Source organism: Esox lucius, chromosome 4 (genome assembly GCF_011004845.1).
Source record: "Esox lucius isolate fEsoLuc1 chromosome 4, fEsoLuc1.pri, whole genome shotgun sequence".
NCBI lineage: Eukaryota > Metazoa > Chordata > Actinopteri > Esociformes > Esocidae > Esox > Esox lucius.
In genome coordinates, this window is record NC_047572.1 from 8974214 (window position 1) to 9262571 (window position 288358).

General features: G+C 40.8%; 6 protein-coding genes, 2 long non-coding RNA genes and 18 other non-coding genes across 43 annotated transcripts; 24 read left to right on the forward strand and 2 right to left on the reverse strand.

Moving 5' to 3' along the window:
• Positions 1–20224: 20224 nt before the first annotated feature.
• On the reverse strand, positions 20225–62322 carry kctd8 (potassium channel tetramerization domain containing 8). Of its 2 annotated transcripts, none has more exons than XM_029119272.2 (2): positions 61133–62322; positions 20225–21028 (listed from the first exon to the last, which is right to left on the reverse strand). In XM_029119272.2, exons 1-2 carry the CDS (start codon positions 61953–61955, stop codon positions 20529–20531), a joined length of 1323 nt encoding a protein of 440 aa, XP_028975105.1. In that variant the 5' UTR covers positions 61956–62322; the 3' UTR covers positions 20225–20528. The 2 variants fall into 2 exon arrangements, with proteins under 2 accessions (XP_028975105.1, XP_028975106.1); XM_029119273.2 differs by lacking the exon at positions 20225–21028 and adding an exon at positions 55766–55908.
• Positions 62323–66290: 3968 nt separating this feature from the next.
• Positions 66291–66362, forward strand: trnac-gca. The gene has a single exon. It is a non-coding gene; the product is annotated as a tRNA-Cys (tRNA).
• An 885-nt stretch (positions 66363–67247) lies between these two features.
• On the forward strand, positions 67248–67319 carry trnac-gca. Its single transcript has one exon. It is a non-coding gene; the product is annotated as a tRNA-Cys (tRNA).
• A 1105-nt stretch (positions 67320–68424) lies between these two features.
• Positions 68425–68496, forward strand: trnac-gca. Its single transcript has one exon. It is a non-coding gene; the product is annotated as a tRNA-Cys (tRNA).
• An 893-nt stretch (positions 68497–69389) lies between these two features.
• On the forward strand, positions 69390–69461 carry trnac-gca. The gene has a single exon. It is a non-coding gene; the product is annotated as a tRNA-Cys (tRNA).
• A 1105-nt stretch (positions 69462–70566) lies between these two features.
• On the forward strand, positions 70567–70638 carry trnac-gca. Its single transcript has one exon. It is a non-coding gene; the product is annotated as a tRNA-Cys (tRNA).
• An 894-nt stretch (positions 70639–71532) lies between these two features.
• Positions 71533–71604, forward strand: trnac-gca. Its single transcript has one exon. It is a non-coding gene; the product is annotated as a tRNA-Cys (tRNA).
• Positions 71605–72497: 893 nt separating this feature from the next.
• Positions 72498–72569, forward strand: trnac-gca. The gene has a single exon. It is a non-coding gene; the product is annotated as a tRNA-Cys (tRNA).
• Positions 72570–73140: 571 nt separating this feature from the next.
• Positions 73141–73212, forward strand: trnac-gca. The gene has a single exon. It is a non-coding gene; the product is annotated as a tRNA-Cys (tRNA).
• A 571-nt stretch (positions 73213–73783) lies between these two features.
• trnac-gca lies at positions 73784–73855 on the forward strand. Its single transcript has one exon. It is a non-coding gene; the product is annotated as a tRNA-Cys (tRNA).
• An 893-nt stretch (positions 73856–74748) lies between these two features.
• On the forward strand, positions 74749–74820 carry trnac-gca. Its single transcript has one exon. It is a non-coding gene; the product is annotated as a tRNA-Cys (tRNA).
• An 893-nt stretch (positions 74821–75713) lies between these two features.
• On the forward strand, positions 75714–75785 carry trnac-gca. Its single transcript has one exon. It is a non-coding gene; the product is annotated as a tRNA-Cys (tRNA).
• An 894-nt stretch (positions 75786–76679) lies between these two features.
• On the forward strand, positions 76680–76751 carry trnac-gca. Its single transcript has one exon. It is a non-coding gene; the product is annotated as a tRNA-Cys (tRNA).
• Positions 76752–77644: 893 nt separating this feature from the next.
• trnac-gca lies at positions 77645–77716 on the forward strand. Its single transcript has one exon. It is a non-coding gene; the product is annotated as a tRNA-Cys (tRNA).
• Positions 77717–78609: 893 nt separating this feature from the next.
• On the forward strand, positions 78610–78681 carry trnac-gca. The gene has a single exon. It is a non-coding gene; the product is annotated as a tRNA-Cys (tRNA).
• Positions 78682–79574: 893 nt separating this feature from the next.
• Positions 79575–79646, forward strand: trnac-gca. The gene has a single exon. It is a non-coding gene; the product is annotated as a tRNA-Cys (tRNA).
• Positions 79647–80539: 893 nt separating this feature from the next.
• trnac-gca lies at positions 80540–80611 on the forward strand. The gene has a single exon. It is a non-coding gene; the product is annotated as a tRNA-Cys (tRNA).
• Positions 80612–81504: 893 nt separating this feature from the next.
• On the forward strand, positions 81505–81576 carry trnac-gca. Its single transcript has one exon. It is a non-coding gene; the product is annotated as a tRNA-Cys (tRNA).
• An 893-nt stretch (positions 81577–82469) lies between these two features.
• On the forward strand, positions 82470–82541 carry trnac-gca. Its single transcript has one exon. It is a non-coding gene; the product is annotated as a tRNA-Cys (tRNA).
• A 7405-nt stretch (positions 82542–89946) lies between these two features.
• Positions 89947–191393, forward strand: LOC105026045 (LIM and calponin homology domains-containing protein 1). Of its 14 annotated transcripts, none has more exons than XM_020045212.3 (29): positions 89949–90310; positions 132890–132960; positions 145181–145250; positions 151378–151484; positions 156006–156036; positions 159376–159486; positions 161263–161464; positions 167264–167555; positions 171537–171848; positions 174508–174897; positions 176444–176482; positions 177425–177551; positions 177655–177815; positions 178210–178690; positions 179859–180197; positions 180385–180499; positions 180798–180922; positions 181505–181610; positions 181826–181906; positions 182468–182499; positions 183190–183312; positions 184706–184798; positions 185439–185603; positions 185837–185934; positions 186270–186431; positions 186986–187069; positions 187368–187476; positions 188981–189083; positions 189336–191393. In XM_020045212.3, the coding sequence occupies exons 1-29, from the start codon at positions 90212–90214 to the stop codon at positions 189359–189361; spliced, it is 4254 nt and encodes a 1417-aa protein (XP_019900771.2). In that variant the 5' UTR covers positions 89949–90211; the 3' UTR covers positions 189362–191393. The 14 variants fall into 14 exon arrangements, 13 of the variants coding, with proteins under 13 accessions (XP_034147505.1, XP_019900771.2, XP_019900775.2 ...); XM_020045214.3 differs by lacking the exon at positions 89949–90310 and adding an exon at positions 123555–123684; XM_034291614.1 differs by lacking the exon at positions 186986–187069 and having other exon boundaries at positions 89948–90310.
• Positions 191394–191925: 532 nt separating this feature from the next.
• Positions 191926–195069, reverse strand: phox2bb (paired like homeobox 2Bb). Its single transcript, XM_010897221.3, has 3 exons — positions 194639–195069; positions 193793–193980; positions 191926–193308 (listed from the first exon to the last, which is right to left on the reverse strand). Exons 1-3 carry the CDS (start codon positions 194877–194879, stop codon positions 192877–192879), a joined length of 861 nt encoding a protein of 286 aa, XP_010895523.1. The 5' UTR covers positions 194880–195069; the 3' UTR covers positions 191926–192876.
• Positions 195070–247139: 52070 nt separating this feature from the next.
• On the forward strand, positions 247140–258467 carry tmem33 (transmembrane protein 33). Its single transcript, XM_010897220.3, has 8 exons — positions 247140–247302; positions 250879–250953; positions 251326–251420; positions 251541–251728; positions 255046–255113; positions 255364–255497; positions 257133–257216; positions 257322–258467. Exons 2-8 carry the CDS (start codon positions 250900–250902, stop codon positions 257449–257451), a joined length of 753 nt encoding a protein of 250 aa, XP_010895522.1. The 5' UTR covers positions 247140–247302; positions 250879–250899; the 3' UTR covers positions 257452–258467.
• Positions 258468–263314: 4847 nt separating this feature from the next.
• LOC109615602 lies at positions 263315–263744 on the forward strand. The gene is made up of 3 exons (XR_002196600.3): positions 263315–263448; positions 263542–263614; positions 263705–263744. It is a non-coding gene; the product is annotated as an uncharacterized LOC109615602 (long non-coding RNA).
• A 137-nt stretch (positions 263745–263881) lies between these two features.
• Positions 263882–264968, forward strand: LOC117594413. The gene is made up of 3 exons (XR_004575717.1): positions 263882–263922; positions 264094–264156; positions 264281–264968. It is a non-coding gene; the product is annotated as an uncharacterized LOC117594413 (long non-coding RNA).
• A 3550-nt stretch (positions 264969–268518) lies between these two features.
• On the forward strand, positions 268519–279030 carry bbs7 (Bardet-Biedl syndrome 7). 3 transcript variants are annotated; one of them, XM_020045208.2, is made up of 20 exons: positions 268526–268624; positions 268896–268955; positions 270635–270700; positions 270834–270896; positions 271101–271276; positions 271515–271701; positions 272074–272146; positions 272234–272350; positions 272570–272700; positions 272853–272937; positions 273432–273534; positions 274412–274604; positions 274747–274821; positions 274895–274963; positions 275140–275279; positions 275624–275788; positions 276364–276473; positions 276607–276710; positions 276810–276933; positions 278571–279030. In XM_020045208.2, exons 2-20 carry the CDS (start codon positions 268920–268922, stop codon positions 278702–278704), a joined length of 2151 nt encoding a protein of 716 aa, XP_019900767.2. In that variant the 5' UTR covers positions 268526–268624; positions 268896–268919; the 3' UTR covers positions 278705–279030. The 3 variants fall into 3 exon arrangements, with proteins under 3 accessions (XP_010895520.2, XP_010895521.2, XP_019900767.2); XM_010897218.3 differs by having other exon boundaries at positions 268519–268955; XM_010897219.3 differs by having other exon boundaries at positions 268519–268955; positions 274898–274963; positions 278571–279029.
• Positions 279031–279235: 205 nt separating this feature from the next.
• ccna2 (cyclin A2) lies at positions 279236–283968 on the forward strand. 2 transcript variants are annotated; one of them, XM_010897217.4, is made up of 9 exons: positions 279236–279344; positions 279619–279894; positions 280248–280503; positions 280623–280729; positions 280927–281150; positions 281450–281654; positions 281748–281861; positions 282609–282742; positions 282969–283968. In XM_010897217.4, exons 2-9 carry the CDS (start codon positions 279679–279681, stop codon positions 283018–283020), a joined length of 1308 nt encoding a protein of 435 aa, XP_010895519.1. In that variant the 5' UTR covers positions 279236–279344; positions 279619–279678; the 3' UTR covers positions 283021–283968. The 2 variants fall into 2 exon arrangements, with proteins under 2 accessions (XP_010895519.1, XP_019900763.1); XM_020045204.2 differs by lacking the exon at positions 279236–279344 and having other exon boundaries at positions 279351–279894.
• The last annotated feature ends 4390 nt before the right edge of the window (positions 283969–288358 follow it).

Genomic DNA, 288358 nt, shown 5'->3' on the forward strand with positions numbered 1-288358 from the left:
AGGATGTTGCGCTGTGTAAGTCTTGTTTCAAACATATAGCTTATAGTTTTGTTTTGGTTTGATCAGACCGTATAATCTTCTTCCACTTGGCACTTATTGTCTCCCACATGCTTTCTGGTAAAATGTAACCAAGATTTTTGTAACCATGTAACCATGAAGGCCACTGAGTTGCCATAGGCCTGACTAGTGCCCTTCTTGTCAGGATACTCAGTTTTTGAGGGTGCCTTGTTTTAGACATATTTGCAGTAGTGCCAAATTCTCTCAATTTCTTAATAATATACATTACTGTGCACCAAGAGATTTTAAATGTCTTGGAAATGTTTTATATCCTACCCCTGATTGTTACTCTTGAAAATGCTTATTCCGAAATTGCATTGAATGTTGATTTGTTCATGGTCTAGTTTTTGTTTGGAATTGTACTAACCAACTTTAGGGCCTTCCAGAGAAAAGTGTATTTAACCTAAAATCTTGTGAAACAGCATAGTTGCACACAGGTGGACTCCATTCTATTAGTTATTGAAGACATTTGGTTGCTGCACAGCACATGTGTGTCATAGCAAAGAGGGGGAAAACATATGCAATCTATTGTCTTCTGTTTTACTTTCATTTAGAACTATTGTTAGTCCTCTCTTCTGGCAAAACTCCTCTCTCCTTTCACTTTGGCAAAAACACCCAATTAAATCCATTTTGATTTCATGTTGCAACAATAAAATGAGGACAAGTCCAAGGGGGGTGTACCTTTGAGAGATACTGTATTTAATAAAATTTTGAGATGAAAATAGAAGAATGATGCTACTGTTGATGTCAGTCCTAATACATATTGTGACTAAACCACTGAATACAACTAAACAAGGCTTTGATTACAACCAATTTCTTTGTGGTAGCTATAATTTCACCTTACACAAAAGAAACAGGAAAAGGATGCCTTCTAAATGCATGCAGAAAATCCAAAATAAGACTTGAGTAAAAACATTGTGATTCTGTAATAAATCACAACAGATTTGAAGAATATCAACTTTGTTCAATTGCATGCCGATGTCAGCCTCTTGCTATGGCATCCTTTTCCTATCCCCTATGGTCTGCATGACATTGCATTCTTTAACGCGTCTTTATTCTGTCACAAGGGGAAAAAACACTATTTAAAGAGTAATTTAGTTCACCCTAATTTCACCCCTTTGCCCTTTCTTCAAATAAACACAATGAAAAAAATATAATTAATGTGAAAAGCTGGAGGAGGGGAAAATGATCACTTATGGCAAATGTCAAATTGAACCTCACAATTGATTTTTCATAGTTCTTAAGCCTACAACAACATTTTGAGGATATGAAAGGATGCTGAATTTGATCTTTTGAAAAAGAAAAATTATACTAACAAAATAACACTTTTATACTGACCCAGATACTATGGCAAGATGCAATTATATGCGCTTAATATTTCTGTAAGCTATTGTGGACAGATTCTCGGCTACCGTAGAAGGAGGAGAATTTGTATTTGCCCGAAAAGGGAGACACAAGCTTGCTGTCAGTCTAAGGCAGAATTTCTTGGTCTGCTGTCAGAAGATTAGAAATCTCAGTTAGCCATGAAAAAGCTCTTAATCCCAGTCCCTGATCCAATGTGCTGCACAGAGGAAGCTTTCATTTATTCACTTGGGTGTCTCATACAGCACAGGACACCTTTAGCATTCACTTTTATCCAAGAACTACTAGTTACTGGACTCAGGTAACTTGTCTGTAGTGTGACATAGGTGGACGGATTCAGACATAATATACCTTTTGGAAAATGCTAATGTCTCACTGCTTTTAGATATTGTATATTTTATCATGGTGGTGCATTGTTTTATCCTAAATTAACTTAGTTTGCTATTACGTAACTCGGTCCCTTTTCTCTGTGTATTCTACACAACTTAATATTAACAGTTTGTGCTAGCATGTGCAATTAATTGAGCCACAAGTTAACCAAAATTACTGTTTTAGCATCCTCTTTAGATGCCAGATCGGTTAAGGAGAAAACATCCAATAGGAACTTATAAAATATATGCATCAAGCTCGAAACATGAATGCATTGCAAAAACCCTTTTTTAACCTCCCCTTTTGAGCTAATTGTGTATTTTATTGTTTATTTGTGCCTAATTTATAAGTAGAATCACTATCATATCTTAGCCATGTAATTCCATGTTTGGAAGCAAGTGTTTTGGTGTTATGGTGCACAAATTGGCACATATGACATAGTACACTATGTTCAGGTCCCCTATTTGGCTCAACAGCGCCACTTTTACAAACAGTGACTAGACATGGCGTACTGCATCTTTAAGTGAATATAATGCAGTGTTGATGCCCAGAGAATTGTCAATGCCATGACACTTTCCGTTCAAATAGTACAATATTTCTCTTTCCTCTAAATCTCCCTCCCATTTCTTTCTCTCTGTTCCCTCCTCTTTCCCCTCCCTCTTCTCTCCCTCCTCCACCTCTTCTCAACCACCTCCACCTGTCTCCTCTATCCCACTGTCTGTCTCTCGTTTCTCACACCACATCTTTTTTTCTCACACCTCCCCATCCTCCTCACCCTCCTCTCTCCCACCTTCACATTCTGGATACTGACATGTACATATAAAGTTGGTCTTTTAACTCCCCACCTCTGCCTATGTCATTGTCCCCCAGTGCTCTTTCACCCTCTCTCACCCACCTTCACAGACAAGATATTGATGCATATACATGCGTCAACAGTATTGATCTGTAAATCAATAGATTGTTAATTAACGGCAAGAGTGTGCGTAATTTAAAACCAGTATAAATCGGTAAGACTCAGACAGACAGTGAGACAGACAGACAGGAAGACATTTCCATTGACAAGGGAGACTCATGCAAAAACACAGACAAATCCACTGACAGAAAGACAAATCCACTAACATACTGACAGTGGCTACTCATCCTGGGGTACATCTAAGCAAGATGTGGTATTTCTCCAAAGCCCGGGGGGGCATTGGATGCCAAGTGTTACGTTTTTGAATTGGTAATACAAGAATATAGCTCGTAAGTAGTACTGTGTCTTCAGAAACAAAGTGAGGTGAAACAGTTGTGCCTAGATAGCACACCTTGGCTCTGTTTTTTTTGCCTTGCATAGCATGATAATGCATTTTTTTTTGCTTTGCTGCATATTTCACAGAGATGTTCAAAAGCCTCCTATTGTTCTTCTTTTGCACTGAAGCAGACCGGTCCGAGACCAAGGAGAAGTGTGATAAGTGACAGAATAATTGCTGTTCTCTTTTTTTCTTTGATGGAGGAGAAATAACACTGCACACCACGCACATTTTCTACCAATTATTTCTATAGATGAAAGTGTGTCCCTCAGAAGTCTGACTTTGTGCTACAAAGGTAAGGTACTGGTAACATTTTGTATTTCCAATAACAGTCTTCAGAAAAAGGCCTTGATTGTAGGCAATTTTTTTATGAAGAATGACTGTAATAGGAAATCTGCACTAAAAGATTACAAATCATCTAGGAAAAATTACACTACCATGTTAAGAATATGCAGCGTACATTTTTAAAAGTTGCTTTAATACCAAACAATTACACTTAAAACCTTTAGATAACAAAACATTAAAAGGGTTTAAAGAGACAGAGTATTCAAAGAGAGATGGAATTATTTTCTTCAGCCCTGCTCCCACACATCACTCACTGTATGTCCTCTGAAAAATGAATTCAATTTTCAAACCAGCGTTATCTCCATCTACTCTGATCAGAGGCATACAGTAATGAATGAATGACTCTGCCTTAAATCAACCATTACACAATGACAGATGCAACCTGCCAATGTTGATATAATCACATAAATAAAGCCTTCGTGATAGTATTTTATTTTCTCACTAGTTTATTTTACTATTGATCATTCTGAAAAGATATTGGCTTTGAGGGCATTTAGGATGAAAATTGTCTAGAATTTTCTCAGGACTGGATTCTATCAAATACATAACATAAACCATATACATAAACAGTACCAGTCAAAAGTGTGGGGTCACTTAGAAATGTCACTGTTTTCTAGCCATTAAAATAACATCAAATCAATCAGAAATACAGTGAAGTCATTGTTAATTTTGTAAATGACTATTGTTGCTGGAAATGGATGATTTATAATAGAATATCTACATAGGCGTACAGAGGCCCATTATCAGCAACTGCCAGTCCCGTGTTCCAATGGCACATTGTATTTACAAATCTAAGTTTATCATTTAAAAAGGCTAATTCATCATTAGAAAACCATACCATACCATCTTCTTCCGTTTATCCGGGGCCGGGTCGCGGGGTGTCCTAGGTCTTCCCCGGGGTCTCCTCCCGGTGGGACGGGACCGGAACACCATCCCAGGAAGGCGTTCCGGAGGCATCCGAAACAGATGCCCAAGCCACCTCAGCTGACCCCTCTCGATGTGGAGGAGCAGCGGCTCTACTCTGAGCTCCTCCCGGGTGACCGAGCTTCTCACCCTATCTCTAAGGGATCGCCCAGCCACCCTGCGGAGAAAGCTCATTTCGGCCGCCTGTATCCGGGATCTTGTCCTTTCGGTCATGACCCAAAGCTCATGACCATAGGTGAGAGTAGGAACGTAGATTGACCGTTAAATCGAGAGCTTCGCCTTGCGGCTCAGCTCTTTCTTCACCACGACAGACCGATACATCAACCGCATTACTGCAGAAGCTGCACCGATCCGTCTGTCAATCTCCCGTTCCATCCTTCCCTCACTCGTGAACAGGACCCCTAGATACTTAAACTCCTCCACTTGAGGCAGGCACTCTCCACCAACCTGAAGTGGGCAAGCCACCCTTTTCCGACTGAGGACCATGGCCTCGGATTTGGAGGTACTGATTTTCATCCCCACCGCTTCACACTCGGCTGCAAACCGTCCAAGTGCATGCTGAAGGTCCTGGCTTGAAGGGGCCAACACGACAACATCATCCGCAAAGAGCAGAGACGAAATCGTGTGGTCCCCAAACTTGACACCCTCCGGCCCCTGGCTGCGCCTAGAAATTCTGTCCATAAAAATTACGAACAGAACCGGTGACAAAGGGCAGCCCTGCCGGAGTCCAACATGCACAGGGAACAAGTCTGACTTACTGCCGGCAATGCGGACCAAGCTCCTGCTTCGGTCGTACAGGGATCTGACAGCCCTGAGCAAGGGACCCAGGACCCCATATTCCCGAAGCACCCTCCACAGGATGCCGCGAGGGACACAGTCGAATGCCTTCTCCAAATCCACAAAACACATGTGGATTGGTTGGGCAAACTCCCATGAACCCTCCATCACCCTGTGTTCATTCTGAAAAGTCTATGCCAGTGTTCCACGGCCTGGACGAAAACCACACTGTTCCTCCTGAATCCGAGGTTCTACTATCGGCCGTATTCTCCTCTCCAGAACCCTGGCATAGACTTTCCCGGGGAGGCTGAGAAGTGTGATCCCCCTATAGTTGGAACACACCCTCCGGTCCCCCTTCTTAAAAAGAGGGACCACCACCCCGGTCTGCCATCCCAGAGGCACTGTCCCCGACTGCCACGCGATGTTGCACAGGCGTGTCAGCCAAGACAGCCCCACAACATCCAGAGACTTGAAGTACTCAGGGTGGATCTCATCCACCCCCGGTGCCTTGCCACCGAGGAGTTTCTTAACCACCTCTGTGACTTCAGCCCGGGTGATGGACGAGTCCACCTCTGAGCCCTCATCCTCTGCTTCCTCAATGGAAGACGTGACGGCGGGATTGAGGAGATCCTCGGTCAACAGCTGCCCACCTCTACTGTAAACAGCGTTGGTAGGGCACTATTTCCCTCTCCTGAGGCGCCGGATGGTTTGCCAGAATCTCTTCGAGGCCAGCCGATAGTCCTTCTCCATGGCCTCACCAAACTCCTCCCAGGCCCGAGTTTTTGCCTCCACAACCACCCGGGCTGCAGTCCGCTTGGCCTTTCGGTACCCGTCAGCTGCCTCAGGAGTCCCACAAGCCAACCAGGCCTGATAGGACTCCTTCTTCAGCTTGACGGCATCCCTTACTTCCGGTGTCCACCACCGGGTTTGGGGATTGCCGCCTCGACAGGCACCGGAGACCTTACGGCCACAGCTCCGAGCGGCCGCTTCGACAATGGCGGTGGAGAACATGGTCCACTCGGACTCAATATCTCCAACCTCCCTCAGGATCCAGTCGAAGCTCTGCCGGAGGTGGGAGTTAAAGATCTCTCTGACAGGAGACTCGGCCAGACGTTCCCAGCAGACCCTTACAGTACGCTTGGGTCTGCCGAGTCTGTCCAGCTTCCTCCCCCGCCATCGGATCCAACTCACAACCAGGTGGTGATCAGTTGACAGCTCCGCCCCTCTCTTCACCCGAGTGTCCAAGACATACGGCCGCTGGTCAGATGAAACGACAACAAAGTCGATCATCGACCTGCGGCCTAGGGTGTCCTGGTGCCACGTGCACTGATGGACACCCTTATGCTTGAACATGGTGTTCGTTATGGACAAACTGTGACTAGCACAGAAGTCCAAGAACTGAACACCGCTCGGGTTCAGATCAGGGGGGCCGTTCCTCCCAATCACGCCCCTCCAGGTGTCACTGTCGTTGCCCACGTGGGCGTTGAAGTCCCCCAGTAGAACGATAGAGTCCCCAGTCGGAGCACTTTCCAGCACCCCTCCCAGAGACTCCAAGAAGGTCGGGTACTCTGCACTGCCGTTCGGCCCGTAGGCACAAACAACAGTGAGAGACCTTTCCCCAACCCGTAGGCGCAGGGAAACGACCCTCTCGTTCACCGGGGTAAACTCCAACACATGGCGGCAGAGCTGGGGAGCTATAAGCAAACCCACACCAGCCCGCCGCCTCTCACCATGGGCAACTCCAGAGTGGTGAAGAGTCCATCCTCTCTCAAGGAGTGTGGTTCCGGAGCCCAAGCCGTGCGTAGAGGTGATCCCGACTACATTTAGTCGGAACCTCTCAACCTCACGCACGATCTCAGGCTCCTTCCCCGCCAGCGAGGTGACGTTCCACGTCCCTAGAGCTAGTTTCCGTGTCCAGGGATCGGTTTGTCTAGGCCCCTGCCTTCGACTGCCGCCCGATCCTCTCTGCACCGGCCCCTTATGGTCCCTCCTGTGGGTGGTGAGCCCACGGGAGGGCGGCCCCATGTCGCTCGTTCGGGCTGGGCCCGGCCGGGCCCCATGGGGAAAGGCCCTGCCACCAGGCGCTCGCGAACGAGCCCCAACCCCGGGCCTGGCTCCAGGGTGGGGCCCCGGCTGCGCCATGCCGGGCGACGTCACAGAACACAAGTTAGTTTTCATCATTAAGGGGTTTTTGAACCCATTTTGCAATTATGTCAGCACAGCTGAAAACTGTTGTGCTGATTAAAGAAGCAATAAAACTGTCCTTTATACTATTTAAGTATCTGGAGCATCAGCAATTGTAGGTTTAATTACAGGCTCAAAATGCCCAGAAACAAATAACTTTCTTTTGAAACTTGTTAGTCTATCCTTTTTATGAGAAATGAAGCCTATTCAAAGTGAGAAATTGACAAGAATCTGAAGATCTCGTACAACGCTGTGTACTACTCCCTTCACAGAATAACTAGAATAGGAAGAGGAGTGGGGGTCCCAGTGCACAACTGAACAAGAGGACAATTACATTAGAGTGTCCTGTTTGAGAAACAGACACCTCACAGGTCCTCGACTGGCAGCTTCATTAAATAGTACCAACAAAACCGCAGTCTCAATTTCAGCAGAGAACATGTGATTCCAGGCCTTCTAGGCAGAGTTGCACGCAGACCAAATGAAAAAATGCTGGAGGAGTGCTTGAAGCCATCTGTCAAGCATGGTGGAGGCAATGTGATGGTCTGGGGTCCTGTGGTTGTGGTAAAGTGAAATATTGGTACAGTGTAAAAGGGATCTTGAAGAAGGAAGATTATTACTCAATTTTGCAACGCCATGCCATATCCTGTGGACGGTTCTTGATAGGAGCAAATTTCAGGACAATGACCCAAAGCACAGATTACCTCAACAAATTGACAATGAGCATGCCAAAGGTCTGCAATGCTGTAATTCTGCAAATGGAGGATTCTTTAAAGAAAGCAAAGTTTGAAGGATGCAATAATTATTTAAATAAAAAATTATTGTTTCTAAACTATATTTCCTATTTCTTTTTTTCTGTATTTCCTGTTCATTGTTGTTTAATGTATGTTTTCATGGAAAACAAGGACATTTCTAAGTGACCCCAAACTTGAATGGTAGTGTATACATCGATTACCATAACATTATGACCACTGACAGGTGAAGTGAATAACACTGATAATGACATGGCACCTGTCAGTGGGTGGGATATATTAGGCAGAAAGTGGACATTCTGTACTCAAAGTTGATTGTTAGATTCAGGAAAAATGAGCAAGCGTAAGGATCTGAGTGACTTTGACAAGGGCCAAATTATGATGGCATCTCCAAAACTGCAGCCCTTGTGGGGTGTTCCCAATCTGCAGTGGTCAGTACCTTTCAAAAGTGGTCCAAGGAAGGAAAAAGAAGGAGAGCGAAGGCTTGTCTGTGTGGTCCGATTCAACAGACAAGCTATTGTAGCTCAAATTGCTAAAAAGGTTAATGCTGGTACTGATAGCAAGGTGTCAGAACACACAGTGCATCGCAATTTGTTGCGTATGGGGCTGCATAGCAGTAGACCAGTCTCGGTGCCCATGCTGACCCTGTCACTGCCGAAAGTGCCTACAGTGGGCACGTGATCAACAGAATTGGACCATGGAGCAATGGAAGATGGTGGCCTGGTCTGATGAATCACATTTCCTTTTACATCATGTGAATGGCCAGACGTCGCTTACCTGGAGAATGCGTAGCAACAGGATGCACTGTGGGAAGGTGGCAAGCCGACAGAGTTTGGGGCAATGTTCCACTAGGAAATCTTGGGTCCTGCCATTCATGTGGATGTTTCTTTGTCACGTACCACATACCTGACCATTGTTGGAGACTGTGTGCACCCTTTCATGACAACGGTATTCCCTGATGGCATTGGCTTCTTTCAGCAGGATAACTCTAGCCACAAAGCAAAAATGGTTCAGGAATGGTTTGAGGAACACAACAACGAGTTCAAGGTGTTGACTGGGCCTGCGAATTGTCCAGATCTTAATCTGGTCCAATCCATGGAGGCCCCACCTCGCAACTTACAGGACTTAAAGGATCTGCTGCTAATGTCTTGGTGCCAGATACCACAGCACACCTTCAGAGGTCTAGTGGAGTCCAGCTGTTTATCATGCTAGGATATCAGACCATGTAAGAAATATGTTATGTTGACAGTAGCAGCAGTACCTGCATACTTTTTCTGCAATGTGGGTGGGGTTCTATTACATTGCGCTGTTGTTAGGTACTGTGACCACTATACTGTCACTTAAATGAGCTGGGGGAAAATGAATAGCTAACCCAATGACAGCAAGGGCAAGAGAGCACCCTGTAATCTGTAACATTGTGCCTTTACGTCCCAATGAATTGAGTGGAGCGCTTCTTTTTGGCAGTTTATCAGGCAGATTCGTCAACAGTGCACCTTGGGAACACCGCTGAGTAATCTGGGCCGTGGCCTTGTCATCAGATAGATGATCTATTTCTCACCACTGATCTCTGCTCTCCCTCCAAGATCGATTCCTGTTTGTTGCCATTTTGGTCACACACTGAACTGGAAGACCAGGGGATCAAGCAAGGATGAGTGAGTGACAGTATCGGAGTCAAGGCACTCTTGAATGGTTGTGTGTGCTGTTATTCGTCACGCGATGATACGCTACTTAACCACGTTTGTACTAATCGCTTGTATTCATGGTACGCTTGCTGTCCTTTAACAACTAAAATTAATGAAAAGACTGAATTTAAAAAAAAGTGTCTAATTGATCTACAAATACAACAAAGGAATCCAAAACACCTTCAACTGACTGATTACGGTCAGTAGAAATATATACCTAAAACCTAAAACCCAGTATTAAATAAAGGATAAGCCCAAGTCAACTAATAACACAAAACGTACATTTATAACATTAATATAATGAATGAAGTTATGAGACACCAAAAGCCCCCCGGAGAAAAAAATATTTTACCCTCTTAAACACCTAATTTAGCTTAAATGACTGTAACCAAACTCTTCCTTTAGTTGTTGTTCAGTCTCCCACATCGCTGTGGAGGACCTTCGACCTATTCTTCTATGCAGAGCCATTTTAACTCAGCAATATTTGTGGGTTATCTGTTCTTTATAGTTCCTGCCAGAATATCTCAATTGGCCTGAGGTTTGAACATTTACTAGGCATGCCAATTTTTTTGTTGCTTTTCTACCATTCTGATGTAGACGTGCTTGTGCATTTGAAATCGTTGTCTTGCTGCATGACCCAGGTGCGCTTCAGCTTTATCTCATGGATGAATAACCTGACATTCTCCTTTAGAATTTACAGATACTGAGCAGAATACATGGTACTTTCAATGATGGCAAGTTGTCCAGTTTCTGAGGCATCCTTATAAAACAACACGTTTAGGTGAAGTCATTACAGCTGAATGTAGAACAACCAGTTATTGAGTGTAAGGAAGCAATCAATTTTTCACATGGCGGGCACGGGGTGTTACATAACTTCAGTCATTGACATTAATACATATATAAATCTGCAATTAGTTCACTCAGGTTTCCTTTTTTTTAATACAAGGTTTTGGTTGAAGATCTGAAAACCAATAGTGTCAAAACGTGCCAATGAAATGTAGAAAATTAGAAATGGACAGCACAGTATGTGATAACACGAGGCATAAGGCTGGAATTCATAAGCAGGTTTGGCAATCAGGGTGACAGCAGCCCTCACTCAACATCGCTTTAATTCCACATAGTCTTTTGAAGGAAGCTGCCTCCTGGATGGGATTTAGTTTTGGCAGAACAGCCACCCTGTGAAAGCTTTGGTGAATCTTAGTCCTGTAAACTCATTTTGAGATCATTTTGTAGGCAATGTAGAACAAAAAGTAAAAGGCTATAGACAATTATAACAATACGATTTTGGTGGTATGAAAAACAACAGAATAATCGCTCATGCCAAGTAAATCCAGCTGATTCCTTACTCGTGGAACATCTTGTCATGCTAAAGGTTATTGTTCCTAGTAAACCCTACTACAAAACATGTGGGCTAAGATGAAAAGTAGTGCACAAGTGAAGGCCAAGAAAGAATAGTGTCACATCCCTTGCTGTATTTACTCAACACATCAAAATAAATGTGACACAGATGTCTTAGACAAAATAAATATTTTTTGATTTAGAACTCTTTATTTGAAAGATTTCATCTAATTCAAAGGTTAGAATTCTTCAATATATAAAAATATTTTTTACATATATCACTTAAGAAATTACTTTCCCATTTTACATTTGAGGATTTTTCAGAAGATAAACACAAGAATAATATACAGAATGAAACTCACAGCGGTACGTTTTATGGACATCTGACTACCAGCGAGGCAAATCGCAACCAAAAGCACACGCTGTCTAATGCCTGATGGAACTTCACATTCTGCTGCACTTACACAATCAACTCCAAACTTTTCTTGTCTACCATAACCATCCCATATGGCAGCTTTTAGTTCTGCAGAACAGCTGATTGCATTTATCCCCTGCATGGTACTTCATTTATTTTTCCCCTGTACTTAATTTTGTTCTCTCAGCATGGTACTTCATTGAAGTGCATGGCACTTAATTGGTACATTCGCATCAGTTATTGGCTGGATAGTGTGCATGCACACACACAAAAACATACATAGTTACATAAATACATATATACCACATTAGCAAAATTGAATAGGGCACACCTTTAAAATACTATTTTGTTTTGAAATACATGGCGATCATGTGTTTCTTATGAGTATATTTTTCTTCAGTTTGGTGCCTGAGCAAAGCCCTGGTTTCCAAGGTAGACTTTGATGCTTGGTAAATATGAACTACCACTTCAAAGACTAGACCTGTAAAATAACCTCACCCACATAATCTTCACAATACCATTGTACATTTACAGAGGGATACTTTTTGGCATTCGAAGTCTGTTTGCGCTGAGCTGTCAGCGAATATAACATATTATTTGGGCATATCAGTAGACGAGGGAAAATGGTCTGGAAAACTCACACCCGCCGGATAGCGATAATGATGATAAACAGGTATTCGGAGGGTAGAGGCATGTGAAATGGCAATTATGCTGAGGCCCAGATGGATGGTGACTATAACAGGGAGGACACATCAGCCATGTGGAACTCTGAAGCACATTAAAACGCTGACTTCATTACCATGTTGGTCTGAGAGAAGAGGAATGCACTAACAACGGATTTGTATTAGCGTTGCAAAATTGCATGTGCATGCTAGGCTGTTGAGATTTGCCTAGGTGCACACGGAATGACGCTATTGAGAAATTCATTAGGAAACCCAAAGGGAACTCAGGTAAGGGAAGTCCCATAGACTTTGTCTATGTGTAAACGCAGTGATTTGGGCTTGTGGGGTGCTGCAAGGGAGAATGTTGGGGGGCAGTGCCAGCCATAGCCTTTTGGGGCCCTAAGCAAAATTAGGTTTGGGGCCCCCATCTCCACTAGCAGTCCGGGTTTTATTGCGGGATGGATGTGTGTCCATTTAGGTATTTGTGGAGAAGCTGTGGATGGAGAAAAGGGGCACAGAAATCAAGGTGACATTCTATCAGGACATTCTATCTCTTTCTCTGTCTAGAATCTGAGAACGTACAGTTGTGTTGTTCAAGACCTTGCTAGTTAGATGTTAAAACGCGTGCCTCATTTGGGACTGAAAATCCCTGTTTGTTCTTTTGTGGAGGACATTTTGACCCTGGGGTTCGCTTTTCTGCTCTGCTCTTGGAAATACATCTGAGCTCAGTTGAGCTGTCCTCTTTCTTTCCGAGTCTCATGTGTCATCTACCTCTGTTCTGTGCTTCAGTATGTAACTGACTGGAGAAACCAAGCTGTGTTGCATTTGCACAGATGTAGTGTTGTCAGACACTTTTCCTTCGCTGTGTTTGTTGTCCTCTACTGGAATGCAGAGGGCTTCTCAAAAAATGCCAAATCAATTTCAGAAGGAAGTGAAATCAAATACCTAAAATGGATGCCTCAAGGCCACCTCGCAAGCCATATCATAGCTATCAGAAAGTTGTTTTAAACTCAGTGATTGGGAGCAGGTCTCTCGTGTCCGGTGTCTAGATAGCAGTGAGTCATACTCATGTGTTAGTGATTCAGCGTGAACATCTGAATTACTCTGTCCTCCCCTCTCATGCTGTGCTAATCAAGCGGAGAGTATTCCTTGCTGAATGATACTCAATTAAGCCCAGTGGTGCACACAAGGGTGAGGTTGCACCTCCCATGGTGGCTGTTTTAAGGGCATAAACTGCATATTTCAACCCCACCTCAAGCCCCAAAACTCCAACTGTGTCTCATATCACATTGTCGCAACATGACCTCAGTGCAATGCTTAAAGGTCAGCTTTGAGCCATGTTATTATTACGCTGCAAATGGAGAGTCCCTTATCAAAACAGTAATAAAAAGTGTATTTTATTGTATTTTATTAAGATCATAGCTGCAAAATGAGTTTAAGCAGTAAAGTTGTGTTCACCATCTTGAATAATGATATGCAGCCCAGATGAAATAGATCCTTTGTCATGACTCATAATAGGACACCATTTCAAGAAACATCACTTTTGCTTTGTTTCTCACTATTCTCACTATTCCGACAAAAGTGACAACACCAACATACTTTGTAGATGATTGAAGAATGTTTACCGAAGTACTGTTTTACATTCAACCACTGAAGACCAAACAAAGAGTTCAAAGTTACTTTGACCATCTCATGCTGTCCATTACATCTAAAATAACATAAAAACTATGATAACTATTCTAACCCTCCTTAAGAGTAGATCCGTTCTTATTGCCTTATGCACCCTTTTGAGTAGAGGTTGTGCACCAATTGTGAATGTTAAAAGACTGATATCTTTTTTTAAAGTAATTTCATATGGAACACACAGAGAACTCCATCAATCAGATTTTGTATATTAATAAAAGCTTGCTAAATTGACTCCATCAACCTTGTAAGACTTCCTGGGAGATTACAACCCACTTAATCCAAGAAATGTCACCATCATTGTAAATCTTCCATTATTTAGTTGCTTTGACATATTCATGATTATTTCTTCAATGTGATTAGTGTTTCATTAATGTCTGTCCCTCATCTGAGGTCAACACTAGTACGTGCACAAAACCTGTTTTAATAATATGCTGAAACCATTAATTTCTTTCAAAAGAAGCATTGAATATCTAATATTGAAATAATGAAGAACATTGGTGAGCAGACCAATTTTGTGGTATTTTGCATTACAAAAGAGAATGGGTTCAACGCGGCTGAAACCCATAGATAAATAGGTTAGAAAGTATTCATATCCCCTCAGTTTCTCCAAATGTTATGTTATAGACTTGAATTACAATTGATTATATACATATTTTTGCCATCTGTCTACGCAGTATATCTCATTATGACAAACTGAAAAACATGTATTTAGAATTGTGTGCAGATATATTGAAAACTAACAACTGAAATATGTATATGAGCATTCAGAGACTTTTTCATGACACTGCAAATTGAAATACAGCCTGTGTCCTCTGATCATCCTTGAAATGTCTCTGGAACTTGATTGGTGTCTACCTGTAACAAATGGAAATTTCTGGAAGCCTTTATGGCCAAGGAACTCTCCTTGACCTCCAATATAGAATTGTGTCAAGGCATAGATCTGGAGAAAGTTATTTAAAAAATGCTAAAATGTCTACAGCTCCCAAGAACCCAATGGACAATCTACGAACTTCATAGTTTCTCTGCAGAGAAACCCAATCAATCAGGCCTTTATGGTAGAGTGGCAAGAAAGAAGCCACTCCAGAGTAAAAGGCATATAACATATTGCATGAAGAACTCAGAGCATGAGAACAAAATCACACTATTAGATCTGAATGCTAAGCGCTACGTCTGGCGAAAACAAGGTATCACTCATCACCTGGTTAATACCATCTCTACAGGCAAGCATGGTGGTGGCAGCATCATGCTATGGTGATGATTTTCAGCGGCAAGAACTCAGAATTAAAGGAAGGATGAACAGAGCAAACTGGAAGGTTCTTGAAGAAAAATGTATCCAAAGCACAGAGACCTCAGACATGGCCGAAGATTCATCTATCAGACAAGGAGTTGCTTTGGGACATGTCTGGTATGGTTGAGTGGCACAGCCAAAGCCATTAAACATCTGTGGGGAAACCTGAAGATCGCAGTTTACTGTAGCTCCCCATAAAATCTGACAAAGACAGCTAGAATCAACAAACACGTTCTCAAATCTCAGTGTGCAAAGCAGGTAAAACCATATTCAAGAAGATTCAAAGCTGTGACTACTGCCAAAGCACTTCTACAAAGTATTGAATAAAGAGTCAGAATACTGTACATTGATGTACATTACATATTTTAATTTTGTCATTTTCAGTAAATAGGCACACATTTCTAACAATATGTTTTGGTTTTGTCATTGTATTGTGTGTAGATTGCTAAAAAATAAAAATAAATGAATAGAGTCTATAACAAACTTTTGAAAGTGGTCTGAATATTTAGTCTGTCAATTTCTTTTGCAATAAACAAGCTTCCATTTATCTTGTCAAAAGTTATTGATTGCAGTTATTGATTGCTAAGATAATTTTTTATTATCTTAAAAGAAAGGAAAATGAGGATGAGTTAATCTCCATTATATGAGTACAGCATTGTTCCTGTTTTGCAAAACTATTCGTAATTTGTTATTGCTTTCACACACAACGCAAAAGCTCAGTACATTTTTGCTATACATTAAACACAACTCTATAGATTTCAGTTAAGTAAAACATTGCAAACTAAATTACAGTTTTTCCCATTCTTCAAACAGATTGGATGAACAATATACACAACACCATTCTATAGTACATATTCAAGAAATGTGAACTTCTTCTGCACATCCACAAAATGTTTTTGCACAATTTTTTAGATCAACAAACACTCCTTATTCATGCGTAAAATAGGTAACCTTTAGTTTCCTATTTGCAAGAACGGATCAAGCAAGAGGAAGGTTAGAGGGATTCAAGTGCTTGGTGGAGTAGCTCAAAGGCTAATATAAAGTCATAACAATAGTTTCAGGATACATTCTTGCCACAGTTATTGACAATGTTGTCAATTATTGCCTTTCCATGAGAGAGCCATCAACTGTGACATGAACAAAAAGACTATCAATAATGACAATTCCTTCTTTTTAAACTGATCATTAAATTTGTATAGGACAAAATGGAACAGTTTAATTGAAAAGAAACTTGTATAAGATACTGATGGATTTATTTAAGATACTGATTGATTTAATTGATAAGATGCTTTTAATGAAAACGAGATCAAGTTTGAAATACAGCTTATAGCATTGTAACGTACAGCACCTAATATTATTATGTTTTGTATCTGTGCAAGTGTTTAGTTTATATCAGCTGTGACCACGTTTACATTTTGTTCAATGTGATTGACACAACAGTGTTTTGCTTCTTTTCGCATTTATATAGTTGTTTAAAAGTTGTAGTTTTTTTGCAAACTGCTAACATACATTTCATAATACTGCATTTTCTCAAAACTATAAACACATTACTCAAAATTCACACTATATAAATTAAAACCTGAACTTCTCAACCAAAATTAAACATTCTACTAAAAACCATATTAACTCTCACGCAAATTAAACTTGTGTGACAGTACAACAAATACAATGACACTATGAAATACCCATTGATTAATATAGAAAACATTTTATGAAAAAATACCATAAATTGTTGCAGGATTTTCTGTTCTATGAATTCTGATAGGAAGTGCTTTTGCATTAGGGTGCGAAGTCTTCCTTTTGGAACATTGCGAAATGGTTTCGTGTATATTGTTCGTAGAGACAGTTTTAGTGTGAAAAATGAAACGAAGTTGAAGCTATCCTATTTATGACAAAATGTGAATAACCCAGCAAGTTTTGTACAGCCCTCTCATTTGGCAGACCCATGTATCATCATTCATGTCCTTACATTCAGAAGTCTAACAAGATACTAAAATGCTACTTTCTTTGTGGTTCCAATATTAGTAATAATAAGTTTAATCTTTTGTTTTATATAGTTATTATTAGCTCAGTTAAAAGTGCAAAAGCACCACTCCAAATAATTGAGGAAAAATGTATCGGTTAGGTTTATGACTTTATGCCTAACCGTCTTAAAACCTACATAGAAGGTATACACATGTGAATTGGAAATATTTTGGAAATATTTTTTGCATACCCGACTGCATGGAGGGTCAGAATGAGGGGATCTGCCATTTTTCACAGCATCCCTGGAGCAATTAGGGTTAACATCGCAGCCTTGCTCAAGAGCTGAACAGGATATTTCATTTTTAAATTAAAATTCACAGTCCAGCAGCCACTTGGTAACTGTACCAATGCGCTTATCTGCTAGGTTACCTGCCAGCCCTAAAAGGTTGAGTTAATCAGTATTTACATAAGGAAGCTCAATTAACAGAAACAACTGCATCTGAAATTTAAAAATATACTCTGTGGGAAAACAAGTTATTGTTCACTAGACTTAAAAGAAAAACATTAAAAAAAAAATACATTCAGGCATGTTTTTTGCCTTATCTGATTGAGATTATATGCAAATTGGTTTGTTTTCATAAAGGGAACATGGGGACATTTCTTCAAGCAATACAAACTCTTCAGAGACCCTCTCATTCTTGTCAAATGACCAATCTACTGTTGATAGATCAGGTTCCTGAAGTAAGTATGCTGCAAGCACTACTTGCAGAGCAATAATGGTTCCTACCACAGACGCTCTGATGAATAATACATTTACGAGGACATGCTCAGGAGCTTTGTCAGTCCCTCACAGGGATGGATGGTTTCAAGAGAGACTCATAATTGCCACTGTTGTTTTCTCTGTGCTTCAGTAATAACTGTTGTGTCACTTGACATGGACTTCTGAATGTAAGGTAGCCTACTTTCCTATGCATGATTTACCCACTGCCATCTACCCCAGAAAGGCTGTCATTTCGAGCGCCAATACACTTTCTGGTGTTTCCATGGAAACCATACTAACAATGCCAGTGAGTCTTTGTCTTATGTTCCCATTCAACTATATTCAAATGAGCCTCTTGTCTGCATATCAACGATGAGCCCTAATTGTAAGAGACTCTTGCTGTTTTGAATCAAATCTTTTTGCATTTCCCACTTTGCTTTCTGGTAAATAGTTCCAATTGAACCATCTGGGATTTAATACAATTATTTCTGAAACATTTGGCCTGTTTACATTTTCAGACATGTTTGGTCCCGGGAAGAAGTGAGAGATCATTACCAGCTGAATGCCATCTCGATACACAGCAGTGGACAGGGATACACAGCACCATGGACAGGGATAATTCCAGTTACTATAGCAGTCAAATTCTTCTCAATCAAAATCAGTGTATATGTAATTTGCCACCACATTTTGCATCTGAGAGTTAAGTGTTTCTTCAATTCACTAAGCTTAGACTTGATCCCCTATTTCTGGTTTGTGGTGCACAATATGTCTGAAAAAGGAAAGGTCTTGTCTTAATACAGAACAAGGACATCTTTACAATACGCTGTATGCTGCCGAAGTAACCGGATGACATAACATGCATCTCTTTATGCACTTCTGCAGAGCAAAAGCGATGACATTTTGCCTCAAAACACAGGATCAAGGCATGTTAACCTAGCTTGTGAATTAATTTATCCTGATCTTCAATCCAAATCCTTGAAAAAATAGGGAACTTGTGATAATGGCCAGCAGCTTTTTCATCTTTAAGCAAACATTTTTATTTGATAAAATATTTTCAACAAATTGACAAGAACTGAATTTTCCTTTTCTTGGTAATAGGCTTTTTCAATCATTTCCATCCACGCTATTGAATGAGCAAAGTGAACGACTGCTTGGGGTTACACCGCAGATAATGTCTTCCTACTCAACACTCAATGTAAACTGTGGTTCTCATCAAACATAGTCAAAAATGTGCTGCTTCAACCATCTGGTATTGAATGGATTATCTTTTAACTCTTTGGTTTCCCAAGGTTCAACTCCTCATGTAAAATGTGGAAAAAAGCATTTGTCCATTCATCTATCACTGTGTAATGATAAATAAATGTTTGTCCCCGGTTCAGTCCAGCACTACGAGAATTGTGCATGAAGAGCCTGTTTCCTGGACACTGATTAAGCCTGGTCCTGGAATAAATGGTGTCATTACATGATAATATATCAAATAGTTCTAAAAAAAAGTAGTAATACATGTTGTTACTACACATTGATCAACAACATTAAACACACAATACATCCTTGGTAGTTACTAAATGGACATACTGCACTCTTCCCACTATCATGAAATACAAAACACCTCAAACAATTCACATGTAACACATCCACATCTTACTCTCTGTAGATGGTTCAATCATTTAAATGAAGATTTCTGTGGTACATAATATATCACTTTTTTGTATTCATTTACAACAGGCATCTATAGTTCACAACAATTTGTAACAATTCATACAAGAGGGGCAGTGAGAATGACACTAAATGAGTGGAAAATAAAAATAGAGTCCCTCTACTTTTGAATTCCTTTCAAATTCTCATTGTATCTTTTTTTTAAATTTAGAGTCTATCATGATTCATTTCTAGTGCAATCCAGAATGTGATGAATAAAATGTTTGATTGCAATGGGCAGGCAGTACTGAAAAGTATGAAAATGTATGCTGTTAGTACTCTAAGTTGCTTTAAATAATAGATTCTGCTAAATTACTTAAAGATGCTTTCTGGGATTTTTGGCCCATGGTGGTAAAAGTGCTGTTGTCAAGCCAAAATATATCACCAAAAATGGAGTAATGTGTCATTTATTGTATGTGCTGATATATTGTATGCCCCATGTTATCAAAACCCTTTGCTTTCAAACTTGGAATTTATGGTTGAATGACGAATGATAGTGATAACACTCATACAGCTCCAGAACAAATTAAGAGACCACTGCACCTTTGTCTTTCCATTCCAAAAAAGTTGTAATGGAAAGTTTTGAGTGGGGAACAGAAGCATTCAATTTGCAGTTGTCTCTTAATTTTAACCCTTATGTTCCTCACTCAAAACCATTCTTTCCGACTTTTTTGGAAAGGAAAAAAAAAGTGGTCTCTTAATTTTTTCCGGAGCTGTAGATTTTCCATACTGTATAAACAGCGTGCTACACCACATAGCCCAAAAACAATTAGTCCCAGACTGCATCTTTAAATGTAAATGGAAAAACATTTTCCAAAAAACACAGGTAAACACAGGTTCTGATGGTGCCCTACTTCAAGAGAACTGTTGACTTGCAGACATTGAGAAAAGAATCCTAGCACCTCAAACAGGTCAAATGGAGGGAATCCAAATGAAACGGACTAGCGCATGTTGCACAGAAGTGGGAATGGAAAATCGCCCCTATAAACCATACTTTTGGAGTAGTTCGGACTGCCACTGCCTCTTGCGCTCTGGGAAAGCCTGCGGGATTTTGATGTTGTTAAAGTCCTGAATGCACTGCTTCATCTCTTCCTCTACATTAGGTCTCTCCGTGTTTCTCTTCCTGCTAAGGCCCCCCTCCCGCCCCATCAGCGACTGGAAGAGCTCGCTGTTGCGTCGCTTCTCTGGCAGCTTCATCCACTGTACCGATGAGCCTTTGTTGGAGGGCCGTCCAAGAGTGAGGGTGCTGGGCTGACGGGATACAGACTGGAGGGCTCCACAGGGGGCTACCGATCCCCCGCTGCCGCCCCCGCCCAAGTTGGGACCGTCCTGGGGCGAGGTGGCCTCGGAGTGGGTCTCAGAGCTGGAGGTGGAGAGCTCGTTGAGGGACGTGCCGCTCTCGCTGCCCTTGTCGGTGCCAAGTTTGCCCCGCTTGCGCTCCTCACAATCCTGCTTGGGGGAGATGGTCTTCGATGCAGGCCCTGCAGAAAGACAAGGCCGGTTACATGTCGAGACAACGGGAGGAGGGAGCACGTATGCCATACTCTTTGTGCGCCAATAGCCGATAAAATAATAGGATTACATTATAAACACACCAGATTCATCTCGGATATTAGTTGCTACGGTATTACTGGAATAGACCGGCTGCTGTATGTGGAACAGCTAGCGCAAAACCAGGAATAGGTGAGTAAAACATTGCCATAAAGAAATGCTCAGAAATAATAAAAACATTCTACAACAAACACAGGTAAAGAGTGTCTAATGTGCTTCTTTTAACATGCCCGGAAATGCTTATCATCCACTCTTCATGCAAAAGGAGAAAAGAAAATGCACAATTTCTTTCACAGTGTCAGCCATTGCTTTTATTGACATACTCAAATGAATCACTTCTAGATAGAAGAGAGACTAACAAAATGAAAATCCAACATGATTATACAGTGTCCCCAAAATACCTCAGCTGCTGTCTGAGAAAACTTAAAACAAACAACAAATCATTGATAGATTTCTTGGGACAGTAGCTATTGTATCACAACTTTAGTCAGCTTTTTGGTAGCCATATCACATTTTACCGCTTTGCATTGTGAGAAGACGAGGAACGTGTCTAGTAACTGATGTTCTCTTGATGGATATTCCACCCCAAAGAAATGCCTGAAACGAGATCCCTCATATGGTCTTGACAAGAAGAAAAATATATTCAGGGGACGTTCTCTTCTGTGCTGTTCAACCAATCCAGTAAATGTAGAGGATGAGTTTAGATGGCGTGTCACAGTGTTAACAGCCAAAAGTGACAAGCTCTCTCTTTCCATTTCCCCAGAAAATCTGAAATTCCGCTTGTTGAAGTGCCGCAGAGGGTGCCCCCAAAAATGTGTTGTAGCAGCAAACTCCACTGTAGCTGTTACCCAGGGAACAAGCAGATGTAATGAGAAAAGCCCCTTAGCTGACCCAATCTACTGTTAAGAATTTTACGTGTATCAGAGTTTCTGAAGAAGGACGAGGCTCCGGTCCAAATTGAAATTTAGCATAAAGATTTATTAATAAGAATTGATAAGTCAAAATACATGAAATACACTGCAGCGGTCAAATATTTGCTCAACCCTCGAGCTTCCACAAAATATTCGCGCAGAAACAAGATCGAACATTGGTTTTAATACTCCCGCCACAGGGGCGGTTACTTTTCACTCTCGTGAGTAAAACCCATCCTTGTTGGCTCTTCGTTGGCATGGTGACATGTTGGACGAATTTCTTGGTTTTCGCTATCCAATGAGGAAGGACATGCACTAACTCTCGAGCATAGATCAACAGGTTCTTTGCATACAGGTGTGAAATCTTAATCAGGTTACAGTAATTTACATTCAATTGTCCTAACCTAGACTTGAACATCAGGGGGCTGGAGACAGAAGGTCTCCTTGTGCTGTATAGGGGGCAGTTTCATTTGTATGTTAATTGTGGGGTTTTAATCCTGTCTCCCTATCTGAGCCAGGTGTAAAGTCTGAGTGTAATGAATTGGGTTTTAAACTTTGATGGTTATTGTATTCAATCATATTTCCCTGACCTGGCTGCAGCATACAGTTTAATAAAACAAAAACATAAGAATACATGGTTATTAAATCAGCATTATTTAAACTACATTTATCTCAACAATCCCCCGTTTCACACCATTTATGGTGTGAAAATAACTATAAATGTCACTGAGAATAAGATCATTACCTAAACAGAAATATGACAAATGTAAACATCAATTATTGTAGACCAGTTGTAAAAATACTTCATGGTAGATTGCTGGAAAGGAATGTAAACAAGTTATAAAGAATAGAGTACACCATGATTTATACAAGAGATTCAGTTTCTTCTCCGACCTCGTTATCTGACTCCTCATCCTGCATCCAATGTGACCAGAAAGAGAGACAAAGGTTTTCTGGTTCTGCTGTGTCTAATCCAAATTCACCATTATCTCAATCAAAACCTACTTGTTCACCGCATGGTCAACTAAGTACTCAGTCTCTCTCTGGACTCCAATTAGATCATCCCAAATGTACTGCTCCTCCAAATGTCAGATAGTCAGTTGTGAACCATTTCTTTGTAGACCGGTGTAACAGGACATAAAAATCTGATGTATATTCCAAGGTGTTGTCCTTCATAGCTCCAATGCAGCTGTTGTTGTCTTCATTCCAGCTGCTTTATCAGCCAGGCCAGGAGAATCTGTGTGTTGTCCTTTGTGAATGCCAAGATGACCAGTTTTATCTAAGGGCTCTATAGGTGCAGGCCAGGTCGGAAGTAATTACTTTAATTCACAGTGCCTTATCTTTAAACACCGAAGCCCTCCTGTAGAGTGTGTCGTCGTCCCCAGGTTCCTCTCTTAGCTACCTGGACAGCAGATGAGATGTTACCTGGTATGGACCCAACCAGCGTAGCATGATGTTGTGCAGTAGATCTTTTCCGCGCCCCTGTAGATGTTGTTCAGAACCGGCGCTTTCCTTCAGCCCCCATCTGCTCGGTTGGATGCTGCCTTCTCCATCTCACGGCAGAATCGTCAGGACTAGGATTAGTCCAGCTCACAGGAACCCGGGACCTCTCTGTAGATGTGCGGCGCCTCAGTGTAGACTCTGCTTGCAGCTGTAGACCATTCTGTGTGTATGTGAGTGTGTGTTTGTTTGTGTGTCCATCTTATCTCTGCCCACCTGCCTCTTGTCCTTTAAGCCAAGCTCAGTCTCTGTGGGCTCCAACCAGTCGAATTGTTTTCAAATGTCCGGTACCTGAAGTGTGAATCATCCTTGAGAAGATTAGTTGTAACTGCACAGTACACCATCACCAATAGGTCCATGACATTAGCTTGTAACCCAGTTCCATCAAAAACTCAAAACCGTATTCCCAATGTCTTTCTTCTTCCTTTGACTAAATAGATTAGATCCGTTGTAAACAGTAACAGTATCATTAAAACATTAACATTTCTGGTGCTTCTTGTTCTGCTAGTGTAGCAAAACAACAATTCCACTCTTTTCTATAGTTAGTTTACCAACCAACAAATAACAACAGTACATCATTTCTCATTTCCCGTCACTGTTTCAATTACTCATCAGCTAAGATAGTTTGTTTACATTGAAGTATCACTCTCAAAGAGTAGTTCATGGACAATTCTCAGTTCACCTATATAATTTACATCTGATTGTGTTCGAATTCACCATTGTTTCACTTAAATGATAAAAATAAAAATAATGAAGAGGTATTGAATATGTAAATAAACCTGGAGTTAGAATACCAAATTTGATGTCCCCATTGAGTGTGTTTCTCTCCTTAATAGCTCAAACAAGACAAAGACCTATTTTGAACAGCCCCCCACCCATTTCACTGGTTTTGTGTCAGTGAGTTGGGCACGCCATGGGGTCTGTACCTCTCTTTAAGCAGAATTACTTTCTCAGTATAAACCTGTAACGAATAACCAAATGTGCTCCCTGCACCTTTTTACCCACTTATTCCCTAGTGGATGAGATTAATAGGATTACTTCTAATCAAATATCAAATACCTGAACAATCCCATCAAATTAGTTATTCTTGCTAAACCATTTCAAAATGGTAAGATGTATTCTACTCAACCATAACCATGTTAGATTTTGTATAAAACAAACTTTTCAGAAAACCGAATTAGATAAATTGTGAACGGACATTAAGGGATGTAGATTTTTTCAGCAACCAATTATCTGCTATAACTATGAAACAAAAAACAAAATTCTTCATGTAACTCTCTAAATACCTATTTAAATCCCTTTGAACTTTAAGTTAAACTCTTTTTCATTATAGACAATTATTTCATATCTTCCCCCCTTTGCTTTTACGATCCAAGTGAAAGCAACAATCATTCAGTAAAAATTTTCTGATCGAAAATGTAACAAAAACAAATGAAAATGACAAAAACTTTATGTAAATCAGAAAATAAAACAAATATGCCACATCTTCGCTCGTGTGAAGGAACCCAGAAAACCTATAGGCCAAATTAGCATATACACATTTTGCATTTCCACAGGCAACGGCCAAACGAATTTGAGACTAAACAAACATCATGACTCAATTTACCTCCTAACGTCTAGGGCATTTTCTCAACTCCAGATGTATGTCTATGTTATTCAAATTAGTGGCGGACAGCCAAAATCGCTACTTTCATGTATATGTCATGCAAAGACATCAAATTTGTACTAGCAATTAACAATGTTGGATGACTTAAGGTCTCCACCCTTATTTCAATTTGATTCGAAATCATAAATGTCAACATTAAAGCTACTGAGAGGAAAATGTATTTAGCTTCCACTTATTGTTTGATTATCCCAAAACTGAATGTACTTGTGTTGGTGAAATGATCATAGATGAGACCAGACTGAACACTTGAATGTAACCCTTAGTAATAGGCGATTTTGATTTAACCCCCCTTCCTGAAGCTCTGGGCTCCACACATTTATTATTGTCATTAAAAAGGCCAACTGTTTGTTTATGGTCCTCAGTCTATACTATCAATTTAGCCTACAATGTTCGTTAACTGATGATTTTGAGTTAGTGTCCAACACATCTTGTATTTTTGCAGATTGTAAAAATGTGCTAATCATTTTCTACACGACAATTAAACATTAGGGTGGAAATTAAGAAAACTCGTAAGAATGGTAATGTAGACAGAAACCAGATGCATGACATCACTAAAATCAAGGTACAATAAGTAATCCAAAGGAAACTCAATGTAGGCCTTAAACCCCTCCACATCTATACCCCATTTGTGCATTTGTCAATTTACCATTTTAGAATTTACTCCATTAACGAGTATCAGGCATTGGTTTGAAAACACCAGTATTATCCCAGATATAATTGTAAATAAAAACAAAGTGAAACTATATTAATTAACCAAACTCAATTCAGCATTTAAAATACATCTACTTTTGATTGTGGGGAGTAAACTCGCTTTAGGTTTATTACCCTTTTAAGATTTATGACTATATTGGATTCAAATTCAGTCCTCTTGGGACACAGCGTGTCTCCTTAATGTTCAAGTTTATCACCATGTGGATAAACTTCATTCTACCACCTGTTCAATATATGAGGAGAGTGAAAATAATACGTTAACCATGAGACTATTTTACCAGATTAGAAAATCATTGTACCAAATTCTAATTCATCACTAGGTTTCAGACGTACCCACTTGTGCTAGCGAATAGCTCAGCACGCAACAGTCAGGTACCACGTGGTAGGCCTTGATTAAGGCAGACCTACTTTTCCGTGAGACCCCCCTTGGGGCCTTACGGTTTTACACATTATCATCAACGCCTATATATCATTCAAATGTTTCTTGAACTACATGTAATATTTAATTAAATAAGCTTGGCTATTACCGAGGAAGGTGATCAGGTTTCCTTGATAAGTTCCAGCTTCATGTTGAGGTAGATAAAGTTTAACTATATACAGGAGCACTCAACTTCTCCATCTCGCAGTCCAACTGCCTAAAATCCTGTACTAATCGCAACGCAATAGGCTAGCTGCAAGGGAATGGTTGTCAGGACATGGAACAAAACGACATCATTCTAATTACAGGTGCTTATGACTAAAATACTCCAAAAATAACCTATAGTTTCCACACTTTCTCAAATCCCTCTATCAAATTCCACAAAACCCTCAAATCTGACATACAAAACCCAACCACATAGTTTACTAAAGCATATGAAAATTGTACTTTCCCAAAGCTTCCATCAGTCACCACTTTCTACATTCCGTAGCCTACACCTTCCAAACAACTTAATATTGCGCCTTCTGCAACTTTCATACGTTACCACGTCCATCTGCCTCCAAACAGCCTGCCAGGCCGCGCATCCGTCACCGAAAGGAAACGCCAGTCACCGGAAAACCTAGTAACACTTGAAGAAACATTTGCTCACATACCCAAACAACTAAACACTTACTTTGCCGCCAAAGACGTAACACAACGCTTTCCCAACAACAACCGCATCAAAAATATTAACATAATTCATACTCCAAGTACACCCCAAACCCTAGTATTGAAACGAGGGATTCAGATTCTGTGAGGCAACATAGGAACGGGAATGTTCCCAGCAGTGACAGCTTCATTAATTTGTCGTAGGTCATGTACCATTCTCCATCCTTTATCTTTTGCTTTTGGGACTGGCAGTATTGGGGTGTTCCATGGAGATTTAGTTGGTCTTAATACACCTGCTGTGAGTAATCCTCGTATGGAGTCATTGATCCCATCCACCTGTTCTTGTTTGAGTCTGTATTGGGGACGCCAGCAGGGCAATTTGTGTGGTCTTAATTGGACAGTGACCTGGTGGGCAAGGACACATCCTTCATCATATGGGTCAATATTTTGGAAGGTCTCATTCTTCCAGTCTTCTGTGATTTTGTTTGGGAATAACTCTAGGGGCTGTTCGTCTACCATTGTGCTAACCTAGACTGTGATCAGTAAGTGTTTTGAAACTAAAGATAATAAAAGTCAATGAGGCCAGAAAGTTCTTGGAATAACAAATACAATTTGAAACAAAAATGTAAAATGAATCTATTGTGAGTTTTATTATGATTTCTCTTTTCTTATTAGAAGTTTGCTAAATAAAATGTAATAAATGAAACTAGGGAGTTCTAAAAAATTACAAATAAATTCTAAACAGAAGCAGAAGAAATTAACCTATTGTGGAAATCTAGAAAAGAAATTTAAAACAAAACGTAAAATTGATCTAACTTGGATATTTAAACGAGCATGAAAAATAAAAATTTGCTTAAAGAAATGAATGAAACTAGAAAATGTAAGTAATTAAGAAGAGGAATCTAAAGGCTGTGTACTAATTCAAGGAGGATACTAATTTTAGGCTAATCTTAGTTTGGTGCCTGATTTCACTTCTCTCTGTTACTTTTCCAGGTCTGATGTTCTAACGTTCACAATGATGGGGGGATCAGGGGATTTGAACTACAAATCACGAGGGAGATTTATTTAATTTTCGCTTCTTTAACTACTAGTCGTTTTAACCTTAGAGTATTTCCTATTTGGATTGTAGAATTTATTTTAGTTTGTTTGTATTGAGTAAATTAAGGCAATTACACCATATTTCCAGTGTTGCTTTTTGTTCATAAGAGGAAACAACTTCCTCACACAGGTCTAGACGCAGTCTGCTGCTCCAGTCCAATCACGATACACAATTAGTTTACACACACTTCCCCACCCCCGTTGCCACAGAGTAAAACTCAAAAATCTGTTTGTTTTCTTACACTTAATTCACTTAATATAGAGCCAGGCTTCTACCATTTTCAGGCGGACACTGTGAATGTGTTACTTCAAACAGACTTTTCTGATAAGTTTTTTCAGTTTAAAAATCCTCCACACATTCCCCAGTCACTACAGAATTGGCGCTAATGGACGCTTTCTTCTGTTTAAAACCACACTGCTTGAGCTCGCTCGCTCCCAATTCAACAACCCAATCTTATTTATGCAACTAGTTATTTACAGTTTATCACAACACACACTGCGCGAGTCGCTGCCACGGACTCAAATTATCAACACCATTCTATTTCAAAATATTTACAGTAGGCCTCTGTACATTTCCTAAGTGTATCTTCACACAATTCGCTATACCTATGTTCAAATTGATTCCTATTTCTGGCTATTAACACGAGGAAAAAAACTAGAAGCACTTCCAATGGCGCATCTACGTCCGTCGTCACGCCAACGTCAGCGTTACCAAGTCCTTACCTCCACAGCTCTAACGTAGATTACCTACAACTATTAAAGCTGGCTTTAAAAAACAGTGTTGCCACCCACTCTACGCAAACTCAAAATTTTACACAGGTTCAACAAGGTCTCCTTATGTCACCAGGTCTCGTTTAATTAGATCACATAAATTCAAGAATTTACCCAGCGCCAAGCCGGCAACACCGTTAAAAAAGTCTATGTTTTATCTTCGTGCCTAACAGAGTCAATTACTCTGTTGCCGCCTCGCGGTCTTTTTATTTAAAATTGTTCAGAGTCTAACTCCGGCCGACCCCTATTCGGACTTCTAACGTTTACTCAATCCGGACTTTTAACGATTACTGAATCCGGACTTTTAACGTTTCCTAAAATTTTATAGGCATAACACGGTCTCGTCCTATAGATCACATAAATTCAAGAATGTATACATGCAACCAGGTCTCGTTTAAATAGATCACGTAAATTTCAGAATTTACACCGGTTCAACAAAGTCTCGTTTAAATAGATCACATACATCTAACAATTTATACGTGTACCCTAGTCGACTTTAGCGAACATCTAATGTGCACTTATACCAGGAACCCTTCCTCTGGCTTTTTTAACTCTTTCTGTCTTTTTAAGCTTTACCCAGACAATCACAAACAATCACACACAATTCACAGACATTGCTTTTGACTTATCATTTTCAAAATAGTTTTCAATTGGATATTACTTTTACAGATTGTAATAGACTTACGAGTTGACGGCCGTTGACTCTTACATCTAATATTTCTACATAATCCTACGCCAAATTCGATTAAACAGGAATGGCTTACCTTTTTTAGATGGGCCCATGCAAGAGTCAAGCGGCAGAATCAACCTTTCAGTCCTCTGAATCTACTCGTTCCTCCGTCCTCCTATCAGAAATCACGTCGGGGTCACCAATTGTTAAGAATTTTACGTGTATCAGAGTTTCTGAAGAAGGACGAGGCTCCGGTCCAAATTGAAATTTAGCATAAAGATTTATTAATAAGAATTGATAAGTCAAAATACATGAAATACACTGCAGCGGTCAAATATTTGCTCAACCCTCGAGCTTCCACAAAATATTCGCGCAGAAACAAGATCGAACATTGGTTTTAATACTCCCGCCACAGGGGCGGTTACTTTTCACTCTCGTGAGTAAAACCCATCCTTGTTGGCTCTTCGTTGGCATGGTGACATGTTGGACGAATTTCTTGGTTTTCGCTATCCAATGAGGAAGGACATGCACTAACTCTCGAGCATAGATCAACAGGTTCTTTGCATACAGGTGTGAAATCTTAATCAGGTTACAGTAATTTACATTCAATTGTCCTAACCTAGACTTGAACATCAGGGGGCTGGAGACAGAAGGTCTCCTTGTGCTGTATAGGGGGCAGTTTCATTTGTATGTTAATTGTGGGGTTTTAATCCTGTCTCCCTATCTGAGCCAGGTGTAAAGTCTGAGTGTAATGAATTGGGTTTTAAACTTTGATGGTTATTGTATTCAATCATATTTCCCTGACCTGGCTGCAGCATACAGTTTAATAAAACAAAAACATAAGAATACATGGTTATTAAATCAGCATTATTTAAACTACATTTATCTCAACACTACCGCTATTGCTTTTTCAGAATGCTGCAGACCCAAGGCATAAACAAGAATGGTTACAGTATGAAAGTGTCTCAAACCAAAACATAACATTCCTGTCGGTGGGAAACTACAGTGAAGTGTTAAGCTGTTAAACCTCCCATTTTGGGTGGATGTGTAATATGTTATTTATATGTGCAAAATATATATATAGAATCACTATAATAAGTCAGTTCGCCATTAAAATTGCACATTTAAAAGTGAGTGGTTTTGATGACATGGGGCAAAAATTGACACATACAGCCCTGGAAAAAATGAAGAGACCACTGCACCTTTTTCTTTCCTTTCCAAAAAAGTTGTTGAAAAAGAGTTTTGAGTGAGGAACAGAAGCGTTCAATTTGCAGTGGTCTCTTAATTTGAACACTTCTGTTCCTCACTCAAAACCTTCCTTTTTCAACTTTTTTGGAAAGGAAAGAAAAAGGTGCAGTTTCTTCATTTTTTCCGATGCTGTATATGACAAATACATATCCGAAAATGGTACATTATAGTAAAGGTAAAACATTTTAAGTTGTGTGAGAGGAGTGGCCCTTGGTACCAACTTAGTACAAACCTGATTCCAAAAAAGTTGGGACACTGTACAAATTGTCAGTAAAAAAGGAATGGAATAATTTACAAATCTCATAAACTTATATTTAATTCACAATAGAATGTAGATAACATATCGAATGTTGAAAGTGAGACATTTTGTAATGTCATGCCAAATATTGGCTCATTTTGGATTTCATGAGAGCTACACATTCCAAAAAAGTTGGGACAGGTACCAATAAGAGGCCGGAAAAGTTAAATGTACAGATGGAGGACCAATTTGCAACTCATTATGTCAATTGGCAACATGATTGGGTATAAAAAGAGCCTCTCAGAGTGGCAGTGTCTCTCAGAAGTCAAGATGGGCAGAGGATCACCAATTCCCACAATGCTGCGGCAAAACATTGTGGAGCAATATCAGAAAGGAGTTTCTCAGAGAAAAATTGCAAAGAGTTTGAAGTTATCATCATCTACAGTGCATAATATCATCCAAAGATTCAGAGAATCTGGAACAATCTCTGTGCGTAAGGGTCAAGGCCGGAAAACCATACTGGATGCCCGTGATCTTTGGGCCCTCAGACGGCACTGCATCACATACAGGAATGATACTGTAATGGAAATCATAACATGGGCTCAGGAATACTTCCAGAAAACATTGTCGGTGAACACAATCCACCGTGCCATTCGCCACTGCTGGCTAAAACTCTATAGGTCAAAAAAAGAAGCCGTATCTAAACAGGATCCAGAAGCGCAGGCGTTTTCTCTGGGCCAAGGATCATTTAAAATGGACTGTGGCAAAGTGGAAAAGTGTTCTGTGGTCAGACAAATCAAAATTTGAAGTTCATTTTGGAAAACTGGGACGCCATGTCATCCGAACTAAAGAGGACAAGGACAACCCAAGTTGTTATCAGCGCTCAGTTCAGAAGCCTGCATCTTTGATGGTATGGGGTTGCATGAGTGCGTGTGGCATGGGCAGCCTACACATCTGGAAAGGCACCATCAATGCTGACAGTTATATCCAAGTTCTAGAACAACATATGCTCCCATCCAGACGTTGTCTCTTTCAAGGAAGACCTAGCATTTTCCAACATGACAATGCCAGACCACATACTGCATCAATTACAATGTCATGGCTGCATCGAAGAAGGATCCGGGTACTGAAATGGCCAGCCTGCAGTCCAGATCTTTCACCCATAGAAAACATTTGGTGCATCATAAAGAGGAAGGTGCGACAAAGAATTCCTTAGACAGCTGAGCAACTAGAAGCCTGTATTAGACAAGAATGGGACAACATTCCTATTCATAAACTTGAGCAACTTGTCTCCTCAGTCCCCAGACGTTTGCAGTCTGTTATAAAAAGAAGAGGGGATGCCACACAGTGGTAATCATGGCCTTGTCCCAACTTTTTTGAGATGTGTTGATGCCATGAAATTTAAAATCAACTTATTTTTCCTTTGAAGTGATACATTTTAAACATTTGATATGTCATCTATGATGTATTCTGAATAAAATATTGGAAATTGAAACTTCCACATCATTGCATTCTGTTTTTAATTGTAAACATTTTTGGAAACGGGTTCGTATGTTCACAGCCCACATTTTCTCCCTTCCCAATTTTGTGATGTTTGTGGAAGCAGTTCTGGGGAGTCAAAGATCGAGAAGCATTGTCCAATGCACATCTGACCAATTTTGCTTCTTGTGCAAAGTGGTTGCTCTGGCATATGCTCTTGCATATGCATTTCTAAATGAACAACCACAATTGAGCATTGACCTACCATAATGAATCACTAGAGGGCGAAAAGACAAAGTTGCCCTGTCCGATATTCCACAAATGAACCTGGCTGGGCTGGTTTGTATCGCCCTTTCTGGGACACTAGGCTAAAATGTTAAATTGCAGGAAACCTTCCATAGATGCCATCTTTGTTGACAATACATTTGTAAAAAGTTGTGTAAAATACGTTTTTGTTTATTTATCCAAAATAGTGTTCAGGTGCTAGCAAATTAATAAGAAGCCTCCTCTAATTGTTGCTATAATGCCAATCTCCTGCAGTTCATTAGAACTCATTAAGCACGCCTCATACTGACCTCTCAATCAGCTCAGTGTGACCTAAGGTTATTTGGCTGTGAGCTATACATTAGCCGCTCATTAGCACAGTTGACTATCGATTGCCAATGTTTTCAAGGAAGAAATAACTTATTTTGTCCATGTGGACAAAGTTCCTATTTTCTGTCACTTTATTAGAAGGATTACACAGTCATTTATAATGCAGTCCCAAGCTATGCATACAAAGCCGTACGTGAGTCCTGATTAATTACAGCATATAGGTAGGTCCTGCGTGTACTGTGAGCATATATGAAGCCTTTAAAACAGTTTAGACATGAACATTTGGCAACCAATTTGTCTATTTACAGCAATCATAATAACAACTATTACATGTCATTGTTCATAACAATAATTAATTAATAGTAAGGTAACATGAAGCGGTTATTAGGGCTTTATGAATGTATAGGGAACCGACAAATCTCCTAATAATGCTCATTTTGTAAGAGCGCTTAGCAACACCAATGAATTTAACCCAATCCCCCAATATGATTGACAGCTAGAGATTTGAGAGTGATGGACGGCTACCTTGCTACATCCTCCACAGTAGTGAGGAAGCAGTCTATCATCCCAATCTCTGAGATTGTCAGTCGGCAAATTCCATCAGGGGGGCAGGCATCTCCCTATCTCATCAACCTTATCATTATGCTGAAGCACTGGTCGAAGTTTATTACACACCATGATTCCAAGAGCTGGACTTCACAGCAGGAAAATAGCATCGTTACCACCGAGCCTCATATTTAGTTCATCTTGATCAATTAGAGCCTGGTTATTAGGTGAAATAACCATTCAGTTATTAACCACAATTCAGGGATAGAATGAGCTTGATCGAGTAGAACTGCTGCATTGGAACAACAAGCAGCCTTTTAACAATGCGAAGTATCTACTATTTTCCCATGACATTGTACCCGAACATGAAAGATGAATTTCATAGAGATGCCGTTACCCTGCTTCCCGCTGCAAAACAAAAAACACACAGTTTACATCCCAGATCATTTCAGTGACTGGCGTTCAAATGACAGCTAGCCTTAGTTATTGTGTGGGCCGCGGCATGCGTCTATTAGCAAACACATGCAGCCCGTGAATCTGTGATGCACCTCAAAAGCATTATAATGCAAAGGCACCTCTTCGGTTTGCTATCTCACTAATAGCAACAGCAGCGCAGCTCCAGGGGCTCCACACATCATGGAATCCTGAGTGACTTCAATTTACAAAGACTGCCTCAGCCACAGAAGCCCATTACATATGTAGATGCTAGATTACTGCGCTCACAATGCAGTTTCTTTGTGTGGAGAGAGAGAGGTGTCTGGAAATGACAGCAGTGACGTTGTTTGGCACTCTGTATCTCGGATGCACACATGGTGTAAATCTCTCTACTGCCTTTCTCCCTTTTACTCACTCCCTATTTCTCCCTTCATTCTCTCCCCCATTTTTTCTTTTAACCCTTGTGTGCCCCTCAGGCATTTTTTGTACATTTATAAAAAAAAAAATTTGAATTGGGCATTTTGTCTGTGTTGCAACTAGGGGTATGATTTTTTGGCAGAACTCTTATTTTTTTATTTTAATTACATTTTTGAAATCCAATGTCTTTAACGCTTTCATGTCTTTCATACTCTGTTTATGAATTTTGCACCCTCTTGACAATTTCGTGGACAAAAATGTCCCATTGACTTCCATTAAAAACTTTTTTTTTTGTTATCTCACTGCCATTACAGTATAAAACCATGCATTCTGTAATGTAAGCATTTCATTTTGAAGAAAAGTAGTAATATTTGAAATTTTGACTGTATTCCACCACACAAACACACACACCCACACACACAAACAGACGTAGCATTTAAAGGGTTAAAATCCTGAAAATTATTGAATGTTTGGTTGTTTTGTGCAGGTTTCAAGTTGTTTAAGATATTTATTAAAAGAAAATCAGAAAAAAATATTAATGTATACATATTTTATATCAGTTTTTTGTACGTGTACATTTTTGTCCACAAAGGTTTCCAAAGGGTAGTACATTTGAGGGGCGCACAAGGGTTAATCTCTCACTTTATTTCTCTCTTTCGCTCTCACTCACTCTTTCTCTGTTTATTCTTGCTTTCCCATTCTCTCTTTTTCCCTTTCACTCGCTCTCTATTTTGCACACAGCAATTTTTTAAATTCAGTCAAATCAATGCCAGGTTTCCGTTTTTCCTTTTTTATAAGCTCTCATTGATATGAATGTGGAAAATAATACAATAGACTGCGTAGAGTGTCAGTGAGATGAAAGCAAAGCAATTTTGACCGTTCCCATGGACTTTACAAAAAGCCCAGAATGTTCTTTCCCACTGTCTCCCGTTTGGTTTGAAAATAGAGCTTGAATAACTTGCTATACTCAATGCTTTGACAACTAAAGCCAAGCTAATAGAAGTGCTTTAGAGTTAAGGAGCCTGTACATCTGAGGAGAAAATTTGACTCCATTAGATGAATAGCCGGTCATACAAGAAGGATAGCTTTCGCCTTGAGTTCTCCTTTCATCTTGTTTGACATAGACTATGTCCTTTATGCCACCCTATTCCCTATAAAATCCACTACTTTTGACCAGAGCCGGGCCATGGTGAAAAGTAATGTTATTGAAAATATTGTTTAATTTAAGACATAGACATAATGACCCATTTAAAAAAAAAAGCCACCCTTTCTTTTCTGAAGGGTCATGTGGAGTTCAGGTGAAATGAAGAATATAGGCTTTCTACCTTATAGAGATAAACCTGTAGTACTGCACGTCAAAGTTGCTATCAATGTGGTTTTGTGTAGGACAGTTCTCGGACACAGATGGGATTATTCGTGATGGGCTGGGGTCACTATTCAATCAAAAACGCATCACAGTATTACAGGTCTTCAAAATTGCTTGAATTTGTACTACATTTAATAGTAATACCTTTTTATTCTGCTTGTGATTATGTTGTTGATGATAAGACACACCCATCACACCCACTGAAGGTCTGCCTCTGGCTTAAACCCAGTGGAATATATGTTGGAGTTAACACGTGAAATGTATCAGCAAACAGTACCTACCTACCACTGGCAAAGCAACACTTGGAAAGGCACACATAGCACATTGTAACAAGTAATATGATTAGATAACGCTGCCACAACTAATTAAAAATACGTTTCTTATGCCTTAGGACTGAGGGTTATTCTAATAGTTGATGAAAGCTGTTATGCCAGTCAGAACACAGTGCTACAGCAATACAGAACCACACCTAAAACAAACTGTTAGAGATTCACATGCATAAACCTGTGCTCTTATTTCAAAGTCTGAAACCTCCAAATAAAGGATCTAGTTTCCTATAAGTACTCCGCTATGTAACTCCCTGCTGAGTCTTCATGTTTCAGATCGATTCTCATGCAGACTCTTTTTCAGGGCTGCAGGATCATCACAGAGCCCTTGGGGCAGATGGGAGGAGCTACAAAGATGGGGTCGGTCAGTGCTGAAATAGGACTACGATGCCACTGCGCTTCTCGGATGACATTGAGACATTGAGATAGTAAGGTCCTCCCAAAAAATTAATGGGCTGCCTGAAATAAATTGCAACTTTAAGGAGCAGCACTGACTCAGCAGATTGTGTAACAACAGTTGATACAAAGTTGCTGAAAGGTTAGATAATCAGAAGTGTATGCAATAGTCTCGAGAATGATAAAGTCAGCGTTTCACAGAAGTGTGCATTCATTCCCTGCCTTTCTGTTATTCAACTCAAAGGGGATTTTGTGGTATAGGAAACAATATTTTTTATTGAAGTGATGATGTTTTATTTACGATGTAGTTTTGTAACAAATTGGAACTAGTTAAAGGATAAATGTCAAAGTACAATTTAATTAACAGAAAAGATATTGATTGTTTACTTTATTTACTGTTGCAATGTGCTCCACCAATAGTCTTTTTCACGTGGCAACTGGTCATAAATCTTGCAGCGTTCACTGAAAATGAGGTGTTTTGTGTAAGTTCAAATTACTTGTATTTAGCCGGTTTTTGTTGATGGAAGGAAACAGTGGGTTGGAAAAACAGTTCTTTCTCAAATTAGAAGTTTGGAAACATTTAGGTGAAAGAGCAAAACATCCACAGTGCATTCAGAAAATTTTCAGACCCCTTTACTTTTTCCACATTCTGTTATGGTACAGCATTTGTCTTTAAATGTCTTTAAACTGGACACCGGTTTTCATCGATTTTTGCCAGTTTTAGTCGGTTGTGCACAAAAGAAAATTAAGCGTTTCAGTGTTGATTTTGTTTTCCCTCATCATGGACCCAATTTAAGTTCCTGCTTCCCAATTGTATCCTGTTGTTCTTTGTTTTGGTTAACCCTTGAAGGGTTCTGTCCTGTGTATTCTTTTGTTCTTCCAATTTTCAGTTTTTCAATTTTGTTCATTTATTAAATGTCCTCCGTTCTCCCTGCACTTGTGTTCTGCCTTACAAATGTTACAAAGACTGAATTTTAAATGGCAACACCAATAGTTTCCTTTTCCCATTCCCTTAGGAAATGAGTTAGGAATAGTATTAACTAGTCCAGATTGGTATAGGGTGATAGTAATGTGAGCGTCTAAAGGGAATATGAGGAGACTACAAGGAATAACTCAGGCACTCAGAACATTATTATTATTATTTTGTATATCTGAAACATTAACTTAAAAAATGTATTGCAGATGTGTTATGGTCATTAATGCTTGCATTTATACTAGTAATAGAGTAGAAATCTTTTATAAGGCCCTTTTAAAAAATATACTTATTTGCTACAACGATATGTGTCAAAATTATTGTTAACGCTAAAGATTCTAAAGGAAATCCAACATGTTCAAATCTGCATTAATGTTTTACTTGTATAACTTCCTAATATTGATATTACGAAATTATTTTGTAGCCTTTCACATCAACCATTGAACGTCTATTTCTACTATCCACCTCCTTGCTAACTGGCTCCATGGATGTAGTGTACTGTATGAAAAATGTAATTGCATGGAGATAAGCGACATTAGTCCATGGATTGTTTTATGGTGAAATTACATGAATGTATAACTTCATAGCCATGCACACCAGAGATGAAGACCACCACCAAAAAGACTGAATAGATGCCTATGAGGAAGGCTTACTGTGACCAACTCTTTCAAATATGATGGGAAAGTTTGGCTATAGATACAACCAATTATTATAAATAAAACTGGGTGCAAAAAACTATTAATGTACACAGTTCCATACATTCCAGGTAAGCATTTTTCTTCTTATTTTGGCTTTACGCTTCACAAATGATTATCAAATTCAAGCGGTCTAAGCCGCTGCTTCCGGTACACATTTTAGAACTGCATGATGGGTTCGAGTCCAACCCACTGTTCTTTCAGCAAAAAACCCTTTCTATCTTCCTCTACTTTGAAATATAGCATGAAAATGCCTGACAATAATAGCATATTTGAAACATTGAGGGTTTTGTATCTATTTGGCCTGCCAAAGCCTTTCCACTTTTTGGCTCTGAATTTTTCCCTAGTTCCCTAGCTTTGGCCATGTCTTTGTTGTTACTCTCTACTATTTTGCAGGCAATATTTTTTTGACCACTTTAGAATTCATTCTACTGCTGCTGTTGGCAGTTACATAATCAATTAAGTGTACCAGTTATACATCAGTATTACCTCCCCTCTACCGTGATCCACAGACGTGGTGGTATGTGTAGATCTTCAGATGTTTGTATCAATATTTGTCTCAACTGTCTGCAAGACCATTTTCCAGAACAATACAGGATCTTGACACTTGTTCGGCACTCCTGTTTTGGGGCTAACAAGTTGTTTACCCCTTGCGGTGTGATGTCTGTAGTTCTGCTGGTGAAGTCTTCTGCAGATCATAGTGGCTGACACATCCACGCCTACCCCAGTGTTTCTGATCTGTATGACAGTATTTTTCATTAGACTTTTTTATTATGGTGAGCATTCTTTGATCATCCACTCTAAAAGGCTTCCCTGGCATGTGAGGCTGTTGTTTTTTTAATGATATTCCAAACTGTTGTTTATGATATTCTTAAGGTTTTGGCTAAGGATTCTGATTTCCTACTGATTTGGCATCTTCATAAATGCCACCTTGACTTGCATTGACACCTCTTTGGTCATCAAGTTAGTACAGTACACAGTAATAGCAGACTCAAAAGGCAAATACAGTTTAGACTAGGCAGTGAGAGTTCTCTTATGCCTTAAATATGGGGGAAGAACAAAGCTGACTAACATGGAACACCTGTGAAGCCAGTGTTCCAAAATGTTTAGCTAATTGAAATAGGGTGAATATGTAATATAAAAAATGACAAAACATTTTGAAAGTATTCAGACTCCTTCACTTTTTACACATTTTGTTGTGTTAAAGACTTGATGTAGGGCAATGGTAGTTATTACATTAAACTAGTGTTCCCCTCAATCTTCACACAATACCCCACAAAAATGTTAATACCTACATAGAATTTGTGCCAATTTATAGGAAAAAAAAACTAAATTGTCTTATGCACACAAGCATTCAGACCTGTTATTCAGTACTTTATGGAAGCACCACAATCACAGCTTTGAGTTTTCTTGGATATGCTTTTACCAGCTGGGCACACCTGGATCTGGGCAGTTTATCAAATTTTTCCTTGCAGATCCTCTCTAGCTCAGTCAGATTGGATGGTGAGTGATGCTGAATCTTCAGTTCTCCTAACAGATGTTCAGTGCGGTTTAAGCCAGGGTTTTGGTGGAACCACAAGGCCATTTAACAGACTTGTCCAGAAGCCACTCCAGCATTGTCTTGGTTGTGTGTTTTGCATCGTTGTTGTGCTGAAAGATGAATCTTCGATCTCAGACTGAAATCTAGTGTGCTCTAGATCAAGTTGTGTACAAGGACCTCTCTGTTCATCCTTCCCTCAATTTTGACTAGTCTCCTGGTCCCTCAACTCTCATAGCATGATGCTCCCACTACCATGCATCACTGTAGGATTGGTACTAGCCAGGTGATGAGCATTACCTTGTTTTTGCCAGATGTACCTCTTTGCATTCAGGAATAACAGTTTGATATTGGTCTCGGCAGACCAGATCATCTTTTTTCTTATGCTATCGGGGTCTTTAAATGCATTTGGCAAACTTATACTCATGAGCAGCTTCTATCTAGAGATGATAGTCCTTTAGACAGGTCCCATCTCTGCATATAATCTCTGAAGCTCCGCTAGATTGGGTTCTTGGTCACCTTCCTGACCAAAGCCATTTTTTCCTGGTTACAAAGTTTGGGCGGATATCCAGCTCTTGGTAGTTCCAAATATCTTTGATTTCACAATGGTTGAGCTCATGGTGCTCCTGGAAACTTTCACTGTCTTAGCAATTTGTTTGTAATCTTCCCTACAATTTTATGTTGGAGTTCTCAAAGAGATCCTGGTATTTTATTGCTTGGTTTTAGGGTTTTGGCCTGACAGAGTATGATAAAGTTCTAGAGAAATCTCATTATTATCAAAAGACACAGGATGTGAGCTCAAGTTGGATTTTCAAGGCAAAGGGTATGAATACTTATGTACATTAAATATTTCAGTGTGTATATTTTCAGTAAATTGGCGACATTGAGAAAGGGTCAAAGTGTAAGGATCTGAGCGACTTTGGCAAGGGCCAAATTGTGATGGCTAGACGGCTGGATCAGAGCATCTCCAAAACTGCAACCTTTGTGGAATGTTCCCGGTCTGCAGTGTTCAGTGCCCATCAAAATTGGTCCAAGGAAAGAAAAGCGGTGAACTGTGTTGTCCGATCCAACAGACGAGCTACTGTAGCTCAAATTGCTGAAAAAGTTAATGCTGGTACTGATAGAAAGATATCAGAACACAGAATGCATCGCAGTTTGTTGTGTATGGGGCTGTGTAACCGCAGACCAGTCAGGGTGCCCATGCTGACCCCTGTCCAGTACCAAAAGTGCCTACAATGGGTATGTGAGCATCAGAACTGGATCATGGAGCAATGGGAAAAGGTGTCCTGGTCTGATGAATCATGTTTTATTTTACATTACGTAGATAGCCGGGTGCATTTGTGTCACTTACCTGGAGAACACATGGCACCAGGATGCACTATAGGAAGAAGGCAAGCTGGCAGAGGCAGTGTGTTGCTTTGGGCAATGTTCTTCTGGGAAACCTTGGGTCCTGCCATTCATGTGGATGTTACTTTGACATGTACCACCTACCTTAGCATTGCTGCAGACCATGTGCAACCTTTCATGGTAACGGTATTACCTGATGGCATTGGTGTCTTTCAGCAGGATAATGCGCCCTGCCACAAAGCAAAAATGGTTCAGGAATGGTTTAAGGAACACAACAACAAGTTCAAGGTTTTGACTTGGCATCCAATTCCATAGATCTCAATCCATTCAGGTCCGATCATTGGAGGCCCTACCTTGCAACTTACAGAACTTAAAGGATCTGTTATTAACGTCTTGGTGCCAGATACCACAGTACACCTTCCGAGGTCTAGTGGAGTCCATGCCTCGACGGGTCAGGGCTGTTTTGGTAGCAAAAGGGGGACCTAAACAATATTACGCAGGTGGTCATAATGTTATGGCTGATCGGTGTATATGTATATATCATCAGCATATATACATAATATACACAATGTACTATGATTTCACTATCATTTATTGCTCATGTGCCAGTAGTTTTGAAGGTGACTGGAATTTATACAATGATTTCTTTGTTAAGAATCATGACTATTTAAAATCCTTTCAGACCAGCCTAAACAAATGGGAAGTGGATACATAAAATAGAAAGTCTTGGTGACAAGTGATATTTGTGACAAATGAAACAATACAAAAAATGCACCAATGGCTAAGCAAGACATCTATTATATAATCTAGTGTTAAACAAGCGATTCTAAGTACTCCTGGTAATGCTTAATTGAGTACATACAGTGGGGAGAACAAGTATTTGATACACTGCCGATTTTGCAGGTTTTCCCACTTACAAAGCATGTAGAAGTCTGTAATTTTTATCATAGGTACTCTTCAACTGTGAGTGACGGAATCTAAAACAAAAATCCAGAAAATCATATTGTATGATTTTTAAGTAATACATTTTCATTTTATTGCATGACATAAGTGTTTTATACATAAAAAAAACAGAAATTAATATTTGGTACAGAAACCTTTGTTGGCAATAACAGAGATCATATGTTTTCTGTAGTTCTTGACCAGGTTTGCACACACTGCAGCAGGGATTTTGGCCCACTCCTCCATACAGACCTTCTCCAGATCCTTCAGGTTTCGGGGCTATCGCTGGGCAATACGGACTTTCAGCTCCCTCCAAAGATTTTCTATTGGGTTCAGGTCAGGAGACTGGCTAGGCCACTCCAGGACATTGAGATGCTTCTTACGGAGCCACTCCTTAGTTGCCCTGGCTGTGTGTTTCCGGTCATTGTCATGCTGGAAGACCCATCCACGACCCATGTTCAATAATCTTACTGAGGGAAGGAGGTTGTTGGCCAAGATCTCGCGATACATGGCCCCATCCATTCTCCCCTCAATACGGTGCAGTCGTCCTGTTCCCTTTGCAGAAAAGCATCCCCAAAGAATTATGTTTCCACCTCCATGCGTCACAGTTGGGATGGTGTTCTTGGGGTTGTACTCATCCTTCTTCCTCCAAACACGGCAAGTGTTTATTTATTTTTGTCTCATCAGACCACATGATCTTCTACCATTCCTCATCTGGATCATCCATATGGTCATTGGCAAACTTCAGACGGGCCTGGACATGCACTGGCTTGAGCAGGGGGACCTTGTGTGCGCTGCAGGATTTTAATCCATGATGGCGTAGTGTGTTACTAATGGTTTTCTTTGAGACTGTGGTCCCAGCTCTCATTAGGTCATTGACCAGATCCTGCCATGTAGTTCTGGGCTGATGCCTCACATTCCTCATGATCATTGATGCCCCACGAGGTGAGATCTTGCATGGAGCCCCAGACCGATGGTGATTGACCGTCATCTTGAACTCATCTTGAACTCATCTTGAACTTCCATTTTCTAATAATTGCGCCAACAGTTGTTGCCTTCTCACCAAGGTGCTTGCCTATTGTCCTGTAGCCCATCCCAGCCTTCTGCAGGTCTACAATTTTATCCCTGATGTCCTTACACAGCTCTCTGGTCTTGGCCATTGTGGAGAGGTTGGAGTCTGTTTGATTGAGTGTGTGGACAGGTGTCTTTTATACAGGTAACGAGTTCAAACAGGTGCAGTTAATACAGGTAATGAGTGGAGAACAGGAGGGCTTCTTAAAGAAAAACTAACAGGTCTGTGAGAGCCGGAATTCTTACTGGTTGGTAGGTGATCAAATTCTTATGTCATGCAATAAAATGCTAATTAATTATTTAAAAATCATACAATGTGAATCCGTCTCTCACAGTTGAATCGTACCTATGATAAAAATGACAGAACTCTATATTCTTTTTAAGTAGGAAAACCTGCAAAATTGTCAGTGTATCAAATACTTGTTCTTCCCACTATATCAGAGAAATTGAGGCAAATAACAGTACATTAGACCTTTATTATGCATGAAAGGTGCTGTTATGTTGAAAATACAGTGCTGAATCTTAATGATGACAAGAGGATGCCCTGTGGAATATTCTCAAAACAACAGTTTGGTTCCAACTGAGAGATGAACAAATGCAAACAACTTTCCAATGACATATCCAGTAAATGGTCAAGTCAAACAGAAAATGGTGATCATCTTAAAGAAATTCCACATTTACTCTTCTGACATTCAGGAAGGTTTGATAAAGAATATAGTGGACAAGTAGTTGTGAGGACATTTGATGTAGGTAAATATGGACAAAATGAATAAGAAACAGCCTTCTTTAGTGGGGAAAAAGAACAACATTGATCATATGTTCAGAATTTTGTAAAGATTCTTAATGATTATAAAAATGGTGATACGTAAAAGGAAGAGGTAGGTCTTGACCTTTGTCATGGGAAAAGGGGTTAAAGAAAACAATGAACTCAGTTTGATACCAATCTATAATTGAAACGCAAGAGCTGAGGAAAGAAGAGGAGTGGATGGAATGAAAATGGAGATGGTGATTTTCAGTGAACAGCTAATACCCCTGGAGAAAGGCTTTATTCTGTACAGAACTAGCACCTTGGACATTGGCCAAACCTTGGGGCACAACAGTACAGGTAGATTCTGTAGTTCAGCACCACATATTTGTTTTGAAAGCACGTTTGTCAGTGAATGCTGATGAGTATTGAAGAAGAGGTGAAAGGTTATTTTTCAATTTCAAGAGTTCCAATTTCAATCGCAGAATGTTTTAAGCATTTTACTATTTAAACGATATTCTCCGAAACTTTAGTCAGACCAGCCCACTATATACTCAAAATGTCATGCTGTGACATTTTTGTGAAAAGAAAAACATCACAAATATGATTTATCTTAATACATTGCAGAGGTCACTGTTATCTGCAAGTCTCTGTGTCTCTGTGCACTCTGTAGTACTGATCACTATTTAAACAAGACAAAACCTTGCTATTGAACTTCCAATTCCAAATAAATCTCTTAAGTGTTTACACACAAGCTCACAGTCTGTAGTAGTAGGAGTCTGGGAAAGCAGATGGCTTCACAAGCTAGTATTTTCTCTAGGGGCAAAACAATGTCCTAGAATAATGTGCATGGAAACGGTGTAAACATATTGTGTTCACTCAGCTTTACTCTCCTAATCTTGGGAATGGAACATTCCCGTCTGTGTCCATATTCACAGTCCAGTAGATTCAGAATAACTCTTCAACTTGGTTTTGACTACTTACATTTGCAGTGGCAGACAAAGTGGTCTCCGCCCACCATGTTTCAACAGTGTTATCAGACAGCTTTATTTTTTTTATTAGTCTTATGCAGATAAAGCTACCTTTGTCAACTTGCATGTCATTGATAAGATTTCTTCAAGTTACTTGCTGGGATTTCATTTTACAGCAAAATAGCCATATCACTTGCTTTGCTATGCAGGATGGGGCCTTAAGCAACTTCTAAGACTGCACAGCCTCAAGATAAATTGTGAAAGGGATTGTTAGTGTAACTGTTCGACCTACAACCATTGGTATAAACCATTTGTGTTTTAGGGGTGTTTTAGGAAAAGCAAGGCAAAGCAAGTTCATTTCTCTACCAAATTTCATACACAAAGGAAATTTAAACCTTTTATGAACAACAGAAATAAGAGATAAAATTGCACCATAAAATGTAAGGAACAAATAATACATGTTTAACATGTTGGTACCTCTGTAGGCTATGTGCTATATTCCTCATCATCTTGTTTTATATTACCTATTATTATTGTCATGTTGGTTGTTGTTTAATGAGGCTGTTTTAATTGTTGTTTTTTGTGATAGTGATGGTCTTATTACGATTCAAGCATTATAAAAATGTTTGACGTTGGCTTCTATGGTCTTTGAACAGACATGAGTTTGATTGTAAAGATACAACAAAGATATTGATTGATAAATACCAGCTCTGTGGGTGATATCATCGTACAATCATTTTAAGATGTATGGATTTCGTGAATAAGGGCCAGCGTCTTTATTAAATTCACCTGGATCTCTCTCACCAAAAGCACAACACTGTCATTTAAGTAAAATTATATTCAGATCCAGTAATTAATTTACTTTCAGCTGATGCCTTTATATATTACATTTCCTTAAGTAATTCTTGTTTGGAAAACCTTCATAAGCATTGAATAGAAGTAAATGAATGCACAAACACAAGTGTACATCCTTTTCTTTACATATATCTAAACCAAATGTTTATTAATTAAATTATATAACCTTGAAATCTGATCAGCAGTGTGTAACAGATAGGCAGTAGACAGGACTTTCGTAATGTGTGCACAGTGCCGGCCCTAGCCTTTTGGAGGCCCTAAGCAAAATTTGATTTGAGGGCCCTCTCTCCCCTAGTTGTTTGGGGCTAAACAGTGGTCTGGGGCCCCCTAGCGTTCGGGGGCCCTAAGCGACTGCCTATGTCGCTTATGCCTAGGGCCAGCCCTGCTTGCGCACCAATATAAATAATATCAAAATAAAAATGCAATTGTCAGAACAAACATAGCCCTTTCTGCTCTGATTGTATTGTTGTGTGGTGGTATTTAAAAGTGAAATGAAGATGTGCCAAGCGACTTGCAGGCGCCAGGCAATGAGTGATTATATTATCACAATCTCTGGATCACTGCTCACAACAGATTAAACCTTGCAGGGTTGAGATGGGAATCTCAGACGACAGGACATTCCCATGGAATTGGAGACCCCTCACCCTCTCTGATACATGAAAATAAAATTAAAGTTGTATCGACAAAATACATGCATTTTAATGAGCGTTATAGTGGTGTCTAGACTTTTCTGATTGTTCAAAACCGGCTGAATATTTTCACCTTATATTACATTATATGTTTAATGGATTTGCACAATCTTTATGGGGATGCAGAGAAATTCAGTTGGATGGACAGAACAAAGGATTGATGCAGATAAGTTCTTATCCCTTAAGCCATGTTCAGGTATATGAAACAAGACTAGACGAAATAAAAGCAGCTTTTTATAGCACGTAGTGTTGTACAAAAGCTGACAAAATGTCTGGCCCTTTGTAAAAAGAAAGTTGAACCCAACTTGTGTGTATTAAGATTAGCAATACAAGTAGATATTGGGGCATCTGTCAAATAAGACCATTACCTAATCTCTTTAGTTGGTAAATGTTGCTAAATTGAAACAGTTTATTTTAAAGGTGATGCAAGGGTTCCACCCTTTTGGCTTGAATAGCTTCAAATATGATTATGATCCAAATGCATTCATACAGGATAAGAGTTAGATTACATGTTGTTACAATTTGTATTAGTCCTAAACCAATTCTGTCATCCTCAATCAATTGAAGTGTCACTCAGGGTCCTACAGATGCTACAACAGTTACTAGCCCAAATCACACCTTTCCTTAGCCATTGATAAAGATGACCATGTTCATTTTTACATGTTAAGGAGCAGACACTCTAATCCATAGCGACTTACAGTAGCTGAGGCATGCATTTTCATATATTCTTCTTCTGGCACATAATGGGGATCGAATCCACACCCTCCACTTAGCTCTAACAACTGGGTCACATTTGTACTGTCACTCAATTATCAGTACAAGTCAATGAGCCAGTGATTCTGATCAATTTTCTCAATGTATGGAGTAAAGGCAGTTCACCCAAATATATTTAAAACCACAGTTTTGCTCAGTATAAATTGTCCAGAGTCCAGAGGGATTATTTATTGTTCATGTGACCACCGGTCAGAGTATTCCCACCTATTTGTTTTTCAACCAGTGAATCGCCCATGCACTGACACATACCTCATTTGAGAACTAAAAAGGCATCGCAAGATGTGCATTCGATTTTATACATGTCTTGACATTTGACATTTCCTCATAACTGAGTATTGCTTCTTACATGTTATTGTAATCCTTATAGCAGCTCAGCGTATGTAAAATGTTGTCTTGTTTTCCTTTTAAATTCAGTATGTCTAACCGGTTCATAGCTTGTGTAAACCAACTATTTCTGCCTCTTTCATTTCAGTGAAAGCATTTCCTGATCTTAAAATGTTAGGGACTTTGGCAGTGGGAAAAAAAAACTTAATGAAAAGAATTTCACTGCCTAAATTAGACGATGACCTTAATAGGAGTGGATTGTAAGAATCATTATGCCCCTCATTTTGAGCTGACTATCTCACATGCACATGCTGTACTGGTTGACAATACCAAAAGACAAAAGCAAATCAAATGAGCAATTGGGGACTGGGATTATTTGTTTGGCATGGGGAATCAACGGCCTGCCTCTGAGCCTACTCTGAATGCTTATCTAAATAAACTGAAAAGGTTTTCCAAGCCTTGTTTAATTGATAAACTATGCCAAACAATGCAGGGCAAGCTCTGTAGGCTCGTTATCTACACAATACTGCCATACACACTAATAGGAAAAGGTGCCAGAAGGGTAATTTAGGGGTTGTTTAAATTGAAACTGTAGAGGAAATCCCTAAACTTTTCTTTTTATTGTTCTTTGAATAACCTTTTGATTAACATTTTGGGGTGGTTTTTTGAGGTTCGATTGGTTCTTTGAGAAACCACGAAAAGGAGTTTTTACACCTTTTAGAATTAGCAGGGGTTCCACCACAGTTTTTCTTTAAGTGTGCAATCACTTCATAACAATTAACCTGGCAGATTATGATTATTTTTTTAAGACACATTTTTATACTTGACAGGAGATATGAATGAGTCGGATTTGAACCCATGCTAAAGCAAAGCCAATGCACCGGAGGCAGAATCACCCTGGTCTGTTATCTTGCTAATTTTGATGAGACAAGGGAGAAATTAGTTAACTGAGTGAATGAAGGGGAAGGAAGTCAGCTTCCCATGTGGCGGCATGCCGGCCCACGGTGCCAGAGGGAATCCATCATTTGGTTGGAAGTACTAGGAGTCCGACCACATTTGTCACTTGTCCTAGGGTTGCATCTCTGTGGCATTTCAATGATTACCCTCTCAATCAAAGACGGTTACATTTAGGAATGTCACCACATAAAACAACCTGCTCTCCAATGCCTCATGGTCACGGTATGTTGGCTTTTTGCCTGGCTTGGTGTCAAAATGAAATCTGTATACAAATTGTACTGTGTCACGACCATTCTAGGTTGTTCTCTGCGAAAAAGATTACCAAATGAGGCCATAGTTAATCTTAAAAGGGCATAGATTACATTTTGGATTTCCCATTATTTCTCAGAGGCTTATGGACCCCAAGTCCCATGCCATGAATTGAGTAGCTGAAGCTATTCACCAAACGTGAGGTGTGAATTACACAAGGGTTTGGGGGTGGCTCTGCCCCAGTAACATAGGCTGTATGTGGGCCTTTACATAAATGCGCTGCGAGGGCGGCCGAAGAGGGGTTTTGACTTCCGATTTCCATGGCATAAAGATTACCTCCAAGTCATTCAACAAGATGATTTTTTAACCATAAGTGTGGGTTTGTGTGAGTGCATATGTGTACAGTATGTCGTCTCTGGGCATCAGCAACTTGGAACACCTCTTGTAAATACATTCAAACAGCAAAAGCCTTTAGGTTTTATCTATGAGTACAACAACATGTTTACATTATGGCATACTCCGAATTTCAAAACATTTCACGTAGTGCGTTCTAGCTAATTGACAACATGTCTGTCTATTGACCTTCTTTAGACCAGAGACATTGGAAATCAATGTTTTTCATCTGGGAAAAAAATTGTATAGAAGTGCTGAACAGTAAATATAAATACTTGGAAGCAGGACTCATTGCAAGAAAATGCTTCCTCACTGATTGCTTTCATGTTTGCTAATTTGTAAACCTAATAGTTTAGGCAATGTTAGGTGTTCAACAGATGTTGTTCTTGCTCCCCAAATGTGTTCATATGATAATATATAATTGAAACAATTACTTTTTTCCACACTGCTTATCTAAGCAGGAAGTCATGTGGGATAACATGTGAGTGCACTCTGACTCGCCTGACAAATTCTGTTAGCTTTAGCAGGCACCCAATCTGCCTGCGGGAGTCGCTAAAATCCCTGCTGACCATTCCTCCCCCATTTGTGCTGACGCAATCTCTTGCTTCCCAGCCACTCGTCAGCTAGCAACACAGTCAAGTCTCAAACCTAAACTGTGATGGTCAGCTTTCTGCCATGAAAGACCACTGTGCCACCTGGGAGGCCTCACATGTAGTTATATACATTTTTGTTTGGCTCAGTGTTTGGAAAGGAGAGTATAAAACCATTGTCTCTTAAGTCTTTACAGACCTATTCTTGTCATTAAACGTTATGCTGGAGATGAACCAATCACCTCAATCGCCATCAATTATCTATATAAAGCCAAGTGAAAGGTTTAAACTTATTGAATATACAGCTCCGGAAACAATTAGGAGACCACTGCACATTTTTCTTTCCTTTCCAAAAAAGTCGAAAAGGAAGGTTTTGAGTGAGGAACAGAAGGGTTAAAATTTAGAGACCACTGCAAATTGAACACTTCTGTTCCTCACTCAAAACTTTCCTTTTCTACTTTTTTGGAAAGGAAAGAAAAAGGGGCAGTGGTTTCTTAATTTTTTCCAGAGTTGTATATTTTTGCTGAGCCAACAGGGGAAGTCCTAGGGATGTCCAATCGAGCATAGACCAAACCTCGGCATTCCGATGATGTCCTTACAACACATTTTTGTTTTCAGGGTAAACCATTATTCATTAGGTGCAAATGTAACTGTTATCTTCCTGCTTGCTTATGTAATAGTGCTTCTTCTGGATCCAGCATAAGACTCGGAGCGTATGCTTTACAAACATAAATGCTTTTCATCAAGCAATCTTAATCACTGTGCCAATCAATTGCTGGCTCTTGAGCATGAATGCATAAGGTTGAGGAATACATTTCAACACATCTCCATGTGCTACATTTACCCCTAGAACATGAACAGCCCAGCTGTCAATCAGTCATAAATGTACTATTAGATGAGTATATACTATAAACAAAATAGGCTCCTTCCAGTAAGACTTTTCTTGAAAAGTAGTGATCCATCTAAAGTAGGGATCTATCTAAAGTAGTGATCTAGCGAATGCTGAAGTTCACTGTGGTATCAGCTGTCGTTGGTATCATAATCAAAATAATCAAAACTTCTGGTACAGTGACAACACATTTTAAGCTAATATTTGACCCATTGGGGAAGCCTAAATAAATGCAGATGTGCAAACCCAATTTGGTGTCAATTTAGAATGAACTTTCTCCTGTAGGCTTACACTGAAATAAAGAATTTGTGCTCAAAGGCACAACAACAGATTGTTCACCTTGTCAGCTTTGCATTTTGAACAGCAACCATGAATCAAATGTATTTTATAATGGCCTTTCACAAAGCTATGAACATGTTTTTGCCCTATGCATTTTTGCATATTTTCATTGTTGAATATTCAGACCTTCAACCAAAATGTAATGTTTGATCAAAGGGAACATGTGTGAATCAACAAAGCAAAATGTTAATACTTATTTAATTTGTTTATTGAAGAAAGTTATGTGGCAAGGACTGTATCTGAACGCTTCCTGTTATTATTGATCAGTCTCTCACAGCAATGTGTTGACATTTTGTCCCACTTCCCCATACCCAACAGAAGGTGAAGGCTCACATATCTAAATAGAACCATGACCAAATGGGATTCACTGCCACCACACTCAAACTAGTGATAAAAACATCAAAAAACACCTGGCGGCAGAAAGGGACTTTGAAGAGGAACCGCTAGGTTTTTTATTTCATTTGGGAGTTTATGTTGGTAAATTAGGATATACGTTATATCATTATGTCTATTCTTGTGTACTGTGCTATGTTTTCAATTCTGCCTGCAGGAGAATTATCCTTGTCATATAATACACCTGATACATCTGATAATATGAAGCATAGCCTTAAAGGAAGAGCCAGCCCTAAACATTCGACTTTTGCCAAGATGGGTTCCTTTTAAGGGGGAATATAAGCGGGTTGGTGATATGTTGTGGAGAATTGGTATTGAATTGCATTCCAAGGGGCATTAAAAACATCTTGAAATGTTTTAAATTGAACTACAAATCCCACAGGGATTTCCAGTTGAAGATTGCATCCACTGTAAGGCCATGATGCTTACCTACAGACCACGGGGAACTGCCAGTACCTTCCATCAGGCTATGATCAAACTCTGTGCCAAAGGTGTGACAAATGGCATTCATTGCTACACAAGCTTCGGCCCAGGTTCTCCTAATTGAATAGTTAATTGAATTTAAATGTTCTTCCCCATTGTCTGAGAAGAACCGATTAATTGAAGGTGCAAGTGAGAGGGAAGCTGGCAGTTCCTTTGGAAGATGTGACTTTTCTAACAGAAGTATAATCTTAATGAAATTAGGACTCAAGGGAAAGACATCGTTGCAGTGCTTTTGCTCTATGTGGACTGAAACCAGTTTTTGTATGACTACATTTATTTGTGCGGAGATGCCTTAGTTATGCAAAATAATAGGATGTCAAATGAGACTGTTTGGTGACCTGTCTCTGACTTTCTTCCGTGTTCTTCCACTTTACCCTAAATTCTAAAGAAACTGTAGCTAATGATAGCAGTAGTTGCTCTGCTCTTTGTTTTAAACTTAAAGTGGCATAGTAGGATTTATTGTATAGAACAGAATTCAGTCACTTGGCCAGCGTGTGACATGCTACATCCCTATCCGAGCACTTTATTTTAGCAACTTTGAGTGCCTAACATAATGTACACCATTTACATTTATTAAGCCATCCTACTGTAAGATGTCGGTAAATGACTAAAATGTAAATGTTGTTATTAGAAAAGAAAAATGTAGGCTTGGACCACTCAGTCAAAACTTAGAAAAATGATTGCAGTCTAAAATTCATTATAGGCATTTACTGTAAAATATATGTAACTCCTCCACGATAAACTGTACAATACAAATACAGTTATAAAACACAATCAAACAAAGAATAACTAAGTCCAAACAATTAGTAAAATACAACTGATGTTAATTCAAGAGGTTTATTAAGTCAAATCAGGTGCTTTATTCCTCTGTTTTAAACATAACCTAGCACTTTGAGCAGGCATTCAGGGGGGTTGGCACCTCTCTCTGCCATGGGCTTTAAAACGGGTGACAGAAAAATATTTCTGAGAAACAGCTTATTCTGTCTATAATCAGCGTAGAATTTTATATTGCTAATATATCTCTGTATTTAATTATTTTAATGGCCCTGGAATCTTTGTTCGTATTTAAAAATATATACATACATTTACATTTATTCAAATTACATTTCAGGCATCAAAATATATTTCACCTTTTATTTCCGAAATGTATGTCAAAATTTATAAATACATTTCAATTTTGTCCAAATATATTTCAAAACAATGAATGTTCAAAGTCCAAAATGACATGTTATACACTCACCTAAAGGATTATTAGGAACACCTGTTCAATTTCTCATTAATGCAATTATCTAATCAACCAATCACATGGCAGTTGCTTCAAATCATTTAGGGGTGTGGTCCTGGTCAAGACAATCTCCTGAACTCCAAACTGAATGTCAGAATGAGAAAGAAAGGTGATTTAAGCAATTTTGAGCGTGGCATGGTTGTTGGTGCCAGACGGGCCGGTCTGAGTATTTCACAATCTGCTCAGTTACTGGGATTTTCACACACAACCATTTCTAGGGTTTACAAAGAATGGTGTGAAAAGGGAAAAACATCCAGTATGCGGCAGTCCTGTGGGCGAAAATGCCTTGTTGATGCTAGAGGTCAGAGGAGAATGGGCCAACTGATTCAAGCCGATAGAAGAGCAACTTTGACTGAAATAACCACTTGTTACAACCAAGGTATGCAGCAAAGCATTTGTGAAGCCACAACACGCATAACCTTGAGGCGGATGGGCTACAACAGCAGAAGACCCCACCGGGTACCACTCATCTCCAATACAAATAGGAAAAAGAGGCTATAATTTGCACGAGCTCACCAAAATTGGACAGTTGAAGACTGGAAGAATGTTGCCTGGTCTGATGAGTCTCGATTTCTGTTGAGACATTCAGGTGGTAGAGTCAGAATTTGGCGTAAACAGAATGAGAACATGGATCCATCATGCCTTGTTACCACTGTGCAGGCTGCTGGTGGTGGTGTAATGGTGTGGGGGATGTTTTCTTGGCACACTTTAGGCCCCTTAGTGCCAATTGGGCATTGTTTAAATGCCACGGCCTACCTGGGCATTGTTTCTGACCATGTCCATCCCTTTATGATCACCATATACCCATCCTCTGATGGCTACTTCCAGCAGGATAATGCACCATGTCACAAAGCTTGAATCATTTCAAATTGGTTTCTTGAACATGACAATGAGTTCACTGTACTGAAATGGCCCCCACAGTCACCAGATCTCAACCCAATAGAGCATCTTTGGGATGTGGTGGAACGGGAGCTTTGTGCCCTAGATGTGCATCCCACAAATCTCCATCAACTGCAAGATGCTATCCTATCAATATGGGCCAACATTTCTAAAGAATGCTTTCAGTACCTTTTTGAATCAATGCCACATAGAATTAAGGCAGTTCTGAAGGCGAAAGGGGGTCAAACACAGTATTAGTATGGTGTTCCTAATAATCCTTTAGATTAGTGTATTTTTTCACTTCACAGTTGACCTGAAAATGATTTTACCGTTATTTCAACAAGCAACACAAACTGAGACCAATATCTCCTTTACAGCTTAACACAGGTGTTATTCCCTTTGAGGCCTCAGGTTTTAGTGGATATTGGGCCTGGCAAGGAATGTGGGGTCCCTTAGTTGTAACCCAGTTTTTTTTTCTCAAATCAATATTATATTACAGCCAATAATAGGACCGGATTTTCTAAACAAATGCATCACATTTGTCATCACACAGTAAATATACAAACAACACTTTCAAAATGTTAAGAATTAGTGACGTATTGATGCCATCACTTTTAGATGTTGTGATAGACATATATATTTATGGATATACATTTACAAAATGCATTTAATCTTACACTCACCAATATACTCTAACATACTGTAGCAACCTTGGTAAGACCACCACTCGCTCCTAGGAAACAGTTATCCCTGTTTGAAGTAGCGGTTAGCATGCTTGCCTTAGAAATTAAACCTCATGGGTTTGAGAGACAAGATGCCAAGTGTTACGTTTCTAAAATGTAATCACAAATGTATTGTAAAATATATTTTGTATGTATTTTCCAACACATTTTCAAATGCATCTCCAAAATCCATTTTCAAATGCATTTGGCATTATATTTGGAAATGTATTCTAAATGTATTAATAACATATCTTTAGATCCGTGAATTGGCCAATTTTTGTTATTTTTTAATATTTAATATATATATTTAAAATGTATTTATTTTCCTTATGGGAATCTCCCTGACAGCATCTAGTATTTAAGAAAACATCTGGGGACTGTGTTTGTTAATCTAGAAGGTTAGCCAGTAGGAAGTTAGCAAGCTTATGAAAATAGGTGTATGTATCTAAACTTTTTATTTCTCAGATTATTAAGCAGCCAAACCGTCTACCAACAACTGATAGGTAAATGTTTCTAATGAAAGCTCTGATCATTCACCTGCCTTTAACTGGTATATGTGAGACAGCTGATGTCTGTGGTTTCATCCAGAATAAAGATGATTTTAAATGATTACAAGTAGTTTTTGTCATGTCAGAGAAGACTGTAGAAGTTTCCATACACTCAGTGAATAAAGAACAGCAATTATATCTACTGGCTCCTTGTAGTTGCTAGTGGAACTTTCACCTTGATTGTGCCTACTGAAAGCTAATTCTTTCATGTCTAAAAATGGTTGCCTGTTTCATCTCACCATTGTGTTTAAATATGCAGACCTTCATCTCTGATGTCATCGATGTAGAGTTTTTCCAGAAACTGTAATCTGTTATCGGCATTCATATACACCCTCAATTTGTTTGCCCTTGCACAGTTTACCTGCATTCTGTTTACTACAGAGAATTCATGGGTTTCATGTATGAAAATATGAGAATTCATGTATGAAAAGGGTCATTCCTTGGTTCACGGTTTATTGATGTAAATACCCAAAAATGTATCCCTCAGCACTGGAACAGGACAAGTATGGGAGTCAAACACAGTATTAGTATGGTGTTCCTAATAATCCTTTAGGTGAGTGTATATGCATGCCTGTCAGAACAATATTGTAAGTCGGGTTACAAAAGAATGTTACAATAAATTTGGGGTGGGTTATGTGATCCAGAAGGGTTGGGCGATGAGCCCCTGCTTCTTGTGGCCGCCTCCTCCTCCCTGTCCCGAGTTGGGTCTGCCTGTTCCTTTGCTGGTTGGGCCATTTGGAAGATATTTGTCAAAATTAGTATTATCCAGGTGCCACTACCACACTACACATGAGAATCAGGGCTCAGCTTTAAGTTTGGCTGAATCGTTCATATTTTTGTGGACCTTCATCTCCCACAATATCAGGTGGCTGGACAACATCCCAAACCAATCGATGTAGTACTAGTGGCAGTTAAGAAATCTTCTAATGAACCCTGATTCGACTTCAGATGTTGAAAGTTAAGTCTACTCTCACCATCTGGTTTTGGTCTGGGTTTTTTTGTCGCAGTTATAAACCTGCCACGCCATGTATGGGTTTATGACAAGGGTCATCGGTTGCCAAATATCATCACTGACCCCTTCCAAGCCAATCACCCCCTGTTCTCTCCTCCAGCAAGAAGAAGACAGGCAGGTCAGCAGGTCAACCGTGATCCAAAAGATACCAGCCACCTAAATGGTGTCTTTCCTCATGCTATGGCCCTCAACAACCTGCTATCTATCCCACTGAGGATGAAAACACTACGCACACCAAATCAAGCGATTTAAAAACTGGATACTGAATAGTTACACTATACAAAACACAACTCTGCTCTTCTTTCTGCTTCTAGATATACAATACTGATACTGTGAATGTGTTCCTCAACTGAGAATATATGTGTAATATACTTACCACTTACATCCCATTAACTTATTGCATATGCTCACCACCCATTGTATACAATAGCAGCACCACTATACCCTTAAAATCTCATTCTCAGTATGTCTAGATTAAGTAAACTTTTAAAAGTGATTCTGATGAGCTGAGAGTTCAACATATAAAGGCCTAATTCAGTAATTCAGCAATGCATTTCAATTTAATTGAAATGTATCTTGTTCTTTCCTCATAATTTATCATTATATTATTGTTCTGTGTTATGTCATGTTTGACGTTTTGTGTGCTTCCCAGTAAGAGTTATTGTTGATTTGTGCAGTCGCTAAAAGGGATCCTAATGAAATCCTAATGCGTACAATGCATTTAGCAGAGGACAATTCTGCTTTGCTATTGTGGTGATGCTCCTACATTGTTTAGGAGTAAAAGCTTGATCCCGTTATAAATATCAATACAGTGCCCTGTTGCAAAGTCGCTAATAAATTATGCACGACTCCAGCAGGATCGCGCAGGCTTATCAGCATCAGCTGATAAAAGATATGTGAGTGCTGAAATGCCAACCCTTGGAACCAGACGAAGAAATGTCGAGATGAAAATAACCCAACGGAAACATCCTCCTCAACCTTTGGAACCAAATACTTGTCTTATTAACAGGCATTTGTCAGCGGCAGCCGTAGCCTTCAATCCCTTGGATGTCACCGCAAGAAATTTGTTGTCAGCCCATCAATTACCCCTGTACGCTGATACCCAATTTTACAACTCACCTGACGAAGGTTTTACAACATGCCATGGAGGCATGACATGAGGAGAGGGGAGGTTGCAAGATATGTGGATGTGTCAGATGTGCACCCTACCACCACCAACAACGGTTCTCACCAGCACTACCTTTCAAAAGGTTTGGGTCACTTAGAGATGTCCTTGTATACATTTGAATAGGAGTTTAAATAGGATATATTACAAAATGAATGGGACATTTAGTCTTTCTCATGGTTAGAAATAATCATTTTAATTGAAATAATAATTGTGTCCTTCAAACTTTGCTTTCATCAAAGAATCCTCCATTTGCAGCAATCACAGCCATGCAGACCTTTGGCATTCTAGTTGGCAATTTGTTGAGGTAATCTGAAGAGATTTCACTCTATGATCCCTGAAGCACAAGCTGCATTGGCTTGAAGGGCACTTATTACGTACCATATGATTAAGCAGCTCCCACAACAGCTCAATAGGGTTGTGATCTGGGGAATGTGTCCATTATAAACAGATACCAGCTGACTGCTTTTTCCTAAAACAGTTCTTGCATAGTTTGGAGCTGTGCTTTGGGCCTTTGGCCTACAATCGGCTACAATCAAGCTCTGTCCACGGGGTATGGCATGTCATCGCAAAAAGGAGTGATATAACCTTCCTTCTTCAAGATCCCCTATTTACCTATACACATCTCCCACTTTATCACCACCAAAGCACTCCCAGACCATCACATTGCCACTACCATGCTTGACAGATGGCATCAAACACTCCTCTAGTGTCTCACAAATGTACTTTTTTGTGATCCAAACAGCTTAAACTTAACAGCTTAAACTTACTTGCTCTGTCCAGTGTCTGTGTTCTTCAACCCATCTAAATCTTTTCTTTTTATTGGCCAGTCTGAGATATGGCTTTTTCTAAACACACTCTGCCTAGAAGGCCAGCACCATAAAGTCGCTTCTTCACCATTGATGTTGAGACAGGCATTTTTTGCGGGTACTTATAAATGAAGCTGCCAGTTGAGGCGTCTGTTTCTCACTAGACACTCTAATGTACTTGTTCTCTTGTTCAGTTGTGCACCAGGGCCTTCCAATCCTCTTTCTATTCTGGTTAGAGCCAGTTTGCACTGTTTCTTGGCAATTTCTGATATGAAATAGACTTCTGTGGTCCTCTGTACACCAATGTAGATATTCCATTCAAAATCTGCCATTTCCAGCTACATTAGTCATTTACAACATTAACAATATCTACGCTGTATTTCTGATGTTTGATGTTTTTTTAATGGACAATGGAAACAATTACATTTCTAAGAGACCCAAAGTTTTGAATGGTAGTATATATAGGATCTCACTAAAGTGAGTACACCCCTTACATTTTTGCTAATATTTGATTATATCCTTTCATGTGACAACAATGAAGAAATGTAATTGTTGCTCTACATAAAGATGGCCTAGACTATAAAAAGATTGCCAAGACCCTGAAACTGAGCTGCAGCACAGTAGCCAAGACCAAACAGCGGTTTAACAGGACATGTTCCACTCAGAACAGGCCTCGCCATGGTCGACCAAAGAAGTTGAGTGTACGTGCTCAGCATCATATCCAGAGGTTGTCTTTGGGAAATAGATGTATGAGTGACAAGCAGACTAAGGACATGGATTACTGGAACCATATCCTGTGGTCTGATGAGACCAAGATAACCTTATTTGGTTCAGATGGTGTCAACCGTGTGTGGTGGCAACCAGCTGAGGAGTATAAAGACAAGTATGTCTTGCCTACAGTCAAGCATGGTGGTGGGAATGTCATGGTCTGGGGCTGCATGAGTGCTGCCAGCACTGGGGAGCTAAAGTTCTTTGAGGGAACCATGAATGGCAACATTTACTGAAGCAGAGCATGATCCCCTCCCTTCAGACGACCACTGCCTTGTTAAAGAAGCTGAGGGTAAAGGTGATGGAGTAGCCAAGCATGTCTCTAGACCTAAACCCTATTGAGCATCTGTGGGGCATCCTCAAACGGAGGAGTGGAAGAGGACTCCAGTGGCAACCTGTGAAGCTCTGGTGAAATCTATGCCCAAAATATTGACACTTTGGGCCCAATTTGGACATTTTCACTTAGGGGTGTACTCACTTTTGTTGCCAGCGGTTTAGACATTATTGGTTGTGTGTTGTGTTATTTTGAGGGGACAGCAAATGTACACTGTTATACAAGCTGTACACTCACTACTTTACATTGTAGCAAAGTGTCATTTCACTGTTGTCACATGAAATGATATAATCAATTATTTACAAAAATGTGAGGGGTGTACTCACTTTTGTGAGTTACTGTATATGGGAACAGGAATGTATATATATACCTGTTCCCATCTGAATTTGCTTCAAAATAGAACACCTCCCACAACTTGGTATGATAAATGTTGCTTAAAAATGCTTTATCTTCTTTATTGACTGTTGGCATCAAGAATGACCTATTCCACATGGGTATATTTTATGTATTTTACTCCAAATTACCAGTGTTTTGTGTTATAGATGTCATTGATGTTGTAATGCATTCAAACCATTCAGTATGTTGGTAATGTTTTGATACAGGAGAAATGTTTCTTTGCGCTTGATCAACCTTCGTCTTAGAATGAATGATAATGTCAGTATCTATATCTTTCTGTCGACAGTCACTCTGGACTTCGATCAAATAGAAAGAGAACCATTCATATGGATATTGCACCAAACACATTATAGTGGAATAACCTGGCAGCAGCCAGGTTTGGCAAGTCATTGTGTGTGCAATAGTCTTATGTTTGCTCATTATGTATGTTTAGCCTTTCTTATCTCTTGAAGAAGCAATGGCTGATAATCACATTTTACCACCAAAATCTAAATAAATGGATGGTAGCTACTGACAGGAAAACACGTCGTCTCCTTTTTGTCCTCAGGCCCCTCGGACTCGATCTTCAACCTGACAGGAGATGAGTTAACGAGGCAGCCACCCCCCGCGAGGCGGCAACACATCACACTAAAGCTGTACGACAGGCCCTGTCCACACTGCTGCCCCCCTGCCCCTGTGTGCCTGCTCTCCCCCTGTCAAGACTCCCCTCTCACTGTCAAAGCCATCACATCCAACAGGAACCAGCCCTGAGTTCTTTGCTCGCAGCAGAGACATAGGAACAGGTGGGGTGAAAATGGGGGGGATTGGTGGATTGGGCAGTGGGCAGTGGTCCGACAACCAGTCTGGGAGTACACTTTATAGAACCGTGGACAGTTGTTATATAGAAAGGGCAATTCTTTCTTCATTTAGAGCTTTCAGTCCCCTAAAGTCCCCACTGGCACACACTCATACAGATGTAGACAAACAAACCGAGACACGCAGGCACACACAAGTTAACTCATCACATGCACTCCCATTTTCTGTTTCTCATGTACTTCTTTTGGTTTTACTTAGATATGCCTGACAATTACCTTCCCTCTTTTTCAAATCCAATTAGCCCAAACATAACCAACCACCGGATAAATCCTCAAAAACCTTCTGTCAACAGCTCTGTTTCTATTTTTAAATTTTACTCACATGCTGTTTTTTGTGGAAAACATTTAAAACCTGAATAAATATGTTAGGGTGGAAACTTTCAATAATTGCTTTCCCTCTGAAATCATGGATGGTAAAATTACTGGATTGAGGAGGGAATGAACAGTAATACTCCGGGCCTTGAGAGAAGTGTTGCGATTTGACACACTTTTTTGTTTACACGACTTCTGCAAAACCAGGGAATTTATTAAATGTCACAAGATGTTGGAACACTTGATGAATTTTCAAATATATATGTAAATGAATAGGCGAGTTATCTTGCACTTACTGAAGAAGATGTACTCTGTATAGCTGCTCCAGATTTTGTCATCCCTGTACTGGTTGACAAAAGCGGCTGTTCCGGTAGAGTTGCACGCCACCATAGTAAAACCTGCTTCGGAAAGCCGGTCAAATGCCTGCTCCAGGTAAGTGAACTTGAGGTAAAACCGAGATGTGTACTTCTCAGGAGGCCGGTCAGGGTCCCGGCTCTCGTTCAACGTTTCCCCAAAAACCTCTTTGGCCAGGGCGATGCGTCCACATACCATGATCCTGGCCACTCGTCGGAACTTGGCATCGGGTTGGTTGTCCCGTACTGTGGTGTATGAGCCCCTGTAGCCAATGGTGATGAACCCTGACCTTTTGTCTGAGGTTGTTGAGCCACGACCTATGGGGTACTCGCTGCTTTGCGAGCTCTCCTCTATGTCACTGTGGCAGCCCTCGTCATTCATGGAGCCCAGCTTGGAACCAGGCCGGGGCCCCAGGAGGCGCAGCAGCTCGCTAAGCTGGAAGTGCTCTGCCTCTCGCTGCAGGCGTTCACGCTCCGGGAAGTGGTCGGGCAACACCAGCTGGCGGTCACGCAGGAAGTCCAGGACGTAGCGGAACAGGAAGCCGTCGCGGTCAATGAAGAAGCGTCCACGGCTGTCCCTTGGCAGTTCTCGCAGAGGGCTCCGGCCGAACATGGTGTGCAAGGTGGTGTCGGGTACGCTCACCAAAGTGGAGCGCTTGGTGACATACACCTGGCCACCTACGTTGAGCTCCACCACCTCAGGGTAGGTCACCAGGGCTGGGCCAGACAACTCGCTGATAGGCAGAATGGTCTCCTTCATTGCCATGGTCTCCAAGTTACACCAGGGCAGATGGAGAAATTGAATGCCTTCTCCTAAACTCAAATAAGGTCCTCGTAGGTCCTCTCAAACAGGTGGAGCAATAAAAAAAATAACTCAGCCTGGTGCAAGACACAAAAAATATCCCAATAGAATTAATAGAGGTCGGTTACCAAAGAGTTGAGCAGGTGCTGAAGTTTGAAAGAGGGAGAGGACTACATCACTGCTGCGAGTGGATGCCAAGAAGGAAGGCAGCTTAAGAACGAGGAAGAAAGATTAGTATCGGTTCCCCCTGCCACTGTCACCTTACTAATAGAGAGAGCAAATGCAAGGAAGAGCAATAGAGCAGGAGAAAAAACACTGAGCGACTCCCAGCATAATTTGTCCAGAGTCTGGGGATGCCAAAATGACATCATCCTCTGAGTAAAAGGGGAGGTGCTGCAGGTACAACCTTTTAAAGAGGCAGTACTGCTACAATATTACCCTTAAAATGGAATTAAATGTATGAACACTATATTAACATTCATCAATGTTTAGTTTTGATCAAATCCAAGGATTTTAGAAGGTTGCTTCTGGAATTCTGACAAAAAAACATTTGTTAACATATTTCACATAATTGAAAATGTTTTAACAAATGCCAAATGTACTAATCAACTTTACTGGTAAAAAAAAAAAAAGGATTTTATGATAATTTAAAATGCACTAATAAGAAAGAAGTTGCACGTATACACATTTCCATTGATCCACACCAGTTTTCAAATAAGAAGCCTGTACTGCCATCTGTTGGAATGTTGCAAAACATTTTAAAGAAGTCAACAATCATGTAATTTTCTTTATACAATACACTCAAAAATGGTTATGAAGATTTTGGCATTACAAATAAAATTCATATTTTCACAAGTTGCATTGTTTATCAAAATTTGTAAATTATCATTGATACTTAAATAGTATGTACAGTATATGGAGAGTGGAAAATAAAATAAATTATGGGGTGAAGGTATGAACACATCAGTCACAACAATGTCTTCTGTCTATCTGTGAATGTATATTTTATTTAACCCGTGTTTTACCAGGAACATCGACTAAGAATACATGAATTTTTCTACCAACGACATAGGAAGTGGATAAATGAGCCAATTGGAAGCTGGGGACTATTAGGTGCTCATGTTGGTATGAAAGCCAGATTGGAAATCATATGAATATTCAAAGAAGATCAATTCCCCACATATATATGCTGATCCAAATCATTAGCTAAATCAAAAATCATCCATCCCAAAACATTTTACACTATATAATCTTATCTGGCACAGATGAAGCTAAAAAAAATACCAGGGTTTGGTACAGATGCCCACAGGTGATTGAACACAATTATCCATGATCAGGCTGTAGAATTAGTTATATTAATCAAAATTAGGTTACCAGCAGTTTCTCTAGCTTTAAAGATACATCATTACTAGGAACAGAAGACAACAAACTAAACTGTGTTGTATTTTCATTGTCCAGTTTCCTTTTGATTGAATGAGATCCCAAGGTCATTAATGCTTTTCAATATTATCACACGGTTGGTATACGTTTCTAGATCTATTTGGAAAGAAAGCAACCTTGAATATGCTTACTACTGGAGAACACCTCAATGGATCTCTTGTAATGATCAACGATGCATTGCACACACAGCCTTCGATCACAGTCAATTTACTGCCTCAGCAGAAACTCTGACCAGCTCTGTGAACTTTAACCTCTCCATGGTAGCCAGTAATTATTTGAAGGGGACCCTACATACATTCAAAAAATTTGGATAAAAATGATTTATCAATTGACATAATCAACACAAAAAGACAATAATATCAAATGGAAGTTTGTTTTGTAGTGGATTAATGGCTGCCTCATCAGATGAAAACACTTATTTATTCACTATATACAAGGCACGACTGAGAAGACATTTTTATATTCTGCAAAAACCTTGGAGCAATTTAAGTTAACTGCCTTGCTCAGGGACAGAATTACAGATATCCTGCTTCCTGGTTCTTGCTCTTGATACAGACACCATTTGATTATGGTTCAGAAACATTTAAGCCCTAGTATAAGACGCCTCATCACATTCAGAAAACTGTTAAATATAAGAATATTGCTCCAACTTTACTTGAAACGTGTTAATAACTAGGTAATTCATAATGAATTACTGTTCGATATAACTGGGATTTAGGATGTTGATTTACCCAAGCCTTTATGGACATCCCAAGCACCCATTCGTAAATACCTGTAAAAAGAAATTATACTTTATTTGTCATAATGTAGTAATAATATTTCCAGAAAAATTATTTCTCTAAAAAGTTAATATCTGTTTCCGCAAAGAGAGCGGGTAGAAAAACATACATTTTAGGCACAGATAGTGAAGAATAAGAGAAAAGTTCAAAAGAGAAAGAGCAACCTATAGAGGGACAATAGTACACTCTCTGCACATTATATTAGAAGAACTCGGTTCATTTAACAAACAAAAATGGCCAATAAATAGAGAAGAGCAATCTTAGGGACATCGGGATTTGAATCAGGGGACACATTACCACTGAGCTATACAGCCTGTTGAATCAACTTCCTGAACATGATTTAAACTCAGGAACATTTTGAACAAACACAACATTGTAATAGGAATTGAAGCTGGGGTTTCTGGCCTCATTCTGGCAACATTGTGCATCTAACAAGAAAATGCTGCTCCTACTGTAAGAAAAAAAGGGGCTCATGATCTGCTGTCAAATGCTTCACCAATAAGCAAAACCTGTTGCAAATTTTTAGCTGGAATCAATAGTCTGAAGATGATTACAACTCAAAAACATATTGAACATCATAAAACCATAACTAACCAACAAGCATATCGCCTGCTAAGTAATTTTGGATGTCAACAGGAATAGAAGTGGGGCTTCTGAATAATCAGTCAAAGGCAACACTGCGCATTCAATGAAGAAAAGGTGCTCCATTTGAATGAACAGCAATAGGGGGCACCAGGATATGAAAAGTGATCTGCGGTCAAATGCTCTAACACTAAGCTATACCCCCTGCAAAGCACTTCTGTTGAAGATGAATCAACCTCCTAATCAAGAGGCCCCTAATATCTTCACTACGCTGGGGTCGTGATTATTCACAGTGTTGCATTTGACTGAGGAGCCAGAAGCCCAAATTAAAATCTTGGTGTCACCCAATATTTCGAGGCAGGAATAATTTCCTGAGTATAAATTATTTTCAGGAGGTTGACTCCAACTGCCCAGGGGGGTGTAGCTCAGTGGTAGAGGATTGTCTGTGAATCACAAGATTACAAAGACAAACCCTGTTTCCACCAGAAAGTTCCCTTTACTCAAAAGGAGCAGTACTTCTCATTTAGATGTGTTGCATTCGACCGATGAGCAATCTTGGTGCCGAAGAAAAAAACTAAGCAGAATACATTTTTGTATGATATCTTCCTGAATGTTCTCTTTACTCAAAAGGAAAGGTATTTCTCAGATGGATGTACAGTGTTGTGTTCGAGTGATTCGCCCAAATCCTGGTGCCGCAAAAAAGAAGAAACGTTTGCCCGATATCTGTGGGTTTCTCATGCCTAAACATTCCTCAGGAGAAACAGTCTTCATACGATCGATGCCACCTTAGAAAATCTACTGTGCCACAAGTTTCGCAAAGTTGTTTTGCATTTGACTGATGTGTCTGAAGCCCCAGTTCCAATCTTTCACTAATGAGTCAGAAGCGCAAGTTCCAATCTCGGTGCCACCCAAAATTCCCTCAGTGTTGTTGTATTTGACAATAGATCAAGAGGCCCCTAATTATTTCACTATGGAGGTGACGTGACTTTTTCATTATATGCACTGTGTTGTGTTTGACTGAGGAGCCAGCAACCCCAGTTTCAAATCTTGGTGCCCTCTAAACATCAAAAAGTCTACTGTTCCACGAGTTTCGCAAAGTTGTTTAGCGTTTGACAAGAGATCATGAGGCCCTTGATTCCTTCACTAAACAGGGGTCGTTATTTTTCATTAGATGCACAGTGTTGCATTTGACTAATGAGTCAGAAGCCACAGTTCCAATCTTGGTGCCACCCAATATTGGCTCAGTGTTGTTGCATTTGACAAGATATCACGAGGCCCCTGATTACTTCACTAAGGAGAAGCTGTGATTTTTCATTAGTTGCACTGTGTTGCGTTTGGCTGAGAAGCCAGGAACCCCAGTTTCAAATCTTGATGCCCTCTAAAATTACTAAGCAGGATTAATGTTAGTCCTTCAACTGCACAGTTTGCTGATTCTCAAGATTCCTGACTCGAAAACATCTTCAGATGGTTGACTCCACTTCAAAGCCCAGACCGGGCTGGGGGTATAGCTCAGTGGTAGAGCATTTGACTGCAGATCAAGAGGTCCCAGGTTCAAATTCTGGTGCCCCCTGAATGTTCTCTTTCCTCAAAAGGAGAGGTATTGCTCAGATGGATGTACAGTGTTGTGTTCGAGTGATTCGCCCAAATCCTGGTGCCGCACAAAAGAAGAAACGTTTGCCCGATATCTGTGGGTTTCTCATGCCTAAACATTCCTCAGGAGAAACAGTCTTCATACGATCGATGCCACCTCAGAAAGTCTACTGTGCCACATGTTTCGCAAAGTTGTTTTGCATTTGACTGATGAGTCTGAAGCCCCAGTTCCAATCTTTCACTAATGAGTCAGAAGCGCAAGTTCCAATCTCGGTGCCACCCAAAATTCCCTCAGTGTTGTTGTATTTGACAATAGATCAAGAGGCCCCTAATTATTTCACTATGGAGGTGCTGTGACTTTTTCATTATATGCACTGTGTTGTGTTTGACTGAGGAGCCAGCAACCCCAGTTTCAAATCTTGGTGCCCTCTAAACTTCAAAAAGTCTACTGTGCCACGAGTTTCGCAAAGTTGTTTAGCGTTTGACAAGAGATCATGAGGCCCTTGATTCCTTCACTAAACAGGGTCGTTATTTTTCATTAGATGCAGTGTTGTATTTGACTAATGAGTCAGAAGCCACAGTTCCAATCTTGGTGCCAGCCAATATTGGCTCAGTGTTGTTGCATTTGACAAGATATCACAAGGCCCCTGATTACTTCACTAAGGAGAAGCTGTGATTTTTCATTAGTTGCACTGTGTTGCGTTTGGCTGAGAAGCCAGGAACCCCAGTTTCAAATCTTGATGCCCTCTAAAATTACTAAGCAGGATTAATGTTAGTCCTTCAACTGCAGTTTGCTGATTCTCAAGATTCCTGACTCGAAAACATCTTCAGATGGTTGACTCCACTTCAAAGCCCAGACCGGGCTGGGGGTATAGCTCAGTGGTAGAGCATTTGACTGCAGATCAAGAGGTCCCAGGTTCAAATTCTGGTGCCCCCTGAATGTTCTCTTTCCTCAAAAGGAGAGGTATTTCTCAGATGGATGTACAGTGTTGTGTTCGAGTGATTCGCCCAAATCCTGGTGCCGCACAAAAGAAGAAACGTTAGCCCGATATCTGTGGGTTTCTCATGCCTAAAACTATCCTCAGGAGAAACCGTCTTCATACGATCGATGCCACCTCAGAAAGTCTACTGTGCCACAAGTTTCGCTAAGTTGTTTTGCATTTGACTGATGAGTCTGAAGCCCCAGTTCCAATCTTTCACTAATGAGTCAGAAGCGCAAGTTCCAATCTCGGTGCCACCCAAAATTCCCTCAGTGTTGTTGCATTTGACAATAGATCAAGAGGCCCCTAATTATTTCACTAAGGAGGTGCTGTGACTTTTTCATTATATGCACTGTGTTGTGTTTAAATGAGAAGCCAGCAACACCAGTTTCAAATCTTGGTGCCCTCTAAACTTCAAAAAGTCTACTGTGCCACGAGTTTCGCAAAATTGTTTAGCTTTTGACAAGAGATCATGAGGCCCTTGATTCCTTCACTAAACAGGGGTCGTTATTTTTCATTAGATGCACAGTGTTGCATTTGACTAATGAGTCAGAAGCCACAGTTCCAATCTTTTACTAATGAGTCAGAAGCGCAAGTTCCAATCTCGGTGCCACCCAAAATTCCCTCAGTGTTGTTGCATTTGACAATAGATCAAGAGGCCCCTAATTATTTCACTAAGGAGGTGCTGTGACTTTTTCATTATATGCACTGTGTTGTGTTTAAATGAGAAGCCAGCAACAGTGTTGCATTTGACTAATGAGTCAGAAGCCACAGTTCCAATCTTGGTGCCACCCAATATTGGCTCAGTGTTGTTGCATTTGACAAGATATCACAAGGCCCCTGATTACTTCACTAAGGAGGAGCTATGGTTTTTCATTAGTTGCACTGTGTTGCGTTTGGCTGAGAAGCCAGGAACCCCAGTTTCAAATCTTGATGCCCTCTGAAATTACTAAGCAGGATTAATGTTAGTCCTTCAACTGCAAAGTTTGCTGATGCTCAAAAGATTCCTGACTCGAAAACATCTTCAGATGGTTGACTCCACTTCAAAGACCAGACCGGGCTGGGGGTATAGCTCAGTGGTAGAGCATTTGACTGCAGATCAAGAGGTCCCAGGTTCAAATCCTGGTGCCCCCTGAATGTTCTCTTTACTCAAAAGGAGAGGTATTTCTCAGATGGATGTACAGTGTTGTGTTCGATTGATTCGCCCAAATCCTGGTGCCGCACAAAAGAAGAAACGTTTGCCCGATATCTGTGGGTTTCTCATGCCTAAAACTATCCTCAGGAGAAACCGTCTTCATACGATCGATGCCACCTCAGAAAGTCTACTGTGCCACAAGTTTCGCTAAGTTGTTTTGCATTTGTCTGATGAGTCTGAAGCCCCAGTTCCAATCTTTCACTAATGAGTCAGAAGCGCAAGTTCCAATCTCGGTGCCACCCAAAATTCCCTCAGTGTTGTTGCATTTGACAATAGATCAAGAGGCCCCTAATTATTTCACTAAGGAGGTGCTGTGACTTTTTCATTATATGCACTGTGTTGTGTTTAAATGAGAAGCCAGCAACACCAGTTTCAAATCTTGGTGCCCTCTAAACTTCAAAAAGTCTACTGTGCCACGAGTTTCGCAAAATTGTTTAGCGTTTGACAAGAGATCATGAGGCCCTTGATTCCTTCACTAAACAGGGGTCGTTATTTTTCATTAGATGCACAGTGTTGCATTTGACTAATGAGTCAGAAGCCACAGTTCCAATCTTGGTGCCACCCAAAATTCCCTCAGTGTTGTTGCATTTGACAAGATATCACAAGGCCCCTGATTACTTCACTAAGGAGGAGCTGTGATTTTTCATTAGTTGCACTGTGTTGCGTTTGGCTGAGAAGCCAGGAACCCCAGTTTCAAATCTTGATGCCCTCTGAAATTACTAAGCAGGATTAATGTTAGTCCTTCAACTGCACAGTTTGCTGATGCTCAAAAGATTCCTGACTCGAAAACATCTTCAGATGGTTGACTCCACTTCAAAGACCAGACCGGGCTGGGGGTATAGCTCAGTGGTAGAGCATTTGACTGCAGATCAAGAGGTCCCAGGTTCAAATCCTGGTGCCCCCTGAATGTTCTCTTTACTCAAAAGGAGAGGTATTTCTCAGATGGATGTACAGTGTTGTGTTCGATTGATTCGCCCAAATCCTGGTGCCGCACAAAAGAAGAAACGTTTGCCCGATATCTGTGGGTTTCTCATGCCTAAAACTATCCTCAGGAGAAACCGTCTTCATACGATCGATGCCACCTCAGAAAGTCTACTGTGCCACAAGTTTCGCTAAGTTGTTTTGCATTTGTCTGATGAGTCTGAAGCCCCAGTTCCAATCTTTCACTAATGAGTCAGAAGCGCAAGTTCCAATCTCGGTGCCACCCAAAATTCCCTCAGTGTTGTTGCATTTGACAATAGATCAAGAGGCCCCTAATTATTTCACTAAGGAGGTGCTGTGACTTTTTCATTATATGCACTGTGTTGTGTTTAAATGAGAAGCCAGCAACACCAGTTTCAAATCTTGGTGCCCTCTAAACTTCAAAAAGTCTACTGTGCCACGAGTTTCGCAAAATTGTTTAGCGTTTGACAAGAGATCATGAGGCCCTTGATTCCTTCACTAAACAGGGGTCGTTATTTTTCATTAGATGCACAGTGTTGCATTTGACTAATGAGTCAGAAGCCACAGTTCCAATCTTTCACTAATGAGTCAGAAGCGCAAGTTCCAATCTCGGTGCCACCCAAAATTCCCTCAGTGTTGTTGCATTTGACAATAGATCAAGAGGCCCCTAATTATTTCACTAAGGAGGTGCTGTGACTTTTTCATTATATGCACTGTGTTGTGTTTAAATGAGAAGCCAGCAACAGTGTTGCATTTGACTAATGAGTCAGAAGCCACAGTTCCAATCTTGGTGCCACCCAATATTGGCTCAGTGTTGTTGCATTTGACAAGATATCACAAGGCCCCTGATTACTTCACTAAGGAGGAGCTGTGATTTTTCATTAGTTGCACTGTGTTGCGTTTGGCTGAGAAGCCAGGAACCCCAGTTTCAAATCTTGATGCCCTCTGAAATTACTAAGCAGGATTAATGTTAGTCCTTCAACTGCACAGTTTGCTGATGCTCAAAAGAGTCCTGACTCGAAAACATCTTCAGATGGTTGACTCCACTTCAAAGGCCAGACCGGGCTGGGGGTATAGCTCAGTGGTAGAGCATTTGACTGCAGATCAAGAGGTCCCAGGTTCAAATCCTGGTGCCCCCTGAATGTTCTCTTTACTCAAAAAAGAGAGGTATTTCTCAGATGGATGTACAGTGTTGTGTTCGATTGATTCGCCCAAATCCTGGTGCCGCACAAAAGAAGAAACGTTTGCCCGATATCTGTGGGTTTCTCATGCCTAAAACTATCCTCAGGAGAAACCGTCTTCATACGATCGATGCCACCTCAGAAAGTCTACTGTGCCACAAGTTTCGCTAAGTTGTTTTGCATTTGTCTGATGAGTCTGAAGCCCCAGTTCCAATCTTTCACTAATGAGTCAGAAGCGCAAGTTCCAATCTCGGTGCCACCCAAAATTCCCTCAGTGTTGTTGCATTTGACAATAGATCAAGAGGCCCCTAATTATTTCACTAAGGAGGTGCTGTGACTTTTTCATTATATGCACTGTGTTGTGTTTAAATGAGAAGCCAGCAACACCAGTTTCAAATCTTGGTGCCCTCTAAACTTCAAAAAGTCTACTGTGCCACGAGTTTCGCAAAATTGTTTAGCGTTTGACAAGAGATCATGAGGCCCTTGATTCCTTCACTAAACAGGGGTCGTTATTTTTCATTAGATGCACAGTGTTGCATTTGACTAATGAGTCAGAAGCCACAGTTCCAATCTTGGTGCCACCCAATATTGGCTCAGTGTTGTTGCATTTGACAAGATATCACAAGGCCCCTGATTACTTCACTAAGGAGGAGCTATGGTTTTTCATTAGTTGCACTGTGTTGCGTTTGGCTGAGAAGCCAGGAACCCCAGTTTCAAATCTTGATGCCCTCTGAAATTACTAAGCAGGATTAATGTTAGTCCTTCAACTGCACAGTTTGCTGATGCTCAAAAGATTCCTGATTCGAAAACATCTTCAGATGGTTGACTCCACTTCAAAGACCAGACCGGGCTGGGGGTATAGCTCAGTGGTAGAGCATTTGACTGCAGATCAAGAGGTCCCAGGTTCAAATCCTGGTGCCCCCTGAATGTTCTCTTTACTCAAAAGGAGAGGTATTTCTCAGATGGATGTACAGTGTTGTGTTCGATTGATTCGCCCAAATCCTGGTGCCGCACAAAAGAAGAAACGTTTGCCCGATATCTGTGGGTTTCTCATGCCTAAAACTATCCTCAGGAGAAACCGTCTTCATACGATCGATGCCACCTCAGAAAGTCTACTGTGCCACAAGTTTCGCTAAGTTGTTTTGCATTTGTCTGATGAGTCTGAAGCCCCAGTTCCAATCTTTCACTAATGAGTCAGAAGCGCAAGTTCCAATCTCGGTGCCACCCAAAATTCCCTCAGTGTTGTTGCATTTGACAATAGATCAAGAGGCCCCTAATTATTTCACTAAGGAGGTGCTGTGACTTTTTCATTATATGCACTGTGTTGTGTTTAAATGAGAAGCCAGCAACACCAGTTTCAAATCTTGGTGCCCTCTAAACTTCAAAAAGTCTACTGTGCCACGAGTTTCGCAAAATTGTTTAGCGTTTGACAAGAGATCATGAGGCCCTTGATTCCTTCACTAAACAGGGGTCGTTATTTTTCATTAGATGCACAGTGTTGCATTTGACTAATGAGTCAGAAGCCACAGTTCCAATCTTGGTGCCACCCAATATTGGCTCAGTGTTGTTGCATTTGACAAGATATCACAAGGCCCCTGATTACTTCACTAAGGAGGAGCTATGGTTTTTCATTAGTTGCACTGTGTTGCGTTTGGCTGAGAAGCCAGGAACCCCAGTTTCAAATCTTGATGCCCTCTGAAATTACTAAGCAGGATTAATGTTAGTCCTTCAACTGCACAGTTTGCTGATGCTCAAAAGAGTCCTGACTCGAAAACATCTTCAGATGGTTGACTCCACTTCAAAGACCAGACCGGGCTGGGGGTATAGCTCAGTGGTAGAGCATTTGACTGCAGATCAAGAGGTCCCAGGTTCAAATCCTGGTGCCCCCTGAATGTTCTCTTTACTCAAAAGGAGAGGTATTTCTCAGATGGATGTACAGTGTTGTGTTCGATTGATTCGCCCAAATCCTGGTGCCGCACAAAAGAAGAAACGTTTGCCCGATATCTGTGGGTTTCTCATGCCTAAAACTATCCTCAGGAGAAACCGTCTTCATACGATCGATGCCACCTCAGAAAGTCTACTGTGCCACAAGTTTCGCTAAGTTGTTTTGCATTTGTCTGATGAGTCTGAAGCCCCAGTTCCAATCTTTCACTAATGAGTCAGAAGCGCAAGTTCCAATCTCGGTGCCACCCAAAATTCCCTCAGTGTTGTTGCATTTGACAAGATATCACAAGGCCCCTGATTACTTCACTAAGGAGGAGCTATGGTTTTTCATTAGTTGCACTGTGTTGCGTTTGGCTGAGAAGCCAGGAACCCCAGTTTCAAATCTTGATGCCCTCTGAAATTACTAAGCAGGATTAATGTTAGTCCTTCAACTGCACAGTTTGCTGATGCTCAAAAGATTCCTGATTCGAAAACATCTTCAGATGGTTGACTCCACTTCAAAGGCCAGACCGGGCTGGGGGTATAGCTCAGTGGTAGAGCATTTGACTGCAGATCAAGAGGTCCCAGGTTCAAATCCTGGTGCCCCCTGAATGTTCTCTTTACTCAAAAGGAGAGGTATTTCTCAGATGGATGTACAGTGTTGTGTTCGATTGATTCGCCCAAATCCTGGTGCCGCACAAAAGAAGAAACGTTTGCCCGATATCTGTGGGTTTCTCATGCCTAAAACTATCCTCAGGAGAAACCGTCTTCATACGATCGATGCCACCTCAGAAAGTCTACTGTGCCACAAGTTTCGCTAAGTTGTTTTGCATTTGTCTGATGAGTCTGAAGCCCCAGTTCCAATCTTTCACTAATGAGTCAGAAGCGCAAGTTCCAATCTCGGTGCCACCCAAAATTCCCTCAGTGTTGTTGCATTTGACAAGATATCACAAGGCCCCTGATTACTTCACTAAGGAGGAGCTATGGTTTTTCATTAGTTGCACTGTGTTGCGTTTGGCTGAGAAGCCAGGAACCCCAGTTTCAAATCTTGATGCCCTCTGAAATTACTAAGCAGGATTAATGTTAGTCCTTCAACTGCACAGTTTGCTGATGCTCAAAAGATTCCTGATTCGAAAACATCTTCAGATGGTTGACTCCACTTCAAAGACCAGACCGGGCTGGGGGTATAGCTCAGTGGTAGAGCATTTGACTGCAGATCAAGAGGTCCCAGGTTCAAATCCTGGTGCCCCCTGAATGTTCTCTTTACTCAAAAAGAGAGGTATTTCTCAGATGGATGTACAGTGTTGTGTTCGATTGATTCGCCCAAATCCTGGTGCCGCACAAAAGAAGAAACGTTTGCCCGATATCTGTGGGTTTCTCATGCCTAAAACTATCCTCAGGAGAAACCGTCTTCATACGATCGATGCCACCTCAGAAAGTCTACTGTGCCACAAGTTTCGCTAAGTTGTTTTGCATTTGTCTGATGAGTCTGAAGCCCCAGTTCCAATCTTTCACTAATGAGTCAGAAGCGCAAGTTCCAATCTCGGTGCCACCCAAAATTCCCTCAGTGTTGTTGCATTTGACAATAGATCAAGAGGCCCCTAATTATTTCACTAAGGAGGTGCTGTGACTTTTTCATTATATGCACTGTGTTGTGTTTAAATGAGAAGCCAGCAACACCAGTTTCAAATCTTGGTGCCCTCTAAACTTCAAAAAGTCTACTGTGCCACGAGTTTCGCAAAATTGTTTAGCGTTTGACAAGAGATCATGAGGCCCTTGATTCCTTCACTAAACAGGGGTCGTTATTTTTCATTAGATGCACAGTGTTGCATTTGACTAATGAGTCAGAAGCCACAGTTCCAATCTTGGTGCCACCCAATATTGGCTCAGTGTTGTTGCATTTGACAAGATATCACAAGGCCCCTGATTACTTCACTAAGGAGGAGCTGTGATTTTTCATTAGTTGCACTGTGTTGCGTTTGGCTGAGAAGCCAGGAACCCCAGTTTCAAATCTTGATGCCCTCTGAAATTACTAAGCAGGATTAATGTTAGTCCTTCAACTGCACAGTTTGCTGATGCTCAAAAGATTCCTGATTCGAAAACATCTTCAGATGGTTGACTCCACTTCAAAGGCCAGACCGGGCTGGGGGTATAGCTCAGTGGTAGAGCATTTGACTGCAGATCAAGAGGTCCCAGGTTCAAATCCTGGTGCCCCCTGAATGTTCTCTTTACTCAAAAGGAGAGGTATTTCTCAGATGGATGTACAGTGTTGTGTTCGATTGATTCGCCCAAATCCTGGTGCCGCACAAAAGAAGAAACGTTTGCCCGATATCTGTGGGTTTCTCATGCCTAAAACTATCCTCAGGAGAAACCGTCTTCATACGATCGATGCCACCTCAGAAAGTCTACTGTGCCACAAGTTTCGCTAAGTTGTTTTGCATTTGTCTGATGAGTCTGAAGCCCCAGTTCCAATCTTTCACTAATGAGTCAGAAGCGCAAGTTCCAATCTCGGTGCCACCCAAAATTCCCTCAGTGTTGTTGCATTTGACAATAGATCAAGAGGCCCCTAATTATTTCACTAAGGAGGTGCTGTGACTTTTTCATTATATGCACTGTGTTGTGTTTAAATGAGAAGCCAGCAACACCAGTTTCAAATCTTGGTGCCCTCTAAACTTCAAAAAGTCTACTGTGCCACGAGTTTCGCAAAATTGTTTAGCGTTTGACAAGAGATCATGAGGCCCTTGATTCCTTCACTAAACAGGGGTCGTTATTTTTCATTAGATGCACAGTGTTGCATTTGACTAATGAGTCAGAAGCCACAGTTCCAATCTTGGTGCCACCCAATATTGGCTCAGTGTTGTTGCATTTGACAAGATATCACAAGGCCCCTGATTACTTCACTAAGGAGGAGCTGTGATTTTTCATTAGTTGCACTGTGTTGCGTTTGGCTGAGAAGCCAGGAACCCCAGTTTCAAATCTTGATGCCCTCTGAAATTACTAAGCAGGATTAATGTTAGTCCTTCAACTGCACAGTTTGCTGATGCTCAAAAGATTCCTGATTCGAAAACATCTTCAGATGGTTGACTCCACTTCAAAGGCCAGACCGGGCTGGGGGTATAGCTCAGTGGTAGAGCATTTGACTGCAGATCAAGAGGTCCCAGGTTCAAATCCTGGTGCCCCCTGAATGTTCTCTTTACTCAAAAAGAGAGGTATTTCTCAGATGGATGTACAGTGTTGTGTTCGATTGATTCGCCCAAATCCTGGTGCCGCACAAAAGAAGAAACGTTTGCCCGATATCTGTGGGTTTCTCATGCCTAAAACTATCCTCAGGAGAAACCGTCTTCATACGATCGATGCCACCTCAGAAAGTCTACTGTGCCACAAGTTTCGCTAAGTTGTTTTGCATTTGTCTGATGAGTCTGAAGCCCCAGTTCCAATCTTTCACTAATGAGTCAGAAGCGCAAGTTCCAATCTCGGTGCCACCCAAAATTCCCTCAGTGTTGTTGCATTTGACAATAGATCAAGAGGCCCCTAATTATTTCACTAAGGAGGTGCTGTGACTTTTTCATTATATGCACTGTGTTGTGTTTAAATGAGAAGCCAGGAACCCCAGTTTCAAATCTTGATGCCCTCTAAACTTCAAAAAGTCTACTGTGCCACGAGTTTCGCAAAATTGTTTAGCGTTTGACAAGAGATCATGAGGCCCTTGATTCCTTCACTAAACAGGGGTCGTTATTTTTCATTAGATGCACAGTGTTGCATTTGACTAATGAGTCAGAAGCCACAGTTCCAATCTTGGTGCCACCCAATATTGGCTCAGTGTTGTTGCATTTGACAAGATATCACAAGGCCCCTGATTACTTCACTAAGGAGGAGCTATGGTTTTTCATTAGTTGCACTGTGTTGCGTTTGGCTGAGAAGCCAGGAACCCCAGTTTCAAATCTTGATGCCCTCTGAAATTACTAAGCAGGATTAATGTTAGTCCTTCAACTGCACAGTTTGCTGATGCTCAAAAGATTCCTGACTTCGAAAACATCTTCAGATGGTTGACTCCACTTCAAAGGCCAGACCGGGCTGGGGGTATAGCTCAGTGGTAGAGCATTTGACTGCAGATCAAGAGGTCCCAGGTTCAAATCCTGGTGCCCCCTGAATGTTCTCTTTACTCAAAAAGAGAGGTATTTCTCAGATGGATGTACAGTGTTGTGTTCGATTGATTCGCCCAAATCCTGGTGCCGCACAAAAGAAGAAACGTTTGCCCGATATCTGTGGGTTTCTCATGCCTAAAACTATCCTCAGGAGAAACCGTCTTCATACGATCGATGCCACCTCAGAAAGTCTACTGTGCCACAAGTTTCGCTAAGTTGTTTTGCATTTGTCTGATGAGTCTGAAGCCCCAGTTCCAATCTTTCACTAATGAGTCAGAAGCGCAAGTTCCAATCTCGGTGCCACCCAAAATTCCCTCAGTGTTGTTGCATTTGACAATAGATCAAGAGGCCCCTAATTATTTCACTAAGGAGGTGCTGTGACTTTTTCATTATATGCACTGTGTTGTGTTTAAATGAGAAGCCAGCAACACCAGTTTCAAATCTTGGTGCCCTCTAAACTTCAAAAAGTCTACTGTGCCACGAGTTTCGCAAAATTGTTTAGCGTTTGACAAGAGATCATGAGGCCCTTGATTCCTTCACTAAACAGGGGTCGTTATTTTTCATTAGATGCACAGTGTTGCATTTGACTAATGAGTCAGAAGCCACAGTTCCAATCTTGGTGCCACCCAATATTGGCTCAGTGTTGTTGCATTTGACAAGATATCACAAGGCCCCTGATTACTTCACTAAGGAGGAGCTGTGATTTTTCATTAGTTGCACTGTGTTGCGTTTGGCTGAGAAGCCAGGAACCCCAGTTTCAAATCTTGATGCCCTCTGAAATTACTAAGCAGGATTAATGTTAGTCCTTCAACTGCACAGTTTGCTGATGCTCAAAAGATTCCTGATTCGAAAACATCTTCAGATGGTTGACTCCACTTCAAAGGCCAGACCGGGCTGGGGGTATAGCTCAGTGGTAGAGCATTTGACTGCAGATCAAGAGGTCCCAGGTTCAAATCCTGGTGCCCCCTGAATGTTCTCTTTACTCAAAAAGAGAGGTATTTCTCAGATGGATGTACAGTGTTGTGTTCGATTGATTCGCCCAAATCCTGGTGCCGCACAAAAGAAGAAACGTTTGCCCGATATCTGTGGGTTTCTCATGCCTAAAACTATCCTCAGGAGAAACCGTCTTCATACGATCGATGCCACCTCAGAAAGTCTACTGTGCCACAAGTTTCGCTAAGTTGTTTTGCATTTGTCTGATGAGTCTGAAGCCCCAGTTCCAATCTTTCACTAATGAGTCAGAAGCGCAAGTTCCAATCTCGGTGCCACCCAAAATTCCCTCAGTGTTGTTGCATTTGACAATAGATCAAGAGGCCCCTAATTATTTCACTAAGGAGGTGCTGTGACTTTTTCATTATATGCACTGTGTTGTGTTTAAATGAGAAGCCAGCAACACCAGTTTCAAATCTTGGTGCCCTCTAAACTTCAAAAAGTCTACTGTGCCACGAGTTTCGCAAAATTGTTTAGCGTTTGACAAGAGATCATGAGGCCCTTGATTCCTTCACTAAACAGGGGTCGTTATTTTTCATTAGATGCACAGTGTTGCATTTGACTAATGAGTCAGAAGCCACAGTTCCAATCTTGGTGCCACCCAATATTGGCTCAGTGTTGTTGCATTTGACAAGATATCACAAGGCCCCTGATTACTTCACTAAGGAGGAGCTGTGATTTTTCATTAGTTGCACTGTGTTGCGTTTGGCTGAGAAGCCAGGAACCCCAGTTTCAAATCTTGATGCCCTCTGAAATTACTAAGCAGGATTAATGTTAGTCCTTCAACTGCACAGTTTGCTGATGCTCAAAAGAGTCCTGACTCGAAAACATCTTCAGATGGTTGACTCCACTTCAAAGGCCAGACCGGGCTGGGGGTATAGCTCAGTGGTAGAGCATTTGACTGCAGATCAAGAGGTCCCAGGTTCAAATCCTGGTGCCCCCTGAATGTTCTCTTTACTCAAAAGGAGAGGTATTTCTCAGATGGATGTACAGTGTTGTGTTCGATTGATTCGCCCAAATCCTGGTGCCGCACAAAAGAAGAAACGTTTGCCCGATATCTGTGGGTTTCTCATGCCTAAAACTATCCTCAGGAGAAACCGTCTTCATACGATCGATGCCACCTCAGAAAGTCTACTGTGCCACAAGTTTCGCTAAGTTGTTTTGCATTTGTCTGATGAGTCTGAAGCCCCAGTTCCAATCTTTCACTAATGAGTCAGAAGCGCAAGTTCCAATCTCGGTGCCACCCAAAATTCCCTCAGTGTTGTTGCATTTGACAATAGATCAAGAGGCCCCTAATTATTTCACTAAGGAGGTGCTGTGACTTTTTCATTATATGCACTGTGTTGTGTTTAAATGAGAAGCCAGGAACCCCAGTTTCAAATCTTGATGCCCTCTAAACTTCAAAAAGTCTACTGTGCCACGAGTTTCGCAAAATTGTTTAGCGTTTGACAAGAGATCATGAGGCCCTTGATTCCTTCACTAAACAGGGGTCGTTATTTTTCATTAGATGCACAGTGTTGCATTTGACTAATGAGTCAGAAGCCACAGTTCCAATCTTGGTGCCACCCAATATTGGCTCAGTGTTGTTGCATTTGACAAGATATCACAAGGCCCCTGATTACTTCACTAAGGAGGAGCTGTGATTTTTCATTAGTTGCACTGTGTTGCGTTTGGCTGAGAAGCCAGGAACCCCAGTTTCAAATCTTGATGCCCTCTGAAATTACTAAGCAGGATTAATGTTAGTCCTTCAACTGCACAGTTTGCTGATGCTCAAAAGATTCCTGACTCGAAAACATCTTCAGATGGTTGACTCCACTTCAAAGGCCAGACCGGGCTGGGGGTATAGCTCAGTGGTAGAGCATTTGACTGCAGATCAAGAGGTCCCAGGTTCAAATCCTGGTGCCCCCTGAATGTTCTCTTTACTCAAAAAGAGAGGTATTTCTCAGATGGATGTACAGTGTTGTGTTCGAGTGATTCGCCCAAATCCTGGTGCCGCACAAAAGAAGAAACGTTTGCCCGATATCTGTGGGTTTCTCATGCCTAAAACTATCCTCAGGAGAAACCGTCTTCATACGATCGATGCCACCTCAGAAAGTCTACTGTGCCACAAGTTTCGCAAAGTTGTTTTGCATTTGACTGATGAGTCTGAAGCCCCAGTTCCAATCTTTCACTAATGAGTCAGAAGCGCAAGTTCCAATCTCGGTGCCACCCAAAATTCCCTCAGTGTTGTTGCATTTGACAATAGATCAAGAGGCCCCTAATTATTTCACTAAGGAGGTGCTGTGACTTTTTCATTATATGCACTGTGTTGTGTTTAAATGAGAAGCCAGCAACACCAGTTTCAAATCTTGGTGCCCTCTAAACTTCAAAAAGTCTACTGTGCCACGAGTTTCGCAAAATTGTTTAGCGTTTGACAAGAGATCATGAGGCCCTTGATTCCTTCACTAAACAGGGGTCGTTATTTTTCATTAGATGCACAGTGTTGCATTTGACTAATGAGTCAGAAGCCACAGTTCCAATCTTGGTGCCACCCAATATTGGCTCAGTGTTGTTGCATTTGACAAGATATCACAAGGCCCCTGATTACTTCACTAAGGAGGAGCTGTGATTTTTCATTAGTTGCACTGTGTTGCGTTTGGCTGAGAAGCCAGGAACCCCAGTTTCAAATCTTGATGCCCTCTGAAATTACTAAGCAGGATTAATGTTAGTCCTTCAACTGCACAGTTTGCTGATGCTCAAAAGAGTCCTGACTCGAAAACATCTTCAGATGGTTGACTCCACTTCAAAGGCCAGACCGGGCTGGGGGTATAGCTCAGTGGTAGAGCATTTGACTGCAGATCAAGAGGTCCCAGGTTCAAATCCTGGTGCCCCCTGAATGTTCTCTTTACTCAAAAGGAGAGGTATTTCTCAGATGGATGTACAGTGTTGTGTTCGATTGATTCGCCCAAATCCTGGTGCCGCACAAAAGAAGAAACGTTTGCCCGATATCTGTGGGTTTCTCATGCCTAAAACTATCCTCAGGAGAAACCGTCTTCATACGATCGATGCCACCTCAGAAAGTCTACTGTGCCACAAGTTTCGCTAAGTTGTTTTGCATTTGTCTGATGAGTCTGAAGCCCCAGTTCCAATCTTTCACTAATGAGTCAGAAGCGCAAGTTCCAATCTCGGTGCCACCCAAAATTCCCTCAGTGTTGTTGCATTTGACAATAGATCAAGAGGCCCCTAATTATTTCACTAAGGAGGTGCTGTGACTTTTTCATTATATGCACTGTGTTGTGTTTAAATGAGAAGCCAGCAACACCAGTTTCAAATCTTGGTGCCCTCTAAACTTCAAAAAGTCTACTGTCCCACGAGTTTCGCAAAGTTGTTTAGCGTTTGACAAGAGATCATGAGGCCCTTGATTCCTTCACTAAACAGGGGTCGTTATTTTTCATTAGATGCACAGTGTTGCATTTGACTAATGAGTCAGAAGCCACAGTTCCAATCTTGGTGCCACCCAATATTGGCTCAGTGTTGTTGCATTTGACAAGATATCACAAGGCCCCTGATTACTTCACTAAGGAGGAGCTGTGATTTTTCATTAGTTGCACTGTGTTGCGTTTGGCTGAGAAGCCAGGAACCCCAGTTTCAAATCTTGATGCCCTCTGAAATTACTAAGCAGGATTAATGTTAGTCCTTCAACTGCACAGTTTGCTGATGCTCAAAAGATTCCTGACTCGAAAACATCTTCAGATGGTTGACTCCACTTCAAAGGCCAGACCGGGCTGGGGGTATAGCTCAGTGGTAGAGCATTTGACTGCAGATCAAGAGGTCCCAGGTTCAAATCCTGGTGCCCCCTGAATGTTCTCTTTACTCAAAAGGAGAGGTATTTCTCAGATGGATGTACAGTGTTGTGTTCGATTGATTCGCCCAAATCCTGGTGCCGCACAAAAGAAGAAACGTTTGCCCGATATCTGTGGGTTTCTCATGCCTAAAACTATCCTCAGGAGAAACCGTCTTCATACGATCGATGCCACCTCAGAAAGTCTACTGTGCCACAAGTTTCGCTAAGTTGTTTTGCATTTGTCTGATGAGTCTGAAGCCCCAGTTCCAATCTTTCACTAATGAGTCAGAAGCGCAAGTTCCAATCTCGGTGCCACCCAAAATTCCCTCAGTGTTGTTGCATTTGACAATAGATCAAGAGGCCCCTAATTATTTCACTAAGGAGGTGCTGTGACTTTTTCATTATATGCACTGTGTTGTGTTTAAATGAGAAGCCAGCAACACCAGTTTCAAATCTTGGTGCCCTCTAAACTTCAAAAAGTCTACTGTGCCACGAGTTTCGCAAAATTGTTTAGCGTTTGACAAGAGATCATGAGGCCCTTGATTCCTTCACTAAACAGGGGTCGTTATTTTTCATTAGATGCACAGTGTTGCATTTGACTAATGAGTCAGAAGCCACAGTTCCAATCTTGGTGCCACCCAATATTGGCTCAGTGTTGTTGCATTTGACAAGATATCACAAGGCCCCTGATTACTTCACTAAGGAGGAGCTGTGATTTTTCATTAGTTGCACTGTGTTGCGTTTGGCTGAGAAGCCAGGAACCCCAGTTTCAAATCTTGATGCCCTCTGAAATTACTAAGCAGGATTAATCTTAGTCCTTCAACTGCACAGTTTGCTGATGCTCAAAAGATTCCTGATTCGAAAACATCTTCAGATGGTTGACTCCACTTCAAAGGCCAGACCGGGCTGGGGGTATAGCTCAGTGGTAGAGCATTTGACTGCAGATCAAGAGGTCCCAGGTTCAAATCCTGGTGCCCCCTGAATGTTCTCTTTACTCAAAAAGAGAGGTATTTCTCAGATGGATGTACAGTGTTGTGTTCGATTGATTCGCCCAAATCCTGGTGCCGCACAAAAGAAGAAACGTTTGCCCGATATCTGTGGGTTTCTCATGCCTAAAACTATCCTCAGGAGAAACCGTCTTCATACGATCGATGCCACCTCAGAAAGTCTACTGTGCCACAAGTTTCGCTAAGTTGTTTTGCATTTGTCTGATGAGTCTGAAGCCCCAGTTCCAATCTTTCACTAATGAGTCAGAAGCGCAAGTTCCAATCTCGGTGCCACCCAAAATTCCCTCAGTGTTGTTGCATTTGACAATAGATTCAAGAGGCCCCTAATTATTTCACTAAGGAGGTGCTGTGACTTTTTCATTATATGCACTGTGTTGTGTTTAAATGAGAAGCCAGCAACACCAGTTTCAAATCTTGGTGCCCTCTAAACTTCAAAAAGTCTACTGTGCCACGAGTTTCGCAAAATTGTTTAGCGTTTGACAAGAGATCATGAGGCCCTTGATTCCTTCACTAAACAGGGGTCGTTATTTTTCTTTTGATGCACAGTGTTGCTTTTGACTAATGAGTCAGAAGCCACAGTTCCAATCTTTCACTAATGAGTCAGAAGCACATGTTCCAATCTTGGTGCCACCCAAAATGTCCTCAGTGTTGTTGCATTTGACAATATCAATCAATCAATCAAATGTATTCATAAAGCCCTTTTTACATCAGCAGTGTTTACAAAGTGCTTTACAGAGACACCCGGCCTTAATCCCCAAGGAGCAAACTACAGTAGTGTTGAATTTCAGTGGTTAGGAAAAACTCCCTAAGAAGGTCCAATTTTAGCAAGAAACCTAGAGAGGACCCACGCTCAGAGGGGTGACCAGTCCTCTTCTGGCAGTGCCAGGTGAGATTTTAAGTGTCCAATTGGAATAATAAATACATTTCTCTGGGCTAAATCCAGAGTCTATTTGATTGTATACTAGGTCAGAAGTATGACCAGGTGGACAAGGACAGGTACAGCAACGGGCCCCCCAAACCAGGTAATCCGCAGGTGTGGACCATGACCTCATTTCCTCCTAAAATTTAAAACTGGAGGAGACTGAGAAAAGTTAGTAGTGCATTCCTCATATCCCCCAGCACAATAATATAGCAGCGTAACACCTTGGAACTGAGACGGGGGGGTCCTGTGACACTGTGGCCCTACCCGGGGGAGGCCCCGGACAGGGCCCAACAGGCAGGAAATCAATCCACCCACATTGCCAGGCATCAACCAAAGGGACACCCACCAACCCCAACCCCCCTGAATGAGGGCCGAGTATTGCTAACAGCGTACAGACCAATTGCACAAGTGCGCAACAGAGAGTCAACAACAAGCCAGTGACTCTTCCCCCGAAAGGCATTGTTGGGAGGGCATCCCAGTGGCGACGAGAGCCCACCAGGCAAGACAGCAAGGGTGGACAGTATCAAGCCTACTGGTCACCTTCACACCCCCGGGCCAGGCTACACCTAATTATAAACCGTGCTGTAGAGATTTTAGTAGACACTTGAAAGTTTGCACTGAGTTTGCATTTCTAACCTTAATTAGCAGATCATTCCACAGGAGTGGAGCTCTATGAGAAAAGGTCCTGCCGCCAGCTGTTTGTTTAGAAATTCTAGGTACAATTAAAAGGCCTGCATCTTGCAATCTAAGGTTACGTGTAGGTATGTATGGCTGGATCATTTCAGCAAGGTAAGTAGGAGCAATCCATGTATTGATTTATAGGTTAAGAGTAAAACCTTAAAATCAGCCCTAACCCTAACAGGCAGCCAGTGTAAGGACGCCAGGACAGGAGTAATGTGTTCACATTTTTTTGTTCTAGTTAGGATTCTAGCAGCCGTGTGCAGCACTAATTGAAGTTTATTAATTAATTTGTCTGGATAACCAGAGAGAAGAGCATTGCAGTAATCTAGTCTAGAAGTAACGAAAGCATGGATTAATTTTTCTGCATCAGTTTTTGATAGAAAGGTTCTAATTTTTGCAATGTTTCAAAGATGAAAATAAGCAACTCTTGAGACATATTTTATATGTTCTTCAAAGGAGAGGTCAGGGTCAAGGGTAACGCCAAGGTTTTTTACAGTTTTTTGGGATACGACCATGCAGACGTCAAGGTTCACAGTGAGATCTGCTAAAAACGCTCTTTGTTTTTTGGGGTCCTAAAACGAGCATTTCTGTTTTAGTTGAGTTCAAGAGCAAGAAATTCTCTGTCATTCACTTCCTAATATCTGAAACGCATGCTTCCAAAGTAGCTAATTTAGGGGCTTCTCCATGCTTCTTGAAATATATAACTGTGTGTCATCAGCATAACAGTGAAAGTTAATATTGTGATTTCGGATTACATCACCCAGAGGGAGCATATATAGTAAGAACAATAATGGGCCCAGAACCGAGCCTTGAGGAACTCCAAAGCATACCTTTGACTTGTCAGAGGATATGCCATCCACACTAAAGAACTGATATCTTTCAGATAAATAAGATTTAAACCAGGCCCACGTAGCCCAATATGGGTTTCCAGTCTCTCTAAAAGAAGGGAGTGATCAATACTGTCAAAAGCAGCACTAAGATCAAGAAGCAGCAGGACGGATGCGGAACCTTTGTCTGAGGCCATTAGAAGGTAATTTGTTACCTTCACGAGTGCAGTCTCAGTACTATGATGGGATCTGAAACCGGACTGGAGTATTTCATAAATGTTATTTGTCTTTAGGAAGGCATTCAGTTGTTGGGAAACACATTTTTCGAAGATTTTTGAGAGGAACGGGAGGTTCGATTTTGGCCTATAATTGTTTAATATGTCGGGATCCAGATTAGATTTTTTTAGAAGAGGCTTAATTTCCGCTATTTTTTTTCCATCCGGAGGAAAGGGAGCAATTTATTATGTTCAGCATTGGCTGACCTAGCACAAGAAATAGCTCCTTAAGTAATTTTGTTGGAATGGGGTCTAGCTGAGAGTCTGTGGGTTTAGAACTCATTACAAATTTTGTAAATGTGTCGAGCGATACGGTATCAAAAAATTCAAGTGTCCCCATTGACACCTGGTCAGGGATGTTCAGTAAAATTTTTTGACAACTGAGATTTTGAGGACCATAACTATTTAAGGAGTCAGTTATTTGTTTTATAATGGTGACGATCTTTTCATCAAAGTAGTTCATGTATTCATTACAACTAAAGTGAAGACCCACTTCACTTGCTAAGCTTTGCTTTTTTGTTAACTTTGCAACTGTATCAAAGAGAAAATTTAGATTGTTTTTGTTCGCCTCAATCAGGTTGGAGAAATAAGCTGATCGAGCAGACGTGAGTGATTTTCGGTATTGTAGTGTCTATCCAGGCTAGTCTAAATACTTCCAACTTGGTGGAGCGCCACTTTCGCTCCAATTTTCTGGAGGCTTGCTTAAGTGCTCTAGTATTGTCTGTGTACCAGGGAGCGAGTTTCTTGTTGCGTATTTCTTTTGTTTTTAGTAGTACAACTGTGTCTAATGTATTTCGCAGTATTGAGTTTAGATCCTCGATTTGATCGTTTACAGATTTATTTACTCTGTCGTTAATGAGCGAACTTGTAAGAATACAAGGAATTTATTTGTAGTCCGAGAATTTATAGTACGGCTTTTGAAACTCATTGTTTGGGGGGCAAGTGGATTTCTTGTTTTACCGGTAAATGTAATAAGACAGTGATCCGATAATCCAGGATTTTGGGGGTAAATTATTAGATCTACAATATCTATTTCTCGTGACAGGACTAAATCTAAGGTATGATTGTGGCAATGTGTTGGACCTGAGACATGTTGGATGAAACCCATTGAGTCAATTATGGCTTCAAAGGCTTTTTGAAGAGGATCATTGGACTTTTCCATATCATTATTGAAATCGCCAAAAATTAGAATACTATTTGCCATGACTACAAGAATTCTGGAAACTCATTGAGGAACATTGTGTATGGCCCGGGGGGCCTATAAATAGTACCTATGTAAAACGATTTATCGGCCTGGTTAACTTTCATGAGTAAAACTTTGAAAGAATGAAACTCAGTGATATGTTTGAGAGTAAATTTATATTTACTGTCATAAATATTAGCAATATGATCACTAGTATAACCAGGGGGAGAGGCCTCATTTAAGACAATGAATTCATTAGGCTTTAGCCACGTTTCACATAAACCAATACCATCTAGTTTATTATCAGAGAATAATTAATTTACTGCAACTGCCTTTGGAGCAAGGGATCTAACATTTAGGAGTCCCATTTTGAGATGTGAAGTGATACAATCATTTTTATTTTTGACCGAGGTGGAGGAAGGCTTTATCTTAATAAGGTTGTTTTTGTTAGCACTACCTTGTTTAACTTTTCTCAGCCTGGAACGAGTCACAGTGGCAATAGGTAAAGCTGTACTACTCTGGCTATGCTATTGACAGACTCCACTATGCTAGCAGGCTGGCTAACAGCCTGCAGCTTGACCTGCACCCTATCTCATGTTAAAGCTAAAGGAGTGAGACTCCTGTCAATGTTCCTAGATAAAAGAAGAGCACCACTCCAGCTAGGATGGAGTCCGTCGCTCCTTAGCAGATCAGGCCTGGCCCTATTTCTGGGAGAGTCCCAAAAAAAAGGCCAGTTATCTACAAACTCTACCTCCTGCGACGGGCAGAACTCAGTTTTCAGCCAACGATTGAGTTGCACAAGTCTGCTGTAGAGCTCGTCACTACCCCTAGCTGGGAGGGGGCCAGAGACAATTACTTGATGCTGACACATCTTTCTAGCTAGTTTACACGCTGATGCTATGTTCTGCTTCGTAACCTCTGACTGTTTCATCCTAACATCGTTGGTGCCAACGTGAATAACAATATCTCTGTACTCTCTATACTTGCCAGTTTTAGACTTCGCTAGCACCAACCCCAGATTTGCGGCTACGTCTGTGGCTCTGCCCCCCGGTAAACAATGTACGATCGCCTCTAACTCTGCTATCTTTAACTGAAGACAAACATTCTCCTCTGTGTTGTTGCTACAACAATTACAGTGATAAGGCATTGTAATGATACTTACTCCTTTTCAAAGCCTCTACAGACCTTTGGATGTAGGTCAGTGATAGAGCACTGGACTGCCTATCAAGAGGTCCCAAGTTCACATTCTGTTGCTTCCTAAATGTTGTCTTTACTCAAACAGAGCAGTAAATCTCTGTCGGATTCATTGTAATGTGTTCGGGAAATGAGCCAGACGTCCCAGTTCAAATCCTGGTGTTGCGCAAAATTACTAGGCAGGAGAAATGTTTGTCTGATATATGTGGTTTTCTGAGGTTCCTGAGGAAAAATCTTCTTTCGATTGATTCCACATCATAAAGTCTACTGTTCAGAGGGTTTTGCTCAATAGTGTTACATTTGACAAGAGATCAAGAGGCCCCTGAATTCTTCTATAAGCAGGAGTCATGTTTTTTTTGGTTAGATGCACAGTGTTGCGTTCGACTGATGAGCCAGAAGCCCCAGTTCAAATCTTGGTGCCACCCAATATTACTAAGCAGGATTTATGTTATTCCCTTAGCTGTACAGTTTTCTGATGCTCAAAATGTTCCTGAGTTTAAATTATTTTTAGGAGGTTGACTCCTCTTCAAAGCACATACTGGGCAGGGGGTATAGCTCAGTGATATCGCATTTGACTGCAGATCAAGAGGCCTCTGAGTCAAACCCGGTTGACCCCTGGTATTGCTTTTTAATCAAATGGCACAGTATTTCTTCATTGGATGCACAGTTTTGCATTCAACTGATGAGCCAGACACCCCAGTTCAAATCCTGTTGCCACCCGAAATTACTAAGAATGAGTGATGCTTGTAGGTTGGCTGCGCTTTTCTGATGCTAAAAATGTTGGGTTGAAATTATCTTCAGATGATTGATTCCACTTAACGGCAATTAGCCAGTACAGGTATTAAACCAACAACCATAGCATTTTTAGCATGACACTAAATAACTGACTTAACCAGAAAAACACAATAATGCCCTGGAACCACCTCAGTAACTTTTGGAAATGTAAATGTTGCTTAAAAAATATATTTCTTACCTTGTAAATGACTATATTAATTTATAATGTTTCCAATATTTCCTATTCAAACTCTTTTCATGTGTTTTCATGGAAAACAAGGATATTTCCAAAGTTTTGAACAGTAGTGTAAGTATCAGTTGGAAAGGACACAATACAGGTTTCATAAGGCAGTTATTATACAAATGCCAGATAGAAATGTTTGAGAACAACAAGACTTTTACCCTTGACTGTATCTGAAGTGACTTTTCATGCATCGTGTTATTTGTGGGGGGGTTTTACCACAAGAGGTCAGTAGAGGGCAAGAAAAAATATATTAGATCAACAATCCATTGTTACCGGTAACTCCGGAAAGTGAATGGATGACCCGCCTTCGGGCAAAAGTCAAACCTGTCAGCCTGATCTAGGCTGTTGTAGCCGCCAATCGGCAGTGCGTGATTCATTACTGCCATACACAAAATGTAAAGGCTTTTCAAATGTTCCACTAGATATTTGCAGAACAGGACAAATATAAATTCGAAATTTTCTTCATGTCACTCTCGGTTGTAAGCTTTTTTCTTTCCAACAATTTTTTTTGGTATGCATGGTATGCAGCTATTCAACCCAACATTAAAGTCCCCATTTTGATATACAACTATCTTTATTGTCTTTATTTTATTTTCTCTTTATTTTATTTTCGGATTTAGACGAATCCATACTTGTCACTTGAAACATAGTTTCATGTTTTTAATTATGTTACAGTTCGTTTGTGTCATTCTCATTGTGAATCCAACAAAATATACTGGGTATAATCCATCCCATAATACACCCTATTGCTAATAGCACTAAATGTGTTATATCATAGGTGCACATTTAGTTACATTTAATGAGAGCAAAATTACGCATATTTGTTTTTTAAACATGGTTTGAAGCTAAGATGTTATAGAAAGTATATAGTGAAAATCAATCTCATAGAAATAAAATGTAATCGTCTTCCTAATTGACTCCTGGAGTTTAGGTGAAACGTGACTTAGTGTCTGGATATGGACCACCCATCATACCCATTTTGCCAGATTAACCTGATGATTTATTTGTTTTTGGCTGTAACAGACCATTACTGGCCTATATCATGTATTATACGTATAGGCGACACAATAGTCCTAGGCTAGTATAACCATAAAAGCCTTTGTATACAACCTAATTATTTTCACAGATGATAATTCATTTAAACTATTCATGTACTCTATGGGTCGCTGCTGTTGGAAATGTGTGATCCGGAGTGGCTGATAGAAATGTTTGCTGCTTTCGCATTGGTTGACGCCAAAGCAGCGCAGCTCCGTGTATTTTTAGCCATGGGTGCTAACATTGCGGTGCGAGCGAGTGGACTTGGTCCACAGCCCCAGTAGGCTACGCATAGAAAGAGAGAGAGTCGGGTAGCTCAGCTGCAAGTGCAGTATCTGAGGTTTGCGGCATATATTCCAAACAGCTTGGAGGAGTGTGGAAGAAACCGTCTAGTCAAGCCAACTCCAAACAAACTGCATTATACGTGTTTTCGCGGTCAGGTGCTTAGGCTTGCGGGTTTTACAACATCGTTTTTGTTGATAGCCTGTATTTTAATACATCTTTGCAAATGGCAAGTCCGTCTGCAGATATAGGACAGCCACACCAGCGACATCCTCCCGAATCGGCCTCGGAGCCAGCGTTTCTAGAAGCGCAGAAATGGATTGAGGTGAGTCACCGTTCCTATCAAACTCATCCGGCTACGCTATTCTGTTGCCCAATGATCACATAGGCCCTAATCATTTATATGCTTCTAATTTACCTGAAAGTCAGTTAGGTCTCGGCGTCATATCATCGTGTCTTACTGGCACAGTGAACCAGGCAAATCAGTTTTATTGCATATAGCCAGTCACCTGTTGAGAAAGTGACACATTCATCTCCTTGCTTTAGTTAGTGTTTGGTTCAAGACAACGAATGCATCATGTGGAATTGATTTGCCTCATGTGGACCTGTACGGACAATAATCGCACAAACGTTTTTTGTTCCATGACAATTTGATTCCTGGCATTCAATGGCCTTGTTGCACTTGACTTTGTTTGACTACGATTAAACGAAATCATTGTCCTACTCAACACTATGTTTTTGTTTGATTTGATGTGGCCCTTCTAAGCTTTGTAAATTACGTTAAATACTAAACACTTTTATATTTTGAATAATTTCTCACTCACTCACTCACTCACTCACTCACTCACTCACTCACTCACTCACTCACTCACACACACGTTACCGGGTAAAAGTAATTTTTCATTAACATTATACTTTATCAATTGTTTTACATACCATTCCTTGATCTAAACATACTCAATTGCACCATTATCATCACTACAAATACAAATCAACCTGAACAGGCCATGTTGCATTTTAACCTTTAAGCCACCATTTCTGTTCATCTCCATCAGCAGCTAATGAGCCACACATTTGAATGTGAGGTGAGCATGAACAGTTGGACTGGTTGTTGTTCTCTGTACCCTCAAGGGGGCTGATCTCATTACCCACACTCACCTGCTGTCTTTCCTTGGGTACCCTTGGGGGTCTTGAGAGTTGATACAGGTCACTGGTTTCTGAAGGAAACAAACAAAAGCCAAGCCTATTGATAACAATTGAATGAATTGTTTTTTTAATTTTCCATTTCCCTGCCATATGTTAGTTATATTTCTTTGCCATGCCGGTGTGTTTGAGTTTTAGGCCTTGAGTTAGCTTTAACATAAAGGGCCGGTTTCGCAGACATGGATTAAGCCTTGTCTAGGAAAAAAAAAATCAAGTACCATAGAAAACTCCATTGAGCTTGTTGTTTTCAGCCTAGACTAGGCTTATTTTGTGTCTGAGAAACCGGCCCAAAGACTTTACCTTAAGGTATACCTGCTGGCCCATAATTCTAACATCGGTAGTTTTGCTTTTAGTGTTTACCACATGTTTATTAACTTGATCTTGAGTTTGCTTCAACATAAATACTTTGCCTTAAGGTATACTCGCAGACCCATAACGCCAATATCTTTAGTGTTTGCCACAGGTTTATTACATTTATCTAAGTCAATATGCAAATTAACAGGTTTATAGTCATAAACAACATGGCATTTTATGTTTACCTAAGGTATCCTTTTAGGTGATCATTTACTGTTAAAACAACATATCTTTGGAATTATCTTTGGTCTGGCAACTTGCTTTAACAACATAGTGTATAATTGATAAAAACATTTTTTTTTTTGCCATAATGAAAAAGCAAAAACAAGTGTAAAATGGTGCCTGTTTATTGAAACATACTTGCAGATTGTCTCATACTCTGTCACATTGGATGGAGAACATCTGTGAACTACTCTGTGATGGGGTTCAAGTCTGGGTTCATTCCCAGACTTGTCCAAAAACACACTTGTCCAGCGTTGTTTTGGCTGTGCGCTTCGGGGTGTTGTCTTACTGAAAGATGAATTGTCACCCCAGTCTGAGGTCCTATGTGTGCTAGGTTTTTTGTTTTACTTTTAAGGACCTTTCTATTTTTCTCCATTTATCCTTCAATAAATCCTGATTTCCAGTTTCCCAGTCCCTGGTGATGAGAAGCATCCCCATAGCATGATGCTCCCACCAACATAGATGGGAGAATCATGCTATAGGGATTGTATTAGCCAGGGGATTAAAGTTTAATTATTTTAACAGATATAGCGCTTTGCATTCAGGCCTAAACATTTGATTTTGGCCTATTTTTCCTCATGCTCTTATGGCCCTTTGGAAATGCAATTTTTGCTAACTCCAGATAGCCTGTCGTATGCCTTTTAATCAAGAGTGGCTTCCGTCTAGCCAGTACCATAAAAGCCTGATTGATGGAGTGTTGCAGAGATGGTTATCACCCTGGCAGTTTCTCCTATCGTTGCAGAGAAACCCCAAAGCTCTGTTTGAGTTGCCATTGGGTTCTTGGTCACCACTCTGACCAAGGCCATTCTTGCTTGGTTATGTTGTTTAACCGGAGGCCAGCTCTAGGAATAGTATTGGTATTTCCGAACATCTTGTATTTCACTGTGATGGAGCCAGCTGAGCTCCTGGGAATTTGCCATATTTTTATAACCTTCCCCAGATCTATCCCAGACACAATTCCATCTCTGAGGTCCACAGAGAGTTAAATGGACTTCATAGCTTCATTTTGGCCCTGACACGCTTTGTGAGATGTGGGACCTTATAGACAGCTGTGTACTTTTCTAAATCATGTCCAAACAATTTAATTTACCACAGGTGGAATCCAACCAAATACAATCAAACATTTAGTGTCATAGCAAAATGTCTGAAAACACAGATATTTATTTATGTTTTCAATAAATTGGCACATATCTCAAAACTTTTACATTATGGGGTATTTTTTTGTAGATTGATGGCATAATCTTTGTTATGAATAATAAATCAAATCTATAACACAACAAAATGTGGTGAGTCTTATTTAATGTGTAATGAGGTTGGAGAACACATGGCAAAGGATCTGAGACCATTCCTTTATACAGAATCTTTTCAGCTTGTGGACTCTCCTTTTCAGCTCTTCCCACAGGTTTTCTATGGGGTTTAGGTCAGGGGACAGGGATGGCCATGGCAGAACCTTGATTCTGTGGTCAGTGAACCATTTTTGTGGTGATTTTGAGTTGTACTTTGGATCATTGTCCTGCTAGAACAGGGCTATTCAAATCCGGTCCTGGAGGCCCGAAATACTTCTGGTTTTTGGTTCTACCTGCTATTTGATTGACTTCATCTCAGGTCTGAATCAGTCCCATATTGACCAGAATTGAATAGCCCTGTGCTAGAATATCCTACCACAGCCCAGTTCAAGCATCCTGGCAGAAGCAGTCAGGTTTTGATTTAATATCTGCTGTACTTGTAGTCCATGTTTATATGGACAACTTGTTAGGATACCATGTATCCTAACACGTTGTCCAGGGCCTTTGGAAGAAAAACATCCCTACAACAAAGATCCACCACCATACATGGTGGGGATGGGGTGCTTTTCTGCATGGCTATCTTTCTGTCTATACCAAATTCACCTCTGATGTTTTTATCCAAAAAGCTGTATTTTGGTGTCATCTGACGTTGAACCTCGGCCCATTGAAGGTTTCTGTAACTCTTGGCAGACTGTAGGAGCTTGAGTTTGTTGTTTGATGGCAGCGAAGGCCTTTTTTATGGCAAACCTCCCAAACAACGTGTGCTTATGTAGGTGGAGTCTGATCGTAGTTTTGGAGACTTAACTAACGTGTGCAGTTCTCTTGCTGTGATTTTCAGATATTCTTTGGCCAGCAGAACCATCTTCCTCACAGTGCTTGACATCAATATAGACACACATCATCTTTCAAGCCAATTGTTTGCATCTCCAGTTGCTTTAAACTTCTTAATTATTGCCCTGTTAATGGAATGGGAATTTTGAACCATTGATCTATTTGCTTAGCCATTTCCTGGTTTGTGCAGCTCAACAACCGTTTGTCTCCCGTCATTACTGTATTCTCGGGTCTTTCCCATAGTGATGGATGACTATGGGAATTTGTCTTGTGTCACCTCATTTATACCAGTGAAGTAGGAAGATATGGAGCACCATTTAAGTGTTCCTAATCAATCATGTGCACTTAAAAATTTAAAATGGAATTGGGAATATTATTCAGTTAGATTCTACTCAAGAATTTGTAGGGTTGGAAATAGACACTCGTATTCAAAGACACTGGTAATGATGGAGTTCAGGCTGCTCTGAGATGCACACAGACCTGGCCATTTGAAGAGGGCATAAACAGTTGTTTTGATGATTGGCTTGTTCTATAGCTACAGGGTGTTTTCTCAGGGTATTTCCCAGCCAATGAAAAGTTTGGTCAGCCATTTGACATCTCCCCTTTTGAAGGGTGAAATTAAACCACTCATTTTAAAATCACCCTGTTGGATCCTCCAGTGCACATTTCCACAGGATGATACAGCTCACTATAGGTCCGAATGTGATATGTTAAACTCTGGTAAGGTTATTGTGTTGTTTACATGTTTAATTGACTATACTTAAGTGTAACAATTTAAAACATGAACATAATTTTATAGGCACACATTCAACAAATTATTTTGGTAAATTTTTATAAAACAACCTTTCTAAAGCACTCTTTTTCTTTGATTTTAATTGTGTATTTTCCTTTGCACAATTAAACCTTTAGTATCATGTTTTATTTATTTTTATACAACCCAACCAGAAACATCACTTGTCGTATTTAACTAGGTCTTTCAAAAGTGGTACTGTACTGTGTATCCATCTGTATTTGAGATTTTTCATTTGTAGTATACTACGAGATGCCTTCAATACATTGAGCTAGATTTGAGTGTTAGTTAGCTCTAAGTTGCCCAGTAGGACCAGACTTAGTGTCAGCACTCTGTCAGTCTGTTATGGAAAGTCAGAAAGGGACAGAGAACACAGAGACCAGACAGAGAAGAGGGATAATGGGAAGGGTTTGGGAACGCTTCCCGACACTCCGAAACTCCGGAAAATAACCTGTTGATTTAGTCACGTTTGGAATGTTGGCTGTCATTCTGTTTGTAATTGGCAGTGTCATGGCATCAAGAGGATGAAAACACAGGCATGGGTCCTGACATCCTTCACTAATACCCCTAAGTCGAAATGATATAATAATATACTACGATAATATATGATGATAAATGACTGGGTATTTCTTATTAAGGCAAGGCTTTTTAGCCTAGATTTAAAAGTGGTCAATGTTGGAGCAACTGAAATATTTTGTGGTAGTTTGTTCCAGCTCTGCGCAGCTTAATGAGTAAATGCAGCGTTATCTGCCTTTGTCCTTACTCTGGGAATGGTCAGCTGACCAGACCCTGATGACCTCAGGTGTCTAAGGGTTTCATATTGAGAGAGAAGGTTTGAGAATTACCTTGGTCCCGAAGCATTCATTGATTTATAGACGAGTAGTGATATCATTCTATTCTTTGAGACACAGGGTGCCAGTGCAGAAACCAAAGAATTGTTGTAATGTGTTCAGCCTTCTTAGTTTTTGTAAGAACTTTAGCAGCAGCATTCTGAATGAGATACAATTTTCTGAGAGCTGCACATTTCTTAAGGGAGTTTTATAAAATATTCTCAGGAAAATCATCACTCAGTGGTTGTTGGTGGGAGTTGTTCTGTACATGTTTTCAGCTGTTCAGGGCAGGACAAATATGCGTCGTTACTGTAATCAGGAATATTTAATTTCCCACTGTATTTTCAGTCAACATTATGTAACCTGTATGGACAACAGATTTATAATGCTCTAGTAAATGACTGGTAATTGACAAAGAGTGCAATAAAAGAGTCATGATAAAAGATGGTACTGTAGGATTTATTTAAAACTATTCACGTCTTTATACAACCCCGTTTCCAGAAATGTTGAGACATTTTGCAAAATGTAGGGAAAACAAAATGTAATGATGTGCAAATCATTTAAACCCTAAATTCAATAGAAAATAGTACCAAGAACAAATGTTGAAGCTGAGAAATGTTATTGTTTCTTGGAAATTATTAACCTGGTCTTATTGGAATACGTAAGCTATTTTACGTGTATCTTTGAGAGCCAAATTTGTAAGATATATATATATATATATATATATATATATATATATATATATATATATATATATATATATATATATATATATATATATATATATATATATATATATATATATATATATATATATATAAGGTGAAGTAACAATCCAGAAAAAAATTCAAACCTGCGTCCTTCAGCTCCGCAAATGGATGCACTACCCGCTGCTCCAAATAGGAACTTCCTGTTAGGGGTGGCAAGCCGTGGTGTTACAAAGTCAATATGTTACAAGTGATTTCCTTTCTAACCATAACCCTAACCCCAGTGTTGTGATATCTAACCTTAACCCCAGTGCTGTGATACCTGACTTTAACCCAAACCTTAACCCCAGTGCTGTGATAAATAACTTTAACTGTAAAGTTAAAATGCATTTATTACATATTGTAGGGACATTGGTAAGGCCATTAACCGTCCCTCCAAATATTTTATCCCTGTATGGAGCAGTGGGTAGGATGCCTGTCTACAGAGCTGAACGTCACAGCTTTGAAACACTGCTCAGATGTTTTGTGCAAATTCGTCATGTATGATATGTTTTAGTAGCATTTGTAACATATACGTTTAATAGTGTTCGTTACATGTTACATTTTAGCCAATTCATAATGTATTATACATTTGGTAGCACATTGCAATGTAACCTAAAGTAACTTAACATACGATAAGAAATAGGGTGCCATGGGTTTACGTAAAATCATCTACGTATTTCAATGAGACCAGGTTGAAAATACATGCTCATTTTGAATTTGATGCCAGCAACACATTTCAAAAAAGCTAGGACAGAGGCACCAAAAGACAGGAAATGTTGTGTAATGCTAAAAAAACTAACCCTAGTGGAATATCAAACAACTAATTTGATCAATTGTTAACAGGTCAGTAACATTAGTGGAGGAATACTTCTGAAAACCATTGCCTGTGAACACAGTACGTGGCAGCATCCACAAATGCAAGTTTCAACTCATCCATACCAAGAAGAAACAGTACAACATCCAGAAATATCAGTGCCTTCTATGGGCCAAAGCTCATTTTAGATGGACTGAGGCAAAGTGGAAAACTGTCCTGTGGTCTGATGAATATAATTTGAGCTTCTTTTCGGGAATCATGGGCGCCGCATCTTCCAGGCTAAACAGTAGAGAGACCATTTGGCTTGTTATCAGCGCATAGTGCAAAAGCCAGCATCTGTGATGGTACAGGGGTGCATTAGTGCACATGGCATGGGTGACTTGGACTTCTGTGAAGGAACCATAAATGCTGAATAATATATACAGGTTTGGAGCAACATATGCTGTCGTTTTCATGGAAGGCCTTGCTTATTTCAGCAAGACACAACTAAACCATATTCTACACCTATCACAACAGCATGGCTCTGAAGTAAAGAATCTGGGTGCTAAACATTTGGTGCATTATGAAACGACAATTACAGCAAAGGAGACCCAAAACTGTAAAACAGCTGAAATCCTATATCAAGCAAGAATGGGATAGCTTTCCACTTTCAAAACTACAGCAATTGGTCTCCTTAGTTCCCAAATGCTTACAGAGTATTGTTAAAAGACGTAGTGACGCAACACTGTGGTAAAGATGCCCCTGTCCCAACTTTTTTGACAGGTGTTGCTGGCATAAAATTCATAATGGACCATTTGATATGTTTTTATACTATTTTCAGTTACATATAGGAATACATTATTTGCATGTCATAGTATTGTGCTTTTATTAGCATTTTACACAGCGTCCCAACTTTTTTGGAAACTGAGTTGTACTTAATAGTTTACCAGCAACTAAGAAAACACAGTCCACTTGGATGTACATGCTTGCCTGGCCTCGACTATTTGCAAATGTGAAAGCCCTGAAAGTAAGAAGCTAATGACTAATCTTACAAAAATTATCTTCTTAATTGTATAGGTAGCCTTTTGTTGGGGAGACCTGCAGAGGACACACCCCATTGACAGAATGTTGATCTGAGGAACAGGGAGGGTCCTAGGTAAAGGGGTTGGGCCTAAGGGGATTGATTTGAATTGGGCTTACTATGCATGCTCCTGCCAATCCTCCTACAGGGGGTTGGGAGATGGACGACAGCACCAGATGGGCACTGAGGAAGAGGCACACGTGAGTTTGGGATAAGGGATGGGGGTTATTATAGTATGTGTAGGGGGGGCGGAGCACCTGTCAGAGTTTACACTTTATTATCTGTCATGTGCTTATCCATCGACTGCCTTGCAAAAGTATTCCGACCCCGTATTATGAATTATTTTCATTAACAATTTTGCTATTATCACAAATGGAGTCACAGCTTAAAATGGTTTCGCCATCCCAGCTAACCATTCTTAGTCTTTCAACCTGAAAACTCTTCCATCAAGCAGAACCATATTAGTGGACTTTGTTTCAAACAAAGTTGGCTTTAAATCTTGAGACGAGCAGGCATGCAGACGTTTGAAATTATCTCTATGTAGCGTGTGTAATTGGGGCATTGTGTGAGAGATGGCCTCCTCGTTTATGGAGATTAGGCTCAAGGGAGCTGGACTTGTTTTGGACTGTCAAGGGAGATTCTGGAACCTGCAAGCGCACATAACGTACAGAACTAACCAGCACCGTGTGACATTAGCTGCAAAGGGAAACTCTCACACATACCGTATAATTCAGTCGCCTGTCTTTGAAACAGTCTATTTCTCCTATGTAGTTTGGATGACATTTGAATGGGAAATTAGGTATCTTTGCTGCTGCTCTTGAAAGCAGGGCATTCAGAGGGATAGTACTATCATTCTACATAAGACAACTGTTTCCAGTCATATGGTCTTGTTATTATTTAAGGCTAAAGTTCAGGCTGTATTAGCTCAACAGGCTTATTTGCATGACTGACCTCAAGTTCAGCTCCTAGGGTAGTTGTTCTTTCGTTTATTAGATTAGCGTCTTAGACACTTCTATCAATGAGCCTTTGATTCACTAAATCTCCTGTATTCCTTTCACACCCATTATCTTCCTCTAACAGTTGGAAATACTAAAACCCATTTGATTGAAGTTAGCTTTTTGATTCAATCCAACCACAGTTGTATTGGGGAAAAACATAACTTTTGGTAGAAATACCACAATGGTGTGAGATCCAAATGGGCCTAAAGGAGCGAATATGATGACTGCCCACTATGAATGATGCCTTTCAGTGCTGGGCTGGGGTTGTTCCCATTGTTTTTGACATACAAACAGATTCAGACCATTCAATACCTACCCACCCCAACATTCCTTAGCTTCTCAACCCCCCTCCACCCCACCCCATTAACTCACATACATAACCCCCCCCCCCTGCCCTGCCAGCTAGTTGTGTCAAGCCACAATGTGCCTTGTCACAAGCTCTGGAAAGTGACACAATCATCTCTCAGCTGACTGGCATGTGCCTTTGACAGACGCCATGTCAGCCCAGCGAGTGAACACTAGCTATAAAATGATAGCAAAATACCTTTAATTTTCACCCCCAAATAGTATTGTATTTATTTAAAGTATTTGCTTATTGTTGTTGTTGTTGTTGTTGTTGTAATGTTCAGATCTACCCCATCCAATATTTATTTTATTTCATGTAGTTTTCCGGTCAAGTTTTTAGCAACTTTCAGAATGCTGTTGAAAGAGATCAACCACCATCTGTCATAGTTCTCTTCACAGCTACTCCCAACAAATCCTGGAGGTTTGAAGTTTGTGGCATATCTTCCTACTAGGAGAATTTGGCATTGCCCAAATTAAAAAACATAAAACCAAGACTGGCGGTCCGAGTTGCTGCAATTAAATGCCCGCCACTATTGTTACCCTCTCCTGCATCTTTAAGTAAGCCCAAGAGACAGCCGAGTGATGCCAGCTTATTTTCAAAAAGAGAAAGCAACAGAAAGAGGGGGAAAACACCGGCCTGGCTTTTCAGAGGTGGCAAGAACTTTGAAACCTGCTTGGGCTGAAGATCAGGTAAAATAAACTAATCTATCTAGCTATCTAATGTTAAATCCATTAATTTGTTTTGGGGTGTGCAGCATTGCACGTCCATCTTGTAACTTTATGGCTAGCTTGCTATCTAGTTTGCTAGCTATAGCTATTCTGTCAATTCTGTCCTTCAATGGAGAGAATGCTTATTTTCTCCCAACTTGTTGAAATTTACCAGAATTACAACAACAATAGTTAAATTAATATAAACACTCCAGTTTTGCTTTCTATTTTGGATCACCCGCTTATAAACAATGTTATTTTTTAAATGTAATATTTAATTTTGATGGTGTAATAATTCCCTATGGTTTTCATTGCTGGTTTTCTTACTTGAACCGAAATTGATTGAATTACAATACAACTACCAACCAGAAAATGAGACTTGAGGAGAGAATTATGTCTCTTTGTGACTCTAATGGAGGAGAGAGAGGGTTCAGCTTTTCCATTTTACAACTGTTGACCAATGGATAGTCTGCACTGTGAATGTGCTTTTGTATTCAACTAAAGTCATTTATTGTAAATAAATGTTGTGAAACATTGATTCCACTTACTCCATACTGTATATGTCTTGGACATTTCCTTTTATACTTTAATTGTTGAGTCATATGTTCAAAACGCATCACAGAAAACAACTAGGATATGTATTGATAGCTCCTTTTTATGGCAATGGCAGTGATGTTCAATATTTGGCACATTTCTAATGAAGTTTACAATTTGTTAAGGGTATTTGCTCCAGTAATGACCTCTGCACTTCCTTAGTACTTGGGACTGCACTTCCTTATTACTTGAGAAACCTTCCCGTTTTGTTTACGAAATGTTATCAAAGCATCTCGGGCATTATAAATTGATGTGATGTCATACCTCTGGTATACAAGCTTATATACCATGGCTATCAGCCAATTAGCACTCGGAATTTAGAGCAACCTGAACATGAAAGCATGAATTCCTTAATAAAACATTCACATTTCATTTGTTTTCATTTACATAAGTAATTCGTTCTGGTACATTTTTGTTTCTGTGATAAACAAAACATCTCACTTTTGAGAAGAAAACAAATTTCCCCTGGTTTTAATTTACTCATGATCACTGTTAAAACACTTTTTGTAATATACTTTGACAACATTTTAGCCAATTTAAGTTACGTTTGTGCGTGTCATTATGACCAAATGAAGGGGGTGTCTCATCCACCACCCGTTTACCATGTTATGTTTCCTGAGACTTGATTGTTACCAGCTCACCAATGTTACATACACATTCACAGTAGTAATACAAATTTGTATTTTTTAAAGGCCAAGGACTGGATCTCTTTAAAGCAAGGAACCTTAGTCAGAATATGTTGGCATATGAAAACACTGAGCAGATATTAGACAGTTGAAGCTAGCAGAGCATGTCTTCCTGTGGCCTTGTGACTGGCTATCTTATTGACCTAATTTATTTTATCTTATGAATATAGTTATTTTTGGTAACAACATTGTGGCCTCCATCTCCGTCAGGGTCTTGGAAAATGAAAAACCGCACTGGTGGGGTGAGATATTTTGTCTCATCAATTTCATGTCTATGCTTTTTCTAGCACCTACATGTAATTGGATCAAATTATGTTTGTTTCGTTATAAAATTGCAGCATCTAGCAACTAGTACCTTCTGTGCTACAATGACTGTATTGAAAAAAACCTACACATTGCCTGCAAACATACAAAATATGTAGGTGTTGGTAATTGTATTTGTTCAGTCACAGCATATAAAGATTATCTTTACTGCAATATTTGAATTAATGTTTAATTTCTCTCCCTTCTTAACACTGATAATGCTGAGACTGTAGTTTACAGTGGAGACCTTGTTCGTCTTGACTGTATTAGGCCTCTTTTCAACACAGCCATGGCTGGTGTCAGGGACAGAGGTCTCTTCAGTCCAGTTGATGTTGGCCCACAGCCATGCTAGCCAAACCATTTGGGCTATTTGTTTATTGATGTCTACAATTTGATTGTATGGACCTTTTACTGCTCACACAGAAGTTCCAAACTCAACTCACAATACAAGACCGTCAACAATGCTGCCAAACAAGCCAGTGTGGAGATTGCCCACGGACAAAGCTGCTGTAGTGCATCATAAGTCCTTAAACATAGCCTGCCACATAATTCTCTGGACAGTAATTATCATTTAAAAGTTTTTGTTTATTATTTTATAATAGTTAACAAATGTCATGAACAGGATTTTTTAATAATCACAGGTTAACAATAAATTGCTGAGTATTAGTATTAGCTTGAGATGCACTTATTCTGAGTGCTTACTGTGGCCTGAAAAACTATTGGATATCTCAGGTACAATCTTTCATTCCTATCCACATGCAATTCTATCGCTCTGGGGTTATGGTTCATTGTTTTGTGCATATTTTCTGGGTAGAGTTTGTAACCAGTAAAAATCCTCTTTAGTCTGCTTGTAGCTCTGCAAAGGATAAGCCATAATCCTGATTAATGTACCCAGCTGCGCCTCCCTCTTCTTGGGTTAAGTGTGACTGTTGGCCTGGTGCCGGGTAACCCTGGCTCACCTTAGAGGTAGAGAGCAGCGATGTTTACGGTTTCTGTGTTGAAACCGTAAACATCGGTTTACGGTTTCAACTTTGGGCGTTGTGGTTACTTTGGGTGTTGAGGAATCGATGCCTAGTGATGTTTGGGTTGTGTTTACATTAAAGGTTAAACGTGTGTTGGATGGGTTTGGGTATGGGTGTGGAGATACCCTGGCGTTGTGGACTGGTCTAGCGTACATAAGTTGAGGTTGGGCATGTGATGTCTATATTCCTCTGCCGCATATGGTTTATATTTTGGGAGAGGGTGGTGGTTGTCCTATGACGTCATGGTGCTTCCCCAAAGGAGATGAGAGGATCGGGAATGGTTGTGCATGTGTGATGGCTAACCCCACCAACATTCTGATTGGAGGGCCCCCTCAAGACGAGAGATGCTTCTTCAATCAGTGAAAGAAGTGGTTAGCACTTTCAAGTCTTGTCACAGAGCTTTGTATCCATTAAAATATTCTTATTGCAACCTTTGCTGGAGAGTCCTGTCTTAATTTTTATAATTTCCTTTGGCATTGGGTTGACTCTTCATGTGCTTCTTTATTTCTACAGTTTGTACAGTGCAAAGTTGTTTTAAAAAAACCTGCTGTTGATCCACTGATATAATCAATTATTTAAACAGTTACAGGTATTATAGGTTATGTAAGAAAAAAAACGAATGCCTAAGTGTTTATGGCTAAATCTTCTCAGTTTTCTGGTACAAAGTTATGAAACTCAGTGGAGGTACATGGGTGGTTGGTCCGTTCTGGGGGAAAAAATTAGTGTGGAGTGGTGAAAGGAAAAATGGATGTTATCGTTTTCATAACCCCCACGATCTGTAGGGAGCTGAGAGTTTTTGACCTCTTATCAATATGGCTAAAGGGTTTAAATGGTTGAAGCAGTGGGGTTTTCAAGTAGCAGGCCACATGACCACCAAGCTGTGGAGTTCATAGGAGCACATAACATTTTAGTGTTGAATTAACGCTAATAGAATTGAAGACATATCCTTTATATTGAAATGTGGTTAACCATTTGTCATACTCAAGTTAGGAATGAGCATTACAAACTCTACTAGGAATAGTCTTAACTATTACAATTCAACACAAAACTTATGAAAATAAGTCTCTAGCAAAGTGCAAGAATGCGTTTTGAAAAATAATTGCCTGTCTTTTTCATTCTTTTACAAAAACGTCAGATACGTCAAAAATATTTTCTATTCTCTCCTTCATGATGGGTATTAATAATGTTCAGAATGTTAAGAAGTAAAAAGTAAAAGTTGACCTAACAATCTTTTTACAGGGTTTTTGTGATTTACGTTTGTTTCTTTCATTAGTTGAAGGTGCTACATGTTGGATTTGTCCACAATGTGGAAGATCATTTTACTATATCCAAAACAAATATCCTCCACCCTCTTCATTTTGCAGGTTCTTACTTTTTACTTTCAATATTTACCACCCGTTCTCTCACATGAATACATTGAGCAAACTGTGTCGACTGTTTGCAACTAGTAAAAGACAACTAGTTGAACATTGGCCTCTTGCCCAAGCCACAGAATCTACAGAGGGTTCTGATTTTGACAACAATGCCGGGCCTGGGGGAGAAATCAATAGGCCGAGGCCACAGCCAATCACAACAGAAATCCTGTGAAAAACCATCATTCCACTATCGTTGCAGTATTATTGGGATGTTCTTCAGTTACAATGCAGATTTGCACTAGCAAACTGTTGAGTTCAGCTCATAATTGTAACAGGACAAACTTTCCTTCTTTCCCAGTACCTAGTCATGAGCCCCCTAACTTTTGCTTTACTGTAGCCATATCCACTGGTATCCACCAGTATACACTGCCCTAACCAAAATCGGAGCCAATTATGAACATGTTTAGGTATTAGAACAGCACATTGTATTACAGTTCAATACAAGTAGAATACTGTAAAAGAGATGTCTAACAGTGTGTATTAAACAGTGGTAACAGTATAGCAGAATTAAGTGTTTGGACAGTATCATAACCGTCAGAAGTAGGCTAATCACACTGAAGTATTACGGTTTTATAAATGTATCACTACGCCAAATCCGAGCAGCCTGACCAAAACAAAAAACAAGGCAGAGAATTTCTCTTGTCTCTGTAACCAGTTTAAAGCGTAATCATAGCTGTTTTAGTTTCACCTGTTCAATAAGTAATGATCATGCATTATCATCAAGCTGTTACCAGTTGTTTTTTTATCATTTATACCCTTCAATAAATATGTTATAAAAAAGCTTTTTTTGAAGCAAGAATCACCTTGAAACTAGGGATGCACCGATACCAGTATCGGGTATCGGGCTGATCCTGGACTCATGTACTCCTAGAAATATGCCAATACGCACGACACCACGTAATGGAAACATTAAGTGAAACTTGATGGTTATGTCACCTCTGGACGCATAAGTATAAAATATAGAACTGGTTGAGCAATGACACAAGTAGAGTGCAAGCTCTGCTCTAAAAGGAAAAACACTAACACAAGCAAGTTGATCAAACATTATTAGACACAACACAGCGCAGAGTTCAATGAGTATGCTAATGCTAGCAGCACAGAACCACAACAACAGCTAAGTCCAACACAGGAGAAGCGAAATAAAATGTCTAGACAGCCCGCGGGCAGAAAAAAGATAGTGAGGACAGAGAAAAGTATCTGGCTGTGTCTGTGCATGCGCAAGTTGTGTTGAACTGTCGGTAAGTGGCTGTCACATTGGTATAAAGGCGAATCACAGTTTTAGAGAATTATTAATTGTGGGGGGATTACTTATGTTAGTAGGGAATTATGTTGAAGAAGTATTGTCAAATTATGTTAAGTTGACAAGGAAGAGAGACATTATTGCAATACATAAAAAAACAGTTTTAGCATCACATAGTAAAATAATGTTTTGTGAGAATTGGAGGTTTTGAGATAAAGGAGTTTCAAGAGGCTGGCTTCAGTATGGTGCTGAGGCTGTGGTGATGAGTTGTTCTGTGTGTGGCCAGTACCCTAACGATAAAAGCAGAAACAACCAGTTTGTCATTGGAAATAAAACATTTGTTTTCAACAAAATACACTCACCTAAAGGATTATTAGGAACACCTGTTCAATTTATCATTAATGCAATTATCTAATCAATCAATCACATGGCAGTTGATTCAATGCATTTAGGGGTGTGGTCCTGGTCAAGACAATCTCCTGAACTCCAAACTGAATGTCAGAATGGGAAAGAAAGGTGATTTAAGCAATTTTGAGTGTGGCATGGTTGTTGGTGCCAGCCGCTCCGGTCTGAGTATTTCACAATCTGCTCAGTTACTGGGATTTTCACGCACAACCATTTCTAGGGTTTACAAAGAATGGTGTGAAAAGGGAAAAACATCCAGTATGCGGCAGTCCTGTGGGCAAAAATGCCTTGTTGATGCTAGAGGTCAGAGGAGAATGGGCCGACTGATTCAAGCTGATTCAAGCTGAAATTACCACTCGTTACAACCGAGATAGGCAGCAAAGCATTTGTGAAGCCACAACACGCACAACCTTGAGGCGGATGGGCTACAACAGCAGAAGACCCCACCGGGTACCACTCATCTCCACTACAAATATTGAAAAAGAGGCTACAATTTGCATGAGCTCACCAAAATTGGACAGTTGAAGACTGGAAGAATGTTGCCTGGTCTGATGAGTCTCGATTTCTGTTGAGACATTCAGATGGTAGAGTCAGAATTTGGCGTAAACAGAATGAGAACATGGATCCATCATGCCTTGTTACCACTGTGCAGGCTGCTGGTGGTGGTGTAATGGTGTGGGGGATGTTTTCTTGGCACACTTTAGGCCCCTTAGTGCCAATTGAGCATTGTTTAAATGCCACGGCCTACCTGAGCATTGTTTCTGACCATGTCCATCCCTTTATGACCACCATGTACCCATCCTCTGATGGCTACTTCCAGCAGGATAATGCACCATGTCACAAAGCTCGAATCATTTCAAATTGGTTTCTTGAACATGACAATGAGTTCACTGTACTGAAATGGCCCCCACAGTCACCAGATCTCAACCCAATAGAGCATCTTTGGGATGTGGTGGAACTGGAGCTTCGTGCCCTGGTTGTGCATCCCACAAATCTCCATCAACTGCAATATGCTATCCTATCAATATGGGCCAACATTTCTAAAGAATGCTTTCAGCACCTTGTTGAATCAATGCCATGTAGAATTAAGGCAGTTCTGAAGGCGAAAGGGGGTCAAACACAGTATTAGTATGGTGTTCCTAATAATCCTTTTGGTGAGTGTACGTTATTATCTTAATGAACTTTTTCTGGAATTAATGTATACATGACACAAAATAAATTATTATTTTGGCCGTTAAAAAATATGCTTTTTTTAATCTACCAGTCCCCTTGGCAGGTGAGACAAAAAGTTAATTTCGGACACTGTATGCCAGTGTTGTTTTTTGCCAGTATTGGGATCGATTGGGACACACTAGTCATAAAATTGTCTCAACATTAGATAATTTTGTCACAAATTAACACCATGCCATGTTTGAATGTTTAGCTAGACACCACTAAGCATTGTGTTAAACTGACTAACATTTCATATGAATTTTACTTCCACCACAAATAGCGTCTATGAACTGTTTTGCTTTTGCCACTGGCCGTTTCAATAGCTTATTAGCCTGAAATAGGCCTACTAATATCTTACTAGGAAAAGTCATAAGAATTTAGCAATTGCTAGCGAGACTTCACACTGACAAAGCTATGTCTTTTCAACAATGTTTGTTTTTCTTTTATTCGTGAATGACATTGATATGTGGAAACACCAGAATCCGATCCACAACGTGTCTATTGGGGACAAAACTTTTTTGTTTTTTCACAGAAGAAATCCTACCTAGTGCAGCTTTGAGTACTTGGTATCGGTACTCGGCATTGGGCAAGTACCCAAATATAAGTACTCGTACCTTTACTCAGTCTGAAAAAAAGTGGTATTGGTGCATCCCTGCTTGCAACACACTAGTCCAACGAAATGGCTGTGGGGATAACATACATTTCTGTTTCTTAGTTGTGATTCCGATCCATCAAAGCTAGCTAGCTAGACACATTTCCATTCAGAATTGTAAAAATACCACATTTTGACGTCCATATAGCTAATTGGTCTGTATGGTAAAATTATGTCCTTACTAAAACAGACTTTGGCTTTGTTACAATCGATCAGCATAATACTGTCCTATGGTGAATGGTACTGTGCTCTACGGCCATTTTCTGTGGAAATTGACAAAAGTAATACCTTATTTGAGTTGCATTGTTTGCTTAATTTTGTGTTCAGTGCTTACTGGTTGGCAAACATTTAAATGTGAGATATTGGAGTCTCAGTGTCGTTCTGTTACCACGGAACTGCCCAGCCAGCCAGACAAGCAGGCATAAAAGAAAACACAGCATCATCAATCCAGGTTCCCCTGACAGCACAATGTTTATCAATGTGTGTTGTTGGTGAGACTAGGCGGCGCTCATGTCTAGAAATGCATACAGTAAACCAGGTTTTAAAATAAATAGCAGATCATGGTTTTCCAGGTACCTGAGTGTTACACACACACCGAAACAACAATCTTTATAGTGTTAGGATATAAGGTCCAGATGTTAGTTAGTAGCTTTTGTCACATTTCACTTTAAAACAAGGCTCACTGCCAATCTGGACCACATATTAATCAAGGCCATTTATCCCTTTCCTTCATTCCACTTTTTCTCTCCTTGAAAGTGTAGTCCTTTGTCGCTTCCTGTGCTTAAGTACATTTTCATAACAGAGACTGAACCCCAAAAGGATGTCTCTGGCACCTGAACAGTATATTGAACAGTAGCCAGCCTTTAAATAGAGTGGGGAATGTTAATATAGATCTAAATGTACGAGGACAAAATGTTTATTTGGGCAGATATTTATTGAATTGGTATTCGTGTGTTTGGATGGTTGTACATTTAGTAGTCCTGTGAGTAGTCTACACCCTCAATGAAGGAAACAAGTGCAATCTCACATTTCCAAAGTAGAAATGTCTACTAGTATTCTTGACAGTGCCTTTTGTAGGTGAAAGGGTATTGTTTTCGTAGGGTTAACATTGCTTAATGGCTTTCCATCTAGACCTTAATCCCCCCCTTCACACTCAATGCAGTTTGTATGTGGACGGTAATGTTCAGTAACATTACCATCCAGTCCACACAGTGAGAGACATTACCACTTTACATTACCACTTTACTGAACTAACCCGAAATAGGTCACACACTGGAAGTCCAGTCATGCCGATTGGCAAGGAGGAGGTGGGCAAAGCCAAGCACAAGGTTGCAAGAGCATATTTTCATGTTTTAAAATGTATTCTGATTTTTCCAGTGGAGGCTAACAGTTTGCCATTCACCAATTTCTTAATACAATTGGGTTTGGTCTGACCAAACAACCAAATGCTCACTCTAACAAAGCTTCAGAGTTTCTCTACATAGTTTGGATAATCTACCGGAAGGACAACCATCAATGAAGAACTCTATTAATAAGGCCTCTACGTTTGAGTGGCTAGACAAAAGCCACTCCTGAATAAAAGCTTTCAGACATGTTGTTTGAACGACTCTGAAAGCATGAGGAAAGAGATATGGTCTAACTTTTAGGCTTGAATGCCAAGCACTATTTCTGGTGACAACTAGGCACTGCTCATCACCTGGACTAATACCATCCCTACAGTGAACCATGATGCTGATTGCATCGTGCAATGGGAATGTTTTTTAGCATCAGGGACCAGGAGACAAGTCAGGATTGAGGAAAGGATGAATTGAGCAGAATAGAGAGGTCCTTAAGGAAAAACTGATCCAGATCATGCAGGACCTCAGACTGTGGCGACAATTCATCTTTTAGGACGACAACGACACAAAGCGAAGACAACGCTGGTGAATATCCTTGAATTAACTCTTTTGAATGTTTCCGAGAGGGCCTTAAGATTGCAGCTCACTAATGCTACCCATCCATTCTGACTGAGCTTGAGAGGATCTACAAGGAACAATGGGAGGAACTGCCAAAATCCAGGTATGAAACGTTGGCTTAGTCATACCCTAAAATACTTCAATCCGTGATTCTTTCCAAAGTTTTGAATAAAAGGTCAGAATACTTGTGTACTTGACATTATAGTTCTTTATTTTCAACTTTCTTGTTTTCTTTTTGTCATTATGGGGTATATACATTTTGAATGAAGTATATAATGCAAAAACATTGATTGATTGATAGTACAGTGACATGCGGCGAAGTGTGTGTTTAATACCAAAGCCAGATTTAGCCTTGTGAAGAAGCAAAACAAACTGCTAAAAATCTTCTTTAAATTATTTGTTTGTACAATATACTAAAAGTATAGGTTTTATCAGTGTAAGGAAAATCTAAAGATGCCTCTGCTCAACTAAGCTATGACATTATGCAGAAGTTATTATGGCTTTAATAGAAAAGCAAGCCCCTGGGCCGATGATTTCCTGGGTAGGGAACTCCAACTCTGTGAAACAAATGAAGGAGACAATCACTCCTTTTAAACAACTATTTTTAGAAGGTTTGGCTTAAACGTGGTCCAGTCTCTTCTTAACGTACACTTTGGGGAACAGAAAATAAAGAACTGTATTGACATCAGCTGTTTAATTGATGAGAAAATATGCTGAAGTTCGACCCTGTCCCATTCTGCTCGATTGGAGTTACTCCCCCAGGAGGGAGTTGAAATAACAATTGAATGCTTCAGATTTATACATCCCGTGGGCCATCTGGCTCCCAGTTCAGTTTGTCCTGATAATTCCCATTGTTGTAAATATTATTGAGTATATCGACCACTATACACTGTATGTATAAACATATACCTATATATCTCTCTATTTTTGTGTACTCTATTTTAGTCCCAGTTTGCATCTGTGGATGTTCAATAGATACTATCAACACCATGTCAACCAACTATCTGTGGATGAGCAACCACTTGATAAGTTTAGGGTTAGGTTTAGAGTTAAGGTTAGGGTAAGTGTTACTAGTTAACATGTCATTTATAGTCAGTAGATAACCTGTAGAGCATCAAGAGACACACTTTGGGACTCCAAATAAAGTGTTACCATGTGTTTTATTTATTTTTATCGTTTTTGTATAGTTATAAATAGATATCTGAGTTACATAAGTATTCGGACTCTGGGAATTGAGTTTGTGCATCCTATTTCCATTGATAACTGTAGATATGTTTCTACGGTTTTACAGTCCAAGGAATTGTCCAAAACACTGAGATGGGGTTTTATGGAGGCAGAGATCTGGGAAAGGGAACCAAAACATTTCTGCAACATATTGGCCTTTGTTCTTAAATGGAAGAAGTTTGGAACCATCACTTCCTAGAACTGGCTAGCCAGCCTAACTGAGGAGAAAGGCCTTGATCAGGGAGGTGACCTAGAACCCCCGCAGTCTCAAAGAAAACCATTAGTAACACACTACGCTGTCATGGATCCTGCAGCAAAGTCCCCCTGCTCAAGCCAGCGCATGTCCAGGCCCGTCTGAAGTTTGCTAATGACCATCTGGAGGAGGAGGAATGGGAGAAGGTCATGTGGTCTGATGAGAAAAAAATAGAGTGGCTCCATAAGAAGCATTTTAAGGTCCTGGAGTGGCTTAGCCAGTCTCCAGACCTGATCACAATAGAAAATCTTTGGAGGGAGCTGAAAGTCCGTATTGCCCAGTGACAGCCCCAAAACCTGAAGGATCTGGAGAAGGTCTGTATGGAGGAGTGGGCCAAAATCCTTGCTGCAGTGTGTGCATACCTGGTCAAGAATTACAGGAAACCTATGATCTCTATAAATGCAAACAAAGGTTTCTGTACCAAATATTAAGTTCTGCTTTTCTGATGTATCAAATATTTATGTCATGCAATAAAATGCAAATGAATACTTAAAAATCATACAATGTGATTTTCTGGATTTTTGTTTTAGATTCCATCACTCACAGTTGAAGAGTACATATGATAAAAATTACAGACTTCTACATGCTTTGTAAGTGGGAAAACCTGCAAAATCGGCAGGTTATCAAATACTTGTTCTCCCCACTGTATATGGGTTGCACTGGTTTGCAATGTCTTTAAGCCTATTCCCTTTCATTTAATATGTAGTCTGCCTGACTGACTCGGCTACATTAACTGAGCCACATTGGGACATTCTACCTATTGGTCCACAAAACAATGTACCAATGGAAAGCTGCTTGTGGAAAATTTACTTATCAAATAACACTTTTTCAAGGGAAGAATAATCCTTTATTTTGAATTGTCAAATACTTTGAACTTGGGATAGCTCACTTAGCTTTACCTTCGTGTTTGTCTAGGAGCAGTGCAATCACCCAGAAAACGATGACCCGAAACTGCAGTCAGTTTCTACATTAAGATTGACTTGGTAATAAATGTGACTTTTTCAAATAGGACTTGAAGAGTCAAATAGGAACTGGTGCCATTGTCTCCGGAGGCTGGAGATAGGACTAATTTTGGCTTTGATAAAATGTTTAATTGTGTGGGGATTATGTTTTGTCAGGATTATTAGTCAGTCAGTAGTGTTTGCTGAGTCCCTTTTTCCTTGAGTGTTTGGGGTAAAACAGCGTTGTCCCTTAAAGGGAATTCCTCAACCTGGCATTACCCCCAACAGCACACATTTGCAGCGGCGAACTGTGACTACTGGATCTAGGCTTTCAGCAGCGGAAAAAGATCTGACGTCATACATATATGTAGATAGACAATATCTGATGCCTGTGCATGCAGAGCATGACTTGATATCTTTTTCAGACCTATGTAGGAGAGGCAATTCTTTAATGCCAGAGTCAGTGAGCCCTAACGGTTCCCCACTGCACATTTGTCCTTTAGTCCTGGACTTTCCCAGTTCAACTCATTCAGGGCCTGATGATTAGTTGAGAAGTTGAATCAGAAGCTGCAATGATAACATGTTCTGATGCGGTTGAGATGGGAACCACAGGTTTATATGACATCATCAAATGTTCTCTGTGGAAACGTTCTACTACTCTTCTAATGGTGTTCAGAGCTTGCTATAGACGTCTGGTTTATCAGGGCCTGGCATGCTCTGGAGCACCTGTACTGTGCATGTCAGAACAGAAGCTGCACTCTACAAACATGCTGATTGGGCCACAGTTGTGTTGATGTTCATGCAATACTGTGTACTCTTCTGGTTGAACAACACACGTTAATGAGGAGAGGTGGGTGTGTCTTGGCAGTGCACATTGCGGTGCTAGTAGGATCAGTACTTCCTTTGCAAACGTGATCCTGATTTGTGCGCGTGCATATACGCATTAATGGATTCATACGGTTTGATTCATTATGCAATTAACAAAAAACTGTGCCCCATTAATAATAGATTTCCTGTTTTGGATAGCTTAAGGTGCGTGTTTTGTGTGTGTGAGGTGCATGGAATTGCCTGTGTGCACTTACAGTCTTTCTGAGTGTATCAAAGACTCCTCTGAACATTCAAGCCGCTGAGAGCCTGAAAGAGCCCTTGTGTGCGGCCAGGCACACGTTGAGGGATGCTGATACTCATTGGCGTCAGGACATTGGGTCGCTCTGTCTGCCGGGTCGCAACAGGGTCACCTGTCTCATGTCTGGTTTCGCGCCTACCCCTGGGGTCTTTTCATTAGGCACCAAACAGATGAAAAAGGGGTCCTGGGAGGGGAAAGAGTCTCCTGGTACCATAGTGTTCTGAGGGTTCAACACAACCCCATTAGTTTGATCCTCAACTGGTACTTGCAAATTGTAATGGATGACTGTTTGTCCATGGGAGGACTGCCCAGGTGGGAAGAGTTGACCTCACTTGTTGGGAGGAAGCTCCATTAGAGAAAGAGAGTGTAACTTCACCGCTTGGATGAAGCTTGAAGTTAAAGAGCGCTCATAAAAGACCCTACAGCCTGAATCCCAGTCCTCTCACAGACTCTTACTTTCATTCACAGAATCTCATCCGGACTCAGGTTCCGGTGTTTTTAAAGAAGGTGTTGTGGGGCGGGATGGGGTGGAGATTTGTAACTGCACACCCGGGACAGTGACTGTACTCTGAAAGGCGGGCATTCTGAACTGCTAAAGGGGGCAGGGGGTCCCCAGGGGTATAGGGTGCCAGTAGGGCCCCCTGGTGCTATTTTGGTTGTAACAATGGGGCCCCTGTGTGGATCTCCCTGTCCCACTCAAATCCTTTTGCCAGGCCTCTATGGGAACATTGTTAGCGAGAGCACTTTCTCTGGCTCTCTCTATTTTTCGGCTGCCTCTTTACCTGGCACCCAAATCCCTAGACAAATGTTTGTGACCTTTGGTCATTTTTCTCAGCACATGGAGACTGTGTTTTTTTTTCTCTTTGTTACATTTCCCCCCTGTGAATTTTGGGTGTGGAAAATGATGGGCATCTTTTTAAGGACACGTTTATTTTCCAGACATCACTCTGAGAACAGTTATTTCACAGGGTATATTTTGAAAACAAAGTGTGCAGACAGTTGTAACGAATGGCAGGGCACCATATTGATTAGGCTAGCCTACCATTCATGCTTACACACACACACACTCCCGGACACACCCTGAAGTGCTTTTACTATTGCCATTGATTCCCATCCATTAGAAAAATATAGAAGAGTGTGGCTGTAGCAGATATGCCAGCTTTGCGTACACACACACACACACACACACACAGGATGACAGACTGGTCATTTCAACAGCATCTTGGGGACGATATAGGTAATTGGAATCAACATCCCACCGTTTGTATACTGTTCACCCCCCATAGCCTTTCTGCCATTTTCTTCCTTGACTAACCTCATCCCAACGCCTCCCCATCCATATGGTAGACTAACCAAGATTATCTGTCACCATGTGAAACATGCTTTAATGTCTGTAATTCACAAAAAATTAAAAATAGTACAATACAAAAGCAAGTCCCTTCTATACTCACATTTCATTTGTACGTTTTTAGTTTTATCTATCATGTCTTTTTGTTTTGTCGGATCCAGGATGTCTCCATGGTGTCTGTTAAAAACTGCTGTACACTTTGCACAAACATTGACTGAGAACGCCATCCATCCCAGAATACAAGCCACACGGAATTATAGGAGGAAAGGCTGTGACTTCATCGTTCGCATTAAGTGTTTAACCACCTTAATGGGAATACAAACAAATAAACAAACATATGTCTACCAGTCTGTATCTGGCCATCTGATTTCCTCCTTTCCTGTTACTAGAGCTCCAGATCCAGCCAAGCCTGGAGGAAATGGACCAAAGGCAAGAGGGGGAACTGTGCTTGGAGGAACCAAGCACAGGGTTAGACTAATCCAAAAGCCAAACTTCACTTTAAAATCTAATCAGTGTGGAAATGAAGTGAGTCCCAAATGCCTCTTCCCATCCTGTAGTGCACTACTTTAGACCACAGCACTATGTGGTCCAAAGTCATGATCTATAGAGGTATTAGGGTGCGATTTAAGACACACGCAAGGAACCACTGACTGAAACACTAATATTTAGCTCGGTGGAAGACTTCAGCCACTTTAGAATCCCAAGCAGGAAATTTCACTTCTCTAATCACAAGCACTTATCAAGGAGCCAGGAGACTCTGCAGGGGAGACCAGACGAGGCAAAAAACAGAAGGTAGTTCAAGATAAACATACTGTGTCCTGTCACGTTTTAGTCTGTGGCGGAAAAGCGACTTGGGTTTAAGGATGTAGCGCTGCTTTTGTTCTGCCTCTTACCCAAGGTTTATACACTGTGACGATGTGCATGCGTTTTAGTAACCTGATCTTAAAACGGCAGTGTTTAGTGGGTGAATGGCTGTAGTGTTGGAACTGCATTAAACACGCTTGCAAAGCCGATCTTATTTTTATTGGATAAGAGTGCAGTAATGGTTTTGCCACAGTGTGTTAAACTGTCCTGTTCGCTGACGCAACAGTTCTTAAATTACATAAATCAGTTTGCCTGTTGGCAATAAGTCCAAAGAAATACCTAGAGAGATTAAAGTTCCAGCTTTTTCTTGAGTGGATACTGTACACCCTGATCGACACAGACTCTGTACTATGGTACTGTACTGATCCTTTTCTGGGTGAGAGGAGCGCAGAGGCGTTAAGTGGGTCATCCTCTATGTGGGCCAGGGCTATTGATTGAGTTCCAGACTAGAAGTGTGTGTGCGTGTGCGTGTGTGTGTGTCTGCGGGTGAGGAGAGAAGAGTGGGTTTTGTAGTAAAATATCTTTAGAGGTTACTCCCTTCTGTGATTCTGGTATGAATTTCAAATAAGGACAAAAGGTAGCATTTACACAATGTAATATTTAATGGAGATAAACCAGGATGAGAGTATAAATTAAAGCAAAAAGTAAATGCTCTTCCAGAAACTCCCAAGTCTGTTACGCAATGCTTGACTGCCAACACAGTCACGATTAAGTTCTGATATTGTACTTGTTTCTGGAATCAACACACTGACGTGTTGGAATCAACACACAATGTGTTCCTGCTTAAGAGATTACTGTACTGGAAAAGGACCGCCCAAACACAACATCTGACTATTTACGTCTACAGCAATGTGTAAGCTAGCAAGAAGGAGTAGCTTATTGCTAAGACTAGCTAACTAATGTGTAATTGGCTTGGCATTGCTGCTTAAGACTGTTTGGTAGGGTCTAGTGGTGTACAGATTGCCACAGGAGAATATGGGAATGTGTTTTGAGGGGGACGGTTGTAAAAGTGATCTACTCCCACTGCCAGAATGTACTAGAAAGCCATATTCCACCCCTTCCTTTTTAGTTCATACAAACGCACGCACGCACACACCGCACACTCTCACCACTGTCGACTCTCTATCTGGCATCTGCCACAAGACTCCTCCCCCTGCTTGGAACTGACCAGGTGGCGCTTACATAATGCTGTATAGTTGAAGGCAGAGATCCCAGGAATGTTTTGCTTCAATGTGCTATGCCACTTCCCTTTTTTGTTTCATCCTGTCAGTGTGGTAACATCTAGAAATAGCCAGAGTGGTGTGCATTATATGTCAACCTCGGCTGCTTGGAGGTCTTCTTTTGTTTGCTTTTCCTGGCTTTCTCTTAACTCTTAATTCACTAATGGGGTACATGTATTGTGAGCTATAGCGGCTCGATTGAACAAATACAGTACCTGAATTTACTGAAAACATGGTCACTCACTAAAAGGATCTGCCAATGATTGTTAATTACAATTTAGCATGTTTCTGCTACATTTAGGGTTTGTCATATATAATTAAATTGTTAAATTACCTCACCAATTAACTGCGCAAAGTACTTTTTTCTTCACCTCACATAGGAAGTTAATAGTTTGTTTTCCCATCCTTTACGAATGACAAAATATTTTACAACATTCCGTCTTAATACTGACGCTCAATGTTATTTTTTATGTTGTCATTATATGATGTTCCCATCATATATTGAGGTGGAAATTAATGAAATGCTTAATGAACATGAATACAGCTGTGACTTCATCAAGCTAACTGCCACAGGAAACGGTCAGGGCCCAGAACATTTGTTAATATGGCCTGAACATGTTCAGAAGTTTGCTAGTAATACAGTAGAAATAGAATACAGATAAAAAGAAAGGTGCTGATAGGTGCAGGAGGGTATAACATATAAGAACCTGACAATATTCATGACTCAAATTACTTCTGTTGCGCAGGTGTAAATTGTAAGATAGCACTTTATTTTTAACTTCTCTAAAATATGACCGTTGAAGCTTAACATATTATCTACAGATATTATCTATCTATCTTCTAGGGCTGCACAATATGGACAAAAAATCATATTGCAGTTTATTTGCTAGACATTGCGATTACAATTTGACTTGCGATATATGTTAAACAATAAACATGTCCTTTGGATGTGGTTTAGAGCACGTCTTTCGCAAAATAATGTGATTAGCTCTGTTATTTCTTTAAATCTTGTGAGCTCTTCTCATTTGGAGTTATGCTTGCAAAAGAAGATATTGCAGAAGTAGGGGTGTCTGTGATACCAGTACCCCTGCCACAGCCCCTCCAAAATAACCATATTGAGTAGAATATTCAAAGTAATGTATAGCTGGAAGTATGTTGTTCTGAACTTGTAAACTCAATAAATACAGATGTTCCACTTTTGGGAATGTTCCCAAATTCAATTCAGTTTAAAATGAGTAGACTACAGTTTGAAATGCAAATTAGGATAATTTTGTCAGGGCATTCTTGTTAGTGTTCTTTGAAATTTGAAATGATACAACCAAGATGCAATTGAAGCGCAGACTTTCAGCTTTAATTCAAGGGGTAAAACAAAAGTATCATAGGAAACGTTTAGGAAATGCAACTATTTTCATACACAGTCCCCTTATTTCAGGGGCTCAAATGTAATTGGACAAATTGGACAATTAACTTTGCTTGAAGTCTGGAACGCATGGACCTCACCAAACGCTGGGTTTCCTCTTTTGTGATTCTTTGCCAGGCCTTTTACTGTTTGTTTGTGGGTCTTTCTGCCTTAAGTTTTGTCTTCAGTAAGTGAAATACATGCTCAATTGGGTGGAGATCAGGTGATTGACATCAGCCATTGCAGAATAATCCACTTCTTTGCCTTAAAATGTCCTGGGTTACTTTCATTGTCCATCTGTAAAGTGAAGCACCGTCTAAACAACTTCACTGAATTTGGCTGAATCTGAGCAGACTACATTCCTATACACCTCAGAATTAATCCGGCTGCTTCTGTCTTCTGTCACATCGTCAATAAACACTAGTGACCCAGTGCCATTGGGAGCCATGCATGCTCATTCCATCACACTACCTCTACTGTGTTTTAAAGATTATGTGGTATGCTTCGGATCATGAGCCATTCCAAGCCTCCTTCTTCATTCTGGTACAGGTTGATCTTAGTTTCATCTGTCCAAAGGATGATTAACTTTTTAAAATGTTTTTTGACGAAGTCTAATCTAGCCTTTCCATTCTTGAGGCTTATGAATGGTTTGCACCTTGTGGTGAACCCTCTGTATTTGCTCTCGTGAAGTCTCCTCTTTATGGTAGATTTGGATAATGATATGCCTACATGCTGGAGAGTGTTCTTCACTTGGCTGAATGTTGTGGAGGGGTTTTTCTTTTCTATAGAAAGGATCCTACAATCATCCACCACTGTTGTCTTCCATGGACATCCAGGCCTTTTTGTGTTGCAGAGCTCACCAGTGTGTTCTTTTTTTTATCAGAATGTATAAATACTGTTGATTTGGCCACTCCTAATGTTCCTGCTATGGCCTGTTTCACTTGCATTGATAGTTCCTTTGATCGCATGTTGTGGGTCCACGGCAACGGCTTCCAAATGTGAATGCCACACCTAGAATCAACTCCAGATCTTTTACTTGCTTAACTAATGAAGACATAATGAAGGAATAACCCACACTTGAAACAGCTTTTGAATCAATTGTCCAATTACTTTTGGTCCCTTGAAAAAGAGGGGGCTACATATTACAGAGCTTTAATTCTTTAACCCTTCCTCCGATTTGCATGTGTATACCCTTAAATTAAAGCTGCCAGACTGCACTTTAAGATATTCATAATTTTACTGTAACTTGAATATATTTTGATAAACAGCCAAAATAACAAAACATTTGGCAGTGTCCAATTATTTCTGGACTTTATATGCCCTAGGCATAAAGGATATTTTTTTTTGGCCATTTTCTTCTGTGTTCTGCAGGCAATTTTTCAATTTTTGCTGTACATTAATAAATAAAAAATGACGTGTTGTTGATCAATTCATAATTTATTGGTATGACTGTGCATATTTAGTGTTAAATTAAGTCTTTACAATGACCATTAAAATAGGAAATCATGCATATTATCGTTTTGTGGCTATTACTTTCGTTAGTTATAAGCCCATCACAGAATTGGGATATTTTAAGAATACTCACTTTAACTCATATTTAATAAATTGTGTGAAAGGCGTAATCAGAACAATGTATTGTGTAGTTTGATGTATTGTGTAGTTTTAGGGCAAAAACAAAAGCACCCCTTTGGGTCCAGAGAACCAGGATTGGGAAACACTGTTCTAGATCAAAGCCTAATCATAGCATGCAGTTGCTTATCAACAGATAGGCTTGCTGATAGTATGTACCGAACATCTACAGATGGAAATTGGGACAAAATTAAGTTTAACTGAATTGGTAATTATGTAAAATGTACCAAAAATTTGATAGAATCCAAGAAATAACAAATTCACAGCAAGTGACACAGTGTTATGTCATGAGTAATGTCAATTGTTATTGGTTAGTTAGTTTATGACAATGTTCTGTGCTTCATATAGGTTGTTACCCAAGTGTCTGCCTACGGATATGTATAAAACAGAAACATGTCCGTTACCCGAGATTTCTCACTGTATTTATGAAACCCTTTTTTCATTAGCAGTTGTCACAAAGTGCTTTTGCAAAACACCCAGCCTGAAACCCCAAGGTGCAAGCAATAGTGTTTCTCGTAGCACAGTGGCTACGAGAAACTCCCTAAGAGGCGGTGATATTAAGGAAGGAACCTAGAGAGGAACCAGACTTGGTGGGGTGACCAATCCTCTTCTGGCTGTGCCGGGTGAACATTTTAAGAGTACAAGATGTCAGTGCCCTGTGCAAAGCAGCAAAACATGTTGGCACACGTCTTCATATAATAATGCGTGGCTAAGATTGTAGAGGTGCAGGTACATTTGACCAGTTGCCCAAAAGATTACTAGAATGAATCCCTATGCCGTTGAAACATGTCATTCTGTCTTTGAGCTAAAGTGGTAACCCTAGTTGCTCTGGATCAAAGTGTCTGACTCCTTTGCATTTGCAGCCGACCCATCGACCCAAAATGACACACCATTTTGTGATAACATAAGCATGCCTTGTTCCTCGAGGCATTAGGCTATATTTAGTATTAGTGGGCGTAATTCTGTTCCTTGCTTGGCAGTGCCCAACATTCTAGGATGCCTTTTGATAGGTTGGTGTTTTGTTGTTTCTACTTGAACATGTTGACATGTGGAAAGCAAACACTTTCTTGTGGAGCTTTTCTCATTTCATGGTTCATGGCCAGTTGGACACCATGAAATACTGGGTCCCCAAGCCAATTGTGTCAGCTGTGGAAGATTTTAGAGAATGCTTTATTTGGCTGAATGGCTGTTTTAGATGATACACATCACAACCTGGGGAGAAGTACATTCAACATGTTGAGCTAGTGCATCAAAGCCTTAGGTTTCATTTTCTTCTGCTGAAATAACATGGGCAACAGAACGTTTATTAACAGGGCTAAAGTGTACTCTTGCACAATGATTACTGTAAGTGGCTTGCTCATAGCTATACACCCTTACAAAAACAAAATGTTGGCGTCAGATTTGCAGCAAACAGTTTTTTTTGCAAACAAATTTCTTTGCTGAAAATCAGCCACAAGTTTGCCCCAAATCTGACGCGAACATTTTGTTTTTGTTAGGGAACTTCTAGTAAACTTCTGGTAACAAGCATGTGAATTTGCCGCAAGAAAACAGATTACTCAAGTAAGTCTTGGCTAACTTTCCACAAAGTCTCCACAAGGTTAGCCAGAAGTCCACTGCAATTTTGCCGCAAATCCACCAGATACCACAAAGCTAATTTACGAGGGGACATAGTACCTCATCAGAAAATTGCTTCTCGACATTAGATCATTTTATCACGCATTAACATCATGCCAAATTTGAATATTTAGCTAGACACCATTAATCGTTGTGTTAAACCTTTTACCTCCACCACAAATAGCATCTATGAACTCTATAGCTTTTATTATCCAGTAATAGGCCTACTAGTATCTACTTATTACTTGGAATAGTCATAAGAACTGAGCAATTGCTAGCGAGGCTGAAAATGAACTTTACACTGCCAAAGCTATTTCATTTCGTGACACAACGTTTGTTTTTCTTCCATTCCTGAATGACGTTGATACAATAACTATCAATATAGGTGAAGCTAACTGACTATTTTTTCAAGTGAAAAGAGAGAATTGTGGAAACCCCTCCTCTTTAACTGTACGCTATTACCGTAAAAAGCACGCCCGGATGCATACTTCGAAAATCAACCAGAAATAGTTGCAATATAACCATAAACAGTTTTAGTCTATCTTGAACAAATCCTAATACGTCATTTATGTTTGGGGTGAGACTCAAACACTGGGCACTTGCATGAAAGGCTGCATCTCTAACCACCATGCTATTTAACAAGTCATTCAGTCAGTCAGATTGAAATGCTGTTCTCAAACCTTGTGAAACAACTGCCACCCCTTAATTTCAAGCTATGACTAACATACAGTGTTAACAATCACTGTATATGGTTATCTTAGATTTAAACAGGGATGAGTCTTTGACAATAACTTGACAACCTTGAGAAAATAACAACATTCTATTGCCATTAAATATAGTGGTTTCAGATCTTATTCCAGATGACATGTAAGTATGGGTGTTGAACACATTTCCTCAGTTTGCCTTCATCTAAGTCAAGGACGTTTTTAAGCATGTTCAGTCAAGATTTTCAGTGAAGTGACACTTTCTCTCAAAGCCTTGTTTTCTCAGTCTGAAGAGGGGAATAAGACTGTGCGTTGCGTACTAAAGCTGGGCACTCATGTCGCTAATTTTGTTCAATGTGAACACTAAAAAGGCTCTGTTCAGGTTTTTCAAACTCTGAGGGAACCCCTGTCAGTTTTTCTTAAAAGGTTTCTTTGAATAATCCCTTTTTAATTAACTTTTGGGTTCTTCAATATAACTTAGGGTTTTCAATATTTTATTTGGAGTCAGTATTTTAAATTGTTAATTTGAAATACCTTTTTAAATATTTAATTGAAGAAATTCTTGGTCTTTCCCTACAGGGTGTGTTCAACTTATAGGGCTTTCCACAGCTTTCCTAATGTGCAATCATTATGTGCAGTACATTATGAATAACCCATAAAGGATCATTGGATGACTTGAGTCCATGAGGAATAGTTAACTTTACTGTGACAAGCCACAGTGCTAATAATTGCATTTCCAATTCAGTTCAGCTGTACTGTTGCAGATTGCACATAGGCCAATGTTGCAGACCAGCTTCAGTCAATGTGTTGATTAGCTGATTGGCTGGATCAAGTGTTTTAGCCAGGTAGAGTCAGAACAGTGAGAACAGGCAGAGTATAGACCATGTCTGAGTATGGATCAACTTTATCTTTGTAGTCCTAATCAAGTCTCAAATTAGTCACATGAGCATAACATTAATTGGATTTGCTTTGTTCATGTTTTCTCGCCTATATCTAAGAATCAATCATCTGCAGGCAGGCTGAACCAGTTTCTTATCTGTTCTTCATTAGTGCCTACACACACACACACACACACACACACACACACACACACTTTTGTCTGTCACATCTGACTAGTCCCACTGTAACAGTACTTCTTAAAGACATGGGGCGAAATTCCAGAAGGGAATATTTTTCCTGTGTTTAGAGTGCCGGAAAACCACACTTGCCTCTGAAGACAAGAAAGCCATACCACCACCAATATTAAAAGCGCTCCGATGACTTCCCGAGTCAAATCAAACATCGGAACATTACGCTGACTCTTTTCATCTTCCTCCCTTTCATGATATCATTCGGTCATTCACGTGCTAGCTACAGCACCGTCGATGCACTGTTCGTCACTTGTACTTGTAGGCAACTTCACTAGATGTTCTTCTGAATTTTAAATCCCTTCCAACGTTAATCAAGTCGATGGTAAACAGTGTCGAAGCGTGTCCACTATGTCCTGGTGTTTTACATCGGCTTGTCAAAACAAGTGGGAAAAAATAGGCTGTCTGACTTAGCAGGCGAATGTGCTCGAAGGGAGTGTTGACGGAAGATCGACTGCAGGGCCTCGTCTACGTGAGCATGTGTGAACGCAAACTTGGCTGTATCCGGTGGATAGAAGATATATGCGTTTCTTTGTGTGTTGTCTCAGGGAACGCGGTAGATCTTTTTTGATGAGGGTGAGTAATGGATGTGCAAGCAGAGGTTATGTAAGGTTTCCTACGCAGATGAGTCTCCCAGGGAATAGGGACGCTGGTGATTTTGTGTGTGTCTCTGTGTGTGCGCGCTTGCATGCGCGTGTTTTCAATGATAGACAGATACAACGCAGCTGCCTTCTGTTCTAAGTAGGAAGGAGACCAATGCAGTGAAGAGGTGTTGAACACTACTTGTTTTGGCAGCAGTTCCCGATCTCCCCACTCATTTCTGCTTCTGCATGTGTGTGCATATGGTATATGTGTGCCTTTGTCAGCGCTTCGGAAAGGCCCACTTGGCCCCATTCAACAGTCTGACTGATATGCATACTTTCAGAGATCAAAGTCCCTTCTTTCTGCTCATTCATTTACCCCCCCCAATTCTTCTGTTTCTTCTGTTGAGCTAGTGCATCGGCGTCACCTGATCCCTAAGCTGTTGACACTTGTGTATTATGATTCCTAAAACATTAGCACTCTGGCCTGAACATTAAGCTGCAGTCAAAACAACCGTAATGACAACCCTGGGAATGTCGACCGATACCCATCCTATCCCACACCAATGAAATGGCTTAGGAACACAATGGAATGAACATTAGCATTAGCAAGCAGACTGAGCATGGCCTGCCAATAGCACATATGAGTTGAGGGTAGAACATTTGAGTCCTGTTGAGCCTGTTAATTCTTGTTGATATCAAAGAAACCTCATACTTAGCATCTAGACATGCTCGCAAGCTCGCTGTATTGCAAGACCTCATATTTTCACAGGCTTATTGCCATTTACCATGGATTAACTGGAATCTTTGAATTTTCCAGGTTGAACTCTTTCTGGTTTAGTGTTCCCAGTCTGCAGTTAGTATATAGGTACTTTTGTGATCCTCAACAACATCTTACAGAGATAATTGGAGATTTGTACAAACTGCAACCCAACCTGCTCCCTTGATTGGTCTATAATATATTCCCCAATGTGCCAAGCCCCTGGGAATCCGGCCCAGAGTCACAATAGAGAGGGCTCGCTGCTAGATGTCCGAAGCCTATTTGTTTCCTTAAAAAATATCTGCAGGAGTACTGTGTAAAAAGCTTCAGATGCTGGTTTATGGACAATCCCATTCCTGACCTTTATCTGAACTGTTGAAGCTCGAAATGGTTTGAACCCCCCCCCAAAAAAAACAAAAAAACAATCGAGGCCCCTTGGCATCATATTCTTAAAAACTGAGGATGCACAATGGTAGGGTTTAGTGTTATTATGGCTTGGTGATTTATTGATTATTAAAGTCACAGTGTTGGTGCAATCTGAAATTGATTATTAAAGTCCAGAAATTGATTCTATAAATTTATGAATTTTCACTTTGGAGATCTTAAAGTGGGAGTTTAGAGAGAAAGAACAAGCCATCATGACAGACAATGCTGCTAGTGATACATGTTGTGGGATTGATGGAGTTGCTACATGTTGGCTAGTTCGCACACGCACTTGTCCTCGCCGGCTGCTCTCAAAACTCCGGCGATTGCACGCTTGGTTAGATGAGGTGCATTTCAACCTTTTTCACTGCAGCACTGTGGACAGTCATGTGTTAAAAGAGAAGCAGAATTTGCTGAACCTGCCTTCATGAGCTGTTGATTTACATGGTATCTTTTTTGTTTGGCAGTTTGCAAATTAAAACTTTTGAGTGACTCAAATAAAACAAGTCCATTTTAGGCACTCATTCAACTGAATCGTTTAGTCGAACGGTTTGCGGCGAACTTCAGCATTTGTTTCATATCCAGTCCTCCAGCTAAGTGTTCCACTCAGTATGTTTACATTTGCAGAGGAAAATAGATCAAGCCAGGCAGAGCTATGTTCTTTTTCTTGGTCTTTCTAGCACAGAATTATTTTCTGATATAACGTTGATGAACAGTGGTTTGTACAGTACAAATAATTACTAACAATATGGGACAAATACATTTCCCTCAGTCAAATAAACACAATCCAAAAAAAAATTAAATCAGCATGTTTATTCATGGCAAGCTTAATGCCGGGTTTGCACATTGCATTTTTTACTTTGTTGTGGTCAAGTGCTGAATCCAACCGTGTAATACCATAGTAATTGTGTTCCATTAACTGTCATTACTTGTATGATTCCTCCCCAAAAAGGGCTTTTGTTCTGCCACTGGCAAACCTGTGTTATTGTTTTAAACATCTGATGTTTCCTCAGGGTTGACTGCTGCCAAAATTTAGATGCATGTGCAACATTTTGTGTATATTTGGGAAAAGATAGATATGGTATGGTCTAGACTGCATAGATATATTCTTAAGGACATAAATAAATGATTGAAATACTTTTTAGGTTTATTTTGTTTCGGTATTTAAATTATTATAATTTTTTGCACAGTTCAGTGACGTGATGCAGTGTTACATAGCGGTCTAGCAAGTTTTCCTGTTGCTTTCACATGTGCTCGTTGTAATTCCATTACCTTTTATGTGTTGAACGTAAGCCTACTTTTAAACTCTGCATGGGTGATTTACCATGTAGATATGCTTGCCGAAAGCCTGAAGTCCAGGGTCCAAATCTGATACAGCCTCTACCAAGACCACATCAATGAACTCGATGTTCCAAAGTAGACAGAAGGAGATATAACCTTTTTTTTTACAGACCCACACATTCTCCCCAGATGCTTTAGCCTCTCTTCTTTCTGCACCATAGGGGCAAAGGTCATGACAGTATATCGTAGCTCATCCCTGTTCCCTGCACGCTCAAGGATAGCACGGGAAATAATTTCTAAATGCTCAACAACAAAAAAAGCTATACTCGATTGCTTTTTTCATTTTGAGAATATAAAGTGTTGGCAAAAAACTGTCAGTCCTCGCAACCACAAAAATGAATATGCTTGGTCGGTGAGAAATGGAGATATTGAGGAAATGGTGGAAATTGTTAACCACATCTTTCCCACGGGGCATGCATTTCTACTAGCTAAGTAGGCTAGCGCTTCTGAATAGAATATCACACTGGGCTAAAAACAGAAAGTAGGCCAGAATCCTCCAGCTGCCAACTGTCTTCCCAGCAGCCTTTGGGACTCTAGAGGAGGGCAGCATTGGCGGAATCGTGTCGCTGTGTCCTCACCCACTGCAGTGCTGCAGAGCCTCCACAGCCAGCTCCAGACTTACCACAGCGGGGGCTGCAAGCACAGCCGCTAACTGCTACATTGAATCCCAAACCTGCTCCCCTCCCGGTCTATAATATATTACCCAATTTGCCAAGCCCAAGGGCAACAAGCCCAGAGACACAATAGAGAAGGCTAGCTGTTCTACGTCCAAAGCCAATTGGTTTCCTTTGAGAATGGCAGCAGGGGTAATGTGTGAAAAGGTCCGGATGCTGGATTCTGGATGGCCCCCCCTCTTGACCTTTGGATGAACCGTTGAAGCCCCAAATTGTTAGATGAAAGCTAAAATATTAACATGCCCACAGGCTTGAGGTTCTTCAAAACTGGTACTTCACAGTGTTGGTGTCCTTGAGTTTTATCTTGTACATGCGTCTCTGAGCCATGGGACGGGAAAGCGCAGGAAAGGTTTGCGAGAGGTTCAGACATTTTTATTGTAGGTAATTATTTGTCATACAGGTGATTTATTTCCTTCTGTGTGAGTTGAAAATAGCTGTATTGTTGTTGCAGTGGTGTCACTAATGTTTACAGATCACAGGACAACACTTTGTTGTCTTTTTGTATCTGTAAACTAGGGACTTTCAGAGTTGACCTTTTTGTAGCATGAGATTTATATACCTTGTATGACCACATCTACGTCAATGCCACATGACTGTGCCACTGGAAACTAGGAAACTCTGAAATGTTGAGTTGCTAGTTGTGGATAATCACTCCCCATATTTGACTAATTAGCAAGGCTGACACAACACTAAAGCTAATTATTAAAGATTATTGGCCGTTAGCCTGAAAGTACATAAGGTACGCAAATTGAGGGTTACACAATGAGCAGACACAAACAACCTGCAATAGCACATTTATTTCGAACACATAGCGGATGAGTTCATATCTCTGTTAAAAAACCCTGGAGTTAACAGCTGTCAACTCTGGAATGGGAGTTAGAGCCCACTTTGCCTCAGGGATTTGTGTTAAATAGGGTTTTGCCTTTCTGCGGTCATGGGAACCTGCCTCTCTTGAACCTGCAATTACCGGTTTTTAATTTGGGACAGGTAACCTACCAGGGAAATGACCTGGGGATTACAATGATAGTATACTCTTTTTTTCACTGGGGCCTAGAATACATTGGTACAGGAACATTTTGACTTTTGATGTTGTCTTATATCACTGAGGATTGTGACAGTCAAAGACAGTTTATATTATTTGACAATTGGGTCTTGATGTGTGCTTGCAAGATTGGTTTGCCAATTAATTAATTAATTTGGTAATAGGTCTCAAAGAGCAATTTGATATATTTATTTTTTCCAATGGATTTGATGTTGTGTGAATGTTTGTCGTTTAGATTATTCAGGATGCAGAGCAAGTCATGTCTCATCATTCCATGTGCTTGGCTTCAGAACTTACCAATACGTTAGTCACAAATGGCTTCTCTTTTGGGGAAACCGATTTCCCAGGCTCTTCGGATAGGACACTTGAGGTAATGGAAGTGGAACCAGGCTTTTGTGTATAAATTCTTTAGAGTCCTTTTATCATCACTTCTTGGCTTTGGAAAAGACCAAAGCATTGCTTCTACTCACTTTAAAAGTACATCCATGCTGTTTTGCTCCAATGGAGCATTCCTCCCTGCATGCATGAGAAATTACTGGAACTGATACACTTGGATACAAATCCATGAGAATCGCCTCCGTTTGGTCATTAAAGGCGTCCGTGGAGATGGGAAGTATGGAGGTAAAAGTGGAATTGTTTGTAGAACAATACAAGAAACATTGGACAACAAGCATCAGACTGAATTACACTGGAGACAACAAAGATGAAAAATTTTACCCCCCCCCCTTCCCCCCACAGACATTATCAGCAACTTTTCTGTGCAGGGACACTGGCTATGATCTTTTTGGTCACTACCTTCTGACTGGGTTTCTGTCTATATCCAGGTAAATGATTGTGATTGTTAAGATGGATACATTTTTCTAAAAAGACTAAGAGTCTTTTATTTTTTATTCAGTTGAACGAGACCGTAAAATAAAGCGTCAGTTTAAGCAGCCTCACACAATGAGCTTGGAGCAAATTCACCTTTTCTTGGTATTTTTAACTATGGCTTCCAGATACATGTCCCACAGGGGCCATGTTAGCCACAATGGACCTGTGTCAGCGATCAGGCCCGCATGGTTGTGTCAGCCAACTAGATGAGTGGGGTTTGTGGGCCAAAGGCCTGAAAAAGTCTTGCAGGCTTCCTTTCAGCGTTAGCAGGTCTCTGTGTTGTCTGTGTCTGGGCAGCTTGTGTAAGCCAAGCAGACATGCAGAAATTACAGAATCCTTATAGTGGCTGCCAAAGAGGGACTGAGTAATGACAAAAATGTAGGTACGCTGTTTTCAGATCCTGACGCCCAATCAACCAGTCACAAGCATTGTTATAGCCAGGGCCACTAAACCAAGAAAGACATTAAGCTGTTTCACGGGCGTCATCCAAAGGCCAGTAAAGTAAGATGCCGTGGCTTGAGGTCCTTGCGCTTTATTTGTATCATATTTGTATGTGAAGTCGTAGTTTATCATATTATTAGTCCCAATACCCTTCACAAGGTACATTTCTCAAAGGCACCTGGTGTGATCCAGTTAGTCTCAAACAGGCTGTTTGAATGAGTACATACATTTTTATCCCTGTGCTACAGTGCATCGCAGGTAAAAATAACTGGATGTCATACTGTTTCCCTGCGCTGTACAGCTTGATGAAACACTGCTATCTTCTGGTGCCCTCTAGGTCCTCAATAAAGGGTTATCTGTCACAGGTAAACAACCGGGGTGACAGGCTATTATTCAAGCCTTGCAAAGATTGCTGTTACCTTCTATTGAAGGTAAGAAATGTATAAATTGGTTTGATGTAAAGGTCATTCTGTCGAATAGTGGGATGAAAGTATCTGCTAAATGACCAAAATAAAAAAATATATCTGTTGTGTTAAATTTAGACTGATAATCTACCCCTGAGCCGGAACTACCACTGAGCCAAAACTTAGCAACAGCGTTCAGAGCATCTTAACACTAACAGAGATGTTGCTAGATCAAATTCCTTAACTGGCAAGCTCAAAATCGTACCGTTCAGACCCTGAGCGATGCAGATGTCCCTTATTGGTCCGCAGGTCATTGCTGTAAATAACAATGTGTTCTCAGTGAACTTACCTGATTAAAATAAAGGGAAAATGAAATTAACTAGAAGAAACGTGCTGTCTCTCAAAAAGCCTGTGTATATGTCTGCTGTACTTTGTCTTATTATATCCTGACAATTATACTGCAATTCTAAACAATATTCTTATAGCGTGGACCACGTGTTTTCTGACTGGTTGATGTGTGAATGTGGGGACCTCACACGGTGACACACACTTCGAGGAGAATGTTGTCCCTAATCACTTGTGTATTCAACGGGCGTACAATCCGTGGAGTACAAGTCTCAGTAGTCGATGTGATTCCTGGTAGTGAATGGTCCCAATGTCAGTACAACTAGCCAGATCTGTACCCCCCTCCCCACACCGCCACCCACGCAGCAGGCAGGAGGCCTCTTCCCCGCCACCCAACACAGATCAACATGTTGGCCTAGTCACTGAAATACAGCAGTCCTTTTCTTTTGTACACCGTCCAAGGACGGTCAAGCCAAATGTCTGACAGAAATGCACACCCCAGCCAGCTCGTCGTGGTATCTCTCCGTATCCCCACAATTCTTACACAGCTGTACAAATAAATGTTACCGGGCCAGCCAAGGAATTGAATCCTGTAATTGTTTTGGCTTCCAAAATACTTGTCTAAAGAGGTCCATTTTTCAACTGCCTTTTTTTCTTTATCATGTTATTCCGAAATGTTATTACTTCTAGATTGGTCTTGCCTTAGATGTCTGAATGCTTATACATGTAATTTTTCATTGGAATTATAATTAGTTAGGTTATTGAGGTTAAGGTTATGGTTAGTTTGAGGAAACTAGGGTTAGGGTTAGGGTAAGATTTAGGGTTAGAATTAGTAAAAGTAAGAACAGTAAATTTTGGTGTCCCCCTTTTATAAGGGTGTGTGTGTGTGTGTTCATGTGCGCATGCCTGTCTTGTAAACATTGTGTTTGGCAGGATTTATATGTTTGGGTATGTATGAGGAGGATGTCTTAGTGTTCGCATATCCTCCCAGGTCAGCAGTCAAGGAACCCTCTAGGGTCAAGGTACTCTAACTTGATGAGTTTTCCATCTTTAGTTTCATTTTCTAGTTTGCAGACATAAACCTACTCCAAGTATAAGAATTAATCAAATATAAACACATTTTTATATGCTTTTTAATGATATTGCACCTAAAAGATATCTGAACTATACACTCACCTAAAGGATTATTAGGAACACCTGTTCAATTTCTCATTAATGCAGTTATCTAATCAACCAATCACATGGCAGTTGCTTCAATGCATTTAGGGGTGTGGTCCTGGTCAAGACAATCTCCTGAACTGAATGTCAGAATGGGAAAGAAAGGTGATTTAAGCAATTTTGAGCGTGGCATGGTTGTTGGTGCCAGACGGGCCGGTCTGAGTATTTCACAATCTGCTCAGTTACTGGGATTTTCACACACAACCATTTCTAGGGTTTATAAAGAATGGTGTGAAAAGGGAAAAACATCCAGTATGCGGCAGTCCTGTGGGCGAGAATGCCTTGTTGATGCTAGAGGTCAGAGGAGAATGGGCCGACTGATTCAAGCTGATAGAAGAGCAACTTTGACTGAAATAACCACTTGTTACAACTGAGGTATGCAGTAAAGCATTTGTGAAGCCACAACACGCACAACCTTGAGGCGGATGGGCTACAACAGCAGAAGACCCCACCGGGTACCACTCATCTCCACTACAAATAGGAAAAAGAGGCTACAATTTGCACAAGCTCACCAAAATTGGACAGTTGAAGACTGGAAGAATGTTGCCTGGTCTGATGAGTCTCGATTTCTGTTGAGACATTCAGATGGTAGAGTCAGAATTTGGCGTAAACAGAATGAGAACATGGATCCATCATGCCTTGTTACCACTGTGCAGGCTGCTGGTGGTGGTGTAATGGTGTGGGGGATGTTTTCTTGGCACACTTTAGGCCCCTTAGTGCCAATTGGGCATTGTTTAAATGCCATGGCCTACCTGAGCATTGTTTTCTGTGGTGGAACGGGAGCTTCATGCCCTGGATGTGCATTCTATCAATATTGGCCAACATTTCTAAAGAATGCTTTCAGCAACTTGTTGAATCAATGCCACGTCGAATTAAGGCAGTTCTGAAGGTGAAAGGGGGTCAAACACAGTATTAGTATGGTGTTCCTAATAATCCTTTGGGTGAGTGTATATGCATACAGGCTTTTTAGGATGCTAGAAAATGTTTCAATGGAGACAGAAAAGAGCTCAAGTACATTTGAACAATGCCTAGTTTAAACATCCAAGTGTCCTATTTCAGGCTTCAGACTACAGTGACAGATTTAGAGTTCATGCAAACACACAGTTTACAAATAGACTACTGAACTACTACCATAGATAAATTCCCTGTGTCACAAAGAATTACATCCACCAGGGGCAACCTCACTGAGCAATTTGGTAGCTATGATGGCAGCTTACTGTACATCAAGCTTGCTAACGTGCTGCTTATTAGCTAGCACGGCCAATGAGCGATGGTGACTGGATAGTCGTCTAGTTTTTCTCATCTTCTTCCACACTGGAGCCCTTCCCTGAGGTTTTCCAGAGAAAAAACTTTGTTGCATGAGGAAAACATTTATCGTTTTGAAAGCCTATTTCCCAAAGTGGGGCTTCTGGCTAATGCTCGTTGTTTGACAGGTTATTTTCAGTTACACCAGGTCTGCTTCTTAATGTTAAATGAAGTAACATTGTAAAGTTATCTTCAGCTTTGGAAAGACAAGTTTTTAAACCAAAAACAATGTTGTACATTGAGGAAGAGGAGAAAGCACATGCTGCTTTTCACTGACACTACAATATTTATTTTCACTTACACAATACCTGAATGGCTATCAATGAGCTAGCAAGGAAATTTACGACAGCTTTATTTTTCTCCTTTCTGATCGGCAGGCAGTCACAGGCAGAGGCTTTTGCGACAAGGACTTCAGGGGAGGCCTGGAGAATGGGATCCTGCTGTGCGAGTAAGTGATCACCATATTTCACAGCACCTTCACATTACAGTCATGACATAAGCTGTATCTTCAGCTGTGCTTTCCCTCGGGACACATTCATAAACAAAGCACTGTTTGTACAGATCGTATTGTACAGTTGCCTGATACGCCAGAACAGTACAATAGCAAGCTAAGTACAGTTAGGCTGACCATATGAATGCAAAGTTGGCTTTGTTTGCCTGGGTAACTAACTTAAATGCAAATTTTGTAATATTGACTAGAAATCTGAACACTACTATTCAAAAGTTTGGGGTCACTTAGAAATGTCCTTGTTGTTTAAATTTTTTTTTGTCCATTTAAAATAACATCAGATTGATCAGAAATACAGCGTAGACATTGTTAATGTTGTAAAAGACTATTCTAGTTGGATATAGCTTTTTTATGGAATATCTACATAGACGTACAGATGACTGTTTTTAGCAACCATCACTCCTGTGATCCAATGGCTCCTTGTGTTTGCGAATCCAAGTTAAAAAAATTTATGGAACTCGTCAGTCTATTCTTGTTCTGAGAAATAAAGGCTATTCCATTTGAGAAATTGCTATGAAACTGAAGATCTCGTACAATGCTTTGTAATACTCCACAGAATAGTGCAATCTGACTAACCAGAATATAATGAATATAATGACAAATACGTTAGTGTCTAGTTTGAGAAACAGAAGCCTCACAGGTCCATGTGGCATCTTTATTAAATTGTACCCACAAAACACCAGTCTCAATGTCAACAGTGAAGTGGCTACTCCAGGATGGTGACCTTCTAGGCAGAGTTGCAATGAAATAGCCATATCTCAGATGGGCCAATAAAAAGAAAAGTTTAAGATGGGCAAAAGAACACAGACACGGGACAGAGGAAGACTGGAAAAAAAGTGTCCATTTGCAACCCCATGCCATACCCTGTGTATGGCGCTTGATCTGAGCCAATTTCTTCTTACAACAGGACAATGACCCAAAGCACAGCTACAAACTATGCAAAAACTATTTAGGGAAAAAGTAGTCAGCTTGTATTCTGTCTTTAATGGAGTGGCCAGCACAGACACAGGATTTCCTTTTGAGCTGTTGTGGTAACGTGGTACGTAAGATATGCCCATCCAACTTATGGACGGTGTTTCAGGAAGCATGGGGTGAAATCTTTTCAGATTACCTTAACAAATTGACAACTAGAATTCCAAAGGTCTGCAAGACTGTAATTCCTGCAAATGGAGGTTTCTTTGACAAAAGCTAAGTTTGAAGGACACATAATTACTTCAAACTATGTTAATGACAATATTACTATTAATTTAGCTATATTTCCTATTTAAACTCATTTCATGTTTTCATGTTTCGTTCTAATCAATTTCTATTTTCTTAATCACTGTTATGTTAATAGGATGTTTTATTGTTGTTTGTTTTTATGGTATTTGTTTTCATTCTATTGTATTTTTATGTTTCGATTTTCTGTTTGTAAACTTTTTTTACTTCTATGTATGAGTTGTGCTATATAAATAAACTTGCTTGCTTGCTTCATGGAAAACAAGTGACCACAAATATCTGAATGGCAGTGTACACTGACGGAAACAAAAAATGAAATAAAGGCAAGAGACATGTAATATTTACAATGGATATAAAAAGTCTACACACCCCTGTTAAAATGCCAGGTTCTTGTGATGTAAAAGAATGACACAAAGATAAATCATGTCAGAACGTTTTCCACCTTTAATGTGACCTATAACATGAAAAATTCTATTGAAAAACAAACTGAAATCTTTGAGGAGGAAAGATGAAAAACTCAGAATAACCTGGTTGCATAAGTGTTCACACCCTTAAACTAATACTTTGTTGAAGAACCTTTTGATTTTATTACAGCACTCAGTCTTTTTGGGTAGGAGTTTATTAGCAAGTCACATCTTGACGTGGCAATATTTGCCCACTATTCTTAGATTGGGAGGACATCTCCTGTGCACAGTGCTCTTCAGATGACCCCACAGATGTTCAATTGGATTCAGGTGTGGGCTCTGGGTGAGCCATTCCAAAACATTAATCTTCTGGTGAAGCCATGCTTTTGTGGATTTGGATGTGTGCTTTGGGTCGTTGTCATGCTGAAAGGTGAACATCCTCATCTTCAGCTTTCTAACTGACGCCTGAAGGTTTTGTGCCAAAATTGCCTGGTATTTGGAACTGTTCATAATTCCCTCCACCCTGACTAAGGCCCTGGTTCCAGCTGAAGAAAAACTGCCCCAAAGCATGATGCTGGCACCACCATGCTTCACTGTGGGTATGGTGTTCTTTGGGTGATGTGCAGTGTTGTTTTTGCGCCAAACATACCTTTTGGAATTATGGCCAAAAAGTTAAACCTTGGTCTCATCAGATCAAAACACATTTTCCCATGTGCTTTTGTTTTGGCAAACTTCAGCCGGTCTTGGATGTTTTTCTTTGTAAGAAAAGGCTTCCGTCTTGCCACTCTACCCCATAGCCCATTCATATGAAGAATACAGGAGATTTTTGTCACATGTAACGCACAGCCAGTACTTGCCAGAAATTCCTGCAGTTGCTTTAATGTTGCAGTAGGCCTCTTGGAAGCATCCCTGACCAGTTTTCTTTTCGTTTTTCATCGATTTTGGAGGGACGTCCAGTTCTTGGTAATGTCTCTGTTGTGCTATATTTTCCCCACTTGCTAATGACTGTCTTCACTGTGTTCCATGGTATATCTAATGCTTTGGAAATTATTTTGTGCCCTTTCCTGACCAATATTTTTCAACAATGAGATCCCTCTGATGCTTTGGAAGCTCTCTGTGGACCATGGCTTTTGCTCTGAGATGCAACTAAGAAAATGTCAGCTGAGCTTTATTTGTGATTAATCAGAGTCACTTTAAAGGATGGCAGGTGTGTAATGACTTCTATTTAACATGAGTTTGAATGTGATTGGTTCATTCTGAACACAGCTACGTCCCCAGTTATAAGAGGGTGTGCACACTTATGCACCAGGTTATTGTAAGGTTTCTATTTTTCAATTTTCCCCCTTGAAGATTTCAGTTTGTTTTTCAATTCAATTGTTCACATTATAGGTCACATTAAAAGTAGAAAAAGTTCTGACATGATTTATCTTTTGACTCATTCTTTTACATTACAAAAACCAGGCATTTTAACAGGGGTGTGCAGACTTTATATCCACTGTATTTCATAGACATTAACAAGTAAAGATAAATATAATGGATAGGCACAGTAAACTACCCACCTTATCCTTTTTCATGCAGTGTATAACCAGCACTCATTCTCTTCCAGAACCCGCAATGAACTTGTCTGTTTTATTTGTTAGTGGTACACCTGTGCTACGATCCTACACTCCACTTCCCCTCCCTTTCGACTCGGTAGTCATTTTGCAGACACAACATGTTTTACCTCACGATATGACCCTGTACTGTACATTTTAGCAGTGGTGTAAATCTAGGAGATTTATTGGTCTCGGTCTTCCCCCTAAGTTTTAGTGTGAAATCTGTTAGTGTAGCAGAGCACTCAGGCACTCCAGGCAAGGTAAGTCATCCTGGTAAATATAACGGGTCTTAAAGTGAGGTCAACTGAAACAGATGGGACATCTTAGGTGGCAGTCATTCTTCAGACATAAATTGTGTCTCCCTGGTGCACTCAGTCTACATTGTAATGTACAGGTGTTTGGGTGTATGTGCGTGTGCTTGCGAGAAACAGAATACCAATGCATATTTTTTTTTATTTTCTCTCTGCTTTGTTTTTCCAAGCGCTGTTAAGCGTGAAACTCCTTTGTCAGCAACCAGAGGATCCATCTCATCTAATCTTTCCCCTATATCGCCATGAGCCGGCAACCGCCTACAACCAAACCTATGTTCTTTCTCTTCCACGCAGCGTTTGAGGTAGAATGCCTTCCAGGTGTATTGTAATATATCTTAAACGTGAAGATCGTTATCAGTGGATGGTTCAGTCACGTTTGCTTTGAGCTGGCTTTGATAAGGACTAAAGGGGAGGCTCGTGTTCCTCAGATATGATAGACGTAACAAGACCTTAGAGCAGGCCTGGGATCCACTAAGGGAAAAATGAGGAAATTAAAGATGTTGGAGAATGCATTCTCGCACGAGAAGGCGCGGCACCTGGAGGAAAGGATCTGTTTTGGGTTTGACAGCCTCTTTCCTCCTGTTTAGTTTTTTTAGGTTAACTTGATCGGGGGTGTAAATCCAGTGTTCATTTTCAGATCATCAAAAAGGTTTCATTGCAAGTGGTTTTGACTGATTTTATTTTTCATGAAAGTATGTGTAATTCATCTGAAATGTGCTGTATTCTTGCTACCGTTATCTCTGTGTGTGTGTGTGTGTGTGTGTGTGTGAGAGAGATTCATTGTGTGGAGTTAGTTTCTTCTAACATCCTCTTACTGTTTTAGGCTGCGTGCTTGTTTTCCATTGTGCTACACCTATCTCAGACTGTGAGGACAGAGGGTGTTCCTCTTCATTTCCCTCTTCTCTCTCTCAGTACCAGAACTCTACTGTAACTTGTCCTGGTACATTGGGGATCTGGTGATGTCTCCTTTTAGGGATAAGTTACTATAAAATACATATTTCATGTGTCTGCAGTGAAGTTTTCAAGAGGTCTGTCAAGCTGAACACCCAGCCTTGACAGTGCCGCTAGTTGACTAGCAGAAAATCAGTCAGCTAGGCGGATTGGCCTGCGTTGCCATGGAAGCTTGTAGGCATCGTCAGCAGGGAATCCCCTGATCTCATCACGCCCCGGTAACTTCCCCAAAGGCTTGGGCCCCTGCAAAGCTAACTGAGGTTGCCAGGACGGGGAGCAGGTCATCACACGTAATGGGATGGGCAATGAGAAAGCTCACCACAAACTCTCCTGACAACTTTGTGAGTTGTTGCAGCAAAACTGTGCCATAGATACGGTTGAAAGATAGAGTTGAAATAGTGAAGTGGGAATGAACGTGGGTACATTAATTCCGATTTCTTTGTGTAGATAACCTTTTTTCTCTGCATTTTTTCATAAAAGAGGAGTAAGCTGTATTCAAACCCGTGCTGCAACAGTAAACGTGCACTGGAGGCAGCAGTTTAAACCACTTGGTCACCCCAGGCTACAAACAGAAAACAAATATTCACATATGAACAAAATACTAAAATAGATATATTTTTTAAACAAACCCTATACATTTTCCCATCTGATTCTGAGGAAGTGTCACCGTCTAGATGACTGATGAAACGAGTTTTAACACCGGTGTAGCAAATTGAGTAAAACCATGAAGCATCCAAAAAATGGTGATGCTGTGTAAAATGGAAATAAAAACAGAATGCAAAGATGTGCAAATCATTTAAACCCTATATTCAATAGAAAATAATACAAAGACAACATATCTGTATGAATACACGGGAGGGAAGGTATGGATCCAAGCGCAGAGCGCAGCAGGTTAATTTGTATACTTTACAGGAGAACACAGAATTGGTGGTCCAAAGGCAGGCAATAGGTCATTCACAGGCAACACAGGATGGAGAGGCAACGGCACAGGTAAGGACAAGGCTAATAACAGTGTCTAAGCTGAACGGGATAAACAAACAATACCTTACGAAGGGTGGACTGAACAGAACTAAATAGTGGAACTAACCAGACACAGCTGAGGAAACGGGTGATTAGAATGAGGGTGATTGTGATCTGATGACTGGGGTGCGTTCAGGTGAATTGGAGCATGAGGTGCGTTCATGGGCAAGGGAGACGGGATTCGGACCCAAGCTGGAGGAGGACGTCACTACCAAATGTTGTAACTGAAAATGTTTATTGTTCCTTGAAAAATATACCGTTGTGCTCAAAAGTTTGCATAACCTTGGAGAATTTGTAATATATGTACCATTTGTAAAGAAAACATTCGTGAGAAGGCCAAACGTATGTCTTTTATTTCTTATGGGATTCATATTTAACTGTAGGTTATAAAAGAATGGCACAATCATAAAACAAAACATGGCAACAAAGAAAAAAAATGACTGACCACTATTCAAAATTCTGTATACCCCATTTAGCATCAATGAGAGTGTGCAGTCTTATTTAATAGTGGTCTATGAGGCCCCGAATTCTTGCAGTTGGTATAGCTGCCCATTTGTCTTAGCAAAATGCCTCCAGGCCTCGCAAAGTCTTCGGTCGTCTTGCATGAACCACACGTTTGAGATCTCCCCAGAGTGGCGCGATGAAATTAAGGTCAGGAGACTGTGATGGCCATTCCAGAACCTTCACCTTTTTCTGCTGTAACCACTGGAGGGTCAACTTGGCCTTTTGCTTAGAGTGTCATTGTCGTGCTGGAAAGTCCAAGTGTGTCCTATGTGCAGCTTTCGTGCAGAAGAATGCAAATTGTCTGCCAGTATTTTCTGATAACATGCTGCATTCATCTTGCCATCCATTTTCACAAGATTACCCAAAAATCAATTTTCACCCCCACAAAACATCAGTGAGCCACCACCATGCTTCACAGCGGGGATGGTATTCTGTTCACTATAGACCTTGTTGACCCCTCTCCAAACATAGCGCTTATGGTTGTGACCTTAAAGCTCTATTTTGGTTTCGTCAATTCAGATTAGTGTGCTAGAAGCTGTGAGGTGTGTCAAGGTGCTGTCGGGCATATTGAGACTGGGCTTTTTTGTGGCACTGGTGCAGTAAAGGCTTCTTACTGGCAACTCAACCATGCAGCTCATTTTTGTTCAAGTATCGTATTGTGCTCTGTGAAAAAAACACACTGTCTTTTTCCAGAGCAGCCTGTATTTCTCCTGAGGTAACCTTTGGGTTTTTCTATGTATCACGAAAAATTATTCTGCCAGTTTTGGTCTACCTGACCTTGGCTTGGTATCGAGATCCCCGAATTTTCCATTTCTTAATAAGTGATTGAACACTACTGACTGGCATTTGCAAGGCTTTGGATATATTTTTATATCCTTTTCCATCTATATAAAGTTCCATTACCTTGTTATGCAGGCCTTTTGACAGTTCTTTTCTGTTCCCCATGGCTCAGTATCTAGCCTTCTCAGAGCATCCACGTGAGAGCTAACAAACTCATTAACTATTCACATACAGACATTAATTGCAACTTAAAAAGCCACAGGTGTGGAAATTCACCTTTAATTGCCATTTGTACCTGTGTGTGTTACCTTGTGTATCTGTAACAAGGCCAAACATTCAAGGGTATGTAAACTTGCTCAGGGCTTTTTGGGTGATTTCTGTTATCTTTCTGATAAAATAAAAAGGAGCCAAACAACTATGTGATGATGAATGGCTGCATATGACCACTATACTTAAATAATTTTTTGCATGATCAGTCAGTCATTTTCAAAATCAGTTCCATAATTTTACAATTTCTGCCAGGGTATAAATTCTTATGAGCACAACTGTACTTTTGAATTTTGAATGCCAACAGCACATTTCAAAAAAGCTGTGACAAGGGTAACAAAAGACTGGAAAAGTTGTGTAATACAAAAAATAACCTGGTGAACATTTCACAACTAATTAGGTTAACAAGTCAGTAACATGATTGGATATACAGGTGCTGGTCATAAAATATGAATATCATCAAAAAGTTAATTTATTTCAGTAATTCCATTCAAAAAGTGAAACTTGTATAATGTATACATTCATTCCACACAGACTGATATATTTCAAGTGTTTATTTGCGATACGCCAAACCCAACAATGCAGAAGAGCTGAAGGCCACTATCAGAGCAACCTGGGCTCTCATAACACCTGAGCAGTGCCACAGACTGATCGACTCCATGCCACGCCGCATTGCTGCAGTAATTCAGGCAAAAGGAGCCCCAACTAAGTATTGAGTGCTGTACATGCTCATACTTTTCATGTTCATACTTTTCATTTGGCCAATATTTCTAAGATATTTATTTTTTATTGGTCTTAAGTCCATCCATCATCTTCCGCTTATCCGGGGCCGGGTCGCGGGGGCAGCAGTCTAAGCAGGGATGCCCAGACTTCCCTCTCCCCAGATACTTCCTCTAGCTCTTCCGGGGGGATACCGAGGCGTTCCCAGGCCAGCCGGGAGACATAGTCCCTCCAGCGTGTCCTAGGTCTTCCCCGGGGTCTCCTCCCGGTGGGACGGGACCGGAACACCTTCCCAGGAAGGCGGTCCGGAGGCATCCGAAACAGATGCCCAAGCCACCTCAGCTGACCCCTCTCGATGTGGATGAGCAGCGGCTCTACTCTGAGTTCCTCCCGCGTAACCAAGCTTCTCACCCTATCTCTAAGGGATCGCCCAGCCACCCTGCGGAGAAAGCTCATTTCAGCCGCCTGTATCCGGGATCTTGTCCTTTCGGTCATGACCCAAAGCTCATGACCATAGGTGAGAGTAGGAACGTAGATTGACTGGTAAATCGAGAGCTTCGCCTTGCGGCTCAGCTCTTTCTTCACCACGACAGACCGATACATCGACTGCATTACTGCAGAAGCTGCACCGATCCGTCTGTCAATCTCCCGTTCCATCCTTCCCTCACTCGTGAACAAGACCCCTAGATACTTAAACTCCTCCACTTGAGGCAGGCACTCTCCACCAACCTGAAGTGGGCAAGCCACCCTTTTCCGACTGAGGACCATGGCCTCGGATTTGGAGGTACTGATTTTCATCCCCACCGCTTCACACTCTGCTGCAAACCGTCCCAGTGCATGCTGAAGGTCCTGGTTAGAAGGGGCCAACACGACAACATCATCTGCAAAGAGCAGAGACGAAATTGTGTGGTCCCCAAACCTGAAACCCTCCGGCCCCTGGCTGCGCCTAGAAATTCTGTCCATATCTTAAGTGATATTCAAATTTTCTGAGATACTGAATTTCGGATTTTCATTAGTTGTCAGTTATAATCATCACATTTAAAATAAATATTTGTAATATGTCAGTCTGTGTGTAATGAATGAATATAATATACAAGTTTCACTTTTTGAATGGAATTACTAAAATAAATGAACTTTTAGATGATATTCAAATTTTATGACCTGCACCTGTACAGTGCATATAAAGTCTACACACCCCTGTTAAAATGCAAGGTTCTTCTGATGTAAAAGAATGAGACAAAGATAAATCATGTCAGACCTTTTTCCACCTTTAATGTGACTTATAACGTGAACACTTCAATTGAAAAACAAACTGAAATCTTTGAGAAAAAATTTAATAAAAAATCAGAATAACCTGGTTGCATAAGTGTTCACAACCTTAAACTAATACTTTGTTGAAGCACCTTTTGATTTTATAACACTGTCTTTTTGGGTAGGAGTTTATTAGCATGTCACACTCTTCTTTGCAAAAAGCGATTCAAATCTGTCAGATTGCGAGGACCGGTGCACTCCGGTGCACTGCCCTCTTTAGATCACCCCACAGATATTCAATTGGATTCAAGTCTGGTCTCTGGCTGAGCCATTCCAAAACATTCATCTTCTGGTGAAGCCATGCTTTTGTGGATTTGGATGTGTGCTTTTGGGTCGTTGTCGTGCTTAAAGGTGAACTTCATCTTCAGCTTTCTAACGGACGCCTGAAGGTTTTGTTGCAAAATTGCCTGGTATTTGGAACTGTTCATAATTCCCTCCACCCTGACTAAGGCCCCGGTTCCAGCTGAAGAAAGACACCCCCAAATCATGATGCTGGCACCACCATGCTTCACTGTGGGTATGGTGTTCTTTGGGTGATGTGCAGTGTTGTTTTTGCGCCAAACATACCTTTTGAAATGATGGCCAAAAAGTTAAACCTTGGTTTCATCAGACCATAACACATTTTCCCATGTGCTTTTGGATGACTTGGATGTTTGTTTTTGCAAACTGCAGCCAGGCTTGGATGTTTTTCTTTGTAAGAAAAGTCTTCCGTCTTGCCACCCTACCCCATAGCCCATTCATATGAAGATTATGGGAGATTGTTGTCACATGTACCACCCAGCCAGTACTTGCCAGAAATTCCTGCAGTTCCTTTAATGTTGCTGTAGGCCTCTTGGAAGCCTCCCTGACCAGTTTTCTTCTCATCTTTTCATCAATTTTGGAGGGACGTCCAGTTCTTGGTAATGTCTCTGTTGTGCCATATTTTCTCCACTTGCTGATGACTGTCTTCACTGTGTTCTATGGTATATCTAATGCTTTGGAAATGCTTTTGTACCATTCTTCTGACTGATATTTTTCAACAATGAGATCCCTCTGATGAAGCTCTCTGTGGACCATGGCTTTTGCTCTGAGATGCAACTAAGAAAATGGCAGGAAAGTCCTACTAGAACAGCTGAACTTTGTGATTAATCAGAGTCACTTTAAAGGATGGCAGGTGTGTAATGACTTCTATTTAACATGAGTTTGAATATGATTGGTTCATTCTGAACACAGCCACATCCCCAGTTATAAGAGGGTGTGCACACTTAGGCAACCAGGTTATTGTAAGGTTTTTATTTTTCATTTTTCCCCTTCGAAGATTTCAGTTTGTTTTCAATTCAATTGTTCACATTATAAATCATGTCAGACCTTTTTCCACTTTTAATGTGATCTATCTTTGTCTCAATCCTTTACCTCACAAAAATCTGGCATTTTACCACGGGTGTGTAGACTTTTTTTATATCCACTGTAGAAAGAGCATCCCAGAAAGGATGAGTCTTTCAGAAGTAAAGATGGGAATGGGTTCACCACTCTGTGAAAGACTGCGCAGGCAAATAGTTCAACAATTCTAGAATAGCGTTTCTCAACGTAAAAGTTTGGGGATCTCGATCTACGGTACATAATTTAATTTAAAGATTCAGAGAATCCGGATAAATCTCTGTATATTGAGGGACAGGGGCTCAGGAACACTTCTGAAAACCATTGTCTGTGAACACAGTACGTGCAACCACAAATGCACGTTAAAACTACCACGCAAAGAAGAAACCAGATATAAACAAGATCCAGAAACACTGCTGCATTCTCTGGGCCTGAGCCCATTTAAGATTGACTGAGGTGAAGTGGAAAACTGTCCTGTGGTCTGAAAAATCTAAATTTGAAATAATGTTTGGGAATCATGGACACATTGCACACCAGGCTAAAAAGAAAAGGGACCACCTGGCTTGTTTTCAGTGCACAGTTTAAAAGCCAACATCCGTGATAGTATGGGGGTGCATTAGTGCACATGGCGTGGGTGACTTGCAAATCTGTGAAGGCACCATTAATTCTGAACTATATATACAGGTATGGGAGGAACATATGCTCCATCCAGACAACGTCTTTTTCAGGGAAGACCTTGCTTATTTCAGCAAGACAATGCCAAACCGCATACTCTACGTATTACAACAGCATGGCTCTGTAGTAAAAGAGTTTGAGTGCTAAACTGGCCTGCCTGCCTTCCATATCTGTCACCCATTGAAAACATTTGGTGAATTATGAAAAGGAAAATACACCAAAGGAGACCCTGAACAGTTGAGCAGCTAAAATCTTGTATTAAGCAAGAATGGGAAATATTTCACTTTCAAAACTACATCAGTTGGTCTCCAAATGCTTACAGTGTTGTTAAAAGAAGAGGAGATGCAATGCAGTAATAAACATGCTCCTGTCTCAACTTTTTTGCAACATGATGCTGGCATCAAATTAAACAATAACATTGTACCTGTGTTTAACATTTGATATGTTGTCTTTGAACTATTTTTAATTAAACAAGGATTATGCATTCTGTTTTTATTAGCATTTTACGCAGCGTCACAATTTTTTGGAAACAGGGTTGTTTTATGAAACCAAAATCAAAGAGAGAAGTATTAATGTTTTTTTTGTAAATGTATTTAATACTTCCACTTGATTTTTGTACATTTTCACCCCAAACTCTTATTAGCGAACTGCACCCAGATTAATTTTATTATTATTGTATACTAATTTGCTTCAGAATTATTAAAACATTAAACATATTGTTGTAGTCCATTTATAATATCCTGTGTGTGTTAAGTGAACTCCTAAGACAACCGCCGTGGAGACACTTGGCTTACAACCTGAGGGTTCTGTATTACATTTTTTCTTAAAGGAAATTCATTTATTAATTTATTTGTTTATTTAAAAAAATTTAACCAACATTGGGTCTTTGTCTGGCTTGCTCTTTTTTTTTTTTACTCTCCTGCTTTCTCCTACCTACATGAAAATCGTTAGATTTATGATTATCAGGAGATTTAGCTTATAATATTACTCCCTCTATCATTAAACAAAACGCTTGTCCTCCTTCCCTCTCTCTATCTTTCTGTCTAAGGTTGTTGAGCTCCATCAAACCTGGCTTGGTGAAGAAAATCAACAGATTACCCACTCCGATTGCTGGCCTGGTGAGTGACCCATCCCTCTCCTTCCGTCTCTGTCTTCTCCACCCTCCCATCATCCCACCCCATCCTCCTACTGTACATCTAGCTGTTTCCTGACAATAGACAGTCTGTTCGACACAGAGAAACGAGAAAGAAACACTGTATGAATTCCCAGACTATAAGAGGACAGTTCTTCCAAAGCTCTGTCTGTCAAACAGCTGGGAACAATGAAAGGGTGCAAACCTCCTGCAGCAGTATTCAATTAGCAGCTCAGCATGTGTCCGTGGCCCACACTTATGTGTACTTGTAGGGACCAGATTTCCCCACAGAGATTGAAAAACTGAAACGTCCATTCCTCAAGGTTTTCTGGCAGGTCCCCACTTGGGGAAAGGCAGTTCCTGACTCAGGGGTTAAGTTTTGGGAAAAACTGGCACTTGAGCATGGTGTTACAGTTGGGGGTACTTTCATGTTTTGGCATTACTGGTTAAAGTTATGGTTAGATGTATGGCAGGGTTATGTTTAAGCATAAAGGTTAGGTTTAGGGTAATGGTAAGGTTTAGGGCTAGGGAATAGGGAACATTGTTTTTTCCCCACAAGGATGGAAAAATAAATGTGTGTTTGTCTTTCTCCATAGTGTACATACAGTTGTACTTCAGTATGCCAGAAGACAGAGGGGGTGTGACCCTTCTAACCAGTGAGAAAAAAAGTCTTCCCACAACTAATTGCAGCATGTCTTTCATGAAGCTTGTGGAAATGGTATTTCCAGCTCCTCATGTACAGTCCAATATCAAAGGAGAAGAGAGGACACAAACTTAAAGGGAGCTGCCTCATTTTTTGATTTTAAGCATTCCGTGGAGTGCATCACTCGCTGTCTCGCTCTCCCTCTCAAAGCATTTTCCCTCTCCTTTCAGTTTCTCTGTTCTTCTCTTGTTCTTTCTCTGCTTTTTAATCTTTCAGCTTTATTCCTTTTCAGTTCTCTCCTTTTTCAGCTCTCTTTCAGTTCTCTTTGTTCAGCTCTCTTCTTCCTCAGCTCTCTCCTTTAGTTTGTCTGCTTTGATTCAGTGAGTGAAGGAAAAACTGGAAAAACCAGACATTCTAGCACGGGGCTGTGGTCAGTTCTAAACAATAAAACGATCATGCTGAATACGCAGGGACACGAGACCAATCTGGCAATTTAGTGGTGTTCATTTTTCAATTCAATATCTTATGCGTTAGTGGCCTTTAACATTATCAAACTGTATTTCATGAAAGAGAACTGTATTTTATTATAATGCATATAAACTTGACTAGATGTCATTATGATCCTTCCCAAATTGACTTACTATTGTGAAATACAAGCCTTGGTCTTTCATGATAAACCAATAACGGGTCTTGCATGGACAAGCACCCTCCTTCAGGATGAAGGCCTGGGAATAAAAACAAGTCTGTCTTTGAAAGTTAATAAAGAGGCGAAGAGGTGAAAGGTCACCCTGTGCACTTCCCCCATTACATTGGTCTTTTACAGAACAGTAGCTTGGACCTTCTAATGTATCCACCTCGTGTTGTCTCAGAGGGCGTTGCTCGATATGCCCCTAAGCCTCCGGTCACTCCAGCCTTCCGCTCTCCCTCCCCTCTCATGATATCAATAGTGTTCCTGTTGTTCCCTCAAGGGGGAGAACTTAACCAGAGTTCCTTGGGCTACACAAATTATGAGCAGTGTTTATTGGCTGCTTTGCCTCCATCGTGAATTTCCCTAAGTACAGATCTATCAACTTGTCCCTCTCAAATCATTACAGTGTCAGAATGCAAAGCTGACCCAAGACCAGTGTCTGGTTTACTTCATCTTAATCTCCCAGCTCCATGTGGCTCGATCCCATTGTCTCTGGTCTTTGTATTGGACTCTGCTTGCAGTTTGAAGGCTGTAGGAAAGAATGCAGAAGTTATGAAGAATGGCAATGAAGAGGCTCACAAAGACAATGATGGGTAGAGTAGATGATGAAAGGATGAGAGGACAGCTCAACTGGTGAAAAGGAGAGAAGGAAATTGGAGATGTTGAGTGTGCCATTGAGAGAAAGCAGTTGGATGAGAGCGAGGCCCCAGAGAGTGAATTTAAAGTACATCATTGGCTAGGAGCAGCAGTCTTAGGCTTCAGCTGGACTGTTTTGAAGGAAGTTTGGTTTGGCCTGGCGTCTCTTCTCTCTCCGTCCTCTCTTATCAAGCGGCGTCTCTAATTGCCGCCAAACAAGCCTCCTCTGCATTTTAACGAACGCTGGCAATTAAACCCTGGATTCTTCCATTTTTTTTATATACAATACAATGGAATATTATACATTTGCAAAGTGAAAGAGCTACTTTGCCGTCCAATGTTCACCAGTTAAATATTTAGTTTTCTGTCTTTGCCACGCCAGTCAACTTTTTGTATTTATTTAAGAAAAGAAGGAGACAAGGTTCAGGGTTTCAATCTAGCTGCATTTCCGGCAGCCGCCCGCTACATCTGCATTGCACCAGTGGCCCAAAAAAAAGGCTGGAAAGTTCTGGGAACCTTACAGGGGCAGCAAGCAGGTTCAGCCCCGCATCCGCCAGGCTGCATCCCATCTGGACCTCGTCTGGGCATTCATAAAGGGGCTCCTGGGGAACAGTCTGGTGGGAGAAAGCAAAAGATTTGGAGAGGATGAGGAGGAAGCACCCGAAGGCTAAGAGAGGGAAGGACACCAGCCAAGCTGCCCCGAACGCCGCTGGTCCCCAGAGAAACGGGCTGGGTGGGAGAGAGAACAGGACGGGGAAGAGGCCACCATAACGAAGCTAATCACTCTGAAATCGCCACGGGGAGGCAAGCTCCATTTCACAGCAGCTGGTCTTTTGAGTGTGATTACTCCCTCAAAGCCTTCCCTAACATTTCACGAGCAGAAAACACAAATATCACTGATAGATTTAGTCATTCTCGTCCTGCAGAGACCACTCACCAAGGTGCAAGAAACAGCATTTCCCCTTTAAGGGTCTAGGTGTGTCCTTCACTCCTTGCTCAGGACACGCTAATAAAGCCACATAGTGGTGTTACCTTGAACTCTCGTGCACTTGCGCACTCAGTGTTTTATGGCAAGGCCATACGACTGAATTCACCCGTTGAGTCTTTTGCAACTGAGAACCTTCAGTTGCCTGTTCTGGGTACCTGAGTTCGTGCAGCAGGTGTTTAAGTGCAGCTGTAAGTCTCACACACACGCACACTGGCCCGAGTGTGATTACGATGGCGATACAGGCATAAACAAGGGACGGGTCTTATCTCAGCCATCATAATGAAACACAGACCCGACTGTGTTGCCCCCCCTTCCTTCCCTTTCCTGTTACAGCTAATGGGAAAATGGCTCTCTGTGGAATTCACTGTTGTGTAATCAGGGTGGACGGGATGCATAACGAAGCGCTGAATATTTCACAGGTCAATTGGTGCCTCTGCTCCGGGTACCTTGGAAACTCAGTTTGAGCAAAAGCCTCACAAAAGCTCCGGACCACACCTGGCTAGCTGAGTGAGTGACTGGACCAGCTAGCTAGCTTAGTGGGTGACCGGACTGAGTAGCTGGCTGGTTGTTAGGTAGAGACCCGAATCCAATTCATAGGTCAAAAGTTTAAAAGGGGTTTCAGTGTTCCCAACTCAGAGACGGATAAACATTGGAGATGTGCATCCCACTGTGTAGCTGCAGAAACCTAGTCATGGTACTGCCTGGTAAATCACAACACTGTTTCGGTGTAATTATTGACAGCGACTCTGAGGTTGGAATCTGTAACAAGTTTGTGAGACACTCGACTCTCTTGGCTTAGTCTCAGTGCTCTAGGTGATGTTTCTGGGTTTTAATGGGTGAGATGCTGTTACCCCCTTCACACACACACACACACACACACACACACAAGCCTCTGGAATCCAGCAAGAAAAGTATTGGTTCAGCACCATAGTGGAGATTTCTACGTGTAATTCCAGTAACTTCAAGTAATTTCACAAGAACATTTACTATCTAATGCTTCATATTGCTTCATATAAATTTTGTGTGAATCTTCTTTTATTTGTTTTTCTGCTTTAGCATTTTGGGGGATATACTGTCTTATTTCCCCAAAAATGCTAAATTAAATTATGTGGATGTCTCTTTAAGGCACGCACGCGCACACACACACACACTACATCAGCACACTCGCAACTACACACACGTGGGTGTGCGCACACGCATGCCCACACACACACCCTTGTCTGTTTTACTATCCCGCTCACTACTCTTGACCCTGTCTGAACCTGTGCTAGAGCCTTGTTTGTTTATGTTTATGTATTGTTTTTGGCATCAGACAACTTGTTGTTTGAAGACTGACAAAACGAAGGAATTTTGTTGTTGGGTTTGAGGACGGCGGCTGTCAGTGATGGTGTGCTTAGGCCGTCCGGAGCTATTGTTTCAGTTTTTCTGTTTTTGTTTATCCTTTCTCGTCCTCCAGTTTCATTGCTCTCTTGAGTGGACAAGGTTAGCTAGTAGCTAGTTATGGGAAAATGCTGAGAATGATGCAACAGCTGGCACTCGTATGCCTTTGGGGCTCATGCTGTACTATTCCCTGACTGTTCTAAAGGTTGACTGACTTTAATGATGTTGCCACGAGCAGTACCACAGATATTGCAGTGATCGCAATGCTTTTTTTGAGCGTCTTTTCTCTCAAGAGTCACACAACTGCCACTATCCACTGAAGGGGAGCCCCCTCTCTGGCTCTGGAGATTGACATACTGTCTGCCTTGTGCTTTGTTGTCTTTTAAGCCATCGTATCCCCTCATTGGCTCTTTAGCACCACTTTTACAACTGCTGGCTAATGTATAGCAGAACCCTGAAGTGCACCTTATACAACATACTTATTGATCAACTGATTGATTAGTCCATTAGTTAAAAGTACATTAGTAATTGTAATTAGTATGTGTAACCCAACTGTTTCTCACAGTTGTAAATTTCACAATGTCTCCACGGTGTCCAACAAAAAAAATAAACTGTTGTTTTCAAATCCCTCTTGTGCCAGACCTCTGTGGTCTAAGTGTTATTTTTAACTGGAATCTGCTGGACATTACTAGATTCGTTTGGCCATCTCCCTTCTGTATTTAAATGGTCTTGACCTTAATCCTTTCCATCCTTTTCATCGCCAACCCCACCCCCCCACGACATTACATTCAGCCATCCCTACAGCAGACTTTTAATCTGGAACGGCATCCAATGCAACTCAGCTGTGGTTCATAGTTTCTGGTTAATGATAGGCCTACTATATTTACTTAATTGCCATCAATGATTGGCGAGTCTTTTGCCAACTCAATGCACATTTTTAATGGCTGTTGCATAGCCAGTCGGACAAATAGCAAAAAGATTGTAATTTTCTTGGTTTTGTCTTGTACTGTGCTTGAAGATCATTCTTGGATTTCAGAATGGACATACATTTTAGGATTTTGGTTGTGGGTGGGTGTGTTTATGGGCGGGTGGATGGGTGGGCATTTAAAGGGACAGAGAATAGAGGTAAAAGAGCCTGGGAACCAGAGAGGAGTAGGAGACAGGAGCCCTAACAGGGTCAGGTTGCACCAACAGAAACAAAAGCCACCTGGCACGCTCTTTATAGGAGCGAGGGACAGGGGAAGAAGGAAACCGAGAGAGTGAAAGAGACACATAGATACGGGGGGAAATACTGACGAGGGAAATTCTGTGAGCTCAAATCGGACGGAAAACAAGTTTGAGACCGGGGAGAATGAGTGTAAGGTTAACTTGAGGAGGGAATCGGTTGAGAGAAGGCGAGTTGTTCAACGAGCAGAACGCTACGGACAAACAGCCTTGGGATCATATTCCTGCCTTTGAGGGAACTGTGTTTTCTACTTTTCTGAGGTACTGTATGTCGGTGTGCATTCATGTTTCACAGGAGGCTGGTTGTGGGGACGACAGCTCATATTAATGGCTGGAATGGAGTGGTATGAATCACATGAAAACAACGAGTTGGGGTGTTTTTTATAAGGTTCCATCCATTCCATTGCAGCCATTACATTCAACCGATTACATTCCTCCCCAATTATGTTGCCACCAGCTGCCTATGGGGCGTTAGCACGTATGAGCGCATGCAGCGGGCACTTCAACAAGAGGATTGACCGACGTCAAAGTGGTTGTCTTGTCTCTCCATCCAGGACAACCTGAGTGTCTTCCTGCGTGGCTGTGAGGAGCTGGGGCTGAAGGGCTCGCAGTTGTTTGACCCTGGGGACCTGCAGGTCGCGTCCACACGCCCAAACGCCAAGTAAGACACCCCACACCCGCCTGTCTGTCCCTCTGTCAGCTTGTCTGTCTGCCTGCAAGTCTACATTTACATTCTGTTTACAATGCTAATAAATTTAAAGGCATCTGTTTTTTCATTAGCAGTTGTCACAAAAATTCTTCCACCCAGACTAAGCTCTCAAAGAGCAAGCAATCAGAAGTTTGAATAGGGAGGTAAGTAGGGAACGGAAACCCAAAGGGGAGCTGAGCTCCGGTCGGTGGCCCGTACTGCTCTGGCTGTGCCGGGAGGAGATTATAACAGTACACTAAGGCCACTTTGTTTCTAAAGATATTCAAAAATTTCATTTGGAACTGGTGGGCTGTGGCCAGAGACACCAACACATCCAGGTAGACTTTAGACTGGTTCAGGTACAACATTTAAAAAGGAGCGTTTCTGAGTACATCTCTTATCTACATGTCAGCACGAAAAATCAAAAAGAAATTATCGTTTCAGTTCTTGGAATACCACATCACTCTCCGGTATGCACCGGTGACAAAGCAGTATCGGTTGGGCACAACTAGTCATTGTCCAAACGACTGGAGGCTACAATTGGAGAGCGTGATGTCGTAGCTGTTATTCATGGACTCATGTTGCCCAGCAACTGTCCCTATGCCAGGACTGCTTTGTCAGTCAGTTATTAAAAAGACATAGAAATGTTTGTATTCACTGTTGCTTTTTAATATAATATTCTTACAGAAAGTTTTCAGAACCCTTCCCTTTTTCCACAGTTTAACGTTACATCATTACGTTACAAGCGTTTTTTTTTTCTTGTGAATCTACACACCATACCCAATAGTGACCAAAAAGAATGAACCCTAGATTTTTTTGGCAATTGTATACAAAAAAAAACCCACCAGAAATATCTAATTTACATGTGTATTCAGACCCTTTGCCCTGACGCTTGGAACTGAGCTCAGATGCATCCTGTTTCCATTGATAATACTTTAGGTGTTTTTTTACAACTTGATTTGAGCCCACATTGATTCTATTGATTGGACATAGTTTGTAAAGGGACACACCTGTCTATATATGGTCCCACAGTTGACAGTGCATGTCAGAGCAACAACCAAGACAGGATTGTGCCGTAGCACAGATGGAAGGTTACCAAAGGAATTCTGCAGCATTGAAGGTCCCCAAGAACACAGTGGCCTCGATCATTCATAAATGGAAGAAGTTTGGAACACATACAAATTCCTAGAATTGACACCCCGGCCAAACCAAATGGTCAAGGGCCTTTCATCTTGGCGGTAGGGCATTGGGAAGTGTTGGTGGTTCCCTAGGCAGAGGCCCTAGCCACTAGACCACCTTGCTGCCGGAATAAGCTGTGACCTAGGAAAAAGCTAAACAATGACCGCCAATACAACAACACTCAGCACAAGACAACAGTTAACTCATGTCACCTGTGGTTAATTATCTCTTCACCATGTACCCCTCTACTGGGTAAGTTGTCCGCAGGATTCCCTTCCCTCAAATGTGGGGAGAGTCTAGGGGTCTAAATACTTGTACGATAGAACCGTGTTTTTTTCTCCCCACTCGCTTTGGCAATATTAACAAAGTTTTACCATGCAAATGAAGCCCTTTAAATTGTAATGTAACAGGCAGAGAGACATGGAGAGAAACAGATATACAGAGAGATAGATGGAGAAAGAGACCGATGAGTAGAGAAATAATGCAAAAGGGAGTGAGCGAGAAGAATAGTGACAGGACAATGTGAAACAAAACTGGTCCCATGATTTGCTTCAATGGTTCTGTTGTGACATGATTCCTTGAACAGTGCAGTTGTAGCTTTAAGGAATACCATTTGATTTCCTTACTCACTAGTCTTGCATGCATGCATGACTGTCTGGCTTGCAGGTGCTTCTATGCTTGCTAGTGTGTGCGTGTGCGTTAGCGCTGCGTGTGCGTTAGGATGAAATATGTCCCCTGTACCATCAGTTGATGGAAACAGATCCATTCACAAGATAAATTACAGGTTGAAAGAGAATGTTTGAGGGAGAGTGATGGAGAGATTTGCTTTGGCAATGTAGACACCATTTCCATGTCAATAAAGACATTTGAGATGCAATTGAAATGAGAGGGAGGGTGGTGGGTGGGAGAGACAGACAGACATGGAGAGAGACAGACAGGCAGACAGATGAGAGTGAGGGAAAAAGAGAGTAATGAATGGAGAACGAAAGAGTTACAACTAGAGAGAAACAGAGCGAGGCGTATTGACAGGCTGCAATCTCACAGTCGAGTCTGTGCTGCCTGCTTTCTGTGGAAGGATTAAGATGTGGTAAGCAAGGTAATGTGGCAGGGACAACAGACCAGTTTCTCTTTTTGCCTAGTCAAGCAAGAGGATGGTAAGAAAGGGAGGAAGATGAAATGACACAGGGACCTTGTGTTGGAGGAGAGGGAGGGGGAGGAGTAGAGGGAGGAGTGGAAACTGAGACGCCCTCTGACGTGCCCTGCTGGCTTCTTGGTTTTGCCTCTATTTTTCCTTTCTTTTCAATATCCTTCACTCACACACTCACACACACACACACACACACACTCACACACTCACACTCACTCACACACTCACACACTCACTCACTCACACACTCACACACTCACTCACTCACTCACTCACTCACACACACACACACACACACACACACACACACAGTACTCCCCCTTCCTCCTCTCTGCTGAATCAGATATTAGTAATTGGTTGCCAACCAATAAATCTGTTGCTCCCAGGGGGAGGTGTGTACAATGTGAAAAGGATCACATTTACATGTCTCTATCGAAAGCTGGCAGAAATGAGAACAAACCGAAATCTTCCAAATCTCGTGCCTAAGAGCAGGGCTGCTCAATCCTGTTCCTGGAGAGTTACCACTCTCTAGGCTTTCTTTCCAACCCTAATTTTGCCCACCTGATTCTAATAATGAGCTGGATGAAAAGCTAAGTCAGGTTAGTCACAACTGGAGTTGGACAGAAAACCCACAAGATGGTTGATCTCCAGGACCAGGACTGAACAGCCCTGATCTAGAGCCTTTTTTTAAAAACTAATTGGTGATATTGATCGTCAATAGCTTTTGAAACCAAACAAGGGCCCAGCCTGGGTTGGGAGTAATGTTGGATCAACAAATCACCACAGAACCCCAAAACAAGTGTGCTTTGATCCATATGGCATATGGATTGCCCAGTCTACATATTCCCTTGGCACCTGTCCCAAGAGCAACCAGTATTGTTCCTAGTGTATTGACTACCGGACCATGCTCAGTTGGCCCGTTCAACCCGCACACTGTCCCCTAGAGGTTGCTGATGGGAATGTGTTCTCACCCTTTTTAATGAGTATTTCACGTAACTTAACACCCCACACATGCATCCCCCCCACCACTATTTCCATTGGTGAACTAATGCTTGCGATTGATCATTTATTTCGCTGCATTCTGTACTGACTATATTGAGAGCTACTTTGTTCAGCAAGGCATACTACTGAGTTTTGTGGCCGTCCCACCTAGGTATCTTTAGGTGTATGCACTAACTGTAATTTGCTAAATGATTTCAATGAAAAAATGTCAATGTAACCGTCATGTGAAAGTAAGTTGTGAACAGACACATTGTCTGAAAGTGTGTAATTTCTCACATGAAAACGCTTCCACCTACCAGCAATCTGGACATGAGTCATTTCACTGACGGTTCGGTAATAACCTCACTCACGCCAGTACTTTCAAATCACTTTTAACCCCTTGATGACCTGTAAAGGTCATTACAACAGGGAACAGTGTGTGGCTGCTGCACGGGCCCACAGGGTTGACCTATGACCTCTGCTGAAGACTTACCTACACGTTCATGCGGGAACGTGTAAACAACAAAAACGGAGGCTCACTCACGCACACTCATGTAGGTTTTAATATCAAGATGAGGACCTGCAATTTAGTACCATTAAAATGAACTAATATTCCTACCCTTCAAAGCCTTTTGTCAAACCGAAGACTGGACATGATTGTCCTTAATGAAAACCTCACTAAGATAGTAAATCAGTAACACACTGTGTCTCTCTCACACAAACTTACAGACATACATCTACACACATCTATGTCTGTCTCTCCCCTCCCCTGCATCAGTGCGTAAGAGAAAGAAAATGAAATACATTTGTGTGATAGAGTGATTGAAGTGCACTCTCATCTCTCTTTGCCCGTAGCCTCTTGAACATAACAACATCCAAACAAGATTCGGGCTGCATCAGTCAGAATAGAGTTTGAAGATCAAACACCAGTATTTTCTCTTTTGCAACCACTCTCTCTCCCCTCCTCCCGCTCTGCCTCATTCTCTCTGCCGCGCCTTCCTCCCGCCCACCCGCCTTTCCTCTTCCCTGTCCTCCCTCCCTCTTAGTCCAGACGGGTATTTCCACAACTTCATCTGTATGCCGTTCCGTAACGACAGCGTCGCTTCTGTGGATTTATTTCTGTGCAAGCAAAGAATGCTCATTTCACTGTGACCCGTGTGTTCATCCCTCCTGGTCTCTCTTCACAGGTTCGCAGACTGCAGCAGGAAGCTGAAGAATGTAAGTGGCACCTCTGTTTGCCTGTGCAGGAAATCTGGTACATTAACATTACGTATGTGTGCATGTCTGCTTCTCTCCTTGTTTTATCTTGTTTTGTCGTGTCTTCCTCTTCGTGTCTGTATGAGTCTCCGTCGTATCCCTCTCCTTCTGTTAGCCCATCCGCCGACCCTCCCTTGCTGTCAGTCTCTCATGTTCCTGCTGCTTTATATGGGGATAGCGTGGCGCTATTGCCACACTCTGCGGTGTGACAAATGTGATGTGTCCACCTGACCCGGCTTGCCACGGCGCACTGTATTCTGTCTCACATATGCAGCTGTTCTCCACATCTGTCCCAGACACTTTTTCAGCCGAAGGACACTGAAACGCCATGTTAGACTCACTCCACAGTGCATGAGAACATCCCGTGAAGTCACCCCAGCTGCAGAAGAAGCTAGCACAGCGCTACTGTGAAGTGTAGCCTTTTAAGCAAACTGCAGTGGCAGCAGCATTCAATAATATATATTTTTATTCAGACACAGAGGACCTTTCAAACTGGAAACAGTAGGTAGCTGACAGAGTATTTTGGGATTGTTTGAGAAACACCACTTGGATTTGGCTAGGATGGAATTGTTCTGGCCTCATGTGATGTTAAACTGCCACAGGAGTACAGTATCTGTTCTGTATGTCTTGGTTTCAGTTTCGGACTGCTGCTAAGTTATGTTGTGTGTGGGATTTCTGTCATTCAGCATATTCTTAACCAGTGTGACTGACTGTTGTAAATGCATGCGTTTTCCTACCTCTTTTCATGTACTGGCATACAGAACCTAGCGTTTCAAGGGTCTTGCCCTTCTGACTGAGCCACACAGGACCAGATGTCACGTGGTGTGTGTGGGTGGGTGGGTGGGTGCATGTGTTGGAGTGCACGTTTCAGTGAGTATGTCGTGTGCATGCCATTGTGTTTTTTTCTTTTCCCGTGAAACAAAGACGTTATTGTCTGATGTCGGAAGGAACTCATTTTGACAGGTTTAGAAAAATGTATCAGAGAAGACTAGCGTACAGAGAGCGTGACCTCAGAGCTTTTTAAGGTGTTGTAGCTTTAGGTCACGTTGTGTACATTGTCATTTTGACATGATGTTGACATGTTGTCACAAGGTTTTGCTACAGTAAATGTAGTTATGTATATTAGTAGGTTGTTAGTTAAAGGATAATTTTAAAGTTGTTCAACTTGTTCATCAGTTACTCACCCTGAAGGAAGTTTATGGGCCAAAATGGATTGTAAACCTACATGATTCTGTTGTCATTAAACAGTTATTACAAAGTTCAAATAACCTGGGATTTGTTTTCAAGGTCAGACCTTTCAACAGGAAAAAGATTTCAGATAAATGATCATGTCATCATAGTGCACCTTTTAATAATGAATCATCTGGAGTCAGTACTTTTCTTGCCAACAATCTAGCCATTCCTTTAATCTATAATCCATTTAATATCTGTGCAATTAAAAGGTATGCACGGGCTGCTGTCTTAGTGTAGGACATTTGTCAAGAGGTTGTGGATTTTAAATTGTACACCACAGTTGTAAAGCTACAGGGGAGATACAGTGCAGCATCTCTTTGCTGGCAGCTCATGCTGTCTTGCCCTCTAGATACACTGCACTATGTTAGGATAATAGATGTATATGGCTTGTAATAAAGCCTGGATCATGTGCACATCTGAAGAGTGTGCTTGTAATGTTTTCATTCCACAAACATTCCACAAAGCCCTCAGGACTAGATATTCAAATTGGTTTCATGACAGAAATCCCCCAGGGTTCCTATTCTATTTGAGGTTGATAGAGGAAAACAAAGCAGCAAATCGATCGGTTTCTCCTTGCCATGTGAAAGGGCATGTTTGATCTCCATACAGTCAGTGAAGACTGCTGAGTCCACAGAGTGAGGGGAGATGTATAGCGGCAATAGTAAACAAGCCTGTCGGATCTAAATTAGCATGCTAGCATAGTAAATTTACATTAATTACATTGTAATGGGAAGAGAGAAGGCTAGGTGTGTGTTAACATTGTGTGTGGGGATCAGGACAATGGGATGGTTTTGTCTTGTTTGTACAGCAACACCTAGCTGGCTAATTCCAGTGATATAGTTGAAAGTGGACCAAAAGGAACAGCACCTTATTGATGGAACTGTTCTCTTCCAGTGAGCAGAAACCTGTTGAATCAACATTGTTTCAGGGTAACTTGTCAACAGTGTGACATGCAATATACATTCCATAAAAACATAATAAAAAACTTGAACTCAAAGCAAAGGAAGTTTCAACCAGAGGATTGTTGTCCCAGTAACCAATTTGACCATAAACAAACCTTGTAAAAAATATTTGTAATTTGTACCCCTACAAAATCAGTTCCTCAATGTTACAATTAATGTTAGAAGAAAACACAGGCTGGTTATCACCCTCTATTGAAGAGTTTATCTACATGCAGCAACCATTGTTAGAGAACCTCTTAACTAGGATTTTTATCTCTATTACCACATTTTGTTGTGAGACGAACTCCATTGTTTCTTTTCCTGTAGGAATTCTGTTGTACTTATGCAATTGCATTTCACTAATTTAGCCAATGCTTTCATTCAAAGCAACTTATATGAGCAACTACTGCAATTCTCAAGGGCCCAACTGAGCATGCTAAGACATTGTAAGTTCAGCTATATTTTAGCTGTCTTTTTGAGTGGATAGGAGGCTAAAATCTCAAAGATTAATGCCTCAACCAAATATTTCAGAATTTTTCATGTTGAAATTACCTGAAGGTGTGTATGCGTAAACCACTTGGCAGATCTGCCAAACGATATGTGCAAAACGTGCCCAGTTTAATGAATATGCCAGCACTGTACTTATGTGTCCACAACATATGTCAGCATTAGCTTAAACTCTTATTCAAGCTTGCCAAATGTGCCTTCTGCGATTTGGTATATTTTTCTGGATAATTGAAAAAGGGGTCCTTTGAGCTCAGACAGTCTGACATTTGAAATGAACATTTGATTGCTCTCAGGAGGTGGAGAATGCTTATGTTGCTGTCCGTTAGCGTTAATGTTATGATGTCTACCGTAAAGGCTTTCAGGATCAGGAATATATTAGCTTTGCCAGCGTATCAACATAGGCCGATTTTGCATTGGAATTCTGCCAGATTTAGTCGACAAGTAAAACAGTTGGTTTTGTTCTGTATAAGACCACTCAGAATTTGTTTTGCTTGTTAGTGTTGCCAGAATGTTGGTCAGTGGTGTGGCTGGGTCATTTGCAAATGAACTGCCACTAAATATAACATGACAGTGAATGTAATGGCTTTTTTTGTCCTCTACTGTAATAATTCCTGCTTAGGTTCTAGTAACCATATATTGGCTGGGTCGGGCTGCCAACAGCTGCACCTCCTACAACGGGCCCACACTGGACCTGAAGGAGTTTGAAGGCCTGCTGTCACAGATGCGAAAGGTATGTACCGAGAAGAATGCAAGCGCGTGGCCATCGAGTCTTTGCTAGCAGTTGTTGGCATCCTAGTTCTAGCAGTGTTGGGTGTTGTATTCCGGGAAGGGTGGTTTGCTAGCAGTTTTGTTGTTGCTGTAGTATTAGGAATATTAGGCCCTGTTGAACTAAAGCATATGTTGTCTTTGGCGAACATTAGGCTGTTATGATGCAAGCTTGCCTCAGGAGTTTTAACCACTCCTCTGGTGAGGCTCCTATACTCCTTCCCCTCGTCAGGGAGTCATCACTGGAAGAGAATGCGCTTTGTCTCGCCTCTCTCCCTCTGCGTCCAGCAATGATCTCAGGCCTTCCACCTGTCGTCCAAAGCCAATTTCTGTCATGCCTATGAACTTTTTACGGTCCCCCAGAGGCGGATAGAGATGTAGTTGCAGCCCCCCCCCCCCCCCCTTCCCCATACAGATTTCTCCCTTACCTCAATGGGATGTCTCTCCTGTGTTGTTCCTTAACTGAGAAATGTCCACCCGACCTAGAGCGCTTTCGCAGATGCTTTTGTGTTCCGCACTAGGGCCAGGGTAGCGGTGGCGTCAAATCGAGGGGGAAATTCAACACGTTCATGAAAATGCTGTCAAACGACAACACAGGATATTTAGGGAAAGTTCTTAAGCTGTTGTGATGGTTCCAGGCTCGAACGGTATTAACGTGATGTGGACGAAGACTATAGTCGATGGTTAACGTTGAGCCACTGCACCAGTTGCAAATCAGTAGTTGATGGTCAATTTGCGGCCTAAGGTGTAGACATGTACTGCTGCTGAGTGGGTTGGAATCCAGCCTACTGCTATTTCCTCCACATTTCTGGTCTCTGCCCATAGTGTGTCAATGCCTGCAGCTTTATCTTTCAAATGGCCAGTTAGTTCTCTACAGGTCAGTAGGCCCTCTGCAGGCTGGTCAGGGCAATGGTCAGCGCATTCCTAGAGTAGGATGAGGTGTATTAATTCTTGACTTAAACAAAAGTCTACATACACGTTAGCTCTGGGTCAACTGCTCTTTTCTGAGCTAAGGTTTCATCTTAGGGTTCACAGGATTGATTCAAATCAGTAAGGAAGCCCCCCCTGCCAGGACTGACACTCAAAGCAAAGCAAGCCATTGTACCCATACCATCACCACACCCCACCCCAAGATCAGTTAAACAGGACTCCAGCGTCCTCATCCACTGTGTATCGAAAACAGGGACCTAAGGGAGGGATCCAAGGAGGGAGGGGGGGGGGGGGGGGGGGTTGATTGTAGGCAGGGGGGCGAAGGGGGTGGGAGAAACCAAGGGGAGGTATGAGGGAGAGCAGAAGGGAAACAGACAGTGTAAGAGACTGAGCAGGAGAGAGGGAAAAGTCTGGAGTGAAAGTGTGGGCCCTGTTGAACTTTGGGCCAGGAAAGGAGTGGGAGAGGGAACGAGAAATTGGGCTGGACCAGGAAGTTCCACTGGCTGGAGGAGTGTTTCCTTAGCCCTGGGAACCAGAGAGGCCACCAGCGAGGTTACTCAGCCCCAGCTTAGGGACTCACAGAGGTAGAATATCAATTGGAACAAAATGTAATCATCTGCGTCGGGGGAATCGCAACGGGTGAGATCTCGAAACGAATGTTTTGACGGCTGTTTTGAAACAAATGTTTTGACGTCGAACGTGGGCATGTTTTGTGTTTGTGTGCACGTCCACGCCCGTCCCTGTGCCCTCTCATGCGTGCGTGTGTGTGTGTGTGTGTGTGTGGGTGGGGGGGGGTGTGTGGGTGTGTTAGGAGGCAGACGACACAGAGAGCCCACAACGCAGCATACGGGACAGCGGCTACGTCGACTGCTGGGACTCAGAGCGCAGCGATTCGCTCTCCCCGCCACGTCACGGCCGGGAGGACTCTTTCGACAGCCTGGACTCGTTCGGCTCACGCTCCAGACAGACTCCCTCGCCGGACGTACCGGTCGCCCGCGGCATCGGCAGTGATGGTAGGACGATGGAACCCCCGGGAAGGGTCACGCCGCGCACACAGGTCACATGCTTATTGCGCTACCAAGGGAAACTGAAGAAGATTTATGTTGACGGACTACCTTTGTGTCGCTAAATATTTTACAATTGCAGTGCTAACGTGGTAGTTACACAGGGCTCGCTATTACTGTTGCTTTCAGTAGGCCGTAGTATTGTCTGAGACTAAATATCTAGCTTTGTCCTGGTCTGTTCTAATGTTCTCAATATCCTGTTTAAAACAATTGCTACAATTCGCAAGTTTCCCCTACCTTTAACTTAGTTGAGTGGGGTTAACTTCAGAACTTCAAGTTCCAAAACCAAACGCAACACTTTTGTTTTTGCCCCCTTTTATCATGAGCTGAACTCAAAGATCTAAGACTTTCTCTATGTACACAAAAGGCCTATTTCTCTCAAATATTGTTCACAAATCTTACTAAATCTGTGTCAGTGAGCACTTCTCCTTTGCAGAGATAATCCATCCATCTCACAGGTGTGCACATTTTAGAGTGGCCTTTTATTGTGGCCAGCCTAAGGCACACCTGTGCAATAATCATGCTGTCTAATCAGCATCTTGAAATGCCACATCTGTGAGATGGATGGAACAATATTTGAGAGAAATAGGCCCTTTTGTGTACATAGAGAAAGTCTTAGATCTTTAAGTTCAGCTCATGATAAATGGGGGCAAAAACAAAAGTTTTGCGTTTATAATTTTGTTCAGTGTATATTGGATATTCAGTGTAGGACACTCTTCTAAACAGTAGAGGAGAGGTTGCCAGATTAATCAAATTTGGATAGATTTCCCCCTGCATATTTTCATTCTCACCAGTTTTATTCTGTTTGCCAATTTGCTCAGCCATAATGTAGTTAATGGAAGATTTTGCCAAAATTATACTAAAAGAATGGGGTTGTTGTTGGGGATTTGGTTGACTGTGTAGGGCCACTTGCAATTCCAGGATAATGTTTTTTTTTATCAATAACAGATCTGGGAGGTTCAAAAATATCTGAACAATTCCAGACCAGTGGTGGTATAGGTTAGAGCACAGGGCAAAGCTATAAAGTGGTAGTCCATCAACAGCATGACTTTTCATATAAAGTACTCTGTGCCTTTTAATAATGCATTTTGCTCATGAAATCATGGTAGAATAGTCACTGACAGCTGATGTGATACTAGCTGTCCCTATCGGCTCTTTCCAACCTCTCCTGTTTCATATCTATGACATCATCTAGCAATGTGTCCGATACCTCAGCCCGGCTCTGCTATTGACATCTTTACAAAGGCAGGTTTGTGCGGTTGCTTCCTCAGGCCAACTGTTTAGAGATGTTGCCCTGGGTTACGTCACTTTGAAGGTCCTGTTGAATAGACGTGTTGAGTGATAACACCGCGAGGAGATAATAGTCTTGAATGATAGGTTGCAACATATTCCAAGAGAGCAATGTTTTTTCTTTCACACTTCATCAACTCTGAGCGATGTTCCACAATATGATGATACTTAATAAGTAGAAGACAATGTGAGTGTTTTCCATAGAGATGGTTAGAGGGGATAATGTTCCAGTATGGACGTCGCCATTGATGGCCTCTCCCATTTTAAGTTTGTCAAGAGGGTGGAATTTCCAACTTCACTGGCTGATCCCTGCTGATGACTCCAACCAGGTCAACAGGCTAGGGATGAATTTTACCAAAATATACTGCTTATGAGGAAAATGGCTTCAGTGACATACTGTAAGGGTATGGATGCACAGAAGAGCCCTCTTACCATCTCATTTATTCACCGCTAATGCAAGCACACAACACTTGTGCATTACTGAAATGATTCACATTCAAAATCTTATATTCCCTAATCCCCAAGCCTGAATCCTAACATTTCGTAGGCTGGGACAGGGGGTTCCAGAGACACTGGACCCCAGACAGAGCCAACCAAACCAAAAGGGACGCCAACAAACTGCAACCACACTGAAAGAGGGTTCACTCACATTGTCAGACCGATTGTATATATACATGCCCATTTTAAAATTATTATTGGGAAAGGAGCACTGTGTTCCATCACCTCTTATTTTAACAATACTCTGTTAGCGTTTGGGAACTGAGGAGACCAATTGGTGTGGTTTTGAAAGTAAAATGTGGACAAGCCGGATGGTCCCTATCCTCTTTAGTCCAGAGGACGCGGCGTCCATGATTCCCAAAAATAATTTCACATTTTGATTGGTCAGACCACAGGACAGTTTTCCACTTCGCCTCAATCCATCTTAAATGAGCTCAGGCCCAGAGAAGGCTGCAGTAGTTCTGGATCTTGTTTATATCTGGGTTCTTCTTTTCATGGTAGGGTTTTAACTTTTTACTGTCGTCTCTTCACTGTTGATGTTGAGACTGGTGTTTTGCGGGAACTATTTAATGAAGCTGCCAGTTGAGGACCTGTGAGGCATCTGTTTCTCAAACTAGACACTCTAATGTATTTGTCTTCTTGCTCAGTTGTGCACTGGGGCTTCCCACAGTTTTTACTTGTGCTAACATAATTGCAAAAAAGTTAGCCTTTTATATTCATAATTATGTATTATTATATACTTGGATTAGCAAACACCATTGGAACACAGAAGTGATGGTTGCTGATATTGGGCCTCTGTATGTCTAGATAGATATTCCATTGAAAATCAGCTGGAATACTGAAAAACAATGAATTTGAAAGACCAAAAAAACGGGAAGTAGGATATGTCTCGAAATTGCATTGCAGTAAAAACAAGGATACTTAAAAATTGCCAAAGTAGAATATAGACAGAGACTGCACTTACACAACAAGGCCATATGTTTGGCCAAATAATATACAGTACCTAGCTGCTAATATCGTTAGACTTATTTTTTTAAACAATGTCTGTTTTCTATTAATCAATTTGCAGTGGTGTGCTGTCTGCCAGAACTAATTAATTGGTGAAACGTGTGCATAACTTAACAGTCCCTCACAAAGTGATTGCCATTCAGATGCAAACATCATGACTGGTTGTGTTCAAATATGAGAGAAGTTATATGAGAAACATTCAGGCCACTAGGCTGTTGGATATCGTTGGCTTGGCTAGTCAAATCTTATAATATACTTGCAGTATTTTTAATTGATTGTAATCTTTTTGAAAAGGGACCAACAACCACACCATGTTCAAAGTTGCTTAGATCACGTTTCTTTGGTCAAACAACTACTAAACCTCTTGTCTGCATGCTTTATGTATTGAGTTAATTATTTCAAACGTATCTGTATGTTGAGGCAAGGGTAACTTTTGTTTTACATTACCAGCACATGTAATTACTTCACCAGACAAGAAATAGCCAGGGGATTAAAACTGCATATAGGTTCAAAGGTGCGTACTCGAATGCATCGCAATGTTAGCATGTTACATATGAATCCAGGAGAAAAGTTTAATGTCAGAAAACTGGTCCTGTTAAAGTGGACGCATTGCACTGAAGACACTAACTACATAAGTTTTATGCTAGCCATAAGTTTCCATAGAATGATGTTAGGTTATACCACATAGTACATTGCAAAGCAATCTCTTTAAATGGACTCTCATGAAACTTTTTGGGCTGAGATCCTGAGAACAATATTCAACACAACTTCCTTTCTAGGGCGAGGGTGGGTTATTGTTTGGAAGGAAGTGCAAAGGAAAAGGGTTATGTCTGTGTGAAAGTTTGATGTTTGTTTTGCCATTCGGGTCGTTCCACCACATCGGTGCCTTTTGAGTAATGTGATTAGTGTGTATGTGTTTGGGGGGGGCTTACTTTTTATTTCACAACAATATCTGGAGAAAGGGAATACTTTCCAAAGCACTTTAAAATACCAGTTTTATACAAGAGTTGTCCCTCTTGTCACTGGGCTCTTGTCAAGGCTGCAAAAACACTCACTCTGAAAAAGAATAGACTGTCAGACCAGAGCCAATGCTACTTAGTTTGATATAGCAAGAACAAGAGCTCTCCTATATGACTGTTTATACAAAATAGCAATACCAAAACAGGACCAGGTTTTTCTGGTGCTGCTACTGCCATGCAGCTTTCAAACTCTCCCTGAAAGTTCACTCAGGTTCATTCCAGAAATAATTAGAGGATACATGGGAATTTAATTTTAAAAGAAATTGGATTTGGACAGCACTTTGTTGTTTGGGGAATAATGGGAATTCTCAACACACATATGATGAATAGACATCTTTGTACTGATAGAAAGAGCCTAGCCCTACTCTAGCCCTATTTTAGTGCAAATTTTGGCTTTGTTTTAGTCCTATTGTAGTTATCTTCTAGTCCTACTCTAGCCCTATTCCACTCCTCTTCTTTATCTACCTCTCTTTTGTCACCTTTTCACCACTTTGTCATCATGTACTGTAGTGGGCTACGTTTGAATAACTAAAATATACAGTACAGTCCTTCCACTTGTACTGTGGTTAGTTCAGGGCTGATGCACCAGTGCTACAACACTGAACAGACGATATATAACATTTTGGAAACGTATGGAACTTAACATTCATAGCGTCAAGGTATTTCTTCATAACAACAAGTTTAAGTTACTACACACCTTTTATAGTGTTGATTTTAGTGTGCCCACACAGCTATACATCCATGTTGCTGAGTTCATTTTTCATGGATGACCGGTGGAAGACCAACGCATCTTGAGTCAATTTGCCATCTAATGTGATCCAATGCGCTGATCACAGCAGGTGCACTACGTACAGTGGGGAGAATAGAGTCCTGTTTGGGAAGCCATCCTTGTGACCTGCTTTTCTCTGGAAGACTCTGAGCTGTGTAACCAACAAATAAGATTAAGTCCTTGACCTATTCCCACATATGGTACTCAGTTTTTGGCAAGACAAAGACTCTGGTGGTAAACATCTCAGGAAGGAATTTATGTGGTGAAGAGGGGGGCAGATAAGTGATGAGCTTCTGCACAACCAGGTGTTCCTGCTGACAAAAAAATCTGACGGTGTGTTGAAAAATGTGGATCAATTCACAGCCGGGCACCACCACTGCATTCATCTCAACCACACGTTCTGAATTAATGCCTTTAAGGTTGACAAAAAAGTATCTCTTGAAAGTGATTGATATTTTATGTTCTGTCTGATGCCCTTTCAACATGTGTTCCAACTATTTGGGGTTTATTTATGGTTGGCAAAGTCAAAGGTGTAGTATCCAATGTAGTCCATAAAAGGTTGCATAGGTAGTGAAAGAGATACTTAATTGGCAGGCGGACAAGTCACATGATCATCTAGGCCAGGCCCCTGGGGACTCCTGAATGTACTGGTTTTTATTCAAACTAATTTCTGTGGCTATTTCAGACTTAGAGCTCTTAAAGGCACAGTCTGAGATGATCCTGGAGTTACTCAGTCTGAGATGATCCTGGAGTTAGGGTTAGGGTTAGCTGTCGATTTACTTTAGGATATACAGTACTATAGACCTACCTTTTTTTTTTTCTCCAGCTTTTCTTATAGACCACTTATAAGTAATGTTTATCCAGTATAAGATGTCAGTGGTTGGATCGCTTTGTTGAAATGCAAACATGAACATGTCATTTGAGACATATTATTTAAACACTGATGTTTGATTAAAAAATGCTGATCAATTATATCTCTCTTTGGTCTTATGATCCGTGGTCAGCTTTTGACACTTTTCTTTCAACTAACCATGTTATATCCCCCTTACTGTCATTCACTCTTCTCTTTCTCGCTCCCTCTCAGGAGGGAAGCAATGTTTCACAGGTTACTATGGTGTTTTGAAGCAAATCAAAGTCTCTCCATATCTCTCTCGCTTCCACCAGGTCGTGGCAGCGACTCGGAGTCCGACGCTGGACCCCACGGGGGCAGGAAGCTGCCAGACATACGCAAGGACGACATGCTGGCACGGCGGACATCTGTCAGCGAGCCCCGAGTGCTAGTGCCCTTCAACCAGTACCTGCCCAACAAGAGCAATGCCAGTGGCTATGTGCCCACACCTCTGCGACGCAAGAGGGGTGACCGAGAGGGCCGGGAAGAGGCTAGCGGAGGGGGCGGAGGCAGCCGCAAGAGCTGGAGTACCGCCACCTCACCCATAGGGGGCGAGAAACCATTTAGGTGAGCATTGGCCCCGCTGCTGTAAATTAGAGGTAATAGATTGAGTCTGGTCTTTCTCCAATGTTCACAAGTATGTTGGATTGCAGTTGAGATGCCAGTATGAATCATAGCCGTAGGCTGCATTTACATTGGCATCCTAATTTCAATAATCTTTTTTCAGAACACATTTCCAAACGCAGCAGTGGTGTCATCTGGAATCATACAGGGTTTTTTTCTTCAGGAAAAATTGCATACTTGCTAATATCAATGTACATGTGTATCATCTGCTTTGACAGAGCCAATCCAATAAACAGAAGAATATTTAAATAGCAGTAGGGGGCCATCACATATGTTGGTATTAAGCATTTGCCATATATTGAGAATATAACTTTTATGCTTGTATTGTTCACTAAAGGTATCACGGTTCTCCAAAATATGATTTACTGTCAGATTCCTTCTTATAGCATAAGCCTAACTTTATAAGCCTAATGATGGTGATAGTACAAGCCTAATCAAAATCCAAACATTAGCCCAAAACCTAATCTTTCCGTGACAAAACAAACCTGTAAAGTCATGGAAGGACTGCTCTGCGTAGCAATAATATGTTGTTTTTTCACTAGACCTGATGCAGCACTTTTTAAAAACAGCTACCCCAAGATATTGTCATTTTGCCAATGCACTAAGGAGACTGTGAATATCATGTCTGATTTGGAATGTGCATATATGTATAAGAATAGGAAAAATACTGTGTTTTTTTGGGACAGTGGTGTCATTAAGGGTGGGCCTGATGGAGACCAGATGTGTGTTTTGATTGGCTGAAACACTGAGAGAAAAGCCAGGAACATGCCGACTTTTGCAGACTTTTATTATGCAGGCAACTGTTAAAATGTGGGACTGACTTTGGCTACTATACTGTAAAACCTGGTTGAAGTGTTGGTGGCAACCGATCAAACAGTCTACTGGGGTTTGAGTAAAACTAAAATATGGCTCATCCATTTATCTTAATTAATAAATACTCATCCTCTTTGCTGCAGAAGATTCTCCATTGCCAATCATCAATATTTATAGCTCAAAGGAGGCGCGTCGTCTCTTTTTTATGGAGCTGTCAACTTTATATTCCACTGCATTTTTCATAGTTACTTGTGTCTGTGTGTGTTTGTTTTGTGCAATGGAATTTCTTGTATCACCAGGGTACCATGTTGTCACAATCTAAATGCTGTATATGTAGAATGACCATATTGCCCATAATGCTTTTCGGCTGGACAATCAAAGTGAACAGAGAAAATCTGAATCATATAATTACAGTTTTATAGAGAATGGTATTTTTAGATGGACGGCAAGCCTGAACATTTTACAATTAAATTATTTAACTGACTTCCAGGTCACACACGTTTACAGTTACACAAGTGCAAACAATATAATTGTAAATGATTAGCTTAACAAACTGGCTGTATAAACCGCCCCACCCAAAAAATAATGTCTAACATAAATAAGAGTTGCACAAATTGATCAGTCAGCCAAATTATAATTTGCTCGAACCACATAGCTGATTTGTTTTTCAAGTAACTGATAGAGCTGGATGTTTTCAGTGCCAAGGTTGTGTGTTGGATTTTTCACCGGAGCAAGGTTGGAAAAGTGTGAAAATGATTGCACTAATTACCATAATACGCAGAATATAAAAGCATTTGCTTGCTGACATAAGTTTTTTCCTTTCAAATTGACTGTAGTTTCCTGACTGGTAAAACTCACATTTTTCTTACATTCTGCACATTTTAAACTGGGTTTCCTGAGAGGTTTTATTAACACTCTGAGAATGGAAATTATGGTTGGAGTTCTTTAAAGCCTTTTTTTTAAAAATATCTTTCAATACTACAACTAGCTTTTTTGGGGTCAACTTTTCTTAACTCCAAGCACAACTAGGACACATTCATTTCCATAGTCAACAGTCATACAAACACATTTGCTATGTGACACAGGCATTGGGGATCTATAATCTATTTTTCTGGATATGGAATTAGTGCACCACCAGGATAAAGCTAGCATGCAAAGTTTGTGTACACTTACAAAGCTATTCATTTTAGTCAATTCAAAACAGACCCCATTTGAAATCAAACAAGCATTCCTTAGGATCAGGTGGGGCTAATTATGGGCGCAGTCAACACATGTGAACACACTTAACAAGACGGTCGTTTTTGTTGATGTTGAGAACGGAATGTATTTGTTTTTAAATGGCATTCTTTGAACATTCTCTAAACTTAAGTAATGTTTTCTTGTGGCTGAAAATTACATTTCCAGAACATTACTTAAAAAGAAATCCGAAACAAAGTATTTAAATATTTGCTGGATATCTTTTTCTTAATGTACACAGAAAATGTTGCAAGCATACTTCAAATAGAACCATGAAGAAACATATAGTTAACATTATGTTGGAGTATTGAAGTAACCACTGGAAAAAGTTGGTGAAATGTAACCATGATTTAACTTTTAAGAAATCTTATGGTGACATACCAAGAAAGTAAAGTAACTTAAAATTTTTTGACAAATTGTAAAGTGTGCTGATTATTGCAAAGCCAAACAATTCTGAGATAAATGTGGGCCCCATTCTGAGAATGTTGCAGGAAGGTTAACCATTCTCTTAAAGACCTCTAAGAAACATTTGGTTCTCAGAACATTGTGCCAGCTATGGAAGTTGACAATGGTAGCAATATATAAATTGTATTTCTGTGTTTGCTGTGATCAGAGATTGAATTGCATTGAGTGTCATTGAAGGGCCACGATGTGTTGTTAAATTTCTGTAGTTTTCATTGTTTTTCCCATTTTATTTGTCACATGCTTCATTAACAAATGTGGATGAACAACAGAATGCTCACTTAAATGCCCCTTTCCTTTGCAGAATTAAAAAAACAAAATGTAAATATTTAAAAGAAAAACAACAGAAAACACCCAGTAACCGGTTCAACGTCACCCCTAACACCGTCCTGTCGTCAATTTACTTGAGTCGAACTTGAGTCGTGCTCTGCCACGTGGTCGTATGTGACAAAGGAGTCACATCCCGTGGGGACTAAGCACACATCCCTGAGGGACCCTAGTGGCGGGTGAGGGTCCGTGTGTCAGATGTTGTTGCCTATCCTCGCCACCTGAGGGCGACCTGTCAGGAAATCAGAGATCCGGAGGGAGGTGATCAGTCCCACAGACATGAACTTAGCGATGTGTCTGGAGAGCATCATGATGGCTGCAATCGAGCTTGTGTGTGTGTGTGTGTGTTACACTAACCATGTCGCCTGCCAACTTGACCACTGCATCTGACCTTGTTGACATGGCTTAATTTGAAATGAAACTCATCAGTTTCACTCAGACGTTTACCGTAACACCTACAAACAACTGACACGGATGCGCACGTCCAGGCCTTGACATGGATGTTCCAACTGGAATCATCCTGAAAGAAATACAGCTTTGCAAACTGTGTCTCCCAATATTAGGCTGGAATTGAAAAGGGTTAAACCTGTTAGTAAAGGGCAGTAACGCATGTCTCTGATCAAGTGCACTGGTGGCTATGCATGTATGCACAGATCCGCCTGTCGGAATACCTATTTGAATACGGTGAGGGTTTATGCGTGCGTCCAGGTCTTTTTGCCACGGTGTATATTTATCGGTGCATTAGCATGCTGGGCTGAGATCATAAAATTAGCCTGAGCTTCTTACCCAGATCGTCGCTCCTCGACTGACCAGTGCATTGCCCTTCGTTCAACGTGTTGGTATTTTCGCTTACTCCGTTCATGTACTCTGAGTATGTTCCCGGCCGCATAGTTATAACGCGCAATTTTCTTCTTTTCCCGTGCACTTCCTCCTTGTCCCTTTCCGCCTGTTTCCACTGGTCTGTCGTGGTCGCTATGTTCTCCACCTGTTTATGTCTTGTGGCTATGTTTTGTACTGCATTGTGTTCTGCAACCTGTTGCTTGTTCTGTGTGTGTGTGTGTGTGTGTTTGCGCACTTGTCAAACAGTCCAACTGTCCAAGTCCCCACCCTAGAGGTACCCCGAGTTATAGCTCCTATAGTACCCCGACCCCCCGAGCCCCAATCCCAGCCCCTTCCCCAACCACAGAATCGGTCGGAAGAAAGACGGAACGGGAAGGAATACACGGAGGACAGGAAAGAGGAGGGGGGAATGATCTCTGCCTGCCCCTGGAGACAGGAGAGGAATGGGAGGGAGGAGGAGTTTGAATGCCGCCTCTACGCCCCACCTCTGCGCTCACAGTCCCCGTCACTCACACACGGAGAGACTGATTTGAACCTCAAAGTGACCGCTCAGCAAAGGTGCCAATAACTGAATGCCTTAACCTCTACAGCCTAACCCCTAAAACCTGGACCCTCACCCCAACACCCCAGACGAGGTACAAGGTAGCAGCCACCTTAACACCTATACCTTAACCGGTTAATCAAACAATGCCCGGACAAAAGTATTTCCTTAAAAATGCTTATGGTTCGTTAAGACCAAGCTTCCTACGACCCAAACATAACCCATTACCCACAACTGCTAACGCTATCTCAGAGGGATTGAGTGAACCATTTCACAAGAGCTTAACTTTGCCTGTTATTTTTCGACACAGGCAAGACGGTCGGTGCTCATTTGGTGTCTTTTGGGATTTGGATCCACTCCGTGACTATTGCAGCCTCTCTCTGGCCCTGATGATATCTAAAGACTCTGATTTAAGGTTACACTATATTGGAAATAACTGACATTGCAATATTTAGTTTTTCTGCGATTATATATTGTGATATGAAAAAACAGAGGATGTCTTCAGAAAGAGCTTTGGCTATCAACCTGACAACCTGACAGCCTGTACCCATCCTCTACAATTACAATTTTATGAATGTTTTTATATCTCAGAATAGGTTGCTAGGTAATAATATGTAATAGTATAGCAATAGCAACAGTAGTAAAATAAAATGTGCAATTGGGCATACAGATGCAGTCTGTGGCCAGAGCACTGCAATCTGGTCCACTTGTTCAGGGCGCCAGCCTTCACCATGTTCGTGACATTGTCTGTTGTTATACTGACTAGACGACTCTCACCTAGGCCTCAATCAGCTAAAGCTTCTCTCATCCCTGTTGCAATGTTCTCACTTGTATGATCCTCTGGGGAAAAGTGTATTGTCAGACTTATGTAGGGCTCCGCGGTCCAGCTGGACCAGAAGTCTGTTGTAGCTGTAGAATATTCCACTTGTGACAGCTCTGTTTCAATTTGTCTTGCATTTTTCATACAGCTCTGGGATGGCAACTTGAGAAAAATAGTTACGTGATGGCATTACATTACAAGGCTTGTCAAGCAAACGGATCATGTTTTTAAAACCCTCTTTGGCAATGTGAAATGTTATTGAATCTGTGTTTTTTCTCTGCCGTTTGGAACCTTTCTTATATGGTGTTTTTGCTTTGGACGACATTGAGATGCTTTGCACTCATCATATGAATATTTGTGGTGCCGCCTTAAATGATTAAACAAATTGGTCGTGTTGCTTCATGTTGTGGCAACAATTGCAAGGCACTCTCAACAAAGTACCTGTTTTTGGTCAACATCATCCTGTCTGTAGCTGAAATAATTCCATATAATTGATGATGCATTTCTTTTTGGAACCAAATTCTCAATATCTGCCTTTTTTGCCTGTTCCTCGCTCATCATTGCGTTGCGCGCAAGCAGAGCCTACATGTCAACCAAGTGCAGCAACAAACTCCATTTTTAAAACAATAATTATTAGAATTAACTGTGTATCCAATAACCCATAAATCAGAGTAAATTACCTTATAACAGACAGATATAATGCTAGTTTTCCATTTGAAATAAATCTATATTGTAGACTGATATATGTTTACCTTACAAAAATCGCGATGTGACTATTGCGGATGCGTACTTGGCAATGTCGATGCTGAAACGATATATCGTGCAGCCCTACTCTGATTATACCCATGTACACGGCAGGTTCCAGCATGTTCAAAGTCTACTTCCTCAATCTCAGTGGATAGTGCACAATTTTTCATCAGGAACTAGTCGAGGTGAAATATAGTCCAATATATAGAGAACTCTATTCCAATTCCAGGAAGTACGGAGCTTTCCAGACGAGCTGTGTTGTGGCACAGTGCTTTGTTGGTGTTGGACACAGCAGCAGCTAACTCTCGCTACATGTGAAATCCCCAGAGGCTTGGGTGATCGCCAGAAAGTCTTGCTGTTTGCAATGTTTGTGGTCGACCTATGTGGTCGTGAAAAAGTTGTCATCGGCTTCCATCCTGTAGCAACTCGTACTGACGTTTTGTTGTGTTTTTTCCCAGCATTAATTCCTCACGCTATGTGGTCTTTGGAAAGTCTTGGCTTCAGTTGTTGACAGCTACATTTCGGTAATCTGTCATACTATCATATCCAGAGCAAGTCAGTCTGGGCACACACAACAAATATTGTTATGGTCTCGCTAGCCCGAACTGTTAAATAATATTTCACATGCCCAGGAAATTAAAGTAAACCATCACTCAGGGAACATGTGATAACACCATCTGGAAGTAGGAAATTAGGGTTCTTACCGCCCTGACTGTCTACCACAACTGGGAAAAGATATGGTCTTCACTGTCTGAAATATTCTAAATGGCACATACTCTGATTGGAAGAGGATTTGTATATTCTTCGTATTCAATGACAGAGGAGGTGTTTATATTCTTAGTGGCCTACATAATGAATCATTGTCTGTACCTTTCCAAGCAATATGTAATAGGGTTTGGGAGAATATGTATTTTAGTTGCATGAATCATGTAAACAGTATTGAATTTAGTTTTTAAAATGGGATACTTCTGCGTGTGCTTTTGATTATGGTTCTGTAACTGTGTTTGAAACAATTCGCCCACCCTCATTAACAAACCCTTCCCGGGCAATGACCCGCGGTCTTGATGTTACAAACTTGGTCACTGCTAACCCCACCACTCTCTCAGCAGTAGCCCTGCCCGCTCATGCTCTGAGGAGCTGTACCGCCCATCGTCCTTGACGACCAGCTCTATGACGACCTCCATTGTTGTGACGAGTCCCCTCAGCCCAAGCCCGGGCACTAGCAGGAAGTTACCTCCCCTTCCTGTGGTCTACTGCGGGGAGGCGGGGCCAAAGAAGAAGGGGATGACCCTATCCTTGAGGACAGACACAGGAAGGAAGGATAACAGCGGCACCGCCAGCCCGAGCCAGTTCCTTCCCGTTCCTGTAGCCGTGGCGACCACAACACTGACGGTCGCCTGCCAGGGTCGCACAGAAAGGTCCGAGGTCGAAGATCGCAAGTGCAACAAACCGCCGGTGGCGAGACGTCCATCTTGGCTTGCAGACAACCATCCACCAACGTGAGCCTGTCGTCCATTGACTGCAATTGGGTGACCCATATGAAATGCTCAGTGGGCTAAGAGAAGAGTATCCTACCTAAGCAGCCACAACTTATTGGGTTTCTTCCTACACATATCACATATAGGGAACGACATTACCCATCATATCTCTCAAGAGACATTTATAAATCCTGGGTCATAAGCATGTGGCTGTGACCTTGAAAAGCAATGCAAAGTTCTGGATGGCACAAATGAAGATTGCATGACCTTTCGCAAGAGGGCGGGTGATTTATTATGAGTTGCTTGAACCCAAGGCGGATATAAGGGAGAGACAACATTTTCAGGGAAATTCATTACGGTGGAAGCATGGAAACTAATTCTTCCCTTTATTTTTTAGATTTCTTGGTTTGGTGTTGCATGTGAGAATTATGACAGAGGCCGTGTTTGAAAGGATCCAAACCACAATACATCATTGGTCAATTGGGACTGACTGACCTACAAATAACAACGGATTGTTATGCATAATGAAAGGGAGTTTGTAGATCAGTCATTCAACAGCTCTTTGCATTTTACTGATCCTCTTGAACACAGCTGGTGATTTGTCATTGATGAGAATAACCTTGCATGATGACTTTAACCGTTTGAGCTTTTCCGAAACACAATCGACGCAGATTTATATTGTATTTATTTATTTATTGTTTGCTTTGGCCAAGGAATGTTGCACTTAACAGTTGAATATATTAGGCTGTGCATGATATATTACATATATCATTGATATATTACAAGAATACATTGGAATTGGAAATAAAGTACAGCCTTTTGTCTCAATGGCAGATATGAAAAATATACAACAAATACAGGCAGCTTGTCAAAAAATTTATTTGCTCTCCATTTTGTAAGACCTCTCATCACTGGGTCTCCTCTTGTGGCCAGTCGTAAAAGGACCAGAAGCCACACGCTCCCTCACACACTCGCAACATTGGGAAGGCAGCTTTAAGAGCCCCCCAATACGCTAAAACCCAAGCATGGTTAACCCGAACCTATAATTTTGGTATTGTGGTCACGAAAGATGAGGAGCCCCAGCTTTCAAAAGGGGTTATGAGCGGGCTAATAAAAGCATACATGCTTTTATTGATATTTTTGCTTTAGACTGCGTCATGAGAGCCTTTCCATCTGAACCACACGAAGCGCTGTCGAGGCCTACGTTGCAGTCAGTCCAGTGGGTTGTTTCCCTCCCAGAATCCAGATCTGACGGTTTTTGGTGAGAGTGCCACCCTGTGTTCAAACAGACACCGTTTGGATGAATTTGGATCTGTACGCGAAACAACCACAAACCCATGTCTATGCCTTTTAATGACAGGATATTAGAATAACAAAAGACCTCACACTGCCTATATTAAAAGCCTGCAGGTGTTTTAGACACACTAACCGGTCACCTATGTTTTGTACTATTCTTATGTGTATGGATTGCATCATGCGCTAATTTCTTTGCGGGTTGCGTTGTTGTGCTAGATGTGTGTTTGTTCATGAGTGTTTGTGCTCTTTCCCTATGTCTCTGCCTCTGTAGATTCAGTCACAGAGCTGCTAGTGTGTCAGACGGCTCAGAGTAAGTGGTTCTTTGCTCCCAGTCGGACGCACAGCCCTGTCCTGCTAAGCTCTCACCTGCCAAGTGTGCAAAAGAACCCTGGGTCCCTAGTAGATCTTTCTAGTAGATCTGTGAGGAGCAGAGGGTTGAAGGCAATACGGTGGAGAGCTCTGGCTGTCAACCGTATTCTAGCCACACCGTCCCTTTCAGATTTACCATAGGTTGGGAGAGACTAGCTGCAGACTTCTAATTTAGACGCTTGCGTTCCGTAACCAGCTTCAGCTCTGTGCATGTGCTGCGCGTCACTCTCCCGAACACTCTGAAGCAAACGCCAAGACTAAACCGCATGACCCCTAACCCGCAAGGGTGCTGACTAAGATGAACCCCACCGTCTGGCCTCGCCCGTTTGTCTCCTCTCACCTTCCAGAGACTCGTTTAGGATGGGATGGACTTTGATCACCCTCTGGTGAAGAGTTCACCCCTGTGATGCATGTTTCATTCACTCGCACACCGTGTGAGATCTTCTTGTTTTTTTAATCTTTGCATTGACATTATCTTGACTCTGGTGGATGTTGTTTTGCATGGTTCTCCAAAAATGGTACTAGACAAACTTTGACTAAACTTTGACAAACTTTGACAAAAAATGATAGCTGATTATTATCGTATTTGTTGTGCATTGAGGTGTACTGACAGAATAACATTGTTTCCTCATGTTTTGTTCATTAATATTTTCGGTGCCTTTAGAAGTTGTATCTGTTAACAGTCAAAACACATGTCGGTTTGACCCCAAACCCTTTTCCAGTATGAACTGCTACCTAGCAACTCCAGTGCTCTAAAAAACACTAAACCATTTTTAATTTTTTTATAAAAATCCCAATATGTATATTTTTGGAATCTCTAATTGTCCCATTCTAACTCGTCTTCCCTTCTCCCTCTGTCCTTTTTTTCGTTCTGATTTCTCAGGAGTGTGAGTATGATTGACATGCGCTGCGAGGAGGACGCCATTCTGCCAGCGCACAGCCAGGCTCGCCACGAGCTCATGCACAACCAGTACAACATGCTGAAGGAGGAAGAGGACCACTGGCAGGATGTAAGCACACGCATAATCAAAAACCGTCACACACACACACTTGTGCACGTGCACGCTGGTAAAGTAGCACACAGATGTCTACATCGTTGTGTCTGTGCGTTAGGATCTGGCCCGCTGGAAGAGTCGCAGGAGAAGCGTCTCCCAGGACCTCATCAAGAAGGAAGAGGAGAGGAAGATGATGGAGAAGCTGATGACTGGCGATGGTGGGGCCACTTCTCAGAGGAGGAAGAGCATCAAGACCTACAGGGAGATTGTGGAGGAGAAGTAGGTCACAGTGCCGTCCTCAATTTTATGCCCTTCTGGTTTTCATTTTTGGTTGTCTCCGTTTACAGTAGCCGGTTTGTTAGGTTCCCCTGTTGACATTACTTATTGTGAATAGGGTGGTACACCTTATAAACAGGCCACTGAGTTGTTTTAGACTCATCACGGCCTATCATGACCTGTTCTTTTAGACTCATCACGGCCTATCATGACCTGTTCTTTTAGACTCTTCCTGGCCAATCGCGACCTGTTGTTTTAGACTCATCCCGGCCAATCGCGACCTGTTGTTTTAGACTCATCCCGGCCAATCGCAAGACTCAATAAGATTTCCCCCAGTAATGCCTTTGTCATCGGTCACATGGTCCGTGTCCCACCCTACCCCCCCTCCTCCCTCTAGGGAGCGGCGTGAGAATGAGCTCCGCGAGGCCTACCGGTCAGCCCGCACCCCGGAGGAGGCGGCTGCGGTGCTCCATCGCTACGCCCAACGCTTCACCATCAGCGAGGCAGTGCTGGAACGTCTGCAGCTTCCCAAACTGCTGGACCGGAGCGTGTCCGATGACCCTTCTGCCGCCACGCGTCTTCCCCTAACTCCGACCTCCTGCCCTCCGACGCCCGCATCCCCAGAAGACGATCCGAATGGCCCCATGAAGTACCTGAGGCAGCAGTCGCTCCCCGCGCCCAAGTTCACCGCCACTGTTGAGGCCAGGGTGCTGGGGTTCCCCCAGGGTCAGTCGCATCGGCCCCAGATACGGTCACGCACGCCCGAACCGAACCCCACAGCCCGGGGGGTTTCGACCAAGTCGGTGCCTTTGCTGACGCCCAAGCCTTACATCCAACCCAAGGGAATGCAGACCCAGGCCCCAGCCCGGCCTGGCAAGGTGAGGCTAAAAATGCAAGCTAATAAATCATTGCTTTACAAATGTGTTGTCTCTAGTATCATTTACTGTAACTTGGTGCGTTAACCGGGATTTATAATGGGCCTTGTTTTTTTTTGGCTATTCCATAGCAAAGCAGGACAGCTCCAAATAAGGGTTGAGAAACTAACAGAAAGTAAGATAAGCATTAGGTTACTAACAGATACTAAGATATGTGTTAAGTTACTAAAAGATACTTAGATACTGGTGTCTAGTTTGAACATTTCATTCAGCCCTAGTCTGTTAAGGCCACTGAAATGTCTTGTGTAAATGGAGCCCTGACATTTACATTAGAATAGCAGACAGAAACCATGGAGACTGGGTGTCATGTCTTCAGAAAATCCCTTTCTTTTTTTCCTTTTTTCTCAGTTGCAACAACTCGATTTAGCGCGACGGAGTGTTCATTTTCATCCTTGTAGGCATTCGCCAAATGGGCCTGTTCCAAAGGAAGATAACACGTTTCGGTCAATTATGTCCGAAACGTAACTGGAAGCGACGCGTCTTTCCACTTTTGCGGTTGGAATGTCTTCTTCGAAACCGGGTGGAGCCTCCATCTGAATGAGGGGCTCTGTTCTGTATTGACTTAAGAAGTTGACAAGTAGGCCCTCTCAATGTGAAGTGGGGCTCCGGGCATACAAAGAAGGCCACACAGCATGAGGAGAGTGAGACGGGGGGGGGACACCCCAAGTCCCCCCTCCATTCAACAGTCCCTCATTTGCGTCTGGAGTTTGAGCTCTGCTCTCCTCACACATACATTGAAGCCTTTCATTCGGTTCCGGCGCGTTATCAGTGGCTAGCGGAGTAGCGAACAGGCCTGAGGAGACGTGAATGAGTTAGTCGTTTTATTTCCAAAATGGGGACAACATCCGGTCTGGATGGTCCACAGTTGAACTGTCTGGTGTCGTCCTCGGTCGGTCGTCGCTGTGGGATGTGGTAATTGGGATGTTTCAGTCCAGCTGACCATTGTTAAAGTGCTGCCTGATTGATGTTTGTTGAGCACACAGTGACAGGCTCTCTAAAATGTAATCACTGTTGAAATGCTTCTATCCGCGGTGTGTGTATGTTTACGTTGTATGTATTCGCATCCACATACTTGTTCCCTAAGCTCAACGCCTCCCCCGTGTGCACTCAGGTCGACGGCTTGCTACGAGTGAATGGCGAAACAGGGAATGACGAGGTCACCACTCCAGAGAGCGAGGGGAGGACCTCCCCGCTACGATTCTACCCTTGCCCCGACACACCGACAGCCTCCTTTGACCCATTTGACACGCCCCCGCGTGCGGCAACTCCCCAACCCGCACAGAGCCCATCCCCCAGGGCGAGCCAATCACCAGCCATTCCAGTGGACGCGGAGGTTGGTTCAAGCACAAGCACCATGGTCCCACCTTCTTCTGTGTCAGGGGAAGGTGTCGCCCAGGAGAGTAAAACATGGGAGTCTGCCCCGCCGAGCCGACCCACCTCCCTTCCCGTGGTGAGCCTCCCACGCATGCTGCCAAGCCCACTTTGTTTTTGTGACAGATATAGGCACTGTTGAACCACGGCCCTCAATAGGCAAGGATGCCTTTGACTTGTGTCTCAAAAAAACTGACATCTGATAGATGAGACCATCCCAGTCAAGTCATGAGGATGTAGAATCATCTTTGTGTGTTTCCCTGCAGGAGCTACAGAGTGCAGGGGGCATGGTGGATGCGGGAGGGATGTCTGCTGCAGGGACACTGGAGGAGGAGGAGCCGAACACAGCAGAGGCCGCAGCAAAGCCTTCTCCAGCTACAGGTCTGTCCCTGTGCATTGTGTACCAAGGGATCACCAATGATCACCATTGTTCAAGCCTGACACCTACTGGTGGCCAGTTGTATTTTTTTGTTTGTCATAACCCATTAAATCATCCCAGCATTCTATGTTATTTGCATGCTAATATTTTCATGCTCATTGTCCATGGGATTTGATGCTCACTGTAAAGATGAACTACACCTAAATATGAATTAATTTTGTCTTCCCATGGTTAACGTTTCAGGACTCACTGTCTGGGCCCTGTGATTATGAGCTATAATGTGTCTGTGTTGTTTTTCAGTGTCTCAACAAGATTCCAAGGGACAAACAGAGGTGTGTATGAATGCCAAAGAAGCCAGACCTGACACCCCACCTCTCGTCCAATCAGAACCCACAAAGCAGCAAGCAGCACTGATGAATGCACAGGTGAGATTCCTTGCCAATAAGTCAGTGGCCCATATAAACTCTTAATATCCCATCTTTTGTGCATCTTCTTAAGGGGAAACCGTATCCGCTGGGATGTAACCTTTTTGATGGTTAGATCAATTTAAGGCATTTTATATGCTTTATTAAACAGGAAAATGGGGAAGGCTGGAGGAGAGTCTTATGCTGAAAGAGTAGTGGGCTGAGTTCATACCCACAGTTTATTTGATATGGTTCTTTACTGTGTATAGTACTGTGTAGCTCACTCATCAAGAGCAGGGTTTTGGGTTCAATTCCAGTGTCTAGCCAGTCTGGGAAAATAATGAATGTATACCCTTGTGTATACTAGTGTAAGTCATTCTGTTTAAATTACTGAAATGTTTGGAGATTCAGTCAGAGTGAACCTTATTGTATTTTTTTTATCAGGATTAGTAGCATTGTCTGAAAGTTTAGAAAGTACATGATCAATACAACTGTATTTCATTTCATGTCAGCTGTGTAGAATCTACCTTCTGGGGGAATTTCAAGAATGACCCTGTCACATTTGCATCGATTTGTTTGTAAGTTCCCTTGTCCTGATCTCAGGTCAGACAGCCCAGCCTGGCGTCTTCTCAGAGACCAGAGGAAGTTGCCGCCTTGGCTGATCCAGGACCTGTCGGAAACACACTCCGATGTGAAGCGCCCACAACGGGTAAGGAACAGCTGTATTCTTAAGAACATAAGGAAGGTCGCCCTGCCTTTGGCCTCTTTAGCCGTTATTTCACACAGCCCTTTGAGCTCTGCTGGGCTTTTTTTCCTTTGCCTCTCCGACCGTTCTTTTTGCTTTCAATCCCTCCATCTGTCCCCTCCTGTTCTCACCCTTATGCCCTTCGTCCTCCTCTTCCTCCCTTTTTGCCGGTGCCGCAGAGCTGACTGACATTGCCAGTTATCCGCTAGAACCCGGCAATCCTAGGTTAGGCCGACGTCGAGAGTTCTTCACCCCGTCAGGTAAACCGCTCGCTGACTGGTCGAGCTTGTCTGCAGTCCCTTCCGGGTTCATGTGCTGAGTGTGCGCAGGGTTTCCCCAGGGCTTCTCCAGGGGCTGGCCGACAGCACTGGGAACCCCTTTTCCTCACTTGTCATTATCATTCCAGTCCCCTGGGTCCCATTCTATTTGACATTATACTGCCATTGTCCAATAACGCTGTGTCAATACAACATTGTTGCACATGTTACTATAGTGTTAAAACATAGAGAGGAAAGCCACTTCACACGAAGGGTTACAGCGTTGTTAAATGTAGCACTTCCGCACCCGCCATCTATGAAACGGAAACTGGAATTGTTAGCCAGTCAGTAAGTGAAACACACCACCTGGCTAGTAGCTTCTCAGCTACTCTGTCTTCATTATCTAATCACCTTGATTTGTCCCCTTTCTTTTCATTCTTTCACCAGGCATTACTTTGTCTTTTTCCATGTGCTTGTAGTAACCGAACTACTGCGTTAGTTATTGTGTTTGAAAGATGTTTGCTTTCTAACTGACTACATTTGAACTCTGTTTCCACTTGACAGAGGGGGCAGAGAAAGAGCTTGGTAAAGTAGCGGTAAGTAGATTTCAGTTTCTCCAGTCTTTCCTGGTGGACATCTAAAAGGGTTTTTACTGTTTCTCATCTGGTTGAGCCAAGACGTTCGAAAATAGTGTCAATGCATCCAAACAATAATTGGACATCATTTAATGCATCGGTAACAGACACTCCTGGGTTGTTTTAGTAATGAACACAGTAACAACATTTACTGAAAAATGAATATGTTTGCGATTGGACAAATTCCGTTTGCAGCTTTCACGATTCACTTTATTTCCAGCCATTTTTCTCTGCTGTTTTGTGCCCACCAAGCAGTCCTTCAATTGTTTTTCATTAATATTTAGGGTCCTCCCTATCCCTGATGATTGATTGGTCATTCATTTCTTTTGGCTCAACCTATCAAATGAGGATGATGTACTGCCCTCCCAGCATTGCTTTTCACCTTTTCTCTTCATCCCCTCATTTCTCTCTCTCCTTTCTCTCTCTTTAGTAGGACGTCTTTTGCTAGCATGGAAATAGTGCTGTGGTAGATCAACCGTCTGTCTCCTTTCTTCCTTTCTTATGGATGTGTGTGTACTTTTGTTTTTCGTGTGTGTGGGTTGGCGTTTGTATGCGTGTTTGTGTGCACAAATGTTGTTTGTACGGATGTGGGCAATGTGCATGCATTCGTGTGTGTGTGTGTGTGTGAGAACCCCGGATGGGCCTTATCAGGTCACTCAGGTGTCATCCCCGATAGTGACCCAGGCTAAGCGGGGTGACCGCTGGTCTTGGGACCCAGATGAGGAACGAAAGCGTCAGAAAAGGTGGCAGCAAGAGCAGGAGCGCATGCTTCAGGTAGCCTGAGTTAAAGCTACTAAAGAGACATTCGCCATGCTGCTAAATACACATTAACAAAAGCTAGGCCTGACTTAGCATGCTAAAGGCTTTAAGCATGGCCTGAATTAGAATGCTGCTAAAAGATACTGTATTTTTAGAAAATCTATGCAGGACTTAGCATGCTAAGTCTAGGCTTCAGTTAGCATGCTGCTAAAAACATGAATGCAAAAGCTAGGCCTAAGTCACCATGCTGCTTGAAATATAACACAAACATGGCCTTTCTTAGCATGCCAAACAGCTAGGCCTTAGTTGGCATGATGCTAAAAATACACTAACCTAAACTAAGCATGGGTTAGCGTGGACATTTACACAACCCAGGCCTGGGTTAGCATGCTAATCCACAAAACCTAGGCCAGTGGGTTAGTTGAAAAGCTAGGCCGAAAATAGCTTACTGTTTTCTATGACCCACAGCTCCTGTTACACTAACCCAAAGCTGCTGCTTATTTTCTGTTATATTGCAGCCTTAAGTCCACCACTTATCTGCTACTAACGGCTATGCACACAATGGCCACACTGTGGAAGTATTGTATCAAAACAAGCTGTGCACTTTGGCATGCCCTGCCTATCTCACTCACCTCCAGAACCCAACAATCAGACTCACTCTCTTCTTCTACCTACTCATCAAAGGGTGTGTCTTGATACTGCAGAGTATAATTGCCTTCCTCCCCACATCCTAACTATAATTAGGTCTCGACAGACAAGGGGCTTATTTTTCAGCTATTGAAGTCCACTCGGGTTTGCTTGGCTGAGGCTTTGCATCCCTATTCCTTCTGTGCATGGTGTGTGTGTGTGTTGCGTTGCTTTGGTTGGCCGCTGTTTGTCTTTTCTCAATTCTTCCTCCTCCCATCATGCATGCCGTACAGTTGCCTGCCGTATGCTTCTGAATGGTGCCTCGCAAAGAGTTTGCCTGACTCAAGTTTTGTTTTGGGTTAAAATCTGACGTGAAATGATAGGACACCTAAAAAAATTAATCACTGATGTTTGGGTGATTTCTTTGGTCGAAAGGAGTCTGAAGTTGAGTCTTCCATTAAGGATTTTTTTTATATACAATGCGACAGATAAATAGGTCACGCCATAATCCCAAAAGAGGACCAAAGATCGGCAGATTATTTGGAATTCAAATCCTAGTCCTTCGTTGGTTGCCACATTCGGCTGAAGAGCCACAGGAGCATTGATAAGTCATTTCAGGTAGTTAGTGATATGACTCCGACATAAACCGGCAAATCTAAATTTGCCTTATGGCCCAGTACAAGACATAGATTTTTCTTTCTTTCTATCCATTTGTCAGTCTGTCTGACATCTAATGTACTCTTTGGTCATTGTCTGATGTGTGTGGTTGCCATGGCAACAGGAGAAGTACCGGAGGGAGCAGGAGAAGCTGAAACAGGAATGGGAGAAGGCACAGAGGGAGGTAGAAGAGGAGGAGCGGAGGTACCATGAGGAGGTGTGTGTTTGGGTGTGTGTTGGTGTTAAGGTGTGTGCCTGTAATGTAATTATTCTGAATTGGGCCCAAAATCTCCTCCTATATAAGATTATAATATTATTAGTGCTGATTTAGGGTTCCGTTTTTTAGGGTATGGAAAAAGAGGATTTGGAATGTGAGTAATGTTTAAGATCTCACTTCAAAAAAAAAAAGTTTAAAAAAATTCTTGAAGATCTTGAAATTCTAAAATAAATCTGCCGATGAATTTCGAAAATGTTGCTTGTAACAAAAGCAACACATTTTATAAAAGCTACATATTCTAATTCACCAATAACAAATCTGAAAGAGCCTGTTATTCTTGTTTCCAGATTTTCAAAATCTATGTTCTTATTCTGAGAATTAAGTGGTGCCTGAGTTAGACTGTGGTGGTTTGTTTTCAGAAATGTCTGTCTTCTTATACCGCAGCGTTTTCTCAGCCCATTGACAGACTGATTTTCTTGATGCAAGCAGGTTTTTTGTTACTACTGTGGAAGGGTTGTGTGTGTATGTGTGTTTGTGTGTGTGCTTAAAGTGAAAGCTAACTGAATAAATACTTCTGTCCTATCGGTGTCGTCCTATGTTTTCCCCACAATGACTCTTTCCTACATTCCTTCCTCCACAGGAGCGTAGGATATTAGAGGAGACTGTGACGCCCCTGACCCCACACTCATCCGCCCTGCCCTCGCCCATCCGGGGAGAAGCCCCCTTGTCCATGGACCCCCAGGATACCATCGTCCGGTCGCTGGCCGACTGGGAACGCAAGCAGGAGCTGCTGGAGAGACAGGGGGTAAGACGAGACATTCCTCTGGGTCCATTTTGAATTTTATTTGACAGTGGTTGTGATTTTTGGTTACACTAAACGTCATAACTTGACAAGGTTAAAAGACGTTATACTCTGTGCACAAGATGCTGTTGACTCCACTAATCCTATGAAGTTGTGAACTGTCTGAATGTGTATGCCAAGCGTAAACATTTTGGGCTTTCAGGTGGTTGTAACATCTCTCTTTAATGAACTGCCAGGGGAGCTCAGAGAGTGTGGAATGGAAACAACGAGACAATGACAGGAGTAGTGACATCAGCACGGCGTCCAGAGACGACAGCATGAAAACAGCAGTCAGGTCAGTCTCTATGTTTGTGTGTGTTCCTGTTTTATTATTCGGTCCTCAATCAGAAACAAGGAAAATCATATTAAGTGAGGACGTTAAGTTTAGGATTAGGTTTAGAATTGTTGTAAGGGTTAGAATTAGGCTTAGGGATAATGAGGTTAGGTTAAGGTTAAGATTAAGGGTTAGGTGACATTTGTTATTTTTAATGGTATAAAATTGCCAGGTCCCTGTCTTGATAGGAAAATGTGTGTGTGTGTGTGTGTGTGCGTGCGTGCTTGCGCGCGCGCACCATGGCTTATAACAACATGATTGTCTTTTACCCTCGTACATCAATCAATCTTCCACAGCTCTATCAGCCAAAATAGCAGTCGGTCAGACAAGCTGACGCCCAGTATTCAGAATGGCCAAAGAGTGTCTCCCAATACGGTTCTGCCCAACAAGAAACCACAACCGGAGATGCTGTTGGACTGCACCAGACCCAGTCAGCAGACAGCCTCTCGGGACAGGAGGTCTGTGTGGGTACGGAGTGGAGTGGGGGGGGGGCGTAGGGTGTGTGACTGGGCATGTGTCTTTAAGAAGTCACAAGCTAATATTCACTGTATTACCGCAGATTTCTTTTTATTGGTGTTGTTTTAATGCTCCACGACTTCCGTCTTTAGTTTGATAGGCATGCCTTTTACCCAGATGGCCAGTAGGTGGCCTTGTGGTACTGTACATGTTCCTGGCTCCCTGCATGATAAGGCTTTATAGAGTAATGATAATTGAGTTTTGTTTTAGCATAATTCACAGAGAAGTGCATGATTTAAAAAAGGGGTTTTATTTGTTTTGCAAGAGAGGGAATAGGCGTATTGGTAGACATACCACCACTAGTAGGTATATTTAAAGGCCGCTTTATTGCCCACTGTACTGTCAAATATTGGCAACACTGATCTTTTTGTCACCCGTAGGACCTTGATATGGTTCAGCTCTGCTAGTTTGGATTGGTCCAATTTGAACTAAAGGGGTCAGTCATGCCCATGTCGCTAGGCAGGCCATCATGTTGCATGTTGCTCTTCACCTCTAGGTGTGGCTCCATTGAAACCATGGCAGCCAGTCCATCAAAGTCACCCACCACATCCCCATCCGACATGCCTCCATCTCCAAACAGGTATTTTGTATGCACACGTTTTACACTAGAGGGCGCCAACTTCATCTCCTTTGAGACACCTCACCGCTGCTTCTGCCAATATCTAAGGATATTGAACTTGCCCAAAGTACAACTTTTCTTGCATTTGTCTCTGTGAAATCTTGTTGGTTCAGTAGATGACATTTCTGGAATTGCAAACTGATCTAATGGCCCAGGGTGGTCTTTTGCCACTGTCTACAGCATTATGAAACTGCGGTCATTCCGTTTGTGCAGCAAAGCAGTCAAACTGCGGTAACCCGGATGGTTTCTCACTCTGCAGGTCGGTGAGTGGTAAGAAGCTGTGCTCCAGTTGTGGTAACCCTCTGGGAAAAGGGGCGGCCATGATCATTGAGACCCTCAGCCTTTACTTCCACATCCAGTGCTTTAAGGTCAGTGTTCCTCGCGGTATCGGCTTTAGGTTTCAGACCCTGTAACACATTACTGTTGGGTCCATCATTTTGGTTTTATCGTCCCAACTCTGAGCAATGCCCTATCCGCAGCAATTAGCCACAGGGTCCTGACAAATGTACTGCATGAGGACCTTGAATACAGTCACACCATATAGGTGTAAGCAGTATGACAAAGATCTACCTGGCCAAACAGAAAGCGAAGGCAGAGAATTGCCCATTTGCTTAAACCCATCTGATCCTTCCTGATGAACATTTCTCAGATCAGTGGAAGGGTTGAAAGAAATAAGGCCTTTTCTTTTTAAAACGAAGCCTGTTTTTCTTTTGTGCTCTCTTCGTGCCTTACACTCTCCCACTTTCTCTCGCTCTCTGGCTCGCTCCCTTACTCACTGTCCCTCTCTCACCCTGGTTTTAATATACACTGCTCAGAAGAATTAAGTGAACACTTAAATCAGACGTCAGGTCTCGATGAAGGAAATATATTAACATAGTGTAACAAAATTACATAACTACCGTCAATGGAAACCAAACTCACCAACCGATTGAGGGCTGGATTCAAACTTGCACCGAAAATCAAAGTAAACAATTGAAATCACAGGCTGTTCCGACTTGCGTAAATTTCATCACGACAACTCATCATGTGACTCAGTAGTGTGTTTGGCCCCCAAGTGCCTGTATGCACCCCCGAGAAGGTCTGGGCATGCTCCTGATGAGACGGTGGATGGTGTCCTGGGGGACCTCCCCCTAGGACACAATGCTGGGCATTGTCCTGCACCAGGAGAAACCTAGGGCCCACTGCACCAGAGTGAGGTCTGACTGAGGATTTCACCACGGTACCTATCAGCAGTCAGGGTACCGTTGGCTAGCACGTGGAGGTCTGTGCAACCCAGTGCACACCAGTAGCCCACTGGAGGTCATTCTGTAGGGCTCTGGTAGTGCTTCTCCTGTTCCTCCTCACACAAAGGGGCAGATTCCGGTCCTGCTGCTGGGTTGATGCCCTTTTACGGCCCTGTCCAGCTCTCCTCGTGTAACAGCCCATCTGCTGGTATCTCCTTCATGCTCTTGAGACTGTACTGGGAGACACAGCAAACCTTGCGATGGCATGTATGGATGTGCTATCCTGGAGGAGCTGGACTACCTGTGCAACCTGAATGGCCTGCAGGTACCACCTCATGTTACCAGTAGTGACAAGGACACTAGCAATACGAAAAACTCGACAAGAATCATTCAGGAAGATATGAAGAGAGCAATTATCTCTCCAGTGCACCTGTTGTCAAATTTGTTTGCACTGATTCACAATCGCTTATACTTCCTAACTGGACAGATTGAGATCCCTGAAGTTTCATTGACTTGGTGTTATACTGTGACTATCACGTTTTCCCTAAAGTATTTTGAGCAGTGTTTGTTTGTGTGTATGTCTCTACTCTATAAGAATGTGTGCTGGACATATATATTTTCTTTTCTTGCCCCTGTGTTTCCCTTACAGTGTGGCGTCTGTAAAGGCCAGCTGGGCGATACTAGTACAGGGACAGACGTAAGGATCCGGAATGGCCTTCTCAACTGCCACCAATGCTACATTCGCTCTCGTTGTGAGTCACAAACACACGTACACCTGCACACACACATACTGGCCTACGCACTCTGTCAAACTTAGACACTTATACAACTTTGTCTCCATTGCTTTTCCTCAGTGAATTGCCACATCATCCACTGATTAATCCATTCTACTTCTCAGTGTTTTCCTTTTGCTGATGTAAGAGTCAGAGTAAATATGTGACAATTAAATGACCTATTAAGAAATCATAAGGTGGCCTTTAATGTTGCTGTACTTTTTTCCCCAGCTGCTGGCCAGCCAACCACATTGTGACGATGTTTGGTCAGTGGAAAGCGCAAGGATCGCCGAGCATTGGTTGGACCTTCATCCCGCTTTTCTGGATAGTCACGTCTGTGTGCAATGTATCTTGTCTGTCAAGACCTATGTTGGGGAATTTTGCAATGTCCACAGTTTGTAACCCATGAGTTACCTGACATTAGAAGGTTTTATGTTTGTGTGCGTGGAATAATAGCCAGACTGATCATATGTGCCGTATGAATCATATTGGTCCTGTATGATCACAGCTTAAAGGTTCTCACTTCCTCCTTTCCACATGCACCCAGAAGACCTAGGTAGGATGGTGGTCATTTTGCGTCAAAGCTCTGATACTGTAAATATACAGTAAGCCTCCATCACTGCAAAAACTCATGAAAATACCAATGCGATGTTAAGTCCAACCATGGAATTTGTCACTGGGCTAAATATTTGTTTGTTAGAAACCCATTTATTTGAATTGAAATATTCTCTGGTATCCAGGTTGTTGGGCCTTAATTGTATTTTGTTTTCGTAATTTAAGCTTCTCCTTTGGTCGCTAAAGAAGGTTGTCAAGTTTTTGAATTGAAGTTTCAAGTAACCAATTGTTTTAGAAGTGTAGCCTATTCCATTTTGACTTTGTTATTTAGGGGTTATATCTTGATGGTCGAGCACTCTTACAAAAGCCTGATGGTTTTTCCTGATTTTGCGGTAATCCATAATTAATTCAAAATCTTGGTTTAAATTCTGGGAGGAAAACTGTTTGGCTGGCATTATTATACTTTCAGGCAGCTCGAACATTATCTTATGATTTCTTCCATACCGGTTGCTTTAATACTGGAGACCAGTCAAACGTTGTATTTTTCTCTCTTTCTTTGCTCGATACAAATATCAGCTTACGAAGTTAGATGTACTTGATTTTAGAGCAATAACATTATACTGATGCATGTGGTTGAGCATGTGGAGGTAAACAATTGTCATAACCAATTAATGCTAATTTACTAAACCTTTCGGTTTCCTTTTAACCGAATCTCTTTATGAATTTCATGCTTGGAATGTCATGAAACTTGTGCCTTAGTTAAGCAGGTGATTGCACATGCCAGGATTGGGAGCCCAGACGGTGTCCAACAAGACTGGTAAGAAATTAAGAATGGGTTTTCCCATTTGAGTATGATTGGATTGGATGGGAAGTTTCTGTCCAAAAAGTACTAAATATTTAGAGGACACTGCACCAGGGCTTAAAATCAGTCACAGATGTATGTTAATACTCCACTTTACTTTTTACTCATGTCATAGCATACTGAACAGTTCATTGTTTTCTTATGATTTCGTGATTTGCAGTGGTAGCTGTTAAACTTTAAAAACGTCATATATGATATATGGTTAAAATGTTTAATACCAGCCCTTCGCAACAAAAAAAAACACCACTGATTAAGTGTATTGGAATATTAATATATTATAATGAATATAGGCCTCTGTTGACGGTGGTGACGATTTTGTTAAATGCACAGCAGTACAGAACCATTTTCAACAAAATAAATAAATTTAGGCCAAGGTCTAGTTGTTGCTTTGTGAAATTGATGCTAACATGTTCTTACCGGGAGCTGTACTTTACGTAATAGTCTACAGTGATGGTAAATGCACGTTGGCCTATATACGACCATTTCCTATATCAAAATGAATCCATAGCATACTCTTATATTGGACGTATGATCCTTTCTAAACGAGTAGCTAGCTTTCAATTTTGCCCTGTCTCGTCTGGGTTCCTTTTTCTGATATACAGTATTTTAAAGCTTCGGTTCTGATTGCGTATTTTTTTTACTTATAAAATTAATAAACCTTGGCTGATACTCTGCAGGGGGCATCTTTGAAAGACATTAATATCGGTATTGTCTTAGCAGGATGAAATGCTTGACAGTGGTAGGCCTATGTCCAAGTTCTGTATTTATTGTAATATTCACCTGAACTCTATCCGAATATAGATTAATTTGATGTTCAAATGCAATGGCTTTATAGCAAACTGTATGTTTATAAATAAAATGTTTTAAAGAAATATGAAGCTTCTTGCTGTTTCCGTAGGTGTGTAGAATGTTCGTTTCGACTCTACTTTTCCTTATTGCTGGCACAAGAATGGATTTTTTTTTACGGATTTAGCCAGGCCCAGATAAAAGCAGACAGGTAATGAATAAAGCTAGCCATGTCGCTTTTTTCTAGTTTAACTGCATACAGGTCAGCCCTTGTGAACAGAACGCAGATAGCAAAGCGCGCGTTCTTGGGCTGGGTGCTGTCCGTGGTGCTGAACTCCTGAGCGTTTGAATTTTTCACCAACAGCCAGAAAGGTGTTTTTCAATGTATTAGTTAATTTGCCTATTCTAAATGTGCATAGTAGTATGTGATATAATTGGATCCATCACTATAGTTATAACAGAATTTGTGAGGACCTATATGTGAATATTCGGCTAATAGAAATATATGTACGACTTTTGTTCATTTGTTTACATTTAATTCATGCAGAATAAAATTTTGTATATATTAATGAAACAAAAACATGACCACGCAAATTTGATTATTATTTTTATCATCAACAACCATTTGAATGGTACACCTGGAAAACTATGTGCACATGTAGAAATATTTCCGTCTTAAATATAAGCATTCATTGCTTACATATAAATAACTTTCAAATCCTGGACAAAACTTGTTACATTATGCTCACAAAATGGGGGAAATTATTATAAAATCTGACAAAAAAGACGACATGCAAATAATAATGAAATAAATACAGTGTTTGCATCCATTCCCTTTTTTACCGAAAATAAATTTGCCAGTTGTAACTTTGTAAAACGTCAAAAAGACTTCGTGATTCTACAAGGGGAGTATAGCCTATATGGTTAACTATAGGAGACAATACGTATTAACAATATACAACTTGAGCCACAAAAACACAGCCGTAGAAAGACACACAAAACAATTACGTATTCCTGTCAGCGGTGAACTTGTGTACTTTGTGCCTTTTTTGAGGAAATTATGGGTGAAAAGAAACTAAATTCTCCACAAGCCCTGAACAGTGAAGTTTGGAAGTGAACAAAATGGTCAATGTCTCATTCAATTATAAGCAGAGACATTGGATAGGCTATAGCCTATTAAAAAAAAAAAAGAAAACAGTCAGAATGTTGGCAATCAAAATCATTTAACAATACAGCAGATATAGCTTACAGTGCCCGATATATATTGATGAAATATGGTCATATAATTGGACACTGCTTATGAATGCGCAGCAGTTTGTGGTTAGGGGCTGCTTGAACCAAAGAGTTATAAGTGCAGAATGACCACAATACCGGACCGTAACCAAGTAGGAAAGAGTGATGCAAAATAAAAGTAGTCATCTTCATAATTTTACAACTGCGGTCTAGATTGGCCTATCAGTGTCCTTCTGACTGTCTTGTAACAACATCCCTTCTTCCTCGACTCCACACTCAGTCACCGGAGTAAACCATGTTTCTCTTGTTTGATTTTGTCAGTGGGTCTCCGCTGTATTAGAACATGCTGGTCTTTACTAACGTAGCTTTGGCTCCGTTCTGTCTTTGCAAAGAGGACAGTACACTGGCGAACGGTCCACCCAATGAGTCTGGGATAGAGGTGATAGTACCCGGGGCAGAAGCCCAACCTTGGCTCGGTGTGTTTCCACCCATGCCTGGAGCCACCGACGTCTTCACTTGGTCCACTTGTCCGTTTCCGCTGGAAACATTAACCTGGCCACCGGTTGGACTGGGCCCGCCACAGTTGGAGGATGGGACGGGGTTTGGCCCGGGTCCCCCCGTGCTATCAGGGTCGGTAGATTTGGTGTCTTTACTGTCCTCATCTCTAGAGTCCGACTTCTTCCCAGAACCGTTCTTGGCAGCTGCTGCAGCAGCCGCAGCCGCGCGCTCCTGCTTGCGGAATTTCGCGCGTCGGTTTTGGAACCAAACCTTAAGAAAACGGGAAATAACGAGGCCAGAAGATTTAGACTGCTGATATTGAGCTTTATTGAAATAGTTCTGTAACATTATAGTGTATATATGCATGATAAAATTCAGAAAACAACCCTTATTGTGTGTTTGTGTGTATGTATATATATATATATATAATAAAAGCACATATCTATATATAGAGATATTGATATATATATATATATAATATATGAGAGAGAGAAAGAGAGAGAGAGCGAGAGAGAGATAGATAGATGTGAAATAGTTTATATGGATATATATAAAAAATGTATAGCTGTGCGTTTATTTTACCCGTTGACTGGGAACAAGTGCTCATTTGCAAGGACTGTAATATTCACACAGACTCAAATAACAGTAGAAGCTTATGTGTTCTTGTTGGGGCCTGGTTTTGTCGTAAACATATGACTGAAGTTAAGAAGGTGCACGTGGAAGTTCAGAAATAGCACCAAAGAGCAGAGCCTACCTGCACCCTGGCTTCAGTCAAATCGATTTTCAGGGCAAGTTCCTCTCTTGTGTAGATATCCGGGTAGTGTGTCTCAGCAAAAACCCTCTCCAGCTCCTTCAGCTGTGCGCTGGTAAAAGTGGTCCGAATGCGCCTCTGCTTTCTCTTCTCATTCAGTCCACCGTGGTCCGTAAAGAGTTTGTAAGGAACTGTTGGAGTTAAATGTCAACGTTAAACTTATTTGCAATGGCAGTAGTTGAGTAATTTAAAAAAAATGCAAATATGTAATTGAAATGTTGTTGTGTTGAAATGAATCCGAATCAAAATGATTCTGTTAAAGATCGGGTTGTGTGTCTGTGTTGTAATTTTATTTAATAACCTGTTCAATTATAGTCCCTACTTGTGGATAATGAGACCATTAATGAACAGTAATGTGGTTAATTGTAATGGTAAACTAATTGTTGCCTTGATACTCGGGTTCAACTTTGGAAACTTGTTATAATGTTGCCAATTGTCCTGGTTGTTGCTACAGTATACCCAATTCCGTGTCAATAATGAGCTTTAGTCTTTGGTTATCTAATTATTTTCGAAGCGTTATGTCTCATCGCAAAGTAAATAAATTATGCCTATCATTTTGGCAGCTTAAGATAATTTTGTTGGCGGTTTGGGTGTGACTGGGATAGTGTAACCCTGTAACTGAATTACCGCTTGCCTGCAATCGCTTCTAACGTGATAAATTCGTTCATTTGTGTAAGCAAATTTCGTTTGGTAAATACTAAACACATTTCCATTTTCAAATGCAATCAAGGCGTCCTATATACCCGGGTAGAGATCGTGAAGTGGTGAACAAAGTTGGCGGTTGCTTACCTGCGGCGTACGGGCTGCTTTGGTGATCCCGCAGGGTCCCCAGACTGCAGGAACCCGGCGTGAGCGACGGGCAGCCGGAGGTAGCCCCAAACGTGGTCCTGATCGGATTGTATTGAAACCCACTGGCTTGACTACACGAGCTGAAGTCCGCATAGGCTGATGCCAAACTCGACGTGTCCATCCCAGCCATACATGACTCGTAGGCGGAGGAATTTAGGTAAGAATATTCCATTTTATACATTTGAAAAGGCTCAGTGGATATAGAAATCAGAACTTCCCAGGAAAAAAATAAAAGCTTCAAATTGGATTACAAAAAAATGAGGACACGAGATGGGGAGAGATGACGACTTGCTTGAATTTGACTGTTTTGGAAAGAGGCTAGACCGTGGGTAGATGTGCACTGCTCAGCGCCTGCTCCAAAACTGGCCTCCTTTATAGGAGCTTCGCCCTGTTTTATGAAAAGCCCCCTAAGAGCCGCCTAGCCTCAGGTCTCTAGAGCATACAGTCCTCATAATAAACTTGGCTCTTTCCGCTTGGACAATAGCAAAGCGTTTGGTCTTATTGCTAGCGCTTTTTTACATGACAATAACTCATCAGTCTATTGGGCTGGCACTGGGGGCCCGCGCTGTCCAACCTCCCTATCATTGATCCCCTGCATCTCTAATTAGAATTTAATACCACGCCATTACGCGCCAAGCCCCCTTCCCCCTCCCCGCGCGCCATCCACCGCTCCTCTCTAACCACCATCTTGCCCTTTAATTCAATCACACCACTTGGAAATAATGAAAGTTGGGTGACGATTCTCCCTGATCCAATTTTCCACAAGCTTTTAAGCCTTTTAACCGGCCGTATACCTTAGACAGAATTTCAGATAGTATTCCCCTTCTATTTCTTGCCTTATCCCACTGTTTTGCACTATTTCTTGGCTTGAAGCAGGGATGCCTGAACGTTTTCAATGCCTTGTAAGAATGTTACATCATGCATAACTGAACAACCAGGTGGATCTTACAATACCCGCTCTAGCATTACAACAAAAGCGATAATTTATTTTTGCATTATTTTCTACTATTTAGGCCCCTACTGTTTTTTTTATTATTATTATTACTATGATATTTTTGTTGTTCTCTTACCACCTTTGTTGTTGTCTGTTGTCTAACTTAAAGGATATTTCTGTATGAAATTATGCATTTTCCTGTGCGATATTATGATATATTATTTCATTTCCAAAAGGTGGAGCCACAAAATACTTTTCAGGTTATTTGCTAAATTACGCTTTACGTGCATTGCGCTCTGTGCAGGTGAATACACTTCGCGGGGTATTTTTTATGATTCAAATTAGTTTGTAATTAGTTTTATTGCATTCATTATTCCGTTCATTTGGCCAATAACATATTTCTAATGAAAGTAACTAAGTCGTGAGCAAGTAATCGGACCTTTTAGGCTTACGATATTAAGCTAATTTGGTTTTGGTAACAAGGTGAACCTTTTTGTAAGGTGTTTACTCTGGCCTATTGCTCTTTCATTGGATCAAGTTCGTGCCCATAGCCAGCATCTAGTCGTTTCTGGTTTTTCCCCAGTTTATTTCTCTAAACGCATGAATGCCTTCCTAAAGAAAAGCCTGTGTAGCGGCATTTTATTAGCATTGAATTTTATATATTTTTCCAATGAAATATTGCCAAACGTGTCAAATAAAATGTTACCTCTACAATGGCAGGTGTATACGCAGTTTAGGTACCCCGTACAATTCTCGTTTTCAAATAAAAACGGCTGTTCTTCGTGAGGCTATAAAAATAAATTGCGTAGTTGTTTTAAGTCTCCGGTCAATAAATAAAAGCATGGATGTGCACATTGCACACATAAGTAAGGATATTAATCTATCAAAAGATTGCTTAAGATGAATGTCAATTTGAGGGTTATCATTCAAAGTATTTAGGCCTATCCGTTTTTTTTTACCATGAAATTGAAACCAAGGCATCGGCCAAAAGAGATCTTTCATTCTTTGAAATAAACTGACAATAGAGTCAGAAAGGCTTAGCAACAGAAAGTCAAATAATTACCGATTGACCCTTTGTTGGTTTCCCTAACAAAATAGGCCAATGCATTCTTTTTGAAGTTCAATACAAGCGACGGAAGGTGCAACGTTGAATGTTATCCTAATAAAGTCCTATACAATCGATTATTTATTCCGACAATTGGTGCCGCGTTTCAGTGTCTTTCCTTTTCTTCACGAGTTGCACATTCAACGACAATAAAGTTAATTCTTTCTTGACACAACCCAGCCCCTTTTATGTAAATGTTTTCTCTTTCTCTTTTTCTTTCTACACGCGAGTTGTGACTAAAAGTTGTACCAAATGGTTAATTTGATTATTGAAACCAAAGACCAACTGGTTCACCATCCTCCCTCCACGCGTCTGGCACCGCAAAAGAAGCCATCTCCAGGAATTAATCTAATAACGAACAATGAACCGAGAAGTCCTTTCTGATATTTTGCCGAGGCAAATAGAATTATAGCTTTTGCCATCCGTTTTTCTTATTCAAACGGCTCTTTATTCGGCGGGTCTATAGCCCACCATAGTCCACCAGCCATTGAAACGCCCTCCTTTATATTTTCAACATCTCCCTTTATTCTATCAACTGGTTTCAAAATCTGTTGGGCGGAATTAAATGTCTGAGTTAAAACCTTTGATATTTTGATTTGAGAATGTTAAGCCCATTCTCACTGCATCTGTAAAACTAACACCCGTAGATACATAGCAGATCATACACACACTTTGTCAAATACACGAGATGACATTTGATTACTCTTTAATCTACACTTTTGGTATTATGAAGTGAACTCATTACATTACCTACCACTTGAAATGACAAAAAACAAATATCGCAATTGCATGGAATCCTTGATTTACAGTAACATTGGCCTAATGGCTATTTAATCAAAGTAAACCTGCTGTTTATTTGCAATCCAAAGACACACAAATAGCAGCGACCATATGCTATCACTTAAATAAATCAGGACAAATGCGATGCTTGTGAGACACTAAATTTTCATTGGCAAGTGTCACACAATAGTCAGAGACATTTAAAAGGCGGACGAGGAGCTCTTCTTTCAATGAGCGCTATCGTTGCTCAGCGATATAGGAATGCGGGTCGACATGGGGACAAAAAGAGGAACAAAATACCATTGTGTGTGGATGGATTAGATGTATCACACTCACAAAAAGGGAAAACACAGAGGAGGAGAAAGACACTAGGATGGGAGGAACCTCTGTCACATTGAACATAATGTCTTACTCGGGCCGAGAAAAACTTACTGCTATCAAAACGGTTATTAATAAGGGCCAACGTGTTTGGGGAGGGGTCGAATCACAAGCCGAAGGCAATATTGATGATAAAGCGCAACATAAAATATTCATTCGGTTTGTTCTCCTGACAATTTCGTCTGATATCTCAATTTTATATTGAGATTATAAAGGTCTATAGTCCTAAGAGCTAAGGGAAAAGAAAACGCATAACAGTATAGATCAAATAAACAAATACGGGCTCAGAATTGTTTAACATGTTACCACTCTGCAATGCAGTGCCCTTGGAGATGTGGCTTTTTTCAAGAGCAAAACGAAGCAAACACTAACCTCGTATTATAAAGGAATTCCGGGTATATTTAATATTGACTAGTCACAGTTTTTATCGCAATATGAAAGCCTTATTGAAATATATTTGGCTCAGAATTCTTTTCATCTTAAACCTAGCTATTCTATTGTGGTACATTTCTATATCCATATTGGCAGCATTTGGACCGACATACTTTTTAATGTCAAAATGAAACTTTTATTAATCAAGTTACAACAAAAAAGACGAATGATGTGAGATGGTGTAAGAGAATGTGATTTTAGAATGTTCCAGTGAAAAGTAGGCCTATCTGTGGCGCGTCACTTGGTGCATCACGTTTCCATCCGAACAGATGGAAAGTGACATCTGGGGAAGATGTAAATTCAATTACAAAAGCGTGCTCTTGGTGTCTGCTCAAAAAGTAAAAAAATACAGCAAAAAATACATGTGGTGTGTTGTCCTAAACACAGTCACGGGACAGGCACTTTATAGTCGAAGTCGATAGTTATTGTTGTGGAAGGCCTGCTTCTTTATATAGGCCTATACCCACTTCTGCAGCAACATCATGACGCGTGTTCATGCATGTGATGAACACGACGTGGTAAAACTGTGGATATATTGATGACAATAATAGTGGTGATGAGGATAATATTGATAATTATGATTCTGTTGACCATAATACATCGGCAGTCGTCGTTAGTGTGTTGATCAAAGCAAGTTGATATGATGCAATTGCAAGATAGAACTTCTAATATTTTCTAAATGTTATCCATGTCTTCCAAAGTCACGATTGGGCAGCGGGCCACCTGCGTGGGTCGGAGGCTTGTGGTCTGCCTTCCCTCCCTGGCTTGCTTCTCTGCATATGAGGCCAGGGCCTCCCAAGTGACCAAGAGACCAGCGACAGATTAGCATAAAAATCTTATTCCACAGGATAAGATTAGCAAATACATTGCCCTCAAACGCGGCTCCGGCACGAGCAGGGCTAGGAATCAATTACTAAATTACTCCAACCTCTAAGTCGACATCAACGGAGAGAAATGCCATCGACCCGCCTGAAATAAGATTTTGAAAAGATGTGATCATTAAATCTCTTACCAGTGTTCAAGAATTTGATTCATAATATCATCCAAAATGAGATGGAATTAAATTCTTATCGGAGTCCCCTGTCATCGTTTCATCTCATGCTGTTTAACATTGGTCAATGGCCTTCATGCGATTTCCCTCTGTAAATAAACTTAGTAATTCAATCCTCCCCTCCTCGAGACATTGTTTGCTTGTTATTAATTTATTGCAGTTTGGCGGATATGACTGCATGTCGGCTACTCCCAGAGATAAACCCGTGCAAAAGAAAATAGTGTACGGTTATTATACAGTTATAATATACGTTTAGGTATACATTTGTTAATTGATATGATCCAAACAAATAATATGTATTTGACAATATAGCCTCGGCCTACAACAAATTCGTGTTTAAGTAGCCTGATTTCAGACATTTTACTTGTAGCCTAACAGATGTGGCCCTACCTCATAGTCTATTCGTGGCCTATAGTTTAGGCCCACGTTATCACATGTAAACCCCAGTGTCCTTTTAGGGAATACTTCAACTCGAGCTGTCAAAGTCTTTCTAGCTGCCTGTTTATTTCACCCCTAAGTAGCCAGGCGGGGTCGTCATGTGTCAGGCCAGGGGCGGGCAAAAGAGATGGCATATTTTATTTAGCATATACTGGCATTATTCCCCCCACATTAGCAATTGACAATTATTAGCTCCAGTCTCATAAATCAGCTTCGTGGAGCGTTATTATTGTTGAATTGAATGGCTGTTGGGGAAGTGAGGGTCAGTGTCATTAACTAGCCCCCGAATCCCCGCGCGTTCCTCCCCCGGCCCCCGAAGGCATTTGAGGCTCAATACAAGGCAAAGACCTGCTGGCTAATATCGCCGTGTGGTCGGGCTAAAAGCTTAATCACACATGCATTAGTCAAAGACAGCAAGCCATTGTGTACACGTAGGTTTACTGGAATTAAGCGATTAATGGCCGGCTAGGGCGGCAGGCGACAGGGCACCGCATCGAGAATGATGGAACGCTTTTTAATGTAAAAAACAAAAATTGGCCTATGAGAGAGCGGATATGGGGCGTCAAGGGGAGCGGCAATTACAGTAGGCCACGTATCCCAATCCATCATAAAACGTCAAGGTCATTGTGAAATTATATTGATTATTGTATTCTAGCGCATTGTAATGTTTATTGCTTTACTATTATAACTATTCCAAAGATGCAAACATGTAAACACCTGCCATGCATCACAAAAGCGTAACAATTTGTCTCGGCTTATGTAGTAGACCGCTTTGTTTTCATTCTTTTCATATTTGATGTCTTAACTTGTAAGTTCTGCATTACAGTTATATTTGTATGAGACATCCCTTTAGGCTAATTATTATAATAGTCGCTTATGAATGAATTATCATGAATAATTCAAAATAAACCCAAAAGAGGAAGGTGTTAATATAATTAATTCGTCAGGCTATAATATCCAGGCAACATAACTCTTTAATAAAAATGAAATGTATTCACATGCTGCAACTCGAAACATATGTAATGTGCATATGTTTGTGGGATGTTGCTATAGGGCCAAATGTTGTACATTTATTACAATAATATAATACAAAGAATGTCTTATTTCACATTACACAAATAATTTCATTGATTATTAACCTAAGAATATATGGGTATAGCCTGCAGAATGCATTTTGTGTTTCACAAAGGATCTGGACCGAAATATATTTCATTATTTATATTTGCAAACACTAAAATAATTAAAATATATATGGGTCTTAGATGTTTTTCTTTCGATTTGTGAGGTTTTTATTCCTCCAAATTAACGTATCCTTTAAAAAAGTATTAATTAAGGACATATTAATTTTATACGATTATACTTGAAATAAAGATTTAGTATAATTATCCATGCATATAAAATTATTGTATGGCCATTTGCTCTCTATCTAATATTACTTAAGTGTTTTTTGTCATTTCGCAAAAGAGGAGAATTTAAAGGTTAACATACATCATGACAGATTTTGCAGCATGCAGGTTAAGAGATTCATTCTAGCAACATTTTGGTAACTGAGCAGTTGCTCTAAAGGCCATTTCCTGCCCCTTTGAACTCCCATTTGAATTGCAGTTCCAGTACTGCAGTGTTGCAGCATGGGACCAAACTGCACAGTTTTAAAAGAACAAATAAAGAAAATGGGATTTAATCTAACATATATTTTAACTAGATTAATGTTTTATAAAAACATGTGTTCATGTATTTCATTTGCAAGCTCTTACCTATGTGTTCTTGGAAAAAAGCAACACAAGAGGGATGTCATATGACATCAGCAAAACACATCATTGGCTAGTTCCCCTTCTATGAAAAGCAATGGTTGAATTTGTGCAGTCAGTAAAGCAAGCTGGTGAAGCTCAATTCATTTTTGCCATAATGCAACACTGTAGTAAAGGGTTATATAGACAATAGAACCTCAGATAAAGGATCACTCAGTGAAAACCACAGAAGTGGCTATTGGGGATAAGTCCAAAGTCTCTTTTCTTTGCACTCCAGGTTCAATTTGATTGTCAACAAAAAAGCAGTGTAAAGCTATAGAATAAACTCCTTCGCATATTAATAGAAATGTTTTCCTCACTGTTGTTTTTGATTGAATACTGCCTTCAATACCCACAGCCACTAGCCTATGGCTGTGCCTGTTGATCAATCAAAGATAATTTGATTGGATGTAATCCTTAAAGAATAGCCAGATGGGAGCAATCGGATGCAGTCTGCCCGTCTAAACCTCTGATTCACTTCCTGTTCCCAGAAGGCCTCTCTCTCAACGCTGTACGCAGTCCTGTACTTTCCTCTCCCAGTCTCTCATGAGATAGTGTGACGTGCGTGACAAATTGCTGCATGTGCAGTTTTCTGAAGCGAAACCAACATGCCTCATCATCATAGGGCACAAATTTGATCAGAAAATACCCAGAATCCCCACGCTACCTCATGATTAATTGACATATCAGAGACAATATTTATGCATCGGGCTGACTGTGTGGCAAATGAAAGTAAATTGCCTCCCAGCCAAAAATCGGCCTTGGGATTCCACAGGGGTGTGTACTGGGTCCAATTTTCTATGTAAATTGTGGGACATTTCCAAAGCAAATGGTAAACAGAGGTAAAGGTTAATGTGTATTTGGTGTTGTTCAAACATACCCATATTTGGTCCCAAAGATTGCTATTCAGAGAAGAATTAGACAAGGTTTTTAAAAATGGAAACCGGTATGGAACCAGATCCAAAAGCGGCTCTACAGATCCAACAGCGGCTCTACAGAACCAGCTTTGTGCTTCTCCAAAGCGTTCAAACAAGACAGTCGAGTAGTTTGAATGTTAGGTTATAAAACAAACGTTGACTGGTTGAAATCTACAATCCTAAAAGCTTAACAATCTGTGGTTGTGCTCTTGAGCATGTAACTTACCATAATTGCTTATGAATGAGAAGGTCTAAACAATATAAAACATGGCTACCTACTTGGTCCTATTCACCGAAACAATTTGTTGTATGTTCAATAGTGGCAGCCTATATAGATTTCCTATGTTTTTACAGTCATTGATATGAAAGAGTTTTTTGATATATTAAATATCAAATTATAGAATCTATAGAATCTATTACAGCCATCACATAATCATGTGTTATTAGGTTCTTGTTTTCCAATACCTTTGCTCGTATATTTTTCCATTGATGCAATGACCCCCTGCGCTGTGACCTGTGTAGGTGCTCATATGAACAGCTTTTATATGACTTCTGCCACTACTTTGGTTTGGCTAGTGCTTGGTCCAGATTGAACCAACCCACAGAATGAAAACCAATAGCCCAGGGGGTTGTTTCAAGTATCACTTGGAAGACCGAGCCAAGCCTAAGAGTAGCAATACAACTAATGCAATAAAAGAAAATGGTTTTCTGAATAAAGGTGGGAAGAAAGCGATAGCCTGAATTCTCTATTTACAGACCCTGGGCAGGAGGTGACAATATGATGAAACCAAATCCTGCAGCAGGTTCCTATTTGATTTTCTGAGGACGGATGCAAAAAATGCCCCAAATCATCACTATGAATGATATAAGAAAGTGAAAGACTATTTATTTGCTGATACCATGGTTAGGAAATCATATTGTTTTGGATTCACATTTTAGCCTGGCCTGATTTTAACTTAAACATTTGATTGAAAATGTTTGTACACCTCAGATGTTTCTTTAACTCCAGAACACTGGCAGGTCAAACCCTGGAAAAGTCTCATAGTAAATATTTTGGTTTAAAGTGTGGAAAAGATTGGTAACAGGATTTCAGTATGCCCACCATCAAGCTGAAGCAAATAAAAAAATCTAATTTCCTTTGCATATTTGTCCCTCTGTCCATGTTTGTGTGACCGATGCCTGTCCATTGCTTCCATCTGAATCATGAGGTCCAGAGCACTAGATGGCCACGTGGAGGCAGATTGATGTCATTGTCTCGGCACACTGACCTTTGCTGTAATACCCGCGGCAGACATCGCAAACTCTCACATCAATTTAGCCCAATTGGATGTGGCATGTCTTGGCTAACTCGATTTGTGGAGAAATGCACCTGTCTCTGCCTTCTCTCCCTATAGATTTCGCTGAAGTGGGGGCGGGAGGAGGCGGTCGGGGAGGAGGGAGGGTGGAGCAGGGGAGAGGGTTTTGGAGTGGAGCTGTTGGATGGAGCTTTCCACCCCCCTCCCTTCCTCCATCTCTCTGCGGATACACGGCCTCTTCTGCAGTAGCACAGCCCCTGTGAGTCTTCCCTTTCCAAGGTCTGGCCAGAGCGTCTCCGAGCAGCAGAAGGAAAGCCATTAGCCGTCCAGATAATCTGATTAGGGAAACGTTAAAGGGGGGATGTGGATTTAAACGGGGAGGAGAATAAGAAAGGAGAAAAAGTTTGAGGTGTTATTAAGGTTGTTCATTTCTCATATGGTGTTTGTGTGTGTGTGTGTGTGTGTGTGTGTGTGTGTGTGTGTGTGTGTGTGTGTGTGTGTGTGTGAGAGAGAGAGAGAGAGTGGGAAAGAGAGAGAGAGACTGGAGAAAAAAGGGTATTAATAGGGTGAGGGTTTGACTATTGCTAGTCTATATAGTATATATGGCTATGTATCCATGTTAGTTTTCTTGTGTGTGTGTTTGCAAGAGAGCTGTCTGTGAGTTAAGGTGTGTGTGTGTGTTATGCAAAGCAGTGCAAGCTGTCAGAGATGAATAATCTACAGTGGGTTATGAGCATTAGGAAATGAGGTGCATGCTGGGAGGTGAGCGATAAGCGCTAACACAGTACGCAGAGGCCCTCTGTCTGTGCTGACACTGTTTATTTGCGATTACAATCGCACACACAGCACACTGTACAACTCACAATTCCATGGCATGTACACAAACTACTGTCACGCACGTTTACACACAAAAACAGACACACACGTTTGTCTTTCCATCCTTGTGTGGACCTGGGACCTTGCTTTGACCCAGAAATCCATGTTCCATATTTTAGCTAACCCTAAACCTTGCACTAACCTCAACCCTAACATTAACTTCATTTTCATGCCCAAACCCAAGCTAACACCCAACCAGAAATAACATTTACTCTAGTGGACACCTGCCAACAAATCTTGTGGTGACCAATTTTTCAGGTGTTACTAACTTTTGTGGGAATGTCAGGTCCACACATGTACATACAGATGCGGAGCACACATACACAAGCACACACACACGCACACACACACACACACACAATGACACAGTGCATGGAAATGCACATAAGCAGACACACACCTCAATAAACATATCTTGTGTAGACACACTTAAGCACACAACAAATGTGGCCATATGGATTTCCACCTCAGGGATATTGACAGCCAGTCAATGATCAATATGTGTGTAGGCAAACCTTCATTTTCTACCCAACATTCACTTAACATTGAATTCTAGAAAACACTAGAATGCAGTCTTGGACTGCACATGCTGACAAGAAGTGTTGCATGCAATATATATATTTCTAGATTTTCATTTGAAGTCTTCAACTGACAAGTATTCATTTGGAAGCAGAGTAACATCATAAACCACAAGTTTTATTTGTTTGTTTTATTTCTTATCGGTATAATCATTTTTAATTGTTGAATTCTCATCTACTGGGCACTATTGAAAATTAGATCTTGGTCTCAATGGGTTCCTCTGTGTGAATACTGGTAAAGAATACCAATAAAACACACTCCCTACACAGGGCAAAGAATCTGATCACAAAGTAACAAACATTAAACATTACAAAAGCATCATAAACTATTTTAATGATGTTGGTTCAGTTGTAAATTGATTCGTCACCCATTTTGACCAAAATAGACTAAACACAGTCTTTTCTCAACACATTTTCCCAGTTACAATGGACGTTACTGTGGAGCGCATATCCGTGTTCACAGCCGTCCCCTGGAAGTTCAACTGTGTGTGTGAGAGGTCGGGTTATAGCTCTAGTGGCACCAGGGTGTCTTCAGCTCAGCCCTTGTTTGTGGCCATCACTGCCTGTCACCGTGGGTCAATTTCCCCAACATCCTTGCGAGTGCCCTGAGGCGCAAGACAACATCGTCGTAATAATGGACCAATGGCCAAGCCCGTGGTCTGGATCCATTCTTTAACTGACCCCCCTCACACACACACAGACACACACAGACACACACACACACACAGACTTTGTTGTGACACACAGCGGATGACCTGTTCCAACCAGGACCCCCTCGCCACTCACACCGCCCAGAAGCCTAGACTGACAGTGACCCCGCCCCCCGCCCCCCCACCACCACCACCTAAAACCTTCCAACCCAAATGCTGAGGCATCACAGTTCCTGAGCACACAGTCCTGGCCTGTAGCCCCCTGCCTGACCCCGCGGTGTCCCCCCATTATTGGCCAGTCAGAAAGCTTTTAGGGGTCCGGTAACGCTGAAAGATTGATGGTGTAAAATGGGGAGGAGGGGGGAGCAGGTGGTTAAGAAGAAAATGTCTTGCTTAATGGGCAGCGAGGAATGTAATTCAATAATTATGAAAAGTGACTCAGGGAGGCTGGGACGAATGGCTTGTGGACTCAGGAGCGTAGGGAACGTTTCGTAGCGTTAGGGGTTTTGTGCGCATGCCAGGTCCCTTAATTTCCTTCCGCCTGACAGGTGAGTCGTGTCAACTTCCTTCTCCCTACTACGAGGGCCTTGTCATACAGCAGCCAATAAACAGAGAGCAAGCTGATAGTTATTTGATTGATGGAGGATTGATAATGCTTTTTAATATCCATGAGCTTTAAAATGTATTATGCGGGTAACACAGCCACTGTATTTAGTCCCACTGGACCAGAGTGGAGTCTGTGAAAGGTATAATGTGTTGGCGTATATAACATTTAGATTCTCGATTGAATATTTCTAACTTTATTGTAAGTCTTAAATTGACTCCCCACAAAGACATAACAAAATGGCAAAATCTATATTTGCACGTTTATTCTTTAAACATTTAGGTTTTAAGAAGAAATATTTTCTAGTAGGGTTAGGGTTAGCCCTGTTCTGTAAGAGTTATCTAGCTAGGAAGATGGAGTGAAAAATGTAAGATTGCTTTTTACACTAATTGGTTTATCAACCAATCACATCAGATCTTTTTATATCAGCTCTTTTTCAAGGTTGACATGATTGGTCAAATGCAAACACATTAAAACATATAGGTTTCTGACTGTTGCTAACTCCAAATGTCAATACATCTCTGCAGCACATGTAAAAAAAAAAAAAGCCAAGCATTCTCTTCTCCCAAACCACTCGTTTCATCTTCCAGCTTTTTATCTTACTCTCCCTTCCAATACCCAGGGTCTATTCTATTCAATGTCTGTGTCTTCCTATTCTCCCTCTGCAAGATGTATTGATAATTTCCAGCAAAAATACAATTTCAGTTTATTCTACAGAGCAAAAAATCCAATAGTGCAGTCTTCAATTCAATTGCTTTTTACCAAAGTGGAGAACAATAACCAGTGAAAGGACCCAGCTCCAGCCATTCAACATGAGATTATTGTTCAAAAGAGACCTGATAGAATTACAGGAAGCAATAGATGATAATTGCATCACAACATGATCTCTCCTGAGTGAACAGCACATATTCATCTGTGTTATGCATTGGAGTAAGGCTGAGATGTGGCAACTACAGTGTGACAGGGCAGGGACCCAGGCTTTTGTGAAGGATGCCAGGCATTTTGACATTGTAGCAATGGGACTCCTATATATGCATTGTTTAAAACTAAGTCTAACTTTTTTGGAGCAACTGGTGTTTAAGATCTGGTCCAGTTATTGTGCTTTGAGGTAATCCAATTGCTAGCTGTAATAAGGGCATATTAATAAAGAGCAAGTTCAACAAGAAACAGTCCGTACACTGACTCAATGTGGGATCAGTGAAGCCAGAGTACCCTAAAATGGGTTCTCTATTCTAAAATGTGACCATTTGACGTACAGCAAACATTAAATTTACACACATCTTAAATTCCGTAATACGTACTCATACACGAATGCCTGCTCTTTGCCGTGTATCATTTATGAATAGCAAACCGGGTTAACAAAAGCCTATAATGAGCAAAGATACATCATGCTTGCCTGAAACTTAGGATGTGTAGTTTCACAAGATTAAAAAATTCATGTTACATAACCCACATTTTGTACAAAGATTTAGCAACTAAACTTCCACAGTATACCTTTTAAATGTACAGTATCTCACAAAAGTGAGTACACCCCTCACATTTTTGTAAATATTTGATTATATCTGTAAATTTGCTGTCCCCTCAAAATAACTCAACACAAAGAATGATGCACAAGAAAGCCTGCAAACAGTTTGCTGAAGACAAGCAGACTAAGGACATGGATTACTGGAACCATGTTCTCTGGTCTGATGAGACCCAGATAATTCTATTTGATTCAGATGGGGTCAAGCGTGTGTGGCGGCAACCAGGTGAGGAGTAAAAAGACAAGTATGTCTTGCCTACAGTCATGCATGGTGGTGGGAGTGTCATTGTCTGGGGCTGCATGCTTCAATACAGATTTACAGGACGAGAACTAATAAAAGTTCAACAACTAATCAAAAAACAAGAGGTTCTCATTAGGAGTGTCTGCTGTATTTGACCCATAAAACACAATCAAAAATATACACAGATACCAATTAATGAAAACAAGTCTCAGGTTTGTATTATCTCCGTATGTAGGGGACACAAATTAAGGTGTTGCTGTTTCAGAACCTTTTCTCCAGCTTTAAAAGTCAACCTTCAACTAACTCCAGTGTGGTGATAATGTAATCAAGATGATCAACTTGTATATAAACTGAAATGCCAGCAACAGTGACCTAAGAACTGGCAACAAAATCAGGACTTTTCCCCCTTCTGGCTAAGACTAAACTTTCATTCTTATTTCTGTCTTCTCCATGTTCTCATTTCCAAACTCAAAGGTGTGGTGAAATCTGTATATGCTCCAACAAATGTTTGCAGTGATGTCCTACAAGAGTTCTGCAAGGCATGCTATCAGCAAGCTTAAAGGACCTATAATAAGATGCCCAAACATTAGTTCAATCCAATTAAAACCTACAGACTGATGAAATCTCTACTCTTTGAATAATCTTTGCCATTCAATTTGAAACTTAGTCTGATTGTAAAACCAGCGGTGGTCCTGACACTGAATATAATTTTTGAAGGGCTTTAACAATACAAGAGCGAATATTTTTCAGGTGGCCCTTAAGGAAATAAATTATGTTTAAAAAATGTATTAAAGAGGAATGTTTTTATCTGTAGTAGGCAGTCATGGTGAATTGTTTCTAACCCACAAGAGCATACAGCTCCGGAGAACATTAAGAGACCACTGCACCTTTTTTTTCCTTTCCAAAAAAGTCGAAAAGGAAGGTTTTGAGTGAGGAACGGAAGGGTTAAAATTGAGAGACCACTGCAAATTGAATGCTTCTGTTCCTCACTCAAAACTTTCCTTTTCAACTTTATTTGGAAAGGAAAGAAAAAGGTGCAGTGGTCTCTTAATTCTTTCCGGAGCTATATATTTGTCTGTGATGATGCCCTTCACTTACATGATTTGACAAACCAATATAATGGTGGAACCTCTCTGTGGTTCTGTGACGTTCCATGTTTCCACACTGGCTTAAGTTCAGGCCGGCTGTCAGGTCACACCAATCAACTCACTATGCAGAAAACCAGGCTTGACAAGATAAATGCAGCCAACAAGTTGCTGCAACTACAGGTGCGCAATTTTATTTCACATTCAAAACACCAAAGAATTAGTACAATTGGGCTGTCAGAATATTCTGAGACGAGATCTCCAACCACGTTCACGGTGGAGCTATTCAAGGAGTTTTTTCCCAAACCTGACAGAGCCCACCCCAGCCTGACACCTAAGCCTTTCCCAGGAAGCCGACGTTGCCCAATCAAAGTGAAGTTCCATCAACACAAAGAAAAGCAGCTCATCCTTTGGTTGTCATAGGAATATGGACACATTCATGTACAAAGCCACAATATTAAATTCTACCAGGACTTCAGTTCCTGCTTGGCCAAAAAACTGATTGTGTTCAATGACATCAAGTCCAGTTTCATCTGATTTATCCTGCCCTTCCTGGGACTGGTTGTGTTGATTCCTCACCTGTCTGTATTATGAGTGACGTTAGTCCTGATACTAGAAGGGACATTAGGCAAAGTCTTTGACTTATCAACTGGTCTGTTTTTGGGACATAGACATGCTAAAGTTTATTGACTTGCTGGCTAGCTATGTTTAAAGCAGCACTAGCTTTGGTGGTTGAAAATGGCATATTTTGCTGTTTCGCACCTTTGTGGACTTATTTGATCTTGTTTATTTTTTTACCTCAAGACAATCGCTGCTAAAAGTGCAGCCTTTAGATTTCTTTCTCTTTACTGATGAAAGCTTTGCTCTTGCTACTCCAAATATTGACGTTGGACTGGCGTTACTCACTAGCTATTTAGATTGGGTTTACACATTGATTCTGTCGACTGTTTCTTTCATATATATATTCATTTTTTATTCATAGACAGAACACCTCAACAGAAGAACAAGATGATGTAGACTAACTCTCATCTCATAAGCCTATCTGTGGTTAGTTGTGGTTTCTGAATGTACTGTATGTTCCTTATTATTTAGGCATATGCCACCATCAAATGTACTTATTAATAATTACTCTTCTGAATTCAGCACGCTTTAATTGTTGCACTAACTGAATAGTTTAATCCACAGTTTAATGTGCATTTGTGAAATTCTAGTTGTCCATTAGTGTACTGCTATTTTATTTTTTCAAAAAAAAAGTTGTTTGTAACAATCTACAGAGAAAGTGTCCCTTTTCATAAACTACTGGTTTATTAAGAATCTTTCTGATTACTCATTCCCATGGCCCCACCCAGTGGGCTACATTAATATTGTATCAATATTGCACTATTGAAGGGGAAGATAATTTTTTACAATGCTTATTATGTTGAAGGTATACTTTACCTTTCTTAACATCTCCAAAGACATCTCGTTGGCTTGTGTAGTAAGTTTTATCAAATTGTTCTATTAAATTGCTTTAGTGGGGGAGAGCAATGTAACCCTCTGATGCTGCACTCCCGCTAGCTCAACCCCTGCTCTGCTTGAGTGAGAGAGTTGAGTACGTGGAGAGACAGTCTGACAATTACTTCGAGCGATTTATGAACACAGACAAATCTTAGATATTAGTTGTCATTCCACTTTAAACAAAGAAAACTGAAATGCCAAGAATTGGTGGACTCAATCATGACAATAGAACGTCAATATTCAACTTCCCTGATCCCTGAAGTATAGGCAGAGAGGTTGAAACTTCAGACTAAATTTAATCTACTACTTTCAAATAAAACTGTGTTTCTGTTGCAACAAAAAGTATTACTTGTGTGTATGTCTTCATGTATGTGTTCTTTTGTTGTTTTGAGGAGAGATTATCTTGTTTGAATAGGAATAAGAGGATAAAAGGTTGTATCTGTAGTAATTGTGAACTATTTTTCTTTATATATAAAAACTAAATATGAAAGAAGTTGGCAAACAAAAAATGTAATGTCTTCCTTAACATCAGAGGGGTCGACAGAAGAGGCAGAGGAGCTGATGAACTATAGGAAATGGTGGGACATGCACGCCACAATCTATATTGACAGGGGTGAAGATACACAAGATACAGTCATAAATTGACTACAAAGACTACCTGCTGTACTAGCATCATGATGAAACTTGAATATCTCTTGTTGAAATGTGATTGGAACAACAATTTAACGCTGGAACAAAAATTTGGTTCCAAATCCACAGAAAAATGTCTTACTGACCACAGAATCAAGCTTTTGGAATGGTAATTTCAGTCATCTGAGATTAACCTTATTGGAATAAACTGAAGAGGATCTTCCAAGTGAGAACTAAAGACAAAAGAAGATCTAGAGATTCAGCATGGATGAATGGCCTTAGATCCCTTGATGTATGTTGTCCCAGTTTGCCAAACATTATAGGAGATAACTCAATATAATTGGCAAGGGGAGGGTGCACAAATACTAATTGCAGGGGTGCTAATGATAAAATGTAGAATAAAAAAATATATCTTGATAGAAATGTTTTTCCTTTAAACACTCTTCTGGCTAGGCCACTCCAGAACCTTGAGATGCTTCTTACGGAGCCACTCCTCAGTTGCCCTGGCTGTGTGTTTCGGGTCGTTGTCATGCTGGAAGATCCAGCCACGACCCATCTTCAATGCTCTTACTGATGGAAGGAGGTTGTTGGCCAAGATCTCGCGATACATGGCCCCATCCATCCTCCCCTCAATATGGTGCAGTCGTCCTGTCACTGCAGAAAAGCATCCCCAAAGAATGATGTTTCCACCTCCATGCTTCACGGTTGGGATGGTGTTATTGGGGTTGTACTCTTCCTCCTTCTTCCCCCAAACACAGCGAGTGGAGTTTAGACCAAAAAGCTTGATTTTTGTCTCATCACACCACACAACCTTCTCCCATTCCTACTATGGTTCATCCAGATGGTCATTGGCAAACTTCAGACAGGCCTGGACATGCACTGGCTTGAGCAGGGGGACCTTGCGTGCGCTGCAGGATTTTAATCCATGACGGCGTAGTGTGTTACTAATGGTTTTCTTTGAGACTGTGGTCCCAGCTCTCTTCAGGTCATTGACCAGGCCCTGCTGTGTAGTTCTGGGCTGATCCCTCCCCTTCCTCATGATCATTGATGCCCCACGAGGTGAGATCTTGCATGGAGCCCCAGACCGAGGGAGATTGATTGTCATCTTGAACTTCTTCCATTTTCTAATAATTGCGCCAAGAGTTGTTGCCTTCTCACCAAGCAGCTTGCCTATTGTAGCCCATCCCAGCCTTGTGCAGGTCTACAATTTTATCCCTGATGTCCTTACACAGCTCTCTGGTCTTGGCCATTGTGGAGAGGTTGGAGTCTGTTTGATTGAGTGTGTGGATAGGTGTCTTTTATACAGGTAACGAGTTCAAACAGGTGCAGTTAATACAGGTAATGAGTGGAGAACAGGAGGGCTTCTTAAAGAAAAACAAACAGGTGTGTGAGAGCCGGAGTTCTTACTGGTTGGTAGGTGATCAAATACTTATGTCATGCAATAAAATGCTAATAAATTTGATAACATTTGATTTTCTGGATTTTTGTTTTAGATTCCGTCTCTCACAGTTGAAGTGTACCTATGATAAAAATTACAGACCTCTACATGCTTTGTAAGTAGGAAAACCTGCAAAATCGGCAGTGTATCAAATACTTGTTCTCCCACTGTAAGGATTGGCTCTGTAAGAAGCATCTCAAAGTCCTGGAGTGGCCTAGCCAGTCTCCAGTCCTGAACCCAATAGAAAATCTTTGGAGGGAGCTGAAAGTCCATATTGCCCAGCGACAGCCCCGAAACCTGAAGGATCTGGAGAAGGACTGTATGGAGGAGTGGACCAAAATCCCTGCTGCAGTGTGTGCAAACCTGGTGAAGAACTACAGGAAATCTGTAATTGCAAAGAAAGGTTTCTGTACCAAATATTAAGTTCTACTTTTCTGATGTATCAAATACTTATGTCATGCAATAAAATGCAAATTAATTACAATGTGATTTTCTGTATTTTTGTTTTAGATTCTGTCTCTCACAGTTGAAGTTTACCTATGATAAAAATGTCAGACCTCTACATGCTTTGTAAGTGGGAAAACCTGCAAAATCGGCAGTGTATCAAATATATGTTCTCCCCCCTGTACATAGAAAAAAATAGATTTCCATATAATTATGAGTGAAGGATTAAGCTAATAAACAACTTTTTTTTTTTTGCCTTGTTTAATTATCTTCACCAAGGTGTTCAAAAATTGTGAAGGACACCCTGTACACATTTTATAGTTAATATTCAAGACAATATGTTTAAAGAATTAGCAACTAAAATTCTAATAGTGTACCTTTAAATAAATGACCAGTATATATTAAGACTTTTTGCAGGTTTACACATTGAAGTTATTGAATTTATTAGAAAACATTCTGGTTTTGCACATGAGTGTATGGAGGTGCACCCCTTTCGCAATTCAAACGTTACACAGATAATTCAGAAATAGGGACAGTTAGTGTTTTTGGGATATATTTTAATTTAATATTCTCTCTGTCTGTGAATGTGTCAATTCCTGTCCAATTATGTATTTTCTGGAAAATAATATTTACATTTAGAATATGCTCATACTTTTGAAGGTAGTGAGCCCTTATTATTCTCATACCAAGCTTACTATGAGTCTATTTTGTCTGTTACATGCTGTAAAAATAGCATTTAATTAGGTTATTTAAAATTGGAAGTGTTGCCAACTCCTACATTGAGGGTTTGCATAAAGTATTAAAATAATAAGAAAATAATCTGGGACCTTTTATTAATCAACAATTTTATAAAAGCAGACTTGTTTCCGTATACTGTATGAATGTTAAACCCTATTTTTATGTTTTAACTGACCTTTTTGCTATGTTTGATAATGCTTCTGTGTTTATATTGAGATAATGCATTCTACAGGATGATTTATTTAACCTGCAGACACATGATGTGCAGACACATGATCAATACACATTGATATCCATTTAATAGCATTATATCACTAAACATTACAATACGTTTTGTAATGTATTGTAAGACAATTATCTTAAAGCATTATGTTAACTTAACCCCCAGGCTGGCCTCACACGGCAATATGGCACCACTTCTTAGACCTACAACACTTACGAGCCAATTCCCCCAAATACTATAGCAAGCAATGCATTTACCATAAGAAAAAGGGGGGACGGGGGTACAAAAACAAACAAACTTGGGGTAATTTTATTCCCATGGGCCAGTAGTAGCTGGCAAGGAGGGAGGGCTGGGGGGAGAAAGGTTGGGACCAGGCGGTGAAAGATGGCCGCTTTTACAGGGAAAGACAATGTAAAAGAAAAATAACCAAACTGCCCAACTTTGATGGCCCCTGAATATATTGGGCACTCTGCCTTTGCTGCTGTGTGTATGTGCCTGCAGCGGTAGCACAGTGGCAGCGGGTGGGGGGCAGAAGGGTTAAGTAGGATAGAAGGCACCCATACTTCAGATTGGCAGCAAGCTGCCGCAAAGATAATCTAATCAGGGGATGCAATTCAATTAGCCGGGGTCTCTGGGGCGGCTGAGCCAGGCAGCCGGTGGCAGAGCAGAGCCTCTACACTACCGAGGGGGCCTCTTCTCTTCCACCGATGGCAGGCAGACCGTAGCTCCTCTCAGCCTCAGCAGCGCCTCATGAATGCAGATGAAATGTGAAGATCCCCTATATTGTGGATGGGAGATTATTCCCACCCAGTGGAAATGTATGGACTGGTTCTTGGATCTTGGAGCGACTTGTTGTTGTTTAGGCGATGCTTGTGTGCACTAGCATTTAAGTTAGTTGCTGTTCATGCAACGTTGCGTCGTGACACCAGCAGCCATAGTCGAATTAACACGGGGGAAGTGACCACAGAGCTTTACTCACGACGGCACAACGTGCTTGCAAAAATTGCTATGTATACCTATGGCTTCGGCTGCCCTTCACACTTGTGAAACATGCACACACACACACACACACACACCACATCTAACCCATCCTCCCCCTCCTTAAGAAAAGAGAGAAGGAGCTGATGAGAGCAAGAGATGGAGAGAACGAGAGAGCAGGAGGAATAATGGGTATTCTCTGCGGTGAACCTGAGCCTTGAGTGGATGGAGGGAGGGAAGTGGAGAGAGAGCGGGGGATAGAAGAAAAAAAAGAGTGAGGCTCTCAGACAAATTACAACTCATTAGAGGCTGGCTCGCACCGCGCCATTATGTCAGGAGGAATCCTTTTTCATTCGCACAAATTTGCCTGGAATTCTTCGGATTTAGCCCGTCTTCCATTATCAAACCTGGCAATTCGATTAGCTCTTGATTATTCTCCGCCTCGCGTGCCAATGTTTCCTCGTGTGGCCCGTGCTGGTAGCTGCAATCTTCGTTGGCCTTTTGTAACCCCCCGCCCACCCACCATTGGCTGCCAACACACACGAACAAAAACAGACACATACTCCATTGTTATTGTGAAACGATTAGGTAATCTGTTGACCAGTGCCCACATCTGTGCTGTATTACTAATTTGTTGGTACAGGCATACATGCTGTACTGTGAAGGTGCAATATTAGTATACTTGGTTTTGTTTGTATGAGAATAGGATATCATTATTTATCTTTGTTCAGTTTTTAATGTGTGTATTGTTAATGTGTATTGTTACTCTTTGGACATCTGTATATTAACATTTGAATACTAAATCACAGTACACATAACATTCAACTTAACATCACACTTTATTTGAAGATTTCTTTATTAGCATAATGTGTCAATTAGAACTCAGTAAATATGTCTTCTCATGATGTGCTGTTATACTCTTATTAAATATGATTGAAATATTATTGATTATTGGATTAAATCATTGATAACTAAATCCAAATGTATGTCAATCATCCTATCAATTGATTGGCCATATGAACAAGAGGGTGACAGATTCACCCTTCGGATACAACAGGTGCAATGGTTTCCCATTGCTAAATAATCACTCCAATTAAACAATTACAACCCAAGGCGGAATTGAGTTACAGGGATCCCGTGAACACAACTCTTCTTCACTAATCACAAATGAATAGAGACGCACTTGACTTTTACAGTTTCATCAACCTGTTGGAATGTTAACACAAATCTTGAATAGGAGGTTTAACATGGTTTGGTCTGCCATTTTGTGTTAGCTATGGTAGTGATGATGGAAGAAAAACATAACAGTTTGTATTACAATCATCTTTATTAGCCTACATATATTACAGATACAACAATACATTTAGCAAAGAAATTACCTAACAAACTGTTTAGAACTGACATCCTCTCCAATGTGTCAATAATATAAAAATATGTATACACATCTATCCATAAGTACTCTAACATTCATGGAAGGGTCTTCCAGATTAGTCATAGTAAGTATTCATCCCATGCCCACTGTCTCACTTGTAGTAATAATAATCAATAGTAATAATTTTTTGCATTTGTAAAGCTTTGTAAAGCGTCTTATTTTGAATTGAACAGTTAAGATGGACCTAGCATTTGCCCTCTAGGTCTTACGTTCACATCATTGGCCTAACGTGGAAGACCCTTGGTCAAATCCTGCCGGTTAAAAGAGCCAACATGAAATTTATATCAAAGGTGACATTTTGGGAATACATAGAAATGGTTTACAAGCCTGAAATTCTTTTCTACGGGAAACACAAGCAACCATCTTAAAAACAGGATTTTGGGTAAACCTACCTCCCTTAAATAATGATTGAATTGCAGGGGTTTGAGAGCGGCTAGGTAGGTAGAGAGGACATTGGAAAGAGATATAAATTAAAATGTATAAATAAAGTCTAGATAATATTGCCATCTTGCGACTTTTAAATGAGAATGTCCATTGTACTGACTCCATTCCTACCCATCTAAGACCTGCTGGGAATAAGTGACATAGGGGAGACTGGAGCCCCATCATTCTCACTCCCTCTCCCTTAGTAGCCACAGAAGTTCCCCTCCCCCATCTCCAACCAGGGGTACTGTGTAGCACCGCTGGGCCTGGGCTCACTGAAAAGCCTGCTTGGTAGGAGATGATTGCAGCCTAATTGGGTCATTGAGGGATACGGTGCACTGGGGTTACCAGGACCTGCATGAGGTCCGGCTGACCACTGTGGTGGACACATGGGACTAATGCATTTTTAGGATGACAGGAGATCCCCAGGATTCTGTGGGGTACGGGTCTGTGGAGCAGGGGTCAGTAGCTGACCAATTGGTCTCCTGTTGTTTGATGCGAGTAGCTGCACTTTCGTGAAGCTCCTCTGATTAGAACAGTGATTAGAACAGCTCTTCTGATTAGAACAGCTTTTCTGACTAGAACAGTGATTAGAACAGCTTTTCTGACTAGAACAGTGATTAGAACAGCTCTTCTGATTAGAACAGTGATTAGAACAGCTCTTCTGATTAGAACAGTGGTTAGAACATTTCCTCTGACTAGAACAGTGATTAGAAAGCTCTTCTGATTAGCACAGTGAATAGAACAGCTCTTCTGACTAGAACAGTGAATAGAACAGCTCTTCTGATTAGAACAGTGAATAGAACAGCTCTTCTGATTAGAACAGTGATTAGAACAGCTCTTCTGATTAGAACAGTGATTAGAACAGCTCTTCTGATTAGAACAGTGAATAGAACAGCTCTTCTGACTAGAACAGTGATTAGAACAGCTCTTCTGATTAGAACAGTGACTATTCAGGATGCTCATTGATTTATTTTATTCTTGTTCTGTTTTCCACAGTATGTTGCCTGAGGAGCGTGTACCAATTTTTGGTTAGATTAAAACTGAAGAAATGGTTTTCATAACATTCAGATGAAGAATACAAATGTCACACTAACCACCTGCACTGTCCTAAAGGCAATCAACCGTTTACACACCATTTCAATCACTACAAGTAAACAGTCACCTTCCCATCCAGGACTGCAGTTGCTCTTCTACAAATGCACACTAGCCAATCATCATTACATCACTCGCACACCCATAATGGCTAACTCTTCCCTTCAGCCCAGGAGGGCGCTGCTGGTCACCAGCCTCTTTCTCCATCTCTCTCCCCCTCTATCCTCCAATCGGTTGTGCGTGCACTGTATGTGGTTTCCCTGTATATCCCCACCCCCCACGGGCCCTCTTCAGACCTACACACCCTGCTATTTTCACCCCTGCACACATCCGTCGCTGCACTTATCCAGCCTCAGACGGCTGGTGGCTCAATGGCTAAACGGATTAGGGAACAACAGAGCACCTTCCCCTCTTCGCTTGCTTGCCTGAATCCTCATAGGCGCTGGCTATTGAACGGGCCCAGGCCCTCCACTGGCCAGGCTTTATTGAGGCGTCTATGGGGCTTTATGCTGCCAGCGCTCTGCCTTGCCCTCGCCTTCATCAATCATCCCGGCTCCAGGGCTGCTATCAGAGCGGAGACAGGCCTCCAATGCGCTGTAGCCCCCTTCCAGGAAACTCTATAGGAGCGGGAGAGACACAGAGGGAGAAGAGCGAGGGGGGGGGGGGGGTGAACCGAGAGAGAAATAAGAGAGAGAATACAGAGAAATGATAGAGAGAGCGAGACAGAATGGGAGAAGGAAGGGAAGAAAGGAGAGAGCATCAGTCTGTTGGTCTGTTTCCCTGCCTGCCACTCTTGTATCTGCAGGGTTTGACAGACAGGCCGTGACAATGCAGTAATTAACCAGGGCTGAGCTATTACACTGAGTTTAATCATGATGTTGTGAGAATCTCTGTTTGATGTTGGCCCCTTTGCAGGACAGTGTAATAGTAATGGTAGTTATGAATAATGACAATTTCTGATTGAAAATAATGAGAAATCATAATACTGTAGATATAGACAATTGACTGTGAGAGAAGCTATATATTCATGCTACAAGAGAAGCTATTACTGGGTAAAAGCTATTAAGAAAGGTTATTTGTGGAGAATGTCCCATTTAGGCAATGTTCTGCCGTTTTCATCATGCAACAGTATGTCGAATTCTACTCTTTGCTTAACTTTTTTTAATAAGGGCCACAACCCCCCCCACCCCCCACCCCGTAAGCTCTCACTCTCCTCCCTGGTGGAATAGCACAATCTGATTATGGTTCTATTTTACAGCAGACGCCAGGGCGCAATAAAAGGAGAAGAGCTCGGAAACGGGACTTCAGCCATCAATTAGATCTCTATTAGCAGCCAATGCAGACCTCACCGCAGGAAATACCGCGGCCGCCCTGCCTCAGCCAAGCGCTGAAATTAAACAATTCGTCAAGACCATCGACAAGCTTGAGTCGTGTTGGCAATGTTTTTGGACGATTTGTTTTGTTAGAAACGGTACGATATCGTCTGAATGCGACATGACTTCAAGACAGTATAAAGCAAAGTGACCCGAGGCAGAGCGAACATGTCATAGGAGATCATTAGCTACAACAATATAGGAAATACATGGGAAATACCTATAAGACAGGTTTGTGGTCCGTGTACAGTATGTGTGGATAATTTCTTGTAATAATGTAACAAGAAATTATCAAGCAGGAACAAGCAGGAAAAATAAATAACTTCATTTAATTTTTTTTGTAATAAACACGTTACTATTAATAGTTTGCATTATATGTACTAACTTTATTAATTAATCACTTAATACCTATAATGAATATATTTCTATGAAATACATTATATTTCTTAATTTATATGTTAATATTTTAGATTATACGAGCCATAGCAATCATACTGTTTATTGACTTAATTAATGTACTTCTGTCATCTCCACACGCAAAAATGAACAAATCGCCTTAGTCCACTCATGGCTGTGGATGTATGTCCAAAAGTAATTGGACAATTGACTCTAAAGCTGATTCATGGACAGGTGTGAGCTATTCCTTTGATATTTATTCAATTAGGCAGGTAAAAGGTATGGAGTTTATTCCAGGTGGGGCATTCGCGTTTGGAAGATGTTGCTGTGAACCCACAACATGCGGTCAAAGGAGCTCTCATTGCAAGTGAAACAGGCCATCTTTAGGCTGCAAAAAAAAATCCATCTGAGAGATAGCAGGAACATTAGGAGTGGCCAAATCAACAGTTTGGTACATTCTGAGAAAAATAATGCACTGGTGAGCTCTGCAATACAAATAGGCCTGCACATCCACGGAAGACAATAGTGGTAGATGATCATAGGATCCTTTCCATGGTCAAGAAAAACCCCTTCACAACTTCCAGCCAAGTGGAGAACACTCTCCAGGAGGTAGGCATATCATTATCCAAGTCTACCATAAATAGAAGACTTCACAAGAGCAAATACAGAGGGTTCACCACAAGGTGCAAACCATTCATAAGCCTCAAGAATAGAAAGGCCAGATTAGACGTTGCCAAAAAAACATCTAAAAAACATCCCAGTTCTGGAACATCATTCTTCTGAAACTAGGATCAACCTGTACCAGAATGATGGGAAGAAAAAAGTATGTAGAAGGCTTGGAAAGGCTCATGATCCAAAGCATACCACGTCATCTGTAAAACACAGTGGTGACAATGTGATGGCATGGGCATGCATGGCTTCCAATGGCACTGAGTCATTAGTGTTTATTGATGATGTGGCAGAAGACAGAAACAGCTGGATGAATTCTGAGGTGTATAGGGTTAAGGCAGAAAGACAAACAACAACCGAAGACAGCTGCAGGAAAGGCCTGGCAAATCATCACAAAGGAGGAAACCCAGCATTTGGTGATGTCCATGAATTCCAGACTTCAAGCTGTCAATGCCTGCAAACAATTCTCAACAAAGTATTTAAAAAAACATTCTATTTATGATTGTGTTAATTTGTCCAATTAGTTATGCCCCAAAAATAAGGGGACTGTGTATAAAAATGGTTGCAATTCCTAAACGTTTTATATAATATTTTTGTTCAACCCCTTGAATTAAAGCTGAAGGTCTGCACTTCAGCTGCATCTCAGTTGTTTCATTTCAAATCCATTGTGGTGGCGTTCTGAGACAAGATTATGAAAATGGTGTCACTGTCTGAATATTTCCGGACCTTGTGTTGCCATTCTGGTTCTTATCACAGTGCACGCTCAACCAGGGAGTCTAGACTGGAATCCATATGTGTTGGAAGGAACACACTCACTAACCTTCTACAGCAAAAGGCAACCATATTCAATTACTAAACCTCAAACCCGGAGGATGCTGGCCAATTGCATCACTTTCCACCTGGACAATAAGCAAGATTCAAACCTTGATCTCATTATTATTAAGCTAATTGTGGGGCAGTTCAATTTCTGTGTGTTTTCTGACCTAGGCTGTCCCCTCCTGCCACACAAGTCCTACAGTTTTGTCAAGTAGCCAGCTGTGCTTGGTCACTTTCCTCAGTAGGAAATAGGTTGGAGTTAAAATAGCACACATTTTCAACAGTTTTTCTCACTGGGAGACCCATGTGTTCAGCACTCTATGTGGAATCTCAGGATCTTTTCAAACCTTGTTGCTCCTGGCCATACCACAGTCAACTGCATCAGAGGCTCTATGTGTTGTTGGAATGCTACTCTTGTGGAAGATTCGGTTGGAGTCTTCGTGAAAATGTGTACCTTTTGCCTAAAGTTGTTCCAGGTCTAGTTTCCCTGTTATGTCAATTGAGCCTCGGTAGTTACATGCCTTGAATCCTGTATGTTCCCTGCACTTATTTGTGCAATCTGCCGGACACTGGTCTCTTTGGCATACCGCAGCAGAGGGTGGGTGTTGTCCACCCAGGGGCATGTACACTCCAGGGGGAGTTGTGGTATATTCTTGGCACTACTGCACAGCCAGTGTCAGCCAATGCCTCACACAAGTTTGGCGTTTTTAATAATTTCACAATAATGAAAGAAAGTTCTCTTGGGAGTGTCAGGTACGGTGTGTAGATAAGTTGGAAAAAAAACATTTTAGTGCAAGAAACTCTCAGGCACTGACACAACCATTTCAGTTTGGGTAGTTCTTTCCGCATCAGCATACCATTTACAGAAACAGCAGTGCATGTTTAGTTCAATAAATACTATTATTGCTGAAACTTATAATCTTGAATATAAAGAGAATCATTACCTTATTTTGCCTTTAACAGATCAATGATCACTATTAATACATACATTATGAAATACTACAGAAAAACAGTGATGTTGGAAGGATTCCCTCCTAGGCATCCTTAGAGTAGGAACTCACTTGGCTACGCTGCTGCCCACAGTTACTGTTATTTTGGTTTCAGGCCTTCATTAAATAGATTACCAAGAAGGTTATATCAGTATCTATTTATAGTAACAGCTGTTTATTGATACATCTATAAATAACAGAATTGTTTAGGCCAGTTTATAAACTTCAACCTAATTAATTTAATAGATAATAGATTAATAGAATGAAGGAAGAAGGGAGAACTATTCATTTGAAGGGACAGGAAGTGTTGGCTGTGCATTTGACTAATGAAAGCCATTCTAGATTTAGCCCCACCCACATGTGAAACTGGAAATATCAAGGGTTTTTGGTCCAAAAAAACAGATTACAGAAAACAAAGTTAAAATAAGTGTTTCTGTTTTGTCAGAAAAAAACAAAAAACAAATCACAATCCCTTTTCTTGTTCCTGCTTGTTCCATTTTAACAATGAAAGGAATTATCCACACATACCAGCATCCCATTTGGTCTATAGTATCTTGTGTATGTGATCTAGGTTTATGTGCACATATGGGGACCTCTGATATTTTATTTTACGTAGTGATAAAATGCCTCAATGGAAGTATATTGTTGGGACTCTGAAGTGCAACATTTTAATGTGCAACGACTCAGGTTCATATCCTGGTTACTCCTCAAAGGCTTCTGCCGGAAGACCCAAACATGGCAGTGGATATTGAAACTGCACCAATTCATATAGAGAAAATACTACTACTGTTTCACTACCAGAGTAGTAATGTAAAAGACACTGTTGTGACACGCACACGACTGCTCTCTTTATTTAGGATTGCTAAATGCTTACAAAATGTCCAGGTTTCCCAGAAATCCATGGTTGAAATATTATTGGAGACAGGCAGGAAAACAAAACAATCTGTGAATCTAGCAAGACATTTTGTGTAAATAAGTTGAAAGAAAGTGTTTGCAGGAACTTGCTATTGTTGATTAACAACTTCCTATGTAGGTATTTTTTTCTTACTAAATCCATATACCAAAACTTTAGCAATGCAGGATTGTCATAACAACCCTAAAGAGACAATTATACAACTGTGAAGCACTGAAATATGGAAAAGTTGGACAGAAATACAGAACTAGGGCTGTGATATAGGTCACTGTAAAACAGGAGGCAGCAGACATCCTAGTGGATAAAGCGATGGGACAGTAACAGAGCGGTCAAGGTGATACAAGAAAGTCTGCAGCCAAGACAAACATATTATTGTAAGGGCAATTATATAGGTGTATTTTACATTTATATAAGGTTTTACACTGAGTGTGACTAGAGAAATTAAGTATGGACAGTGTCAGAGCCATTGAGAACATTCACCATTTTGAAGTAGTCAATAGGTTAGTCTTTCTGTTAAAGATTGCTCCATTCGGGGTCACCAGGAGAGATATACCAATGAATTATACTCATGGGCAAACACAAGTGTTTGACACTTGTCAACCTTGGCATTTTACTAGTTTGTGAGTTCTGTATGTGCTGTGTATTCTGTACTGTTTTGTGTGCAGCCCAGGAAGAGAAGCTGTTGCTATTGGCTGTATCTGATAGGGATCTTACCAGATCAGTTCAACCCCAATAGTTTTTCCCTATCCCAAACCTTAGCCCTTTCATTAATCATTAATTGTTCTGTTCGAATTCCATCCCAAACCCTAACCAGTCAGAATTATCACAGGAGTGTGTAGAATTATAATGATTTTAGGCATGCCCAGCCTAATTGTACATTTGTCTACTATTTGGGCAAAACTGCTTACAGTGCCAACGTTTTTCCCTAGTTTATGGTTAAAATGCTTACTTGTTAGGAACTCGAACCACACAGAATTGCTCGTTAAAGGAATCCATGGCCACTTTTAATCAGGACGATCCCTTTTATTTAATGTTTGATACTAAGTTGCATTTTACATTAAAATACGTAGATTAAAATAAACAACATTTGTGTCACTTCAGTGTTCCAATAGGGCATATTTTTTTATTCAACAAGTCACAAATCTTTAGCTTGAGAGACCTTGTTAAATCAAAAGACAGCCATTTATCATCAAGAGGGACAGCTTCGTATTTTCTACCTACTAGGTCCCTCAAGCCGAGAACCAAATTCAGCATTTTTATGGAAAACTGCAGTCATTTTGATTGATGAAATCTAAAGATGTCTAAAACAATTCGAGAGATCCCCAACTGTGGCGCGCCGAAGGGGTGCTCCACTGTTGTCATTGTTCCGTACAAATAAAGGGGAGCGTCAGGAGAATACGCAAGAGAAAAAATCGCGATTTCAGTTCAAAAGGAATAGAAAAGCAGCATTTCTTTACAGGCAGTGGGAAAGTTGCAGAAAACCTTTTACACTTCAATCGTAAACAATGATAGCTTTGGTTTTCTCTTGACTCATTCAAACATATAGGCTTGCATATAGATAGGATATAAAGAATAGATTATTTAACTGAATATGAAGGTTGCTTGTTTGCGTACATGAATGCCCTTGTGTCACCAAGCGATCCAATAATACAACGTTTCAGTTGTGACCTATTAAATCATTGTTATTTGACTTTCATATAGATCTAGGCTACTCTGGATATGTTTCCTTTGCATAAATAGCAAAAAAAAATTGTGCCATATCAATTTGTTTTTATATGGTTGCTTTCCTCTTCTGTCACTACAAATGTCACCTGCATGCACCTGCCTCATTTCCGCATTATATTTTCTGTACCAGGAGCGCGTGGCATCCTCGCCCACCCGCAGAAACAGGCGGTAATACCGCGACAAAAAGGGAGTTTCAATAAATCTTCCTTTAACTGCGTTTTTCCTCAAAACTCCTTCAGGCGAAAGGAGGCCGTGTCAAGATTGCGTTTGTGTGCCAGTGCTTAGGACCAGCTGCTCCTAAAGACAGACAAGCCCTTGTCAATTAGCCGGTGACAAGCAGGTCCTCTGGTTGCCTGAGGCGCTCCACCAGCCAGCAGTGTAGAGTCCCCGCAATTAGTATCAATTTCTGTCGGGACCTCCTTGGAGCACACAGACACAGGCCGGTCAAATGGCCAAACATCGCAGAAAAAATAGATAGACCACAAATTACAAAGGGTAATAGACCATGTTCCCCTCGCGGAGGGAAAGGCTGGAATAGCAAGATAAGGGTGGCGTTTTTTATTGAAATTTAAACATGAAACTGTTGTTTGGTTCTATGAGAGGCAAGTAAATATATAAATAAATGTCAGGCAGGCACTGTCACAATACCTACTGACATCCCATAGAACGATTGCTCACCGAGCGCCATTGTGGCCGGTGTCATCGCTAGCAGCTGGTGGTGGCATTCCGCGCCTTCAACCGTGCCCTTTGGCCCGTGGGGGGGTGGACTTCGGACAGGGCGGTCCAGCGGTTTCAACAGCACCGTGATAGGTCGGGTCAGAAAGGCCAAGTTTCCAGCAGGACGTGCTAAGTCCGCGGCAGTAGCAGCTGAGTTCGAACAAAACCCCAAAAGCTCGCCAAGTCTGAGGAATCATTACGAGCGTTTGTTTAACTAATTAGCAAGCTGGGCAGTCAGAGGGAGCCTTGTAGCCGACAGGGCTTTTATTTTTTGTAGAAGATCCAGAGTTCAAAGTACAGGATGGGGACACGGCAGCTTCGCCTGATGCGGCACACTGAAGTTCAAGAACAGTGCAAACAGCACATGCCAACAATTGGGACACACAGAGCATTCAACTGCGGCGCCAAAGAAATCTCAGCCACACCAAACCAGAGTGTGTGTGTGTATGTGTGTATGTGTGTGTGTGTGTGGGGGGGGGGTGATTCCGAGTTAAATATGGGAAAGTTTAGGGAACGGGTCGGCGGGTCAAGAAAAGTCAACAAGAGAGCAGTCTTGATGACAGAGGGAATTTAATATCAAAAATACATAAATCTTCAAGTGAGGGCAGGCGCACAATGGGCACAAAGGAGGAGAGTGTTCGAGTCAACATAGATTTGTTGTTGGCGATAAAATGGATTAGTCCAAGTTGTTAACGTTTAACACAAAACGTTGGCACTAGAATAGAAGTTGAGTGAAATAGAAAGGGGTTCCCTGTAGGCCAGGGCGGTCGTGTCATGGAGGACAGCTTATCTTTTTGCCTTGAGGCCCATTAAAGACATCCATTGCAAGGAGAGGGGCGTTTTTTAAGCGTGTAAATGTTGGACATCATCGTAGTTGCGCTGACTTATTAAAGACGTTCTGCAATCAGTTGGGTGTATCAAACTAGATAGAAAAACATACAATTTCGTAATGTAAGTATAATGAAATATAGTTTGTCAAGCCTTTATGGGGAATAACGCAGGTGCACTGAAATGCAACTTATAACTAAGTAGATACATTATGAAGGGCCTGTGTTTTGCTCTATCTGGTCACATGACCTATATACTAAAAATCATTTTAAGACTTTTACAGAATTTCGGCATACAATTAAAAGGGAATTGTTGTATGAAAAAGCATGTAAAAAAGGGGGCTTTATAAAATAAATGTGATAGATTGATTCAGTAAAGAATTTAATTCCAGATCACGTGGCATGATCAAACAAAACCGGAGTCCTAATATGAGATATAGCCGCTAGATTTATTCGGAAAAATGTTATATTTGAGAGCAGAAATGTATTCTATTCAGTTATGCCCCACCTCACAAGTTTAGTGGAATAGTCGACCAATGCATCATAGAGCATAGTATACTCGTTTTCAGTCCATGACCATCTGTAAACTTGTTGCAGTGAATTATAAAAATGATGACATTTACCACATTGCAGACATAACCAGGTCCCAATGCAGTCGTGGGCATTAACAAGTGGCGCCACTTGTGCCTCCCTGCAGTCCCTAGACGACACTGCAAACAGTGACGGTTACTGCTGAGAACTTCGTCTGACCTTCGCCCGTTTCACAGCGGTTGGCCACTCTTACCCGTCCCCCAGCATTCGCCAGCAACCCTGAATTCCATAATTCTTTTAGGAAAAGTCATTATTAGGGAAATCCTTCCTTTTTGACAATTTAATAGTGCAAACTAATCATCTGCGTGACACGGGCAATGCATCCCACCATAGCTAGACAAAGCAGAGACTTATTCGCATGTTGAGTCTGGATCCTGCAGCTCTATTTTGGGATCAAGTGTACAATAAAGGCATTGTGTCAGCTTAATGATTGTGTTTGTGAAACCAAACCCAGTGTATTAAGTAGATGTTTGCTACTCATTAGAAAATGATCTAGGCAAGCACAGATATCAAAACTTGGTGAATGTTCCGCTGCCACTTTAGAAGAGTCGAATAACATGTCCAAAATAAAAAGAAGGAAATAAGATATGCTCGGGACGGTGCCCTAAAATTACTATCTTCAAAATAACAACTTATGATTTTCAAAATCAATTTAGCGGTTCGAAAGCATTTTCCGAACATTCTATAGAGGGAGTAACAAGACAGAGAAATTGATCCGCTGAGACCTCACCTTTCCGTGCGCCTCAATAAAAGAGACATCAGCCTCGCGCGACGACTGTATAATTTTTAATATATATGCAATAAATGTTCAATTTGTTTCCTGAAATGAAGGAAAATAATAACGTCACATTTTTAAGCCATCCATTACATCCCAAGGATGTGCTCTATCGCGTGAAGCTTGATTAATTCATTTTTTGATTGTGTATGATAAAGCAATAACGACAGCGCTTTGATCTTGACATTCTGCTCTCCATGGGGCAGTTGGACCAATTCCCCTTAAGGGAGAAAAAACTATGCGGACCTATAGGCTGTTGTTTAAATCTTATCAATTATTAATGTATTAATTCGATGTTATTATGCTATGAAATCTGAACGCACCAAATCAGGTGTACTAAAACGGCCACGTTTTTAGGCCTACCCTCTTTGGAGATCCGATCGAAACGAAGGATAATACATTTTCAGCAAAACATAATTTTATTAAATGTAGCTTACAGGACATTTTTAAATTGCCCCTTGTTCTGGGCTTAATTGTATGTTATGTATCACAGGCCTAGAAAAGTATATGTATAGACAATTATTTGGGATTAGCCTACTGCAATCATTTGCCACTGCACCACGAAAAAATCAAAAATGCATTAGGTTGGCTAATCCTAAGCACACCAAATGGAGCTATAGTGACATAATAAGAAACATTTTTACAAAACGCTCAGACGATAGGCTACAGTCATGATCCGATCAATTTCATTGAGCCCATTCTGCTAAAAAAATTATGTCGTTTAAGTCAACATAAATTGTTTGACTATCGCGTCATGGGCTAGGAATAATAAATTACGATATAACCCAGAAATTGTATGTATACTCTAGTTGTTCACTAGTCCACCTTTTTCCATGTTATTATAGCTTTTTTTTTTTAAGTATTTGTATTTGTTGGACAATAATAACACATCACATTCGGTTACAAAAATGTAAACTACCAAGAGAATACAATATCCATACAAGAGCTTTGCAGGCAATCGAACAAACAGTCAATTTATTGCATAATTTATTTTATTTTTCTAATCCACGACCCTGTTAAATATCGTGCAATTTAAACAGTTGACTCGTCCATATAAACTAAAGGCTAACTGAATAGCCTGTTTGATCCCCTATTAACAAAGAGAGCAAGGTAGGCTATTCCAAATACGGTTGATAACCAGGTTACACAGTGCTTTAGGACCTGTTTGAGTGTGAAAGAGTTCTGAAGAGACTAGATTACCGTGTCCCTCTTTTACTCTTCCACCAAACCAAGCCTTTCTACGTTTTCCTCGCTTGTCCCAATTTTCGTTGGTTTCAGCCCATTCCACACCATGTTTGTTTTGGTCCGATACAGCTGTGGACATAATGCCCTCTTTTCTGATTACAATCGCATTCCTTCTGAAGATAGCCTTTGAGTCCTTCGTTTTCATTTATTTTTTTTAACTATAGGTCTACCCTGTCATTCGCGTTTTTTATTTCTCGACGCATCTCTTGACAGAAAAACTATGGCTCTCTTTGATGGATCAGCTTTAAAGTACGAAAAGGTTAAGGGTGGAATAAGTGAATGCGCCGTCTGAAAGGTTTCCTTGGCAATTTCTTTTTTTCGAAAATGTTTTTTTTTTGTCAGATTCAACAGCGGAAAATTGCCGTGATGAACCTATTGTTTTGCATACTGGTCATTTTAAATTGTTACAAAAAAAACACAAAAGATTTTTCATCGGTTTTACATAAATATGAAGGCCTATTTTTTTTTCTTCCAAATTGTTGTTGGGGTTTTATAATATAATTTGACAGTGCAGACAGGTGCGCCAAAACGCTCGCGTTTTAATAGCTTATGACTAATTTCTTCTGGACATTTGTATCCCAGTGAATCATAGACAAAATGTATTCATTAAAATCCTGATATCACATATAATTAAAAATAATGAATAACTCAACGTGCAATATTTCGAAACAATCAGTATATTAAACGCTGGGATGAATCCGTTCGTTTGGGCCTAAAAGTATATACATATTGTGTCAGTACTCGAAAACTCAGAAATGGCAATGCATGAGTTTACACTAAGTTTAATATTTTTATGACGTGGTTTGAAGTCCTTGAGGAGCTGACGCATGATAAATATTATGCACCGCGGTGCTCACATTGTTGTTGCCATATATTGCGATTCCTCTGAGAATAATCTTTAAAAAATCAGTCTGCAATAGTATCGTCTAGTCGAGAAAGGAAAACGATTACATCCATTTCATAGTTCGGTGCGAAGCCCATAAGTAGCCTAATGTAGTTTTTCCAGCAACAAAACACGCTCTTACTCAGCTGTATAGCCTAACCGACGAGATTTCGTGAAGATTCTTTTTTTTTAAACAGCCATACGAAAAAGAGCAACACAAATAACATTGTTAAATGGAAATACACATGCTATAGCCTAGCCTACTTACTGTGACGATGTGCTGTTTTCCCATCTCAGCTCTTGTCAAATGTGCAGTGTTTTGTCACGACTATTTCTCAGAGATTTACTCAAACAAGTGCAAACTTAGTGTCCTTCTGCACCATTTTATACATGATGAGCCGTCAGTAATGGGATTATTAAACAAAAACGGTTTCAGGCGCTGGCGTTAACCTTTTTTAATGCCTAATTAGGTTGCAAAGAAATAATTAGATTCAGCATTGCTTACACTGCCTATATTTTCAACTGATATCTACACCACAATCACATCATTATATGACTGACTTGTCAATCATATTTAAACATATAGGCATATTTTGTGCTAGAGTAGCCTACAGTAGATAATTTTAAAACATGTTTGGGATCAAATAGCCTACAGCTTTAAACATAGACTAAACGAATCAGCCTGTACACACAGACAATCAACTTCACAGTGGCGTTGGACAAAACTGGAGGGCTGAGCGCGCCATCTAGTGAAAATATTACCAAACACGAGTTTCGCTACAATTCAGTTATATCAAAATACTATATTTTTAAACTAGTGAAAAGTAAACTCTAACCGTATCTAAACCGGGGTTATAAAGAACAAAAAATATTAACTCAACATGTTAAGTCAATCTATTATCCATGAGCTGAAATAAAACTAAATTGCTGACATTATCCATATTCACCAAAAGCCTATTTCTCTCAAAAGGTATACACTTTCGTTTACGCAACTAAGTCGCATAAATTACGTTATTGTTTACCACGCATAGCCTAAATATTTTCAAACTGCGTGCAATACACACACCCAAAAAAACATTTTGTCAATTTGTAGGCTATATAATGAAGTTTAGATGGTTATACCTACCAAAAACGCGTAGGAAAATGTTAAGGTATGTGTTCGATTTAGGGCTAGGAGATATAGAAGAGGGTAGCAACAAAGTGTGTGATCCAAGTCTGTGTAGGTCTGTCAAGGCCTAGGGCCTACCTGAAATCCCCACAGACAAAACCTGAAATATCGGTCCAAACAAGGTTTTTGGGCAGGACCCGTCTAGGAAACATGTAGGTATAGCCTATCTGCCAAATCTTTGAACATATTGTTAGAATTTTAAGAAAATCCATGTGTTAAGTCTTATTGTCGTGATAAAAGTAAATGCCTAAAATATGAAACAAGCCTAAAAACAAGCCTGTAATCTGTTAAGATACAAACACCCTGTTATATTTGCGGACTAATATTTGTGTCTTGTTCAAATCTAGTTTTACAATTCAGAAGCAATTTCATTTCACCACAAAAAAAGACTGGAGTTCTAGACCGATCAACCTAAAATGGTGCTTATACGCCACCTATTGTACTAGAAAAAGCTTACTCCCGGCTTCCAACACCATCATACTGCAACTGCTGTCCTATTCCTAACACAGAGCAACCACTAACCCCCCCACCCCCCACAAATTACATCCCATTCACAGGCTAAGTGACCGTATTACATGCAACTCTTCTGCCGACACGTGCCGTATAACCAAAAGACTTGCCGCAGCAGATACAATTGTATCTATTTTATTTGACCTAGTATTGATCTGAGCCATACAATTAATAACATCCGCAATAAACGCGACAAAATCCATTCCTGTAATCGTGGTAGCATATTCTGCTCTATACTACCTATGCATTTCAGGGTCAGGTTTAGTGCTCCTTATTGTTTTTAAAATAACATTTCCGACTTATGTAATTTCTGTTTCTTGGAAACTAATTTGAGATTCTCTCATCCCTCCTGCTCCTACCCATTTCCGATTTTGAATTCCCTGCTGTCAGTGTGACCTTTCCATTCAAGCCTAACATTGTTGTCATTTATCGTCCACCAGGCGCTGTTGGTGACTCCCTCAGCAGGGGCACGGTATCTGGAAAGTTAGGACGATTCTAAGGGCCCGTGACTGAAAGGGGCCTTAAAAAATTATTAGAACATAAAAAGTAACTTAAAAAAACTATTCAATTGTTTAAAAATTAAATTATTAATTAAAACATTTAATTAATAAACTAACCACCTATCCTATTTTCTTGTTCTTGTCACAAAGTAAACATCCAGAGAGTCTCTGTATTGTGCACCACGCCCCCTCCACACGAAATGGTTCGGTCCTGTCTCCAAACCTGGTATGAATGGTACTTGCTAGAAGTGAATTGCTAGTGAGGAGTACTGGTGGAGTGTGAAGGATGTCTCAGCTTACTAAAGATAAATCTTGTTTCCTCAAACGAAAAGAAAGAAAAGATAGAAGAGAGAAAAGAAAGGGTGACAGTATTTTACCCAATTTTTGAAAAAGGAAGGTGGATGTAGTACTTGGTGGAAGTTAACCTATTATCCTATTCCCTGTGCACTCACACCCAATATTAAACAACCACACACCTCTGAAGGTGCTTTGGCTTACACACCACTGTGCTTCCCGTCCCCCTCCCCCTCGATGGACATCTGGGTAGCGCCCCTGTCCCTCAGTGAGCTTGACATGCTGATTAGTTCATTCCAAGATGTTGTCTCACCCACTCATATTATTGGATGACTTCAACCTTCCAACGACTGCCTTTGAGTAATTTCTTTCTAATTCTTTTTTTCCACTCCTTTCCTCTTTTGACCTCACACTTTCCTTATCAACTCCTACTGACAAAGCAAGCAATGCACTCAATTTAATCTTTAGTAGATGTTGTCTGTCAACTAATCTCACCACTACACTGCTCTATTCGTCTAACCACGTCTTTGTCTCATTCTCTATGTCCACCCCTATGCTGTCCCCCCCTCCAATGTCTCACAATGCCGCAACACTCATTCATTCTTTACAACTGCTCTCTCCTCAATCCTATTATCTCTCCCATCTCCTAAATCCTGTTCCCTTTCATCTCCAGAGTCTGCCTCTTACTCGCTACTTTCCGCGCTTTCCAAGTCCTACAACTCCTACTGTCCCCTTTCCTTCCGGTCGACACGGCCATCCCCTCTGTGGCTAAGTGACTCACTGCGAGGTCATAAAAGTGGGCTTCAGGCAGCTGAGCGAAAATGGATGTACACTAAATTTCAGGAATGACCTAGCATCCTTCCAATCCCCATGTTCTAACTTCTCTTGCTCCCTGTCTGCTGCTAAAGCCAACTTCTACCACTAAAACTTCAAGGCTTCTTCCTCTAACCCCAGGAAATACTTTTCAATTCTTTCCTCACTCCTTAACCAACTGGTGAAATGTGTAATGCAGTGGCGTTATGGTTAAAGATAGTTCCTCTCAAGTGGAAGGCTCAAGTTCAAATCTATTGTGAACAATATTTATTTATTTTATATCCACGATTCTCTCGTCGTTTCACTTGATGAAAAAGTTAGTTATCGTGGCCTCCCATATGGAAAATAAATATAGTTGAATACATTTGGAAAATATATTCCGGAATACATTTAGTACATATATGTCAAAATGTTTGAAATTGGCTGCTTACATATATTCACAAAACATTTATTCAATAATTTTTTTAAATGCGTGTTTAAATATACTGTAGTATTGGGCAGATGGTGACTCAAACCCACAACCTTATGTTACACAGGCAGGTGCACTAACCACTACTTCAAACAGGATTATTCCATTTACAGGGGCAAGTAGTGGCCTTACCAAATTTGCTATAGTGCGTTAGAATATATTCGTGACCATAAGATGAAATGTATTTTGGTAATGTCTATCTATAAAATGTGTATGTATATCTGAAAAATGCATTTTAATAGGGGCTTCAAAATACATTTTGTAATGTATTTTCTATACAAAATACATATTGTAATGAGAGATTTTCTGATGGAGAAATACATTTGGACAAAACTGAAATGGAATAAAAGCTAAAAAATACTCTTTCATAGCTGAAATATATTTTGAATAAAGTTAAATGTATTTATACATTTTTAAATGTAAAAGGTGAAATACATTTTGATATATGAAATGTATTTTGAATAAAGTTAAGTTCCATATGGGCTTTATTGATTGTTATTGTATAAACGTCATTACCGGTAAAGCTTATTACTGGCTAATACGCTGTTAAAACGGCCAGTGGCAAAAGGGGATTTGTTTAGGATAGGGGCTTGGTTAGTGACCCAGCCTTTCATGTGGGTGACCCAAGTTCAAATCTCAAGAGGGCTATTCTTTCGACTCCGGTCCGGCTGAACTACACTTGCTCGTTTTCTCCTTCTAACACCCCGGTGTCATCACCCACTTCTGCGTGCTTGTCTGACATCTTCACTTGGTTGTTGGCCTACTACCTCAAGCTTAACCGTGACAAGATTGAAGGCCTAAGAAATTTGGCATGACCCTCGATGACACATTGTCGTTCTCTGCTAACATCACTTCAGTGACTCGCTCCAGCAGGTTCATACTCCACAATAGCACACATAGCCTAATTGTCCAGACACAGTAGAACACTTTACCTACTAAATTAATTATTTATTTACAACTAATGTAAAGATGCTAGCCACACAGATAACACGGAAACACTCTTATGTTTAAATATAGCTACTCCGCGATGTCGCTGCTAATGCTATCCAGTTCAACATTGTAAGTTACATTTTGTATTTGCTAACTTATGACATATGTTTGCTAACAGAAGCATCGGTTGTTTGAATAATGTTGACTGTGCTTTATAGTGTATATAATGAAGTACAGTGGAATGTTGAAATGTCTTACTGGGAAGCATGTTACGATACCAAAGTTGGCCACAGGTCATGTGGCTGTGCAGTGCCTAAACACAGGACTCGCACCTTTTGTACCCGCAAATCACAAGTGGACTAATAACACCATTGTGACAGATCTTCAGAATCAAAATAAGACAGTTGTATAACATGAATGTATGTTTTCATCACATCATTTGTGTAGCAGTTGGTAATAATGTGTGTGTTTCTATTTAATTGTTTTACTGTGTTTATATAAAGAGTCTATCTGTGTACTATTAATTTATTGACTGGCATATAGACATTAAGTGTTGAGGAATGTTACAAATGTTTTACTACATGTAAGTGATTTTCCAGTCTCTTATCCAGAGCGACTTAGAGTAGTTTAGTATATTTAAACCCGTAACGCTGATATTGCAACTTCCATGCTCTACCATGCATCCTTGTTGAATATTGTGGTCGTAATATGCCTACACTTCACCCCCCATACATAGAATTCAACATTCCATCCTTGAACCTGGCAGACTCTACTCCTACTCCTGATGATGACACTGATGACACTGAACAACCAGTCACATTTTGCAACCTGTCAAGTTCAATGGATTGCTAAGTTCCATTTACACTATTTTATTGTTAGTTAGACATGTGGTTATCTTTCGTCATCTAATGTGATTGTGTTGTGATCTGTTTTCATATAATGTGATTTTGTTGTGATCTGTTTTCAGAGGCCAAGATGGATCACCAACTTAGGTGCAGCTCTTGAATGGGTGTCAACATGGGACTGTTCAGAGAATGGGTAGTCCCCACCCCCAGTGAAGAAGACATAAATGACACAGCAAAGATGTACACAGAGGTCTTCAATCTGGATGAAGAACAGGAGGCGCTGTCACCATTCATATTTTTGTCTAAGATTTTTAATGACTCTTGAGATGGACAAACAAGGACTTGCTGTAGATTTTGATTTGATAGAATAATGAATTAAGCTTGGAAGGATATCCAGTAACTGTGAACAAAAACATATAGAAATGTTTTATGGAAGTAGCAGACAGGATTTAAACTTAAATAGTTAGAAGGCACTTGATAAATTGTACTCCAACATTGTACTGTAATCTATCTGTGTGAATTGAGGAAAGAGGGGAAGAAAGAAATGGTTTCATATTTGATAAATTGAAAAGCAAATTTTTGCATTTGTGGCATGTTTTGTTAGTCTTGCAGTCTTTTTTTGGAGAGGCAGTCCTGGCACCTCTTTCATTTTCTCTTCTTTTTTCATAAAATCAAATAAACCTAAGGTAGGGAATCAAGTGGAGTAGGATCGGTTGCCTCTGCACAAAGCACCATGATGTTTGCATAGGCTGGGTTTCTGGGAAGGTTCTGTCTTTCAATTTGGGGTATTACAAGATAGTGTATGCCTCAGAAGCCTGCTAGATGTGGAATAAAAATGTGTGGCATGTGATACAAGTATTTTCACTTAGAATATGCAGGTCTACACCAGAAAGCCAGCTGGTGATACCCCTGAGAAGAACCAGGGCATTCGGTCATTGTTAGATATGACCACAGGTCCCAAGGGACACAATACCAATGACATGATATTTGTTGACCTTATATAACCACCAACGAGTTTCTCAAAAATCAGATCATGGCAGGCATAGTGTTTTTAAGTGCATATGTTTAGCTGCATTCTCAAACACTTGATACATTTTCACCCAAACTAAAATATTTTCAAGAAACTTCAAACTCTTGAAATTGGTTACTTTAAGTTTTATACACAATTTTGAGGATGTCATACATTTCCATCCTAAATAAATACAATCAGACAGTAAGTAAGACTCTGAAACAAATTGTTCACTTTTAGTTTACCCCGGGGACCAGGTACTGGAACGGGTGGAGGCTCTGCCTCGGGATGGGGACCTGGATCTGTTACGAATGGATGCACCGCCTCAGTGCAAGGGTCAGGAGCCGGCAAAGAACCGGAGCTAGCAGAGGACCAGGAGCCAGCAGAGGACCAGGAGCCGGCGGAGGACCAGGAGCCACAGGGAGGGCCAGGAGCCACAGGGAGGGCCTGTGATAGGGGTCCTCCTCGGAGTCAGAATCCAGTTCCACTTTCCAAGTCTATAGTCAACTCACAAATCGCTCAACCTCTGGTGAGCTGTCACAGAGCCCTCATTTGCAGCCCATCTGGGGGGGGGGTGTTTTCCTAATTTATGCCAGTGAAAATCCAGGTATTTTTATTCATTATTTGTGTGACTCCACTACTAAAAATGTATTACGAATCAACACGATGCCATTTATACCATATATATTTCTAAAAAGGAATGGTTACGGACTCTCTCGCATGCCCCAATGTGTTCCATGACCTCCTGATTTACAAATTAAGCACTGGTAACTAGCTATCTAGTTATGTATATACAAATACAATACACAGCCATGGTTCAGTGTTTTGTGCCAGGTTGTAATCATAGACTGTATATATAATGGACGACGCCCTTTCGCTCTTTTCCATTGGTGAAAAATGAAGCCACCAGTGTCCTGATACAGCGCTGACATCTTGGACTTGCGTCTGCGCAGATAGCGATCTTGGGACCAGTTCTGCGCAGTAGTTATGCGCAGTAGCGAGAAGGAAGTAAAGCCATAAAGCCGCGAAATCAACGGCCCCATCTCTGTGCCCCGCCCCCACTCTCCCTCGCAGAATGCGCATACCCTTAATCAATCGCAAGTCCAAGTACAGTACAACCTTTGCTTGTTAAACCTAGACGATATGTTATAGCCTAACTTACATCATGTTTAACCTTAATTTAGAATAGGCCTAATACAAAAATAATTGGTAACTTCTAGCTAACGATCACCTGCTAGCTATTAACATGGCTATTAACAAGGCTTGTTGTCTTTTAGCTAACGTTAGCTAGCCCATTACATTTATTTACTAATTAAATAGCTTATAAATTTAACTTACCGAAAAAAATTCAAAGATCGATTGGAAATGCCAGATCGGTTAGCACAATGTACTGCAGAACAACCCATTATGTCCGTGTGAAATTATATCAATTATAGAAATTTAGAGATTAAATGTTAAGCTCCAATCTCCTCAGTCCTCCGAAGGAGGATGGTGCTTCAGTGGCTCCTTGGCTCAGATAGCTGTCAATCAAAGCTGTGAATCACGACGTCACACCACCGTTTTTAGAGCATTAAATAACTAACTAAAAACCAACTTATTTTAAAAACAAACTCTTGAATTTACATTAGCGTGATACAAACTACAGTAAATGACAGAAACCAGCTTCGGAAAAAATATATTTGAAGGGTAATTTAATTGTTTAGTTGGTCTCGCGTCCCATTGAATAACATGGGGAGGGCGGGGTTTATGACCTATACTGGGACCACTCACCAGGGGGCGATCGAGACGTTTGGGCTTCACTTTTCAGGGCTCGTGCGGCACGCTTGGTTGTAATCATCACTATGGAGTGAGTAATTGCAAATCGTTTTACCAGTTTCTGTCCCAGGGTTCCTTGCATTGAATTGGGATAATTTCAGTTCCAGTGTATAGGACCAGACTAATTTTATCATATTTTCCCAAAACTCCCCTCGGTTTGGACCTAAGCACTGGCATTGAAATCAACTCGTTATCCCCATCAAAACCCCTGCAAGAGACCCACAGAGATGCACCGTTTTTGTAGCCTATTCATTTGGAGAAAAGGACCTGATCTTTTTCCTCCTCTGGGTTTTTCTATAGGCTAATTGACATACATTTGCACTGGTCAAAGTTTAATCCACTCTCAAATATCAACCATCCATAACATAACCTTGGGGTTTGCCCTAACCTCATGTCTGTCTCATGGCTAAGTGATTTAACCATGTGTTCTTCTGCAGTTTGGGTGAAGTCTCTTCATAGTTTTGAACATTAGTCATGCCTTCTAATTTAGCTGTTAGACACTAAAGCACCACGTTAAAAACGAGTAATTTTGTCAAACATAAAGAACTCGTTTCTAATCAGCCTACCAAGCTTGTTTAAAAATTTAAGACAGAAGTTACTGCTCACTCGCGCTTCCTCGCTACCACAAACAGGTGTTACGAAGAATTCAGTGACCGTGCGAAATCAGTGTGGTTGTCGAAAGTGCGCATGCGCTCCTATCGAATATTCCTTTCTGTTGCAATATTAACCTTGTGATCTTTGCGAATCAGCATCCATAGATTGTTTTTAAAAAAACAGTTTTTTTAAACAGCGGCAAAAAGCAAATATATTGTGTTGGTTAACAGATGTGTGTAGTATTGTTGCAATGAGAAATGCTATGTTTACGTTAGCTTGCATAGCCAGTCAAAGCAACTGATCCAACGTTAGTTTTTCAATTCAATTTGTTGGGACTTCTCTCAGTATTAACAAGTTACCCTTACGGAAAATATGTATTTTAAATATATTATCTCTATACATTTGATAAATGTATGTCAAAGTGTTGGAGTTGGATTCCTAAAGTATATTTCGAAAAAACGTTTTACTATTGGGTGATATCAGGTAAAATGGGCCACCAGGTAAAATGGGCCATTTAAGGTTTGGGGGTCCCAGCCCCTCTGGAATTTAGAGCCAATGACTGCAAAGGATTTCAAACTGTTGTCATAACTGTGCTTGACAAGTAACAGGTGATTTGATTGGTTTATGGTTGCTATGGTGGGCTATAATTCAAATCAAGACTGCACCAGAAAGCTGCATGGTAAGTAGCCTGACATACCAAATCTAACTAAACTATTATAAGGATGATAAATCTATAAAAAACCAAACATGCACATAAAAAAACAATGCATAATATCTGTCTTGATGGCATCAATAAGAAATAATTTTGTTAGTTTGGTATATGAACATATTTTTTGAAAAAGTGATGTTTTTCTTGGCGGCCCAATTTGCCTTAACCCACTGAGGTAAAATGGGCAACATGGTTTCAGCTAAAATGGGCCATCATCTGTGTCACTCACAAACACACATACACATGTGTTTGAGTGTGTGTGTGTGTGTGTGAGTGAGTGAGTGTACGTGTACATACGTGCATACACAAACACACACACACTCACCATGACTCCCCCAACAGTAATAATGGTAGTGGATATTTTATTTACAGTGAGTATGGCAAACGAAAAGGAAGCGAGAGGAGAGGAGAGAGGGAGAAGGAAAGAGAGGAAGTGAGAGGAGGAGGAAGGATGAGAGAGGAGACAAGCAGAGGAGACAGGAATTGAGAGAACAGGTGAGGAGAAAGGAATGCAGAGGAAATGAGAGGAGACAGAAAGAGAGAAAAGAGAGGAGGAGCAAGGACCAGAGAAGAAAGGATACAAAGATAAAACAGCCTCCCTGTTTTATCTTTGTATCCTTTCTTCTCTGGTCCTTGGAAGGCCAAACAACTACTATCTGTGGAAAGAGGAGAGGATGAAGGGGGCCTTAGATGAATACAGGGAGGGAGTGAAGAAAGGAATTACATGAGTGTGCACCTCTTATCACGAGCATGTGGTGTGCCGCGATCCACACTGCAAAGACGCATCAGTGGAAAGGTGACTGGCAGTGAGCGGAAGCCCTACCTTCCAGAGGAGGCGGAAAGGGAGCTTGCTGCCACCCTCAAGACATTGGCACAGAGGGGGTTTCCCTTCACAAAACGTGATTACCAGCAAGCAGCCTTTGATTTTGCAGCCAAGAACAACATATCTGGGAGGGCCGGATATTACTGGTTTCAGAACTTTCTAAAGAGCAACCCAGAGCTTGGGATGCGCAAGCCAGAGGTCCTGTCTGCAGCACGGGCTGCTGGACTCAACAAAGAGGTGGTTAGCCAGTGGTTTAACCAGTATGAGAGCCTTTTGGTCGAGCTGGGTATTGAGGGCACACCGTCACATATATGGAACTGTGACAAGTCTGGGCTTCAGGACCAGTTCAGTTCGACAAAGGTCATTGGACAGGTTGGCCAGCCTTGTGTGGAGGTGTGTGCCGGAGAGAAGGGGGAGACAACAACTTGTCTGGCAGCGTTCAATGCAGAAGGCACATACAGACGAACACTAATTATTTTTAAGGGGAAGGATGTTCGTTCTGAGTGGCTACAGGGATGCCCGGAGAACCAGCATAAGGTGTTCAGACAATGGCTGGATTACCTCTGACCTCTTTCTGGAGTGGGGTCAAATGTTCATTCAGTCCCTCCCCAGGAGTGACCCCAGGCCCCACCTTCTCCTCCTTGATGGCCACAGTAGCCACGTCTATAACCTGGAGTTTATTAAGCTACTGAAGAGCAAGAATGTGCACATCCTGTGCTACCCTGCCCACACAACCCATTCGCTGCAACCGGCGGACAAGGCCCTCTTCAAGAGCCTAAAACACCACTGGGAACACAAATGGAGGAAGTGGACAAGGATGATGGCTGGGCAGAAGCTGTCAAGGATGGAGTTCTTTGCAGTGTTCAGCAAGGCTTGGGCAAAGGCTGCCACTATTGAAAATGCCCAGGCAAGGTTCCGGGGGACAGGGATGTTCCCTCTCAATAAAGATATTCTCCCTGAGACTGCTTTTGCCCCCAGCAAGACCACCGAAAGACTGCTACCATCCACTCTACCATCCCCGCCCACAAGACCACAGTCTCTCCCACCCCCACCCACTGGACCATGGTCGCCCCTGCTGACCTTGACCCACTTTGCCCGCCAGCCATCAGCCCTGCGCTCTGGACATCCGCCCTCCCACCCACCAGCCAGACCTCAGTCGCCTGCTTCCCTGACACCCCTGCTACCTGTGGAACCACTATACTTTTTCCCAGAAGATGAGAAAGTGGTGCTTGAAGAGGTTATGTTGGAGGATGTACCAGAAGAAGATAATGACCTCTTCAATAAGTTCACACCACAGGAAGAAACCCACTCCCAGGGTGAGGGACCTTCCACCTCCACAGTAAGTTAGGCTGCATGACATGTTACACATGCATGCTCACACAAACATACGCATGCACATTCATGCACGCACGTACACACACATACACACACATACACACACATACACACAATTTAGTCCCTAATCATATAAAATGTACAAATAATTATTCTATTTCTTGCAATAACATAGGCTCTTTTTGTTATTTTCTTTCTGTTCAGTCTGTGAAATCGGTCACATTCCCTGACTTGATCTCAATGCCGCAAAGGGAGAGGGCCATCAGAAAAAGAGTGAAGCCACCATCATATAACCTCACAAGTGAGCAACACATTGAATATATGAAAACAAAAAAGTCATCCAGCAAGCAACCAGCCAAGCAAGCCAGCAAGTACCCGGGCAGCAAGCAACTAAAAGGGAAAAAAAAGCAGGGCAAGAGAAGCAAATCACCTTGCAAAGTCTACAACACCCATTATGGTGACCCAAATGACCCTAAGGCTACTGAGGAATGGGTAAAATGTGATCCATGTTCTGCCTGGTCTCATAAGAGCTGTGGTGAAGAGAATGGTATCTGTGATGACGATGGTTTCATTTGCAAAGACTGTGTTTGAAAAATGTTTTCATCACACACAAACATATCAGTTATCAATTTTGAATGTGAATTTTTGTAATTTGCACATTTCGTTCTAAATGTGTTGTTCACACACACACACCACTGACATCAGTTCACTGATCTATGCTGTTCCAAAATGAACTTTTTTTAATGGCACATGAATATGTTTGTTTAATGCAGTTTAAATGTTATGTGGCTGTATAAGCAAATGTGTTTTAAAATTATAATTGATGATAAATTACTATTTCTCTTTGCAGTTTGACTGGCCCATTTTACCTGAAACAGCTGGCCCATTTTATCTGAAACTGCTCATGCAAAAAAAGTTGGCACAGCTGATGTTTCAAGAACTGTAGGGCCTAAATAATTATATTTTATTACATAATTTCAACACAAAATGATCAAAAACGGTCATTATTAATCATAAAAAAACACATGGAAAAGGCATATATGGTATTGTATTATTGTCCCAAATGATTTACCAAAAAGTGGCCCATTTTACCTGATATCACTCTAAATGTATGGCTGTATTTCAAACACGCAACTTTGCGCTGTCCAGTCGGGTGCCCTACACTGCTGGAAACAAGAGTAGCGACCTGGTCTCAGGAACCTATGTAGACTATTTTACGAAAATCCATGGCACCCGATTTCATATGATATGTGACGTTACGTTAGGTTACATTACAATGCGCCACCAAAACGTATGATACATAACTAAATTATTAAAACGTAACATATCTTACTAACGCTATTACAACGTATCAAATGTTACGAGCACTATTAAAATGTAAAATAAAATATGAAAGCCAGATATTTACGAACGCTATGAAATACGATTTCTTTAACAAAATGTTAGACCCGTGTTTCAAACTGGCAATGTTTGGATGAGAAGGCAGTCGCCTTACCCACAGTCCCACACTAGACATGAGGATTTAAGATGAGTAAGAGCAATAGCAAGGTCGCTAGAATATGTTATGAAAGCATATTTAAAAGTATATATAAAAGCATATATAAAAAATATATCTTTAACGTTAGGTTCATGTTAGGCATCACAAAAGTGGGGTTAGGGTAAAGGTTAGATCTCACAGCACCGGGGTTAAGGTTTGGGCTACAGTTCAGGTTAGGGTTATGGTTTGGGTTAGGATTACAAAGAAAATCACTTCAAACATATTTATGTTGTGACAACACCACTCGCCAAAACTGGTTACAGGCTACTCACTGGAGCAGTGGGTTGCGTGCCTGTCTTGGATGTGGAAAGTTGCCGATTCGAACCACAGTCACTTCTCTTTTTTTCTCCATTCCGACTCTAACGTAATTTTACTGCACGTAATATATCTTACGAAATCCCCTGCCTAAAATGTATGTAAAATAGCCTACGTCATCCTTCTGAGACCAGGGTGCGAATAAGCTAGTGGTTTTACAAAAGTGCTGCAGTACGTAAGAATATCTTGCTGACTAACTGTAAAATGAAACGTATTTTGTAAACGTATTGCTAAAATGTATTTAAACAGCTAAAAGTGATGTTAGCAATATGTCAGTAATTAACATTTTGAAAGTGTGGTTGCATATTCAGGTCTGCTGTGAAGTGATATAAAATATAACGCCTTACATCAATGTCATTTTGGACTGTGAACATTAATTGTTTCATGCAGTATGCTAAGCATGTACACCTCAAGGTGAAATACACGTTTTTATAGTTACCCGTTTGGATAATATTTTCATTCATTAAAGAGGGGGACACCATTTCCGCCAGGCATCGGCGAAACCTATGTCCCTTTGTCAATAAAAATACATACTGCCTTAAACCCATTCAATAAGTTGGTGAGGGAGAGGATAATTAACTCTATGACTTTGGTAAATGTAAGTACTATAGTATACTATACACTCACCAAAAGGATTATTAGGAACACCATACTAATACTGTGTTTGCCCCCTTTCGCCTTCAGAACTGCCTGAACTCTACATGGCATTGATTCAACAAGGTGCTGAGCATTCTTTAGAAATGTTGGCCCATATTGATAGAATAGCATCTTGCATTTGATGGAGATTTGTGGGATGCACATCCAGGGCACATCCAGGGCAGCTCCCGTTCCACCACATCCTAAAGATGCTCTATTGGGTTGAGATCTGGTGACTGTGGGGGCCATTTCAGTACAGTGAACTCATTGTCATGTTCAAGAAACCAATTTGAAATGATTCGAGCTTTGTGACATGGTGCATTATCCTGCTGGAAGTAGCCATCAGAGGATGGGTACATGGTGGTCATAAAGGGATGGACATGGTCAGAAACAATGCTCAGGTAGGCCGTGGCATTTAAACGATGCCCAATTGGCACTAAGGGGCCTAAAGTGTGCCAAGAAAACATCCCCCACACCATTACACCACCACCAGCAGCCTGCACAGTGGTAACAAGGCATGATGGATCCATGTTCTCATTCTGTTTACGCCAAATTCTGACTCTACCATCTGAATGTCTCAACAGAAATCGAGACTCATCAGACCAGGCAACATTCTTCCAGTCTTCAACTGTCTGATTTTGGTGAGCTTGTGCAAATTGTAGCCTCTTTTTCCTATTTGTAGTGGAGATGAGTGGTACCCGGTGGGGTCTTCTGCTGTTGTAGCCCATCCGCCTCAAGGTTGTGCGTGTTGTGGCTTCACAAATGCTTTGCTGCATACCTCGGTTGTAACGAGTGGTTATTTCAGTCAAAGTTGCTCTTCTATCAGCTTGAATCAGTCGGCCCATTCTCCTCTGACCTCTAGCATCAACAAGGCATTTTCGCCCACAGGACTGCCGCATACTGGATGTTTTTCCCTTTTCACACCATTGTTTGTAAACCCTAGAAATGGTGGTGCGTGAAAATCCCAGTAACTGAGCAGTAATTGTATCTCCCTCTTTAAAGAATGAAAATTGACTTCAGATTGAATTAAACCTATTAAATAAATAACATATAAAATTAAGAGACCACTGCACCTTTTTCATTCCTTTCCAGAATTTTTGAAATGGTAAGTTTTGAGTGAGGAACAGAAGCCTTTAATTTGCAGTGGTCTCTTAATTTTAACCCTTCTGTTCCTCACTCAACCTAGATTGACAGTTATTGTATCAATGTCATTGAAGAATGAAGGAAAAATGAACGTTGTGGCATGAAATGAAATAGCATTGGTAGTATAAAGTTCGTCTTCAGTCTCGCTCGCAATTGCTCAATTCTTATAGCTATTCCAAGTAGTAAGATGCTAGGAGACCTATTACTGGCGAGGCCATTAAACTTAATAAGAAACGTTAGTCAGTTTAACGATGCTTAATGTTGTCTTGCTAAATATTCAAACTTGGCGTGATGAAATGATCTAATGCTAAGTGAGCCGTGCAAATCATCTTGCAAATACGATTAACATTGTTCGTTTTAGGCAACACCTTTAATAAAAGATTTCAATTATAACAACAGAGTTGCACAACCGGAAATGCAGGAGCAGTATTAAGGAGAATGCGGAAGCAGTTTTCAGGGAGCCCATTCTATCCGTAGACATAATCAAGAGTATTATGTCTATGATTCTATCTGCCGCTCTGGGCTTGATTGCTACTTGTGACTGTATCCCGGCCCCTCATTATGTCGTGAAACGATAAGGAAACACAGAAATAAAAGAATACAGAAATAAATACTGAAATAAATGATTATGGAAATGAATATAAAAATAAATAAATACAGACATGAATGATCAAAGAATTAAAAAATAGGGAAATAATATTGATTGATACATTTATTATTTTTATCTCATCTCATCTTCATCCGCTTATACGGTATCGGGTCGCGGGGGCAGCAGCTCCAGCAGGGGACCCCAAACTTCCCTTTCCCGAGCCACATTTGCCAGCTCTGACTGGGGGATCCCGAGGCGTTCCCAGGCCAGTGTCGAAATATAATCTCTCCACCTAGTCCTGGGCCTACCCCGAGGTCTCCTCCCAGCCGGACGTGCCTGGAACACCTCCCTAGGGAGACGTCCTGGGGGCATCCTTACCAGATGCCCGAACCACCTCAGCTGGCTCCTTTCGATGCAAAGGAACAGCGGCTCTACTCCGAGTTCCTCACGGATGGCTGAGCTTCTCACCCTATCCCTAAGGCAGCCACCCTTCTGAGAAAACCCATTTCAGCCGCTTGTACTCGCGATCTTGTTCTTTCGGTAATGACCCAGCCTTCATGACCATAGGTGAGGGTATAGGAAAATTATATATATCGAAAGCTTTGCCTTCCGGCTCAGCTCTCTTTTCGTCACAACGGTTTGGTAAAGCGAATGCAATTTATAATTTTTATATATATACATATATTTATTTCTAATTCTGACAGGTTAGGTCCTCCATAAATGTATGGGTAAAGAAGTCCAGTCTTCTGTAAATGAAAAATGTATTATTTTCAGTACATTAATATGACTCAGAAATATTGTTAGAAGACGTAATAGAAGCCAAACGTATACTATTTACAGATTTTTAAACAAACACGATTTAAAATTATGATCACATTTTAAAAAGCCACGGTCTGCAAACATCGCGATATCATTTCTCCTTTCTGGTGTAAGGTCAGCTGATCCCAGAATTTACTTCACTGTGGGGACGAGGTGTAGCGGAGTTACTACATTACGAGCTAACGTTACAATAGCGAAATTAGCTAACAAAGGAAAGGACTTGCACGTGGAAGTTACGTCTGACATCTCGACTATACTCAGGTATTTTTCAGGAAATATGGCCTATATCGAGGCATACTGATTCAAGTCAGACATGCCGAGAATCTCATAGCTAGCAAACTAATGTTAGCTAGCTAACAGGGTGAATCAGCTACTAGCAGTACCTACCTAGCTAGCAAACAGAAGATTCTAGATTGGAAGCAGTCACTGCCCGTCTGACGTTACGTTGCTACCACGCTAACAGAGTTGTAGCTCGCTAGCAACGTTAGCGACATAGCTAATTTATCTACATCCAGACTTCCAACGCAATGATTTCTCAGTCAATTGATAAATGGTCAAAGCGGTTGCCTGCTTCGCTTGTTAGCTATTACTTGGTCTGTTAAGTTGTTTTACTACTCATTCTCTTCTGTAGCTAGCTTGCTAGGTTACTTCACAGAGCCTGAGTTCTGAGAAAGCTACACTACAACTGACGCTAAGACAGTGAACTGTAATCTTGCTAACTGTGGAGCTAGTGAAGTATGATAATGTTGTTGGTTTGAATGTAAGGTTATGTAACTAGCTAGATATGTAGTTCTGTTTCTTTTTATTTAACGTCCTCACATGGCATATTTAAGCATAAATCTGACGTTATTTAATGTAAAACAGCTTGCAAGCCAGGTGATTATTGTTCTGCCCATTCATATGTAACCACTGTTTGAGTTTATGTATAAGCAACGTTCTCCCTCGTTACTGTCAGTTCTAACTGGCTAATATTCTATTTCATCAGTTTTTACAGTTTATAGTGTGTAGTACAGATTTGAACTAACCTGCATTTGTGAAAATATCAGCATATCTTCTAAACTGCAGTGTCTTTTTGATTCTTTAATTAAAAAAGTGCCAGAATTGTAAATGTAATTTTACTCCCATGGAGTAATCCAAACTTATCACTTAAACATGGTATTATTAAGACAGCAGTATATTTATTCCCAACAAAGCATTTGCTAAATATCTCACCAAACCATAGCTAAAAGAACAGAAAGGGACAGTTGTCCAAATAGTTTTTTGCTGGACCGAATGTCATTTGTTTCAACCCCGGTTATAAATATTCTCTTTAATGTTTTTTATGTGGAACAAATATACCGAAGTGAGTGTCATTATGACACGAGGCACTTAAGGATACACAAATTCCTCAAAGAATCACAGCAGGTTTAAAAGGGGATAAGATGGCAACATTACAATGTTGGATAATCATGGAGCATTCACAGGGCTTGACAATAACGATGGCCCTGGGCTAGTAAAAAGTGAAGTTGGGACTAATAAAACTAGCATGTCACGGTCCTGATCGTGCCACTGCAAAAAAATTATAATAATCGCATTATAAACTCTACATTCTCCGGTTGCTTCATAATCTGGTACACACACAAATAACTACCTTGCAGCTCTTTGCATGTGCTGTTGGCCAGTCAAGAGTTGAACAGTGATGTGATGCCTGGCTGTTTGGTATTGTTTTTCAATCAAACATTTAAAAACTTGCACAAGTCACTCAATTGAAGAAGGCAGCGAAGGATAACTACAAGCACAAATGAAAGTTAATTTTTTTTACCTCAGTGCAAAAAATTTACCTGTTTTGACTTGGAAGAAACTCAGATGCACAGCGTTGTTGGTCATAAGTTCCTGACTGCAGACAAATGGGGGTGTTTTTACAAAGGCACTGACAACTTTTGCAAACAGTCCCTGACCAGCCATGGCAATAGCAAACCGCACCTGGTCTGCATGACAGCCAAGCAGGTGGCTGACAATCCATCTTCAGGGCACTTGGTCACACTGATCAGGAGTTTAAATGCAGATGCCCATTGGGTTCTGGCATGGAAAAGTTAATCTTCACTCTCGCTAGCAATTCCCCAATTCTTATGATTATTCCTAGGAGGTTAGTAGATACTATTAACCCTATTACTGGCTAATAAGCTGTTAAAGCGGCCAGTGGCAACAGTAATACAGTTCATAGATGCTATTTGTGGTGGCGGTAAACTTAAGAAATGTTAGTCAGTTTAACACAATCCTCAATGGAGTCTAGCGACTGCTGAATCGTGTAATGCAGTGGGGTAGTGGTTAAAAACAGTGCCTCATGTGGAAGAACTAAGTTTGGATCTATTGAGAGCAATGACATTTATTATTTCTGGTAGATTCCACGATTGTCTCGTCTTCTCACTTGATGAAAAAGTTTATCGTAGGATGACATCAAGTGACATACAAAAAGAATGGGAAACAGCAGCTGGGGTGAAGTGCATGGCGATGACTGTTTGAAACAGGCTCCTAGGGACAGGGCTGAAGTCATCTTCTCTGACGAGTGAAATCTTCAGCTTTGCCCAACACCTGGTCGTCTAATGGTTAGACGGTGACCTGGAGAGGCCTACAAGCCATAGTGTCTCGCACCCACTGTGAAAATTGGTGGAGGATCGGTGATGATCTGGGGATGCTTCAGCAAGACTAGAATCGGGCAGATTTTTCTTTGTGAATGACACATGAATCAAGCCAAGTACAAGGTTATTCTGGAAGAACACCTGCTTCCTTCTGCTCTGACAATGTTCCCCAACTCTGAGAATAGTTTTTTCCAGCAGGACAATGCTCCATGCCACACAGCCAGGGCAGTCAATGTGTGGATGGAGGACCATCAGATCAAGACCGTGTCATGGCCAGCCCAATTTCCAGACCTGAACCCTCTGGAATTTGATCAAGAGGATGATGGATGGTCACAAGCCATCAAACAAAGCCGAGCTACTTGAATTCTACTTGAGTGGCATAAAGTCACCCAACAGCTGTGTGACAGTCTGGTTGTGAGCAAACCAAGACGCATGAAAGCTGTGATAATAAATCTGGGTTAATCCACCAAATATTGATTTCTGAACCCAAAGTTAAATCATTAGTATTTTGTTGTGGAAAATGTTATACGAATTTGTTTTCTTTGCATTATTTGAGGTCTGAAAACAATGCATATTTTTGGGGGGGTTATTTTGACCAGTTGTTATTTTCTACTAATAACAATGTTGTAATTTAGAGTATTTATTTGGAATTTGGAAGTAAAGTTGTCAGCAGTTTAAAGAATAAAACAACTGTTTATTCTACTCAAACATGATTCCCCATGAATAGTAAAACCAGAGAAATTGATAATTTTGCAGTGGTCTCTTAATTTCTTCCAGAGCTGTATATATTTTGTATTTTTCCAGAATGCATTACATAAAGGATAAAACATGTTAAGTAACAAAAGTATTTAGTTATGTTGTAATAAATTAAATCATTTGGGAGGAGGAACAGTAAAAAAAAAATGTGTTACCCACAGTGGCAAAAATGTAAACGATGAGCCCTGCATTCAAGTAAATAACAGGGCAATTTCGTACATGTCCGCACTGTCCTTTAGAAAATAACTTTTTGGTTGAGTGGAAGTAGGATTGACAAATGCAGATGGGTTGAAAAGTCTGCTGTGCCCGATTGGCATCAACTGACAACAGATAATTGAGCATCATGTTAGCATGTAACAATGTGTAGCTTAATTTGCCCATACTTACCATCTCTTAAGTGGGCTTGTCATGTCTGGGGGCAGAATAATTATCAAATAATGTCTTTGTGCTTTTTTCTCTTCAGTGGTAAGCCAAAGTCAAGAAGATGGCTGACACAGAGCAAACAAGTGCCCCTTCTCCCCCTCCATTAGGGCCAGTGGTAAGTAATCAAATTCTTATTTTGATTATAAAAGATAATGTTAGACTAAATTTGGCTTCTGAACATACTCTGTAATGAAGAGGCTCTGACATCACAACACATTGCATTACATGCTGTTTAGGTTGTCTTGTAACGCATGCCCCAGTACAGTTTTATTACCGTGAACATTTAAAAACATATACCCAGCATAAAGCCTTATTTTAACTCTGCAAGAATACAAGTTATATGAAGTTTTTTTATTCAAAAATGTTTGCTTACAGATTGAAGTTGTACATTTTAGGATGGGTTTCTAGTTTGGAATCTGTGGGGATTCTGGAGTAGATAATTGCCTAGATTCTTCGTACTTTAATGTCCTTTTTTCCCCTCCCACAGCAATTCATGTTGGCTAACAAACTAGAGACGGCAATGTGGCTTTCACGGCTCTTCACCGTCTATTGCTCAGTAATGTTTATTCTACCACTCTTAGGGTAAGGGTCAATGGATTGGCATTATCAAATGTCTTCTATGATCAACTTCATGAAACAGCATATTCACGTTCATTGCATGCATTGCATCATGTATCTGTTTCATCTTTTGACATTTCCTAGACCCCAGGCGGCAGCCAATTTCTACCAACGTGCTCTGCTGGCCAATGCCCTCACCAGTGCCCTGCGGCTACACCAGCGGCTCCCACACTTCCAGCTCAGCAGAGCCTTCCTCGCCCAGGCACTACAAGAGGACAGCTGTCACTACCTGCTGTACTCCCTCATCCTGGTCAATTCTTACCCCATCACCAGTATCCTCTCAACCCGACATAGAAGCTGTGGTCCCAAACTGTTTGTGCCAGGCTAATACTGCCATGCCTCAGTTTTCCTGTCATAACGTGTCTCTGATAAAGCCAGGGCATGCTTTGTCAAGCAAACTGTTTAATGGTAAATTAATATTGTAATGCAAGTAGGGCCACAATGATTATTTGACTAAGGTTACTTATTTCGGTCGTTGATGAGTTACAACAAACGATCTGTAATGTCCAGGAGTGGCCAAGTCAAAGCCTGGACCTCAATCTAACCGAAAATGTGGAAAGAGTTAAGAATTGCTGTTCACCAAGTATCCCCATCCAACTTCACATCCGCTCACTCAACTTGCAAGTCGCTCCATCTCTGGCGAGCTATTGCTGTGCCTTCCCTAGCGTCCACGCTGCCTGCTCGGGCAGGGTGTATCTTCCTAATTTATGCCAGCAACAACCAGTCAACCATTATAGGAGAAACATCTCTGCAAATATTAGTAACTATTTAGTATTTGCGTGACTCCACTACTAAAAACATGTAACGAAAAGTCAATGGTCAATTTTTATGTTATGCATGTATCACTCACCTGTGATCCCAATAATCTCTGAAACCTTCCATGCATCCATTTTATATCGCTGTATGATTCCTCATTCATAATGGAGAACCGGACACCGCAATTATAATTTTCTGTCGCCGTGATTCGCTGGCTTTCGTTGGAATGAATGGGAGCGTGCCACTTTGTGGCTCTAGCGAGCGGACAGTGTGCACGTACGTTTAGCCTAAATAAAGTTTCTCCCTAAATGAATCGCCCCCACGTGGACTTTTCTGATTAGATTTTGAGTTTTTGCCTCTGATCAACAAAGTCCATAATGTCACTGTGAAAATAAAATCTACTTGATTTTTAACAATTGCAAAACACAAGATATTGCATAACTCTTCACCCATATTAGTCAATATTTGGTTGAGACATCTTTGACAGCAATACATCATAATTCGACGTAGCTACATCTCCCCCTCATGTTGTGAGGCTGAGTTTGCCGACTGCCATCTGTAGGAAAACACATGGACAAATCCCTTTTCGGCTCCGTGTGTGTGGGACAAGTTTGCATTTTGCTTAAAACATTTAAGTTTAGCTATTTCTACCTGACATGTGAGTTAAGTTTTCATCTGCTTGTTGGCCATAAGTTGGGTAAGTTGTTTCAAGCTAATGTTAGCAGAAATAAGATTTGGTGGCTCTTAAATGTCAGCATTTCCCTCGCATTTGCTATTTAAAGAAATGAAATGCAAATATGAAAAATAAGTGGTTGCTTTTGTGCTGACTGATACATTTATATTTTCCACAAAACATTACAAGGATCATGCAACCTGATAGACAAAGTGATCCACGTCACAAAGCATTACAAAAGTATAATCCAAAATAAATATAAACATATTGGTGTTAAATGGAGTCGGTAGTTTGGAAGACTGAGTGATGAGTGTCTGGTATTAGCTATACAGGCAATGCTTCTAAAATGCATTTGCCCTAGATTTGAAATGTAATCAATTTAATAAATCTGAAATTATTTATGCACTGCCAAGAAATACAGAAGGTACCTTTACATAGGCGGAAATACCGGACTCTTCTAGTGACCAGCCTTCATATTCCCTTTGCGGTAGCCTAAATGCTTTGTGTAGCTAGTTTTCAGCCTGTCCATCCGATCATTTGTTTTTGTTTTCAAATGTTTTCTTCTTTGTAAATTCTATGTACTTTGCTGTGTCCATTTTGCCCTGTGTCTTCACAAGCTTTCCAGGCCATGACACAAAAATATTGCCATAGCATGTGACTCCCACCACCGTTCTTCACCGTAGGGATGGTGTCCTCAGGATATTAGGCGCCAAAAATAGTATTTTGCATTGAGGCCAAAAGGCTCTATTTTGGTCTCCTCAGACCATAGAATCTTTTTGCTAGTTTCAGATTCTCTCAAATGCCTAAGTATTTAGTATATGCGTGACTCGCCTACTAAAAACGCATCTGGCCTTTTGTTGCAGTTTTGTTACATTGTCTCACGGCTCAGGCTTGGAAGGTTGTAACCCCTTCAGATTTGTCAATGGCCTCTTGGTGGTCCCTGAGTAGTGCTCTTCCATCTGGATACTGTTATTGAAGACGGACAGTTCTAGACAGATTTACGGTTGTGCCATATTGTTTTAATTTCTTGATAACTGACTTAACTGTGCTCAAGGGGACATTCAATACATGTTCTTATTTTCTTTGTTGCTTTGGAATAACTTACGTATTTGATTGTTCCTTCATCTTCATGATGTAGTTTGTTAGGAGTTGTACTAATCAATTGTGGCATTTCCCAGAGACTGGTTTATTTTACTTGAAATTATGTGAAACACCTAATTACACACAGGATGCATTACTGGACTTCTAAAGACAGCTGGTTACACGAGTGCATTAAGGAGGATTATGGCAATTTTATGTGTAATTAATCCAGAACAATTTGCAGCGTTTTCCTCTAGGAACTAGTTGATGGATTGAAGGTGTAATGTATAAGATCATTTTCTTTGCTGGTCGTTGGAACCATTCAAATAATGCTGGAGAGGGTCAAGACAATTAGCTGCTATGACTGTTAGCTTTGGCTTGGGACAACAGAGCAGCGTAGTTGCTTCGTTTTTTTATATATGACGTTATTTACATTGAATGAGTAATTGTAATTGAATGAGTATAGGACGAGTGACTAGAGTCACATGGATTACTTATTCATTTCTGAGGTTATTAGAAAATGTAACTGTTTGCATCTGGTTCTATAAAGAAACAAATACTCCACTGTGTAATGCTGTTACTACAGAAGATGTACATTTATATTGTACCAGTGAACTATCTGTACTATGCCATAGTAGACTACATCATAGGCTTGTCAGTCTGACGTACGGTTTTCTTCAGATTTGTTTGTTGTATACCGGACCAAAAGATAAATTCAGCACTTTCTAAGATTTGACGCCATTACAGTTCATTAAAGTCAATAAACATCGATTCATTTATCAGTGGATTTCACATGACTGATAATGCAGATATACGCATATGAAGTATTTTTGTCCAGTATAAAAAGCGACTCTAGATTGTTAGCCATGTTTTCTTTTGATTATTTGAAATATCAAGCATGTTTTGCATGGAATCATGTCTTACTAAAATAATCAATAGCTTCAGCCCTAAATGCTCAGTGGAACACCTGTTAAGAAGGCATTGCTTGAAGACACTATTTGAACCTGTCCTTTTTAATGTTGTTTATATTGTATTGGTGGCCATCTTTAATGCTGTTTACCACTTAACTGCTCTCTTCAGTGAGCATTTTCCCAGTCTTTCTCTTCTCGTTGCTTCATGCAACCACCTACACAAAGAAGGTTCTTGATGTAAGTATCCTTCCTCTCTTGATTCATGAACACAATAGTGAAGTCATGCTATTTTAGTTGGGTAAACAAAATCACTTTTTTTTTTGTGAATTACAGTTTGCTCATTCACTCTCGCTCCTCTTGAGAAATTTCCTAGTGGGATAATTTCTAAAAATAGTTAATGTAGGGTAATTTCTGAAAAACCAAAGTCAGTACTATAACTGTGATTTTAGTTATTTGTTCATCCTGATGTCTATAATTCCCTTTGTAGGCAGTGGGCCCCAATAGCCTGCCGTTCGTGAGAAACTTCCTCAACAAGCTCACCGCTAACCAACAGAACATCCTAAAGTTCATTGCCTGCAACGAGATCTTCCTAATGCCAGCCACTGTCTTCATGCTCTTCAGGTATGCACACTCCATTTTAATGGTGGATTGATGTCCGATAAGGTTTTTTGCTTTGTGGCCATGTCTTGAAAATAGAAATAAACACCCCCTAACTGTAGGTAGTTTGGCCTTAACTGTTTATTCCACCAGGCATGCAATAACAGCATATACAGTCTATTTATATTAAGTAGGCTTAATTGTCATGAAACCATGTGAAAGTGACAAACTGAAGCTCTCATTTTCATAAAAATAGGAAGGACACTGTGGAAAGAGTTTTACATGTAGAACCTGGTTTGCTCACCAGAGGGCGATAGGGTTCATTGTAGACCAGTATAAACATGTCAGCGTGTTTATGAAGACTTGCTCCATTAGAGAAATAAACAATGTTTGTACATATGTATTTATTTGGGGTGGCAGGCATCCTTGCAATTAGAGCATCTGACCAGTAACAGAGGTTGCCAGAAGGAATCTTGGAGCCGTTAAGGTGAAAATAATTTGTTTTGTGCAGGTTGCTATAAAGTTCAATGGGTATTCAATCAACCTACCTGGTAAAATAATGGTCATAACATTGTGACCACTGACAGGTGAAGTGAATAACTCAGGTAATCTCGTTATCATGGCACCTGTCAGTGGGTGGGATATATTAGGCAGCAAGTGAATATTCTGTCATCAAAGGTGATGTGTTAGAAGCAGGAAAAATAGGCAAGCGTAAGGATCTGAGTGAGTGACCAAATTGTGATGGCTAGACGACTGGGTCAGAGCATCTCCAAAACTATAGCCCTTGTGGGGTGTTCGAGTCAGGGTGTCCATGCTGACCCCTGTCCACCGCTGAAAGCGCCTACAATGGGCATGTGAGCATCAGAACTGGACCACAGAGTAATGGAAGAAGGTGGCCTAGTCTGATGAATCATATTTCGTTTTACAACTCGTGGGTGGCCAGGTGCGTGTACATCGCTTACCTGGAGAACACATGGCACTATGGGAAGGAGGCAAGCCGGCGGGAGGCAGTGTGATGCTTTGGGCAATGTTCTGCTGGGAAGCCTTGGGTCCTGCCATTCATGTGGATGTTACTTTGACACATACCACTTACCTGAGCATTGTTGCAGACCATGTGCACCCTTTCATGGCAACGGTATTCCCTGATGGCATTGGCCTCTTCCAGCAGGATTATGCACCCTGCCACAAAGCAAAAATGGTTCAGGAATAGTTTGGAGAACACAAGTTCACAGTGTTGACTTGGCTTCCAAATTCCCCAGATCTCAATCCAATCGAGCATCTGTGGGTTGTGTTGGACAAACTAGTCCGATCCATGGAGGCCCCACCTCGCAACTTACAGGACTTAAAGGATCTGCTGCTAAAGTCTTGGTGCCAGATACCACAGCACACCTTCAGAGGTCTAGTGGAGTCCATGCCTCGATGGGTCATGGCTGTTTTGGCAGCAAAAGGGGGACCTACAAAATATTATGCAGGTGGTCGTAATGTTATGGCTGATCGGTGCATTTACAGAATTTTTTTGGGCAAATATGATTGCCTAATAGATATATCTAGTGATTACAGTAGCTGAAAGACCTGAATGTTGGAGAATGTATACATTAGATGAGAATGAGTACATTGTCTACCAAGAAAATGTATTAACTCTGCTTGTTGTTTTTCCAGTGGCCAGGGAAGCTTGTTGCAGCCCTTCATTTACTACAGGTTTCTAACTCTCCGCTACACCTCTAGAAGAAACCCCTACTGCCGGTAAGTAGCCTCAATTGACTTCTGTAAGTTCAGTGATTTGCCTGTTTAACAATTGTAGAAAAGCAAATACAGTTAAAAGCAAAAAACGAATCTCTGCCCTATTAGCACCCTGTTCTCAGAGTTGCGGATCCTCCTGGAGCATTTCGTCATGAAACCCACCTGCCCCGCCTTCTTCAGAAGGATGTGCCTCAACAGCATCGCGTTCATGAGCCGCCTAGCCCCGACTGCTGTGTGACCGTGTTTTGTTCCCCAACCGTAGTTTTTACCGTAAGGGGTGTGGCGGCACGTCGGTTTTGAGAGGGACAGACGAATGACAACATTGAGGGTTTAAAAAAAAGTAGAACTTTTGAATGTTACAAGTGGTCTGTGTTCCTGCTGCTCTGTTCATATGCTACAGCGGAGGCTGTGTCTTCGCCTGCAACGCACTGAAACCCCTCTCCCCCAGTCGTTTTTTGATATGGCTGAATGGAACAGCTGGAAACAAACTCCCTCCTCCACCCCCTTATTCTCTCTCTTTGGGAAGAACAGCGCCAGAGTATCTGATAGGATCGATCATATGATGGTGAATGTTTTTGGTCTGCCCTGTACGATTTATTTATTCATGGAGAATACATGTTCTGCGAAATGCTAATTGTCTCATTGTACTATACATAATTGCAGTCACTTATTATTTCTTTCTTTTATAATCATATTGTGCTATTGAAAGGTGAGATGTCAGTGGCTCTGGGATTTCTACATCCACCAATTCCATTTTATACATTTGTTTACTTATGCGTAAAGAATTGGTTGTGATCTTTTTTTCTTAAAACACATTTTTTAACCTTTAGAATTGAGATGTGATCTATGCCATGTTTATAAAAAAAATTACAAATTAAAAGTAGAGGCAGTATTTTATAAAGGCCTTGATTAGAGAATGTGGTTTATCTGCTGTACTTTTGAAGGCTTGAATGGTACAAAGATTTCTGTCACCGTTAGATTTACTTTACCAGCAATTCTCCAGTCGACACAAAGCATGTTATGCAGCAAATGGAAAGCGCTAGGATGGCTGCAAGTGCATAGTTGCATTTTGAATAGATTTATTATTGAAAATTCTAATTAAATTGATCTGATTTGTGGTTAACACTCTATGGTCTTCTGATTCACTGCATGCCCACATTTCCATGTTAAATGTATTTATTTTCTTGTAGAGAAACCATGTTTGTCTGAATCTGGAATACATTTATCCATTATATTAAATTAATCTATAAATTGCCTTGTTTGAGACTTAACCTCCTTACTAGCTAATGAGCATTATTTTTATTGTTCTTAGTCCTTTTTGGAGCAACAGTGATTAAATTCTATTTTAATTCACAATATAAACTTGTGATTAAATTCTATTAAAATCCACAAAAATAGTTATGACTGTACGAGTAGTAGAGCATAGCCACTTTCTCTGGCTCATCACAGTCATTAACCCTCCTTATTTCTAGATTTATAATAGAAATTGAAACTTGGTGTTCTGAGTACCAGTCTCTTTAAACACTGCTAACAATGCCTCTCCTAAGATACTTTTTAGGGAGTTGGAAAACATTTCTGGAAACACATTAATGCCCTTGTTTTGTTTTCTGTTCTATGTCTAAAGCTAAGCTGTATGTTCATTGCGCATTGATACAGCTAGCTTAATTTCCATAATCAAATCATCCTGAGCGTTCTATTGAATCACTATTCCTCTCCTTGTAATTAAGTATTATGCAGTCATAAGTATACCCCCTTGAAGGTTCACTGTATGCTGTCACAAAAATTGTGGGCTGTCACAATGTTTGTGTACTATATTTCAGGTAACAAATATCTAGTTATTTCACACAGCATCAGTAAAATGGTTTGCCTCTTCTTTTTTTTTATCACAATACACCCACAGTCTCAAGCACCAGCTAGCTATATTTTCATCATGACAACTTGTTTAAAAAAAAATCCTTGTAGAAAATCCTGTGAAGCGGTACTGAATCTTGTCCAAGTTCGCTTGCAATGTCATGGATATAAGAGTCTGTAATTCAAATAAAATGGTTAATCACTAACTTAAAATGAATGTCTTCAAAAGATCTATATTAAATTAAAATTATTATAATAATGAAATAAAACTTTATTTCTTATGGTGTCACCCTACACAAGCTCAGGACAAATAAGCCCTTTTGGTGAAAACAACTGTTAAATTCCAAATGGACCTCTTTGCCACTCTCCTGTTTTCATGCAGAGGGAGTGAAAATGATTGAGGGTGGTAATAGACACTCCAGTGCAGCCCCTTCCAGCAAGTGTGCAATGATGCCCATACCAGCCCTAGTGCTTTCCCACTTTGAGTTTTCACAAGTTTCTGGAGCTTTGTTCTCAACTAAGAGTCACATAATTGTCATAATTGTTAGTGACCCCTCATGCCCTGTGGATGGGGGCATTGTCGTCCTGCAAGAGACCACTCCCATCTGGATAGAAGTTTTTCACCATAGGATAAATGTGGTTACTCAGAACAGCGAAAAAAATGTCATGCCATTTACTGATGTCTTTCCCATAGATGTAATTGCAGATGTAACTTTAGTCACTGTTCCTATTAAAACACTAGCCAGTTGTCTTTTTGACTGAAGCTCCTGCCATCAGTGTCCCAATAATGAACGTTCTTTCAAAGTTACTTACATTGTTTCCTCTTGCTAACTCAATCCAAAATCAAGGCAAACTGGGCATGCAAATGTTTCATACTAGTCACATAGCATGGGATGTTAGTTGCTCTATTGAATCATGAAGACCTGTATATTCATTACGTTCTTCCACTCAATTATTCAGGTTTTTCCTTAATTTGTCAACCGTCAGTATATTATAAGAGACAGACAATTTTGGATTTATCTATCGTACTTGAAAAATTGGTATCTTTGTGCCAGCCGCCTTGTGTCTTTTTGTTTCCCCTCTCTGGATAACCGTGCCAGATAAAAAAAAAAAAAAGAGATGAACTAGTTTTATTACATATGAAAGATTGTTTAACTTTTTAAACTTACAAAAGTATCAGAATTAGTATCTATAGCTATGTAATTTTATATGTTTTAAAAAAAAACACAAATCTCTAAATGCCTAAATGCTATGAACACACAAGTATGGTAATATTTCACCATTCAATAGTGACCCAAGTGGTCCCTTTCACACTTTTCTAGAGGGACCCAGGAAGAACCAAAAAGATCGAAGAAATGCAGGAGGCAAACGCTCATCTAAGAAAAGACCGACATTGGACGCACAGCTTCAAAAAGACTAGAAAAACAGTACTATACACCTGTTTGTATAATATACTAATTATTATTTGTGTGTGTGTGCGGCCCTGCGCGCGTCCATAGTGAATTGCTGTGTGACATGACTGTCATCCTAGAACAACTGAGTGCAGCCCAGGCTTACTGGCAGTCCCAGTTACTGATGGGACGCATGAATCCGAGGCTTTCTTCGAAATGTCAACCCAGTTAGCTCGAAACGAAAAAAATACCAAGCGATTGCGGACATCACAGATTTCGGAACAGGCTTGTTTTAAAAGACAAGGCGCTCTACAACTAGTAGGGTGTTTCAAACCCTTTCGGCGAGTATGGTCGTAGTAGGGAACGGAGCCAAACTAACCCGCCGCGGGATAAGAAAGAACATTATCTCGCGTAAGGCATATTGGGGAGATTGCGGGCATTGTGTTAAATAGAATGATTCAAAAGGATTGTAATTGATCAAAAATACGACGTGATTCGTTTACAATATTGAAAGTTCAGTAAATCATGTAATATATTGAAATAAATAAAATAACAGTAATTACACAATCGTTTAACAATTTTTCCCATCAGTTTTGCAAACTACTGACAAAGCTTCTTAGCGGTATAGCCAAATAACCTTCTCATTTTCCGATTACATCATTCGACAGCATTATACAGATGCAAATATAATGCATTTGATATTGCATTATTAAATGTGAGAACAATCAGAAGTGTTCAACACTATATTTTAGTTGGTCTTTAATTTCTCGCATGGATAATTGTAATTTTATAATTTTATTGAACTGCATTTGTTACTTCGTTCCTCAATTACAAAGCAACACCTCCCTCTCTTTCACCAAAAACACCTCCCTAGACAATGGGTCAGAATTCTTCAATGGAAATAATGCTTTCATGCCTGTTAGTCGCATAACGCAACTCTCCTGCTTCTTGCCGTTTTGCCAGCCTTTCTTTTCTTTCTTTTTTTCTTTTCTTTTAATCTTCTTTAAATCTTTTACCTTTGTTTCATTTTTGTTCTATATTTGTTTTAATCATATTTTTACAATTTTATGTAATTTTTGAAAGAGGACCTCAGCATAGTTCTTTTGTATTTTTGAGGGATTTTCTGATGGAGGAGCTAAGACAGCTGTTGGAGGAACCGCTTAGAAAATGTTGTCACCACAGCGCTCCTCCGGTCAGACAGTGGGTCTTGTCCCGCAGGTGAATCAACAAATGCTAATGCTAACATAGTACAACAGGCTAACCTAAGGCTAGAGAGCTCTAAAGATTTCCCCATACTTGATAGAACACAGTCAAAACTGGTGAACAGATCAGAGCAATTTCAGATTGAACGGCTGAATGAGACGATAACACAGCTGGAAATACTTGAGAGTGAACAATTCATTGACTCTGTAGCAGCTACTCTAGGGGTTGAGCTACCAAATGCTAACGGACAGACACAGATTGGTATACAAGGGATTACTTCAAATCTAAATCACTCAGTCACGGACCTGGCTGACACTCTGCCCTGGACATGGGCAAATGCCACTGGATTAACCGCAGAGGCTTTCAAACCAGCCTTCCTCAATGACACATCTTATTGGCACAGCACCGGGACTAGACCGAAGGCATCAACTCCAGCGGGGACTTGGTCTGACGCTATGCGCTGCAGAGGCAAATCCAGCAAGAAATCAAATAGGAGAGCACCAACCCTAAATCCAAAAATAGCCCTAAAATCATTGATAGGACGAGGGAAAGAAGAAACTTTGCTAACTCCACATCTGATAAGCCAGATACTACCTTGATTGGGGACGACAAAACCAAGCATCAGAATGGCAAAGACTGAAAACCTAACCATGGCTGACACTTCGGTCAGAGACACAGCAAGTTATTCTCTCTACACATCCAAGCAAGCAATGCAGATTATTATCCATACTGGGTCTTTTGACATTCTACAAAGGAAAACTGGCTCTGAGATCCTGAAAATTAATTGTTCTATGCTACTGGAGAAAATAAACAACTTTCAACATGTTTTCATCCCAGGCCCCATTCCAACCTTGGGGAAAGGAATTGAATCTTTTAGCTAACTCCTTGGGCTGAACACATGGCTGACATCGGCATGCCTCAACCACAGGATAAGGTTTATTGACAATTTCTATGTTTTTTGGAACTGTAAAGACCATTTCAGACCTGATTTGGTACATCCAAACATCATGGGATGTCATGATACGTCACGCTATTGGAATGCCATTCCCTAACAAGATAAGCATGAAGGCCAGTACTCATAGGCAGAGTATTCACCCCCCCTCTCTCCTGACCCTTTAACTAAAAACACCCAATGCTTCCAGAAGTTGTCCTGGTTCCAAAGGGGGGCACAACAACGTACCATTTACAGACCTCCACGGTATTCTGCAAATTTTATTGATGATTTTGCTGAACTACTCTGTTATATCAGGTAATTACAACGTGTTTATTATTACAGGGGATTTTAACATCCACATAGATAATAGTACAGACAATAATGACAAATAACTTTTTGCACTACTTGACCATTTTGATCTCACTCAACATGTGAAAGAGCGCACACACACTCAAGGCCACATTCTAGATCTGGTTATTTCTAAAGGTCTCGAAATGTCCTCTGTCATGGTTAAATACTTGGCCCTGTATTTTAATTTCTGTGTCGTTTTTGATTCACTTATCACCCCAAATGTTCCAGTAAACTCTGTTTCTGTTAGGAAAAGGTACATTAATGAGAGTTCCAATGCTCAGTTTATTGAAGCCATAGCTATCTCTCCAACAATAAGTGCTGAGTCAGTTGATTTACTCCTGGATCATTTTAATGCCAAAATATTGAATGTCATGGATGGTGTTGCACCGGTAAAAGTAAAGAAAACTATGAGCAAACCGAAAACACCATGGAGAACCACCATGGCCCCGACCACCCCAAGGACGCACATCTACACCAAAACACCATGTGGATTGCAGCCCTGGAGGTATGTGAATCACATGTTGATCTCGTAATTGCTGAAATGTTTACTTGGTTTCATCATATTTACCTGTTCGCCAACTTTTATGTTTATTTTTAGGATGGTGCAAGCACAGTACTCCAAGGCACCAGAGACATACTCCACATACTTCATGTAGAGGATTGCTACATAGGTAAGTGTGGGTTCATTCACTTAACCCAGATGATTAACTTGTTATTAAAGCATGTTGCTTCCAATTTTATTTTATCTATTTATTTTTAAGGACAAGAAGGCAGAGGTAGGGGGCAGTTTTAGCTCTGCACATAAAGGTAAGAATGAACATTTTGGCGAACACTGCGATTTGAGTTCTGATTGTAAAATAACCAGATATTTAGGACTGAATAATTAACTGTCTGTCTTTACTTTCAGAGCATTTGAAGAAGATCAAGTGGCTGACTGAAGAGAAGATCGAGCTGAGGGCACAGCTGGCTCGACAATCAGGTAAAAACAAGACTATAGTTACGCTAGCATCTTGTCTTAATGAAACTGCATTTGTCTGAACGTGTGCCCTTTATTAAAATGCAATATTGTACAGCCTTTCTGAAATTACATGTATATGGCAGTTTTGTTTATTTCACTGTTAAGCTATTGACATTTCATTGTGCTTTTTAGCTTCTGATAAACGTCTGAGTGAAAAGAATGTCAAACCGATGGCACAGCTGGCACTAAAATCAGGTAAAAACAAGACTATAGTTGCGCCAGCATGTTGTCTTTATGACATTCATTTGTCTTGAATGTCATCCAATTCTCAAAATCATGTCAGACCATTTAAGTACAATATCTGATTACTTTATTACAGGAGCCATAAGGAAGAATCCTTCCAACCGGGATGCCACTGACAAGGCTGTCCAGAACCAGATCCCCAGATACCAGAAAGAGGCAGCTGACCGTGCAGGTGGGGTAAGATGTCGCAGCGGTACAAGGGACCTGCCGTGAATATGAATGACCTCTCCAGCACGACCAATATTGCTGCTAAGCTGCAATACTATATTTGGCGATGATGGGACAAGGAGAGCTGGACAAAGTGACCGGGACTCTCTGGAGCCGGTGGTAGCAGCTGAGGAGGTTTGGTTTGGGTTATTTTCACATGAGAGTGACTTTGTGTGTGTGATTGGTTGACACGGGTGGGATATAATTCACTTGGGCATGTACAGGTGTGGGTGATTTTCTTTTAGCCCTCCCTATTTAATAGTGTCTTACCAATCACATAGATGCTGTGTAACTGATTGTTTGCGTGCAGGTGCGAGAAGCAGTGCTGCCCCGAATGCGTTGTTGAACTTCTATCTGATCTGCTGTAATCAAGAAAAGTGCGACCCAACCTTGTCTTGGAACTGGCTGATGAAAGTATCCAATGGATTGACAGGCTACGGCAATTCTCAGCTACCTGGGACGCAACACTGGGACTCAAGACTGAGGCCGGTCGACCTTTTAACTAGGCTTTTCCGTTTTTTGTAATTAGAATAAAAACAACAGACAGGTGATTGTAACCACTAGCGTAATTTCTCTGTTCAGCTTTGTAATCAATGCACGTTACCTCATTGATAAGCAAGTGTATTGGTAAGTGTCAGACTGAAGGTGAGGGTGGCTGGTTAGTGGCAGCATGACTAGAATCATACTGTATTTGGACAAAAAGCATACTATTACCGTCCTTTGTGGCATGGATATATAGTTACAACACTGTACTGTCAACAGACTTGGCAGCCTGGTGCTTCCTGGGTGTACCCATTAACATTTACATTTAATATATTGTTTTATCATTTGAAGTTACTGCAGAACACTACTCTTGGAAAAGTTATTGCATGAATTTCTCAAATGTTTGAAAAATTTACAGTTGAAAATGTGTACATTTGGAGGTGCTAAATGTGCAAAAACTGAGCAGGATTAAAGAACGTGCAACATTTTACAAACGGCACCCCATAATTAACAAGGATTTAAGGTATATAATTCCAGAATTAACCGAGGGCAATGGTGTAGTTCAGTCCTGAAGAGCCGCCCTAATGCTATCTGCAACCGCTCTTTCAATCACCTGGATTTGCCGATTTGAGGCAACCGCCAGATGTGGCCAATGACCGTAATGGCAGTAATATTCCGTTTGAAGATTTAACATTTACATTTATAATTAGCATTTACATTTAGATTTAACATTTACATTTAACATTTACATTTAATATATTGTTTTATCATTTTAAGTTACTGCAGAACACGACTCTTGGAAAAGTTATTGCATGAATTTCTCAAATGTTTGAAAAATTTACAGTTGAAAATGTGTACATTTGGCAGTGCTAAATGTGCAAAAACTGAGCAGGATTAAAGAACGTGCAACATTTTACAAACGGCACCCCATAATTAACAAGGATTTAAGGTGGCTCATAAAACACATTAAATCAGAGGAATGTAATCACCTTATTACACACCTAGTATGTTCAACTATTTATTTTAGTTTTTGCTTAACAATGCTGTTTTGACCAAAAATAGTACATTGATTACTAATATATATTGTTATTGAAAATAACCTCTTGTCCACTCTGTGGGCAAAAGCCTGCAAGACATATAAATCAGGCAGTTGGTCAATTAAGTATCTTGGCCGCGAAAAAAGTAAAAAACGTAAAAACGCAATGATGCTGGCTTATAAATTGGTTGCTGCCATCCAATTTCTTGCTTGTTATGGTGTGAGATCGAATCCCAATAATGTTTAACTTTTTGAGAGCAAACAATACTGTTTATTGTATTGTATAATATTGTGTTTTATTGTGTGTATCTTATGACACTCTTGTCTTATTAATATAAAACATTAGAACGGAGGCAGAGTTAAAAAGTGCTAGCTGGAAAGGCAAGAAGAACACAGGATACAAACCGGGCATTACAACCTCCCTTCGGGAAGGGCATGCCTAACCACTGCGCTACAAAGTCATGTTGGATGATGTGGAAAAGACATCTATGATCATGCAACACTGGATGTTTATTCCTGACCAACAGGTGACACCACCTTGCAGTGAGTTTCAAATCCTCGAGAAATCGAACCGATTTTCAAACCATTTTGATGAAAGCCTCAAACGCTTCAGGAAGCCACAGTTGCCCATCACTAGTCCCAGTGGCTAATGCTGACCAATAAAGGTTAGAGATAATAGACATTGAACCTGAAACTTGAATAGAGATGCATTTGCAATGCTAGTCATTTAACCCGGGTCATTTAATGGGTTAAATATATTCTTTGTCATGATAGAAAGGCCTAACTAGATTATTAACCAATCAGAAGTGAATGAAACCTTTATATCGCACCTTTGATTGACAGAGCAATCAGCCCTGTAGAGAAACCACCATTTAAATCATTTTCGGGAAGTTGATTCCACTTCAGAGCAAGTACAGAACAAGGGGTAAAGCTCAGTAGTAGAGCATTTGACTGTGGAGCATTTGATTGCAGATCAAGAGGCCCCAGGTTCAAATCCTGGGAGAGGAGATACACACAGGCAACTGACACATAGATACCCATTTTTCAAGTACGATAGATAAATCCAAAATTGTCTGTCTCTTATAATATACTGACGGTTGACAAATTTTATCCTATGGTGAAAAACTTCTATCCAGATGGGAGTGGTCTCTTCCAGGATGACAATGGCACGAGGGGTCACTGAATGATTTGATGAGTATGACAATTATGTGACTCTTAGTTGAGAACAAAGCTCCAGCAACATGTGAAAACTCCAAGCTAGTGGGAAAGCACTAGGGCTGGTATGGGCATCATTGCACACTTGCTGGAAGAGGCTGCACTGGAGTGTCTATTATTACCCTCACCCTCGACTATTTTCACTCCCTCAGCATGAAAACAGGAGAGTGGAGAAGAGGTCCAGTTGTTTTCATATTGTCTGCTCAGATTCAGCCAGATTCAGCTAAGCATCACAAAGGTGGACACCCAATGTTTGGTGATGTCCATGTGTTCCAGACTTCAAGCAGTCATTGCCTGCAAAGGATTCTCGACAACGTATTAAAAATGAACATTTTATTTATGATTGTGTTATTTTGTTCAATTACATTTGAGTCCCTGAAATAAGGGGACTGTGTATGAAAATGGTTGCACTAACAAAACATTTCATACAATATTTTTGTTGAACCCCTTGAATTAAAGCTGAAAGTCTGCATTTGAAAGTCTGCATTTCAAATGCATCTCGGTTGTCTCATTTCAAATCCATTGTGGTGGCGTACGGAACCAAAATTATGAATATTGTGTCAGTGTCCAAATATTTCCGGACCTAACTGTATTGATGTGGCCTTTCAAGGTAATGGACTTAAGGTGAAAAGGTTATCAGTTCTCTAGGGTCCAGATTGAGCAGGCAGTATGAAGCAGATGCCAATATAGACGGTATACAGATATTAAATATATTTATTAAATTTAGACAATGTTTTCATTCTTACAGAATATGTTTACATACTTTCTATCCAACAGATTTAATCAAATATGTTTTACGCACCATGCTCTATTAAAAGCCCCAACCGAATAAACAATTACAAACCACTATAAAGGGGCACAGGAAGCAAGTGGGGCAGGGGGCAGGCGTCCAACGTCCTTCCTAAGCATAGCTTTTGTGCTATGAGGTCATATTTATCCCCAAGTATAGTGTATTACAGTGAATTGCATTGAGGGTTGGGGGGTGGTTTACATCCCCTTTACATTTTTTAAGTAATGAGCATCAGCAAATTAAAAACAAAAATACACTTCATGATTTCATATGTGCTCCACCGTATAATATTATTTATCTTATGTAAATCATCATTTTTCACATGTATATATTGCTTTTAACATATATTTTAACGACATGCATATATAGCTGTACAAAATATGAATTTCCTATCAAACATATCGCGTTTTACCGCGGAGTTTTATTTTGAAGGCAACATGCGAAAACCGGAGGTTTTTACATCTATGGTTTTATCTGTGGTTGTAACGTTGTGCTACAAAATACTAGACCCAGTCAACCAATGAAAATCTACCTTGAATCTCAGTGACACCACCATCGCCCAATGATCCTAAAGCTTCTTCAAACGAATTTGTTGTCCATAGCAACTGCAGAATCAGATGTTACTCAAGTGAATTTTAAAATGTAAATTATGTAACAAGCTTTATGATTTAGATTACTTAAACAACCAGGTACTAGCTATATGGAAAACGGTGGTCAGTGTGTAACGTGTCAATTGCGAATACAGTGTTAGCCGAGTTTGCTGTTAAATTAGCCAACTAGGCTAATCCCTGCCTACCGTTACAGTAATACAGTACAGTTCAGGATAATCCCAATCTGAATAGATGTTATTTGCTAACATTGCTTATTGTTAGCTAGCTAACTAACAACTGTCTGACTGTATTAGCGAACTTGACTGTACACGTTAATCAGAACTGCACACCGATTGTCTGCACATTTTAGTAGATACATCAAGAGAGGAATATCATGGAGATCAACCTCAATCGAATTGATTATCTGCAGGTAACTGTTGTATGTTATTATGTAATATTAGATGTCTAATAATTTGCTGTCTATCTAGTACCCAATCTACAGTAAAGTACAGGAGATTGATTGCTATACACCCTACATATACGTAACATATCATGCTATGCTAACTTTTAAATAGTTTGCTTTTAAACTTGCTTTTTAATCTGATTTTAAGTAAAATAGCAAAAAAGAAATGGACCGTGTATATCGGTTTTAATTGGCGAGATCGGAATCTGGATCACAGTTAAGAACCAGGGACCTATAGTTACATTAGTGATGCTGATACAAATATTGTTATAGAAACAATCAGGTAACATATATTACTGTTGACATTTAGATCGCCCTTGAACATGCATGTAGACGGGGGAAGGAGAAGGGAATCAGGATCCTTTGGGATTAAGCTGTTTTGGTTCACCTTGAGATGCTGACCAACTTTGGTCACTTTGAAAGTGTGTTGGATTATGGACATAATGTGACTTACTGAATGCCAAAATACCTGGTGAGGTTATTACAGACATGTCTTGCCAAAAAAATACTTTCCCCCTATCCAACTGAAACAACCATCTCAATCTTTTTACAAGTTTTATTTCGCACCCTGCTTCTATAGTTGGACAGCATATGATGTAGGTATCTGTGAAGGGTCTACAAAAAACTGATTTAATGAACCAAATATGTTAGTCAACAAGACACTTAACTGTGGCATATGTCATCAATTTGTAAGCCAGGTGTGTCCATATAGTCTAAGCCCTTCCATATTACCATATATTCTTAGCCCCTCCATGTTAACATATAGCCTTAGCCCTCCATTTACATATTCGTCATTTGAGGAATACATTTCAGAGCAGAGGGACAGAAGATTATCGATGGTGAAGGCAGAGAGAAATATAACCTCCTGTGGGCACTTAGATTTTACAGAAGAAAATAGAGCACCACGTATGAACGTCAGTAAAAGTTAAACATTATGTGCATTCTGTATGTCTGATGTCAAGACTGGACACATAAAATATGATATACCTCCTAAATAAAATGTTTAACTTTTACTGAATACATTTACTCATACTCATACATTGTAAATGACCCAATTTAAATAATAATGATAGGTTAATAGGGGTTGATGAGTTCTTTAACCCGTTACCACTCCTTGGAAGGCATTCTGAGTGTCATCAGCAACTGGTGATAACAGAGGGGCCTCGTAGTAAGTTGGTGGTGGCAATGACTTCTTATGGGATTCACGGTCCTACTTTACTAAAACCAGAAGTCTTGAGGTTGTGACTGCTGTTTACCTTCATGTCAATTTTGTGGGAAGCATTACTTTTGTCAACCAGTCATAAGGAAAGTTAGCAAATACTTGACTGAAACAGAAACCATTTATGCCATGATTCATGTTATAACTGTGGATATATTAATGTGAAATATAAGACCACTCCCTAAACAATACTTATTGATAATGTTTATGCATATCTGATTTAGTTTTTTTACTTGTGATACGAGGGTTAAAGACATGGAAATTTCTACAAAAACTTGGCAACACTGCCCGTTTGATCTGGGTCTTGCTAAAAAAAAACAACAACTGTATTTGACTTTCAGACATCCGTAGTCCACAGCTTTCTGCTTACTGATCGAACATACCCAATGTCATGTCCTGACGCCGCCTGTCACATTCATCCACACAGGTTGGGGTGACTTCGCAGAAAACCATGAGGCTCCTCCCTGCCGTGGGACGTAAAGCAACCCAAAAGGTACTGTAAAGTGAATGGGAGTTATTTGAGATGGCCAATAAATAAACCCAGTGGTTGGTGTGGAACATGCTTGAAGAAATGTGTCTGAACAGTGCCCCAAGTACTCTTTAAGGTGTCATTTTGTTTGCTACAGGTTGCCGTTGCCGATTATGATGGAGTTATAACCTGTTTTGGGATGAAAAAAGGAGAAGCTGTGGTACGTACCCAGTTTTACATATTCAAACACATTCATGATTTGCTTAAGCAAAACCAAAGTGGAACCAATGTTTGCAGAATCCAACCATTTTCAAAGACTTCATCTGAATACCTGCTCCGGTAAAGCTGCTCATTTTGGTCAGTATGTACTAAATAAATACATTTGTGTTGTTGAATGTGGATTGTGTTGTTGAATCTTTTCCAGCCTGTGTTTAAGACCTTGCCAGGGCAGAAGATCGCTAGGTTGGACCTTGGTGGGGCGATTGGAACCCCGCAGGAGAAGATTTTTGTGTGTGCCGGCTCTGAGGTGAAGGGATTCACCAAGAAAGGCAAACAGTTCCTGTCGTTTGAGGCCAACCTTACAGAAAGCATTAATGCCATGTGAGTTTAAACTTTTTGATTACGAATTGTAGGTTAGCTTGCCTCGGTTCCAGGCTTCCTACACACAGTGATGTCAACAGGGATTAAAATAACTCAGAAGTATGTCAATGCAAGTTTGTAGGCTACCCTTTATTGCAAAAAAGATGTATATAGTTAATTTGGTGTATACATAAGGAGGAGTGTTTTAAATTTGTTAAATATTTGATTTGAATTGCGTTGAGTACAATGTGTTTTTCAGGCACGTTTCAGGAGCAGATCTTTTTGTGTGCGCAAGTTACATCTACAACCACTATTGTGACTGCAAGGATCAGGACTACTATCTGTCCGGGGACAAAATCAATGACATCGTGTGTCTGCCTGCTGAGAACCTGGGCCGCATCGTCCCCGTGTTGGCATGTCAGGACCGCGTTCTCAGGGTGTTAAAGGTAAAGATTTGGCCAGTAACGCCTGGGGGGGCAGTATATTGCTGCTGATGTTGGTTAGAGGGTCTGAATACGGAGGGATTGGTGTGGAGGATGTGGGATCTGACCGAAATAACATGGGTGTGGGCTGTTCTTAGGGCTGTTTTAAGGACTGTTCTGAGGGGCTCCTGAGGTGCGTTATTTGCTATGATATACAGGTTACAGAAGTAATTAGTCATTATCATGGTTTACACTTTAATATAACAGGGTTTCAGTGTTAATCTTTCCCTTAAACTAGCAAATGGGCGAATTCAAGTTGTGTAAAAGTAATCCAGTATAAGGACATTAGTACTTCATTGAGTGTGAGTTTTCTTCAGTGAGTTTTCTTGACCCAAGGGATCTGAGCTGTTGTACGATATTGAAGTCCCCGGACCACCTTGCGTTCTGGAACTGTACAACAGAGATGGAGGTATGTACAACATCCTTATATTACAAAATTCAAATTACACTCGTACCTGTACAATGAACTGATATTCTACCATTCTGTCTGATATAGGGACTAATGGGGAAGACATCCTCTATGGAACTATAGATGGCAAACTGGGACTGATTAGGATTACAGATAGCTCATCCTCTTCTAAATGGGAGATTGGTAATGAGAAGAAGAAAGGAGGTACAGTATTGTTAAAATATCTTTATACTATTTGTTTTCTATACTCTGAACAATTAGCACAGTTACTATTGTGTTTATGCTGTATGTTTTAAAAGTGTTAATGACAGTCACATCCTTTAGTCAGAGATATTATTTGTTTAAGCGTGTATACAGTCACTGTTTATGTGTTATTATTATTAGTTTACTTCCATTTTCTTCTTCTGTGGTGGCTGCCGATAGGTGTTTTGTGCATGGACACTTTTGATATCATGGGTGACGGGGTGAAGGACATCCTGGTTGGCAGGGATGACGGGACAGTGGAGGTCTATGGGTTTGACTGCTCCAACGAGCCCACGTTGCGCTTTGAGCATGTGAGTCCGAACATACCTCTTATCCGGCATTTAATGGTCAGCATTAATGGGAATTATTCTTTTTCATGTAAAACTCTGACAATTTCTTTCCTTAAGTCTAGAGGATACTGCTTAAATCCATGTCTGTTTTTTTTTTTTTTGGACATGTCCAGGTGTTGTCGGAAAGCATCACCTCTATCCAGGGTGGCTGTGTTGGGAAGGAGTCTTATGATGAGGTTCTGACAGCCACATACACAGGTGAGCTTCTATCACACTGTGGACAGAGGAGTAATGTCCGCTGACAGTTTGCTGTTCTTTTTACCTTTACATTTCAGTCCTTTCAGTCCTTTAGCCTTTAGCTTATCTAGAGGGACTTCAGTTAGAGATTGCGTTCATTTTAGTACCTATAATACATTTTATTTTAGTTACAGGTGTGGAGAGGGGATGAATGAGCCAATTGGCAGCCAAGGAAGATGAGTTGGGCATAATGATAAGTGGGCCATATTGGAAATGTTGCTAGGATAGTGGGGTTAACACACCTACTCTTATTGATGAGTGCTTTGGGATATTTAGTGACCAACAAGACTCAGAGCGCCTGTTTAGCGTCTGTTTAACATTCCATTCAAAAGACTGCAGGGCAATGGCCTCTACATTGTTCTGGAGCATTGGGATTTGATACCTAGATGAGAGGGAAGAGTGACCCCGACAGGCCCTAAAAGGCACTTCCAATGGCACCATGTGTGTGTTTCCAGGATGGGTGACAGGGCTGACTACAGAGCCCCAGCAGGCAGAGGCGGGCCCTGGAGAGGAAGTCAAGATGAGCCGTGAGACCCAGAGCAAAGTGGCAAGCCTTAGGTATTTTGGTGGACAGTTGTCGCTGTTGCCGGTATTCACAATAGATAATAATGTAACTTCACAAGAGAAACAGTGTGGGGCAAGGCTGAAATTAACTGCTTCTTAATTATAGCAGTCCTGTATCTTAACCAAACATTAGTAGCTAGCTAGCACTACCATTCAAATACTTGGGGTTGCCTAGAAATGTCCTTGTTTTCTAAAACATACATGAAATGAGTTTGAGTAGGAAATATAGCAAAATGAATAGGACATTTATAGTCATTGAAAAAGTTAGACATGATGTTTTTAATTGAAATAATAATTGTGTCCTTCAAACTTTGCTTTTGTCAAAGTATCCTCCATTTGCAGCAGTTACAGCCTTACAGACCTTTGGCATCTTAGTTGTCAGTTTGTTGAGGTAATCTGAAGAGATTTCAGCCCATGCTTCCTGAAGCACCTCCCACTGCATCTGACGAATGTTATTCTTTGTGATAGATTTGCCTGTCCATATAAATTTTTTCCAATCTTTTGCAAGCAGTGGTAATATGTTTGCAAAATAGTTTTGTAATCAATTTGCCTTTTAAAATGACTTGGATCATCAAATACAATGTGCTATTGGAACCATGGGTCAGATGGTTGCTGATAATGGGCCTCTGTATGCCTATACAGATATTCCATTAAAAATCAGCCGTTTTCAGCTACAATAGTCATTTACAACATTAACAATGTCTACACAGTATTTCTGATCAATCTGATGTTGTTTTAATGGACAAAAATATGCTTTTCTTTTAAAAACAAGGACCCTACTAAGTGACCCCAGCATTTTGAACGGTAGTGTATCTATGAGGGTTACATGTGACAGCCATATCTCAGTTGGATTTACCCCATCCCCTCTCAGGGCGGAGCTTGACCAACTGCAGATGAAAGTCCTTCAGGGGCGCGAAAAGTACCAGCAAACCTCCCAGTCCAGCACGGCTGTCTCTGCTGTGCCCATGTTCAGCGTCAACGATAAGTTCACCCTTTGTCAGGACGATGCCAGCTACAGCCTCGCCCTCGAAGTGCAGACCGCCATCGACAACCTGCTTCTGCAGGTAGAGCAAGTGGACCCGGCTCTGTATTTTTGATGTTGTGAAACGTTTGAAACTGTTCATTTTTCATGATGAAGACTTGCTTGCAGCGTGGATTTTTATATCATCAACTAACAGGTTAATGAAAGGATGGTTTTATCTACAGAGCGACGTACCGATTGATCTGCTGGACGTTGACAAGAACTCCGCTGTCGTGAGTTTCAGCGAATGTGATTCAGAGGTGAGAGTTCATAGAGGTGAGAGTAGGTATGCTTTTGATTCCTTAAATCACTAAATGATGCCCTCTGTTCCAGCAGCCGAATGGAAATTTCCTCCTTGCTACATACAGATGCCAAGCAAATACTACACGGCTTGAGCTGAAGGTGAGAGTTTGTTTTTCAAGAGGAAGTTTTAAATCTCAAGTTAACGATTACTATTTGTGTAGAATCCTACTCATGGCGAGTTGTCATTTTTTACTTCCAGTAGAAAGTGAGCGAACCCATTTATCTCTGCAATGCTATGGGCATACATTGCTGTCTGTGTTTTCTCCCTTCTCCAGGTCAGGTCCATTGAGGGCCAGTACGGTACTCTACAGGCCTACATCACCCCACGCCTGCAACCCAAGACCTGCCAGGTCCGCCAGTACCTCATCAAACCCTTATCTCTTCACCAGAGAACACACGCCATCGACCAGGACAGGTGGGGAGGAGGATGAAGACCTAGTATAGTTTTGCCATACCTGTCCAGGCTGTTGAAACACTTGACTTTGAGGTCACCTGGGCTGTATTTAAGGCAGTAGTCAGCAACCTTTAATTCCTCTAGACAGAAATAAAGATGTGGGGTAGGAGGGGGAGGGTAGGTAGCCACCCTGGTTGCTGATTGTAACCAAAATAAAGGTTGTTCTCTCCCTGAGCAAGGCATTTAACCCAAAACTGCTATTTACCAAATATTGACGGTTTAATATTCTGCTTAATTATTTTTTGACTCAATCTCTTTTTCTCTCTTCTGTTATCTATTTCTGTCTCTCTAAATTATCCATACAGACCCATGAATACTTTGAGTCTAGTTGGCCAATTCAGCTTTGCAGAGATCCACTCCTGGGTGGTCTTCTGCTTGCCAGAGGTCCCAGAGAAGACCCCAGCCGGGGAGAATATAACTTTCTACTTCCAGAACACTTTCCTTGGAACGCAGCTGGAAGCCACATACTGGTTAGAATTTTAAATTCAATGCAATTTTATTTATCGCCTCAGGGATATTTGACAAACTGCATGCTTGGTTCAGCTTATCCCAAAAGTGCAAACTCAAGTGCACATACAGTAACAGACTTTTTGCCTCCACTTTCTAGATCTAATGAGCAGAATCTGTAATAAGCTTGGTGTAGTAACACTCAAACGATTTACTTTTGACTTCAGCAATATTTCATTAAATGAAAGGGGCAATATTATAAAATTATAAATTTGCAGTTAATGTTTCAAATTAATGTTTCAGATAATATTTTTCTACCAAATTAATCTGAGTCACTGACATTCTCCATTTAAACATTCTCACTGGTCCGTTTATCAGTTTACAACATCTTGTAATCTCCTTACACTGACTTTAGACTCTGGCGTAGTACTGTCCTTCCAACCCTAAACCCCCTGGACTAGCTAGTACCATACCGTTCTCGTTGGGTAAGGGACGATATGTAGGAGACAAGTCATGTTATTGTTTAGAAGCAGGATTCTACACAGTGCCCCTTTAACACATAAAAAAGGGTTTTCTTCTCCCCCTTTTGTGATTTTAGTAAAGGGGAGAGCCACTTCAAGTCAGACAACATTTCTACCATCTCCATACTGAAAGATGTCCTCTCCAAAGAAGCCACCAAAAGAAAAATCAATCTCAACATTTCTTATGGTGAGGTCTTAACCAGTTATTTCATCTTTTTACGCAAATACATGAAATGTTTTGGATTGAAGGAGTGAAACATAGAATGTTCATGCTAAAATGTTTTCATTGCCTTCATCTCATCTTGTTTCTGTGGCTCCAGATATCAATGACGACTCAGTGGGTCACACACTCAAGATGATTCACCCTAAACTCGAGTATCAGCTGCTATTAGCCAAAAAGGTTCAGCTGATTGACGCATTGAAAGTGAGTACCAACGTTGCAGACAATTAGTATTTTAACAGAAATGTATATTCAGTATCGCAACACTTGCTCAGGTGTCTATATTTTTGTGTTTGTTTGTAGGAGCTTCAGGTTCACGAGGGGACTGCAGACTTCCTCATCCCTGAGTATCGTAACATTCTAGACGAGGCTGCCTATTTGCTAGAAGAATACAAGAAGCAACCAGCTCACCTGGAAAGATTATATGGTAGCTCCTAACATTGTTATTGCTTCACAGTGCTCTCTTCACTAGAAGAAAATAAATGCAATTTCAGTCATTGCCGTAGCCTAGTTTAGTAGTAATAGTAGCAGTAGGTTTTATTGGTATATCTCGCAGTCACAGCCTGAATAGTACACCAATTTATAACCATCTGCTATATATGATTATAAAAAATTAAGAGACCACTGCACCTTTTTCTTTCCTTTCCAAAAAAGTTGAAAAGGAAGGTTTTGAGTGAGGAACAGAAGGGTTAAAATTAAGAGACCAGGGCAAATTGAAAGCTTCTGTTCCTCACTCAAAACTTTCCTTTTCAACTTTTTTGGAAAGGAAATAAAAAGGTGCAGTGGTCTCTCAATTCTTTCCGGAGCTGTATATAATTAGCAACTACAAATATAACTAAATAGTTATACAGTAATATGTTAATATGCAATATACTTAAATAAATAGTAAACAACTACACTATAACAACAAGGTTTAGGGTGGCAGCTTTAGAAAATGCACATAGGGTTGGCATTTCTGAAGCTTCCTATGGGCTTTAAGGAGTGTGCATGGATCAGTTTAGGGAGGTATGGAATGGAAGAAATCTGATAGTACTTTTTGCCTGTCATGGAAGTTTTGAGATCATGGCTGTTGCCAGTTGCCCCAAGAGCTTTCTGTTTGGTAGAACTAGTTCTACAGGGATTTAGCAAAATGTCAAGCACATCGGCCTCTGTCTGTTCTCCAGTGACCTGATTCTGAGGGTTTTGAGGGCATTTCTGGTAGCTGTTGCTCAACCTGCCTATAATGATTATACTGACTCTCTTCTGGACACTCTCAACCTAAACAGTCAGGCTATGAGTGAGGAAACTAACACCAGTTTTATAGTGGCCTTGTGATATTGCTTGCAAAACAAATTTTCACTGGGTTGCTGAATGTAATCTTGATGTCCTTTTCCTGCTTGATAGAGTAGTCAGCTCTGTGATTAACATTTATTCAATGTTTTTAGAATGTTTTATAGTTAAACATTATAATGTTTATAATAACAGTTTTCACTACCTTAGGCAGATAGGGGCATCCCTGGAAAGGTTGATACATTTAATTGATTTCTTTTGATAAACCTGCACAAATCTAACTCCCTTTGACAGGATCTTTTGGATGACTGAAAAGGTTGAAAAGGTAATGGGTAGTAGGCTGTAATTTTAGACTTTCAAACCAGGTTAAAAGAGATGTGGGGTTAAAAGATGTGTCCTTGACTATCCAGCTGAGAGCAAATATTTCAGCTTTCTTTGCTAACTGTGATATCAGAGAGATATTACGAATGTTCTACATGGGCGGATCCGGATTTGGGGATGACCACTGCTTAGAAACTAGGAACAGCTTGAAAGAACTTTTGAGAACTCGTCAAGGGGGAGTACTGATCACACAGGCCAAATCTTTGGACGGTTTCTAAGCGATTCGGTCCAGGCCGGGTTCTTTGCAGAGCTAGATTGCCTTAAGACTTTGTTGACTTGGAAGATGGGAAGGCGGAAAAGCCAGGTGTTGAATCAAGCTTACCAGTGACGGAGGCCTTGTATGTTTAAATAAAATGTGCCAAAATGGCAGGGCAACTACCATTCACAGTAACGTGTGTGTTTGTGTTTCCCCAGGTATGATAACAGACCTCTTCATCGACAAATTTAAATTCAAAGGACAGAATGTGAAGACAAAGGTGTCATTGCTGTTAGAAATTTTGGATAACTACGATCTGGATTCTTTGATGAATTTCTTTAATGAGGCATAATGACAAACATTGGGACAACCATTTTTGACTTTGTATTTGTAATATCTTTTGTATTGTGATTTATTGTATATAGTTAACTATTTATATTAGTTTTTCTGTGAGATATTCATAGAATTATGTAACATAATATGAAGTATTTAAGTTAACTGTCAATAGCATATGCATATGGAATTTCTTAATTTCCATTGGCAATAAGACCTATATTTTGTTGGTTTATAGCTGTAATATTATTTTCTATACTCTTTTTGTTAGGTTTGCTGTATCATTCTTCAATTGTATCTTTTTAGACTACAAAAATTATAATCATAGAAAATATATTTCAATATGTTTTTGTAATTTTGGAGGTCATCATTTTTTGTATCATATATCAATTAAAGTTACATAGAGCAAATTCGCAATCTTCATTGTCAGTTTGTCCCGCCTCAGCTGACAACAAATTATACAATTTGAAATCTCAACGGCTTGTGCATTCCTTTAATCGTTCAATCTGAGTTATATCAGCCGCCGTAGATTCGTGACGTAACGTTCGCCTTAGGTTGTGATAGGCCAATTTAATAGTCGCGGGCTACTTGAACTGAGAAAAAGCAACATTTGTATATGAAGATTTTCTGAGGAACAAGGGGCTTTATCTAGTTAGCAGGTTGGTCGATAAGTATATTCATAGAATTTTTCAAACAGAATGGCTAGCTAATATCGTGTTTTAATGCAAAATATGATTTTGTGGCATCAACTTTGAAGCTATTTGCGTTGCCATCTCAACACCCACGTTAGTGTGTTAACTAGCAACCTTGTAAGCTACAGTAAAAAGCCTCGGGTTGTCCTTTCTAATATCACTTGTAGCTAAATCGGTTTATTATTTCACTTCCTTACCATCAAGTTTTATTAATCTTTTAACAAAGTGCACATTTCTACAGTGACTTGTTTGGTGTGCAAATAAGGTTACCCGTGGGACTGAGGTCGATAGCTAGCTAAACATGTCTGGATCAAACCAAGGACAAGGAAGCGCGGTTGATGTTCCACTGCCAGAGTACCAAAATCAAGAAAATATGCTATCCAGGCTAAGAGGCGCAATGAAAAACCGGGCCGACAACCAGGAAAACATTGCCCCCAAAGCGCCACAAAGGACTGTCCTGGGTGCTTTGCAAAACAACCAACGGAGCAAACCTCAAACTCAGCGCGGCGCTAAACAGGTTGGTATCTTATAGTTAGCTTGGCTGGCTAACTTTAACCACCATAGACTGAACTGTTGTTGGTTAGCTAGATAGCTTGGTTATCGTGCTAGCATGACTGTTTTGCAGGTTGAGCTGGTGGCTAGCCTGCGTGCTAATGTACCACTGTTAATTAAAAAGGCCGCCATTTTATGCTGTCAATCTCTTGTTTATTATTGGAAGGCCAATTTTTACAAATTAATCTATGAAAATCTAATTTTCTGTTTTCACCTTTAATATGACTGTATGAAAATGTCTGGGTTTAGCACACTCATTGTCAAGCCTTGGTACTGAAGTATTTCTGATCTTTGCTACTTAATCTGACCTTATTTCAGGTGCCATCCTGTAAAAATGAGAATGAAGTATCTAAAAGTTACGCAGAGAAGTTGGGCAACAAGCAGCCTGCCTTTCAGATTCATGTGGATGAGCCAGATGGTTCTTGCGCCAAGAAACAGGTGTCTCTCGCAACCAAGGCCTCCACAGAGATTTCCCCCCTGAAACTGAACCCAGCTGTTACCCGGCTAAGACAGCCTCTTGCCTGTCTTGACATACCTACAACATGTGTTTCTAACATGGATGTTAGTTTTGGAGGTAATTCTTTACACAACTCAACCTTTGAAAATGTTATTTTTAGTACCTTATTAAATCTTGATAGGAATATGCCAGAGTCTGAATAAGATCCTCAAATTCCAACTTATTTTCCTCCACAGATTCACCCATGGATATGTCTGTCGTTGAAGGTGAGGAGAGGCCAGTGGATGTAAATGCTGCCACGGAGTACATTTCAGAAATTCACACTTATCTTAGGGAGATGGAGGTGAGCAGAACGATGCACGTTCCTTGTATTCATTGGGATCTCCTTTAACTGAGTGCATGATGACCACAAGCGTTCCTCGCACCCACACATCTAAACCTTACCGACAAGCGGCCGTTTGTATGCGCAGGTTTCATCGTTTCCGTCATGGCGCATGGCCGTTCTGTAACTCGAGTGTGTTTCGCACGTCTTGTCCCTAGGTTAAGTCCAGGCCGAAAGCAGGCTACATGAAAAAGCAGCCAGACATCACCAACAGCATGAGGGCCATCCTTGTTGACTGGCTGGTGGAGGTTGGAGAAGAGTACAAGCTTCAGAATGAGACGCTGTATCTTGCTGTGAATTACATCGACCGCTTCCTATCTTCCATGTCTGTCCTGCGGGGGAAACTGCAGTTGGTTGGAACCGCTGCTATGTTGTTGGCTGCGTAAGTGTTGTAGATGGGATGCCAACATTTCAATTGTAACACCATGTAATTTAGGCGCACCGGGGACTGTTGGCCCTGTATGAATGCTACTTTTAAAGCACATTGTCTTAGAAACTGTTATGTAGCAGACATCTCAGTTATATAAGCTCATGTTGGTATGTCATTGAAATACAATTTCTACAATGGAAGCTTTTCTTTTACCTGGTTTGTTAGAAATACATACTGACAAATGCTTCTGTGCTTTCTGTCATTTCAAAGTGTCAGTCATGCTTTGATAACTGGTTTTCTTTCAAATGCAGTAAATTCGAAGAGATCTACCCCCCAGAGGTAGCAGAGTTTGTCTACATCACAGATGACACCTACACAAAGAAGCAAGTGTTGCGGATGGAGCATCTGGTGCTAAAAGTGCTCTCCTTTGATCTGGCTTCTCCGACCATCAACCAGTTTCTCACCCAGTACTTCCTCACCCAGCCTGTAAGCAACAAGGTGGAGAGCTTGTCAATGGTGAGTAGAGGTCTCATTCTATTTCTCTTCATATCTATCTTTACCTTTTTTTTATTGGTTGTTCTTGGTGTATGACAAACGTTCTGTCTCTAGTTCCTTGGGGAGCTCAGTTTAGTGGACTCTGACCCGTTCCTGAAGTACCTCCCCTCTCAGACTGCTGCTGCTGCCTTTATTGTGGCAAACAATGTAATCACAGGAGGCTCATGGGTAAGTTTGGGAAACAATGCCATTTAGCAGGTGCTTCTGTCCATATTAACTTCGTTGTGCGTTCATGTGGTGTTAGGGGCTCAGTCTCACTATTCTTGCAGACATTGTCATCCTGTATGGATTTGTGGGTAAAGACAAAGTTCTAATGCTAATCTGTTCTAACAGGGAGAGTTTCCTGAATGGGTGTGACACCACCTTTTTAAATAATGCTACATGGTATCTTAAAACAAGGCTTATAAAAAATGTTAACATAAGAATGTTGCCCCAAACGTATGAGCGTGTTGAATATATTCAACCGAAACGGCTGGGGTAGTTCAGCCACCAGCCGGGAGGACAGCACGTAGGTTGCCTAGTGGTTAGAGCGTCTGACATCTTACATTAAAATGATGGTAACGCTCATGACTCATGTTTTAATGATACGTCAGACATGACACCAACACACCATTGCTTTTAGAACTTGTCAGCAGCCAGTTCTTTCAGTGTCTTTCTCTGTAGCCTAAACCTGTTGGTGTCATCTTCGCAGCCGCAACTTCAGCACTAAAAGGTTTACTGCTGGTCTAAGCTGCTGCCTCCGGTGGCCATGTGCTGCTGTCAACTTCGGTTGGAGTCCATCCCACTGCTTTCAGCCAAAACTGATGTGGGGAGGACAGTCTTTCCCCATTGCACGGTCTAATCATAGAAATGTTTGAAGATGTGACTGATTTGGATGTGTTAGTGTTTTCTTTGAGTCATGTCTTTTTATTTCAGTCAAAATCTCTGGTGGAGGTGACCGGCTACACTCTAGAAGACTTGATGCCTTGCATAGAGGATCTGCACCAATTGTACCTCAATGCCACTTCTCATGCACAGCAGTCTGTGCGGGAGAAGTACAAGGGCGCAAAGTAAGTGAACCCCTCTTAGGTTTTCCAAACGTTTAAAGCTGTATTCACCAAGTCTTTGGCCAAAACGCACATGGGTGTCCATGAGTTTATGCTACTTTATGAAGTGGCTGGTGAGCTTACACAACATTTCCTTGTTCAGAGTTAACTCCTTGTTCATATGGTGATTATGGATTAATTGGTCTGAATTAAACCTGGTGGATTAATTTTACTTTTCTCCCCTCTCCAGGTACCAAGAGGTCTCTCTCTTGACTCCCCCAGAGAGACTGTCCTTAAGTTAATTTCATTTTTTCTGTGCTTGCCAATACAAAGAACTGTTGTAATGGGAGGCTGTATTTTTAACAAATATTTTTTTGTCCACATATTTTTCTACTCTGAGTCCTGTATTGCCAGAATTTCAATAACTGAACCCGCTATCTATCTTAAGGATGTGGGTGATATTAATGAGGTTTTAATTTAAAATATTTTATGTCCAATCCTGTCTTTTTATGCTAGATTCATGCCTGAGCATTGAAGTTAATCAAGCAGTGTGGTGTTCGTCTTATTTAGACAGGTGTTCTTTCGTGGTTTTAAATTTCTTAAAAAGCCGTTGAAGATGCATCTTTCACACTGCATTCTTGTAATAAATGCGCAGCGCATTTTCCCCCTGCAATTAATATACACTTGTGAATATTTAGGCTTTTTATTTTTTCCCAGACTGTACTTTTTTTTGGCTTTTCTGTGACAGCTATTTTATATGAGCAGTATGGATGTGGTTGTTGATATTCTTATTGCACAAATGTATTCTGGTTAATGCTACTCCAGCTTAAACTGAGAGTTCAGGTCTGACGTTCGACAGAATGATCGGCCTGCTTTTCTGAAATCACTTACCTCAATGGTCTTCTTGGAGTTCACTGGTTATCAATCAGGCGTCTTACACTCTATAAAATGTCTCTTGTAAATAAATTCCATTCCTACAAAGAATGTTTTATTCTTGTTTTGGCTTTTTGTATCTGACTTAACCATGTTCAAAGTAGTAGTCCCATGTACTCTGTTCTAAGACGGTGGATCCCAACTGAGTTTTACTTTAGGTACCACAGGCCACTAATTAGTTGTGCGTGTCTGAAGTCAAATACTATTCATGGTTTCCTGGCTTTAATTAGTACAAAGTAGGTTTGTTGAAGAACATGCTTTTCTACTATTCTTGACTGCTTTTTTTAATTTTCAGTGGTTGCTTGTATTAGCATTTCTGTTTTGCAGGTTGTTCTCAAGTGACCTTAATTTTTCTCCACCATGCAGCTAAAACTTGGCCATTACCTGTAATTTTGACATTTTGCATAATTGGTGACTTGTTTGAGCCTGGAGTCAAAACTCACTTGGCCTGTGGTTTTCAGAAGCTCTGCATTTGGGAAGTGAATGTTTCAATCCATTAATGGTTGTAGAATGTCTTTCTGTTTTGGCCTCTTGGTGGCAGCAGAGTACTACAGCTCTTATCTCACTATCTGATATAAAAACTATCTGGTTTTACAAATGTGTATTTGCTGAATGCAAATGGGTATGCAGTCATTTGATTGCACAGCTGTGTTGTGTTCGTTTTGGTTGGTGGTTTTTATTGCACTGCGCCCATGTTTGTTTTGCCACATTGATTCCTTTTTTTGTCAATGAGTTGCTTGTCATTTTTGACAGTTTGTTTTAGCTCCATTAACTTCATACTTGGTCTTTAGGTTTCAATGCCTCAGAACTCTCACTTCATGTCATTCCCTAATTCTGGTGTGGGAAGTAGGATGGCTTTCAGTTCCCCTGTACACATATCCATAATATTGCTCTTTGTTAGCAATTGCTTGATGTACTGTATGGACGTATAGGTCATTATGGTTTTTGTTCATTCACCCATATTGAGGTGTGTTTGTTTTAAATCCAAAGCCTTTTTTCTTTATTGCTACAATCCAGGGTTCTCTTATCTGAAACTACACATGCTTTTTAATTTGAATTGCATGGTTGTTTGAAATAAGTGGTTTGTGAGCTACGTATGCAACCCCATGAGTCTATAGTTGGTAAAACTGCTTTTCACGGTATATTGTTTGCCGAACTAGTCCTTACAGTTTGAGCTCATTCTTGATTAAATGCTTCCATTTGCTTGTGCACTGTTGGTTAAAGGTAACTCAAGTGTTACTACATATTCTCAATTTGATTAAGGTAGAGGTATTCAATGTTGGGGTATAGTCAACTGATTTTGTTAGCTAGCCTGTTTGCAGAAACAAAGACCAAATGTTCAATCACTCTTTAAATCAAATGTATTTGATAAAGCCCTTTAAAAAGCAGTTGTCACAAAACACTATTCTGTGTATCCAGCCTGAAACCCCAATGAACAAGCAACAATAATTGATTTGTGACACCTAGGGAAAAACTCCCTAACAGGAATGAAACTTGGAGGCGCAAGCCTCTTCTAGCTGTGCTGGATGAAGATTATAGGAGTACATGACCTTATGAACCAAATCAATGTTTTTGTATGTTCAGATGACAAACAGGTCAGTAAAATAATGTGGCCTGTGTCCAGAATCTTTAATTGGACACTGGTTCAGCTGCTGAACAGGTGGTAGGCTATGGGCTGTTGCAGCAATTATCAGGCAGCAGCTTGATCTACAACACATCCAGGAGGACTTTGGACAAGCCCAGCTATGTGTCATTTGGGCAAGGTTGTGCTGAGGGATGTTCCAATGGTTCAGGACCCCAGGAAATATAAAGAGAACATTCCTTCTGGATACCTCAGGATATGTTTCTAACTGACCCTTATCACCTGTCACGAATGAATGCAGTGGAAACAACTGACTTACTACAGGACAGACTGACCCTAGTCCCCGAACACAATACTATAACTAGGGGCTCGGACCAGGGATCAAGAGACACTGTGACCCTGTTCAAAGGTGACCCCACACAGGGCCAACCAGGCAGGATGTAACGCCTCCCACTTTGCCAAGCATCAGACCAAAGCGACACCAACTAACCACAACCTCCCTGAGAAAGGGCGGAGCATAGCCCACACTCCCACCAGACGGAGATGGGGAACAAGATTAAGCTAGTGACTCTAGCCCCTGAATGGCATTGGAGATAGGGCGTTCCAGTGGAGATGAAAATGGTATGTTTGTCGTCACAGACATTATCCAACCCCCATGGAGTCAACAGCAATAGCTTTAATTACATACTTATTCAACTAATCCTGACTTCTGAAGGCAATTTTGCTGCACCACACCTTAAGTGTGACATAGCCATATATGATCACTTATGCTGTCCGTGTATCAATAATATTTAACGGTTTGAGGTTAACAGTATATATCAACTGAATAAAAAATAATTCGCAGTGACAGACAGTTCTGAATATATCCCTTTCAGTTTCAGATTGTAAAACTGCACAATTAGCGAAAGTCCTTGGGGGGTTGAATACTTGCAATGTAATTATATATAATATACAGATTCACCACAGGTGATTGGCACTGCTGTTACAGATGAGCAAGATGAGTTGCTTTGAGCGGTTTTGCATTGTCTACTGAGAATATTCACATATAAAATGTTTTAGCCTCCCGGCGAAGGCTAAAATGTTCTCTTGGTAGAGATGTTCTCTTGGTTTTTGATAAAATGTTCTATTGGTAGACTACATGATGTTTTTCACTTTAACAAAGGCCCAAGGACTAGTGGAAGCAAAACAGTCCTATAATAGAAAGATCCACCACCATATTCTACAGTATGTATGGTATTATTTTCTGCATACACATCCAAGTTCCGTTACCCACAAACTGGGAACCTCGGATTCTTTGCCACATGAACTGGTCCACTGGTTTTGAACTTAACCATGTGAGCCCCATTTGCCTTATTCTTAAGCTACTGGTGTCCATGGTAACCACTAAGTCCCCATCACCTTCATTTCAGGATCTGGGCAATTATGACAGAGAATGTTAGAATATACAATCCTGTGTTTGGCATTGACAACAATTTAGGTACCTTATTAAGAGGGCATTCAACTAATCTTTCATTTAATCTGATGCCTCATTCATTACAAAACCTTTAGATGTTGCCATGTGTTGTTCCCTAAGATTCATGTTCCCTATTAAAATTCTGTAAGGTCATTCTAGTAGAAATCTCATAATACTGGCTTGTTATATGGGGTGCTTTCAAATCTTGATAGAAAATTTACTGGTATACATTATTTTTATCTGAAGAAAGTTCCTTTCTTTACTTTTAACTTAAACAAAAACATGTGTATATATATATATATATATATATATATATTTGTAACCCTGTAAAACAAACTCTTAGGTGTGTGTTCAACAATAACACAGCAATAGTGCCTCATAGAATAGATACATTTTAGTGTGGATGTTTTATATTCTATATTTTTGAGTAACCTTTTTTCTCTTTTGACTATCAGTTGTCAACTTTGTCACTGATTAAACAACACTGTCACAGAAGACTATAACACCCTAAAGATCTAACTTTCCTTTTAGGCAATATTATGAAAAATATTATTCACCTTGTGATATTTTAGATACACTGGCCTGATTTTGACTAAAATTGGTTTCATGATGGTTATTGTCACGGGGATCTTCTCGACGGGTGCATCTTTTTTGGGAGGGGTAGTGTTGATTCCTGTTTCAGTGGTTTTATTGGAAACGTGGGCATATTTACGCAGAAAATGTAAGCAGCAATCATTATAGTGACGGACAGAAGACATAGCAATAATTTAGAAAAAAGGTGTTTGCATTTAATGGTAACAAACATTATATGCCAAGTCTTCAGTCTGAGCATGAAGAAAAGTGTAGGAGTACGGTGTGTCCTGGATGAAAAATAGTTATTAGACTGATAACAAAGTAGAAAAATAATTAGATATATTTTTACAAGCTTGCTTAGTTCTGATAGCAATTTGCGGTAATGATCTTTATAATGATCTTCCCTCAGGATAGTCAAGTTTAAAAAAATTCCTCTGATGCACATCTCGCCCATTTTTATGGAAACCAAGGACATTTATATAAGTGACCCAAAACATTTGAATGGTGGTGTGCATTTGGGGTATATAGTTAATTGACAGCCATTGGGCACAATCAAATAATATGAATAAAAAAAAAATCTGTACTGAGTATTTTTGTGCTTTACAGAGGTATTAGTAAGTACTTTGTTTATTTAAAATTCTAAATATTAGTAATTGCCAAAAAGTGGGAGCACAGTATATTCGTTATTAAGGTATTTTATAGTTATATAATATAATAGCTTGTAAGAGGAGTAAGGTGGGCTAGAATAGCAGTGGGTTTGATACAAACCCCTTCTTGCACAGGTGCAGTATTTGTTTCAGTGGCAGTGGCTTAGAACACCACACCACCCCAGGCCAAGCATTACCTAGACAGCTAACTGCCATGGTCAAGGCATATTGATTCTAATCGGTGAAGATGGGAAAATGTCTGCCCCTGATAAGGAGACGCTCTGCTTCTTTGACTGTAATGTCTTTTCAGTTTGTGTTGGACTGCAGGAAGACTAGCTGTCGCCATGTTGTCGTGTAATGGGGATTGTAATTAAAAATGAGTCATCAATCCATGCAAACAGTTTGAGAACATTTTAGATATTACAATGACACTGGCTTAATGCAAATGTAAA

Excerpts from the sequence above, each read along its gene's own strand:
- kctd8 (XM_029119272.2), bottom strand. The coding sequence starts at position 61,955 with ATGGCAATGAAGGAGACCATTCTGCCTATCAGCGAGTTGTCTGGCCCA. Across the intron at positions 21,029-61,132 it reads TACAGAGTACATCTTCTTCA|GGCCTGCATCGAAGACCATC; the intron begins GTAAGTGCAAGA and ends GTCTTTCTGCAG.
- LOC105026045 (XM_020045212.3), top strand. The coding sequence starts at position 90,212 with ATGGCAAGTCCGTCTGCAGATATAGGACAGCCACACCAGCGACATCCT. Across the intron at positions 151,485-156,005 it reads TCCACACGCCCAAACGCCAA|GTTCGCAGACTGCAGCAGGA; the intron begins GTAAGACACCCC and ends CTCTCTTCACAG. Across the intron at positions 185,935-186,269 it reads AGCATGAAAACAGCAGTCAG|CTCTATCAGCCAAAATAGCA; the intron begins GTCAGTCTCTAT and ends AATCTTCCACAG.
- phox2bb (XM_010897221.3), bottom strand. The coding sequence starts at position 194,879 with ATGTATAAAATGGAATATTCTTACCTAAATTCCTCCGCCTACGAGTCA. Across the intron at positions 193,981-194,638 it reads AAGCAGCCCGTACGCCGCAG|TTCCTTACAAACTCTTTACG; the intron begins GTAAGCAACCGC and ends TAACTCCAACAG. Across the intron at positions 193,309-193,792 it reads TGACTGAAGCCAGGGTGCAG|GTTTGGTTCCAAAACCGACG; the intron begins GTAGGCTCTGCT and ends CGTTTTCTTAAG.
- tmem33 (XM_010897220.3), top strand. The coding sequence starts at position 250,900 with ATGGCTGACACAGAGCAAACAAGTGCCCCTTCTCCCCCTCCATTAGGG. Across the intron at positions 250,954-251,325 it reads CCCCTCCATTAGGGCCAGTG|CAATTCATGTTGGCTAACAA; the intron begins GTAAGTAATCAA and ends CCCCTCCCACAG. Across the intron at positions 257,217-257,321 it reads AGAAGAAACCCCTACTGCCG|CACCCTGTTCTCAGAGTTGC; the intron begins GTAAGTAGCCTC and ends CTGCCCTATTAG.
- bbs7 (XM_010897218.3), top strand. The coding sequence starts at position 268,920 with ATGGAGATCAACCTCAATCGAATTGATTATCTGCAG. Across the intron at positions 270,701-270,833 it reads GACGTAAAGCAACCCAAAAG|GTTGCCGTTGCCGATTATGA; the intron begins GTACTGTAAAGT and ends TGTTTGCTACAG. Across the intron at positions 274,964-275,139 it reads CTACACGGCTTGAGCTGAAG|GTCAGGTCCATTGAGGGCCA; the intron begins GTGAGAGTTTGT and ends TCCCTTCTCCAG.
- ccna2 (XM_010897217.4), top strand. The coding sequence starts at position 279,679 with ATGTCTGGATCAAACCAAGGACAAGGAAGCGCGGTTGATGTTCCACTG. Across the intron at positions 280,504-280,622 it reads CATGGATGTTAGTTTTGGAG|ATTCACCCATGGATATGTCT; the intron begins GTAATTCTTTAC and ends TTTCCTCCACAG. Across the intron at positions 281,655-281,747 it reads AGGTGGAGAGCTTGTCAATG|TTCCTTGGGGAGCTCAGTTT; the intron begins GTGAGTAGAGGT and ends TTCTGTCTCTAG.